Source organism: Rousettus aegyptiacus, unplaced genomic scaffold (genome assembly GCF_014176215.1).
Source record: "Rousettus aegyptiacus isolate mRouAeg1 unplaced genomic scaffold, mRouAeg1.p scaffold_m13_p_4, whole genome shotgun sequence".
NCBI lineage: Eukaryota > Metazoa > Chordata > Mammalia > Chiroptera > Pteropodidae > Rousettus > Rousettus aegyptiacus.
The window spans coordinates 53,737,438-54,025,795 of NW_023416307.1; the positions used below are offsets into that span (position 1 = coordinate 53,737,438).

Here is a 288,358-nt window from a genome sequence, read left to right on the forward strand (position 1 = left end):
TAACAATTTGATTTTTTTTTTTCTTGAAGAATAGGCAGGAGTTAGCAAAAAAAGGGAAAGAAACAATGTAAAAGTTCAAAGATGAGTTTGGCCCATCCTTGGCAAGACAGAAGATAGCCGTAGAAGAAACACTAATAATAATCAATTTGTAAATTTTAACATTTGAATGCCTTCCATATTCTAGACACTGCTAATATATCACTGAGCAAACATAAAAATACCTGCTCTTAAAGAGCTTACAGGTAGTGAAGGGAGATAGATAATAGTAAATAAATAAATTCTGTGGTGGACTAGAAGGTGATGTTCCATGCCAAAAAAAAAAAAAAAAAAATGGAGGAATTAACAATGGAGAGTGGAGAATGGGTTGCAAATGACTGTTTTCAGCTGATTAGAGAATATTATAATGCCCTTTCCTTTGAAAAGCTGGTATAAGTACAGACTGAAATATACTAAAATGTTCAGTAATAAAAAGGAAGTTTTCTAATAAGCAATTTTCTTTTTTTAAGTTGTGATCCAAAGATACCACTTTGAGAAATAAAGCAATAATGTAACCAGTGCTACAGCAATAGTCTCTATTTCTGTGCCACTACCTACTTAAGACTGTCTAGGAATACTGTAAACTGAAAGATTAGTCAAATGTGTGGTCTTTCAAATGAAGAAAAATGAGTATTCTGCCTAGAGTAAGGTTATCTAATCAAATATGTTAGAGATTATGTAGTTACTAATGCTTTCTGTGTGTACTTTGCCTTATAGCTAACCTTGATTGACTCTTTTAAAAAAAAAAGTTAACCATGAGCTCTGAAGAATAAAGAGAATAGTCAAAAAGTGATTACACCTGATAGGGGCAGCATTTCTAGAAGAAACCTAATTTACCCAATAGCATTATGTTGGACAAGAAACTCAAAACATTAGTAAGAGTTTTAAGCACTTCTTTCAACAAGCCTTTCCTGACCTCTTAAATTAGGGGGAATAAACCCTACACAAATTAGATGTCCCTTTCATATAAATGTATGAAAAACACCTCTTATTATTTTTATTACACTGTTTGTTTGCTAGTTTGCCTCTCCCTGGCCAGATTTTGAGGACTGGCGCTGTGATTCTCAATGCATGGTCTAGATAAGCTTGAGACACTGATAGTTCTTTTTCCTATATCCATTTTCCCCTTCCTGACCAACAGAATCCTGATTTTGTCGAGCTCCCCTTGCAGCCCCAGTTAGCAGTGAGACAGTTTTGGCCAGTACAACAGAAGCAGAAGACTGCTGGGGGCATATCTGAGAAACTTTCCTCATAAAGTCATTGTTCCTTCTTTCTACCAGGAGTATGTTTAGGGTAGCTAGAAGTGACAAGGTTGAAGACTATTTGCCTGCGTGGTGACAAGATAAAAGCCACATATTAAGGATGGCCGGATCCTAGATGGAAGAAAGTGGACTCTAGGCGGCATTGTGGGTTCCTGTTGAGTCCCAGGCTGTATCTCCAAACTTAGTATGTTTAGGGTAGCTAGAAGTGACAAGGTTGAAGACTATTTGCCTGCGTGGTGACAAGATAAAAGCCACATATTAAGGATGGCCGGATCCTAGATGGAAGAAAGTGGACTCTAGGCGGCATTGTGGGTTCCTGTTGAATCCCAGGCTGTATCTCCAAACTTAGTATTAAGTGAGGGCAGAGATTTTTATCTGTTCACTCAGGGATGTAACAGGAATGGTTAATCTATTTGGTTAAGTCTCTATATTTAAGATTCTGTTCCATGCAGCTAAAGGCCTCTCATAGGTTATACAATGTTCAAATATTTGTTCAATGAATGAAGAATATGCTACTAATAACTCATTTTCTCACCGCTTACTACAAATTAGGCACCATTGTAAGTGTTTGATGTGATTTGGGAGACGCACCTTGGAAGATTCTAACAAGGAAAGGCTAAGGGCTATCCGAAGGAACAGCCAGAAGTCTGTGAAAATTGGGGAAACTTCATCTCACTTCCCTAAGAAGGAAGACTTGGCATTGACATGTCTCTCATCCAGGACCTATATCCACTACTTGGTTCCTAAGGACTGGGGTCAGATCTCATTCAAATATTTTAACATGAAAATGCAGTTCTCTCTTTGCTCAGTTGTTCAACCCACATTAAATCTTTGTCTCCCCCTAATCGATCATGCCTTACTTCTCCAAGGACAAAGTATTCCTTTCTGTCTGTCCATCCATTTGTCAATCCATCTAAATACTTATCATGAGGATTAGATACCTGCCACACCAGATCCCTTTCTAGGGAAGATTTTTTTGGTCCACAACTCCTGCTGAAAGAGCAACCCTTGGTAGCCCACTTCACACTATCCTCTTTAGACCAGGGCTGGGCAACTGCCCCCCAAACTGCCAAAGCTTAAGTTGGCCAATGTTCTGTGTCATGTCCTGGAGCAAAAAGGTGATCTGGACAATCAAATTCTTCAAGGCTTTGAACTGAGAAGTATTGAGAGAATGATGTATGTAGTTAGCAGCGCGAGGCGAGGCTTGAAGGAGAGTGATGATGGGATACAATAGGCATTATGATAGTCCAACATTCTGAGAAAGCAGGAGCTGTGAGGATGTACAGCATGAGGCAGAGAGAAGTTAAAAAGACTAGAAGAGAGAATGCCAGCTCGAGCTGACGGAAGAGTGGACACAGAAACGCAGACAGCTGCTTGGAGAATAGCTGAGACCGTTAATGACGGAGCCCTAGAGTAAAAACCTACCACTACAGCCCCTCAGTACTTAGAGCTGCCTTGGATTCTGGTTCTGGCTGTGAGACCTGGTTTTGTATGAGTCCCTCTTCCCCATGAGGCCTGGTTGCTTGGCATTTCCTAGATTCCCATCCAAGCAGATACATCTTTATGATAAATTCCTGCATTACACAAAAGAAATTAAATTATGTTGAACCAAAGGAGCCTACCAAGAACATTTCCAGTGAGTCAGATGGCTGAGCATTATCTCCATGTTTAAACAATCCATTGACATTAAGGCATTTTTTTTTTCTCATCCAATTCTTTTTCACATTGTTTAGCGCACCAGGGATGTGTTTGGACACCTTCCTGGGACACATTCACTATGTCTGAAGTATAAGTCCCAGCAAGGGAAGCCTCAGATGCCTCCAGGGTCCAGGAAGAGTCTTTGGCCTTCTCCTAAATAAGAAACCAGGCAGAGAATGATCGATCCACTCAGGTAAGTGGCGAAACCTATTTCCCAAGATAATCAAGTAGGCATTGCCTACAACCCTGTGCAGAATTTGTCCTCTGAGTGTTCACTTGGCCCGATTCTAGTCATTTAAACACATACGGAGTATTCTGCGACTGCCTGATAGACAGCAGGGTTGGGTGCCTAGCAAGGCAACAGTGCATTCTCTGTCTCTCTCTTTAGGGTTAGACAAAATAATTTTTGTAACGAAGTACAAATTCTTGCTCTTAGATTCAATTTCAGATTTGGTGGGGGAAATGCTTTAGAAATGTATATTTTTTTCCCTTTGGTTGCAATAGTGCTAAGGGAAGTCAGAGCTGTAGTGGAGAAACATGCTCCTTCATTTGGATTAGCCCTAAATGGCCAACCATTTTTGAAAACTCTTTTCATCAATGGTTTATCTAGTTGTAAATCTGTTTCCTATGTTTTACTCTTGGGATTCCAGCAATTCTTGGGGAATAAGTCTAATTGTTCAAATATCTTTTTTTTTTTTTAAAGCCAGTCCCTTTTAAAAAGGCATCTTCTAGGTTAAAATTGTTTTTAAACTATTCTAGATTTTTACTTTTTAGCCACTTTGTAATTTATTGTGGTATATATGAAATGTGGATTCAAATGATTATCTCCTCCCAAAATGTAAATTTTCAACAGCATTTAATAAAAAATTACTTTCACACTGTTTTTATTTTACCTGCCTTAAACAGATTTGGTTTACATTTCTGACATATATATTTTTTTCTGTTCCCATCATCTATTCTGTTTTATACTCTCAGTGAAATATTTTGAAAGAATTTTTTTAACTTTGAAATATATTTTCAATTCCATGTGGGCAAGTATTTCCATTAAGTCTGTTTCCTTTTTCCTTTAAATCACAATGGTACAGCTGGCATTAGAATCACCTGGCCTCTTTCCCAGAGATTCTTGTTTAATTGATCTCAAGTGCAACTCCAACCTGGATTTTTAAAAATCTACATTAAGCTATTCTAATACGTAGGCAAGATTTAAAATCGCTGCACACATTGCTTGATTTTCTTTCCTATTTATTCCTACTTGTTATTGTGTGCTCTTTAACTTGAAGTCTGCCTAACCAGCTACAGGATGTATTTATCCATTTATTCAAGTCTTCTATTTCTGACAGTGAAGTGCTATACTTGTCTTTGTATAGGTTCTGTATGTCCCTTATTAATTAATTCTTAAACAGGTGAAGTATTCAGACTCTCTATACCCAAATCAGGATAAAGTAAAAATAAATCTGATCAAGCAAATTATGGAGCTTGTATTTCTTTGACTGGCTGCTATGTGTATACACCTATAGGTATTTGTGTCCGTGTCTGTGTTTCTCTGAAAAGCATTCTTGTTATCATTGCACCAGTGGGGTCATCTCTGGAAGTCTCTATCACTAGGAGCCATATGTCGTTAATGCCAGCAGGCCAGTGGAGGGTTTTTAGTTTACTTATTGAACGAAATGTCTATGTGCTAGGTGCTGAAGGCAGATGAATAGGACAATTTCATTTAGAGTTGGCAGTGGTTATTATAAAACATCACTATTTCAAGCTCCCACTAGCTTATCTCCTTCAGGGGTCAGAAGAGTTGAGCAAATAAATTCTGAGCTTGTGTTAGTAGAGTAGAGGGATTAAAAGCATTAATCCTCGAGGCAGACAACCTGGAATCATATCCTCACTTTATTAACTAGCCATGAAGCCTTGGGCAAGTATCTTTACCTCTCTACACTCCTATTTCTGTAAAAAGAGGGTAATAACAATATTTACACCTCATAAGGTTGTTACGGGAATTAAATCAGTGATATGCATAGAGTCTTTAGAACCCTATCTGGCATATAATTAGCACTTAATATACACTATTATTATCATTATTTGGGGACAGAGGGATTAGCAAGTGACACTAGTAGGGTGGTGAGCAGAGTGCAGAACACAGAGGGAGACGTTATTTAGGGCATCTTTAAAACAGGTTTCCTCTTCTCTTTCCCCCTTCCCCTTTCCTTTCTCCATCCTTTTTGTTCTCTTCCCCTCTCTTCCATTCTTCTTCCCATCTCCTTCCTAAACAATTCAGTACAAAATCCATTAGGTAGGGACAAGGAAGGGATACTATGAACAATTGTATGCCAATAAATTAGATAATATAGATGAAATGGACAAATTATTAGAAAGACATTACCAAAACCAACTCAAGAAGAAATAGTCAATTTAAGTAGACCTATAACAAGTGAAGAGATCAAATTAGTAATCAAAAACTTCCCATGAAGAAAAGCCCAGGCCCATATGGCTTCACTACTGAATTCTACTAAACATTTAAAGAAGAATTAATATCAATTCTACACAAAGTCTTCCAAAAAATAGAAAAGGGAGGAACACTTTCTATGAGACCTAGATACCGAAACCAAACAAAAACATCACAAGAAAACAGACCGATATCTCTTATGAACATGGATACAAAAATCCCTAACAAAACACTAGCAAATCAAATTTAGTACAAAAAAGAGATTCATTCTAGGAATGCAAGGTCGGTTTATAATCTCCAAATCAATTAATGTTTAATGTAATATACTGTATCAATAGACTAAAAAACAAAAATACATGATTATCTCAATAGGTACAGAAAATTTCTTTTGACAAAATCCAATGTCCTTTCCTGATAAAAAATACTCAAGCAACTAGAAGAGAATTTCCTCGACTTGATAAAGAGCATCTACAAAAATTCCATTGCTAGCATAATACTCAATAGCAAAAAACTGGATGCTTTCCCCCTAAGATCAGGAACAAGACAAGGATATCCACTCTTACCACTTCTATTTAACTTTGTACTGGAAAGGAAGAAATAAAACTCTCTCTCTTTGCAGATGACATGATCTTGTAATATTTGAAAATCCTAAGGAATCTACCAGCATGCAACTTCAGCAAGATCGAAGAATACAAGACCAATATACAGAAATCAATCGTATTTCTAGACATATGTAGTTAGCCAGCCAAAATGAAATTAGAAAACAATTCCATTTATAATAGCATCCATAAGAATAAATTACTAGGAATACATTTAACAAAAGAAGTACAAAACTTAAACTCTGAAGACTATTAAAAATTGTTCAGAGAACCTGTAGAAGATATAAATAACTGGGAAAACATTCCATGTTCATGGATTGGAAAGTTTAATATTGTCAAGAAGACTCTACTCCACAAACTGATCTACAGATTCGAAACAATCGCTATCAGAATCCTGACTGACTTCTTTGTCGAAATTTATAAGCTAATTCTAAAATTTATATGGAATTGCAAAGGATCCAGAAGAGAACAAAGACATTCGTGAAATAGAAGGAAAAAGTTGGAGGACTCACACTTGTTGATTTTAAAACTTTCTACAAAGCAACAATAGTCGAGAAAGTGTGAAACTGGCATAAGGATAGACACGTAAATTAATGGACTAGAATTGAGAGTCTAGAAATGAAGTGATGTGCCTATGATCAACTGGTTTTGACAAGGGAGCCAAGACAATACAATGTAGGGAAGAATAGTCTTTTTAATAAATGGTGCTGGAAAAACTAAGAAAGCCATGTAGAAAAGAATGAAATTGGATCCTTACCTCATGTATTTATAAAAATTAATTCAAAAGGGACCAAAGACCTAAACATAAAAGCTAAAATTACACGACTTTTAGAAGAAAACATAGGAGTAAATTATCCTGGGCTTGGTTTTGGCAAAGGATCCTTAGATCTGACACCACAAGGAACAAAAGAGAAAAGAGATTATCATCAAAATTAAAAACTTTTGTTTTTCAATGGACACCATCAAGAAGTGAAAAGACAACCAGGAAATAGGAAAAAATATTTGCAAATCAAGTATCTGATCAGGAACTTGTATGCAGAATACACAAAGAACTCTTACACCTCAATAAAAAAAGACAAATAGCCCAATTAAAAAATGGGCAAAGGATCTGAATAGACATTTCTCCAAGGAAAATATGCAAATAGATAATAAGCTCATGCAAAGATGCTTGACATCATTAATCATCAGGGAAATGCCAATCAAAACCACAATAAGATAATGCTCCACACCCATTAGGATGACTAGTTTCAAAAAGTCAGGTAATAACAAAAGTTCATGAGGATGTGTGGAAATCCAAACTCTCATATGCTGCAGTGGAAATGTAAAATGGTGCAGCTGCTTTGGAAAACAGCCTGTAATTTCCCTGAACAATTAAACAATGAGTTACCATGTGAACCAGCATCTACACTCTTAGATATATTACCCAAGAGAAATGGAAACATATGTATACACAAAAACTTGTACACAAATGTTTATAGCACCATTGTTCATAATAGTCAAAAGGTGTAATCAACTCAAACAAAAATGTAGCATATCCATAAAATGGACTGCTAGTTGGCCATAAAGCAGAATATTGGTACATGCTACAATATGGATGAAATTTGAAAACATTTTACTAAGTGAAAGAAGCCAGTTACAAAAGACCATATGATTCCATATATACGAAATGTCTAGAATAGGTAAATCTATAGAGACAGAAAGTAAGTAAATTAGTGGTTGCTCAGGTGTGGTAGTGTGGAGGATGACAGTGGGTAATAGCTAAAGGGTATGGAGTTTGTTTTGAAGGTGATGAAAATGTCTAAAACTGGCTATAGTGATTGTTGCACACATTTTTGAATATACCAAAAATCATTGCATTGTGTATGTAATTGGGCGAATTGTATAGCATGTAAATTATATCTCGATAAAGGTATTAACAAAGGAAAGCGGCAATTAAATGAAACATGGTTTTGGACTAGATCTTTTTGCAATAAAGGACACTTTGGGGATGACTAGGGAAATTTGAATGTTGTCTGCAGATCAGATACTAGCAAATGTATCAATATTAATTTCTTGATTTTAATGATTGTATTTCATTTATTCTGGAGAATATATATATATATTTTTTGTCTGTAGGAAAATGCAAACCGAAGTATTTATTGGTGATGGGGAATAACTGTTGGTAATTTACTCTCAAATGTTCAGGAAAAAAATATTTTTTGTAACTTATGTGTAAATTTGAGATTGTTTCAAAATATAATTATATTTTGTGAAATGCAAGATTTAAATTTGAAATGCGAGCGTGGAAATGGAACGTTGGATTCTCAGCAACCACAGGGCACTTATGGCCCACCACGTAGCCTGCCCATGGTGGACGTGGGGCAGTGGTGGTATTATCCTTTAGCCAGTTTCATTAGGCCTAACTAATTTTCACAAGATTTCCAATTGACATCAGTTTGTATGGAATTTCTATTCTAAAGTAGTAACATTGATTTCGAGAAAAAATGTAATTAATACAAGAGACAAATAGTTGAAGTAATTAATTTATTTAAAAAGTTTATTTAAAAGTTTCTTTCTTGATAGTTGCATTTATTAGCAGGAATCATTAATCGATAGCCAAGGAAAGGACTCAGACCACTTTTAGGACATGCCACTAAAAGCCCGTCAGCTCATCCTCCCTGCTTTTGTCAGTCTGGTAACCAGTAAGTGTCAAAGGCTGATTTTCTTGAGGAAGCGCTTTGAATATTTTCAGGTGAACATAATTATTATGACCTACTCGTACCTGAGAGATAAAAAAAGAAAGAGAAAAAAGAAAAAGATTCATTCGCATGGATCTATGACAAGTGAAACATCTACAAACTTCTGAAGATTTCACTGAAAAAAGCTTTTCTGGAACAGCATTCCTATACCACCATTCTTAGACCCTTGTTTTTCATAAATCTATCCTCTTATTTTATGAGAGAAAGGGCAGGCTAAAGCCATGGTAAGAGGCATAGGGCCTAGGTTTATTTTATTTTATATTTTCCTATAATTCGGACACAAATGGAAGTCCAGATTTGCACTTCACTTTCAAAGATGCATAGAGCAAGAAGGAAACAAGTGACAGCCCTTTTGGTTATTCTGACTCCCAAATTGGGACACTTGATTTGCCTCATGGTTTAAGAAGGGAGAGGAAACTCAGAATTGTCCTAGAAAATTTGAGATTGTGGTTCGCATATCTAGATTAGAATCTACTTTATAAGTGTTCGCTGGTAGGACAAAGCAGGGCCCAGAGAACGGGCAATCTGGTCTCTCTTCTAAAGCAAAGAGACATTGCTGGGTATGAAGATTGAAATGGTAGTTTGGGCATGAATCGTAGACCTAGAAAATCATGGTAAGAATTTGCACTGTTGTTCTTGGTTGAGACAATGACAATTTTGTCTTCGAATAATATTTATTGTGCTCTGATGTCCCTTCCTAACCTAATTTCAATGAATTCCATTTATCAAATATTTACTATGAATCTGACACTCTGATGAACATTTTACATATCTTTTATAGGTAGAAGCAGATTAAGAGAGATTAAATAATTTTCTGTAGATCTCTCAGCTAATAAGTGACAGAGCCAAAATTTAAATCCAGGCTCTAATATCTATGCTTTTTTTCACTGTATGGCATAACCTTTTAAAAGCATTTATTCTGTGTTTGGAAGAGAGCACCAGCCTCTGCATACATTATTAGAGGCGGCACAGCCAACAGTGAATTGTCAGACTACCTGGGTTTAAATCCTGACTCTGCTTTTATAGTTGTGTGACCTTTGTTAGTTACCTCAGCTCCCTGGGACTCAATCAACTCATCTGTAACAAGGGAAATGGGCGTACTTGTGTTGCAGATTTGTTAAGAGGATTAAATGCGACAATACATGCCTGGCTCTTAGAACAGTGCCTGGCACATTTTTAGGTGCTCGGTAAATTTCCAGTTCACGCAATACCCTGTAGAGTAGGTTATTATCTGCATTGTGGAAATAAGGGAATGAAGGCTCAGAAAAGATGAGGAGCTACCATCACACAGGTTTTGACAAGTGGAACAAGGCAAGCAAGTGTTCCGACCCAAGACTGTCCAACACCAAAGTCTGCAATCCTTCCTTTTTACCACCTGCCTCTGGATAGGTACTTGAGAAAGAGCAGAGATGGTCCCATCACTGGCAAGACCTTAAATCTAAAGTGGCTCAGAGCAAAGCGAATGACAGGTAGACCAACAGGAAGTACTGAGGGAGCTGGGGTCATTGGCTATGATCCAGTAGCAGAAGGAAGGAGACAGAGGGAGGAAGGGTTGGAGGGGGAGAAAAACGAAGAGGAAGGAAGAAAAAGGAAGAGAAGGAAAGGGAAGAGACAGTGGTTAAGACTGGGCAGGTGATCTGGAAGAAATTTTCAAGATAGTTTTCTGATGAGCTTTTTAAGAAATGCATTAGCTAATTAATATGTGAAAGTTATACACTTGAGCTAATCATAAATTATTAAAATAATGATCCCAATTTTAATGGAACATTTCTTTTCTTTGAACAAAATCACCTTTTAGTTGGAAAACATTCTTTCCTAGCTATGAAGGTAGCACTGAGAAAGGAGGAAACAATGCCATTGCTTTCTGAGCCCAAGGCAAGCTCTCCTCCCTGCCCCACCCCCCAGCACCTGGCATATTTTAGGAGCTCAAATCTGGTAGAACTGGGCTGATCCATTTACATAACCTAGTATCGTAATTTTCTCATGCTGAGCTGGTTAGCACCACTTATTTTTTTATTATTATTATTATTATTATTATTATTATTATTTTTGCTAAAAAAATTTATATCTTAAATAGTTAGTTGTTTGTTAAAGAAAAGTTAGCCAGACTGTGCCCTGGTCAAACAATTTAGTAAAGATTAAGTACAACAGATGTTTGAATGTCCGTTGTTATTATTTATTAAATCAGAATTATCATCTTCTCAATACAAAAGGACAAAAGTGGCTTCCAAATATCTATGGTTGACTTGTTGACTAGGTTCCCCCTCGACAACTATACAAGTTTTTTCTTAAATTAGAACTGGATCAATGTATCATTTAAATTTTTGATGTAAGTATAAAATTAATTTAAAATATTTTTAGTGCTCCACCGCATTGAACTACACCTACAGTGCCACAGGTTGAATGCATTTATTTGATTTGTAAAAATTATTTAAATTTTCTTAATCAAAATGCTATGTAAAGGGAAAAAGTGGTTTAAATTATTTTCCTAGCTAATGTTTCAAATTATTCCTTAAATCTACTTAATTTAGATGTGTAGAATCATAAAATTTTGAGGTAGAACAGCCTTCAAGACAGCATCTGGTCCAGCCCAGGCCTTCAAGCTCCCCCTTCACATAAGAAACTGCCACAATCACAACCTAAACATAATCTGAGCTTTTATGAAATCTTTTTCTATACGATTTCTGGAAATTAAGAATTATTAGAAGGCGGCGTTCTAAATTAACAAGAAAAAGATGTAAATATAATATCATCTGCTAAATTTGAGAGTCTACCACTTGGGAAGTATGCTAGATAGACATCTTAATTTAGGACAAGGACAAGGAACAAATCATATGGTAAAGGTGACAGTTCAGAACATCACATAATGTGACAAATATAATGTCTTAGTGCCAAAGCAGATGTTGAACTCTAACCTTAATGTAGTAATTTGTTCCAGCAACCACTTGAGTTTTGTATTCTACAACTTTGAATTCTTCATAAGTCTCATTTGTTTTTTCTTCAAGCTGCGGTTTAACCTTAAGAAAAGAAAGGAAGAAACGAATTATCAAAGCTATAATAGACTCCATTTATGTGATTTACAAATCTTGGGACTTTATTTTCTTAAAAGTGCCCAAAGATGATAATGAGATCTATGAACTATTTTCAGTTTTTCAAAGAAAACACTTACCTTTAATAAGTTTTCATGAACTAACTAAAATATTAAATTTTGTTGCTTCGGGCTGATTTATAATCAACTCAGTGTGATAAATGGTAGTATGGCTATATGGTAATGTTTTGACTGGTAGAGAGCAATAATTACTACTTCATTAAAAATTTTCTATTTTGAAATAATTTCGGATCCAAAATTGCAGAAATAATATCATATATCTCAAGATCCTTAATCACCTTTGCAAGTCCCTTTGCATGTAGGGTAACATATTTATAGGCTTCGGGGATTAGGATGTGGATGTCTCTGGAGGGCCATATTCTGTCCACCACAGAGGGATATAAGCATAGGTAGCAGCATTCTTGAACTATGGATAATAAGGGAGTAGGGAATCTCAAATTCAATATGTAAACTTACGAATCCACTGGTTTTCAGTGTAGGTCCTTCGTTCCTACTCTCAACTGGGCCTAATGTGCCAGTGTGCATTATGGTCTCTGACTTAATTTCTGCTAAGAGTAAAGCTCCAGTCTCTGCCCTGGTGGAGGACAGGTAATATAGCTTGTCTTTCCAGGTGGAGGATAGTGAGAGAGAAGAATCTGGGGGCAGTCTTGACTGTCCTAATACAACTCTCCCATCAATTCTCCTGGTTTTAGCCCCATATCTCTCATCTTCCTAAGTTTCTGACGTTGCTAGCGCTTGAGGCATTTTGGAGTTCTGCAGCCTAAATCTTCTGGCTTCTGCCTCAGACATTCCCCTCTGTGGCTGAGGCTCTGTCCAGATGGCTCAGTCATTTCCCAAAGTTCATCTGTTTCCCAGCTTCCAAGTTTTGTAGACATCTCTGACATGGTGTTCGCCTATCCCCTGTTGTCTTTTATCTGTGGGTTTGCACCCTTCCCGCCCCCCAAATCCTTTTCTATCATTTAGAGGGAAAAGGACATAAATGTGAGTGTTTGATACACCTTGTTTATTGGGAAGTTGTGGGCCTGCTCTGACCTTTGGTGAAGCCTTTTACGTGCATATACAGCTTCAGTGAGGCCATTCAGTCCATCCCATCAGTGGGCAAATATTTTGAATCCTTTTTTATTGGTGCCTCAGGTTGGGTACCGGAACTGTTCTCAGAGACACAGACATTTACAAAGTAGGCATTCCCAGACCACTTTGAGGGGCCAGAACTTTATGGACCACTACCCATTTCTCCTGCAGTCTTCAGAATAGATGGGAAGAATTGGATTGCTTTCTTGAGATGAGAAATGAAGCTCCAAGTGGAGAAAGTAAGAGGACAAATGGTGGGGCGGGGTGGGGGCGGAACAGATAGAAGAGGTAAAGTACAGGAGAGAGAGACAAGAAAAGTGAAGAGTGGAGAAGGAAGTCGAGTGAGGACAGGAGTTACTGTCCTCTTGCTGTCAGTGTCCTGACCCTTTTCGGACAACACTGGGTACCAGTCAAGTTAGGCGCTGAGTTGGAAAGGGTTAATCTCTACATTAAATCCAAAATTATCTATTTAATCTTCATTTTACAAGTGAGGAACCTGAGACTATGAGGAGAACATGACTGTTTAAGGTTGAAAAGTTAGTAATTATAGTTATTTAAAGTTTTTAATTCCCTTGCCTGATAAGTATCTGATTTATCTGTTGCAATTATCTGTATTCCTTCCAGTTTCCAGTCTTTTAGTCATGTTTTTACTCCCATATCAGAAGTTTCATATCTACCTATCCTAGAAATAGATCTAAATCTATAACCTTTCATTGTATCTATGCAGTCCACAAATCCAGAATTTTCCAGGAGAGAGTTAATTTCAAATATCCTGGTTTCTGTAAGTGTACTGGCACCTGTCAGTGTGTGCCCTGATTTCAGGCTCACTGTACAATCGTCCCTTGGAATCCTCAGGGGACTGGTTCCAGGACCCCCTGCAGGCATCCAAATTTGCAGATACTCAATTCCCTTATATAAACTGGCATGGTACAAAATTTGTATGTAACCTGTTTTTGTGTGTAGGCTACAGGAGGGTTTGCGTACACATACTTCATTCATGTGGGTTTGGCATAGGGTTTAACATGTGGCATATTTAAGTCCTGCTTTTTGAAACGTTCTGGGATTTTTTTTTTTTCCTGAATATTTTTGATCTACAGTTGGTTGAATCCACAGATGCGAAATCTGTGGATATGGAGAGATTACTGTACTTGTAACCTGTAGCCTTGCTCCCCCTTTCCAGTAAAACAGATTTGTATTATTCTAATGTTGGGTTCTATGAACATGGGATGATGAGATTTAAGCCGAGGAGCAGGAAAAGGGACAGCATAGGAAGAAGCTGGACAGTGAAACCTTAAGTTTCAGAAGGCAGACTGATGCTGAAAGCCCTCCCCCAGGATAAATGCTAGGAGGGTGAAGGCCAGCTGGCAGTGGTGGTCGAGAGCCTGGTGGTAAATAGACAGACCCGGAGCTGAACACAGTTGGTGCTCACCTTCCTCAGCTTGCCATGCATGGAGGTGGCTGAAGCGCTGGAAGAAACCATGTAGGTTTATTTCTTGAGCTCCAGCCAGGGAGAGGATGCTACCAGGGAGGAGCACTTGGTAGAATACATTTACCCCAGAGCTGCTCAAGCATTTCTTACGTCTGCAGAGCATGACTCTTGGAGAGCTGTTAGTTCTCTGGAATCTGAGGATTCCATCCACGCTGCACCACACACCCAAGTATTTCCCCTCTCTGTAATCATTCTGCAGATTCATTTGGACTATGTGTAATTTAGGAAACACTGGATAGAAGGATAATGGTGGCAACCTGGATAGGCCATATTTTGAGAAGTTTTACAGAGCTAGAAAGGAGAGTTTGAGTAGCAGTATGAAGTACATACAGTAGGGCTAATGAGAGGTGACCTGTGGACATTTGTCAACTATGGCTTGAGGCAGAGGGAAGTATGGGGCACACGGCGTGCAAGAATGATGGCACTTAGCAGGGGATAAGTAAATCAGGGTGGTCTTACACAGGATGACTGCAGTCTTCTAAGAGAGGAACTGAGACACTGGCTGGAGGGGCCGTGGAGATGAAAGAGACTGAAAAACCGAGGAGCGAGAGGAGTTTCTAGAAAAGGAGCTCTGGGTTTTCTAGAAAAGGATCAACAGGATAAGACTGAGAGGATATTCTGGCAGCCTCAGGTCCTACTGCGATTGTTTGCTGGCATGAATTCATAGATTTATAATGGGTGAGTTTTGCATCTTCCTTGAGCAAAGTTTTCTGAACCTGGAGCAGAAACTGAGGAGGAAGTGGTGGCAGTGGGAGTGATCTCTATTTGAGGATTGTTATGCTAGAACTCATGGGGTCATGGAAGTCTGGGGTGGAGGAGTGTAGGGATCCATGCGTCACAGGTCCAGTTTGGATAAGTGATCCAGTGGGCCTATGCGTGTTCTCTGAAAATGGGAGGGTGAGTGCCTGAAGGATTCTGGTGTGGTTGAATGGCAGGTTCTCTGGGTGTGGAGCAGTGGAAGAGGTGACTGATGAGGAGGTTGCAGGCAGAGAGTAGAACACAAATTTGTGCGTGAATGAGAGATATGACATGCTGGGGTGTGTCTCTAATGGTACGTGGATGGTGTGTTTGCGTGGTGTCCTGGCAGACAAAAATCATGATCTGTGCATATGCCAGGAATGGTATTCAGCAATCAGGTTTGACTTCAGGGGTGTGTGTGTGTGTGTGTGTGTGTGTGTACACACACCTGTGCATGTGTAGTGATAGCTCTTATTTATAAAAATAATTATTGACATAACAGCTTTTTTGTACATAAGCATAATCAGAATTCTCATCCAATGTGTGTGTGTGTGTGTGTGTGTGTGTTTAAAAATAAATTATTTAAGATAATAGATCAACAATAATGGCCCAGAAGCTTTTGCTGGTAGGGCTATTCATTTGGTCCTTAATTACATACATAATAGGTTTTCATGAATGGGGCACTATATAGCTCTTTATTTCCTTTTATGTATCTCTTATATCCAGTCTACTTTGTAAACTTTCATGAGGGCAGAGACTATCTAAATACCTTCTCTCCTATAACAATTCACATAGTACTGTATACATAATCAGTGTTTTCTGAATGAAGAGATTAGGGTTGTCTTCTCATGACAACTTGTCTCCCCAGATAGGAAAGAAGATAGAAGAGGGATATGGCAAAGATGCTCAACTAATACAGAAAATCTTGGAAGAGGAAGTTTTTTCTAGGTGTACTTTGGACCCACGTACCATTAGCATTCTTTAGTACATGATCCCACAATTATCATCCAGTCTCTGTTTTATTCAGAATGAGGAAACTTTTCTTCTGCCTGCAAAGGATTCAAGTCTTCTCATCCCCAAGCCCTTTGTTTAATCTTCTTCTCTTTCTGACCTCATTCAATATCCCTCTTTCATTCTGATATCAAATTCCTTTAATATGAAGTTATGGTTTTTCTTTAATGCTTTTCCCTCTCTGTGTGGTGTCCTCCCCACTCCAATCCTTCTCTCCCTAACAACATTCTTCCTTCAGTTGGCATTACACTAAGAAGCTCTCTGTAAGGACAGGTAAAACTGATAAACATAAGCTCCTCCAAGAATTCTTGCATTTTAACAGGTGACTTTTCAAAATAAAAATCCATCAAAAAAAAAAAAAAAAGAAAAAGAATAAAACCATAAGGTAAATGACAGAGGTGGTATTTCCTGAGACTACCTCAGATCATACCAGGTATGTGATTACCAACACCTACCCAATTCCTGGCCCTGCCTGGGGACCTAACTAATTCTATAATCTTGGAGAAGGTGTTGATTAAATGTCTTTACCTAAAATTGCTTATAGTAATACCTGCCTCCCGGAGTAGTTTGTGGGGACATAAATGATATAGTTGATATGACCTGACCGTGGTTTCTAAACTGTAAAGTGCTTTCTAAATTGACCATTCCTCTATCTTCTAACACTTAATTGGGGATTGTTCCCTAGGGGTCCCTCTTGTGAGAGAGGGAAGATAAATGATAATTGGGAGTTTAACACCAGAACAACTGAACTACCACACAGTAATTATTCACTTGAAAGGAAGGAGGTTTGGCAAACTCTAATGTCCTAAACCCATGATTATGAAAAACTACTTAATTGGAGATTGTTTTATGTGTTCCAGATAGTTTGACTTCCCTATTGGACTATAAACTCCTTGACGGCAGGTGCCATGTCTTTGTCTTTATGTATCTTCTACATTTAATATACTGATGGGCACCTAAGGAATATTGAAGAAAGGATTCATTGATATTCATTTCTCATATTGATTTAAATCTGAGGCTGGCTGCTAGCACAGAGAAGGCGAGTTTGCCACATGGTAATCTCTCTCACCCCACATGCTTCCCCATATTCCTGCCACTCTATAGTGGAAAAGGCAGGTGGTCAAAATCTGGAGATAGGCTAGTTTCTTAATCAAGGTGGTTATAAACCTCTTCGAATCTCAGTTTTATCATCTGAAAAATGGGCATGATGCCTTTCCTCCCTGCTCCTGGAGTTATAAAGATCAAATGAGAGGTTGAATGGAGGACAAGGTTTTTAAAACTGCAAAGCAACTTTCTGGGGTGAGGTAGCTGCTGTAAATACCTAGCTCTCATTCTACCTCTCAGAAAGGATGGAGCCTGAGATGAGCAGCAAGAAACATAATTTCAGTGTTCTGATTTTCATGTTCACACACACACACACACACACACACACACACACACACACACACACACGGCCAACCTAGGAACTAAGATTTTGGATAAACCCTTTTCGTGGGGCGCATTGACTCACCTCATTAGCAATCTCCTGGATTTCTGGAGTGGCAGGTTTGGCTTCAGTTAAACCTCCAGGCATCATTTTGGCTAATTGCTCCTTTGCTGGGCAGGATACTGGAACTGAAGTGATCAGGTTAGCGTGGAGACTCCAGTTTTTAAAGAGGATGTTACAAGCTCCGCCCATAAAATATTTTATTTTTCATGAGGAGCAAAAAGGGACAGGGAAAAAGACATGAGTCAAGTTTTCCTGCTTCCTCACTGGAATAGCTGACAGGAATTTGGAGGAGTGAGGAACTGGGGATGAGCAAAGGGGTCTTCAGCATGAGGAGTCATGCCATAGCAGGAGTCAAACTTCCCCGAGTTCTTTTTGGCAATGGTTTCATCCTGTTGCATCTGAAGTGTGAAATCTGAAGCCACGGCGAGAGTTTCCCAATGTTTTGAAACCTCTCACACAAAATTTTATTTTTAAGGAGTATTTATTAATAATGTCAAGGCCGATTGTTTAGAACTTACTTGACTTTATAAGGTAAAAGGGTCTATCTGGAGAACTGTGTGGATATTTGTATTTTACTTTCATTTACATTTCTAGAACTGTTTAAAGTACAGGAAAACGGCAAAGAATAAAAAACAAACACCTGTATTCCTATCACCCAAAATTAAAACTTTCAACCTTTTGTTGTATTGGCTTTCTATCTTTTCTTTTGTAGTTGTTATTAAGAAATAAAATATTACAGACCCCATGCCTACTCCCGCCCCCACCTTGCTGTCCATAGAGGAAACTACATTGGGAATTTGGTCTCCTTCTAGTCTGTTTTATACTTAGTGTGTTTTTAAAAATCTACCTAAATTGTATGCTAAATATTTTTTCTATATTATGCTTTTTTCTATTTAACATGTTTTTGAGTCGTTCCATGTTGATACACAGATCAAGCTAATTTATTTTCTTTAACTGCTATTCTAGGATAGATCTACTTATCATCTTTCTGTCTCTATCTCTCATCTATTCTCTCTAACTTCTATATGCTATCCCATATTTCACATACTTATTCCCCTATTGATAAAGATTTTTGTTGTTTCTAGTTTTTCACCCTCATAAACAATACTGCATCTTCCCCTTTTGGTACATGTGTGAGGGCTTCTTCAGGCAACTTCTCTAGAAGCAAAATTTCTGTTTCGTGTGAATATTTATTTGTATTATTTCATTCAATTTTTGGAATATGTAACACATACACGTAATAAAAGTGTTTGAAAGTAACAAAAGAGTTTACGATCTAAGGAATTCTTTACCTACTTTATTCCTCAGCTACCCTTCTACTTTCCAGAGACAACTACTGTCACCAGCTTCCTGTATCCTTCAGAGATATTCTTTTCACAAACAAATATATAAATAATTACACACATATACATATATATGCATATATTATTTTCTTTTATAAATGGTACAAATGGTGCCCTCTTACACAAATTTTATACACTTTGCTTTACTCTTAACAATATATTTTGGAGGTTGCTCTATATTATTAAATAGAAAGGTGCTTGCTTCATTTTTTTTTTTTTTTTTTACTGTTTGGCAGGTGCTTGACAAATTCTTGGATATAGGCCAATGTCTTGCTGGATAATCTAAAGGGTGCTATGCAGATGACTGTCCATGGAATGCCTTCACCCATGGATTGAGAAGAATGGCAAATGTGGATGACATGGTGCTCACTTAAGAGGTCACAATTTGTCTTAAGACTTTAGCTTAGCAATGGCCACAGATAATCCTTGACATCTTTCTGTGACTTTCCCAAGTCAGGTCTTCTCCTATCCAACCCATTTCTCTGTCCACCAACTAGTCCAAAGATCCTTTTCTCATCTCCCCAGTGGTCAGATGAAGAGTAAACAGCATACTTTCTGTTCTCTTTCTAGAGTCAATGCCCTGTTACTCTCAGGCATTTCCTCCTGAGGCTCAGTAATTTCTTTTAGAAGCAGAATCTGCCACAAAGCGAATATATGGCTTTTGTCTTTGCATTCTTATTGTAATATTCTAGTTCTCAAAATAGTATAGATCCCTCTGACTGACAGAGAAAGTCACATACAAGGAAGTACAGAAAAGAAAACCAAAACTGATATCTCTGTGTTAATTATTTATTTAATTAATTAAACACAATTAATTATATGCACATTTATTTTAAGAACCTTTTAGATTGCTCCATTAAATACTGTTGATTTTTTTTTTATTTTTATTATCAGTTATTCAGGCTATTTTTATGGAACTCAAGATGCTCATGTGTGTTATATATTTGTCTGTGAGCTCATCTTTCATGGGAATTACCTTTTATGTGTGATTTCCTTGGTGAAGGACTGGGTTGTAGGCTTTCTTATGGGGTGATTGTCTCTAATGGACCCTACAGAATGCATGGGTCCAAAACTAGGTCTTATTTTATGTTGGCTAAGGCTCTTGAATCATGAAGATACTAGAATTTGGGCCTATCTCTAGCTTCTGGTACAGACCTGGGGCTTTGTTAGCTAACTGTGCTTCCACTTATGATTGAGGAGACTGTATGAATACACTCACAATACATCCCATCATTTCCACTCCTAGGTATTTACCCAGTAGTAGTGTACACACAAACACTAATGTACAAATGTTCATAGCTGTATCATTCATAATAGCCTAAAATTAAAAATGATCCAAATGTACATCAACTGATGAATAGATTTAAAAAATTATGTATAATACCACAGAGTACTACTCAGTAATGAAAAAAAAAAACAAAGTCATCACACATGCAGTAGCATAATAACTTTGACTCAAAAACAAGTTGAAGTAAAAAGACATCAAGTAAAAGAAGTCAACACAAAAGATTATGTACTACATTATTTTGTTTACATGAAACCCCAGAAGAGGCAAAATTATAGTGATAAAAAACAGGTCAGCAACTACCTGAGGCTGGGGATGGGTGAAAGGATCAACTGCAAAAGAACACAAGAAAACATGTAGGGCAATGCAACAGCTCTATATCTGGATAATGGTAGTGGTTACACAACAGTATGTTATTACCAAAATACATCAAATCGTACACATCAAATGAGTGGACTTTATTGTATGTAAGTTACATCCCCAAAAAAGCTAGAATGAAAAACAGCACCTTTTAAGCACCTTTTTTATGTCCCTTTATCTTGCTTTTATGTTGCTTTCTATAATTTTTTTTCATTTGAGTGTTAACTAATACTACATCAAATACTCCCTTAAAGAAGGTTGTAAAGGCCCCATTTGCAGTCTGTGCTCAAAGAAATGACGAAGTTACTTCTCCTGGTTATCATCATGGTAAGGGGGAAAGTAGGAGATAAGGTTGATAGAGAATAAATGGGTCATGGAAAGCAGGCAAAAGATTTTATACTTTGCTTGTTGGATAATAGAGGTCACTCAAATTTTTGAACTGTCCTCAAACCATGTGTGCTTTAGGAAGATAAAACTAGAAGCAATGCGTAGGTTGGATTGGAGGAAAAGATGCTAGAGACAGAAAGATTGATTAGGAAGTTATCACAACGGAGCAACGAAAAGTTAATCCTGATTCCATGTTGTGTCAAATGGCTTGGAGAGGAATGAGACAGGTATCACAAGTTATAAAAATAGTATTCCGAAAAGGACAGGGAAAAAGGAGGTGAATGATGGAGGTTTTATTTAGATGAGCAGGAATATAATTGTGTGATTAATAGAATTTGAAAATATAGGAGGAAGAGCATATTTAAGCAAGTTGGTCAATACTGAAAATATAAAGATATAACTGGGAAAAGAATACCACCTCTCCCTTTTTCCAGGCAAGTCCTGGGGCACATGGAGACCTTAGCGAAACAATTTAATCAAGACCTTACTAATATAATATGGTAATTAGAAAAGTGAGCCTTAATATTTCAGTGGCCTTAGTTATAGAATTTAGTTTTCAATCGCATTTCATAAAAAGTCTTGCGAAAAAAAAATGCTAGGCTGAACATTATCATCTCCATAAAGATGAAGAAGGAGAGAAAGCTGAAGAACATTAACATACCAGTGATCTTTGGGGCACAAAACAAAAAGGAATGCTGAGTAGATTGAAGGTCTTGCTTGATTTGAATTGATTCCATCTTAGTATGTCATCAATAATAAAAATTTTGTCAGTTACTAAGAGACACAAAAATCTCTCTCATGATAGTCAGATGTTACCTACCATAAAATACATTTTTTTTTCAAATATGGTCTAAGACAGAACCTTTTTAGATGACATAATTCATGATCTCTGTCTAAGAAGAAATTAGCTTTCCTGACAAAGTAAGCAATTTTCTGATGAACTTAAAGGGGTTAAGACTTGTCCTGGGAACCTGGTTAATTTCTCACAAAATAACTAGCTGCTTTATTTAAAAAATTCTGATTAACTAGAACTTCCTAAATTTCTTACAGTGGCTATGGATGTGGTAAATTATTGCCACTACGATAAAACGTTTAAAATTATAAAAATGTAATATAGGTTCAACTCAATTGAATTATAATAACTTCTCTTAAAATGATTTTGTTGTTATAAACTGCCTTATAAATTCTAAGGATTTAGTTATTCCTTTTACTCTATGTGAGTAAAAGTTTTAAATGTCTTTGACAAACTTTCAATATCAACTTTTGTTTCTCCGTAGTTTGTCATACAAGGAAGAGACTCAATAAGTAGCATAAGGTCCAAGGCAGAATTTTTCCTGAGATTGGCAGGAGGAAGAGAAGTGAATGAGAATAAAAAATAAAAGTCAATTGCACAACGATGTGAATGTACTTAATCCTACTGAACTCTATGCCTAAAAATGGTTAAAATGATACATTTTATGCATGTGTGTATGTTTTTACTGTATCATGATAAAAATAAATAAAAATAAAAATAAAAATCATGGAGAACCATGGTGGGGAGAAGCAAGAGACTAGGCTAGCAAGCTTTGTAGTTGAAAGGCTGCTGGAATGATTTAGGTCTGAGGTTACCAACATCTGGGACAGAAGAAGTAGCTTTGGATATGAACAATTTTCTGCGTTTGGTCACAGCTGTAGCACAGACGTCACCCTGAATTGTAGTCGAGTCCTCTTCCCTGAGTCTCCTGCCTTCAGGTTAAAGTCTTTGCCACCCACCCAGCTGCTCAGTGCAGAAGCCAAAAGGTCATGGTATCTCCTCATCTCTATATCCAATCCATCAGAAATTCTACACACACACACACACAAAATGATTGCCCCCAAAATACTATGTGCTGTTTGTTCTCCACATGACAGAGTGATCTTTTGTAAACACAAAGTGGATGGTATCACTCCTCTGGATAAATTATTTAATATCTTCCCACTGAATTAAGAGAAAAAAATTCAAATCCTCACCATGGACTACTAAGCCTTGCATAATTCAGTCTTTGCCTAACTCTCTAACATCATCTCATGACTCTTTTCACCTTCATGCTTTCTGGATGACCTGGCCCCATTTGGGTCTCAGGACATGCCAAGCTTTTCTCCACCTCAGCCTCTGGGCATTTGCTGTTCTTGAGCTAAGAATGCTCCTCCCAGGGTCTTCACTGAGTCCTTTCCATCACATCTCAGCAGAAATGTCATGTTCTAACAGACAACTTCTCCTGTCCCTCCCCCACTAGTCTCTCTTATGTCATCTTCTTTGTTAATAGCACTACTCACAATTGGTGCTTGTTTTGGTTATTTTAGACTCTTTGGTTGCCTAGAATAACTACTGCATTTCCAAAGCTCAGAGCCTAGAACAATGCTTGGTAGACAGTAGACACCCAATAAATGCCTATTAAATAAATAAATAATTGCCTATTTGCTTGTCTTTCTTTTCTGTTAGACTATAAGTATGGCGTAGAGGCAGGAGCCCTGGCTTTTTCCTTGTTGTCATCCTGGTGTCTAGCAGAATGCCGAGAACACAGTACATGCTCAATAAATGTTTGTTAAATAAATGCGTGTATTTAAACTCTCTCTCTGGATTGGATTGTGGGTCTATCTGATGATCTTTATCTAATATAGAAAGTGGAAACTAGGTTTTTCAGGGCCCCTGTGGGAGAGGATTTCCATGGGGCAGAGAAATGACCTTCTGTCTCCCCATCTCTGCTTTAACTGGAGCAACTCTCATGTGTCTTATAAATGATGGTTCCATATAAAAATTAATTATATCTGAAGCCCCTTAATATTTTTTTATTTTTTATAAGCCCTTCTTTTTTTTATGCATGAGGACACTGAAGCCAAGAGAACAAAATGTCTTGCTCAAGGTCATATACCAGTCAGTGGCAGAGCAGTGCCGGGGAACAGGTCAACTGATTCCTGTTTTGTTCCTTTTATACTGGATCACCTCATTCCATGGTACTCTCTGGCCTGTTTTGAAGATGATTGGCAGGGACCTGTAACCTTGGAATTAGTGAGCTGAGAGAAAGGTCCGGTTTTGTGTGTGCGCTGTGAAGGCAGAAGGGTGATTGTTCTCATGGAGTGATTTTTGGGGGGCATAGATAGACCCTCATTAAACTCGAACAACCCTTTTGTCAGTCAACAAGGATTAGAGGGTGGGTACTTCCTGAGACAGAGCTGTGAGCTGCTGCTGTCCCCAGTCAGTTCTCATGAGCTTAGCGAAAAGATCCAAGGTACACACATGAGCCAATGTGAGCACATCAAGTTGTGACGGGTCAATAAAGATGGTGATTATCGCCTCCCGTAGATAGGCCCCTACTGGAAACCTCTGCTGAGAAATTCTGAAGTAGGATGATCAGAGGAAGAGCAGGGAGGAAGATGAAGAGGCCTCTGGGTTAGAGAAGGGGAGTTCACAGGCCAGCAGCTCCTTTCCAGTGGAGGTTTGTATGTTAGCAAAGCATGGGCTGTTGAGGCAGTTGGTAGGTGGCTGCCTGTGACTATAGACAACCCCAAAGCATCAAGGGTGATCAACACTCATGTAGCTAGGATTTTTGCTCTAGCCACCCTCCAACTCTTTTATATACATGGTTGATGGCTTCTTTTACAAATTCCATTTTTTTTTTTTTCACAGTTCTTTCTTCCCCAAATGCAGAGTGCAGAGGTTTTCAAATCGTTCTCAGGGGACTCTAAAGGTTTCCCAGAGCTTTACCAGGGCCCAGTGGTGCGGGGTAAGAGGAAATGGGGAGGGGGAAGTGGTAGTCAGCAGCCCCTAGAGGCTTTGCCTCTGCTTTTTGCTTCAGAGTGGCTTGGCTACACACAAAGGAGAGGAGATTGTGGGTGGGGGAAAAAATTCTGTATTTCCCAGAATTCCTTTTAGAAGAAGTGCTTTGTTCCTACAAAAAAATTTTCTTGTCAAGCTCCCTTAGGAAGAAAGCTGAGACCCTGTGGCCTGGGTGCTTGCTGGCTTCATGGCTTGAGAAAAGCAGTTTTTGCTCTGCCGTCAGAAGGAGGAGAAACAGTTTAGCTGGTAAAGTGGCAGGAGAGACAGCCCATGTTCCGTGGTGAGCTCCCATCTTGTGATTTCAGACCTGTTTGGCATGAGTGGATTTTTTTTTTTTTTTTTTTTTTTTTAGGGGAAGCACGTTGTCTGAGGTTAATGCTTGGGTTGCTGTGGAGGAAAGCAGAGCGAACAGAAAAGAATCAAGAGGCTGAGCCCCAAGGGCTCAGCCAGACTCTAGGGAAGGCATATGTGTTCTGTCCCCAACCTGGAGGTTGAAGTAAGTAATCCTTAGCTGGAGAGTTCACAGTTTCCATTTGGATTAAATATATTTTGGGGTTCCAGGTGGAATTTTATTCCTTTTTAAAAAGTGAAGCGTCATATGGGTGGCAAAATGCACACATTTTAAGTGCACAGTTTAAAAATATGTGCCTAGATTATTAGAGTTGTATACACCCATGTAATAAATTATAGATCATTTCTACCATCTCAGAAAGTTCCTCCCTTCCCTTTCCCAATCACTATGCTCAACCACTAGTTTAGCCGGTTTTTAACCTTCATATTAGTGTAATCATATTATAGATGTTCTTTTGTGTTTGGCTTCTTTTGCTGAGCATGATGTTTTTGAGATTCATCTACATTATTACTTTTATCAATAGTTTTTTTTAATTGCTGTATAGTGTTCCATTGTATGAATATTGCCACATTTATTTATTCAATTGTTTGCTGATAAGTATTTGGTTTGTTTCTAGTTTTTAGCTATTTGGAATAAATCTGCTATGAACAAGTCATTTCTCTTGAATATATACCTAGGAGTGGAAATCCTGGGATAAAAGGAAGCTATATGTTTACTAGAAACTGCTAAATAATTTTCAATGTGGTTGTACCACTTTAAATTCCAACAACAATTCACAAGAGGCCTAGTTTCTTCATCTACTGCAACATTTGGTTTTGTCAGTCTTAAATTTTTGCCATTCTTGTGGGTGTACAGTGTATCTCACTGTGGTTTTAATTTGCATTTTCCTGATGAGTAATAATTTTTGGCACCTTTTTGTGTATTTATTGATCATTTGGGTATTTTCCTTCATTAAGTGTCTGTTTAAGTCTTGCCTGTCCCTCCCTCCACTCTCGCTTTTTTCTCTGTATTGGAAAGTTTATATATCCTGGATGTGAGTTCTTTGTCAGATGTCTCTATCTATCTATTATCTATCTATCTATCTATCTATCTATCTATCTATCTATCTATCTATCATCTATCTATCATCTATCTATCTATCTATCTATCTATCTATCTATCTATCTATCTATCTATCATCTATGTATCTATCGATTATCTATCTATCATCTGTCTATCTGTCTGTCTCTCTGTCTGTCCATCCATCCATCCATCGATCCATCCATCCATCCATCCATCTATCATTTTCTCCCAGTCTGTAGCTTGTCTTTTTACTTTTACAATGGTGTTTTTTGATGAACAGTAGTTTTTAATTTTAATAAAGTCCCTTTATCTTTCATGGTTTTGCTTATGACATGTTTTAAAACCTTAAGGTTCAGGAATATATCTTCTTATATTTTCTTTGAGATGCTTTATCATTTAAATGTATATTTCATCTCAAATTTATTTCTGTATGGTGTGTATGGTATGAGGGAGGGAGAATAAGTTTTTTGTTTGTTTGTTTTTCTTTACAGACAGCTAGTTGCTTTAAAACTACTTACTAGGGGGCAAAAAACCTTTTTTTTTTTTTACCATTGAATTTAATTGATGCCATTGTTGAAAATAAATGATTATAGAAGTGTGGGTCTATAATTTATTATTATTCAATGTCTTTTTCTGTTTAGGTCCTGATAAGCCAAGAGAAAGGGGAAAAGGCAGCAAATTCCAGGTATCTTGCTAAGCAAGTTTAGATCCAAAGAGTAATGCATGTGGAAGGAAATGGTATGTGGCTGTTAAATTTGTTCTTCCCTGTCCTAGGAACAATATTTCTATTGTGTATATAGTACTTTTGTTGGTAAAGGCATTAAATGCCAGGCTTGTAATCAGGTTCTGTGAATTTAGAGAGTGCTGTAGCCAAAATTGTGAGGCTCGCAAATTTTTATCTTTTCCTACCTCCTTAGGTGTTACTGTACTCGTCTACTTTCCTTATCTCATCTATTAAAATTTACTCTCAGGAAAGAATCTGCAAATCTGTCACAAAAATGTATAAATGACTAACAAAAACCTTCCATGGATATTAACACATCAATTAGGCCATCGCCTCCTCTTTTTATAGATAAAGCCGGTGTTTCTTGATCCAAAAGCTTGTTCTGACTTTATTAAACCACAAGTGTCTTTTCCACCTCTACCTCTCTCCAGGGAGGCACCTCTATATATTCCAATGGTTTAAAATTGATAGAAGTTGCTCATGAGGGAGGAGGTAGGTTTATTAACATGGGAAAATCAAATTGGATTTAAAAAATGTATCTAATTGTTCCCAGGTGTCTACATTTTCTTAAATTTTCTCTGGATTCTAAACTCTATTTAAATGCGATTTAGTGATTGGTAAGTAAATGCATTAAATCTCTTTTAACGATTTTTTCGGCTTTATCGAAGTGTAATTGGAGAGTAAAATTGTAAGATGTTTAAAGTGTACATAGTGACAATTTGTGTACACTGAGAAAGGATTCCACCATTAAGTTAATTAACACATTCAGCACCTCACATAGTTGGCTGTGAGGTTGGGGGGTGGTGGTGAAAACACTTTAGTTCTACTGTCTTAGAAAATTTCAATTACACAATACAGAATTATCAACTATAGTGACCATATGTTTCATTAGAACCTCAGACCTATTCATCGCATAACTGAAAGTTGATACCCTTTTACTAGCCTCTCCCTATTACCCCACCCCCAGCCTCTGGTGACCATCATTTGACTCTCTGTTTCTATGAGTTTGACTTTTATTTTTTTAAGACTCCACCTATAAGTGATTTCATACAGTATTTGTTTTTCTTTGTCTGGCTTATTTTATTTAGCATAAATAGGTTCATCCATGTTATCACAAATGGCAGAATTTCCTTTTTTTTTTTTTAAAGCTGAATAGTCTTTCATTGTATGTGTATATATCTATATTTATATCTATATCCATCACCTTTTATTGATCCATTTATCTGTTGATGGATACTTAGGTTGTTACCATACCTTGGGTGTTGTGAACAATGCTGCAATGAACATGGGAGTACCAATGTCTCTCCAAGACAGTGATTTTGTTTCCTTTGGAGCTCTATTTTTAATTATTCGAGGAATCTCCATAGTGCTTTTCATAGTGGCTGCACCAATTGACATTCCCACCAACAGTGCACAAGGGTGCCCTTTTCTCTACATCCTTGCCAACACTTGTTATTTCTTCTCTTTTTGATAATAGCCATTCTAACAGGTGTGAGGTGATAGCTCATTATGATTTTGATTTGTGTTTTCCTGGCAATTAGTGATGTTGAGCACCTTATTATTTATTATGGTTTCGGGTCTTATGTTCAGATCTTTAATTCATGGTGAATTGATTTTTATATGAGGTGTAAGATCGGAGTTTGGGTTCATTCTTTTGAATGAGGCTTTCCAGTTTTCCCAACACCATTTATTGAAGAGAGTTTCCTTTCCCCACTGTATATTCTTGGCTCCTTTGTCAAAAATTAATTGACTATGTATGCCCGAGTTTATCTCTGGGCTCTCTATTCCATTGATCTGTGTGTGTGTTTTATTTCAATACCATACTGTTTTGATAACTATTGCTTTGTAATATAGTTTGAAATCAGGAAGTGTGATGCCTCCAACTTTATTTCTCAAGATTTTTTTGGTCTATTCAGGATCCTTTGTGGTTACATATAAATTTTAGGATTTTTTGGTTCTATTTCCATGAAAGATGCCATTTGAATTTGGATAAGGATTGCAGTGAATCTATAGATTCCTTTGGTTAGTATGGACATTTTAATGAAATTTATTCTCCTAATTCAGGAACATGGAATATCTTTCCATTTATATGTGTCTTCTTCAATTACTTTCATCGATGTTTTATTATTTTCCATATACATAGTTTTTACTTCCTTGATTAAATTTAATTCTAAAGTATTTTATTCATTTTGATGTGGTTGCTAATGGGATTGTTTTCTTAATTTCTTTTTCTGATAATTTATTGTTAGCGTATAGAAATGTGAATAATTTTTGTGTACTGATTTTATATTCTGCAACTTTATTGAATTTGTTTATTAGTTCTAACAGGGTTTTTTTTTTTTTTGGTGGTTTTTAGGGTGTTCTGTATGTAATATCATCTGCAAACATAGACAATTTTACTTCTTCCTTTTGGATTTGGATGCCTTTTATTTATTGCCTTATTTTCCTAGCTTGCACTTCTAGTACTATTTTGAATAAAAGTGACAAGAGTAGGCATCCTTGTCTTGTTCCTGATCTTAGAGGAAAAGATTTCAGCTTTCTACCATTGGATATTATATTTAATGATTATCCTTAATTGAACTGATAATTGTTTTGTTTTTTAAGTAGAACATACATAAGAATTTACTTCTCTTCTTGGATTTACGGCATTCTAGCCACTTGGAGTTTCCTGGACATCCCTGACGTCTCTGGTCATGCAAAATTCCTGAAAATGCAAGAAAAACTTTTTTATTGAAAAAGATAACAAAAATTCTAGCCAAGACAAGGCAAAGAATAAAATAACTGGACATAGAAGGCTCTGGCTTTCCATTGAAGGTGGTTTCCAGTAATGGCAGAAAGTGAAACCCCAAAGAGACCTCTGAAAGGTGAATTCTGAGCCTCTAGGAGTTAGAGATTAGTACCTGACAGTGAGTTAGGGATGGAAGTGCAATATGGGCAGGGAAGGCTGAGATAAGATGTAAAGTGCCTTTTTAACCCATATCTACTTCTATGATCCTTGACTTGGCTAGCTTCAAGGAGGCTTATGCAGATGTGCTGAAACTGAAGGGGGGCCTAAAGTAGCAAAAGCCAATAAGTCTGGGTGCCTCAGGATACGCTTCTGGGTGCCACTAAGGTGACACTAAGGGCGAAGGTAGGAGCATAGTTGGGAGAGTTACAGAAACAACAACGCTGTCAAACATTCTTCAAGAATAAATCTTTCAGCAACATGTAACTTTTCTCACTTCAAAAGTAAGCATAGCGGTGATCATCTTCTCCTTATCCACAGTAGATTTTGGATACTCTCAGAACAATGTAAACAACACTTTATGACCTCAGGAATTATTCAAACTTTTGTTTAGTAGCCTGGTCTGTGAGTTGAGTTGTGCTTTTGCCCTTTGAGGGGACAGGGAAGGAAATCTTAGGGGTTTACTCCCTCTGAATACTCATCGAGTGATCTGGTGATACTGGAGTTGGCTTCATCAACCTTTATGACTAATAATGACAAAATAGAGTGATGTTATGTAATCAGTGTTAGTGCTCCTCTCCCTAGGGAGCAAATTCTGTTCCTGCTAGAAACACACGGTGGGATCATAGGCGTCTCCCAGAAGGTCTTTGTCATGCTTACCCCTGGGAAAAATGAACTCATGCATAAACATAAGGCTATGCTTTCAAAAGTTTCTTGATAAATGTTAATTTATGAGTTTGGCTTTGACTTGGGTTAATTAAGTTGCTGAGTTTAACTTAGCAGAGCTTTCCAGTATAGTATATGGGGACCACCAACACTAGAATCCTTTGGGATACTGTTCAATGCAGATTCCTGAGCCTCACCCCACATTTATTAAATTACAATCTCTAGGGTGAGCCCTAGAATCTACATTTTAAAAAAAACTCCTTAAGTGATTCTTCTGTGCATTAAATTTAAAGGCCTAGCAACTTACGATGTTCCTATCTTAAGCTTACAGATGCAGTAGGGAGGTGAAAAGGTGAATCCGGAAGAGCAGTCCATAGCTACATGAAAGCCATTTTTACAAAGAGAAAACGAATGAAAACAGCCAAAGAAAGGAATTAAAGCAGATGTTGGTAATATGTGCTATTCATACCAAATTAGATGCAAATTCATTCTGGGTTTATGCTATAAAACATTAAGCTGGGGGCATGTAATGTTCCCATTCTGAAAAGTATTTGTCTTAAGCCAATGGCCATGCCCCCAATCCTAGCTGAGGATTTTGTGCCTGAGCAGGTGAAGCTCTTTAATTAGTAGGGGATAGATGATGGTCACAGAACTACCCCATGGTTAATCAAAAGCCAAACTGATCAGCATTTGTCTGTAACCTGTGGAGTCTGCCTTCTATAACATTTCAATTTTAAACTTGCTAATGTTCTTTTCCCCTGAACTGATCCAGCCACCCTGGGAAAGAAGGAAAAGCAGAGTTAGTCATTCAATATTCTCTGACCGTATATCCATTATTATGTAGAAATATTGTATTGTTATACAGGTCCTTCTAAAGACTAAAATAGAGCATTAGCAACCCAAACCTTACATTTAAATGAATAAATGAGGTCTTGACATAATACTGAGATGCTGGAAACCTCCAACTTAAAGGCTCATTGCACAGAAACCCCAGGGCGACATTGCTAGGAATTACTCAAATACATTGGCAGTTATGATTTCATAAGGTCTCTCAAGTTCACTTTTCTTTACTGTTTTTACCGGTACCACTCCATCAAAACTTTCATCATCCCCTTGCTGGATTGCTGACACTTTCCGGCTGGGGCTCACTCTTCTAGTTCTTCCTGAACACCAAACTCTTTCTGATACATCTTAAAAAATTGTTGCTCCATAACTTGGGAACTTCCTGTCATTTATCAAATCCATTCTGAATTCTTAAGAATCTCACTCAGGTTCCTCTTGAGCCAGTGTTGTCTCTCAGGATTCCCCTCCAGACAGGTCTCAGTAGCTCTCACAACTCATCCTCATTCTCTTTTTCACTTCACGCTATTGTTCACGCGATGCCTCTTGAGAGGGATGTCGTGCCTCCTCTTCTCCATCAGCATGCATTCGGTACTGCTTTCGAAAACCACACCACCCAGAGCCTTTCGTGGTTCCCCTTAGCTCTTGGTTTGCACTATATATTAATTCCTGTTATATCAATATTACACTTAAACTCTGTTTGTTTTCTCCATGATCTCATTGTAACTTCTTCCATGGGAGAGACAGTTGACTTGGCTGCTTCCCATCACATCTCCTAGATTACCAAACACAGCATCTAACCAGCAAATTCGTATCTCACCACTTTCTTATTGGGAGATGAGGCAAATATCCAACCTAGATTTCTGGAATCTTTGAAGATCATTGACTAAACACGTCTTAGTCAAGTTCTTTATTTTGCTGTTGAGGAAACTGAGGATCAGTTTGGGTCCTCAGTACTGGATAATCATAGCACTGGGACTAGACTTAACTACCAGTTTAAATGGTCTTAAGTATCTAAAATAAAGAAAAATCCAGTCAATCACTTTGCCAGCAGGATGTAACACTTTCTGGTTTCTGCCTGCCTATTTGAGTCTCTCTAATGATAAAATATAGTTTCACATATGCAAGAATGGTTAAGAGTAACTTCATCTTCTTTCTTTTTCCTTCTTTTTTTTCTTTTTTTCTTCATACAGATAAGCTGAGCTCTAGAGAGACAAACAGCTTACTGGCAAAAAAAAAAAAAAAAAAAAAAAAGCAGGGCACCTCTGCCAACTGTGGGTAGCTGGAGCCTTGACAATCGCCGGCACAGACAGCAATTGAGGATGTTCCAGGAAACAAGCCAGAGCAGAGAAACCTGTAGAACAACTGAAGCAGGTTTTAAAATTGCAAATACAACCTTTATTTGGCTCTGGCTATCGTTCTTTACATATCCAGGTTTAAATATGATTCATACCTAATTCGAATTTTAATTTTCTATCTGGAATTGATTATTTTTATCCTTCAGTATTCTTAAAAAGGATTTGAATCAGCATGCCTAGGTGCTTAAAACACAGCAGCAAGATAAACTTGTATCATACGTAATTGAGGAAATTGAGAATAGAGGAGAAAAGAAAAATAAAGGGAAGAAGAAAAAAAATTGAGGTTACTACATTAAATGCCGGCTTTTCTAATGTAGGGATAGTTGCCAGAGGCAAGCTACAGATTTGACTTTTACAGTCCTTGGAGCCAAAGCAAAGATAGAAACAAGATAAGTTACACAATTCATGGAGACAAGAAAATAAGAACAAACTAGCTTCTTATGGTATTTCCTGGTAGTGAGCCCTGATGTACGTGTCTCCCATGATCTCAGAAAGAGATGTGTAAAGTAGTGAGAGCTGGCTTCCACATATCCCTACAGTAAATGTAAGTTCCACAAAACTTCGAAATTTTGTTTTTTATATATAGGCTGAAGCGCAGTTCAGAAAAAGCAATTTTGAGTAGCAAAATGATCAATGTAAAAATCCTTTGAGCTGGCTTAATTTAAAGATAAAGTCTAAACTATCTGAAAAAATCGATTTAGTCGATCTCCTTTAGGCAGACTTCCATAAATATTATTTCTCACATGTGGGCAGGCAGGAGTTCAAGTTTATACCTGGGCTTATTCTTTGCACTGCTGGTCAAGGCTTTGTCTAGTTTGGCCAGTTTGACAGTTTTTCAGTCACTCATCCAATCTGTTCTTATAAACGAGATGTTTGGTGGCATATATACATCTGGTCTGAACTTAAGCTTCAGTCCTGGAAGTTTGATCCAAGTCGACACAAGAATGAGGCTGCTAGGTTGCACAATACCAGGGGTATTATTCACACTGTATTCTAAAATGGAGCTCAAGATTGTGGGATGTCTTTACTAAAAAGTACTTTCTTATTTCTAAGTAAAAATGTATGTAAAGAGCAAGAAGCCTTTTATGGGATGGATTTAAGTTCATCTGGGTTCTCAAAGGAAGGTTCACTGGAGGTAGAATAGAATAGTGGTTAATGTAATGGATTTTAGAGTCAGGGATGGCTGGGACCAAGAATCTGTGTAGTTCCGTAACCCTGGGCAATGATTTTGCCTTTCTGGGTATCAGTTCCTTGTCCGTAAGATGTAAATAATAATGAGTACCTCACAAGGCTGTGAGGATTAAATAGAAAATGTATGCAGAGTATTTCGCCCAATGTCTGACACATATGTATTTAGTGGTCCATAAATGGAAGCTAGTCGTATTTTCATTTCTAGATATCTTAGCAACCATCCTTACATTTGGTGTCCTCAGTTATATCTTGGAGGATCTAGAAATGTAAAGAGAGATGAAGAAAGTAAAACAGGATAGAAGAATGCATTTGGATTTTTGGATTAATTTTTAATGTTGAAATAAATGAACAAATATAAATAAAAAGTCTCATCATTATAACCACCCTAAGCTGGGTGCTTAATTCTTTTTCCTTCTTTCTTTTTTTTATATGAAGCGTGGCCTTAGTGGAGTGTTGGGTAGGCAATGTTAGATGGTTTCTCGGTTTGCAGGGTCTGCTTCTGACTGAACCCTTCGTTTTTGGTTCTCCTCCTTCGGTGATCCATGGCTTGGTCCTCCCATTTCCTAAGTCAGAAAGATGGGTATCATCCTCAACTGTACTCTCTCACAGCCCCCTCACCCAGCAGTCACCAGCTCTTGCTGGTTACACTGGATTCTATCCACTCCTCTTGATCCAGCCTGAACCACCCTCGTTCAGGCTGCGACTACCTCTACCCTGAATCACAGAAATTGGCCCACGAACCCCCTGGGGCCCCGTTCAATCACACTCCTCTCCAATCCATTCTTCACACGATAGCCAAACATTTCTTTTAAGAAGTAAATCTGGTCATTTTGTATTCTTAATTAAAACCCTTCAATAACATCCAATTGTCCATAGGATACAGTTCTCACTTTTTAATATGGCTCACAAGCCCTTTCTGATCTGGTTTCTGCTAACTTCTCCCAGGGTGCCTTTCTCTCTGCCTCTCTGCTCATGCTGGAAGCCCTTCCCTGTGCTTCCATTTAGCTGGCTGGTTCCTTTTTTTTTTTCCTTCAGGCTTGTTATGGGCTGAAGTGTGTCCCCTCCCAAAATTCACGTGGTGAAGTCCTAACACCGAGTACCTCAGAATGTGACTGTGTTTGAACACAGGGTCTTTAAAGAGGTAATTAAGTTAAAATGTCACTAGGGTAGGCCTTAATCCAATATGATTGGTATCCTAATAAGAAAAGGAAATTAGAGCACAAACATACAGCGGGAAAATCACATGAAGACAGATGGTGAGAAGGGCGTCTACAAGCCAAGGAGAGAGGCCTCAGAAGAAATCAACCCTGTCGCTACATTAAGCTCAGACTTCTCGCCTCTGAAATTGTGAGGAAACAAATTTTTGTTGTTTAAGTCACTCAGTCTGTTAGTACTTTGTCGTGGCAACTCTAACAAATTAATATATGACTTAAGACTTTGGGACACACACAGCCCTTTCCCCTATCCCTCAACCGCCATCTGTATGCCTTTGCTACATACTCTTACAGCACTTTATAATTGTAATTTCTCTATCAGAGCTCTTACCACAGTGTATTGTAATCTCCTGTTTTGCCTTCATTTGACTGCATATTTTGCTTTTATGTTTTGGTCTGTATGCCTCTCTAAATCATAAGCTTCATAGGCAGAGGCTATGTCTGTTCACCATTCCATCCCTAGTGCCTAGCACAGTGCCTTACACATCCCAGGCATTCGATAAATAGATAAATGAATGAATGAACACACTGAAGATGGTTTAAGTTCTGGAAGTTAAACTAATGTTAATCAGAAGTTACCTAGACCTAGAGACCCAGGATGTAATCTTGAGGCTTTCACTGAAGATTTGGTGTCATAGATCGGTTAGAAGAACATAACCAAGTTATGGTTCTCAGCACAAATCATAGAAATCACTCCCTTCTACTATTTTGGGTACACAGCAATCCTAAAGCCAAACAGACAGCCTATGACAGCATCGCTGATTGATATAAACCACTTCATAACTCCAAATGGAACTAAAGACAACTGATTCAGATATAAGAAAAAAATAAATGGCTATAGGTGAAGTCAGACCCAGATTCAGCAATTACAAGAGCATTCTTATCATTCATAATTCTTCACTAGACATGCCTCAGTCCAGCACCATGCAGCCTTCTGAGTACCATTGCCCTGCCTCATCTGGGCTGCAGGCCTGTTCGAGAAGGTGGGGCTATCAGACAGCCAGAGTGGAGCCTGGAGGTAGAGGGTGGAGTCAGGACTTATGAAATCCAGGACAAGTAGTCAGACTAGATTTAGGTCCAACAGGCTCTTGACACATCAAACCTCTGAACCTGGACATGCATAACTTGTATGACTTATTCAGGCTACTTCCTGGTTCTGCAGTCAACTATGGCGAGGCTATACAATTGTAGCATAGTCTCCTTTTTGACTCAACAATTAGTGTATGCCTGATTTGCAAAACACTTTTATTAAGCACATTAATATCTTAGAATAAAAAGAAAAAAATAAGAAGCACATTTTTCATGGGACAGCCAAGAAATTTAATTAGTACAAAACAGTCTTTGTTGAACAAGAAAGCCCGATCAGGGCTGAGATGATCTCAGGAGATGTTTTGTTTCTTTCTTATTCTCCTTGTTGAAAATCCTACTCTTGCTTATTTTTAAAAATATTTTTCTTGAGGTATAGCATATATGTAATGCGCAAATCATAAGCTCAATAAATGCTTTTACTTTTTCAAATGATATTACTTTATTTCTCTGACTATGAAAACATCTGAGCATTGTAGAAACATTTGAAAATATGAAAAGAAAATAATTATCATTAATAGTCCCAATCATAATTCCACTACACATTCTGGTGAGGAATTTTCCAGCTTTTTCCTATAGACTGTATTCAAGTATGTATTTTATAAAATTATGATTGTAAGTTCATACTTTTTTGTGAATATTTCTCTATATTATCACTTATTCTTTTACAATCTGACATTTAACAGTGCAGAGAATTTCATCATGTGGTCTTATTCTATATAAACAACTATTATTAAACATTTAATTTTTTCCTATTTTTTGCCAAATAAATAATGCTGCATAAACATTATTCTATATAAACTCCTGCTCACATATGCTTATTGATTAGAGGATGTTACTATTCCAATTTCCTTAATAAAGATGATCAGGTGCCCTGATTTTGTGGGTTAGGTTTAATTTATACTTTCAAGTCCCAGGATCCTTGGTATGATGGAAACATAGGATCACAGTAGAAAGAAATATTCAGTTGAGGAAAATGGGGTTAGAAGTAGAAATAAATTTGCCAACATATTTCAGTAATTGGATGACAATGATAGATAACAAATTTGAACAAGCAAGGCATCTAAGAACTCATGTAGATGCTGAAAATGTGATCAAATAGTATTTCAGATATTTAACTATATTTTTTCTCTTGTTATATGCTTCCCCTTCTTATTTGAGGTGGTCACTCTGTCCTTGTTGTCTTAAGGGAGGGATGTTACATGTTAGAAAGTGGAAGTCTGCAAGACTTTCTGGCTTCTGTTTCTAAAGCGGTTAAATTCTAGAATAGGGAGAGGGTAGACAAGGTGTCTGTCTAAAACCAAAGTGAGACTTGAAAATATTACCGTGGCTAAGGGGAAGGAATTGATGAACACAGAGAGATCTCTGGGGCCTGGAGCAAAGGAAGGCAGTAGCAAAACCTTAAAGGGGAAATAGCTTCAAGATGCATCCAGGCATATGGAATGCTAGGCAGCCCGGCAAAGATACCTGTACCTGAGTGCGGGTTGAAAGCAGAGGGGCATGCTGGCTGGGATGGTGGGCATCTCTTCAAACTGGCTATACTTGAGACTTGGAACCAGATTGTGACCATTATTCCCCTATATTCGGTGCCGTGTAGGATTGTGGAAGACTGCACAACCCAAAGACAGTGAGGGGAACCTCTGGAGGGTTAGGGCTGTTTCCCTGTGACATGAGGGCTCAAAATAGAAACAGAAATGTAGAAAATCAAGTTATATTTCTTTAATATTGGGACTTATGGTTTGAGATTATTATCTACTCTAGTTCCTTTTCTATTTTCTGTAGAAATTAACACAATTTAAACAATCCTAACAAGAATACTAATGGGAAACAGTGTCATTTTCAGTTAGACTATTTCAACTCCAGACAGATATCTTTTATGGGGCATAAAGCTTTATGGGGCAGAATTGTAGGAATAATCCACGCAAGTTCTGATAATATTATGGCATTTAAAAAATATATGACATCCCTTCATACTATTTCAAAGGAATAAAGCAGTGATTTGGGCATTTTAAGAATTAACTTATAATATTTAGGAACTTTAAAATTTGCTTTAGAACTTTAAAAGCATACTTTAGTTTTTTAAGTTAACTCAGTGCAGATTAAGGATGTCACATGTTTTACAATCCGGTGAAGTCAAATAGAGGCTTATTAGGACCTCTAATGCTCTCTGGCTTCATATAAGAGTCAAACTTGGAATATTTAGAGCACGAGCTCTACTCTCTCTCTCTGGCTATCCAGCAAAAATAATATTTCTCATAACTAGATTTGTGATAAGAATTTAGACAGAGAACATTGCAGATTATATTATCTCATAAATTCCCAGTAGACAACTTCTCTTTGAAGTCTTAACCTGGTTTGATTGGCCAACTAACTCCCGGGGAGAATTTAATTATTCAAACATAAGTGACCTAATGCTTTCCAGGGAGGAGATATGGAGATGAGCTAGATAGATAGAATGATAGATGGAATAAGAAACAGAGAGAGACAAACAAAATGAACAGGTAACTGCTTTTCTAGGGAGGTCTGAAATAGGGTCCTAGTTCTTCCTGGTACTAATGTGACCTCGAGTAAGTAGGTTAAAGCTGGAGTCTCCCAATTCTTCATGAGCCCCATAGGTGCTAATAGTCTCCACTGACTTCACACAGAGGTCAGGCCACGTGAGAGATGATGTGACCGAAAGCTGCAAGAACACTGGCTCATCAAGGGCACTCGGTGTTCATGGTCCCAGGGTCCTCTTTTCTGATGAGACTTTTTTAAAAAAAATTTTAATTAAGTTTATTGGGGTAACATTAGTTAATACAATTATATAATTTTTAGGTGTACATTATCATTTGACATCTGTATATTCTATTGTGTGTTTACCATCCAAAGTTCAGTTTCCTTCAGCTACCATATATTTGATCCCCTTTATCCACTTCACCCTCCCCCTAAACCCTATATTTGACCCCCTTTACCCTGTCTACCTCCTCCACCTCCTCCAACCCACTAGTAACCACTAGTCTATAGTCCTCTAGTAACCACTAGTCCATTGTCCATGTCCATGAGTCTCTGTTTGTCCTGTTCATTTTTCGCTTTTAAGTTTATATCCCACATATAAGTGATACCATGTGATTTTCAACTTTTTTTGCCTGGCTTATTTTTCTTAGCATGATTATTTTGAGGTCTATCCATGTTGTCACAAATGGCAGTATTTCATCTCTTCTTATGGCTGAGTAATAGTCCATTGTATATTATGTACCACAGGTTCTTTAGCCAATCATCTATTGTAGGACACTGGCTGCTTCCATGTCCTGGCCACTGAGAATAATGCTGCCATTAACATTGGTGTGTAAATATCTTTTCTGGACATAGGTTTTTAAGTCTTTGGGGTAAATACTCAGTAGAGGGATTGCTGGATCATATGGTAGATCAATTCTTAGTTTTTTGAGGAATCTCCATACTGTTTTCCATAGTGGCTGTACCAATTTGCAATCCCACCAGCAGCGTAAAGGGTTCCTTTTTCTCTGTATCCTCTCCAACATTTGTTATTGTCCTGTTGATTATACCTATTCTAATAGGCTTGAGATGGTATCTCATTGTGGTTTTGATTTGCATTTCCCTAATAGATAGCAATGTTGAGAATCTTTTTATATATTCGTTAGCCAAGGAGAAGTGTCTGTTCAGGTCCTCTGCCCATGTTTTGACTGGATCATTTGTTTGTTTGTTGTTGTTGTTGTTGTTATTAAGTTGTATGAGTTGTTCATATATTTTAGATATTAGACCCTTATCTGATGAGACTTCGTAGCAGAGAAAGATTACTCACAGAGTCAGGCCCTTTTACAATCCCTGTGTCCTTCTGGGAGAAGTTTTAAGGCTGCTCGTTGCTAGGAATGGGTCTAAAAACAGATAACTTCTTTTTCTCCTTCTCTGCAATTTGAAGACATTTTACACAGACTTCCCATAACTGTAGATGCCCTCTTATGGCCAGTTAAAAGGCCTTCAAGCTGATCAGGTCTTGTCTGGTGCTCTTAGGAGAACAGAGAGGACAAATACAGGGGTCCTTGTACCATCTTGCGCTTTGAATTCTGACCATGTGGAAGAAAAGGCTGAGAGGAAGTCAAAGTGAGGTTGTACCTGGAACTCTGTTCCACGAAGTAAGTTTAAGTTAGCCATCCTCACTTCCAGCAGAATTCCTGGAAAACTGATGTGCTTTTCCAGCAGAAGGAGAAGTGAGATTTGGGAGGCTTTCTATTTGAGAATTTTCAAATAAAAGCAACTATAATGCAGTGATTCTTGAATACATGAGGACAAGTCTGAGAGTCTCTTTATGGTGAAGAGAGAGGAAGAACATGTAAAGTTTCAAAAACTAGTATTTGTAAATCTGTTTGGAAGAACAAAGGTAACTACTTTAAAAATAATATGAGCTACATTATGATGTGACATCTTTCTAATTCTTAGCTAATGGGAATGGGAATGAATAAAGCTTGAGAAACTGCTGTAGGCTATAAAAAAAGGTACCAGAAGGTGTAAAAGAAGTATAACCTCGGTGTTAGCTAAATAAGGAATCAATAGCAGTTTAATCAGCAGAGACACAGAGCTGGCAGGAAGCTTAGAGACCAGCCCAGGGATTGGTCAATATCAAACTTTAATTACAGAAGTTTTATATTTTAATATCTAGTAAACCATTTCTATAGTTCTTTTTTCAAGTTTTTTTTCACTCTTTTTTTCCCATATAAATTTTAGTATCAGCTCTCTAGTTCCAGAAAAAACTTCTTAGTATATTTATGGAAAATCTTATTTAATTTATAAATTAGCTTGAGAAGAACAGATATCTTTTTAAGGTAAGTAATTGTATTTAAGAATATGAAATGTATTTCCATTTGTTCAAGTTTGTTTCTGAGTGTTTCAGAACTATTTAAAAATTTCTCTCATATAAATCTTGCTCATTTCTTGTTAAGTTTAATCATTATAATTTATCTTATTTTGTTGTGATTGTAAATAGGGCTTTTTCTTTTATCGTAACTCCTCACTCATTATTGTTAGTTTACCTAAAGCCTTTGATTTCTGTATTTTTAGCTTGCTATCTTACTAACCTTAGAGTTCTTTTATTGCTTGGCTAGTTTTACCAGGAATTTTCTAAGATTTTGTTGATATACTATTATGTCATTTGAAAGATGCTGGCTTTAGGACTGAGGTGTATTTTATTAGTGTATTTTATTACATTAAGGAAATGCCCATTATTTTCTATATTCTTGGGTGCTTTTTTACATCAGAAACAGATGTTAAGTTCTGTTAAATATTTTTTAGCCTCTATGGAGATCATCATCGTATTTTTCCAGTTAGACCTATTAATATGATGAATTATAGTAATTTATTTTCTAATAGTGAACCACCCTTATATTCCTGAATTAAATCCATGGGATGTGGTGTGTTATTTTCTTAACATGGCATTGGATCCTGTTCATTAATATTTTATTTTAGGATTTTTGCATTACTGTACATAAGTAATATTGTTCTGTCATTTTCTTTGTGCCATTTTGTCAGGTTTGGCAATCAACGTTATATTTTAAGTTAATAAGAAGAATTTGGACATTTTCTTTTCTGTAGAATAATTTATGTTACATTAGGATTATCCGGTCTTTGAAGATGTGATAAAATTTCCTTTTGAGACTGAGCCTGGTAACTTTTTGTGGGTAGTTCTTTGATAACTTTCTAAATTTTTCATATGGACATTTGTCTGTTTAAGTTTTTTATCTCTATTGGAGTCCATTTTTATTGACTATATTTGAGTAGGAAATTATCCATTTTAACTCTTTAAATGTATTCGTATAATAATGTACAAAATAGTTGCTTATGATTTTAGAAAATCCTTCTGCCTTTCAATTGTTATTAATCTTTTCACATTTATTATTTTGTTTAATTTAGTTAGATTTTTGTTAGTTTTTCAGAGAACCAGAATTTTGATTTTTTAAATTAGGTCTCTCTTACTTGCTCACCTCATGCGTTTTTCCTGTAATTCAGTGATGGTCCACTAGGTGGTAGCAGATATCTTGGCTATGCCATCTCCGAGCTTAAATTAGTTTTCTGCTTAAATTCCGTTGTAGATTTTGACTGCGTGTTTTCAGTAAAATTAACAACGCTGAGTATTTTAATAAAAACTTTAAATTATTAAGTATTGATTTAATACAAATAGAAATCAGTATTGACCAAACATATATATATTTTAAAAAGTCTAAAAGGCAAATTATATAAAAATGTTTTCATTCTACCACTAGCTAATCCTGTTTTTATCTCTAGACCGACTAGAATGTTATTTATTAATTTCCTCCGATGTTCTCTTGTTGTAATATGTCAATAGGAAACTGGGTAAAACAATTTTCTTGCAATTTCCTTCTACCACTGGTTCTAGGATGTTGGGGTTTAGAGAATAATTTTGTGTCTTTTTTTTTTTTTTACTTGACCATAAATTTCCATTTTTTTTATTTTGAAAGTTTCATTTTTATCCTTTCTTTTGGCAGATTCAAGAAATGAAAATCTCTGACCTGCTGAGACCCAAAATCCCCATTCCACCAGGTTACTCTTTTCAATTAGAGGGCTGTAACTTTCCACTGATTCATATAATGACATCACTCTTTTCCCATCAGCTTTCTAACTGGAAACGCATTTAAACTATTTTACATGTGATGATACTTATCTTGTCACATCCTAGCCACAAGTCTGAGTTGCTACAAATAATTTTAGACAATTCTATGCACAGAGAGCATTTAAAGCCAAAACTTAAATAAAGTTTGTGAGCAATAGCTCAACATCTATAAATAGTTTTAAAAGATAAATTCTTGGCTTTTATTACATTTCTAAACATTTAGAAAAGTAGTACAATAAACACCCCTATACCACCATATATTTATATCTGTATATATATTTTGGTGAAACATTTAAAAGTAAGTTGCAGATATTGTGACCATTTATCCCTAAACCGTTCAGCCAGCATCCCCTAACAATAAGGACATCCTCGTATGTAACTTCATTATCACCTCTAAGAAAATTAACAGTACTTAAGTTTATCTGATAACTAGTCCATATTCGGATTTTCCAAATGTCCCTCAAATTCATTTCATGCATTACTTTTGGTTGCTATTTAGAATTTTATAATCTAAAAAAGCCTTTTTAAAAATGATATTGACTTTTTGAAGACACCAGGACATTTGTCTGACTAGTCCTTGTAGTGTCACTTAATTCTAAGAATGTATTGTCAAATTAACTTCAGGATAACCAATTCCTATTATCATGTGAAAGTTTTCAGGAGTTGCAGTGGTTTGAAACCACAGATCTTTTGGTCTGACTGATTCTTTCGTGGTTGAGGAAGACTTGCAGCCATGGAATGTTAGAGCAGGAAAGCTCATCCCCACAATGACACACTAGAAAAGGGTAAGTGTAATAGTTTCCTATTGCTACTGTAGCAAATTACTCCAAATATAGTGGCTTAAAAAAATGTAAAGATCAGAAGTCCAAAACGGGTCTCACTGAGCCAACATCAAGGAGTTGCATTCCTTTCTGGAGATTCAGAGAAACTCTGTTCCTTGCTTTTCCCATCTTCTAGAGGCTGTCTACATTCCTCCATCTGAGTGGTGGTATAGGGGTGTTTATTGCAAAAGTCTCTGACTATGATCCTGACTTTCCTGCATTGACCTTGGGCCCACCTGAATAATTCAGATATTTTTCCTATCAAAATCTGCTGATTAGCAATCTTATTTGTATATACAACAGATTTTTCCCTAGCTGTGTAACATGACATAGTCACAGGTCTCAGGCATTAGGATGTAGACATTTTTCTGCCTATGAAGAAAATGACCTGACAAAAATTTGTTCAATTACTCACGAGAGTCCTTTTAATATACTGTAACCTTACTGTTTGTTCCCTTTGCACTGGAATTTAGTAAAAGGTGATCCTATGTTGAACCCTATTCAAGAATTTAATAAAAGAAGCATTAGAAAGATTTTATTATAGAATTACGTTCTCATTAACAGGTACATCCTCACTTTGGTGTTGGAGGATAGTGCTGATTTTTGTATCTGATATATCTAACATCAAATTGTTTCACTTGCTAGTTTTGTTCAATTTTGATAAGGAAGTTAAGTGTTTTCTCTGACTATAATTAAAGAGTCCAAATGGCTTAAATATTCTAACTCACTTCAACTCAACATTCTAGTTGTCTTCTTCCATCACGTCAAGGTACAGTAAGAGTCCAAAAATGTAGGTGGGCTCATCCACCTCCTCCTGGGTTATCTGTTCAAATCAGATCTGAGGTGGATCATGTAGTGTCAAGAGAACACTTTACTGAAAGATGAGGTTCTGGAGTGGTCTCAGGCCCACTTGTCATCCACAGGGCCCTCTGAGTGCTGACTCCTTGTTATGATAACTTTATAACCACTAATGCAACAGTATTTTTCTTCTGGCTAAATATTTTCTTCAGATTTAAGAAAAACCAGACTCACCGATCTCCCATTAAATGCAATAAAATCTGTCTCACGAATGTTGGTTGGGTTTTTCTGAAGTGGCAAATAAAAATCATTAAGTGTTATTCATCATGTAGAAAAAGCTAGTTTGTTGGGAAAGGAAAATTTGAGGGTTTAGTTAGTAGAAATGAAATGTTTTAAGTTAGTGAATTTAGTGGCCTCGTTGAGGGAGTCAGACAAAATAAGAATGAAACTACGGAATCCTGAGTACACAGCAGGAATGGAACTAAGAAAATAGCTAGAGTTGAACAAGATATATCAGAGGGTTCAGTTGAGGCCTGAAATCTCTACTCTTGGGTGCCCTGATTTTGAGACTTATTCTTTAAATTAATAACATTATAATGGGGAAAGCCACAACCTCCATCTTGGGGATAGGTCAGGAAAGAGTTTGGGAGAGGCTTGTTCAGTAGACCAAGGATGTGATCCTGAGGGCATGGTCTTGGGTTGCAAATCACGGGGACTATACAAGCCTGTCAGGTCAAGGTCATCTTGGCAACTTTATGTTGAATGTCCCACCAGAGTGGTTGTGTCAGGGGAAGTAACCAGAGTTTTAATGTGTGTGTGTGTTACATCATTTATTTTACCCAGTAGGAAAGAACTTCAGGGCCATGGGAATTTAGAGCTTATTCTTACGTGTGTTCTTAGATCCTGACCAAGAAGGCCACCTGTAGGGGCAAACATAGAAACTAGAGATACTGTAGGATGCTTGGAAGTAAGTGAGGAGAGTGCATCACCCCTGTTGAGGAACCTGCAAGGGAGGGGCCTCCAAAATGGAGTGAGATCTCCAAAGAACATGTGAGGGTACCATGAACAAAAGAGCCAGCTGTAAACACCTGCGGGGTACCAGTCAGTGTGGGGGTTTTCTGCCCTGCTTACCTTTCTTTCTCCTTGTGCCCTGACCTTGGAGGGGTTAATCATATGTGTAGGGAGAAAAGGTCATAGCACACACAGGGTAAATGTTGAGAGAGCTGATTACACCTCCTTCTCTGACTACTGGCTTCTCTTTCTGGAGGAGGCCTGAACTGAGGGGAAGGGAGGAGGCCTTGATAAAACCACACTGTTCAGAGTTTGACATGAAAATGGACATTTTAATCACCGATTGGGACTTGTGTCTCCTCAGTATTACCATAAACTTTATAACCAAGTCTTTTCCTTTAGAGGCAGGAGAACTAACCTCATGGAGCAGATTTATATGGATGATGGGAAACAGAAATAAAGTAACTTTAGGATTCTATCCCATGAGTTCTGCTTGTTCAGTATGATTGTTGCAGTTGTGAAAGTCTTGGGCAGAGATGTCTGGTGCCTTAATTAGCATGCTAGGGAGGGGATGAGGGTCAAGACACTGGAAAAGAAGTGAGACTGAGGAATGCTAATAATACTTTGTTTTAAATTTGGTTTAAAGTTTATTTACCACAACTGTATCACAAAGAAAATGATTTTTAAAATTACTCTTTGATCATTTTACCTTCCACCTTATCTAAATTCACTTAGTACTGGCCAGGGTGTGAGGAAATGGATTCACACAGTCCATAGCCTATCAAATCAGGAATTCTGGTGGATTTAGCTCCCGAGCCCACAAGTGATTTCTTCTAATCTGCTGTCCACTATAACCTTGGCTTTACTGGTCTTTAAATAGTAGCTAAAATACCATAGGTGAGGCTGTGTTTTCTCCTCTTTCCTTCCCTACTTCCTTTCCTCATTTCAATGAAGTAATATAACTTTACAAAAAAAAAAAAGAGAGAAGCAAACAAACAATCAAAATTTATTTTCCTCTCCTGTATTCCTTCTTCCTTTTCAGTGAAACTTTATTCATGTTATTCCGTGTGGACATACCATTCTGTGTCCTGCTCTCTGCCTTAACATTACTTCTAAACTTGATTACGTATTTTGACATAGTGCACACACTCGTCATATCTGATGTTTGTGGCTTCTCCCACAATCAGATTATAATGCAATTTCCTTAGCTGTCCCCTGGGTGTCGGGCATCTGGATTCTTTCCTTTCTGCATCACAGGACCTCTGTAGTGTGTCAGTGCTCCTCTGGGCACATGGCCCAGAATACATTTAGCCGGAACATGTCGGTGCTAATTAATTTGGTTGCCTTTTAGATTATTTCCTTGGGAGTGTAGACATAAAAGAGAAATTATTGGCACAAATGCTAAGCAGGATCTGTTAAAGACTTTAAAACCTTCTGGCAGATCACAATCCAGAAAACTTGAACCTCAAGCCCACACTTGGTTCATCTCAGGATAAGATCGTAGTGGATCACATCAGAGAATCCAGAGAGACTTGTGTCTCGTCAAGCTCCAAGAAGGCCTTTCTGATATGCTTCGAAGAATTACTTTTTGAACCTGTCAGAAAGGTCTCAATCTTATTTAAAAATGTTTTGCTTTTCAACTAAAATTTTAGCTGCTTGGCAGATGTTTAGGTTCTTTTGTTAGTGTCAGTGTTTGACTGACTTCCTGTGATGAATGGGGCCAGTCAAGTCACTGAAATTCTTTTGTGAGATTTTTTTTTTTGAATGATAAATTCTTTTTTATCTATTGGCTAATTTTTAACATTATTCATTATTATAAAAAAATTGTAAAAACTTATAAAAATAGAACAGAAAAACGAAGCCCCATGCACCCATCATTCAGCTTTAACACGATTAACTTTCCGTCATTCTTTTTTAGCTTATCCTCCTGTATATATACACGCTTATTTCCTCCCTACTTTGTGGTATTGTAAAGCAAATCCCAAACATCATATGATTTCATCCATAAATACTTCAGTGTATTTCATCTTTTGTTGAATGACCACAGTGCATATGGCAAAGCAAATGAGGTAAAATGTTACCAATAAGTGAATCTGGGTAGAAGGGGTACGAATGTTTTCTGCACTACTTATTTTTTGCAAATTTTCTCTAAGTTTGAAATTATTTCTAAATAAAAAGTAAAAACAATTAAAAATATAACCATAATATCATCACACTTGATAATCCAAGGAACAGATTTTTCTTGATTTGCTATAAGTCATGCTCATGGAAAGAAATTAAAGGGAAAAAAACTCCCAATAAATATTTTTTTTAAAAAAATCACTCATTATTATAACATTCAGACATAATAGCTATTAAATAATTGTGTATTTTTCTCCAAGCTACTCAATAGACAAAGATACAGACAGACAGACAGACACGCAAACAAACATATGTGTATCATTTAAAAAGTCAAATAGTACTGATGAACTTATAATCAAACATACTATTTCCCATTTTCCTATCCCTTGCAGTCTCATCCCTGAAGTGCCTGCTTGTTCTCTTTTATCTGCCAGAAGGCTCTTTCTCTCATGGAAAAATGCCAGATACGGCTCTGTTTTAAATGCAGTATCTTTCTGATCTACCACAACTGTCAAAATGAAAGGGAATTATATTGCACTTGGTTTTTTTTCTCAGAAGTGGTTTTCATTTTGTGCTGGATCTCAAAAATACTTCATCTGTAGGCAGTGGACACTGAAGATTACCTCATTCATTACCCACTATGACCTACTTCTAACATATCTTCCTATACAGTAGAGGCTAGACAGCAAAGCTATATTTCCAGACTCCCTTACAGCTAGGGTTCTGCAAATGGTCAATGGGAGACTTGGAAAGTTGAAGTAAATTGGACCAAGCTCACTGGCCAAGGGTCTTGGTTCCTCTGGCTGCAGTGAAAGTTCTAGTGTTTGATTCCCTGTGTCATGTCCCTGTGTCATGCATGCTGACTGGAAGACAGAGGAAGTAGTGAGGTTTCTACCATGGAGATATTAAATATTACTCTTGGCTGCATTTGTTCCTGATTATTATTAGCATCCAAGCTTGCATCGTCAGAAGTTTAGAAGCATTCTAATACCCTGTAATAAATTCCTTTCTGCTTAAACTAACTAGAGTGGATTCTATTGTCTCCAACTAAAAACTCAATATTGTTTCCAACTAAGAAACTCAATAGAAGAAATTATTGAACTCTATGCTTCTTCTTGAGTATCTAAAAACAAACTTTCTAAACTTCAGTCACCTGTTGTTTTAATAATTTTCTATAGCTTTCCTATGAAAACTATAGAAAGATGACACTTTTACATCAGTTACTTTATTTGGCAAATAATAGTAGGTTATTATAGCAGGTAATGTTATATCCTCTTTATATAAGAATCTGAGACAATGAAAGATTAAGTATGTTATCCAAGGACATATAGCTTATGTGTCTTACCGCTTAGTATTCAACTTCTGGTTTTCAACTATTTCATATACCCAGACTGTTCATGAGTAAATAAAGCAAATAAAAAATAGTTCCATAAAAGTCCTAGGACCACTTATAGGTCTATCAAAATTTTATAGGAGTAGAAACTGACTTAACAGAGGATTCTTATTTAGATGGTATGCTTATCTGTTTAAAACTTTATTATGTGGTTATTATTTTAAATTCTTCAAATTCTTCAAATTCTTCAAATTCTTCCTGATATAATTTAGTGCTTAGTATACAAAAATTAGAGGAATAGACAAATCCAAAAAAGCAGAAATGATTAGTCTACTACCATGTGGATATCTTTGTTTATAATTTTAATGCTTTCAGAAGTAAATAGAAACAAAACACTTAAAGAAAATTGAGACATTTCAAGCAATAACCACATCTTTGGGCTAATGTCAAGGAAACAACTGCATTCTCCTTGATGCTTTTTGCCAGGGTTCAAATCCTGTACTGACTCTGAGGTTTTTCTCAGGCTTCGCTCTTATCTATTTTCACTATATTCGCAAGCATTTGCCCCATGTGCTGGAAACTCAATTCTAGAGTTAATTGCTTTAATTGTTTCTAGCCTCCTATGCTAGCTGGTTATCCATAGCTAGTGTTCAGATTTCAGAGGGAGGCAGCTTGGGATGTATCTCCATTGCTCTCTGCTTCCTCCAATCCAGCCTTTAATATAAACTGGTACCCCTACCTCCACTCCAAACTCCCTCCATTTTTGTGTAGGATTTAGGAAAGGCTAAGGATGTGGTGGTCATTCCTACAGAAAAGAGAGTCTCTCTACCCTTACTAGATGCCTTGGTCACAGTTATCCCTGCAGACCCCAGATGTACCTTTAAGCCGGTTCTGCCTGGTCTCTTGCCCCTCTTTGGCCTTCAAGTTCACTTCTCATACCACTGGCTGAGCTGTGCCCCTCAAGGCTAAAACTCTTCTTTCTATCCTTGAAATGCAACTTGGTTCCCACGACTGCTCTTACCCTGTGCCTGCGGTATCCCTGACCCCTATCTCGCTCCTTGCATAATAGCAAAGTCCTCATCCAGCCCCTAGTAATATTCTTTCATGACCCAGGACAGGAAATCCGGGGTCTCCTGGAGATCAGTTATCTCACTACAACAAATTCCTTCCACCTGTCCCAATTCTGCCCACCTTTGGGCGATGCCTTTGTCTCCAATAGACTCCTAAAATGGCCAGCCAGGCTCAGACCAATGCGGACCACCTTCTCCAGTGACAAACCAGCACCCCTTATTGACATTCTGCTATTCTTCTAGCACTGATGCGTTCAAATACAGATAAGCAGAGAGAAACTCTGGCTCTCTACTCAGAACTAGCCCACAGCTTATATAACTTTAGCCAGGCCAAAAGGAGAAATAACATTGCCTGGAAGCACAACCTTTGGAGACAGAGGTAGGGCAGCCCCAATTTTCCCCAAATTGAAACTAATGCAATTAGACAACTATCAATGATCATTGGGACTTTCAGAGTGACAATGTTCTATGTTGATCATTACCTCTAAACTTCAATGTGAATTTTTAAAATCTTCTAGGAAATTTTTCATTTGAGTGAAAATCCTTCATTTTTATTTTCAAAAGAAAGAAAAATAGTTTCCCATTGCCTGAGGATCCTAAAGAATCTTGCCAGAGAATATAAAGAAAGAATTTCTAACTTAATTTATATAAGAGAAAAACAAACCCTAGTTTGTTGAAGCTACTGTTTTTCAGGTTTCTGTGACTAACAGATAATAGATTGAGAGAAAACGTCTTTTTTAATTATCTGAAACCAAAACCCAGAAAGACTCAGAAACAAGGTTTGTACTTCCCTAAACATCTGGAAGAATAGAATATTGGTCAGAACTTTCTTCTGGGAGTTGAGAGAGGGAGCTTACTGGTGAATGCTCAAGTGAGAGCTGGTATGAATCTTGGAGAAAGGCCCTGGCCTGTTCCTTGGGCTCATAATGCTCAGGGAAGGAGATGACTCTAAAAATGTTATATTAGTTTCCTGTTGCTGCTGTAACAGATTACTACTAACTTAGTGGCTTAAGACAATATAAATGTATTGTCTTATAGTTCTGGAGGTCAGAAGTCTGAAAAGGGCTTCATGGGACTAAAATCAAGGTTTCAACAGGGCTGGTTTCTTCTAGAAGCTCTGGGGAGAATTGTTTTTTCTTTTGTGCTTTTTCCAGCTTCTAGAAGTTGCCTGCATTCTTTGGCTCATGGTCCTATTCTGTGTTCAAAGACAGCAATGGGTGGTGCAGTCATTCTCACATCGCATCACTCTGACTGGTTCTTTCTGCTTCCCTCTTTCACTTTTAAGGAGCCTGATGATTACATACGTTGGGCATCTGGATAATTCAGAATAATCTCCCTATCTCAAGGGATTAGCAACCTTAATTCCATCTGAAGCCTTAATTCACTGTTGCCATGTAATGTAACATCATCATAGGTTCTGGAGATTAGGACATGAGAATCTTTAGGGGGGGGCATTATTTGGCTTTCCACAGGTGCCTACATAGGTTCAGAGATATATGTGCCCTGCTTGTTAGCCTTCATGAATTCTCCATACCAGCATGGAGGCAGCCATCAAGTAGACATGGTAGTATAGGGTGTCAGGAGGGAGGGGCCTGAAAGCTGCTGGTAGTTCCCAGGCCCCAGTGCCCTCTCGTGAGAGAGCTGGCAGAGAGATCTGGGAGAGGCCTAATGGTTGGGAGAAAGTGGTGCAGCTGAAGACATCACTGTGGATCCACAACTGGAGACCATATGGGGATGTAATGCCTCAGAGGATGCTAGTGTGGAAGCATCTTAATTAGTGGGGGCCAGATAAAAATGTTCTCAGAGCTGTCAACAGCACCTGCCAGTATTTGGGAAACCTCACCCCCTTCACTCTACATAAATCCCTCCTGGAAGAGGGAAGGAAGAAACCTCTGAACTCACCCCCAAATATTTAACTGACTTAAAAAACTCTGAAGTTACTGAGAAAACCCCGGTTGACTAAGATGAAGTTTCTGTCACTGGGCTAAATGAGAATTCGAGATAGAAAATAAGTTGTTATAGAAAAATAACGAAAGTTCATATTTCACACCCCTGATTTCGTGCTGAGAGTTGTCCTGCTACATATAAATGAAGACAATGATGTCAAGTCTCCCTTTCTGCTTCATTTGCAAGCGCTTGGTAAAGTGAATCTCCATGTAAGTGATGTGTGTTTTCCATGATGAGCCCACACCTCCAGATCCGTGACGTGGGTGCGCTGCACAGTGAAGTCAACCTTGAGAAGAATGAAAATGTGACATTTTGCATAGCGAAGAGATGTTTCCACATCGCTATTCTGATACATAAAAACCATGCTTTCAAACTTTCACCTTTTTTTTTTAAGACCAAGTAAAATCTTAAATATAAATCTTCACTCAGCTCCGTGTTTTGCTCATAGGTGTGACTAGGGTGAAAGCACCAGGCCAGGCCTGGTGGGGAGTAGCAGATGCCTCGCCGGGGTCTTCTGTGTGAGAACTCTGTGTCTCACAGTCATGCTCCCACCTTCTGTTGTCTTTTCACCTAAATCAATAGCTATCATATCAACGGGTTACTTTAAAAATCTGAAAAGACAGCTGTTTGGGAGAGAGTGGTCAGAAGAAGCCTGAGGCTTCACAAAAATGTAATTGCTATATTTGGCCTTGGCTTAAAAGCAGCATTTAGAGTGATCTCAGAAAATAATGCCAAGCAGGTGCTGGCACCATAAAGGCAGAGTGTTGGGTCCTCTGGGGGACTCACAGACCTTCTGGCTTCTTCATCATAAGCAACGTAACTAGGGCTGACCCCCTTCAACTGGGCCCCAGAGTTCTTAGGCTTATTATGGAGAAAGTTATTGTGATCAGTGGACTTGTCACTAAAATCTGAATGGTAAATAAATAAGCTTTGTTTTGTATTTTAAATAAGTGAAAATAAATAATTACAGTATCATTAGCAATATTAACTAATATTTATTTAGTGCTTACTATGTGCTAGGCACCATGCTAAAGTACTTTACATACATTATCTCATTTAATCCACATAAGAGCTCTGAGAGAAAAGAATGATTATTACCCCCAGTTTAGAGACAAAGAAGCTGGGGCTTAGCAAGACTAAGGTTCCCTGTCTATAGTCACCCAACTTATAAATAACCAACCCAAGGCTTGAACCCAGGTCTCTCTGGCCCCAGAGTCCGAATGCTCAGCAGTATGCCATTTGACCCCTTTCACTACCTATGGGAAGACTTCCACCACTGGAGGGAATGTGGTATGGCATTTGGGGGGTGGAATGCCAGGCTAATGTCTTAGAACCACTTTCTTACCCCAGCAACTGGCAGGGCACCAATGACTGAGAGCTTATTCTCCACCGGCTTCAGGAAGCCTTCAGGTAGGGAAAGGGGGGCAGAGCTTCTGGATCCCAGAGGCCCTGAAAGGGCTCACATAAGGCTTTGCACGTGGGGTGGGGATGGTGGGGTGGGTGAGGAAGATGGAGCTCAATAATACTGCCTTACATAAACCAGACTGTGACATTGTTTTCAGTTTATATTGTCCATGGACTATTACAACAGAAGCATTTTTCTTAAGCTACATATAGCAACATTAATTACAGATATAGCTCATTGGAACCATGCAGTCCCTTCTCAACAATTTGAAGTGATTTCTGTCATCCTTGAATCTAAACATGGCATCACTATCACATTCTGGACAAAATCAGGTATATTGGTACAGGAGGGACACTAACCTTCTAGATGTGACATGATAGCAGCAGCAAGTAGGAGAGACCAAATATCTTATGGTTTTTATAAATAGGAGGAGACACATTCACCTTACGGTTCTGAACATTGAAAGTTCTTCCCCTTGTCAAAGTGTTGGGCAGCACTGGTGACATTCTGTCTTTCAGACTCTTAACTCTAGTGGTGGCCAAACTGATGTCTTGTCACTCTGCACACTTTGTCTCTGGGCCAGGCTGCCTGCAATGTTCAGGGCAGGCATTTCAATATGAAGAAGAAGGAAAAAAGGATGGGATTGGTATGTTACTTAAAGCCTGGTTCCATCTCTGGGCTGTTGGTTGGGATAGAACAGAAGAAGAGACATGAACAGCAAATCTGACTATGGCAATCTCAATGCTCCGACAAATCCAACCACGGAAGCACATGGGTCTTTTTTTTTTTTTTTTTAATTTTAAAGGGAACATTAGTCAATTCACTGTCGTTTAAAACAGTGCAACTAAGTTCCAGGCATTTGGTGTGTCTATTATTCCTCTTTCCTCAGAGGAAAGGAGTCGGAAGCAGCCCCACACCCCTGTGGAAAAACGTGATCCCAAGAAACCTCTCTGGATCCTTCCTGGGCTGGCCTTCTCTTTCCATTTTATGAGTGCAATATGTTTTCTGTGACAGTGCTGCCTCCACCGCTGATGACAAAGCTCCGTGAATTAGACACTACAAGTGCTGGGGACATCTCTTCAGGGTCTTCCGTCTCTGGCTGGCAGTCCCCACCCACAGGCCCTTGCAGGCCTGTCTCCTGGGTGGTCAGTTCCGAGTCTGTCTCCCCGTACTGCAGCGGGAGCAACGCTTGGTGCTTGGTCAGGGTATCGTTGCTTTTCTGGGCCTCCAGAGAGTTCTGATGCATGGAATTCCTGTGAGCTGTGGAACTTTTCTGAGGCTCGTCAAAGCTCAGCGAGAAAGTGACTGTGCCACTGCCAAATATGACCTTCTGCTTGCATCTGGGCTGTTGCTGTGATTGCTGCTGCTGCTGCTGTAGGGTCAAGGGCGGCTGTGGCTGCCGCCGCTGCTCTTGCTGGGTCAGGGCCAGCAGCTGCTGCTGCTTCTGCCCCTCGGGCTGTGGGAAGGGGTCTTCGCTGTTGCTCTTGCTGCTGATGGAGGAGGAGGGGGTGGATCCCGTGGAGCCCCCGAGGCTGTTGGACCGCTTGCGGGAGACGTTGCTGCGGCGCAGCGTGGCCCGGGCTGCCACCTTGAAGGCGTGAGCAGCGGTGCTGCAGCGCACCTCCTCAATGGTATTACGGGATGGCTTGAAGAGGATGATGTAGACCTTGTTGAAGAAGATGCAGGCCAGCAAACCAAAGCTGGCTGCCAGGATGGCGATCACCTCCACGGCAGAGACGAACTTGCCGTAAGTGCTGGCGTAGGCCGGAATGAAGGAGATCCAGACGATGAAGAAGATGAGCATGCTGAAGGTGATGAACTTGGCTTCGTTGAAGTTCTCCGGCAGCTTCCGGGACTTGAAAGCGAAGAAGAAGCAGATGGCCGCCAGTAGGCAGGTGTAGCCGATCAGGAAGCCCAGTGCCATGAGCGAGCCCTCGTGGCACGTGATGAAGATGATCTCATCCTCTAGCTCGTGGTTGCGGTAGCTCGAGGGGGGTGCGGTGTAGAGCCAGATCACACAGATGACGATCTGCATGAAGGTGCAGAGGAAGACCAGCAGGAACTGCAGGTTGAGCCCCCACCACTTGCGGTGGAAGCTGGTGGGGATCTTGGCCTCAAACACCAGGAGGACACGATTGGTTTTCACCAGGATGCAGGAGATGCAGAGCACAAAGCTGATGCCGAAGGCCGGCTGGCGCAGGCGGCACGTCCAGTCCTGGGGCTCACCGATGAAGAACAGGGAGCTGGAGAAACAGCAGAGCAGGGAGAAGAGGAGCAGGTAGGAGAGCTCGCGGTTGGTGGCCTTGACGATGGGCGTGTTGCGGAACTTGATGAAGACACCCAGCACAAAGGCGGTCAGGAAAATGCCCAGCACAGCAAAGAGCGTGAGTGCGATCCCAAAGGGCTCCGTCCACGACAGAAACTCAATCTCCTTGGCAATACAGGATGTGTGGTTCTCATTGGACCAGAAGTCATCAGGGCACTTGTCACAGGCACTCGCATCTGTAAAATGTCCCAGTGAAGAGTTAGTGAGGGTGTGGTATAGACTAAAATGTGTGCGTGTGAGTGTCTTGGTGAGGGTACATGGGTTATTGGATGTGGCCACTTTACATTCTCTTTATTGTTGAAGAAATTGTGGTTTTTATATTATCAGATAATATATTAAACCCTGACTTATCTATTATTTTTTCCCTTTCTACATGGTGGGGGAAGTATACATGTTTCCTTTAATACTACCCACTGATGGTTTGTAGCAAAGAATGATCAATTCTGCTAGACAGGTGGCTTCCCAGAGGTCTGACAGAGACCATCAACTTTTCAGAGTGATTCAAGCTCAGCCTGACTCATTTTGGATATGGATGGGCTTTGCAGGTCTGTCAGGGCAGACTTCCTCTTAGATCCAGGCAGAGTATCCCACGCATATGACCTGCACCTTCCTCGTTCCACGCCCCCGGCTTTTTGGTGAGAAAGGCTGCCTACTCATTCAGTAAACGAATGCTTATCAAGTCCCTGTTATGTTCCTGGCAGTGTGCAGTTTGGGGAAAGGAAAGCAACGTGGGCTTTGCAGTCAGAGATCTAGATGAGAATCCTGACCGTGCCGTTTGCTAGCTGTACGACGTTAGTCAGATTCCTCAACCTCTTTGAGCCTCAGTTTCCTCATATATGAACTGGAAACAATAATAACCCCATTATTGGGAGGAGGATGATATAGAATAATAACAATTATAGTTAATATGTATAGAGTACTTCCAATAGAGGTTTTTATCAAACAAACATTTATCTAGAACTTACCATGTGCCTTACCAATATTAACTCATTTAATTCCCACTTTAGGATGGAGAAACTGAGGTACAGGGAAAACATGACTAAGACAGCAAGTACAGTGCCGGGCAACCAGCAGGCAGTTTACCATGGCCTGTTGACGCTGGAGCTTGGAACAGACAGAACTTTGTCTATTCCGAGCCACTGAACTATAAGAAAAGGAAAACAATTTTGGAAAACTGTAGAAAAGTAAAAGAAATATGCGTCACAGGTGTGTTTGTAAGCTCTTACGGTGTTACAAGACATCTAACATTACTTTTCTATCCCGTTCAGTGCCTGGCCCAGCATCAGTGCTGAGGCATACCTTGTTAAATGAGAAACTGTGCTAAGCACCATCTCAGCCCAGCCCTTCCAAGGACTTCGCTGACTCCAGAGCCCCCACGGTGGACCAAGCCCTGCTGGTGTCCACGAAGCATTGTTTCGTTACCTGTCTCATCACTGTACTCTCCATCAGGACACTCCACACACTCAAAGCAGCAGGTGGGCTCCCCCTCAATGATTCCTTTCCTGGTCCCTGCCAAGCAGTCTCGGCTGCAGTTGGAGAAAGGCACCTGGAGGACAGAGAGCACAAAACAGACGGGCTGCAGCTGTGTGATCAGTCTTACAGCTCCTTTGCCGTGTGCAAGGCAGAGGAGTTGGGCACAAGGACTATTGCAGTAGACTCCAGGCCCGTTCCAGACAGAGGAAGGTCCAGAAGCAATTCCTCTAGGAAAGGGAGAGATGCCTATGAACAAGTGAAAATACACACACACACACACACACACACACACACACACACAATCTATGATTCTACAAAGATTAATTGTGGGGAGTCCACGATGACTAAAATCCTCTTTAAATAATGCTTCTTCTATTCTCTCCAGGTCTCAGAATGAGGCACTGTTTGCTCTGTATGGAAGTAAAAGTTTGAGATAAATTAAAAGATGCGAAGACATGAATCTACACACAGAGCGACAGTCACAAGGGAAGATGGGATGAGGGGAAGTTTGTTTGAAAACGAGACTCTGAACTTTGCAGTTAATTGTAATTCTTACAATTTTATTTTAGGCTTTACAGGGTGATTTTAGGCTTTACAGCAAGGCAGGCAGGACAGGCATAGAGGGGTTGAAAGTAAATGGATCAGAAAAATTTATCAGGCAAAAGAAAGCTGCAGTAACTACATTAATTTCAGGTAACAGATTTTAGTTCATTTATTTCCTTAACGAACTGCGCGTGTGCAAAATTTGATTACTCATAATCCTTGCTGTGTTTGAATCTCAGTCATTTTTAATGACTGCCACCCAAAACAGAAGTTAAGACTGGGACAATAATCTCCGTCTAACTCTGTGCTTCCCTCCGCCCCTTACTTCCACTCCCACCACATATTCATATCTGAGATGACTATCATCCTGGATTCATCACAGGCAAGTAATATTAAACTTTCGGGGAACCTATCAATCTAATTTTACACAAATAAAAAGAGGAAAATAAAAAAAAGGAACACCCTCCAACTCATTCTCATAAGGTCAATATAACCCTAATTCCAAAACCAGACAAGAACAGCATGAAAAAGAAAAAAAAAATTACAGGCCCATCTCATTTATTAAGTTGTCTTCAGAAGCAGACCCAAGTCAGGGATTTGTGTCCAAGTGACTTATAAAGAAAGTCCTCCCTATAAAAACGGGAAGAGAATGGAGGAAGTAGGACATAGAAATGAGGGGGAGAAGCAAGGGTATGATCTTGAGCAAAGTCTCTCTGAGGGTAGCTTCTGCCAGATCCCCTAGGGGAACTCTAGACTGTAAGCTATGCCTCAGAACTGTCCTGACCTGAGGAAAAGGGACCAGAGCTTTCATACCTCCACACCATTTATTGGGTAAGGGTCATCTCAAGGAAAAGTAGATTCCTAGGCTCTTCTGCCTCTCTCAGCTTATGGGCAAAGTAGGTTCCATTAGCGTGCAGGCAGTCTTCTGAGAAAGAGCCTAGAGTTCTGGTTATTGGAAGCAAAAAAATACAGAAGTCCTGGAAGTGCATAAAAAGTGTAAGGAATATGGAAGGGTCTGGAAAGACTACGGCTATTTTCCACTGCTAGAAAATAGATGACAAATACTAAAACAATAAACAAACAAACTCAAAAGGACATAAAAAAAGAAAATACAACATGATCATGTTAGATTTGTGCTGGGAATGCAAATAGGTTTAATATCAGAAAATCTGTGCCATTTACTGCAGTAATAAATTAACGCAGAAAAATATGATCGTTAATAGTTGAAGAAAAAGTATTTGATGGAATACAACAAAAGCTAGTGATAAAAATTCAATGAAAAAGAGTAGGAAGAAATATCTTTGAGTTGAAAAAGGGTTATATAAAAAAATTTCTTAGAGTAAATATCATTCTATATGAGACAATACTAACAGCATTTCCATTAAAACAAGGGTGCCCACCATCACCACTATTATTAAATATTGCACTGGTGGCGTTCCTAGCCAGTGAGTAGAAAATAATGGCATAAATACTAGAGAGGACTAAATAAAACTGTTATTACCTGCAGAAGATATAATTTTCCATGTAGAAAACACCAAAGAATCAGCAACCAAATTATCAGAAATAATTGGAGAGTAGCCTTATGCTAAAATGCCACAAATTGCCACTGTTCTTATCTGAGTTTCATTAGTGTTTTTAACAAAAAAACACTTGACCTTTTGTTGTATGTTTTGGGATGATTTCCAGGTCCTTAAATGATTGTTTTTTATAGTTTTGTCCAATTTATTATTGCCTCGCCGTTTTAGAGACCCCACTTCTTTTTCTCTGACCATGTCAGGCAACTGAGTACTTACTCTAGAAATTTATTAGGTATTTATTATCTTACAATCTATGTGCATCAGAGAGAATAAATATACCATAAGAATGAAGTATATCTTGCAAAAGTATATGTTTCTTGAAGTAGGGAGCAAGTCTGACTCAACCTTGGTACCTCAGTTACAAAGACTTGACTAATGCTTGGTACATAGCAGGGCTCACACTACTTGCAAAATGTCTCTTTTTTTTATAAGACTCTGCTCCTCTCCCCACCTATCTGCTTGCATTAGAGACATCTTACAAAGTTAAACACATGGAAAACAATAACATAATAATCATTGTTTCTAGCAAAAAAGAAATGACCAGCGTGACAAGGAGTTTTTAAAAATCTTGAACAGAAGTGGTATTATCTTCTAATGTAAGAGGAGTAGAAATGGCAATATTGGACCTAATAAGTGCTAAGATTCTCAGAACCCTAGGAAGGACAGAAAAGGAAAGAGTTAAAGTCAGAATACATTAGCATGTTTAACTGTGGTAACAAGGCATCCTCAGAAACTTTCTCTTAATCTTTCTTGAATTACCAACACCTAATGAAAGACATGGACCCTATTTCCCAAACCCACAATAAGAGTGCTTCTAAAATTTTTCTATTGAAGAATGATGGTTGCTGTATTCTTTATCAAGATAAGGTAAGGTAAAGTTCCCTTTTATTCCTAGGTTTATAGAACTTTTGTTTTTAATCTTCAAGGGCGTTGGATATTACTGAATGTTTTCTCTGCATCTGCTGACATTGTTGTAGAATTTTTCTTTTTTATTCTGTTAATGTGCATAAACTACATTTATGAACTTTGTAACATTGGGCTATTATCACTTTCCTTTAAATTCACGGCAAACTCTACTGGGTTATGATATATTATATATTTTTTCATTGCTGATCTAGGTTGGTAATAATTTATTTAGGATTTTAGCTTCTATATTTATAAAATAGATTGGCTTATAAGTGTCTTTCCCTTTTCCTGACCTTGTCTGTTTTGGTGTGAGATGATATCAGTCTCATAAAATGAGTTTAGTAGGTTTCTCTTTTGGCTTCTGTTAGATTGTGAGTGGTAACATAAAAAAACTAATCCAAACCTCATAATAACAATGGCTTAAATAATACTGAAATCAGTTTCTCTCTCATATTCACATCTGAGGTGGTGGTCCAAATTGATATGGCACTCCATAGCATTGGGAACTAGACTCTTTCTACCTTGCTGGTCTACCATGTTTGGTTTTGGCATCATAGTCCTTGAGGGTAGCATCTGGTTTCCAGAAAGCAAGATGGAAGAAGGGATAAAAAAGAGGGCAAAGGATACTTTCAAACGCTTTCTTAAAAGAAGGTTCCCAGACTTCATCACACAATACTGCCTCTTGTATCCCATTCTTCAGGATTTAGTCATGTGGCCACACTTAGCTGAAAGGAAAGCTGGGCAATATATTTATTTCTGAGTGGTCATGTGTTCAGATAAAATTGAGTTTAAATATTGGGAGCCTGTAGCAGTCTCTTTTTCTTAGTGATTAAGGAACAGTTTCGAGATTATAGCTATTGGAGCTGGGATCTACACCCAGGTCAATCTTCCAAAGTCTGAACTTTTTATTGTACCAAATCCTGCTTTAAAGAATTAGAAGAATGCCAACCACTGAGTCCTCTTACTGCATCCTTCTGTCATCCTTCAGCTAAAGAGAAATCTCATAACCAAAGGAGTAGGCTGAGGCAGCCACCAGATGGATCTGTTTTGCTAAAAGCCAGCAAATGTCTACAAGTCTCTCTACCAAAGATGTCTATACACTTCTGGTCCAGGAAGTTCATCTGAATTCCAAACCCCCAATGAAGATGTTCCTTTTCCTTATTATTTGTTGCAATAAAACATGGAGATAATTATGGAGAGTATAATTAGAGGATGGAGCACTGAGATCAGAGTCAGAGCACTTCGATCTTAATCTTGGCTCTTACACAGACCATCTGTCTGTGTAAGTCACCTTTGTCTTTCTAAACCTCAGCATCATCGACTTCAAATAAGGATACAAAGATGTTTAAAAACCCATTTAGCTCTAAAGTGCTTCATTAGAAAGTAAATTTAGATGTTAAGATATTATAATGCTATATTAATAACAGTTTGCATTTACGTAGTTTATAGTATGCTTTCAGATCCTTGATCTTATTTGATTTCAGTAACAGCTTTGTGAGCTATGTGGGGAAGTTATTAATACACAATTTATTGTTAAATATAGTTGGCATATTTGTGGTTATTTCTACAAAAAGCATAGAAAAAAGAGTGGACTAGACTCTAATAATTTGTTGAATGCCTACGTGTCTTAGGTTTGAGGTAATGTGTCTATGAAAAAATTAAATTTAATGTATAACTCTGTCAACTATCCTAGGGACATAAATGACCGAATTCATGAGGATTCTCTGTGTTATTGATTTATCAATATTTAAGCCCATGGCATGTGTAAAGAACATTGTACAGGAAATAGTTTTCATGCTTGGAGGGAAGATGAGACATACACCAATTAGAGACAATCAATTACATGCATTAATGGGCATAAAATATAACCTGGATGTTTCGGCAGCAGGTAATCAATCAGAGATAGTGCAGCTGATCAATTTAGATTCCAATTAGTTTAAACTTGTGATAATTTAGACAAGGTTATAATTAATGCACAGAGGAGTATAATGTCTGGAATCCTCAAATCTTTCTCTGGAAAAGATTATAACAAGATGCTCAAAGTTGTTTATAATTGAGAATCTGCCCTCTGAGGTAGAATCTAATAGTGACTCATACACTGTGGATAAGATTCACTATCTATTGGAGACCTGTGCAGGGATAGCTATCCCAGATAGTGGGAAACAATGAAATTGTAGGATCTGATCAGAAACCCACCGACCTAAGGAGCATTTCGTAAGAAAGATGACGTTGAATCTTTGGTCATGTTATACAAATTGGAGCCAAGATGCTCAAAGGCAATACTAGAAAGACAAATGCAAAGAATAATACAGTGGGTCTTATCCAAAATTCTTGAGATAGTTAAGAGAGGGGTTGTTCCTACAGAGACTTGGGTCCTCAGCAGCTACTACATTCTGGGATACAACTGCCATAGAATGGGCATCGTTTTAGCATATCGTGTGCTTTTCCCTTAAGACCATATTCACTGGGCGATGGGCTTCAGGGTATTAATCAAGCTTCTGGATGCAGTGATACTCTGGAGACGGGGTCCTGATCATGACCACAAGCATCCTCCTACTTATTACAGGTCTCCCATAGGAAAAGAATAAATTGTCATTTTGACTTGTAGGTCATCCCTGAGCTGTTTGGATGACAGGGAACTACCTCTGTGTATAATCCTGGTCCTACTTTGAATGATGTTTATCTTTGTTTAAATATTTTGCTCTGGTTGGGGAGAGTTTCCTTTAGTCAAGGAAACTATTACTGGCTGGGGAGTCAGATTTGTAAAGAAAAAAATTGTTTTAGCATGGGGCTCAGGCATGAAGCTCAGGTTCTGAGGATTTTCCTCTGTATACTAAACACTCATGGATTTCACAGGAGGCTTCGGCGATGCAGAGGAGTGAGTTGAGGAAAGTGGATCCATCATTCTGGAAGTCTGTGGCCCCCTCCCCCAAAGCCCAGCACAGACTCCTGCTTGTGGTGGAGCCATTCAGTAATCTGATGGACAGCACATACCTCCCTGGAGAACCCACTCCACAGGATTTTCTCCTCATTGATGAAGAGCCTTTCTCCTTTCTTGGCATACACGTTGTAATATCCAACTTCCTTGAACACAATGGAGCCATCCTCTGGGGAGAGGTGCCAGTTGATGATGGAATAGTTCCCCACCAAGTCACCACATTCATCAAAAGTCACCTGTTCTCCCATATTGTTGGTAAAGTTTAGGTGACGTAAGTGCTTCAGGACCTAAAGAGGAACAAAGATGAATATCCTGAGTGCAAGCCACAGGACTGCCACATATGGTTATGTATATTGGGTACTGTGATAGGACATTAAACTATATTGTTCTAACAAAGTGGAAGGAACATGATTTGGGGAAATGGCGCCTTTTTCTAATTTATACTAGGGTACTTGCATATGTTAGTAGCAGCTCTGGTAAGCCAGGGGATTTACACGGTATTCAAATTATATCTGGGGTAGGAAACACTTTCTTGAAGCCAGGAAAGGACAAAGGATATATCTCACCACAAGCCAAGTCTAGGCTTCTGCAAGTGCACCATCACTTGGTAGGACCCCAGGAAGGGTGGAGTTTGTCAGCCAGAGCACATTCTTGATGTTTTCTGTGATGTGCTTTGGGGAAGGAGTGGAGACCCTAGCTTCTCTTATGATCTGCACCATTCTCCCCTGTGTTACTGCTTCTGTGGTAATGTCTTGCTGTCAAAAGTCACAGAGAGTGAAGTGGAAGGAAGAAAGAAATGCGGCTGTGGGTGGAGTTCTGGCCATCACCGTTGTAATAGTTATGGCCAGTCCCTTATTTTCACAGGGTTTTATGAGTCACAGAGCCCTTATACAAAAAAGTAATGACGATAATTACTAAACTTTACTAGTCATTTTACCACTTCTGAGGAAAAATGTTAAATACTTTATATTCATTATCTAATTTAATCCTCACAAGAGATAGTACTATTATCCCATTTTATTGCCGGGGAAACGGAGGCACAGAAAACAGAGCATCTTTTCCAGGGTCACACAGCAGCAAGTGGCGCAAAGCCTGTCCTCTCAACAGCTATGCTCTACCATAGCATCATTACGATCTTGGCTTCACTTTCTGCATGGCGTTGACGTGGGTCAGGTGGAGGCAGTAGGCACTTGGCAGCTTATCTTTCATGCAGGATCTGCCAGGTGCCAGGGGTTAATGAGAGTGCAAGACACAGTCCAGCCTGTGAATGTAGGGGCACTCACTTCCACTATACCTCAAATGGAATCCAGCTATCTACAAAAAAGAAAATACACTGTGACTAAGTAGAGCTTACCCCAGGAATGCAGGGTTAGTTTAACATTTGACTATATTAACATGCTACAAAAGAGAAACTGTATGATCATTTCAATAGATACAGAAAAAATATTTGATAACATTTAACCTCCCTTCTAGATAAAAACTCTCAACAATCTAGGAATAAAAGGGAACTTCCTCAACCCTACAAAGGGCATCTATGAAAAACTACAGTAACTTCATACATAGTGGTGAAAGACTGACTGCTTTCCTCCTAAGATCAAGGACAAGACCAGATGTCTGTTCTCACTATAGCACTGTATGGAGGTTCTAACTGGTGCAACTGGGCTGAAATAGGCTGATTCAGATTGAAAATTAAAAAATCTAAATTCTACACTCAGACAAAAACAAATAAGTAAACAAACAAAAGAACTTTCAGATAAAGTGAAAAGACATAAGATTCACTTTTTGAAAAACTTACTGTAAGAATTAAAGCTTTATATATATATATAATTGGTTGGAACTTATTGAAAAGCAAAATGCTTAAAAACTATACAGTGTGATAAAGAGTCAACATAGTTTCTCCCTTTGAAGTATAACTATAATCTATGTTATTGTGTTCTGCTTTAAAAAGAAAAATAAACCTTCCAGATTAAAATAAACTAAAAAGCAAATAGGCAAACAAGCAAACAGGAAAATATTAGCAGAATCTGTTTTAAAATGTGCTAAAAGATTTTACTTAAGGGTAGTAGGGTAGACACATCAGAAGAATTATAGTTTTCATATGATGAAATGTTAACTTTCTCTTTATAAAAGAACAAGAGGAGTCTCGGATTTTTCTGGGGAAATATTTCTTTGTGGCCTTTTAAGAAAGCTGCAGCTAAATATTATATTCACATATCATGTTTTCAATTACAGACATACTCTTAATTCTCAGTGAACATTCAAATCATGGAAAAAATTGATTATAAAACTTCTATCACTTTGTTGAAGAAAAGGGAAATTGGATCTTCAGTGCAATAATGTAGTAACAGCTGAGAGTTGTCTGAAGAGAAAGGTAAGTCTGGAAAACAACTATTTTATACAAGAATGATAACAGGAGTATGCCAGAAGGTGAAGGAAGCAACCAACGTCTGAAATGAAGGACTGGAAGTCTCTTGATACAGAGAGAACCCAGAATTATTCAATTAGCTATAATAAATTAATTCAGACTAATTGCATGAAGAACCAGCTTTAATTTTTTTTATTTAAACAAATAAAAGCCAGAATAGAGTAAAAATAATTTCTTTTCTTTTTTTAGGCATATTCATTGGTATGAATTAGGCTAACACATTGTTGCTGATAAAGATTCTTAGGAAGCCTGTGTCATTAAAAAAAAAAAAAGGAATCTAAAATTTACTGGTTTCTGGAAATTTATTTCTCGTTATTCCTGTTTATACTCTTAAAATCCTTACCAAAGTGGTGTTTCTCCCAGTCATATATCTCACTGATCATGAAGAGGCATATTTCAGCCCAAACTTATGAAGTCAGAGTTACAGCAATATGAAAAATTTCTGCCGACTTCTATGAGCCAACTCGCTTTCTCTCTTATCTATGCCTGTATCCATGTACTATTGTATGTCATCCACTTAACCCCTGCCTTCTCTCAGTATTTACTTTTGTCCCATTCTCTTCCTTTAGCTATATGTTCACCCAACAAATATTTATTGAGTAAACAATATGGGCCAAGCAGGAACTTTTCTAGGGATAAGAGAAACAGTAATGTTCAGGATGGACAAATAGATATTCAAATACTGTAATGTGGTCAATTGTGTCCACTCTCACTTATTTGTACGCTGTGCTTCCTTTTTGTGTCTGTGTATGAACCCGAGTTTTAGGATAATTTGTTTCCTCCTAAGGTTTAAGGCTATGGACCAGTGTCTTCACTATGAAACCATCTACTGAGCTGGCGGCCTCTCAGGAAATAAAAAGCATGTTCCCAGAGAGACAACTGGGCACATGGTTCTTTTAACAGTGACCTTGGCCTCATCAAGGAACAGACCGGCTGGGGCGGATATTGTCTTTCTGACTAGCTAGAAATATGCCTTTGGGAAATCATTTTGGCTTCTTTGGGTCTTACTTTCTTCACTTACAAAAGAATAGTACTCGAGATTAATATTTACTGAACACTTAATATGTATAGGCAGTATCCGAAGCATTGTATACTTATTAAACTAATGTCCTCATGATAAATTTATGTTTCATTATTTCCATTTTTTGAGTTAAAAAAGTGAGTCACAGGGACATTAAGTGACTGTCCCAGGTCATAAGCTATTAGGTAGCAATTGGGATTCAAATCCATTTAGTCTGGTTCTAGTGTCCAAACTCTCCACTACTAACACTATTCACTACCTACTTAGGCACTGGAGTCAGACTGAACAGTTAATCTATTAAGTTGTCATCTCTAGTTTCTATAGGTTAATTAGTATAAAATTGAGGTTGAGAAGATGGATATAGGTTAAAAATGGGGTGGTGGAGTTATGTACAAAACTTGCAACAACACAAGAAGACACAATCGGAAAAGTGGTCGAAACTGAATGACATCCAGATCTCCATGAAAGGTCTGTACTTTCCCACCCCAGGGACTTCCCACTGTTTTCTATTTTTAATCAGCTTAATTGAGGTATCATGTACATGGGATAAAGTACACCCATTTTAAGAGTGTGGTTCTGAGTTTTGGCAAATGTATATGTCAAAAGGTTCCCTAATGTCCCTTTCAAACCAATCCCATCCCCACTTGCAGCCCTAGGCCATTGCTGATCTGTTTTCTTTCTGTCATTGGAGACAGAAGAACATATAGATGGAATAATACAGTTTGTGTCCTTTTTTTGAGTCTGGATTTTTTGCTCGGCATGATGTTTTTCGTAATTCACCTATGTTGTTAGCTATGTTTGCCTTTACATTTGACATTTTCTCCAAGGAACAGATCCTTTCCACAAATCTTATCCAACCTTCAAGGACCATATTGAATGACATCTATTATTTTCTTCCTTATTTCAAATCCTAACCTGCATAGTACTGTTGTATTTTATCCTCATAGCACACGTATAAATAAAATCATGAGTGTTGAATTTTTTGAGTCAAAAGTTTCACCTTTCCCATTAATAATCAATTATTTATTTATTAAGTCATACCTCTCAGTCATCTGATTAGACATCTTTAACATGTTTTGTCATGTTTACTTGCAATTTTTACATTTGAGCACCTAGTTTTCTGCATAAAACCTTGCATAAAAGGGAAGGTGAAGATGGAACCCATTTCACCCTTAAAAGAAATGATAGGGAATCTTTAAATTGGGAATTATTGATAAACAGAAAGCAACACAAGTTACAAAATAACTGAAAAATTTCCTCCAGAAAGAATACTCTTCTTTTAGATTTTTTTAAAAAAGGAATTAATAGTTTCATTTAAAAAAAGAAAATACAAAATTTTACTTGAGATTCTAATTTAGTATAATAAGCTTCTAAATTTGGAAAGGAATGTGAGGAAAAAGAAAAAATAAATAGAGGGGAAGAGAAAGAAAAAAAAAACTAATAGAAGAAAATATACTCCAAGAACAAAACAAAGAGGCAACCACTTGAATGAGAGAGGATATATGCAAACGCTTTTGCTAAGAGGCTAATCTCCAAAATATATGAAGAACTCATCACAACTTAACAACAACAACAACAACAAAAAAACCCAAGCAATCCAATTAAAAAATGGGCAGAAGATCTGAATGACACTTCTCCCAAGGAGACATACAAATGGCCAACGAACGTATGAAAAGATGTTCAACTTCACTAGTATTAGGGAAATGCAAATCAAAACCACAACGAGATACTATGTCACACTTGTTAGAATGGCTATCACCAATAGGACAAATAATAAGTATTGGAGAGATTGTGGGGAAAAAGAAACCCTCCTACACTGCTGGTGGGAATATAAATTGACATAGCCACTGTGGAAAACGGTATGGACGTTCCTCAAAAAATTAAGACTAGAATTACCATATGACCCAGTAATCCCTCTTCTGGGTATCTACCCCCCTTAATCTGAAAGCAATTATTCCTAAATATATATGTACCCTGATATTAATGCAGCATTATTCATGGTGGCTAAGACATGGAAACAACCGAAATGACTTTCGACAGATGATTAGATAAAGATGTGGTATACATATACAATGAAATATTACCTGCACCATAAGAAAAGTTGGAAGTACTGCCGTACTGAGATTATCATGCTAAGAAAAATAAGTCAGACAGAAAAAGTCGAGAATTACATGATTTCACTCATATGTGGGATATAAAACTGAAGGCAATAAATGAACACGACAAGCAAACCTCATAGACACAGACCACAGTTTAGTGGTTACCAGATGGAAAAGGGGGAGGCAGGGAGATAGCTAAGGGTAAAGAGGGTCAAACATATGGCAATGGAAGGAGATTTAACTTTGGTGGTGAATACGCAATGCAATATACAGATGATGTATTATTGAATGGTACTCTTGAAACTTACATAATTTCATTGCCAATGTCACCCCAATAAATTTAATTAAAAAAAGAAAAAGAAAAAAGGAAGATAATATTCGAGCACCACGAGACTAATAAGCTCACAAGAAAAACTAAACACTGAGAAAGAAACGAAGTAAAAGAGGGACAAATACATATAACATGCACTCACTTAGATGGTTACATGTTATCTTTCATGTGGTAATATTTCCATCTTGTGGCCTTTTAGGAGGTTTCCTTTAAAGAATTTTACAGTCAATCCATTGCTCAGTATAAGCACAAATACTTGGCACATACTCTAAGGGTCAATTGAATTAAGCCAAAGACTAGAGACTAGAAAACCCCCACTCTGGTCTAGGATTTCCAGCTCTTATGCTTCCAGCATCACTTCTTAGCATGGGGGGAAAGTGGCATGGGATGGACAAAGCACCCCATTGACACAGATAATGAAAGACAGTTCACAGAGATAAGGAAGCTATTGCTTCTTGCCCACTTCCTGTGCTAAGAGTGGAGGGAAAATCTTGAACCAATTCCCTTCTCTAACCTCGGCCTTTTTTTCTCGTCTCCTTTTCATCTCCTCTGGCTCTTACCCCAATTCATCTCCCCTCTTACAACCCCCAATAATACCAGCAATTCCTGGAAAGTCAATTTTGTTTGACTTCTGTTATTACCATGGTCCTGTCATCATGCACACCTATTTTTTTTGTCTTCTGAGTGGTTGATGTAAGGTGGAGGAATGTAGGGCACATGTCCTGTGTACAATCGTCCTAAGAGAAGGAAGAAGGGAGTTCCATACTTACTTACATGGTGGTCTACTCAAACTTCATTCCAATCAGAGCCTAGAAAACCCTGGTACCAGTGATTGATTTGAGGACGAACTGTTAGGTTAAACAGTTCTCATCAAAGGGCTCTAGGTAGTGCTGTCAGGTCAAATCAACTAGACTGCCACTGATTCATTCATTTACTCTACACATATTCAAGTGTCAGGTGTTCTAGATACAGGGCCGAACAATACAGACATGGTTTCAGCCCTCACAAAGCTTAGAATTGTACAGCAGAGAAGTCAGAGTGAAGAGAATGCTGAAGAGCACTATGAAGAGGGTTTGGGGCCTTAGTGGAGGTCAGGAAAAAATTGTGTGTTCCATGCTCATAAATCACCCGTCAGTGTCACTTTGAAGACATACGAGTTGATTGACGAACTTTAGGCAGAAAAGAAAAAGAAAACTGTAATTGACCTTATTTAACCAGAAGTTTAATTAAATTTACAAGGATCTATTTCAGTCAACTGAAGAGCTGTGGAAGCTTCAGCTGGGTATATGAATGGTAAAAAAGAGGAAGAAAGAATGGTCAGAAAGTGTCGGTATGGGAGCGATTTGAAAAGATGTTCAGGAGAAAGTGAATTTTGAAAGAGTTAAAAGTCTGTGGCAGACACAGTGATAGAGGAGACAGAAACTGATGGCTCTTCAGTTGTAGGATAGTATTGAAGCAAAAATGCTATGCTTAAAAACTAATTAGTGCTTTGTGGGGAGGTGCCAGGCAGGTTGACTTATAAGAGAATTAAGAGAAGATGGAGTGGAATTCTGGGCCGAGATACTTGGATTAGACTGTATAGATTGTATGAGTGATAGAGATATAACCAATATCTTAAATTCCAGAATGCCTACTTAACTGCCTGGATTCCTGAGGCTCAAAGAAGACTTATAGCAAGCATATGGGACATTTTGGCCTGTGTTCATATGTTGTCCTTCTTTAGAGTTCTGACCTTATTTTCCAAGTAGTGTCCTTTCCTAAATGAATCTTGCTAGACTATGCATGAGGCAGGAGGTCACATTTTTACCTGTACTAGGGTCAACTGAGATGTCTGGGCAGTGGACACTTTATTTTGGCTGCTTTACTTCTCTTCCTTTCTCCTTTCGGTAATAGCATCCTTATTTAACTTTGGGGAGCCTTCCCCGCCCAACTCTCAGTCTGTGTAGTTTGGGAAGACTCCATTCCTAGCTTCAGGGATGGGTATGTGGTCTTGAATTGGTCAATCAATGTGGATCGGGGAACTTTTATAGGAGATCCTGGGAAATAAGGAGACCTTCACAGTAAAGATTTTATGAACCTGAAAACTGTTAATCCTCAAGAATAGGGAACAAAGACATGGAGATGAAAGTTTTTAGTTGTACTTGGAATACTTCTTCTATTTAAATCAGTTGATATGGGTTTTCTACTGTAAGCAACTGAAAGTCCCAATTTTGACTATAGTCTGATTCTTGGCTATTTTCCTCAAATGCTCAAGCTTTAGTCTTGACAATCTGGATCTTACTTCCTTGTCTGGGAGAGGAGTCGCCAGAGAGCGGAACTGTCAAATTATCTACTGGAAGCCTCTTTTTCCAATTCCTCCCTTGTTCTGCGGGCTTTTCAAAACTGGAGTCCTCCTTTAAGGGGCATGGAAGGGAAGAAAGGAAAGACAATACTAATATTTACTCAAAGATTGTCTCATTTTTCCTCTTTCTTAAAACTCCACACCTAAGCATTGTGGCTCCCGAAGCCTTTTGGCCTTTGACCTTCATTGGACCTCCTCTTTCTTTGCCAGCGTGTGTGTGTGTGTGTGTGTGTGTGTGTGTGTGTGTGTGTGTGTGTGTTGGGGTGGTGGGGGTGATGGTGAAGTACAAGGAAGGAAACTTTAAGTACCATATAATGATTAGAAACTTTAGCAAACGAGGATTTTTGAGTGAGAATTATCTCAGAAGAAGGGCTAAGAACTTGCAGGTCCTGGCTTATTCCACTAGCCTAGGCAATTACTCCTTATCCCATGAGAATCTCAAAATTAACTGACAAGGGCGGTACATTCTTTGTTTCTTGGTATCTTTTTCCAAGAGTCTATGGTGATTGGGTTGTTTTAGTTGTTTTTTGCCTAACCGATTAAGTAGAAGTATATACTACTATCATAATCATATCTCTTTACAGCTTGAAATTTTACGAATTTTTTTCACATATAGCATCTCATTTCATCTTCAAAAGAATCTTGGGTGGAAAGCAGGTGAGATATTTTACAGATGAATAGACTGACTTAGAGCAGTGGCTCGCCTAACATGATGCAGATAGTGAATGGGAGAGCTGGAGCTGGAGTCTGGGTCATTCAAATTCAGGGGTTACAACCTCCCCTTCCCTACTATCGTGTACTCTCTCTGTAGGTCTGTCTAGAACTGAGAAAGCTACAAACAGAGAGTAAAACACAACCTGATTAAAAATAAAGATACATTCGTCTATCGATGGACACCTAGGTTACTTCCATATCTGGACTATTGTAAAAAAAAAATGCTACATTTAATAGAGAGGTGAATATATCTTTCTGGATTAGTTTTTTTTTTTGATAAGGAAGATATAGTATATATGTACAACAAAATATTACTCAGCAATAAAAAAGAATGAAATTTTGTCATTTGCAATAACATGAGGCAAAGCTTTAAACTGATAATCAAATTAAATTACTATCGATTGTTCAGAAATAGATTGCTCGGATGTTTGAATAGGCTATTTGAATCCAAAGTTATATTTAGTTACCTTATTTAGATATTGTCTTTCTGAGGTAACTATTTTATCTGTCTTGCCTGGATCAGCCCAACTCTACTTTATTACACAGAGAATTGCTATCTAAGTGAAGAATGTACCTGCCACGCCTCAACCTTCTTAATGTCTGCACAGGAACCGTTGGTGAAGAGCCCTCTCCCAGGTAAGCAGGTATATATATCTTGCAGGGCATGAGCAATGGAGTAGACTGCTAAGTAGACATTGTAGGATATCCGTAAGTGTGTATAATCCATATAAGGAGTCTCAACACTGCTGATATTCTCATCCCCTGTACAGAGCGGTCGGAAGGCAGTGGAGCCATTGCTTATCCTGCTACCACCTTCTTCTTGACCTCTCAGGAAGGTGTCCATGGGCAAAGGTCCTTTAGCACCTTCGTGGAGGTGGCAGTTAAATGTTTCTTCCCAAAACTCTTTGGCAAAACCGTTGTGGACAGACTTTCTGGGATGGACTTTCTGCAAGAATTCCCGGAAACCTGGTATCTGCCCAGCCTTCAGAGCAAATCCAATGGTGCCTCCGACCACATGGAAGTACTCCGGCATAGCGATCAAGGAAGAGCTGGCCCAGGCCTCACTGGCCATCCAGATCCTGCCTGTGATGTTGCGCCGAACAATCTCTTTGATGAGGGGTTCAAGGTCTGGGCCACTGGAGAAAACGACAATGACTTTGGCTGTGGAATTCTGGATTACCTCTACCACATGCTGGATCTCTTCCTCATCAGAATACTGGGAGATGAGTTCACTGAAATCGATGCAGATGTCCCTTTCCTCAGCTTCCTCTCGGAACTTCTCAATCCCTGGCCGGCCATAGTCATCATCAGCTGCAATTGTGCCCACCCAGTTCCAGCGGAAATACTCGATAATGTCTGCCATTGCAGTGGCCTGGTGTTCATCATTGGGGATGGTACGGAGGAAAGACTTGAACTGATTCTTGTTGCTGAGGAGTCTGCTGGAAGAGGCATAGCTGACCTGGAAAGAGCATCAAATACAGAACACAGAATGAATAGGTGAGTGAGGAGCTGAGTGAGCCTCAAGGCTCTGTGGAGGTGGACTGCTGAGGGTCCATTAATCTAATCTGTCAAACCTATTATTTCCTGCAGACAGGATGGAAGGGTGAGGACAACCAGAATCTATTGCTCTCCAGTGTGTGCACTCAAGCACCTATCAAGTCTATCAGGGAGCATTCTAATTCTCAGTGGGTGAGTCTCCACAATGCTACCTTCAAAAATGGGTCTAGCCATAAGGTCAACCCAACAGCAGGATCTTCCAAGGAGCGTCTTTATGCGCCATTTCATATTTTTTTCCTAATCGCCCCTGTATTGACTCATTGGTTACAATATACCCGTGTACATATCTTCTGCCTGATAGGTCCAGGTTCTGATGTGAACTTCCCCTTGTTTTAACTTCCCCTTTACTGTGATGAGCACTCTGTCCATGACTCACTTCTGAAAGGAATCAGGTTCCCTGTGGGTTACGAACCTAAGGCTCTTCAGAGGAGCCCCTAGGAGTTCCCCTTTCCTAATATGCCTAGTTTCTCTATTCTCATTTGTCTCTAGTCTCCAGCTATTCACTCTATTCCCTCCCCTACCTACCCCCTCCCTCACCCCCACAGTACTTTAGATAAAAGTACCCTCAATTGCAGTCATTTATAAGAACTGTTTATCTTTTAAGCTCAATTAGCCATTAGGTTCATTAGGTAGGCTCAATTCCCAATAATAATGATGCACATCATTAAATATAGTCAGAAAAACATCTTTTCCTTTCCCAGCATCTCATTGGGTTCAATCATCATCCAGAGCCTTTTCCTCTGCTCCATTTCACATAATGGCTGAGGCTTTGACAGGCTTTTGATGTGGCTGAAAAGGAACCCTGGAAAGCTGTCTACATATGTTTCCACTTGCTAAGACATAGATAGTTCTACATTTGAGCATGGATGTGAGTCACCAAGGGAATAAAACCTTATCTTGATGGTAAAAGATCATTGCTTAAAGAAGAGTATCTGAATATCACGTAAAGCATTTGTTAGTGCAGAGCTTCCAAATTTTTCACATTTGGCAAACATAAAAGATGAGGTGAATGGAAGAGGCTGACCAACCCAGATGGAGGGTGCTCTCACCACCCTCGGCCCCACCTCTCCATCCCAAACCTTGAGGGGATCAATATCTTGGCAGGTTTTGACCCCTCTGTAGTACTCCTGTGTGTCCTGGCTCACCAGTTAGAAAGTTTAAAGTTATTGGACCATTTCTTCTGAAGAACAAAACATTTTTATACTTAACGGAATTTCTTCTAGGCAATGAAGGAATGTTTATTCTCTCTTGTTTTCCAGTTTCATAGAGAGATTTTAAGCTTCTTAAGAAAACCAAGTTGAAGAAATTTGGGAGAACGCTTTTTTAATATTTCTCACCAATTGAAATAATTTACTATGTTCAGTGTTTCAATAAATTTTTCCAATATTTTCCTTCTTATCAATGAATAGTTTCTGCATCGAAAACATAAAAGGCATAGGTCTATGAAAGAATGGCCAACCTTGCTAAAGGGCAGGCATAAATTTCCTAATAAGAACTTTGATTTTTGAAGCTATACTATGAAATGAACAACTTTTTTTCTTTGATCAGAACAAGCCCCTTCTTGCTCTGCTATGGATAGCAGATAGGTGGTTAAATTGAATAATTGGTTGAAATGTTACTGTTTTTAAGAGACCTCTAGTTGCAGACCCTGAATCAGTTTTTTTTTTTTTTGCAAATGAAAAACCTACTTGGGATAGATTTTGTAAATCAATCCATTATTGGTTACTTATTGATCTTTTGAAAACTGAGGTAAAAAGGGTTTCGAAGAGATAAAAATCAAAAACAAAAATATTCTCCGTGGATGTTTTTCTTAAAGAATGCTTTTATAATATTTGATCATTTTAGGGGTAAACACCACTTTATATACCCCCTACCCCCCAAAAAACCCTTAAAAACACACAGAATTTTTTTATTGCAGGAGGGGATAATTTCATGAATGATTCAGAGAACTGTTCTAACCACAACCTGTTCTAGCTGGTCTGCTTGTTCCATCCACTTGGTGGCGTGAGTGGCATAAAAAATACCACTGGGCCTCTGATCCCAGCCTGCATAGTAGTGGTTCCCAACTCTGCTACACATTGGAACTTCCTGGGAGCTTTCAAATCTCCCAGTGCCTAAGCAGTATTTCAATGAAACCAGGATCTATGGGGGCTAAGACCCAGGCATCAGTATTTTTCAAACTCCGCAAGTGATTCAAACATGCAAACATGGCAGAGAATCTCTGCTACAGACATGCTTACACTGGTTTAACTGATAATCATTGTAGTCTTCTCAGCACTTTTATAATTTAAATTCATCTTAAGTATATGTTCCATCCAAACCACAGAACATTAAAACCTCCTTTTACATGTTCTTTCTTTACTTGACAGTTATATTTTATGCATGTTGTCTATGGGAGTAACAACAACCTACACTAACTGTGTATATTTAAAATAATACTGCACAATATGCCAAATTTAAAAGATGCATATTTGAATCTTGCCCAACATATTCACCGATGTGGACTTTGCTAGATCATTTTAGCACAAAAGCTGCAGAGCCAGGGTTTCCCCGTGGGAAACACCTTTAATTCCCTGAAGTAGGGATTCGGGAAATGATGACAAGACTTTCTCAGTTGTCACGTGTATATGAAAGGATAATGGCTATCACCAGGGAAATAGACTTGCAACATCGAAATGTGAATTTGCAAGGACACTTTATATATAAATTTTAAATATTAAGACATCAAAATAAATTTAAAGTGTGATTTATAATTTAATTTAAATATTGACATAAGGGATGTATCAAAATTGAGCTGATTTTCCCATCCACGTACATTTAGGTTGTTTCCAATTTTTCACTATTATAAAATGATGTCATAGATCTATAAATATTAACATAAAAAAGGGTTTGCTCTATAGTGTTAAGGAGGGAAATCAGGTCATAATATGGCATTTAGAGGATGCTGTCTTTTTTTTTTTTGGTGCAAAGAATATGCAACTTAGAATAAATGTTTATTAAAGCATATGTTTCAGAAAATTGTTAGTATTCGAAAATGCAAACATCTCCCCACCTAGGCTGAGTTCCTGCTGGGTGGACTGCTTCTTCATATATACTCTATAAATAGTTGTTGAATGAAATAGAATATTTTCCATTTCTAGAATGTGTAGCACAGTGACGAAGTTCCTGTTTTGTGAGAAAATACACTCTGCTTCCCTCTGAACTAAATTTGCAACCAAATGGCAGAGAGGCGTAGACTTTTAATTAAATAGAATTAGAGGCATATTGCGTTTGAAAGCCTGGATTTACATCATATGAGCTCATTCCTTTTAGTAAAGGTAGAAAAATGGTCATTTACTAAAGGAATGGAGTGGAAAATAAAGAACCGAACACTTTGGGAGAAAAAGGCAAAGTTTTATACAAGGTATAAATATAAATAAACAAAAGGTATATACAAGTTTTATATAAAGTATGTTGAATGAGCTGTGAAGGTCTAGTTGATATTGACATTGAGGGTTCTCAGAAATCCCAAATGGTCATAATCCAGTGCCCCAATTAATTAAAAGGTCTTTTGTGCCCAGGTAAAGCCAGAGATAGAAAAAGAGCAAACCGTTAGGACATTGGGCATGGCAGTCCTCCGAGTCTGCTTCTCCTAACCCCTTGCCCCCTCTAAGAAGGCCCAGGTACCTGGGGAATGTAGAAGAGCCCCAGCAGGTTTGCCACCGCCGTGGAGATGCCTGAGCCAGTTGCTCCCACTACAGCGATAGTAGAGGGGATGTGCTGCGAGCAGTTGCAGAATTCATCAAGGTTCAAAGAATCAATTTTGTTCTGGGCCACAAAACTCAGGGTGGCCTCCAAGGCTTTAGAAACTGTGTTGCAAGTGTCGAATATCCTGTACCCCAGCGTCATGTTGGGAAGAAGGGCTGGGCTACTGTTTATTTCCTCTATGGCAAATATCATCGCTTGTAACCATCGAAACCCCCGGAAATTATACCTGGAAGAAAGAAGAAATGAAAGAAAATGGGAGGCTTTCTGGCCACCTGCTTTAGAGTGAGGGTTGGGCAAAGCTGGGTCAGAATCGTGGGTTTCATGCCGTATTCTTTGAGACTCCAAGTCCTCTCTGTAAATGGCGATAACACCTACTCATATGGTGGCTGTGAACATGAGATAATTATACAAAATTCTCTGTATGGTGCCTCACACAGAGTTAGGGAGCAATAATAATGAAGACTGTTATTAGTAACCAAACAAATGATTTGTATCTGTCTTATCCAGAAAAGAATTTCAAGTAGCTGATGTGAGGTACTTTAGTAAAAGTAATACAGAGATTTAAAAAGAAAAAGGACCAGGAAAAATATAAATAGATTAGGATTTTAACACGTGGGAGCCTAAAAATAACCTCAGATTTGCAAAGTCACAAATTTAGACCGTGACATTCCTAGAGGTCAAAGGGGAAAGGAAAACGAGTGATCTCATCTTTGTGAACAAACAGACAAATAAATGCTATGCACAGGAAGGCTGTTCATAAACAGTGGTTATTTCTAGGTGGTGAAATGTGAGTTTTAAAATTGTGTGGTTTGGGTTTATTTATGCTTTGAATTTTTTAAAAAAGTGAGCATGGATTACTTTTCAAAGAACTTTAAATCAAACAAATTCACAAGGAGAAATAGGGTCAGTGACGGTTTTCATTCTCCTAAGACTTGGCTCAAAGTGAGGACTTATTAAATGTGCTAAATCAAGGTATCAGTGCCCAAAACTACTTCACAGGTTCTCTCTTTTTATCTTGGGTTTCACTACTTGAACTCAATAACAGGAGGTGAGAAATATAATCTGTTCTACTCCACTGCATCGTTTAAGTTCTTAAAGGTCTTGATCTAACTTTTAATGGAAGGTTTTCTCTTAGTTATTTTCTTTATGTTTCTGTTATTTAATTATTTGTTTTAAACCTACAGAGTTATTAAGAGATATTGCAGAATTTTTGATCATGTGAAACATCTGCACTGCTAAACTGATTTTGCTATCTTTGTTTCATATAATTAAAAATGTATATCATTTAAGGGCAAGCTTCTTGCTTGATCTTAGGTATATATCTGGCACATACACAACTCTCTCCAGCAGGGTCACAACAAAGAGGATATTTGTCCACATGGGTTTCATGAAGGATATAATCAGCATCAGTGAAATTCTGCACTTAGTTTTTCTGCATTCGTAAGAAAAATATTATCTAATTTTCAGGCTTTCATTAGAACACAAACAGAAATTCAGTTTTGTTGGAATGATCCTACTTTTCATTTTCATTTTCCAGCTCTCAGAAAGACCAAGGAAAAGTGCTGGATTACTTTTAGGAGTTGTAAATTTCAAAGAGAAAGTGTTAGTCTCTCTTAGAATAAAAGTCAAGACTTGGGGTGCAGTAATGGTCTCTGATGCCCAGATTAAGGGAGGTGATACACACTGTACTCTGTAGAAATTAGATCCTATTTGAAGAAATTGTGCTTAGTTTTAGATGCCATATTCTAAAATAGTCATAATAAATTAGGGAGCATCATCATATGGAGGGCAACCGGAATGGTGCGGGGTCTGGAAACCATATCATGAAGTAATTGTTTAGAAAACTGGGACTATTTGGCCTGGAAAAGAAACAATTCAAGAGAATATGTTAGCTATCTTCCAAAGGCCAAGACAGGCCAGTCGACTTCGATAGATTCTGGGCTTCTCCACCTGTGTTAGATGTATTCTATGTTAACTGGGGGGTTTCAGCTTTCCATAAGAAAGACTCTCTAGTAGGAGTGGCTCCAAAATGAGATGAGCTGCATTTTAAAGATGACTGTATCATGCCAATCACTGAGGTTTCTTTCAAATTTAAAATCTTAAAAAAAAAAAAAAAAAAGGAGCGAGACAGCCAATACTCAGGTATTACTAACCAGCAGGGCACTTAAGGTCAATGAAAGATATTACTACTCAAGTTTGAAAGACATACAATAAATTTCTTTCTAGGTACTTAGTCTTCCATTAAACAACACTGTTTCCTGGTGAACAATGATGATTCAGTTTCCAAGTTACCTGGCACATACTCCAACAGGCTATGGATTTGTCTACTTCGTATCACTGACATTTTACTTAAAAAAAAATTTCTTTAAAAAGTGATGGTGATGGTGGAGGGGGGATACTAAGCTTCAGCATGATTACCAATCACCATTTTGAAAGAACCGAGTTTGAAAAAATTATTTTGGGTTTGGTACAGTTTGTCACCAATCATCCAGAAGAGAAAAGACTCTTTGCCTTGGCTCCTTCCCTTACCTGATACATTCCACAGACTCTGGTCTTGACTTTAGATCTTGATCTTTGGCTGCTACTCCAAAATGAATAGGAAAGAGCCCTCCAAGGATAATGTCCCCTTTCTTCTGGGCTCGCTGGTCAGGCCCATAGGCAGAAGTGAACCAGGTAAATGCCAAGAGGATCAAACAGCAGCTATAAAGCGCCATTGTTCTGCTCTCTCTCCAGGGGGATTGATAAGAGTGCTGGTGGTTTGGGGGTCTCAAGCAAGAACTTTCCCCCTTGGTGCAGTTCACTCCCTGTGGTGGGGGCACATGTCTACAGAGCAATTAATAACAGAACGGAAGCCGTGGTATTCGAATGTCCATTTCTGCCTTCTCTATTGCAGACTAGTAAGGTGGATGGTCCTTGAATCTTTAGAAGCCACATCACGTACGGACGATCTGTAATGCTTTCTAAAAGAAAAGAGAGACAAAATGAATTCAACTACACCTTAATTCCATCTCGTTATGATGACTGCAACAGAAGTAGCTCAGAACTTCTATCTAGAGAGGCTGAAGCGGTAGTAGGTGGGGAAAGCGTGGCTTAGAGTCTCATTTTTTTTAGCACCTCATGTAAGATACAGAAAACTTGACTTGCTCATACGGGAGGAGGACCATACTCAGCCGGTAGGCCCACATTTTAAAGAGGCTATTGACAAACTGAGGCTTCCACTGCTATTGCTGCTGGATTTTAATCCATTCATTCCTCTGTGTAAAAAAATGCATAGAATTGACCTAGTAGTAGCAATTTCTTGTATAATAATAATATTAATGGTACTTTATTCAGCACATCCGTTCTTATAGAAAATACGGAATGAATATATCTAAGTTTAAATCTGACTTTAAATAAAACCAAAATGTCATAAAAGGCCACTGTTCTTTATTTATTATGGTAGTCCCCTTTTTTTGTACCTCCTCATCACAGATGTCTGGCTACAGTTTGTAAAATGACACTCCATAAATCTTTGAAGAATAGTTCTCTAAAAAGACACAGATAAATCAAAGATCAGGTTATATTCTACGAATCTCAACAGCTGGATTTAAGGAAAAGTCCTTTTGCTGTAGCATGATTATCCTAGCAGGATTTTGCTGCTCTTCTCACTCTACACTGTCCCACATCCACTCTGTGTGTCGATTACCAACGATAATTGGTAACTCTGTAACTTCTCCTAAGTTTTAGGCCCAAGCATGGAAACATCAACTGGACATCTCCACTTGGATGTCCCACAGGTGCTTCTAATTTGACAGTTTCTAAACTCACCTTCCTCCTAAACCTGTTCCTCCTTCATTCATCATTTTCTATCTTAGCAAATGATGTGTCATCCACAAAGACACAAAATAAGAAGTCATTCTTGCCTCTTCCCTCTTCTCATCATTGCCCTTTATATTCAAACGACCGCCAGGTTCTGTAGTTCTACTTCCAAAATCTCTCTGAAATCTATCCACTCATTCCCATTGCCAAGGTCATCTTAAGTTCACCAACGTTTCTCCCCTGAATTTCTGCAACTATTTCCTAACGGCCTTGCTTTCTCCAGTTTTGTCCTTTGGCAACACAGCTTTGCAAATCTTTGGACGCCATTGAACAAGTGGTTTGGAACACAGGCTCTGAAGTTAAACCTGGCTTTGAATCATAGTTCCAATATTTCCTAACATCTGACTCTGGGCAAGTCTCTTAAACTCTGTGATCTCAATAAAATAACGCATGGAGCTCCATTAGCACAGTGTAATTAGTAAACGCGCAGAAAATGCCAGCTGTAATGAGTACCTTTTCAGCCTTGCTCTTGCTAGTCTTCCCTTTGAACTCGACGCTCCAGCTATAGTGAACTTTCTTCAGTTTCTCGAATACACCATACTTCTTTTAAAGCCCGAGACCTCATACGTGCTGCTCTCGCTATTGGTCCCGCTGGCCTAAACTTTGTCTGGAAAACATCTGCTTATCTTTCAGCTTTCAGGTGTCCATAACTTTGGAGGCATGGCTTGGGGGATTGTGGGGCCTTTGCGTTTACAGAGAAAACAGAACTCCTCTGGGGCAGACACAGCCTTAGGCTAAGCGTATTTACTGCCTGCGGAGTGGAGCACAGGCTGAATTTTCACCCATGCTAACCCCTCAGTTGTGCAGTGAGCACCTTATAAGACTCTTCGGGGAGGCTTTTCCTGAACACTCAGACCTGTATGTAGGTCCACAGGTTATAGTCTTTTACATCTGGCATCTTGGAGGCTTCTTCTTGGAAGATTCATTGCACTTTATTGTAGTTACACATATAAATGTCTGGTTCCAGAGCCCAAGCTCTTAACCATTGTCATTTGCTTCCCCTTATCCTGTGAGACCCCCATCTCCTCTAATAGCCATTCTAGAAGAAGGTATTGGACCCCTATGGGAGGAGCACCTCAGCAGATACTCAACATTCATGGAATTGCCCTCAGTAATGTCTGAACATCCACAGCCATCCTAGTTTTGTGATTTCAGTCCTGCTTTTGGATGTTTTTGGCTTCATGCCTTGGACCTTGGTCACATACTCAGTCACTCATTTAGAAAGTACATGTGTTAAGGCCTGAAAGTATAAGGAACAGACACATGCACATTCCCTGCCCCCAGGCGGCAGGCACACTGCCGTAGATGGTTACAATTTAGCTCAACACTGAAAAGTGAAAAAAAATATATTGTAATCTTGTTTTCAATGACTTAAATTCAACTTTGCTTCACAGCACTTAGCACAATATCTGAAATAGTAACTGCTGAATAAACCTTTGCTGAATGAATGCATAAAAAAGAAAGTACTTTAGAAGGAGACAAAAAGTAGCATTTATTGAACTACTCATGATGTCAGGCCTTTTAAACATCCAATATATTTTAAACTTCATAACTGTAAAGAGGGCAATATCAATCCAGTTGGGGGAATTTCTCCAAATAGCTTACTCAAGTGAGAAATTCTGGCACTTGAATTAAGAATGCCTCAAGAACTCAGAATTTTAAGGAGTCCTGTGTAGTGTACTAAATTAGGAGAAGGAACATTATAGCTGCCTAGGGAAGTCACTTAGATCTGTTAAATTTTTCCTGTGAAAGATTAACTACTTGGAGAAGTTTATTAACTTAATTAGACTATTCAAGAGAAAATTCATGGCAAGAAGTAATAGATGAAGTAGAGATTTCGGGTCAATTTGCAGTAGTTACCGCCAACTACCTAGTTTCCAAACCACTCTTTTTAGTCCAATTACTGGAGTCTAATTTGCTTTCAAAGCTGAGAATCATTCTAGATTCTCCCTCTCCCTTTCCTCCAATATTTAGTCACTTTGTCCTGTTCATTCTACCCTCTCTCTCCATTCCGCTTTCCCCTTTCCATTCCTGTTGCCACTGCATCATACCCCACCCCACCCCCACCCCCAGTTTCTTGTTGTAAAAGCTTTCTTTTCTTTCTACCTCACTCCTTCCATCTCCTAGATATGGACAAACAGCAGTTCCAAATGCGATCTAGCACAGTGGATTAGTAATTGGAATTCAAAGTTGTTACTTCAGCCTGCAATAGTCAGAATATAAAAGTTCTTGAATAATCACTTACACTTCAGTTTTAGTATCTGTGGTAGACTCGTTTCCCTCATACCTGTACTCCTTTTATGCCACAGTAAAATAGTTTTTGGCTAGACAAGTGGCTGTTGAAAATAAAAAGACTATTTTCCTCAATTTCCTCTATAATTGTGTAATGTGACTAAGTTTTGGCCAATAGGATATAAGTTGAAGTGCCCTGTGGCAGCTTCCAGGAAACTTTGCTTAAGAGAGAATTGATATTTGTCTTTTGTCTGTTCATCTCCGCTTCCTCTATTCTGCTGCATGGAGGTGAACGTGACAGCTGGAGCCCATCCTGAACCATGAGCCATATCCTAGGGAATAATGGTTCTGTGAGCTAAGGATTTCATGGAGCAGAACCTCAATATCATACTGTTTCTGAACCTTCACGTTATGTGAAAAAAAAAAAAAGCTTTTGGCTTGTCTATGCCACCGTTATTATATTTTTTCTTACTGCAGCTATATTATGTATACGTATCTATCAAAGAGTCACAAATAAACTCATTTGTTCTCCTACTATCGTTTATTTTATTTAAATTGTATATAATCATGTTTGCTCTCCTGCAAAAATAATATTGCAAACACAAATTAAGGCTTTGTTTGTTCTTTATCTCAATGGCAGTTACATTTGGAAGAAGAAATGACCCATGGACCAGCTGGTTTTATGTTTAGAAGGTCCTTGAAATCATGAGTGTTTCAGTACTCATGATTGATCATTAAGTTTCTCATCCAAGAAACGTGGGATAGAAGGTCAGGATAGACTGGTCTGTGGTTCCATAGGCTCATGACTTTGTAAATTCATACAGTTATTCATTCAAAAAATCATTTATTGAGCTCCTCTATGCGCTAAACACCAGGGAGTGCGAAGTAGTTGGGAAAGAAAGTCGCGTTTGTTGCTTTCAAGTGACTTCTAGTTTAAAAGGAGACAGATATTATTATTACATCTTATAAGCATAGTGGTGCAAATGCTAGAAAGGGGCATGAACTATGTGTGGAGGAAGCACAGAGGAAAGAGTGATGTTCTTTCTCGTGGCTGGCAAGAGAGAGAATTAATTCTATTGGGAACTGGAAGCTTCTTGTGGCTGGCAAGAGAGAGAATTAATTCTAGTGGGAACTGGAAGCTTCTTGTGGGTAGAGCCTGGCTCTTCATCGTCGTAGCCTGGCACAAAGCACAGTGCCCAGAACTTAGTAGATACAAATATTTGCTGAATGACTAGATGAGTTAATGAATGAATGAAGTATGACCAGGAAAAACCAAAGGCTGGTTGGTGAATTCTAGGACAGAACAGGGAAGGGGTCACCCCTCAAAACCAAAGACTCCTGAGGGGAGGTGCTTCATCATGATCCCAGTTGCGTCCCCAGCATTGAATAAGGAACCTGGTACCAAATGGATGCTCAAAGAATATCTGTTGGATTTGCATTTGTCTAAGAGGTTGGTTGGCTCATGTAAGTTCCAGAGTCAAGACAAATCAACAGAGGATAGCAAGGCAAGGTTAGCGGTCAAAACTGCAACATTTCAATTTTTATCAAAAACCACCCTGGGCTTTAACATTTCTGGGAATTGTGTAATTCTAGAGCAGAATGATTTTACTCACATTTCAACTAGAGAACACCAAGGCATAGACCTTTGGAACATAAGATCACTCAGTAAATGGCAAGATCAAAAGCTACAATTTCTCAATTGTAGACTGCAGAAATAAAAATTCTAGGTTGCCTAAAAAAAAAAAAGTGGTTACGAAATGAAAATTGATTTCCAATAGAGATCATTTATCTTCATAGGGTGAGTATACTGATTTGTCTCTGGTTGATTGTACTATAATCTTTGCCTTTCTTTGTCACATTGATCATATAGAATACAAACAGTAAGGTGTGAGCTGCTTTTGCAGAAAGGCGAAATGTGGGTATTTTAACGAGGGTGGACGGGGAAAACCCTGAGAAAGTTCAACTGACCATCACAGAACCCATGTACCTGGCTCTGGTTACAGCTTTCTTTACCTCTTGCAGAGCACACATCCACAGTGTGGGTTTTTATTAGCACCTGGCGCACATCTGCCAAAGAATTAGGGGCATTTTATTTGTCAATGTGACCATCCCCAGTTCGGCGTCAGTCTTCATTGCTTCTGTATGAAAGCAAGGGACATCTTGTTTTAAAATGAGGGCTCTCTTTCAGCACCGGGGGAACACAAACTACCGGTCACACTCGGCTGCCTCCCTCCAGCCCTGCTTGCCGACCGCCTGCCAGCTGCTCAGGTTCTTACCCTCCAGCTCCCTGACAACAGGTGTGACTTTTGGAGAGTCCATGCCTCATTTAGCCCTGGTAATGGCTTAATCGAGTTGGAAAAATGCAAGGACAGGAGTGTGATAAAAACCAGCTGAGCTGGGTTCCTGTTAGTCATTGGAAAAAGCGATCAGGGAAGGGAGAACAGATGAAAGAAGGTGGGGAGGAGCAGCCTGGGGCATTGAGCAGTGTGGAGAAAGAGCCAAGATAAAGCAAATAAAGAGGATAAACAGGAGAGGAACCGAACATTCCTGAATGTTGTACTATGAGATGACAGGGCCTGGTCTATCCCATTTGTAGCTTGGGACGTGGAGGGGGTCCCTAAATGTTAAACGAAGGAAGGCATGTGTGAAGTGCGACAACACAATAAACTCTTAGGAGTTTATAAAGCTGTCTCAAGAAGAAAGAAAAAGACGAAAAAGGAAAAAAAAATAGAATGGGAGTCAAAGTGGGTGAAAATTCAAGGTTAAAATAACCAGAAATGCACATTCTCTGCTCCAGATTCTTGTGAGTTGGCTTTGGGCTTCGACGTGGCCAATGCCCATGTTCCGTGATGAAACGCAGTGAGTTCCTGGGGACACAAGCCACAAGTTAAGACATCTCTTGTCCTTAAACATTTCCCTTGAATAAGCTCTGCTGATGGATGTGTAGACACTTATAGGCTTAATAAATCGGTTCATGTGAAGAGCAGGCATGCAAGTCATGTTGTCATGAAGAAAATTGCCAGAACTTCGAGTTCTACAGGAAAGAAAATATTTCTGTGGAATAAGGTCCTGGTATTGCCTTTTAAAATCACCAAGGAGCCCTGACTACTGGGGTGGTGTATTTTCAGTCTGATGTTCCAAGATGTGCCACTACAAACCGTTCTGAAGGTAAAATAAGTTGGGGAATTGACGTGCACTCTGTGTCGCAAGCGCACAATTGCCTCCCAAAGGCTCTGAGAAGTCCTGCAGTAAAGAGAACTATTTAATTGTAACCTACTCATTTCCAAATTTGTTTTGGCATGGAACACTTCCACACACACACCCCCACCCCCACCAAGGACACTTGTTACAATGCTATGAAATGCAGGCTTGAAAAGTGGTGACCTAGTGGAAAGCATAAAATCCTTCTCCTGAGCCTCTCTTGCATTTTTGAATGGGGAGATATGTCTGCCCCTCACTGGGCATAGCACTTTTTATAGGCCCAGGTATGACATTCCGAAGGGTACTACCGGAAAGAAGGAAGAACTGAGGCGGAGTAGGTGGATGCTGATGCATACACCAGCCGTTCTTTGGTCTTGGACAGATAGTCCCACTGTCTTCTCTGGATGTTTCTCCTGCACGCAACAAGCTTACACACCAAGCCTTTCTCCCTCCCATTTGTAGGAGCAACTCTAGCCTTGCATAGTGTCTCCCCTACAAGGACCATCGGAACATGCAGAGGTGTGCTGATAAACCACCTCTCTGAAGCCAAAACAAATAAATAAAACCAAAGTGAAAAATCGTAGTGTTTGCCAAGTTCTCTCATGATGACAGACTTCAAGCTGCCAACGGTTTAACAACCAACTTGCCAAAATCCTAGATATTTAACCATTGGCTCTTGTGCACCTGTAGTAGCCTGCTCCAGCATGCCACTGGGATGTATCTCTAAGCAAACGGTAATACTGGTCTTCCTTGGAAAAACTGGCCCAAATTATCTCATAGGCATAGGAATCTTCTATCTTTTGTTTTCCTCTCTGCTCTGACTGCTAGGAAACTGCAGCCAGATTTGTGGCCCAGCTCTAGCTAACGTAAAAACCAAAAGGGTGCGTTTTTATGTTTTAATATTACTCATAGTATTAATTTTTCTTCCTGCTCTTATTTCACCTCCATTTCCTCACCATATTATGTCTTTCATTTTTATAAATAATGATAGGCTATAAACACAAAAACAAACAAATAGATAAATCTGGAGTTTTGCTGAGGACAATAAGAAGGATCCCCAGGTTAAACTTCCTGTGTAATTAGGAGAAAGGGGTCTGAGAAAGTCATTCCTGCCTAATTAACTGAGTGGGTAGATTTACACAGACTGTTTTGGGACACCAGGTCATCAATCTAAAACTACAGAATTTTAGGGGTAGATGGGACCTGGGAAGTTTATCTGGTTCACACTGCAACCTTCTGACACATCGATATTTGCATCATGATGGCCAAGTTTATCATATATAGGAGCTGGAATTCAGCACTCACTGAAAAAACTGAATGAGGTTTAGCGATGCAAAGGAAGTAATTTTCTTTCTTTCTTTCTTTTTCTGATTTGTCAGTGTACCCTAGTATGTCATTTTAGGTCTCCAGAAGACCAGCTGCTTTCAATCACAGCATAAAATCTATTACGGAAATTCTTGTAGTTTTAGTTGGATGTCACATGCACAAAAGTGGATAAATCATAATCCTTAGTTGCTGACATCCTCATCATTGGCCCATGCCTGCTCCACTTTTCTTTCTATTTGTATATCTTTCCTATTTTTCTATCAGAGTTTGGTCCTTTTCTTCTCAAATTTTAAGAGTTCTTTATATATTACAGATATTAGTATTTTATCTGTGATGTATGCTGCAAGTGTTTTCATCTAATTTGGCAGTTCTTTGACTATTTTACTATGCAATTTCATTTATTTATTTATCTATCTATTTATTTGAATTTTGGGTAAATCAGAGCCTTTATTTCATGCACCAATTCAGTATCAGGTTTCTTTTTAAAATTTTTATTCTTCAATTAGAGTTGATATTCAATATTATTTTATATTAGGTTCAGGTGTACAGCATAGTGGTTAGACATTTATATAATTTACAAAGCAATCCCCCCAATTAGTCTCGTACCCACCTGGCTCTATACATAGTTAATATAATATTATTGATTATTTTTCCTATGCTGTACTTGACATCCCTATGACTATCTTGTAACTACCAGTATGTACTTCTTAATCCCTTCACCCTTTTCACCCAACCCCCTGACTCCCCTCCCATCTGGCAGTCACCAGTTTGTTCTCCGTAATCTATAAATTTGTTTCCATTTTGTTTGTTTGTTTGTTTATTTTGGTCTTTAGATTCCACATATGAGTGAAATCATTGAAGTTATTTTTAATAATGAATAAGCACCTGGGCATCTACCATGCAAAACAAAAAGCACCAGTGGTACCCCTCTTGCATCCTGTTCTCCTCCTCCCCTACCCAAAACCATTATCCTAAACCACATGTTCATCATTTATTTGCTGTTCTCCCCATCCCACCACCCTAACTTGAACAAAATTTTTAATCATAATAAAGACTAAGAGGATAAACATTAAAATGTTAAGAGTGATTATATTTCAGTGATGGAATAATAGGTTTCATCTTGTTTTTTCTGTTTGTTTTGAAATTTAAGTCAGAAAAGGTGTTATTATAAAATATTATTAAAAGAATGGTTGTAGCAATAGATATAAACATTAAACATGAGGGAAAAACCTGCAGAAAAAGATTTTACTGTCTAGTCATACTATATATATTTTGAAATATAGTTTGAAAAATATATTTTCTTTGGATACTTCTTACTTCTTTTATCTTCCATCCTTCCCTGCCCCCCCTTATTTTCACCTCATTTTTTTTTTAGTCTCTCTTCTACCTCCCTCTTAAAATAAACTTTGACTTTAAGTATGACATCAAACGCACACCAATCATAAGTGAATTTTTACAATGTAAACAGGTCCATATAGCCAATATCTGGATTAAAAAAAAAAAACCAGAACCGGAATGTCAGAGACCCCACTCAAGCCTCCTCTCAGTCATTTTCCTTTCCCAAGGTAGCCAGCAGCCTCACCTCTGCCATCACAAAACATCAATTCGCCATGTTTTTGAACTTTATATAAATGGAATTATGTAATATATACTCTTTTGTGTCTGGCTTTTTTTTTTTTTGTGCCATGTTCTGTTTGCAAGATTCATCTACATTGCTATGTAAACTTTTTTTTTCTCACTGTTGTATAGTATTTTTATATGAGTGTATCATACATTATCTATCTATTCCACTGTTAATAAATAAATAGTTTGGGGTTTCAATGACTAGTGCTGTTGTGAACATTTTCGAACATGTCTTTTGGTGAATATATGTTGAGTTTATACCTAGAAGTGGAATTTCTGGGTCATAGAATTTGTGTATGTTTAGCTTCAGCAGATACTGTCAACAAGTTTTTCAAATGGTTGATTGTAAACAATTTGTCTTCCGGCGAGCAGTATACGGGAATTTCCACTGATTCGTATTCTCACCCACCCTTGGTATTGTCAATCTTTTTCATTGTAGTGAACTCTTGCTTTCCTTTTATGTGGTTATATTCTATCTATGTGTATTCCTAAAAAGTATTAAACATTTTTTTGTCATTGTAACTTTATTAAAGGGTATTGTACTGTATGTTATTTTCTGAGACTAACTTTTTGCACTTAATATTATAATTAATAGGATTCATCTACATTGTTGTATGTTACTATAATAGTTCATCGTTTTGACTGCTGCATAATAATCCACTGTGTGAATATACTGCAACTTATTCATTCACATTCCCATTGATGAACAGCTGAGCTGTTTCAATAATATGGAAATGATTTCCTTCAAATTTGCTCCAAGACTGCAGGAAGCATGAAAGTGCTCTATGAAATTTTAAAGGCACTTAAAATGGGTAACTGCTGTTAGCTTCTTGCAAATTTCCAAGGCCCAAAATGACACACCCTCAGTGTTTCACCATCCTGTTTTACAGAAGATTTTTCCTCATAGTTAACTGAAATTACATATATTTTTAAAAAACGCGAGGCCATTTCCTGTTGCTTGGTTTACCACTGCAATGAAAGACCAGAGGCAGAAAACATGCAATCAAGGTAGAATACAGTCACCTTTATTTTTCCCAGGCTTAACAACTCAAATTTCTTTCAAAACTTTCTGCTTAGGGTTGTTTCATATTTTTTTCTAGAGATATATGTTAATTTCCCATGAAATTTTTCTAGTTTCTTCATATTATTTTTTAGAGCATACTAACAAAAATCAGTACCCTGTTGGAGACTGACCTGAGGTTGAGAGACATTGTGTTCCACCCCTCACCTGTCAGATACATCACACTGTGGTTGTTCAAGCTGAATTTTATTTCATTTCTAAAGAACTATGGCCCCCTGTTAAATTCATTTTAAATTTTGTTTCCATTTTTTAAGGATCACGTCTCCCTGTCAGGAGATATTTATTGATTTATGAATGAACTGGCCTCTGCAACATTGTACATGTTGGAGAATTGTGAACCATTGTTTAAAAACTAAATATGCAGTTGCTCCTGTGGGAAGGCTCTCCCTCGCTGGAGGAAGACTGTCTCAAAAAAATAAAGGTTCCTCAGATAAAGTTCATGTATGTTTCTGTAAGTCTGACTTTGAAGCTGGATTATCCAACACCCCTCACACATGGTGAAAACCCAACCAATTGATTTCCCGTGATGCGGTAACCCTCAGGAAGAAATGTAATGCCATTGTATGAAGAGTTTTGTATCTGTCAGGCACTGGGCTGAGCGTAGGGCAGTTGGACTCAAAGTGAGGTTTCTGGTCCAGCAGCAACAGCAGCATCTCCTGAGAACTTGTCAGAATGCAAATTCTTGGGTCCTATCCTGACTTACTGAATTAGATATTCTTGGGGTAGGTTACAGTAACCTGGATAGTAATGTACCTTTAAGTTTGAGAACCTCTGCTGGACTACCTGAACTACTCTTTTATCTGCACTGGCTCAGGTGCTCTGAAAAACCTGTTTCCTAAGAATGATTTCAAAATGAACCCTTTTCTCCTAACACTATAACTTTGATTTTTAACCTAGCATAACCTAGCAAAGCAAAAAATGCATTGGCACAGATACACCACAGTTCCTGTCAATGTCAATTCATTCTTCAGTTTCCCTGAAATCTTTTTCTTGCAATAAGTGCTAACATGTTATGATACCAGTATTTCAGGAACTACAGTTCAGAAAGCATTGCTCTACAGCCAGGGTAACTTTCTGAATCTGTAATTGGCATGCATGGTCTGTGAACTAGAGAAAATGGTCAAGAACCGTAGATCGGCCACTTCTCAGCATCTCTCCCAGCCAAATGGAGGGGGTTTACCTATCTAGCTATCATTCTCCTCTACCTTTCCTTGGAAGAATCTTGAGACCTCTACTTTTAAACTTAAATCTTTCATTATTAAATTCATTTTCCAAGCTTGCAAAATGGATACATATTCCTCACAACCAGTGCATTTGCCTAGACAGGAAGGTCCAGCACCGTGTTTACATGTGGCCATTAGAAGTCATCTTCACAAACCTCTTCTGTTCAGCATCCCCTGGCCTCTTCTGCTCTCTCTGGAAGTACTTCTAGGGATTCAGAAAGGCCTCTTCTTCAGGAGCTGCAATCGTCCTGAATATTCTACCACACGTGGCTATCCAGTGCGTTTTCAGTGTCTCCGCCGGTCAGGGGAAGAAGAGGCCACCAGAGGCTTTATGAAGAGCTCTTTCCACCTGGATTCTCCTATTCCTCTTTTGAAATAAAATCCTATTCTTCTTTTTTTTTTTTTTTTTTTTGCTTTCCTTTCTTTTCTCTCCCTCTTTTTCTTTCTTCTACCTTCTTCCGGAAATTTCCAAACTGATTTTTAAGTCATCTCCCAATCTCTGATGAAAAATAAGCTCTTCTCATTATGGGAAAGGTTATCATTCCTGTTCTCTTTCAGCTGTGCCCATGCATTGATTACATTAGACCAAGGGTTACTTGGCAAACTACAGCCCACCTGTAGGCCAAATCTGGTCCACCTGTTTTTTTTGTAAATCAAGTTTATTGACATACAGGCATGCCTATTCACTTGCATATTACCTGTGGTTGCTTTGAGGCTCTAGAAAGTTTGTTAACCCCTGCATTAGACTGAACACACAGAAAACTCTTCTTTTGCCATGACTGTACAGACAGCTTTGGAAACAGTTATGTGCCCAATGTGGGCAACGGCTTCTGTGAGTTAAAAGGAGCTGACTCTACTAGTTTTCTCCAAGAGGGGAATGAGTCCGACGGTCTATTTTAGAGGAACAGGTCATTTTTTCCCCTTAGTCTCCATCTGACTCAGGAGTCATCAGGGGTCATATTTGTTGATGGTTTGCCCACATGAACAGAACAGAGTGGGTTGTATGGTGGGAGCACTCCCTCCCCCAGTGAAAAAACTTTAGCTAAAGATGGGAAGTCCAAGCTGAGAAGCTGAATCACCAGTGGCAATAATTTTTGCCCTCTTTGATATTGCCAAATGAGTCAGTTCTGTGGGAGCTGGTTATCTTCTTGTGAAGATAGCTTTTAAGGGAAGGTATGATTGGTGTGGTTTGGTTGGGAAACAGAAATACCACCACCTCCAAAGTAGCTCATGTATGGTCTGGGCAGGGTGTGGGCCTGAGAGGAGAAAGCCCGGTGCTTTACGTGAGGGAAGAAACATTTGCTCTGGAGACAGTTTTAAATCTGCTCCCTCATCATTGGATGGGAGCAAATTCCATTGTGAAGTCATCCTTCTACACTTCCCTTCTGCATCCTCGTCTCCTCCATTTCATGGCTCCAATGCCAACACCTGAAGCTTGGAGCTTGAGATTAGAGGAGAGTATCAGAAGAGGAAGGGGTTGATGTCAGTGACCTCCAGCCAAGGACCACAAGGACAGGCCGGGAGCTAGGGTGAGGAAAGAGGCACCTAAGATATAAAATATATGGCACTGCTTCTTACGGCTGGTCCTGCACTTTCATGGCCATAGCCCAGCCTGCTTGAGAAACACTACTGTGGTTGAACAAGTTAGGTTTGTTTCTCATTACAGATTAGATCCGTGAGGTGTTTTAAAGAAAATGTAAGAAAGAACTTACAGAGCTGGGGCTCGTGTGAGATGATCGGGGGAGGGTCTAAGGGAAGAGGGCTTTGCATGCTATCAGGAAGCAGGGATAGATCTAGGATTGGGTATTTTAGTAAATCTTTCCTGGAAGGAAGAGTGAAGCTGTAATTGATAAAGAACTAGTAGTCATCCACCTGAGCCAGGATAGGGGAATATTCTGTCATTTTTGTGGTTTAGAGAATGTTAACATTTTTTTTGTCTGTTCAGACGTGATTGTGGAGTGATCTTGTTTTTGTCTTTCTCCATTGCAGTCACAAAGTGGTCTTGTTTGATGGTGATGTTCTATGTAACTGCTTGTGTTCAACAGGAGAACACCAGGCCCCTGATTTTGTATCACCCAGCTCCCAAATACCAGGGCCCAATTTTCTCTTTCTCACTGCTGATTTCACTTTCCTCGAAGTCACAAAATCACAGGATAGTGGAGCCAGGAAGGAGTTTAGAAACCATCTAGTTCAAACCTCTCATGTTTAAATTAAAGAAATGGAAGATCAGAGATCTTACCTGCCTTGCCAACATCATACAGCCAATTAAGGTCATTGCTGGTACTGGGACACATGTTTGTTAACACTGAGAGCCCTTCATACACTGGCCATACCTCCACAGGAGCCTCATGGGTAGTATAGGAAAGCTTGCACTACTCTCCCTCTTTCTGCTTTACAGCCTGCCCATCTCCTCAGTTCCTCCAGCCGGCCGGGTTCTTTATTGTCTCAGGCCCTTCCCATGTCTATTTGGAATACTCCTTCATCCCTCCGAACTGTACCTCTTGCTTAATTCATTCCTACTCCTACTTCAGGGATTGGCTCAAATCCCACCACTCCTCAAAGAAGCCCCTCCTGACCCTCCAGGTGCTCTATGTGTCTTCCTAGCATTTCCCTGCCAGTGTCCCTCTGAGTCTCCCTGCAGTCAGAGATCTGGTCTACCCGGTTCACCGCTGCATGCTCAGGACACAACAGACGCTCAATAATGAATGGATGCTTTACCCCAAGCCCAGTGGAGGCTTCACCACTAGAATTCTTTTTATAGTACAATCAAAAAGAATTTTGAAATCTTTATTAGGTGCCTCTATATAAACATAGACTCTGGTTGCAAGTTAAGAATACAATAGGCTAAAGGAAAAATGCTGAGGTGTTACAAGTAGGTGAAGGATGAATTTGATGATCCCATTCCAATGCTGTCCTTCCTGTGATCACTATCTGGACATGCGGGTGTGCCTGAAAGGCCAGTGTGCAGCCAGGAACCCTTCACACCCCTGAACCAGAGAGAGGTCCTGGAGTCTGAAGCTGCTATTGCATCATTGTTTAAAATGTTAGAAGAGAATGTAGACTGCTTGGCACGAAAAATGCTGTAAAGATGAGATAGTCCAAACAGTGTATATATATTTTTGAGGGGGAGGCATATGGATCTCTCTGAGATGCTGACGAAAACTGTGCCTGCTCTTCCCCCCAAAATGCACACCTGCACATAATTCTATTTGTTCCAAGTGATTCGTGTACCCGAAAAACAAGGGAGTGCAGAGGTAGAGCGAGAATGGAAGCCACGTTTCCTCATTTCTCAACTAGTATTCTTTTCCTTACACCAAAATGTTTATTCCATCACGAGGCAACAGGACATAACAGTTGAAGGCACAGGCTCTGGATGAACCTGGAGTTCAAATCTCTGCTTTGACAGCTTCTAGTTGGTGACTTGGGGCAGGTTGTTCAATTTCGGTGCCTCCGTTTCCTCATCTGTATCACAGGAATAACAAAGTAGGGGTGCTGTAAGGATTATATTAAAATAATCCTTGTAAGACCTTAGCACAGAGCTTGGCACATAGTAAATGCTCAATAAACGTTAGTTCATAATATGATGAGGATAGTGATCCCCACCCCTCGAATTAAGCAGAACAATCACTTTGCTATCCCCCTCTGGTCCGGGAATGAGCCTGGTTTAGCTCACCCACTGCATGACTACCTTCAAACAGCAATTGTTTGATGGTGAGCCTGAGCAGAAAGCCAAGCAAGCCACCCTACAGCTAGAGACAAGGTACCCTTAGGAAACGCAGTCAGCATGCTACCACAGGGTGGATGAGATTAGTTGTGAGACAAACTTCTACGATGGGATCTGGGATCGTGATCAGGACACTTTCTGACGTCTCTAAGGTCACCGCTGACCAGATGATGACACCCAGATAGCTGCTAAAGACCTGAATTGATGGCAAGCAGAATGAGAAAGGAAGGTCTGCTATAGCTTCAGTAGGGGCAGATGGGTTTCAAATTTCAAACGTGTAAACCGCTGATCTTTTTTACGCATCGATCTGATAGGTCAATGCAACAACCTGGAAGCGCGTTTGTGAAACAGCCAAGAGAAAGCTCTTTAGCTGAAGAAAGCTGGTGGAGGAGACAGAGGACTGGAAAGGGTCAGGAGACCATGGGCCTAGCTTCGGCCCTGCCACTCCCCTTGGGACAGGCTGCTGCCCTTCTCTGGGCCATCCATATAATAGCCAAGTTGGGCAGTACAGGCTGGTGGGTCCCGCGAAGTCCCTTCTACGCAGGCGGAGCCTCATAGAGGGCTGGGCTTAGAAGTGGCCACTCTTTCTATCTGTTTCCTCCCCTCCTCTTGTTTAGGTGAGAGGGTCTCTCTCCTCCCTTTCACTCCACCGCCCACCCCCTGGGGGCTCAGCGACTGTCCCAGGGGACAGCGCAGGGAGAGGATGGGGGGAGCAGTCTCCTTTCTCCGCCGTCAGCAGACCCCGCCTGCCGCTCCTCGCAGCCCTCCGCCCTTCAGCCCGCGCGTCCCCGCGCCCGCATCTGCGCAGGGTCGGCGGTGCTGGAGCAGAAAGATCGCAGGTCGATTTTCAGCCCCAGCTCGGCGGTGGCGTCAGCACGGAAGAGAGGTTGCTTTCGCTTGTAATGCGTGAAGCTAAAAGAGAGGCCGTCTCTGGCCTTGGCGCGGCGACGCGGCCTTTGAACTTCCCTTGCCCACGAGGGCAACTCCTCGGAACGGCCGCTCCTGTGCGCCTCGCTGGGCTTGGAGGATCCCATCCCAATGTCTTGGGCTCCCCCAGGGGTTATTAATAATTTGAGACCAGAGACACACTCTGAACAAAATGATACACGATTATAATTCACTAATGCCCGGGCCAGAAGGCATCTCGGAAAACGTTTAGTTTAAATTTCCCATTTACGAACCAGTAAACTGAGGCTCAAAAGGTCACAAGGCCAGACTAGCAGTGCCAGGAGTAGGATGTTACTGTTCATTCTCTCCCTTTACAGAGCTTACTTAGGTAAGGAATGGAAGACTTCTGATTTTTAATTTTTAGTGTGCAAACTTTTGCAAAAAAAAAAAAAAAAGGGTAAACCACAAAGGAAAGATCCATCTCTCTGGAACATTAAAATATTATGTCCAAACGACACTGAATTTAAATTTGGAAAGGATATTAGAGGTCTGCTAGCTCACTCCTTCATTTCAGTTTCAGACTGCTTAGTGGCAGGCAGAGAAGAGTATAGACTCCCAGGGGCCCTGCTCACTGCCACAGCTGTTATTAAGTAAACAAAGAACCTCGCCTTAATAGAAATGCAAATAAACTCTATTCGTTTATTCCAGTAGGAAAGAGGGAAATTTTGCTTCTAGTATGTGTTCTGATTTTGAGGGTGGGGTGGAGGTGGAAGGGAAGAGTATAGAGGCTGGTGAAAGTGTTGAGCAGATTTAAAAATGTGTATTTTAAATGTAAGACTTTACAATAAAATACACACTTAGAGTATCTTCATGGTATTGTGAGATTATTAAATTTTAACAATAATTTCAGAAAAACAAGGAGTTTTTCCTATCTTGTAGGCCGCACACGGGCAAGGCTGTATAAATCAGCTGTGGTAACCCTGAGTCTGAGAATTAGATCATTTACAATAAAATGCTAAATACGTGACTAAGAGTTCCAGAAAGGATAAATCAGCGGGTATCTGAGGGATGTATCTGAGAGGAGCGGGGGCGTTGGGGGAATGAAAGGTGTGGGCAGGTGAGGGGGAGGGAGGGGAGCATACCTGGTGGGGAGCAATCGAGTAGGTGAAGCACAGGAGGGGGTGGCACAGTGCTGGTGCTTAGTTTTCCCTCTCAACTTGGTAGCTGTGAGCACAAATGCAGTTCAGTTCTTGCTAGGAAGTAACCTTACCTCACAGGGTTGTTGTTCTAACATGTAAAACTGGCACATTGGTCCCCAATAGCAGCCGGCTCCTGTCCTGCTCTATTGGGCCCCTTCCTCTCTTCTAAGTGACCATTCCTTCAGCCCCTCGTGTTTTCAGGGTCTTGAGTCCAGCTACAGACAGATGGGTCTATGTAAATAGAATACAAGAAGTGTGATCTAGATTTGAGGAGCCAGATTCCTTCCGTTTCTCCTGGCAATGCTATTTCTAACAGCAAATGATGGGACTCCACATCCAACAAGTGAGGATTGGCATGTAAAGATGCTACAGTCTCATAATAGATAGTGCAGTCCTTAAAAACATGTAATAAAACTACATTAAGATGGAACAATACTCATGTTGTTAAATAAATTTAAAAACATTTATGGAACAGCATGTACAGTGAAACCAATTTGTTTTAAAAATATGAATAGACATAGGAAGAAAAGATGCAGCATTATTAACATCCCTGTGATCTAGACAGGGAAGAGATCACTAGTTAGTCCCATGATGCTGAAAACAAACCATAGCAGCAACAACAAAACTACCTGGGATTCAGGGGATTAAGTGACTTGCCCAATATTACACAACTGGTAACTGGCAAAGCCTCAGCGGGAACCAGATTTCACGTTCCTGAATCAGTGTTCTTCCACTGACCGTTCTGAGCCTCTCCTTCCCCAGACTGCTGGTGTCCCTCATAAGTATATACATTTCAGAAAGGACTTGTTACTTTGAAGTAGCCATACTGACATGGCCACAGTCCCTTAGATGTCCTTAGAAAAACAGTTTCTTCTTCTTTCTTTAAGAAATGATGGAGGAATGTGCTCAACGTTCTCCCTGCTTCCTGAATCTCTCACGAGCAAGTGGTGCGGGCACTTTATGCATACACCCTGGATACTGAGGCTATCAGAGCTGGTGGGGACTTTGGGGATTTCTTAACAAATGAGAAAACCAAGCGTCAAGACAAAGTGAATTGTCCCAGCTGGGAATGAACCCTCCCAAGGGCCTCCTCTGGTGCCCATTATCTCTGGGTAACATTTAGCATTGGCTGGGGATTGAGATTGGAACAAGAGCAGGAAGGAGTGGTTAAATGCAAACAAGTTCCAAAGGAGGCATCTTACTGCTCTTTGTGACTGAACCGTCCTTTGTCTTGTCTGTCTTGGGATCAAGTGTCTCTTCTCTTTCTCTGTCTCTTTTATAAAAACATTTTTATTGGGGTATAATTTACATATAATAAAGTTCACAAATTATAAAATCACAATTCGATGGATTTTTATAAATGTATAACATCCACTTAATCACCACCTAGATCAAGATAGAACATTCTTAGTACCCCAGAAGGTTCCTTCACGCCCCCGCCCAGTCAATTATGCCCCAACTCCTAGTCTGATGTCTATCACTTTAGATTAGATTTCTTTAACTCTTTATGTAACTCACAGCATGAATATGTGTGTTGTCCGTACAGGTTAATGTGCCTTGATGTAGCCGTTACTCACACCCCAGCTGCCACACATCACGGTTGGCAAAACATGTGTATACACATAAGTGCATGCAGATAGACCAGCATGGCAGCAGTGAGTTAAAGCTTGTCACAGAATTTTGAATATTTATCTTATGTGCAAAATGCTGTTGGGATGGCAGAGAAATAGAGAGTGGGATCAGGAAGGCAAATATGTCTCTGCCAAGGCTACCAAAAGGTCTCATGCTCTGGGTCAAACCATGACTGCAAGGCAGGTGCTCCTCTTATCTAAGTCACAAAGAGCTATAGAGCATTGGGATCACACTGTTTGCTCTTCTACAAATAAATCTCCAGTATCTGAATCATCCACCAAATGTTTCATCAAACCAGTGTCATAGGTAGAACTTCTCCATCTACTAACTTTAAACTGGTAGTTCTGCTACTTGACCTCCGTTTTGAACTAGTTCTTATTTCTGGCTCCAGGAAGGCAACACTTATGGAGACCTAGCTCAACAGATTCCTCGTTCACTCTGGGCTGCTGTGACTTTGGTCACTTTAATCTTAGTAAACCGTGATCGCAGTTACGTTGGTGCCAGGTTTGGGCCTCTGATCCTTCATCTGGGCTGGATCTCCTTAATGCCAACAACTTGATCTTGTGGAGCTTGAACAATTGGAGCCCCTTCCTTGGGGACTCAGGAGATGAAACATAGATTCTATGTTTCTATAGGTAGATTATACCAGGCTGTCAAACTCTGCAAATGAATAATGGCATCACTGCTTTAAGAGTCATTTGAATGTCAAATGAGGCCCATTGGATTTATCCACAAAATGTATCTGTCCACCTCATATCTGCCTACTCCTCCTTGATTCAATGACATACCTCTAGTCCAAGCCATCATCTTCTATTGCCTAAATGACAGGCTCCTAGCTGGTCTTCCCACTTTCACTCTTGCTCTGAAATGATCCATCCCCCACTACCACCAAATTTGTCACATAGCAGTTAGAGCAATCTTTTAAACACCAATGACATTATTCTAGCTGTTATGCAAAGGATAGAAAAAACATCCCAAATCTTTAGTATGACCTATAAATGATCTGCCTCTTCAGCCCCATTTGGTACAACCCCCCTCCCCCCCCCCCGCTCATTATTTTTAGCCACCCTTGTCCCCTACCTGTTTCTGGAACACACCAAGCTCTTTAACCTGGTTGTTACCTCCACCTGGAATGCTCTTCCACTGGCTCTTGTCCAGGCTGCCTCCTTCTTATCCTCAGGTCTGATCTTAAATGTCATCTCCATAAGTAGGTCTTTCCTGACTACCTTAACAAAAGTTTGCCCTTGCCCCAGTTATTTGACATCCTTTTTACTTTTTCTTCCAGCAGTAATCCATAATCACATACTCTATGACATGTAATTTTAATTTGCAAATGCAAACGTGACTGCTCTTCTGTTTACTTATTTATTATTAGCATTCTAGCTTCAAATCTAGATTTTGATCCCTTGAAGGCAGGGACTTGTCTGTCTTATTCACAGTGGGATCCTCAGTTCTTAGCGAAGTGTCTGGACTTTAATAGAGGCTCAATAAATATTTGCTGAATGAATGAATAGATTATTCACACCTCCCTTCTCCTACATCCTACGTCCAGTTTTCATGTTGAAATCCTATAGATTTTGCTTCGTAAATAACTCTTGATTCTTTCCACTTCTTTCCAGCTCCACCACCACCCTAGGTCAAGCTACTATCACCTTCATGTGGTCTATTGTGACGCCCTCTTAGTCTCCTTACATTCACTCCCCACCAATTCACTTTTCTCCTTGAACTGGGAGTGGTTTTTGAATAAAGCTGGTCATTTCATGTCCTTGTTTAAATCACTTCAATGGCTTCCCTCTGATGTGAGGGTCAGGACCACGATTCTTATTACGATTTGCAAGGCACAGCCTTGCTTAGTGCCCTTCAGCCCCCAATCTCATTTTCTCCTCCACAATCCATCGCTCTTACTCCATTTAAGCCCTACCCTTCCGGCCTCAAGGCCTTTGCTTCTGTCGTTCCTTCCAGCAGGAATCTGCTGCTCCTCACACTTTGCTATGTTAGTCCTGTTTTTCTCTCAGCTCACATGTCACTTACTTAAGGCAACTTTCCCTGAATCCTTGCTTCTACTCCTCATCCATCCACACCAGGTTGGGTCCACTCAACTACTTGACCTCATAGAATTACTGCACTTAAAACAAGTTATAATCAAATATTCATTCAGTAATTATTCACTGATGGTCTTCTTCATTAGGCAGTAAGCTTCATGGGGATAATGGCTATGTCTATCTGTTTCACTGTTGTATCTCATGGATGCAACAATGTCTTATACATAGAAAACAGTCACTGAACATATGTCGAATGAATGATTGTAAATAAAAATGCAGATATTCCAAAGAGTGAAATTATATCTATAAATTATGTATAAGTAGCAGTAGCTCATTACTGATGATGTGCTCTTTCATGTGTCAAAAGTCACCGATGGCATATGCACTGACATTTTTCTAACTTAGAGTCTATAAATTCCAATCTTGTATTAATAATGATGCCGAAAATAATAGCTAAGATATTGAGCACTTTTTATGTGCCAGTTTGTACTAGAGCCTGAAATTTAGTCCTCCCAACTGTACTCGGATGGTTCAGTTATTACTCCCATTCTTAAAGATAACTATAGTTCTAAATCTTCCTTCCCTTTTTTATGTATTATGGGAACTCCTAAGAAATCTTCTAGATTTTAGACTCCCTTGTTCTGTGAAAGATGAGTTGATGAGTTTCGAATGTCAAAAGAACTTCCAGGTAAATAGTACGTCGATCGAATCTTTTTAAAATTCCAAAAGAGGCGCTTCAGACTGAAATCATTTACCCTGCCCCACTGTCCACCCCAACCCCAGGCTGTTGAAAGCTAGAAATGCCAGTGGCGGTGATTCAAACTGTGTCCCACCAGACTTCTCTAATTTCCCTTGTCCACACTTGGGTATTGAAAAAATCAGGTAAAATGACTACAAAGTCACAGGCAAGGTAGCAGTGAAGGGATAAATCTGTAGCCTGAGGAGAGTAGAAGGGAAGAGAATAGTCCTATCTGCTTTTTCTTTGATGATGTGGCCATCTATGGAGCGACTGTGTCTGCAGGAGGCGTGGCCATCGAGAAACAAGATTAATTTAAAAAACATACTTAAAAAATAAATAGTGCCTTACATTTGTATAAGGCTTGACATTTTGCAAAATTGCTTTCATGTCCATAACCTAATTTGATTCTCATATAACAGTTCATGAAAAGTGGACATTTTTAACATCTCAATAAAGATGAGCAAACAAAGGCTCCACAGGGATAAGGCCCTGACCAAGGCCCGGAGGCCTCAAGGGGCACATCTCTAGGACAGCTCCGGAAGTCATGGTTTCCAAGGCTCTCCATCTCCCTGTACACATCCTTCAGAAAGCCCCTTGGAGGGCAGTCCTTTTTGGTGCTCAGATCACTTCTGACGTGGTACATCTCTTGGAGCCAATTTCTGAGCTGTCCAAGAAAACCAATTACATCTGACTTGGTGCCAAAATCTTGTTACTCAGCTTAATCATTACCTTATTCACTAGACTTAGCTGGCTCCTGGCAACTTTTACCTATTTCTAAAAATCAAATCCTTCCTTAAAGGTGGAAACTTTTGCCAAAAACTGATGATATCCAAAAGAATGGGATATATAGAGAAATACCTGGAATGATGTTCACCAAAAATTAATGATGGACTTTAAGGTGTCTAAAAAAAGCTTTTCATTTTTGTTCTTTTCTACATCATTTGAAACCTCTATTAAAAAGCCATGTTTCTTTTTAATGAGAAAAAATAGAGATTTCTTAAATTAAAAAAAAAGATTAGAAGCAAATATGCCTATTAATAGTAGTTAATTCTGAGTTGTAAGATATAGATGGTTGTCATTTGTGTGTGTGCATGTGTTTTCCTTCACTCCAATAATTTTCCAATGATTATTTGAGCAACAGAAACATCATTGCATAAATGCAAAGCTTTTCAAGGGGCTTAACTCAGAAAAAGACCACTCATTTGGCTGTGCACACGCCAGTGTGTTGGTTTAAAATACGTCAACTAAATAAATCCAGTAAGTTATTTTATGCCTCATTTATAGTACAACGGTCCAGCTGTATCCTTGATTCACTTCTGGAGGCAGAGGACTATAATCATAGCCTGACCTAGCTTTTTCATATGTGTGAGCAAAGACTCTTTATTCATTTCTCATTCAAGGTTGTGGTGCAACCATGTTTAGAATGATAACAAAGACAAGGATAAACTCCCTTTCTCTTTTCTTCTACCCTTTCCCTTAGTGGTCCAGAAAACTCTGCTTTATGTCCTTTCAGTGGCACAGATTAGTTTCTTGGTGATGCATTCCACACTCCTGAAGTTAATAAATGACTTTGATGAAAAGCAAGTCATTTATTGTGGACTTTTGTATGACCTTTAGTCCAGTCAGTAAAAAAAGATTGTGCTGCGGGCACTTTCAAACAAAGTGCCCTGTTGCCACATGTCCAGTTAGAGCACATGGTCTTTTCTTGGTCACTTTCATTCCAAAGACTCTTTTGCAGCCAAGAGTAATTTTATTTGACCAAATTCTAGCAACTAGAGTCTGGACTGTAAAGCACCGGTATTGTCCAAACACAAAATGAATGACCACTGAGTTTACCTGAATGGCAGTATACCTTTCCCTACACACTTTTCTGTTTTGGGCTAGAGGGGGTCAGATGTGTTCAGCCTGTGGCCTGAGATGATATTAATGTTCCCAGCCCACAGCCCCCTTCCCACTCAGCCCCACTATCCTCACAGGGTTTATGAACATTCTTAATTAAGAGAATAGTAATGCTGTGTCTCTACCTTCTTGTCTGAGCCATACAAATGAGAGATTGGAGAACTAGGCTCTCTTCCAGCTCTAAAACTGCTTGCCAAACCTCCCTTTAAGATACTATAAAGCTACTGCGGCATAGTTTTAAAGAAGTTCTGAAGAAAGCATTTATTTTTAGAAGACGGCACGAATCAAAGACTTTAATGAATAAAATGGATTTTCTCCATTAAAGAATCTTCAAATGGATATTATAGGTAGAAAAAAAAGAGAGCAGAGTTATAACGTAGAATCAACACATATAAAAAGAGCACATGACAGAATCTGGCACAGAGATCAGAGGGACAAAGGGATAAGGAAATTGTATACAACAATAACAAAAACGCAGACACTTCCAAAAGTCACCTTGGAGTTTTCAGGAAGGGATGACATTGCATCAAGTGTTGTGGAGGTAAATATGGGCAGACGTTGCACTGATATAGGTCCAGGATAACTGGAAGATCCTGGTTAGGAGGAATGACCATATGGAGCAATAAGAAATATATCTTCAAGTGGAAGGCTTGCCCCTCCCATTGAAATAGTCAGGAGCCAGCTTGCACAAGTCATCCTAGATTATCTTGACCTCTCTTTGCTGTGGTTGTCAAAATGGCAGATGAAAAGAACAGTGTTAATTTAAGTAATTCAGATAGGTGTTTTGACACCGACTTAGAAATCGTACCCAAATAACATGAAAAAAAAAAAAAAGATAGAAAGGTCTCTAGTACCTATAGGTTATATATGAGCCATAAGGTCAGGTGACTGCTAAAGCAGTGAGTTGTTAACAAGGACCAGGGGGACTAAGAGCCCTATCGTACACAGCTGTAGCCTAGTCTTCAGATGTGTTATGATGCCCAAGCACATGTATATCTCAGTCTTGGAGAAGGAGACCCAGACAAGGTAGCATATGTCCAGAAAAGACAAACAGTGCAATGAAAGCTTGAAAATGAAGCCATGAGGAGGAAAGAATTGTGGGAATTAACCCTGAGAATTTGCCTGGAGAAAAGAACACCTAGTTGAGGCATGGTTGAGGTGTTCGGGATGCTGAATGAGGTCTTAAATTTTTTTTTCTAGGTGGGGATAGAGAATAGGACTGGGCAGATAGGCAGAAATTCCAGGAAGACAGATCTTGGTATGATATAAGAAAAAATTTTCTAACCATCAGAACTGTACAAAAATGCCCTAGGTTTCCAACACAGCATGAGAAAAATTTCCTATTGCACCAATTAGGATTATGTAACAATGGAAATACATGTCTCCCAAAGTGAGAGTGTAAAAGTGTTCAGAAAGAGGATGGATGATCAGGTGTGAGGGGAAGCGAAAGAGCATTTGACCCTGAGTGAGTATGGACATGAGATCTGCATGTCTCTCTAGAAGAATTTACAATCCTAAGAACTACCTTAAATTTATATTGTACTTTTCTTTCTTGAAACTTAAAGTGCTTTTACCTCTAGTCTCATAAGAGTCAGTGTATCACAGAACAAATAAGCAATTTGCTTAAAAATTGTAGCTATTTTGGGATTAAAATCCTTCTTAGGAATGTAATTCTCATTGGTTTCTATACACTTATACATAGGAAGGTACTTGAGTTTACCTAGAGGTAAGATAATATAAAAATCTGAGGCAAAATTTTCAGATTTTATAGAATAAATATGGGGATACCGATTTATATGTTTTAATATGTCAATTAATTGAATAGAGCAGTTCTAATGACAAATACATAAAATAAAGTAAATGAATGCAGTTACCCTGGTTGACCTTTGGCAAGCCATTCCTGCTGTCTGGGTCCAGCTGGACCACTGATGATCTCTACCATTCCTTTCAGTCTGATAGGTTGTAAATGAACTATCAAAGCCAGTGGCAGCTATAGGACATGATGTCCCAGACACCCAGCTAGCCCTTGACAGGGAGGTGGCTGGCAGCAGGTATGAAAGGGGAATGCATAACTTATGCCCTTCTTATTTTTTATTAGCTGCTTATTCACACTCCCCTTTTCTTTTCTACTTTAAGAATAAATCCAGTTTATCTGCTTAGTAGGAAACTTGCATTAATTCTCTTATTTCCTGGGGTTTGGGTTTCTGGTTTATCCAGTACTTACTGTCTTTCTTGGCAGAGGCCCATCTCTATGTGGAACAGATCTTCACAAGGAACTATTGCTTAAATGGTCCTGTCATTTCCCCTCCCCAAAGCTACATAGGTCTCACTGTCATTCTTTCCCTCTATGTTCCTTGTGGGACGTGAACTGAATAATCAGCCCCACCTGATGTATTTGCTTATTTGTTGTCTCCCTTCATACTTTCTCATGAATTCCTTCCATTGTTCTGTCCTGAATATCCTGTTTTCTTCTGTGTTTTCCTCTCCTACCATTCTCCCATATTTAGAGGTGGCCATCTGTCACTCTCCAGGGGTGGTACTCAGGGAAGCTGCTGTCATTTTTTGCTATCTACCTTCTTCCTTCTCACTTAATGACCAAACGCCAAAAGCCTTCCCTTCAACATCAGAAACAAGACAAGGATGCCCCATCATCACTTCTGTAACAGTTTCCCAAAGGTTTTGGCCAGTTTCGTAACATAACAAAAAGATACCAAGAGTGTAGGGTTTAAAAAATAAAAATAAACTTATCATTAATTAATTATAGAAAACATGATAATCTTAGACTCTATGTACAAATAATTAGAATTAATAAAAGAATTTAGCAAAGTCACCAGATGTATAGTATATAAAAGTCAACTGCATTTCTATTCATCATCAATAAGATAATATATATGCTTGGTAAATAGGTACAATTTGTAGTAGAACAAATTTTCTCAAGAATAGAATGAACTAAAGATGTGCAAGAATTTTAAAGAGGAAATTTCAAACATTGTCAAAAAACATTAAATAATCTCAAATAAATGGAAAGCTCTACTGTGTTCATGAACAAGAAGACTCAATATTGTTAGGAGGTCAGTCCTTCTCAAATTGATCTATACATTCATTACGATTCCAGTAAAAATCTCAACTGATGTGTGTGTGTGTGTGTCTTGCATGCACACAACTTGACAAATTGATTGTAAAATTTATATGGATGAGCAAAGGAGTGAAACTAGTCAATATTCCTGAAGAAGAAGAACATGGAAAGGAAGCTTACCCTTCCAAGTGACAAAACAAGATTATGCTGGACTAAGTGAGACAGTGATAATGGCAGGGAAGACAAACAGTACAGAATATAGAGCCCAGAAACAGACTCGTGTAAAAAGTCTGTACACGGAAACTTGATAATTGACCGACTATATTGTGTATTTGTGAGAGAAAGGGTAGACTATTCAGTAACACTATTTGGAAAACCGGTGAACCATATGGGAAAAGAATTTGGACCTGTAATCAGATCATACACAATAATCATTTGCAAGTGGCTTGAAAATTTAAATGTGATAGGTAAAATTTTAAAAAATTCAGAAGAAAATATAGAATCTTTATAACCTTAAGTATGGAAAGATTTCTTAAACAAGTACATTAAACCAGAAAAAATAAAAGATGATAAATTCAACTATATTAAACTAAGAACTATTGTTCACAAAAAAGATCCTATGGAGTGAAAAGACAAGCTCCAAACTGGAAGGGGATAAGTTCAGCAATGTAACTGAAAAGGGATTAGTATCCAGAAAATATGACACTCCTCCTGAAAGAAAAACAGAAACTTCCATCTAAAAACAATGGGCAAAAGACATCAACAGGAATTTCATAGAGAAAAAGAATATGAATAGACAAGGAAAGAAAAACATATACATTGGTAATCAAATTAAACTACAACAATCTGGCAGTAACTCAACTGTTGGCAAAAATGTGGATAGATGAGAACTTTCATACACTGAGGGTGGAAGTTTAAATTGGTAAAATCCCTTTGGAAATCCATTTCACATGGTCTAGTAAACATGAAATTGCACACACTAAGCCCAGCAGTTTTACCCCTGGGTAGAATGCCTTAGGACTCTTGCACATGTGTCAAGGAGTCATGCACAAAAATGTTTGAAATAAAATTTTTTTATAACAACAGGAAGATGCAAATGCCAATTCCTGATCTACAGGAAAACATATAAACAAATTTTGGTACACTCATACAATGAAATTCCATACAGCAGTGGAAATGAATGAACCACAGCTATAGTCATTAACTTGGATTACTCTCACAAACCCAATATTTTTAAAAATACACATTGCAGAAGAATGCAAAGAGTATGGCTGCAATTGTACAAAATTAAAAACAATATAAATTAAACATTTATATGTGGGGGGAAATCTCATATAAACAATGTGACTTTTGTATATATTGACACAATTCACTTATTTACTGATTGTATTTGGACTAATGTGCATTATGGTAACCCAAGCTGTGGCATGATAAACTGAACACATATATGTCATAAAATTATAGAGTAAAGGCATGTGAAATACAAATTTGGGAGTGGTTACCTTTTCAAGGAAAGAGCAGGAAAGGACTTGATTAGAGGCACAGAGGGGTTCCAAAGACTTAATTTTCTAAGCTGGATTATAGGTACACGGTTATACATTCTATTATTATTCTTTAAACCATACAAATACATTACGTAATACCTCTAGTATGAATGACATTTTCCAATAAAAAGCAAAGAATATTTGATATTTTCATAGAAAAATATTAGGAAAATATAAAATGAACAATCAAAAATTAAAGTTAGTTGGGTAACTTACTAAAAAGAATAAAATTTTTTTGGTTTAAAAGCTATCTTTGCTAACTATAAAATATACAATCAATGTAGAAAAGTAAAAGAAGAAATGAAAAAGACAGAAAATTAACAATCATCCAAACAATCTACCACCAAGAGACCTCCTTTTGGTGACTACACACACACACACACACACACACACACACACACACAGTTTTACAGAATTAAGATCATATTATACATTCTGATCGGCAACCTGTTTTTTTTAATTCAACAATATGTGTTTATTGTCATAAATACATGATAATCAAATTTAATAATTTCATAGTGGTTCATGGTATATATGAGTTAAAATTTACACAGCCAATCATCTACTGCTGGGCATTTAATATATATACAATTTAATATTACAAACAATATTTTCATTAACTTATTTTCAAATACTTCTTCAACACTTGCCCAATTATCTCTTATGCTTCACTCCCACAGCTGGAAATGCTGCGTCATGCTTTTTTCTTCTTCTTTTTCTTTATTTTTTTTTTTTTGCTGGTAAGAGGTAACTGGCTCCTTTCGAAGATTATATATATATATAGATATAGATATAGATATAGATATAGATTATATCTATATTATATATAGATATATATTATATATAATATATAATATATAATTTTAAAAATTATATATTATATCTATAATTTAAAAAAAATGTGAAATGTCCTTCACAGTGTCAGTGAGGGTACAATTTTATATATATAATATATATATATAATATATATCTATCTATATATATATAGAGAGAGAGAGAGAAAGAGAGAGAGAGAGGACACAAATTTATGTTTTAGTACTTTATTTTCTGAGGTTAAATTGTTCCTTCTATGATCGATTGTGCCTTGAAAAAAAGGGGCATGCATAAGAGAGCTCTGCACCGGTCTCAGGAGTGCCAAGTGGCGGAACTTGTTTTTAAAATAAAAAACTTCAGAGAAGGCCCAAATCAAAGGCTGAAATGATAAAACTAAGGATTAGAGGCTAAATGGAGAATATAAACAGATTAAAGGCAGATAGGTGCACTGTCTAAAAACCATAGAAATGAGGACTGCAAATGGGTCCATGTAGGAAGCTGCAGAGAGATGATCAGAGTGATGACAGCAGAAAGAAAGCTGAAGCAAGAATGAAAGCATTTTCCACAGACATCTTGAGAAGCAAAAGAAAGGGAGGCAATGTAACGGGTATAGGAGAACACGTATGAATCGATGACACAAGGTAACCTGATCAGGAAACCAAAGCGCACTGGTCAAAACAAAGAGAAAAAAACTAATAAAAACCTGCATTAAGTAAAAAAATTACTAAATGAGAACATAGAACTTTAGTGTCTGTAGAAATACTTGTTAGTGGGGGGGGGGGAATTATACATATAAAATGGGAGCCCTGGTAAATATGAACAACTGTCAAAGATCTATAATTTGAAAAAAAAAAATGTGAAATGTCCTTCACAGTGTCAGCGAGGGTACAATAGTATGGCTGCTACTCCAGAGGGTCTAATAAGGGCTGCCTGAGTCACAAAACCAAGGAGCGCAGGGAAGAAGAGAGGACATTTAGTTAGTTTAGATCAGGATGTTTAGTTGAGTTTAGATTTAGATCAGACAAGCTATGAATTTCCCACCGAACCACACAAGGATATGAAATGCCAGACAAGAGCTCAGTCTCATGTGAATATTTTCAGCTCCCTAGCTCGGCATAAAAACACCAATAGGGGGAAAGATCGAGATGGAGTTCCAAAGACTCTACCTCTTCAAATAACACACAGACATTTTTCCAATTAAAAAAAAAAAAAAAAACTAAACTAAAAACAAAAGGTCAAAAAAAAAAAAACCCCTCAATTTAAAAAGTAATTATTACGTAGTAAAAGAGAGAAAAGAATAAAATAAAAACGTGTTTTAATTCTAGCTCCTGAATCTCACAACTCATTACATTTTTTAACATATATATTACATATCTATGTCTTCTTTGAATTTATTGTGTAGTATCTGTTTTTACACAAATGGATTTAATCAGAAATCCTACAATGTGTTACTTTTTGTATTTTATTATATCAATGAACATATTTCTATACCATAAGTTATGTGGAATATTCTTTTTCCATATAACTTAAAATGACTACTTGGTGCTTCATTATCTCTCTGCATCACACTTTATTTAGCCAATTTCCTTTTGTTGGACATGGAATATGTTTCAAATATTTCATATTATGAATACTGAACTTCCTTAGGTTAAATCTTTGCGATTATTAATGATCATTTCCTTAGCAAAAAGTCAGGCCTGGGAATTGTTAGATTAAAGGGTAAGAACAATTCAAAAGCTTTTAATATGAATTGCCAAATTGCCCTCCTGAAGGGGTATATCTACTTATGCTGTCATAGCAGCATATGAGAGACCTTTCTGCTAAATCATTATATATTTTTTGAAGGATAAAAGTAAAGTTCCAGAAACCAAATTTCGATATGGGCTTTGGAATTATGTGACCTAGGTTTGAATCTAGGCTGTCCCTCTTACTGGCCGTGAGACCCTGGGCAAGTCACTTAACCTCACTAAACCTCAGTTTCTCTACTGTATTGAGATATACCTAACAAAAAGTTTTGATAGGATTAAACAAAACAAGGCATAAAAATGCTGAGCACATTGCCAGATACATTGTTAACATTAAAGAAACAGTAAATGATATTTCTCAGAATGTTTGTTTACCCTGATATTTCACTATGAAAGCTACCAAGAACAGTACATGGAAGGAGAGCCAAAGAGAAGGCATTCAGGTCATAGGAGATACTGAAGGAAAGTATCAAGACCACCACAAGGCTGGTTCATAAATGTGGGTCAGAAAAAAGCCTCTGAACAAGAAAACCGGTTGAATCTGGAATTATGGACTAGGGGTGGTGTTGGTTTAACAGAGTCGTTACATGAGTCCGTAACCCAAACACAACCAGCACTTTTGCATTAATGGACAGAGAGGAAATGAAAACTCAGCCTTTGGCTAGGAGGCCCAGCGGCTCTGCAGACCCCTTACAAGGAGATAATGGCAAACTTTGGGAAAATTACAAAAGGAAGATTACAAGCCCTGAGTGTGTAAGCTGTTGTAGTAGGTCTATAACACCACCCAAGCAATAACAGAAATAAGGACCTCAAGAGGGAGGAGGAAGGGAGAAAAGGAGGGAGAGAGGAGGAGTGGGAGGGAGGAGGAGTATGGGAGAGGGGAGGAGAGGAGGGAGAAAATAACCAAAGTGTACAGACCAAATGTGTCACACAATATTGGTCCCAATAGATCTCATTAGGGGGAAAGTGGCTCCACAGGGGTATAAACTGGGAACAGACAGGTGAGATCTCTTGGCATATACTTGAATGAAGACAAGGATGTTGAGTGAAAACATGAAGTAAAATAATGGAGATGGAATTTGAGTAAATATGGAAGGGAGGAAGGGGTGTCTGGAAATCCTTAAGAAAAACCAGTTGCCAAGAACAGGGCCTCATGGAAAGTTCTTTCTCATGGTACCGTGGAGCAGCAGGGCAAACACTCAAACACCACCCATGGCCATAATGCAGGGACAGAGATTAAGAAGGGTCAAATCTAGCTGTTTTTTGCCTTCTTGTTTGGCTTGTCAAACAAGTCAAAAAAGCTTGTTTGACTTGATTTCACCAAGATAGGAAGGGACAAGTGGACAGGAAGGGAGAAAAGTGGGAAGGAAGATAAGGGAGGCAACCAGTTCCCACCATGGCTATTCTAAGGGGGCGCCCAGAGATGCCAGAGATGAGGCTTCAAGGAGCTCCATATCCAATTAGGAAGACAAATCCCTTGGCATACAAAAGCAAACACATATAATAAATGGCCAGGTAAGAAAAAAGATGCAGTGCAGTGTCGGCTGTGGGCTGTGGGCAGGCACAGATGGGAAAGCTTCCTGACCTAGAAGGCCTAGATGGGATAGGGGATGAGTGGAGACAGGGGTTCCCGACTGGAAACTTTGCCAGAGCTATGCTGCTGAGGCAGGATTGAGAGAGCACGTAGACTGGAAGACCTGGTGACATGTACCACATGTGAAAGGGACAGGACAGTGAAATGGAAATAGCTTGGGTTTGGGGGTCAAGAGGACTAGTTTCCCCCACTTACTTGGAGTCCTAGGGCCTCAGTTTTCTCACCCCTAAAATGAGGATAACATCCTCCTTTCAGCGTTGTTGAAAAGATGAAGAAATAAATGAATAAAGCACTAACACAGTTACTGGCAGATGGTAAGTGCCTAGAAAGTGATAGATAATTTTACTCTGTTACTCCTAGAAACATAAGCACAGCATAGAAATTAGAGGATAGGACAACAATATAAAAAACAAGATAAAGATTTCAAAACGTGAAAATGTTTACATAAAAAATATAAGGAGTGTTCAAAATCAAAGGGATGGGTTGGCATGGGGAACCTAATGCGCAGTCCATGAGTCAGCATCACCTGGCAGCTTGTGAGAACCACAGATGTTTGACCCTATCCCGGACCTACTTACTGAGAATTTCTGGGGGTGGAGCTCAGCAATCTGCATGTTGATAATATCCCCCAAAGTTTGAAAGTCCTAGGCTGGAGGATTTGGAAACGTTTCTTGGACGAGATTAGCTCCAAATAGATACAGCTGACTCCAGTTAGCATTACCCTCAATTAATATTCTCATCTGTGCATGAGGGTGATTAATTCATAAAGAGAACTTTAGAGATTCTGCCAGGAAAGTACAGAATATTGTCACAAAAAGTGGGATAAAGTTATGTCCCTTCAGTCCTATTTTGCTGCTAATAAAGGTACAAAAACCTTTAGATTTGTAGAGCTTTGAGGATTTTGGAATTGTACACTTATATTGATTCATTTGCCCACAAAAACCGTGTGGTAGATACTCTTGTCATCCCCACCATGCAGATGAGGAAAGTAAGGCACGGAGAGGTTTCCAAGGTTACAGGGCTAATGTTCAGCAAAGCCAGGATTTGAACCCAGGTGGAGAGACTCTAGAATCCAAGCTTTTAGCTGCTAGTCTGTGCTGCTTCACCCCGACCATAATTTATTTAAACACTCCCATACTATCAGACACTCGGGTTGTTTCTAGTGTTTCACTTTCATAAATAAACACTGTGGAAAACATCTTTTGTTATGTCTTTATTTAAAAATTTGTTTAGGTTTGTGTTACGCTTCTTCAGCACTTTAGTTATCATGGCCATATGACAGCACCAAGCATTTTTTCTTAAGTATCGTCTTTCCTTTTGGGGAGGTAGGGCATAAGTCTTAAACCACATTTCTAATAATTTCTATAGGATAGAGTCCCAGAAATTGAATTTCTTGGTCAAAGGCTATAAACGATTTTAAGGCAATTTTTTTTTCCAGATAATTTGTTATGAGGGTAACCATTTTATCTCCATCAGCATGACTTTTAAAGTTTTAATATTCTGGATAAGCAGACTGATATATCATTGTTAAAATACTTCTTTCTTTTATTCGAGTGAAGTTAAAATATATGTTCATCAACCTCATTTGAAAACTGTTACATCCTTTGCCCATTTTTTTGAAACCAAGACCTTATATTTTTTCTATTAAATTTTATGAGCTCTTTAGACATTGAAAATTTTATCCTTTTGGCATATTTGCCGCGATTTTTTAAAGCTTGTATTCCTTTTAATTTGAGTATGACTTTTTATACATACGTATTTTAAATATTTATGTAACTGAATCTGTCAATATTTTCCTTTATGATTCTCTGCTACTTTCATGCTTAGAAAGAACTTCCTTATTCCCATAAAATAGCCTCTGCTTTTTTCCTCATTCCCCAAAATAGAAACTTTCCAAACTTCAACTTTTAATCTGAAGTTACAATTTGACTATATGTATTTACAGTAAGAAGTTCATTTCTTCGGAAAGCTAAATAAGCTATACATGTTCATTTGTGCTGGTGGGGATCCTTTGAGTTCCATGAAACCTGCATAAGATCAAGAGGCAGACATAGTGGTAAGATCACAGGGCTAGGAATAAATGGAGCGAAGAGCACGAAGCAGGTCTGTCATCTTTGTCAAGTCACTCCACCTTTCAGTGCCCTGGTTCCTCATTTGTAAAATGAAGATGGTGGTACCTGTCCTGCCCATGCCCATCTCCCTTTTATATTTCCTGAGATGTTCTGAGGATTGAATGAATTAATGATAGAAAAGTGCTTTGTCAATAAATGACTGCTATATTAGCCTACATATCAAGATTTGTTTTTTCATTCAGCTTCTCTGGTGCACCAAGCACCATGCCAAATTCTGGGGTTTCAACATCGAATAAGACGTATCATCTGTGCTTGATGAGCTTGAACTATGTACATTAGCTCATTTAAGTCTCTTAATAACCAGTGAGGTGGGTAGTATTAGTAACCTCAGTTTATAGATAAAGAAGCTGGGGTACACAGAGGTTAAACAACTTGCCCAAGGTCACGCAACTAGTAAACTGTAGAGCTCGGACATAGGGCCGAGGCATCTAACTTTAAGAGTCCAGACTTCTAACCACTCTACTGTGCTGCCTCTCAAAAGACACGGGTGAAAACTGGCTAATTGTATAGAGCAAACTTATTTGGAATATTTCATTTTTAAGAGGGCAGAAATAGAGGACCACTTGGCCTCCTCACTACCTTTTTCTCCTGATCTCTCAATAGACAAACGCTTTGCACTAAAGGGCTCCCATGGAAAAGGCTTAGGACATAGAGATGAGCAGACCTGGATTCTTACTCGAAAGAGGTCATGATCTGATAGTCTGGTCCGAAGCTGTGGTAGAGAACCTTGGCCTGAGGGTTCCCCTCTCACTGGCTTTCTCAAATCAGCTGCACCCCACCCTTGTCCCTCCCTACCCACTCTTTTCTGCAAGGGCTACCAGACTAGAATAGCACAGCTGGCATCTCTCGGTTCACAGTGCCGACTCAATGCCTAGCATGCAGTTGGAGCTCCACTGATATTTCCTGAATTTCTCTAAAGGCTTTTGTCAAATTATAGAACATTTAGAAAAAATATATGGAGGATATGATAATTCTCAACTTCTTTCAAGAGGAGAAAAACAAAACTTTTTCCTAAGGACAAACAATTAATGGAGGGAACAATTACAATTTCATTGAGCCTGCTTCTTTCTTTCTAAATGAAAACAACAAATAATCAAGAAACATGCTTGTTAGGAACTCCACCAACAAAAAACACTCCATTTTTCTATTTGTTAGCAATTTTCCTTGTGTGTATGTGAAAGACTTGTTGAAAGAAGAGTAGCTAAAATTAGCTTCTTCTCTGCAGGTATCATGTTACCTTTGCCCTCATCATCACTGATAAGCATTCCTTGAGGGTGGAGGAAAACTGGTTTCCACCCTGGCTCTCCGGGAAGGGGGGATAAATTATAAATGAGAAACCCGCAAAAGCCAATTAATTCAGATTACTTACCCTAAAAAATCTTCATTCTTCTTGCTTTTCCAATGTAAGAAAAGACCCCGGGAGACAGCTGAGCTAAAGTATGGTCAGTTAAGCACCCATCCTATGTGAGGCATTGTGATACGTGCTTTCCATATACAGTTCATGAAACCCTCACAAACACCTTTTGAAAAAAAAATTACCTCAATTTTTAGATATCAAAAAAATATCTATCAGTAAAAACTGAGGCTCAGAGGTTAGATATGCTGCCCGAAATGGAAAGTGCTCTTTTATCCAAACTCCAGACTGTTCACGGCGCAGGCAGACTATTTTTCCTCATTTCACATTTTGCCACCTCACTCATTGGCTATGCCTAGTTATAATGTCTGTGCATTTCTGAGACTTTGAGTAATGATAGAGCTGTTCAAGCAACTGAATCCAGCAGGACTACATTCAATCAGCATTTCCCAGTATCCACATTTGGGAGAAATGGGCATAAAGCTCCTGGCAACTTTTCAGCAAACACTATCGTATACATCTGGATTGTTTCCCATCATATGAATACATGCTGTGGTTACCAAGACCACACTGTATTATAAAATAGAGACAACCTAAATCCTCTAATTCTCACTGGCTTTAGTAAAGGCACCTCAGCCAGTGCTTATTGGATTGTGGGAGGGCACTTGAGATAAAAGGAGAAAAATTCAATCAGGGTGGCGTCAGGCAAGAGTCGAACCAAATTTACTAGGCATGAGTGAGGGTTATATGTGCCACTTTATGACAATGGCTAATGGATGAAGTCCAAAGTTCATTTACCTTGAATGAAAAACCTCCTAGAGGTGAGAGAGTTAAAGATAGAACGGTAATTTAATTTGTTATGGATCAGCTAAGCCTTCCCTATCCAGCTTTATGTTATGACAGAAGTTGTCAAGGAGTCTTCTAAGTTAGAAAGACAGAATGCACTTCCCATATCTAACAAGTAACTGAGTTCTATGGAGTCCACCTTACTTACGTCTCAAACCTTTGTTCCTATTTCTCTATGACCACTACCGCACCACCATCATTCATGCCATCTTCACCATCATCCGAATGTTTACAATATCTTTAAGTGGTTTCTCTGCTCCAAACTTATCTCCCTTTGACCCAGCATCCACATGCAGCCAGAATGATTGTGCTCTAATAAAATGCTTAGTCACTCCTCTACTTAAAAACTTCCAGTGGCTCCCTTTGCCAGAAGACAAATAATGAAAATAAAAACCAACCGTAATTGCATGCATAATTTGTGCCGGGCGCTACATGGCTTATCTTAATTCTTGCAGCAATACAATGAGGGAGGTACAACCTTCAGTACCATTACTTATTGAGGGCAAGTTATTTGACTCAGGCTCCACAGCTAGCAAGTGGCAGAGCCATGACTCAAACCTGGGTCTATATGACCTTAGAGTGCATATTTTAACTACCGTGACATCCATGTGATGGCATGCGGGGTCTTTATGGCCTGGCCTGCCCATCACTCCAGCTTTATCTCCTAATGAGCCCCTTTTCATTCCTTATGCTTCAGCTCTTTGAGCCACTAGCGGGTCCTGGACTTTGACATGTTTCATGCTGCTGTTTTTGTTTGTTTGTTTGTTTGTTTGCACATTAATCCCTTCTCTATAATGCCCTTTCCCCTTTGTCTATCTTGTGGAATGTCTTGTCTGTCAAGATTCAGCTCAAGTGTTAACTCCTCCATGAACCTTCTCCCAACTCCTCCTCTCCTTGGTAGAACTGACCACTCCCTTCCCTGTGCATCACTGTACCCTAATTATGCTTCCATTATAGCAACCACAATACTTTTCTACCCTTCTGTGGATGAATACGACTATCCCGCTCTGAGATGTCTATGAATTCCTGTGTTGGGACATTTTATCCGTAGTACTAGCACAGTTCTCAGCATATAGAAGGTTCACTGTAAATATCGTTGAATGAATAAAAAGATTTATTTGCCTATGAAATATGTTGCTTAGTCAGAGCACCCCATGCCACTTCATTGTGAGGTTTATATTATTTTTACTTACAGCATCAGTACAATGAGTAATTTTTTTTTCTTTCTTTACTTAAGGACTATACTTGAAACTCTGAAGAGGTATGCGTAGTTTTAGGTCTACTGCCCTACCTGTTTTCACCTGGGTAAATATTCAGTGAAAACAATGAGTTGTCACCATACAAACCAAATTTGGTATGGCAGTTACAGATATACCTACCTTAGTAATGAGAATATGGATGATTCACATTTGAACCACAATGAACATCCTTTATTGAGCACAATAAAACAAACTGATAAGAATAAAATTAACGTAAACATTTAATTTAAAAGCAAGAACGACAACAATAGAAAACCGTGACCAACTCAAGACAGCACAAGTGATGCTGTGATAACAAAGCCTCTTTTCCCCAAATTCTGGAAATGCTAAGTCTGCATGTGTATATGGGCTATGCGGCAAACACCACAGGCAGCCAAAGTTCTTGATTACTAGCAGCCACAAGGAATTCCTAACCTATATATTCTGGTTCCACCTCAAAATCATACATACCTTCAAAATTCCCACCTATCCTTGACTACCAACTCAAGGAAAACCTCTGAGAAAGCCTTCCTTGGTCTTGTAGTGCAGCGTGTACACGGCCTTAAAGAAAGTCATTTCTCTCCTTTCGAGAGCTATCTGATTTGTAATTACATATTCCATACTTAGTTATTCTATGAACGGTTGTCTCCCCAAAGCATCTGCAAGCTCTAGGAGATCAGGGACCTGGCCTGGTTCTAGTCACCATTTTTTTTTTCCTCAGCAACCATCATATAGCACATAGGCACTCTATAAACATTTCAAATGAATGAATGAGGAATGATTTCTTCACCTCTAACTCATTTCCCTATTCTCTTAAGAATTATGCCTGATTCCTTACCAGAATCAAGCTGATACTCAATCCATTCCTAATTATTTCCCTACTCTACCACAAAGATCAGTCCTTATTTTCGAATCATCTCGCTTCCCACTTCTGCACCCCCCCATTCGGAAAGGCTTCTTAGAAGTGGCAGCTTCTAGCCAACCTGAATATTCTGACATTTGTGAGATGTAGGTCAAGGTCATGCAACATGAAAAAAATAACAAAATAACAAAATAAAGAAAAATACAGTGACTTGGAATAGGTTATTTTAAATACTCTACATAGCTCCTAAGAAATGTATTAATTCAGTAAAAATAATTTAAGCCACTTCTATTTTATCATATAAATAAAAATGAGTTTATTTGCTGATTTTTTCCACTTCTCAATATGTGTGGCCTTGCACAGAAAAAGCCTTGGAAAGAGTTGATTGTGCTGCTTGTTGGCAAGAAGTAAGCCACATACGTGGTCTCTTGCAAAATTATTCGGAGGTTGTTCCTGAATGACAAGGCCCTATGCCCCAGATTCTTCCCTTCTCTGTGGTCTTGGCCTGCTCACCTTTCCTACTTCCTTGTTCCCCTCTAACTCCTTCCTCTACATCTTTCCCTCCCCTGCTCACCAACCACAAAGCTATGTCTCTGAGCCCCTTCACAAGTGTAAAGCCTCCAACCGCTGAGTTCTTACAGAGAAAAAATCCTATGCCTACCTCTCTGGGGCCCTGGGGAGGGGAGGAGGGCAATAGAAAGGTGGAACTGGTGAAGTTCTGTTCTCAGGAATCCAGGAATCCGAACTAGTGAGGTGTTAATTTCTGGATATCTAGAGCATTTTAGGAAATATCTTTCATTAATTCCCCCTCAGTACCAGATTTTACTTAAATTGCATTTGTAAAGTCCGGTTTAAGGGAAAGAACAGCTAGTTCAGAGCCTTTCAAAAACTCTTCCCCAACGCGACTTTCTTAGAATTGCTGGGAAAGTGAAGGAAAGTAAATGAAATGTCCTCTCCACAGCGGCTCCCTACCCCAAGGGCCACCGCCGTGAAAGGCTTTGAAGACAGCAACGGTGGTGCCAGCGGATAACACTGGAGATTAAGGGGTGCAGGCAGTGGCAGTGACGTCATTTTTCTGTCGGTACTTTCATTAGGCAGAAGGTGGGATACAGAATGAAAAGTAGGGGACAGAAGGAGAAGAGTGGGAATCGATATTGGTAGAAAAACAAAGGAGGTATGAATAGACACAAATGCTAGTGTAGGTATCTCTAGAAGATGAACTTTTGTATTATTTGATTTCTTAAAACCATGAGCATGTATTATCTATTGAAATTAATTTTAAAGTAACAATAATAAAAGATTCCATCTGATATTTATTTTTTTCTTGCCAAGAAATATAGCAGCTCTGGAACTGACACCTTATTTTCGTGCTACCGAGACAAAGTCCCCAAAGCAGCTGGAGGCTTAGGTCAAGGGTCCTCCAAGAGGATGGGTGCTGACGTTGTGGCCCTTCCTACCGTGTGCGCACACGCTAGAAAACTGCCTGCTCCCTCGTTATCATACATGGAATGGGTGGTCTTTATGACGGTGCTGCAGACAGAAACAAGGCGCTGGCTCAAGACACTATCCACAGCCCACGTCTTGGTGCGCACTCGGGTTCTTCCGCGAGGGCGACCCACTCACTGTCCCTTCTGGGGGTAACTGAGCCATCTGGTCCTGTGCCCGGGAAGCCTTTGGTCGTATAACTTGCCCTACGCCTCGAACTCAGTGTTCCCAGGGCTGAGCTGCTCAGGCTCGCGCCCCTCGTTTGGCCACCGAGCCCGCAGCCCCCAGACCCGCCGCTGCCCCTCCCGCATTGTGGCACTTTCTGCCCTCCCTCCTTGCGGTCCTTAGTCCTACCTGTCGCCGCTGCTTGGGCTCCCTCATTAGGGGCCACGCCGGCCGGTCGGCTGTGGGGCTCCACGAGAATGGGCTCGCAGCTGAGCTAGGACGGCGCGCGGGCCCGGCTCGGGATGCCAGGGTCACCGTCTCCGAGAGGCGCCCGCTCTCAGGTTCGGCCACAGCAGCCCCCGCAGACCCTTGGGCGGCTGCCGCTGCCCCGACCTCGGAGCTCCGCCCCCCTCCGCTCCCCGCCCGCCTGCCCCTTCGGGGTCCGCGACTGCTAAGTGCAGCTCCCCTCGGAGCCTACTCGCGGGAGGCTATCTAACCCTGCACCCCGGGCAGCTCAGGGCGCATCTTCCCTCCCCTGAGGGCCACGCGTCGGGTCTGGTCCCTGGTCCTCTCTCGTTCTCTCCGCTGCTACGCCAGGAGTTCGCGGAACCGGGATCCTGCACCTGCGGTCGAAAACAACTCTTTCTCCTCTTCCTTGGAGATGTAAAAGCTTACGACGTTGGGGGCTTACGACTCCGCCAACGTTTTCTGTGCTAAGAGTGGGATTTTTTTTTTTTTTCTGATAGAAGGCCAGAGAGTCACAGTAAAATAAATATAAAGCCCATGCCAAAACTCTTACTCATTTCCTAAGACTCAGGTCAAGCGCTGCATACGACGCTGCGAGACCTCGGCGTTGGCAAACAGCATCTTCCTCCACTCTCTTCTTCGGTCAAAAGCAGGCACCTGGGGTGCGTCGTTGCTTCTACCAGACCTGACCATGAGTTCCTGAAGACCGAGACCCGGCCTGCCTGCTTGCTCATCCCTGTCCCTAGCCCCTGGCATGGTGCCCGCCACCTATCAGACGCTCGAATATTTTATGAATAAGTGGAAAATCAATTTCTTCTGCAGAATACCAGATTTTCTTTCTTTCTCTTTCTTTCTTTCTTTCTTTTCTTTCTTTCTTTCTCTTTCTTTCTTTCTTTTCTTTCTTTCTTTCTTTCTTTCTTTCTTTCTTTCTTCTTTCTTTCTTTCTTTCTTTCTTTCTTTCTTTCTTTCTTTCTTTCTTTTTTTTTGCTCTCAAATGCCACATACTCCTTTCGGTAAGCAATTTGTTAATTTCTATAAAGAGCCACAAATCCCCTTTGATATAGTAATTCCATTCTTGGGAAAATTTCTAGAATAAAATAATACTCATGCAGATGTTTGTAACAGGAGCATTTATTACAGAAAGTAATTTTTAAAAACCACAAAAAGCAAACAAACAAAGCATACTGTAGACAATAGGAAATGGGTTAAATGAATTATGGTACGGTAACTTAAAGAGATAATTTACAACCGTTAAAACGATAAAATTGAGACAAGAGTGTCTCATAATGTTTTTGGAACAAGGAGGGAGTATTTATTTATAAAACAAAAACAACAATAAAAAAGAAAATATGAAGCAACATAATAAAATAGATGTAGTGTTCACAGAATAGCCAAAAAAGTTAAAAAAAATATATATATATATATTGCATAGTTACTATTCTTAACAACTTCGAATAAAAATGTAGATTTCTTCTCTGTAAATGGGGGGTTACACCTACCTTGAGGGGTTCTTGGATTATTAAATGAGATATTAGAGAAAAATGCCTGGTATATAGTGGATACTCAGCAAAAAGTTGCCATTGTCTTGCTTCAAAGGAATGCAGACTCACATTTAGAGTCTCAAATACATCTTCATCATAGCCCAGTTCTGCCGGTTTGACTTACGTCCCCTCAAATGGAGGGTAGATGGAATTGAACACATGTTCAAGCACCAGGTTAAAGTGAAGGGAAGAATCTAATTAATAAGAATAAATGTCAAGCCCTCCCTCAGGCCCAAATGTTCAGCTACACAAGTTCACATTGGGAGACTTGATGCAGTAGCAGTATATCAAAATAACTTAGAGATTTCTGTTGGCTACAAGCATAGCCTGGTCGGTACCCAAAGGCTGAATTCATTCAACCTTAAAGCTGAATGATGCTGGAGTCTTAGGCTGAATTTATACTTTTCAATGTTCAGCTTACAACGTGAGAATAATGTTCAATGTCTTTAAGAAAACATCATTCTGTGTGGAGAAAAGGGAATCCTCATAAATGGTTGGTGAGATGGCAAATTGGTATAGCCATTATGGAAAACAGTCTGGAGGTTACTCAAAAGTTAAAAATGAATCAGCAATTGCACTTCTGGGTATTTATCCAAAAACAAACAAACAAACAAATAAAACAATACAACAACTACGACAAAAAAAAACAAACAAAAACTAATTTGTGAAGATCTATGCATCCCTATGTTCATGACAGCGCTATTCATAATAGTCAGGATGTAGAAGCAACCTAAATGCCCATCAACAGACAATTCGATAAAAAAGTTATGATTTTTATATACGATGGAATATGCTGTGAAAAAATGAAATCCTACCATTTGCAACAACACGGATGGACCTAGAGGTTATTATGCTGAGCAAAATAAGTCAGAGAAAGGTAAATACCATATGATTTCACTTATATGCAGGATCTCAGGAACAAAAAGAACAAACTAATTGAAAACAGACTCACAAATATAGAGGACGATCTGGTGATGGCCAGAGGGGAAGAGAGTTGGGGGGCTGAGAGAATGGCACAAAGGGTTAAAGAAGTACAAATTAGTAGTTGATAAATGGTTACATGGATAGGGAGCATGGCATAAGGAATACAGTCAACAGTAAGACAATGGCTATGTGTAGAGCCAGAGGGGTGATAGAATAATTGAGGGATCGTTTCATAAATTGTATAAATGTCTAACCAATGTACTGTATACTTGAAACTAATAATGAAATAAAATAAAATGCTAAAAAAGAAAAGAAAAGAAGAAAACGTCACTCCGAAGATCTATCGTTACTCCCATTTTAAAGATGAAGAAACTGAAGCTTACAGAGGTTAAGGTGTATAGGATCAGGCAGCTAAGAGGTGGCAGAAGCATGACCTGAATCAGATCAACTTGACTACAGTCAAGGTGCTTGAATACTTCACCAGTGTGTCCCAGTGTGTGCATCTCCCACTAGAGGCAAAGTACACAGACAGGTTAAGTAACAGTGGACCACTGTTGAAAAACTATGCTCTTTTCAGTTCTCTTGAGCCTATGGATTATGTCAAGGAAGAAGTCTCATTTTTGTGGTACTTTGTGTCTACACCTCTCAACACCTGCTAATCTCTTGTTTGCACAAAGAGAGCCAGCCTCAGGCTCAGCACCTTTGCTAGGCAATACTTCCTAAGTAGAATTTAATATCATTACTTTCTCTTCTTTCTGATATTATTCCTTATCAGTTAATTTCTAACCGATATAGATTTTCCAGTTACAAAGTGATGTGGTTTCCATTTAAGGTAAACTTACTTTCGTATGAAAACCGGGTAATGTGAAAGAAAGCTATTAAAGAACTAATAGGACCAGGGATATTTGGGTATGATAAAAATGGCAAAATAGTGAAGGTGGTACACAGATGCCTGGCATTTGGGAAATATGGCCCCACACTCCATCATGTCCAGTGGATGCAAGGTACGGTGAGGCAATTTCCATTCACACTGAAAGTGAACTTTCTGGCAATAATCGGTGCTGTTTAGGAAGATGCAAAGGGGCTGCCTTAGGGGTGTTAACTACATTACCTTCACTCCAGGTGTTGACTCCAGAGATTAAGTGACTGTGAATGATGAATGATGTCGTGCTAGGTCAAACACCGCTAGGGCAAAAGTTTTAAAGTTCCTACCAATCAGGAGAGTCTTAGATTCTTGACAGCTGAGCTTCTCAGGGACCTGACCATGGGAGAGACTATATTTTGGGCTAAGTTAACTCCCTTCAAGGACAAACAACAAAAAGTTCCAAGTGAGCTTTGAGCAATAGCAGCATTTCTGTGACAACTGCATAATTTATGGAGCACTAGCAGATTACTCCAAGGTAATTGCTTTGAAAAAAGAAAACATTGGGGGATTTCAAAATGTTAGGGTGTTTGTTTAAAATTCAAGTATATACTTCGCAACTATTCTTTCTTTGGTGTAGTTTCTACTTATAACCATCCCAAAGGGCCAAGAGGATAGGGCAGCTTCTTCTTCCTTCCACACATCAGCGTTTCTCACCCCCAGGCTTCACAATGTATGGTGTGGCTGCTTATCTCAAGGCAGCTGCCCCTGCTGTTCGTTTTAACCCATTTTGACCAGTATAAAAACTCATGTATAGTAAAAAAAAAAAAAAAAAAAAAAAGGTATGCAGAAGTTAAAAAGTTACTTTGGTGTAGGTAATTTACTTTGCAACCATTTAGCCTAAAAATTTATGATGTACAGAACCATGTTCTGACTGCCTTAAAGTTCCAGAATATTTGGCACACGAGTTATCTTAGAGGTCACCTGGGCCCACCATCTCCAAGGGCAGAAATCCTCTTAGAGGGTTATTTGGTGGGTAAGCAAGAGAGAGAAGAGCCCTCTGAAGGAATAATTGCCTTACTGGAATAACTGCATTAACGGAAAGCTCATTAAATTGTCAGATGGCAATTTGGGTTAGAAAGTCCTTTCCTGAGGCATCCCTGATGCCTCTTTCCCTCACACTTCATATCCAACCCACTTGCAAATCTGGCTGGTTCTAATTTCCAAGTACACCCAGAATCAATCTCTTTCCCTCAACACCCACCACTAGTAATTTCATCTAAGCCAGCATCATCTTTCTCTTAGAACATCTCCTATTCCTGTGTCCACCTTTGCCTCTCTGCAGTCTATCCTTCCCACAGCAACTGGAACGATACATTTAAAACAACTTGAATTAGGAAATTTCTCTGCTCAAAACCCTTCCTGTAATGGCTTTCTATCTCACTCAGAATAAAATCCAGTAAAATCATGGCCCATAAAGGCCAGCATTATCTGGTCCCTGGCTATTTCTCTAATATTGTCTCCTACAATCTGTCTTGGCTCCACACACACCGGTTTCCTTGCTGGTCTTTGAATGTGCCCAACAGATCCTGCCTTAGAGTTTTTGCATTTACTTTTCTCAGTCCGGAACACTCTTTCCTTTCACTTATTTTGTTCTCTGTTCAAGTGTTATCTTTTCGAAGAAACATTCCTCTAGGATGTCTATCCACTAATAGCATAGCTCCTCTTTATCCTGCTTTACTATTTTTAGGGTGTTATAGACTTTACCGATAGCTTGAGAGCAATAAATTAGGGGAGTTGCTAATGGAGTCAAAGAGAGGTTAGAGCAAATCATGGCAGAGAAAACAACTTAAAAATGCATTTTAAATATTCTACTTTTAAAAACACTTAGGGAATCTAGCTACTATGAATTTTTCATTGACTATCTTTCTTCCTGGGCTCCCAGTCTCCTATTTCATTACTGTAGGATTTTCTCGTACTCTCAGCTGTAGCTCATGTCATTTTTTTACTCTAACCCCTCTCAGGATACTTTAAAAAAACTCAAAATTTTTTTCTTGTTTTCGTTTTAATTAACTAAATTTATTGAAGTATAACATATATTTAGAAATATGTACAATCTGACCAGTACCATACCCTTCTCTATTCCATAAAACCCCCAGAGAGTAATCACTATCCTGACTTACAATACCATAAATTATTTATATTTATACGATTGAATCATTCAGTAAATATTCCTTCATGTCTAGCTTTTTTCATTCAACAAGTTGTGAGATTCAACCATATCATGCAGTAGTTTTTTCCATTTTATTGCTGCATATTAGTCTGTCATATGACTATATTACAATTTATCTATCCATTTTACTATTGACTGGGCATTTGAGTTGCTTCCAGTTTTGAGCTATTATAAATAATGTTGCCATGAACATTCTTGTATGTGTTTCTTGGTGTAAATGTGCTTGCATTTCTGTTGGGTAATATGTAGAAGTAAAATTACTGGGTTAAAAGGTATACATATGTTTAGCACTAGAAGATACTGTCAAAGAATTTTCAAAGTGGTCGTACCAATTTATATTTCCACAAGTAGTCAATGAGAGTTCTTATTTATTCATCTCCTTACAAACATCGGCATTGGTATTATTATATTACAAAATATAAACTTTATGAAAATAGAGATTTTGTTCATTTTGATTACTGCTATATCTTCAGTCCCCAAAATAGTTCTGGCACTTAATAGGCATCATAAATATTGTTGAACTGAATCAACTTATATTGAGCCAAAGTCTTGCAACTCATAATTCCTTCCTCTAGAACAATACATAAGTCTCTTTGTATATGATGGCTTTTTACTTATCCCCCAGCAATGTTCTTTTCTCAAAGCCAAGTGCTTCAGTTCGTTTAGCAGCTTCACATAAGGCAGGTTTTAGAGACTCTCTCATCATATTGTCTGCTTCTCTTAGTGTGTGCTTTGGTTCATTAATGTTCCCTTTCAATCTGTGCTCCCAGAACTGATTTGACAAATGCATATGGTAAATTTAGGTTATTTCTTGCCTGAGTTGCTCATTTTTATTTGCTGTGTCACAATATTGATATACAGTGAAATTGTTGTCAAATGAATTCTCCCCAGCCTGTATTTTAGAAATGAAGTTTAATTATTTTACCATAGATGCAGAACTTTTGCCAAAGATGGTGCACCCTGAAGTTAACAAAACTTAAGCTTCAAGGTCCTTCATTTACATGGCCCCCGTGAATGCAGAGAGATTTTAGGAGTTGAATAAAGGGAACTAACTCCATGGCTGTGGTGATTTATTATGCTAATAAATATTCACTTTTGTACTTTATTTTTTATATTCATAATTTTGCATTTTACAAATTATTATTAAAAAGGGCCTTCCAAATTCTGTAGGCTTCAAACCTCACAAAACCTGAATCTGTTCCTGCTAAATTTTAACACAAAGTTCTAGTTAATTGAGATCATGTTGAGCGTTGATCCAGTCTTCAATAATATTATTACACACTTGCACACCTAGAAAATTTAATAAGCAGGTCCTCTTTTATGTTATCTAAGTAACTTAAAACCTACAAACCTAGGCAGGGCTAAAGCCTAGGCCCTGTAGCTCTTCATTCATTTATATGTTGGGATAAATACCAATCCCTTTATCAACCCTCTTTAGATATATTTGGTCAAAACTGTTGACCATATTATCATCTAGTTCTCATTAAACCATCTAACCACAATTATTAGCATGAAAGATGGGCTGAACTCAAGGAATCTAATACCCTCTTCATTATGTGATCAATAATTTTGCAAAAAAAGAAATGCCATTAGTTAAACTTATATTAGTGAATTCAATATGGCTCTTGATTCTAAATGCTACAAAAATTTATTTAATTTTTTTTGGGGGGGGAATTTTGCCTGGAATCAACACGCACCCTATTTGTCACTTGTGTCAAGAATCCATTTGTTGTCTCTTATTTGAAAATAAGGCAGAAATTGGCAGAATGAATCGAAAACATGATTCAACTATATACTATGACAAGAGACATACTTGAGATTCAAAGACACACAAAAGTTTAAAATAAAAGTATGGAAAAGATATATCATTCAAACAGTATCCAAAAGGTAACTGGAAGAGTTGTACTAATATTAAACAAAATATATTTTAAGACAAAAATTATTACCAGAGACAAGGAAGGTCATTTTTTAGTGATAAAAGAGTCAATTCATCAGAAATATATAGCAATCATAAACTTATATGTATATAACAACAGAGAAGCAAGATACATGAACTAAAAACTGAAAGAATTGAACGGCAGAACCGACATTTTAACAATAACAGTAGAGACTTCAATACCCCACTTTCATCAATGGATAGTACAACTAGGTAGAAAATCAGTAAGGAAATAGAAGACTTGAATAACAGTATAAACTCTTTAGACTCGAATAGACATATATAAAACACTCCACTCACGAAGAGCAGAATACACATTCTTCTCAAGTACACATGAAACATTCTTCGGGATAAACTATGCTATAGACTGAATGTTTGTGTCTCCCTGAAAAGTGTATGTTGAAACCTAATTCCCACTGTGATAGGATTTTCAAGCGGGGCTTTTGGGAGGTGATTATGTCATGAGGGTGGACCCGTCGTGAATGGAATTAATGATTTTATAAAAGAGGCCAAGAGAGCTCCGTTACCTCCTTCCCCTATGTGAGGACATAGCAAAAGGATAATTGTCTCTGAACCAGGAAGTGAGCCCTACTAGACACTGAATCTGCCAGTGTCTTGATCTTAGACTTCCTAACCTGAGGAACTATGAAAAATAAATTTATAAGCCATTCAATTTATGGCATTTTGTTATAGTAGCCTGAAAAGACTAAGACAGACCACTTTTAGGCCATAAAACAAGCTTTGATTAATTTAAAAAGAATAAAATCATACAAAGTGTATTTTCTGACCACAATGGAATAGAATTAGAAATCAATCACATAAAGAAATTTTGGAAATCACAAATATGTGGAAATTAAACAATATGCTCCTATGTAATCAATATGTCAAAGAAGAAATTATAAGGTAGATTAAAAAATTCTTTGAGGTGAATAAAAAAGAACATACCAAAACCAATAGTATGCAGATAAAGCAGTGCTTAGAGGCAAGTCTATAGAGACAGAACGTAGGTTAGTTGTGGTCAGGGGTAAGGGAGAGGAAAGGAATGGGGAGTGACTGTTAATGGGTATGGAGTTTCTATCTGGAGTGATAAAAATCTTCTGAAATTAGGTTGCGGTGATCGATGCACAACTCTATTAAGATACTAAATACCACTAAATTATACTCTTTAAAAGGATGAACTTTCTCAGACGTAAGAAGAGATGAAATGCTGCCATTTGCAACAACATGGATGGACCTCGAGATAATCATGCTAAGTGAAATAAGCCAGACAGAAAAAGTTGAAAATCACATGATATCACTCATGAGTGGATATAAACCTAAAAGCAAAAAATGAACAGAACAGAGATTCATGGACATGGACTGTAGACTAGTGGTTACCAGAAGGTGCAGGGGTGGGGGGCGGTGATGGGGGAAGTAGATGGGGTAAAAGGGGTCAAATATGTGGTGACGGAAAGAAATCTAACTATGGGAGGAGAACACAAAATGTAAATATAAATATGCCTTACTCTTAAAATGTACAGCTGAAACTTACCAGATTTTATTAACCGATGTCACCATAAAAAAATAACCTAATTAATTAAAAAGAAAAAAATTAAAAAATAAAAGGATAAACTTTATGGTATGTAAATTATATTTCAATAAAGCTGTTATTAAATAACTCAATCAAGACAAAATAAAATATTTTAAGATCTTAATAAAAATAGAAAAAATAGAATGTAGTTCGAATAAATAAATGGAGAGTAATGATATTTTATACACAGAAAGATTTAATATTATTACCAAGGAATTATTTAGCTTCAAATTAATGTATAAATTCAATGTATTCTCAATGAAAAATTATTTGCTTTAAAAAATAATTCTCTTCAAGATGATTCTAAAGTTCACGTACAATAGTAAACATACACACAGAGTAAATATACAAGAATAACCAATAAATTTTTAAAATAGGAAAAATATCAAGGAGTGACTTGCTCTAGCAGAACAAAAGCTATTATAAAGTTAATAATTAGAGACAGCAAAACCAGATCCAAGAAGATTTAGTTTGTGATAAATAAACAATTACTAATAGTTTTTGGAAAAATAAAGTAAAATCACACTTCATAACATATACAAAACTAAATTCTGTATAGAATAAATAGATTTAAAAATACAAAATAATTAGAATAAAACTTTCGAGAATATATTTATAATCTCGGAATGGGTAAGATCTTTTTAAGTTATATAAAAAACTATTATCAAAAGGGAAAGGTGGATCTGACGATACACAAATTAAAATATTCTGTACAATAAAAAGCATTTAAAAGAAAGAAGACAGGGAAAATGTTTTCAGTAGATATAATAGGCGATATAATTTGATAATACTTAGAGGGCTTCTACAAATAATCAAGTAAAATATGAACAATCTAATAGAATAATGGGCTAGGTATGTGAATAGGTAATTCAGAAATGAAAAAAATACAAGTAACTAATAATATGAAAAGATGGTTAGCCTTTGTAGCAGTTGTGGAAATGTAAACTAAAATAATAAGATATTCTGACCATCACATTGACCAAAAACTAGTTATTTTAAGTTTTATATAATCCAGAGTTGCAGACAATGTGGAGGCATGAGTATTTTCATACACAATTGATGTGAGTTTAAATGGCATAGCATAATTGGGAGGCAATTTGGCATTATTCACTAGTATCTAAGAATATAGCCTCTAAAAATACCTGTTGGTCTTAATATCTCCCTCCAGAAAATAAGTAAGACTTAATAGACAGCTTCCCTTGTGCAGAGAAACTGGGATTCCTATCAGTGCTGATAGAAGTAAAACCTTCTTTACCAATATTTATCAAAGGTTTAAAAATTTCATACCCTCCGACTCAGTAAATTCCAATACTGGTAATTTATCATGAGGAAATTATCCTATGATAAAAGCTTTCTACATAAAGATATTCATAGCATTGGCAGCCTTAATAGATAAAATTTTGGATTTATTTAAAAGTTCAAAATAAAGATATATTAAATAACACATGGCAAATCTGCTCAATAGATTATTATGATGCCATTTGAAAATAATATGTACAAAAATGTATTATTAACATAGAAAGTGCTTCTGAGGTTATATTTTGCAAGAAAGTCAGGGTAGTAGATGAATAAGAATTATCACAGATGTGTTAAACAAATAAATGTCCACCCCTTGCAAAGCCTCTTTCCACATAACAGCCCAACATCCCCTACCTGCACCTGCCTGTTTTCTTATTCCCATCCCCATGCTCTGCAGGATGGGTTTCTGTTGTGTCTGCCTCTCTCTGAGTTTGTCCACACTGCGGCCTGCCTCTCTACTGTTTCCTGGCTTTTACCATATCTTTCAGCATCTGCAGCTGTGGTCCTCTCTTCCCCTTCTTACTTCATTCTCCAAAGCTTCAGGAATACAAGGCGATTGTCTATAATAGACACTGAGGGGTTAGACATAACAGAGAGGGATTTGAAAAAAGCCCTGAAAAGAACAATTAAAATGAATGTACATTACTGTTACTGGAACTAATTCTCTTCCCTCAGTGGTATTCTAGTGCCAACTGTTAAAATAGTAATGTGTTTTTTCTCGCCTTCTGAAGAAAAAATATTCATCTTTGAACTGAGGAAATATATGGTAGCTTTAATCACACATGAATACTGTGGTTGGTGCAGTGAGTCAAGAGCTCTGTATTCTGAGGTTGGGCCTGAGTAGTGCTGCTGTGCGCAGCGGCCCAGGTAAGGCCACAAGTCAGCCATCTTAGGTGAACATTAACAGTCCGTGATTAAATAGGGTTATATCTGAGCCCTCTTCCACAGGCAAGAGAGGAAATTAAATTCTCCAGCCTCAGAATAGGGACAGCCTGTGCTGTTCCTGAACCATATTAGACAAAATAAAACAAAATTGTGCTTTCCTGCAGATGGTGTTGCTCTCATCTCCATGTACTGGAAGAAAGATGACTCACGTGGCTCCGTGCCCTGGTCAGCCATGTCCACGGGCTGCCTCGGGTAGTCAAGGAAGAGCAGAAAATGACCCTGAGCTGCTCACTGCAGCTTACTGCTGGACAGGAAAGCAGCCAGGATCTTCAGGATGTTTAAAGGGGGCTGCAATCTTATTAGCTCCTGTTAATAAGCATAACTTCCTTATTTATCAGGATAATGCGGTCTGGGATTAGAGAGGGAAACTAGTCTTTAGCTTTCAGGAAATAAGCTTTTTTTTTTTTTTTTTTCCTGTCTTACCCCACACCTGTGAATCCAAGATTAACCATTTTACTGTCACAGTATTGATTTCAGTTGTGATGTACTAAGTTCATATCTCATTAATTCTGTCTCAATTCTTGATTTTAAAATTGCTGCCAGCTGATTACTAAGAAAACCATAACTATAAATATCAAACTCTCTTTCTAAATAATGGCTCAGGCTCTTTTGAGAAGAAAAATTTTGGCCTTACTTTTCTTTGTGGTAGAAGCAAATCTCAAATTTTAGATGATTTAATTGATTGGGTCCATCAAATTTTCCATCAAAATTTCTAGGATGAACCTTAATTTTTCAATTAGGGATCTGAAGAATGTCTCTCTTCTTCCCTGAGAATCTCTTCTTATTCTGGGTCATTAATTGGTTTGGGACCCAGTGCAGGTCAAAGGGAGACCCTTTTTACCCCAGGTACCAGGCCCCCATGAGCAGAGGCCATGCAGAGCTGAAGGGAAGTAGCCAGAGGTGGAACTTTGCAGGTAGGTTGCCACCGCATCCTCTCCCAGTTCACGATTTGGCATTTTACATCTGGGGTTGGTGAAGCAGATGACAGAATAAAGAAGATATTTTCTCTTTGGGAAAGCTAAAACATGAGCTTACCAAAGACCACCAGGACATGGGATAGAGCTCTGGTCAGGAAAGAGAACACTGAATTCTAGTGAAGGGCCTGGGACTGGGCCAGTGTCCTGCTGGGTAAAGCTAATGCTGTGCAGCCTTATGTGTTGAGCAGATGGCTGACTGGAAAAGCCTCCCTGGCCAGCTCGAGTTACCCTTTTAGCCAGTCTTGACTAAGAATGTTCATAAGCACTACCCAGTGCCTTTTATGAATTTATTTAAATAAAGAATATCCAAATTGTTTTCTGCTTCTGCACCATGTCTGCCTAGGTAGGTGGAAGATACATAGATCCAGCAAGGCACTTGGGCCAGGTAAATGGAGGGAATCTTTTCCTTTCCATGCATGGGAGCTTAGCTGGGCTCAGTGGTCTTGGAATACTTCTGAGTCACTCTTCACGGACCTATCATCAGGCCTCTGAAAAACTCTGTGGGGCCGCAGAGACCAACTACCCATTTATCTCAGGGATGCAACCTCACTATTTGAGAGAGCCCTCAAGAATAAAAGCACAACTAATCAAATAATTCAGTATTTATTGAGTACTTCATATGTGCCCAGCATTGAGTTGGGTGCTGGAAAAAATTATCATAATGCCTATCATATATTAAGCATTAAAAAACACCATGATAATTACACATTTTACACATAAGGAAACTGAGGTAGAATAAGGTTAACCAACCTACCCAAGATCATGCAGTGGGTGAGGCAAAGATTTGATTGTAAATGTCAGGACCTGAGCTGGAGGAAGACTCTGGAATCTCCTTTCCTGTCACTTTAGGACTTCTTCTAAGATCCGGAAATGCCAAGGATATAATGGCTTATTTTCTGGACTATGTTGAGATAGGAGAATACACGGATTTATTGGCTGCATATTCTTATTCTATCACCTGATTTTTTTCACAGTCCATATATTTATATTTAGTTTCATGACACAATTTTTATTATTATTGTGAGGGCCTTTCTCAAGGTATAAGAGGCATTTACGTGCCACTGTTTCAAACAGTACTCAAAAAGCACTTTTATTTACTTCACTATCTGTTTGCTCATCTAAGCACAGAGTATTTTATCTGGATCAGGTTCATCTGACAACTCCAGAGTGATTTTTCCACCCCTACATGCTCCAAATCCCTTACGCTAGGAGTTTTATTTTTCTGCTACCTGTTCGTTGGCTTGTTTTTCTCAGAACTTTGTTTCTCAGAGCAAGAGTGACTCATGCCATGCTAAGTCAGCAGGGTGGCCAGAAAAGAGGGAAGTGGAGTCATCCTGGAGTCTATCCCTGTTAAGGATAATGGCTCAGAGAGAAATGGTGTCCTACAAAAGATGTATTGGTAGCCAAGGAATAAAAGGCACAGGAATCAGACAATTAGAATAAGTCATTTGAGAGCTGTCATGGAAGTAAGCCAGGAACAGTGAAGCTCCAACACCCATTCTCTCTCACAGCATCCATTCTTCTTTTTCATTGTATTTACTACAATATGCAATGAGTGTACATGTTTACTAACTTGTTTCGTGCATGTTCTTCCCAGTAGACTGTGAGTTCCATGACGGCAGGGGTCTCGTCTACTTTACCACTGTATATCCGAGGCCTAGCACTGTGCCTGGCACATGGTAAGTATTTGGTAAGTATTAATTGAATAAATAAATGAATAAATGGCAACTATTTCATTTTTCATTCTGAGGAAGACCAAAGTTTGACTCTCATGGGAAGTGTGCTGAATATTGAAGGGTGGATAGTGATGATCGGGTAATGATCAAAAGGGGAGAGAAAATCAGTAAAGACTTTACAGGAGAATGAAGTTGCAGGTGTTTTCTGATTTTATGTAATAAGTTTACATATGCTGAATAAAGCCTTTTTCAATACAATTAAAATGAAATAAAGGAAAAAATGGGTAAATTTGACTATATAAAAATGAAGAACCTTCATATATTACATGGTACCATAAATAAAGTTGAAGACTAACAATAACTTGGGAAAAAATGATTATAATATGTATAACAGGCAAAAGATGTATATCATATATATGTATAAAATGATTCTTACAAAAATATTTCTTACAAGTTAGTAAGTAAATGACAACTTACTAGAAAACATGAGTGGGAGAGGTAACCGCAGTGGTCTCTGAAAATGAAAAAAAGTTCCGCCTCACTAATAATCAGGGAAATGCAAATTCCAACCACAATGAGATACAATTTTCATAGATTAAAATGGATACCATCTTCATTTTGGGGGGATTAAAAAATATTAAAAGAATGTTATTGTCCAACATTGCTGAGGGCCTGAGGAAACAGATACTGTCATATACTGCTTAGGAAGCGTAAATTAGGGTCATCACTTTATAGGGCAATTTGGCAGTACCCATTAAAAAATTTAAAGTTCCATCCATGAATTTCAGTTCTCAGTATCTAATAGCAGAGAAACACTTGCCCGTGCGCCTAAGAAGGCAGGATCAAGATGGTCAGCAAAAGCGTTCAGATGAGTAAATAACCTACATGTTCACTGGTGGGAAAATGAAGTAGAATGAAGTGGATGAATAGGTACTGATATGGTTAGGAATTCAAAATACATTGTTGAGTGGGAAGGAAAAGCAGCAAATAGAAACAATGTGTTTTTTACACACTTTTATGTAAAAAACAACCTGTACAAAATAATACTATATACTGTATATTCTGAGTACATACATATATACATACAAATGCAAAAAAGTAACAAAAGAATATACTAAATTGCTAACTGTGATAATGTCTGGAGAGGAAGACAGAGGACCAGGATTGAGGGTGGTTGTCAAAAGGGACTTTTTATTTCTCTATAATGTTTAAAACATAATGCTTTATTAAAAATAAAACTTTTAGGCTTTATGATATTAAATAATTTTAAAAATCCATACTTCCCTGCCACAAGATTCCATTGGCCCATGCCCATATAGAGGTGGAACATCCTTATAGTAAAGCAGGATTTCTGATCAGAGTCCTCAATTTTTTTTGAGAATTGCCACCATACCTCCTTTGTTTGTTGAACATCAAAATACATGCTAAGTTCTTGTGAGGGAGTACAACCTTGAGTCCTCCATTAGCCAATTCTTATTGAAAGCCTAAGTCTGAGAAACAATATTGACAGAACACTGCATAGAAAGCATGCAAGCCACCTATTCTTCAAATGGTTTATATTTTATCCTTAGTTCTAGTTTGACCTTAGAACACTTAATTCTTGGATCACATTGTTATCGCCTATTGTGAAATTGCTTTAGTTTGTGCCATTAGTCTTTACTGAGGTCATGGAATTCATGATTGTATTTACTACTGCAGTGTTACTGAGGACATTACCCAATATACCTTGTGATATTTTCTTCTTAAAATCTGGGGGGAATTTTCTCATGTCTCAACATCAAAAATGGATTATGCTTCCCTAGAATAGTTGAACAGTTGCTTTATTTGTTCTTATGCACACTGAAAATCTTTTACCTCCTTGTAGTCTTGACTTTGCTTTACCAGCTAGGAGGCTCGGATTCATATTTGGAGCCTTCCTTTAGTACCCAAACCTAGCCTCATGTGCAAGTATTTTGTGAATTCTTCTTACCTTTGATTTCATTTTATTTTGTTTGCATTGATTTTTCTTTTCTTTTAGTTTTCTCACTGATGGCAAAAGATTTTGTAAAATACTTAAAAATTTTATTTTTGTAATCCTCTTTAAATGTTTGTGTTTAAAAAAATAAACAGAAGTATAAAATACATAAATAAAATCTGTTTCTTCAATCAGAAACATAAAAATAACCTAGGATGTTGACACATTGCTGTCACACAAAATACAGATCTCAGTTTTGTTTTTCACCTACATATACTGGGTATGGGTACTGGTTTCTATTGGAAATAGTCCAAATTTAAACAATTTCCCTTCCTTAAAAACAAGCTTCAAGAAAAAAAGGATGCCAGTCATCAGAGAAGAAAGATGGTAAGTGTAATGGGTTGAGTGGTGGCCTTCAAAGATATGTCCAAGCCCTACTGGGATTGTATTTGGAAAAAGGGTCTTTGTGGATGTAATTAAATTGAAAGATGAGGTCATTAGGATATTAGAATCTGTATTATCCAGATAGGCCTTTAATCTAACAACAAATATTTTTATTAGAAGCAGAAGAGAAGACACAGACACAAGATAGAGGCAGAGATTGCAGTTATGCAGCCACAAACCAAAGAAAACCTGGAGTCACCAGAGACTGGAAGGAGCAAGAAAAGTTTCTCCTCTACAACCTTCAGAGAGAGTATGGCCTACTGACAATTGATTTCTAACTTCTGGTCTCTAGAACTGTGAGAGGATACATTTCTGTTGTTTTAAACTACCTAGTTTGTGGCAATTTTTTACAGCAACTCTAGGAAACTAATACAGTGAGTAATCTGGCAAATGCATCATTTCTGTATACTGCAGGGAAGGAAAGCTATGAGACAGTGGAATAATATCTTCAATGCACTGAGAAAATAATTACCATACCAACATAGAAATCGCATCTGTCAAGAAAAGAGTAAATAAAAACTGAGAGAATGGTCCAAGAGGAAACCCTCATGAAAAAATTCTAAAGCACGTACTTCAGATAGACAAAAAGATGATCCTAGAGGGAAGGTCTGCAATGTGAGAAGAAATAAAGAATGATAAAAATAATATGTGAGTAAACTGACTATGTAAAACAAAAATGATGTCTTGTGGTATTAAAAAAGGATAATTAAAACACATGACAAAAATAATATGTAAATCAGAAGAGGTTTAAATGATATTAAAAATATTCTGTAAGCCTCGTATTGTCCAAGAAAAGATAGTGATTAACTGTATACTTTGATAAGTTAAGTTTGTATGTTGTAATTTCTACTGTAGTCTTTAAAATAATGGAAACTATTTAATTTTATAACTAGGAGAGGAAAAAATTAGAATGTTGGAAAATAATTAAAAAGAAGGCAAGAGAGAAGAGAAAAATACAGAACAGGTGGGATGAATAAAAAGCACAAAGTAAAATAATACATTTAAACTGAAATTTATCAGTAATTACAATAAATATAATAATTGACAAACTGGGCTTATAAAAACTAAAAATAAATGTTTCTACATATCTAAAACAAAGACTCAAAGATTAAAAGTAAAAAGATGAAAAAAACACACATTATGCAAACACTAACCAATAAAAGCTGGTGCAGTTAATTAGCATGACATGAAATAGATGTAAAGGCAAAAAAAAAAAAAACTACCATATGTAATGAAAATGACTCTAAAACAATAAAAGCCTCAGTTCACCAAGAAGACATTACAATTTAAAATTTATAATGCTCCTAATAACATGGTCTCAAAATATACAAAGCAAAACTTGACAAAATTACAAGAAGAAATAGAAAGATGCACAACGATAGTGAGAAATTTAAAATTTTTCTCAGTAATTAATAGAATAACAATTCAAAAAATAATGATTTAACGTGATTAACAGATTTGACATAATGAACATACACAGAACATTGTACCCAACAACTACAGAAAGTACTTCCTTTTCAAGCCTATAAGGAACATATTAAAAATTTTACTATATACTGAGCTATAAAGAGGCCACAAAAAAACCCAAGGCTAGAAATCATGAAAACCATGTTCTCTGACCACAATATAATTAAACTAAAAACTGGTAAAACAAACAAACAACCCCCCCAACAAGAACATTTACAATGTTTAGATAACAAGAAACACATTTGTAAATAACCCATGAATAATTTAATGAAATTTAGACAATGTTTTAAACTAAAAAATAATGAAAATGTTGTATAACATACTTTGAGGACAGAGGGAAATTTATAGCCTTAAGTAATTAGATCAGAAAAAAACAACACCTGAAGATCAATGGATAAATCATCAATTTCAAAAAAGTTAGAAAAATAACAAAATAGATCAAAAGAAAGTAGAAGGAAAGAAGTAAACATAAGAATTAATATAAGGGCAGAAGTTAATGAACTAGAAGACAAGCATATAATAGAGAGGATTTACAAAGGCAAAAGATAGTTCTTTGAAAAGACTAATAAAGGTGACAAACTTCTGTTAAGACTGAGTGCATGCATGAGAGAGAGGTGAAAATGGGAAAAGGTACAAATAATCTATGTCAGGAATAAAAAGGGATCATTACCACAGACCTTGCACACATTAATATGATGCCAAGAATATGTTATAAACAACTTTATGTCACTACATTTGAAAACTTAGATAAAATGGACAATTCTCTAGCAAAATATAACCAAAACTGATTCAAGGAGAAAAAGTAAACATGAATAATAATATACTACTAAAGAAATGGAATCAGTAGTCAGAATCTTGCAAGAAAATCCCAGGCACAGGTAGCTTTACTAGTAAGGTCTATCAAATATTCAATATAGAAATAATTTCTGTATGACACAAATTCTTTCAGAAAATAGAAAAAAAGTGGCATTTTCTCAACTTATTATCAGAAGCTAATATACATTTTGACACACAACTGGACTAGGACAGTACAGATAGGAAAATTACCAGAGAATCTCACTCATGAACATGGATGCAAAAATCTGAAACCAAATCCAGTCATATATAAATAAAAAGGATCAAGGTCAAGAAATATAAAGTTGGATAACTTTAGAAATATAATTAATATAACTTACCACATAAATGAATAACACAGAAAAATCACATTATTGTCCCAAAAGACACAGGCAATCATTTGATAACATTCACTGTCCACTTATAAAAATAGTATATAAAAATCTCTTAAACTAGGAATAAAAAGAAATTTAAATCTGATAATGATTATTTACAGAAACATACTACAAACATTATTTGTGATGGTGAAACATCAGAAAATGTCTTTTTTTGAGATCAAGAATAAACAATGCCTGCTATCACTTTTAATCAATGTTGTACTGTAGGTCCTAGCAAACACATTAAGGTGAGGAAAAGAAATAACTACTATAAGAATTAGAAAGGAAGAAATAAAGCTATCACTAGTTTCAGATGACATGATTGTATAGGTATGAAAATCTGACAGACTCTTGAAAAATTAGTAGAGTTCAGGAATTTTACTAGATATAAAATCAATATACAAAGTAAATTGCAGTTCTAGATAACAGCAACAGCTCATTAGACATATATTAATCTAAAAGTCTCAAATCAAGTGCTAAGGATTGTGTCTATCACAAGATGAAAAGGTGAGCATGGCCACTATGGAGAAAATTTAGCATTTTATTTAAGGACATTGAAGAAGACAAACGATTGGAGAGTCCTACCATGTTCACAGAAGACATGATTTTGTAATGATGTTCATTCTTTACAAATTGATTCACAGATTTAATGTAATGGCAGTCAAAACTCAATAAATCTATTTGTGGAATTTGACAAGCAAATTCCCACACAAAGTGGGAAAACTTGTTTAATCAGATTTTAAGATTTCTTAGTAAGCCCTAAACAGACTGTATAGTACTGATGTAAGGATCATAAGTAGACAAATGGACAAAACAGAGAGCTCCCAAAGCAGATCCATGCATATATGGGCAGGTTACTTATGATAGAGGTAATATATCAAAGCAGTGGGGAAAGGATGAATTTTGGTAAACAGCGCTAAGAAAATTGAGTGTTCATACTGAAAAAAAAAAACTATATGAGACATCTACAACATAAAAATAAAAAGAAAGTACTTAAATGTAAAAGAAAAAAAATTTTTAGAGCATAATATATAAGGAGAATATCTTTATGACTTTGGCTGGAGGGATTGATTTCTTACCCCAGATATAAAAAGCACTAATCATAAAGGAAAAGACTGATGCTTTTAATTAAAATGAAGAACTTCTGGTAATCAGAAGATAGAATAAAAACAATGAGAAGATAAGCTGTAGAGGAGAAAATATTTGTAACATATGCAATCAACTAAAAACCCACTAGTTATCAGAATACATAAAGAACTCCTATAAATCAAAAAGAAAAAGACAATCTAATTTAAAAACTGTGAAAAGACTTAACAGGCACTTTATAATAGAAGCAATTTAATTAGCCAATAAGCCTATAAAAACATGTAATTGGGGAAATGTAAATTAATACCATAAATGAAATACCATTACACATCCACCAGATTGGCAAAATTAAAAAATCTGACAATACTGAAAGTTGATAAAGATATAAAACAATGAAAATTGTCATACATGTTAGAGGGAGTTTAGATTGAAACAACCACTTTGGAAAATAATTTGGCTTTCTCTAATAAAACTAAAGCTAAGCATATCCCATGACCCTCTATATAATCCCTACAGACACTTGTACCCAGGTGTGCCAGAACATCTGTATAAGAATGTGTTAAGAAAACAAAAGTCAACTGAGGAAATTTGAAGATCTAATTACCTTTATTAAGAGCCTATAAATCAGGAAGCATCCCATTTAGCAAATAGAAAGGTGTTCTAAGGAGTTGTACAGAATGGAAGTTTTTATAGGCAAAAAGAGGGTGGGACAAGGGGCCTATTTTCAAAACAAAATAAAACAAAAGATCTTTTCAGGCCAGGTTACCTTTTTTGGGTGTGTGTGTTGTGGGGGGGGGGGAATGTCAGGGGTCTCATTATGTAAATTATTTTACTAATGATAATAAAGACATTTCGGATTAACTGTTTCAGTTCACATTCCTAAGAGAGGTTAAGTACTGCAATTAGGTCTTGGTTTGCTGTCCTGGGGGCACATGATTCCATTTTGGGCCCGTTATAACTTTTTTTTAACAATACCTTTTGATCAAACTCTCAGCTTGAGAGATGTGACAAAATATTAAGAAATTAGTACCACTCTCAGCTACCACTAGGTAGTTCTTGCAGTTTTTGTTGACCCTCTGTGTGGTATATGTAGGTCAAGACATTTTGCTAAATCTTGAAACACTCACAGGCCACTACCCCAGGTTTGCAACTTCTAAAACTGTCACTCTCTCATTCCCTCCCAGGCATTTTAGACCTATGGAGATCATTTGCTTAGTAGTTTGGAGCTGTAAACAGGTATTCCAATTTTCCTGGAAGCGTTAATTCAGCTACAGCAGGTGGTGTTGGCCACAGCAGACAACTCATTGTTCACCTAAGAGATAATCAAGGGTTATTCTATTATTAAGAACAACTTTGGCCAGAGAATCAAAGGATTGGGCATGGGGGGAGTGGGGGAGTTATAGCTTTAATAATAGGTTCTGCAATATTTTTGAGAGCTAAGGAGAGATTCCTTATTATAGCCTCGGTTGTATTTATTTCTGACTAGGGAAGTAGGAACCTGACAAAGGAAGTGAATTCTTAATCATGAAAGCCTCCTGGTAAGTCCTTTCTAACTAGACACTGTAAATTCAGGAGAGTTGACCAATGAGGAGTCCCTGTTCATTTGTGAGCAGTTAGGGGCACAGTTAGATAACCTATGAGACATTGCCTGGCTGGGCACTAGCTATTTAGGCATTCATAGGCCCAAGGAGAATGATAACCACCAGCAAGATAAATCCTGTTAGGCACAAACCATTCCACTAAGGTGGCACTGTGAATGGACTCATTCACAGAAATTGCTGCATTTACCTCTTCAAGTCAGGAGTCAATCAAGTTTTTAACGCATACAAGAAAAGGATCTCCTAGCCCGAAATAAAGAGTCATCCTAAATGCCAGTAAAGATGGGTACTGCCATTGAGATTTCTTAGTGAGTGGGAGCAAATCTGAATTAGATAATTATGGATAAATCAAAATCTTTGATAACAATTCTAGCAATCTAAAATGTTATCCCCTTTAGTAATGGCCTAGGAGATATAGATGATGTGTCATTTTCCCAGGCCAATGCTGGAGGAAAGGAAAGGAAAGAAAAAGGACAAAGTGTTTCATGTTCAGTTAAAAGTGAAGTCTTGATCCTTCATCTTGGGTAGAAGCAGTCTTTGTCGATGTCAGGTACTTCTCTTTCTCATCAATTTGGTTTGGAGGTCTCCAGCATTTGTATAGGACCAGATGTCAGAGAGCCTGAGATGTACATCCATGGCTCAAAATCTTCTAGTCTCGTAAAAATGTAGTCTCGTAGCAATATCAATGGTTAGGAGAGCTTGGCAAGGTCTTTTCTAATGGGCTCATGCCTTGTCTTCCTCTGATGATGCTTCCAGAATACCATCACCAGGCTCTAGACTGTAAAGAACAGCATCCTTTAAATTGAGATCTGGTAAGTCTTCTTTAACCTGTTGATGAAAGACTTACGCCTAAGACATTAAAGACACATAGTAGCTGCTCATACTAACATGAGTCAACAAGGAATCAGCAAAATGTTGTATGCCATTGTCTTAACAGTTTAATTTACAGCAATTTTTTACCCATCTCAATGCTCTACTTCTGGAGCAGACTGTTGCCATGTTATAAGGACATGAGGATGACAAAAGTCTGGCAATAAGGGGTCATTTTTTGCAGGTGAACTTTGAATGACTAGAACCACTTGACCCTGCAGAGATTATAAAACAAAGATAGATGTTTTCCAGTTGTCCCAGAGAACTGGATTGCAGCCTGAATAATGTCAGGGGATTGACACACCCATCTACCTATTGTTGTAATGTTTCTTTCCCTCTGGATATATATTTTTAGCTTGGGGAAGAAGGCATAAAAAAAAAAAATTCCTTTTGGGCTCTGAATATTAGCTTTTGATTTGACCAAATTTCTGATCAAAAGTTTATTAAAACCTTTCAAATATCTTGTCAGGTTTTAGCCAGGACAAACAAAATATTTCTGGCAATACTGCACAACGCCATTAATTTTAATTTTAGTTTCCCCTTGGCTGTTTAAGGGAATAATGTAGCAGTTTTCCAGAAAATCTCTCAAGTCCCATCAACTTTGGGAGGGGCTCCTTAGGAGGGTGTAGTGAAAGAGGCCTAGGTGTCTTTCATTGTTTTTATTGTTAGCCTTTTGCTAACAATAAAGGTTATTTGGAATCTTAAAGACTTTTGGAAGCTTCTGCATACCAATTAAAGTAGGCATCCCATTTCTTCTTATTCAGCTGGGATCCTTTTCTCTTAAGAGCATTTCTTAAATAAACAATTTTGTTTAATTAGAATGTTCCTCATAATTATCATTGTTAATACTTTGTCCATTTTTGCTAAATATCTACAGCATCTGGGACTATAGTTGTTAAACAGGTGTCCCAGAAGGTGGCAGGCTCAAATTTTTTAATATAAAGGATCGAAAAGCCTTTATCCATTTGAAACAAGACAAAAAAGACATATCAGCGGTAACCAAGAGATGTTACTGTATCCTGACCAAAAGAAGGCCCTGAACACACCACCAACAATTCCCACTGAACCAGGGACTGGAAAAAGAACTGAACCATCAAACCCCAGGAATAGGAACTGTGGACTGATTACCAAACAAATGGAGAACTGCAGCTGCCACCTCACCAACAGTTCCCAGTGTGGATTCTGGGAATAGACTCAAAGGCCGGGTTTTTCTCTGTATTGTCAGTAACCAAGACATGTTACTGTGTCCTGGGGATTGCCTTCTGAAAGGCTAGGGGCTTGGCTCTGGGCAGCACGATCTGCCAGCTTAAGCTGACCTTTCCTTTAAAAAAGAGCCAACTAGATAGAGACCTTAAATGCAAAGATAGTGGAGCTCAAAGCTGAGAGGAATTTACAAATGTCCCTAGAAATGATGAGAAAGAGTGTAGTCAGAAGGGTTCATCGGTTGTGCTTGTGTTTCTCCTCCTCCCTGAAGCTGCTGGAAGTCTCTTTAGATCTCATCACTGCAACCGAATCTGTTAAAAAACAAAATTCAACCAAGTAAATCTAAAGATCTAATTGGCTTTATTAGGTGATTTATGAATCAGGTGACATCTCATCTAGCAACTAGAAGGGCGCTCCGCAGAGGTGTACAAAACAGACTGTTTTTATAGGCAGAAAGAAAATGGGACAAGGAAGTTATTTGCAAAACAAAAGAAAAGATTGTTTCAGAGCAGATCATCTTTTTTCAAGGGTGGAGGATAAAGGGAATGTGTGTGTGGGGTATTATTATGCAAATTACCTTACTAGTGCTAATCAAGAAATTTCAGATTAACTGTTTAAAGTTCACATTTCTGGGAGAGGTTGAATATTGCAATTAAGTCCTGAATTGCTATCAAAAAGACAAATTACTCCATTTTTAAAAAATTAAATTTATTGGGGTGACAATGGTTAATAAAATTATATAGGCTTCGAGTGTTTAATTCTATAATACATCATCTGTATATTGCATCGTGTGCTTACCACCCAAAGTCAAATCTCCTGTCAACATATATTTGACCCCTTTACTCTTTTCTATCTCTCTGCTTCCCCCTTTCCCTCTGGTACCACTAAACTATTGTCTATGTCTGTGAGTTGTTTATTTGTTTTGTTTGCTGCTTTCAGTTTTATATCCCACATATGAGTGAAATCATATGGTCCTCCACTTTTTCTGTCTGACTTATTTCGCTTAGCATGGTATTCTCAAGATCCACCCATGCTGTTGCAAATGGCAGTAGTTCTTCTTTTCTTATGGGTAGCATTCCATCATATACATGGATGAAGAGGGGCCACATACCAAATCTGATAGGCTCAGGGAAGGCCAGCATGGTGGGCCCTACAAACTCAGAGTCTGAAAGCAACCATTTAGGATGGTCTGAACATAAAAATTCTTAACCAAAAGCATGTCATGGCAGGCAGGCAGATCTTAGGTCTGCAGCCTTCTTGACAAAGAGAAATTAAGAAAACAATTCTAGTTATAATTGCATGAAAACAAACAAAATACATAAGACTAAACTTAACCCAGGAGATAAAAGACATTTACACTGAAAATTACAAGACATTAATGAAAGAAATTGAAGAAAACATACATTTTCTATGCTCATGGGTTAAAGGTTTGATACTGTTAAAATGTGTATACTGCCCAAAGCAATCCAAAAATTGAATGCAACCCCTATCAAAATTCCAATGGCATTTATCACAGAAATAGAATAAATAATCCTAAAATGTGTATGGAACCACAAAAAATCTGGAATAGCCAAAGCAACCTTGGGAAAGAAGTACAGAGCTGGAGGTGTCATATTCCCTGATTTCAAGAACCTTACAAAGCTATAGTAATTAAAACAGTATGATATTGGCATAAAAACAGACATATAGATCAGTGGAACAAAAGAGAGATCCCAGTAATAAACTCACACATATAAGGTTAATTAATTTACAACAAAGGAGTCAAAAATATACAATGGGGAAAGGACAGTCTCTTCGACAAATTATGTTGGGAAAACTGGACAGCCACGTGCAGAAGAATGAATCTGGATCATTATCTTACATGAAAATTAACTCAAAATGGATTAAAGACTTTACTGTAAGACTTCAAACCATAAAACCCTCGAAGAAAATGTAGCCAGTAAACACCTTGACATAGCTGTGATGCTTTTTTGATTTGACACCAAAAGCAAAGGCAACAAAAGCAAAAAGAAACACGTGGGGCTACGTCAAACTAAAAAGCTTTAAAAATGCACAGAAAAGGAAACCATCAACCCATTGAAAAGGCAATCTACTGAATGGGAGAAAATATTTGTAAATCATATATCTGATAAGTGGCTAATATCCAAAATATATAAAGAACTCACAACTCAATAGAAAGCAAGCAAACAAACAAACAAACAAAAACAAAACCCCAAACATTTTGATTAAAAAATGGGCAGAGGATCTGAATAGACATTTTTCCAAAGAAGACATTCAGATGGTCAACAGGTACATGAAAAGATGCTCAACATCACTAATCATAAGGGAAAGACAAATCAAGACCAAAATGAGATATCACTGCACACCTGTTAGAATGACTATTATCAAAAGATAAGAGATAACAAGTGTTATATCTGAGGGGGAATGGTGGGCTTGTGACCTCGGTTTTCTTTTCATGTGTTTTTGATCCCTTGCGATTATGTATATTAAGCAGTACTCCTAATGGCAGTCATCTCCTTGCCCCTAAGAATACCATGTTCTATGAGCCACTTGTAGAAATCATAGTAGGTTAGCTGCTCTCTGGCTGTTGTTCCAAACTTGCTGCCCATTGCATTAATTATGCCCATTACCTCTGAAGTTTAAGTGCTGTCCCTGGCCTCTGGTTATTCCAGAATCTTGTCATCCACACTGATACTGTGAAGCCCACTTCTGTAACAGCATCTTTTACTGTCAGTCCTGGCCTACAGAGAATAGATTTTACTGACCTTTTAACAATGCGTGAAAGTCTCTCTCTTACCAGCATATTTCTTACCACCTTGGTTAATGGAGTATCTTCCAGGCCCTCCTGAGAGACATAGACAGTGATAAATTTTCCAGGTTTATAGAGGTCCATACCAACATTCCAACTTCTCTAAGCCTTTTGAGCCTTTACTCCACAGTTTGCCATAGCAGATCTGGCATCTTTACTGCCATTTGCTATGGGATCATTTGTTTTTTTCCAATCTTCAAGCACCATCTCAGTGGTATATTAGAAGTGTCATCCAGGACCCTTTTATAAGCAGGTGTTAATCCCTTATTTAGATTTATTTCTGCCTCCCTTGATCCAGTAGCCCCAGGAGATACTCCCAGGCCTATTTCCTAGTTCCTGCCAATAGAGGCTTGCCAAGTTCTGGAGCTCTCTTAGCATATTTTCTCTCTCTTCTCTTAGTAAGCCTGGTACTTCTTCAGTCAGGTTTGGCTGAGACTTGATCTTCACTGAGTGTTCAGTGGCCAGAAGGAGGTGGAGGCAGATTCTGAAAAGGTCAAGGATTGCCTTGAAAATAGAATTGCCAGATTTAGCAAATAAAAATGTAGGATAAGGAGATTAGGATACTAACTATTATTTATTGTTTATCTGAAATTCAAACTTAACTGGGCATCTTGCACTTTATCTAGCAACACTACCTGTAAAGCACAGCCTTACTCGAGACCTTTTTATAGCCTTTAAGCAGCAGAAGGGCTCTATCTTCCAACAAAGGAAAGTTGGTTATTTCTGTAGGTCCGAGGGTTCAGGTGATTCAAAGTTCTCATTAATCCTCAGCCTGATCTTCAGCTGTGCCTCCTCTCTGGTTGCAGGAAATGAGTGTCTCTTTAAATGCCCTGAAGAGACTCTGGCTCATTCACTGCTTAAAGTTGCTGATTAGTAGAGCTGAGCCTGTGATTTTCTCTCTGCAAAGAATCAGTAGTGATTACTGAGAGCTATCAGATTCCACAGTCCTTCCATACAGTTACAACTAATTGCTCCTGTACCTTTCAATTGCCTTAGAGAGCAGTTCCTAAATTTTGTCAGGACAACGGAATCACCTAGGGGCTTCTAAAAACACCAGCACCTGTGTACTACCCCTAGCAATTGTGATGTAATTACTCTTAGGTGTGAATTCCTCTGAGTTTAGAAATTTTTAAGAAATTTCCAGGTAACTTTCACGCTAGTGTTAGGTAGCTAGTCAGACATAAGCGACAGGGGGAACAAAGGAATAGGGCCCCAGCCCAGAGACTGCCCAAAGAACACTCTACTGATAGGTAGAGAATCCCTCCTATGTCTCTGAGACAAAGGAAAGGAGGGTCATAATCTTAGCTGGCCTAATCTGGCTACAGATACCTGTGCAGAAGGTACTACCCTAGTTTGCCCACAATTAAGCTTCACTATAATACTATGTTTATGCCTGGAAGGTCATAATCTAATTATAACAGACTGAATTCTGGGTACTCACATGTGCCCCAGGCAAAGAGCTATATAGCAATCATGTGTCAATCAAAACAACCTCACTTGCCAATCACCTAAGAATGCCTTTGGACCACCCATCGCAGCGCTAAATATAACTCAGGCCTCTGCCTCCCCTCGGGTTACAGCTTATGTATTTTTATTTCCCCGTGGTTAGCCAGTTTTAGGCTTGACCCATCTTCTATCTCACAATGTGTTTTTAATAAATGAATATTTCTCATATTCACTGAATTGAAATCCATTTCCTCATCAGTGATATGGACCTAGAAGTGTGTGTTACCAGAATTCCGATCGCCGCAACAGTAATGCTAGGATATTGTACCAGTTAGTACATCCCCTTGTATCTCTATTCCACTATAGCTCACTACAGGTAGATCTTAAGTAATCCACTACCCCAACATCCAGGCAGTATTAAAAACCTAGTCCTCATTGTTATCCAACTAGTGTGTAGTCCAACTATAAAATCTCACCCTTAGTTTTTACTTCCTAGGACCCTTCCTGGTGTCGACTGTCTTGGGTAGTGTTCCCTAGAAGCAGAGCTGAAGACAGACTCTTATCGAGGTGACCTGCCAGGAATACCGTCAAGAAAAGAGAGTGAGGAAGTTAGGAATAGGGCAGGAATAAAGACTGGCAAGGATGTGGTCTAGCTGGAGACTAAATGAAGACTCCAATTCCATGTGGAATTCTAGAACACAAATTATACTGCAGCATTAGCCCATTTCGAGGCAACAAGATCAACCTTTCGTACCCCTACATCAGTTAATTATTGGATGAGGCCTACTCTCAGAGGGGGTGCCAGAGGCCTGGATTGTAGCTTCTTAGCAAGGGCCAGGATTAGGGTGAAGTGAACAGGGTAGAATTTGAGAGCTGCCAAAAAACTCAGTAACCAATTTTAATGCAGTATTTTAAATAAGTCAAAATTAATCTAAAAATCATGATAAAATCAAAATTTAAATAAAGATTTAATTAGGAGATGAAGTTCCTGTTTGACTAAGGGCAAGTCTCAGAGAGGGGGCAGGCATGGATTATCATCAGTCAACATTCACAGCATCTGGGGAATGGGCACATTGGCCAGGTAAAGGGAAACTGGGTGTGGCACCAACGGCAACCATTATACCACCACCTTTCCCCGATTCCACGTACTTAGATTTAGACTGACTCTACTCCTTTAGGATTTTGGGGAGCAAACAGGGGAGAACAATACTTGGTCCTGTTAAAAGCCCAATGTGCATTTTCTCAAAAATATTTTTGCTGGAGCTAACAGAGAAAACGTTCTGGACGACATAAGCTGGAGCTGCTTATGGCCATCTTTGCCAGCTGTGTTGAAGAAATCTGACTGTAATAAGAAAGGAGATAAACATGCCAAGAAAATCTAAGCCAATAAAAAAGCTAGAGAAAGAGAATGGCCTGAAAATATTGATTTTGACTTTGGACTCAGCTAGGCCAAGACTTTTCTGTTTTATGATATATCAATTAGGAATATTTTTGTTGTATAGAATGAAAAGTCTGAACTGAGGAATAAAACCAACTTGAGGAATGAAAAAGGAGTAGGAAGAGTAAAGGACAGGGAGACAGAGAAATAAGTAATTTATTGGCTCACATAACTGAAGAACCCAGGAGTACATTTGTTTCAGGGGTGGCTGATGGGACCTGCCTGATATCACCAGGATTGATCTTTTGGATCTGCTTTCTTAGGACTGGCTCTATCTTTGGGTTAAGCATGAATCAGACAATAAGCTGAGTGACAGATATAATAGTTTCCTCAAAATCAACTTACTCTTTTTTGATAATAGTTCTATGATTCTTGAATCAAATATTCATGCCTGGATTCTCTCTTTCTTTAGGATAAATTATTTCCAAGTGCCACCAGTTCTTCTCCCATTAGTTCTCTCCTCGTGATCACTTATACCAGGGTATTAGTGTAGGTCAATTTAGGTTCACATTGTACCTCCCCATCCTGTCCCAATACAACAAAATACTGGATCACGCTTCTGCTGTCTTCATAATTTTTAAAATTTTCTCCAAATTCTCCTATCCTTACTTTATTACAGTTCTCCTTTCTCTTCTTAAATGAGTTCTTAACAAGTTCTTCTACAAGAGGATACGAACTTTTTTTCTTTTTCCCAAGATAGTATATATAAGCTCTTTAACATATTGCTGACACATGGTGTGCTCAATAAACAGCAATAATGATGATGATGATGATGATGATGCAGCATCACTCCCTTACATAGTTTTGGGAAATTTTGCCAATTATTTCTAATGCTTAACACCCTGATACAAGATTTTCTTCATGATTTACCCATATTTTTTGTTGCAAATAAACCATTTTTAGTAAGTTCTGAATATAAGCAATTACTCAGGGAGAATGAAAATTCTTAAAATTCTCATTAATCTGCCATCTTGTTTTTTTTTTTTTTTGTCTTGCTACAGTATTTTTTTTTTTTTTCCATCCAAGACTATTTAAACCCTGAGGACATTCACACATGTTAATATGCATGGCTGCTTTGGACACAGGAACAAATTTATTTTTAACATTGTAAAAAAGCATTCCTTTTCTTTCTTTTTAAATTGATAGTGAGAGTCTCAAACTGAGACTCTAAGAAAGTTCAACAAATAAATTGAAAACCAGAGGAAAAATTAGTAAATCGGTAAAAAAGAAAAGCATAAAAGGATGGATTTGATTATTCGAGTTGGCTTTTCATTTCTTTTCTTTTCTTTTTTTTTTCTTTTTAACGAAAGGGACTTGATGTTTTCCCATCAAGTGTACATAGCTCAACTGTTTTTACAAAGGTGGTGAGGTCTGATGCCTGAAGGCAAATACTTGATATGTGCAGTTAAAAAGTGGCAGGTAGACTGGTGGAAACAGCATATAACTAGTTTGTGCTACCAGTCAGCACAGTAAGCATAACCTGGCATGTGTTAAGCTTTCGTTATATGCTCTGGGTTGCGAATATGAATTTAAGAAATAGTTTTAATATTTGGTAGTCAGTGATGTAGAAGTAGAGAGTCCTTGCTTCCTGCTCTGTGTCTTTGGTCTCTCTTATCTGAAATTAACCTTTTCCCTAACCCCATGCTGGGTCTATGATATAGAAAAAGATCTTTTTGCCTTGGTGACTAAATCAAAGACAGTGATGTATACCATTTTCAGCCTGCTAGCTATGCCTTGACCATGTAGACTTTCCATCTTCATATTTTAGGATTTCTTTTCTTTCGCTCTAATTGAGCACAGAGAACTCCTGTAGTCATCTTTCCTAAAGAAACTCTCTTAAGTTTCCCTTTCCTGTCATTTGGGTCTGCTTCTGTGGTGAACTCCATTAGCCCCTGCCTCTGGTCTGATGAACTTCAGTACCAGGACCCAGTCTGGAAATGTCAGGAGGCTTCTTCTATTTCAACTTCTTAGAAATGCCATACTTGAAGAGGCCAATTTTGCCAGTTTCCTAACTGGTTTTCCTGCCTCCAATTTACACCCCCCAGTCTCCACAAACTATCCTCTGCATGACTACCATCTAAGAGGTCTCTCAAACCTTTGACTGGTAGCACTTGGCTCTTGAGAGATCCACTTTTTATCTCAGCCTGACTACTTAGAATTTCATGTTATATTTAGTAAGGACAGAGCTCTCTGCTACCTTGACAGGGAAGTAGATATTGAATGTCTGGAAATAATCTTGACAAAGGGAAAATAAGGAAGGTCTTTGAAAGATGGTTTGGCCTCAGACAGTAAGATGGAAAAGTCTCATGTGCATAAGGTGCTTGCATAAATCATCTCAGTCCCTTGGTTGAAATGCTGAGAGAGAAAGACTTCTTCAAGTGATGCCGATGTAGGAAGAGTTGTAGAAGTATCTTCAGCTTTCATTAGAGTGTGGAGGGACTTCTGGGATGAATGCTACATGACAGAATCCACACCCACCCCTAATACTCCATGATGGCTTCCTGTTCCCATTCTCTCACTACTAATGCTTCCTCACCACCCTAACACCACCCTGCTATAACAAACTACACAATTGCATGTTTGCTGGGGCTCTTTTTGTCTCCCTTCCTCTTCTCTCCTCTCCTCAACTGTATAATCCTTATGTCTTTTGGATTTCCCTTGGTCTCATGAGGTATGTAGGCATTATTAACCCTATTTTAAACATCAGGAAACCGAGACTCCGAGAGATTAAGTAATTTGCCCAAGGTCACGTGCCAACTATAGCAGTGTCAGGTCTGTATGACACAAAGTCCATGCTCTTGCTGAATTATACTCTGTTGACACCCACTTCCCAACTCTTTCAGCTAACAAGATGAGTAGAGGGCTGAAGATTGGGGAACCTGAGTTCTAATCATGGCTATCTTCTCTCTGCTCTCATTTGACATCTAAAATGGATGCTCTCTACATTTCTTTCATTTCTAATAGACTGTTAGCACAGTTTAGTAACTTTTTACTCTGTACTCTATATATTTAGAGAACCCATGAGTTCACATATTTTAATCTCAGAATCAATGATATACAATCAGATTATGGGAAGAGAAGCCATTTTCCCATATGCTGTGAGTAGTATGAAGAGCCCAGATGAAGAGTTACTCTCTGAAATAAGTTCACGTATACTTTAAAAAGGTATCTTTTCATAATAAAAACACTTAAAAAGTACTGAGCACTCTAATCTTTGTCAAGTTATACTCGTTTATATAAAAATACTTTATTGTCCTTGTGTATATATGAATGGGGAACAATATGATCGATGCCAGGATGAGGAAGGCTAGGGTACTTAGTTTTCTCTGAAAACATTTTTTGTAGACAGCCTTGACCCAAGACACAGCATCTATAGTTCCCCTAATTCCGTGATTCTTATTTAGACTCTACAGGTATAGGGCCCTACAAATATCAAGATGTATTTCCTTTTCTTTGGCCACTAAAAAAATTTATTAATTACTGTAATTGAAAGTGCAGATTAATAGGAAATAATTTGAGAAGTGGGAAATCTTATGTACTTCCTCACAAAATGTGAAAACTACTGATTGTGATCTCTTCTCTGTCTCTTTCATTGTCATGCCTTTTATCCTTAATACTGCTCGCAGGAAAATACTTTCTTAAGAAATGTATAAGGAACAGAGATAACTGCCTACATAATTGAAACGTTTAGTTACATGCTGTCAAACTTAAGGTGCATCAAGTTTCAGAAATGTTGCCATGAATGGACATTTTTCCTGCTCTATTCTACTTTAACCTTGCCACCACCCCACTATCTCTGTGAGTCTTTGCTTTCTGTTTCCCATCTCTCCAGACCCTGCTTCCCTATTCCTGTGGGACCCAGCCTCCATAAGTTCCCCATGAGGGACAAGGATTGTTTGGCTCTTTTAGAGCTCCTTTAAGCTCTAAAAGTATACTATTTCATAAAATGAGAGGTTTTACTTTAGTCAATAAGGATGTCTACTAAAATTGAAGGATAGATACAGGGTATACCTCTACCTCCTGTGAAGGATCATGTATTCTGTTAATCCTGCTTCCTATTGGATGGGAAGAGATAGTCTGGTATGAAATCTGTGAAATAATGGGTTCCAAAGGCTGAGATGGGTGGGTGGGTGATTATCCCGGATGGCCAGAGGCAACATTTTTTAGGGAGGGCATCCAAGTCATACTTAGAGTGGGAATGTAAAGTTATAAACTGAAAAGAGGAGCTGATTGTCAGGTTTAAGGGGTGTAGCAAGGACAGGATACAATTGGGTGGTTGAAAGCCAGGACTGTTGGGGAGAAGCTCGCATGTAAAGCATGAAATTGCCCAGACCAAGGAATTTAGGTCTAAGGATATGCCCAACAGAATAACACTTGCTTATTCAATAGCTTGAAGTTCCCCTGGAGAAACTTGGAGCTGCTCTATAAACTGGCCAATAAACAATCATGGTGCTTGGTGGGGAAAGAAAGTGTTGGAACAAGAATGAATTATTGCTGGAATGGGTGTTCTTGGATTATAAAGATATGGTGTCATCTGTGTGTAGTCTGGGCAGTGGTGAGGTATGTGGACCAACAGAGGTAACGGGATTTGAACTGGGCTTTAATGATGAACAAGACTCCAATAAGAAGAAGGAGATATGGAGAAGCCCCAGGTACTGACAGGATTAGTAACCAAGTGAGGGTAAAGATTTAGGAGAAAGATGAAGACCAAAATAAAGAATACTGGGTAGAAGCAGTTAGAGCTGAGCTGTCCTTTCAACTCCATACCATTGGGCAATTTCCCTCTCTCACCCTGGTAGAAGTCTGGAGTCTTGTTCTCTGAAGAGGGTAAAACAGAAAGTGTTTGAATTGAGAGACATCTCACACATCTGAGGATGGAATTTCCATACTGAAAACACATGGATCAAGTAAATTTATATATACTTGATAAAGACTGCAGCAACCCCACCACTACCACACACACACACACACACACACACACACACTTCTTCTCTCACCTGGCTCCCAAAATGCTGATAGTCAGACTTCTCCCTTCCAGGTAAAATGTTGCAAAACTACCATTCCTCCACCCCAAAAGACCTAAAGATAGTTTCCCAAGAAAGGCCTGCCCATATCCCTTTATAGTAAAGCTAAATTTAGCAAGTTCATTCATAGACTCAAATCCTCCAAACAAATTTTTAGTTCCTTATTCTTAATTATGAATAGACAATCAAGGATTGTTAGACATCTGAGGAAGTCTCACACATAGATGGTATAGACCAAAGCAAATAAACAAAAAGAAAAAGCTTGGAGGATACAGAGACAATGCAAGGAAAATAAAACTTAAATAACTTATTATTAATATCTTTAGAGAGTTAAGAGATGATATTGCTACCATTAAGATAGTTAGTAAAAAAAAATTGGAGAACAAAAAAGAACTCTTGGAAATTAAAATATGATAGCAGAAATTCAAAAACACAACAGAAAGTTTGGAAAATTAAGTTGAGGAAGTCTTTAAGAAATAGAAAAAAATGACATAAAGATGGAAAAGAGGACAGAAAGATAAGAAATCAGGAAGATAAGCTTAGGAGATCCAACATTGAAATCCAATGTCCTAGAATGAGAGATTAGAGAAATAGAGTGAAAAAAAATAATCAATGAAATAATTCAAGAAAATTTCTTTTGAGTGAAAAATGTAAGTTTCCAGATAGAAAAGGCAATTTCAATGCTAATCACAGTGGATGAATAGGCACTTTATTATAAAACTAATGAACAATGAAGATAAAGAAAAGATTATAAAAGCTTCCAAATAAAAAAAATAAGGAGTCAGAATATTTATAGATATCTCGAGAGCAACACTGGAAGCTGGAGAAAATGGAAATAATTTCTAACCCAAAATTCCATATCGAGCAAAATAATCAATTAAATAAGAGAGATAAAGACATTTTCAGATACACAAAATCTCATTAAATTTACTTCTCACATATTTTTTTTTCCTCAGAAAGCTACTGATGGATATGTACAACTAAAGTGAGAGAATATGTTAAGAAAGACAAATATATGAAATGCAAGAAACAGGAGATCCACTTAAGGGTGACTATTATCCCCCAGACCTAGGACATAACTTGTTCAGATTGGAGCATGTTTAAAAGTTTGTGTGTAAGGGCAGCAATGTATTTTTCCTCCTTGAGTGAACAGGTAACCATGGTGAAAACCAATGGAACCTCACTTTTCTTATAAGATCCACATTGGTATATGGATGAGAATGAAAACTGATATAATAAAGAAATATGTTTGTAACATGATGAATTACAATAAAAACTGGTGTTTCTTTTAATGATTTTAGCAAGAGTTTAGGTTTAGGTTGTTTAGGTTGCTTAAGTGTAGAATAAAACCAAATCTGCTTGAATAAGGAGATTATATATATTATATATTGATATTATATAATGTATAAAATAAGTATATTATATAGTATATAATATAAATAAAGTAAATATATATTTATATGTACATGTATGTATAAGTATATATACACTATACACACACACATATAGGCATAGTGTGTCTATGGAAAGATACATAAACAGCTGGAGACTGGAATTGCCTCTTTGTGCTTAAGAAAAAGAAATGTGAGGGAGACTTTCTTTTCACTACTTGCCTCCTTGTTCCTTTTGATGTTTTGGACAGAATTCAGGGTAAGAGATAGTAGACTGGGGTCAGTTGGGTGGTGATTGCCATGTTCATGGAATGAGAAAACAAGGGCCTGACTGAGAAATGAAGAGGTGGATGCTAAAGCTGGAGGGATTCGTGCCTGGCCAGGTGATGACCAAGTGTGGCAGTACGGTGGAGGTGGGTAGTGGGTGTTGAGGGAAAGATCAGAAGGCAGTAGTCAGAGATGACTGTGCTTTCTAGCGTGGGTTAACAAATGTGAGGGCACTGGGTAAAGGAAACTGGCTTCAGAATGGCAGAAAAGAAGGTGGATTACAAAAGAATAATAAGTGGTAGGGGCAGAAGGGGAAGACTTGGAGGTAGCAATTATAATTCACTTTCCTTCTTCCCAAAAACTCATTTTCACTGGTCAGATTAAGTACCTTATCATCCACAGCTTCTGGCCTTATAAGACAATGGAATGGCTTGTGGAAAACTCAGTAATGGGTCCTCTGGAGGCACCACCTTGGCGGGCTAAAGCAGTGTAGTGTAAGATGTGATATAGGCACTCAATCTGCCACCAACCCAAATGCTGTCTCTCCTATGGCCAGAAAGCATGAGGCTGGGAAATAAGGGAGTTGAAGGGGTGATGCTTCGCAAAATTTTCCCCAGCACTCCACTTACTAAGTTAGCAACCTTGGGAAAATTGCTTTGATCTCTCTGCGCCTATTTCCTCATCAGCAAAATGATCATTATATTCTAATATCGACATCACAGGGTCTTTATGAGGATTAAATGGGTTACTGAATTTAAAGATATAGGAGTCCCTGGTACAAGATAAACGCCAGTAATGTTAGTACTATCATTGAATCTAATGACCTCCTTCAACCTTCCTTGGCTTTTTTTTTTTTTTTTTTTCTCCAGACATGGAACACATAAGGTCTGGAGAATTTCATATACAAAGGAGGGATGTTTTAACCAGAGGACATATTAATGCCTCATTCAATCTTTAAACAAATAGTTTTTAGGTAGTCTTTTAGGTGCCTGAAATCCATTGGTGAAGAAGTTAGACATATCCTAGACAATTTTCTGTTTTTCCAGAATTTTTCTGCATTTATTTATCTATTTTTAATTGAGATATGATTTACATATAACATTAATTTTAGGTTTATGAGATAATTACTTGATATAAACATATACTGTGAAATGATTCCACAATAAGTTTAGGTAATGTCCATCACTACATATAGTTACAAATTATTTTTTCTTGTGATGAGAACTTTTGAGATCTACTCTCTTAGCAATTTACAAATATATAATATAGTTCTGTGAATTTATTTTGTAATCAAGATATTTTAAGGAGTACTTTTATATTAGCCTTTGTTCAGTGTATATATAAGCACATGATTTAAAAATTACACAATATAAAAGGTTACGAACTGAAAAAAAGGTATTCTTTCCTTAACTCTAAAGTTTCCATTCGTTCTCAGAAATAACCCCTCTTATATGATCTTTTATGTCTCATTACTAAGATAAACATATAGAATTATATTAGCCTCCCCCCCCCCCACACACACACCTTTTTCATACAGTGGTTAGGGGAAAGGGAAGAGGAGAGGGTTTGGGATGAGTCAAAGGCTTCCAGCAAGGGTGACAAGAGAATGGGGCTACCACAGAGACGTAAAGAAGGAAGTACAGTAGGAAGACAGAGAGTAACATTGGACTATAAGGGTTGAGTAGGATTGCTGAAGTAGAAGCAGAAAATGTAGACTTTTAAATCAATTTAATAAAAATTTACTGAGAACTATTCCATATAAAACGTTAGGAAGTAACAAGAGGCTTAGAGTCTAAAGAAGGCAGGGGCAGGGCGGAGCACGTAAATGGTAATAATACAAGGACAAGTTTGGCTAGCACAGCTGTCTGCAACCTTCTAGGGTTTACAGAACTATTTCTGTAGCTTGGGCCTCCCAAAGTTTTCTCTAGGGTGGGACTGAGGCTGTTGCATCCTTTAGTGATGCTGCTTTAGAGCCAGGATCTCTTAATTCATTTCTACTGGGCTAGTACATTTCTCTCCTGAGCCCAGTTTTCCTGTTTTTTGAGAATGACATGTATAGACAGTCCCCAGACACAAGTTCACTAGCACTGTTCCAGGCCAGCAGATATTTCCTTAGGGCATTTGTGGGCTAAATCAGCCTCTGCATGATTTGCATCCTGTTCTTTCAAATTTCACTCCAGCTCTTGGTCTCTCAGCCATTAGTTGAAAGAGTCCTAAGCCTCCTTCCATTCATCCCTTTATCAAGATGATAGCTCTTTCTCTCAAGTTTTGCTTCCAGCCAGGTGAAACATCACAACAACTTAGGTATCATCAAACCCCTCACAAAGCGTTCAGGAAACTACTGTTTGTCTTAAGTCCATTTGAACAAATCGTCCATCTGTTGTTTGCCCCAAGGATTGTTGAAGAACTAGACAGACTGAACATTTATGGGCATCTCTATTGGTCAAGATCGTTTTTACTCTCTTTTGAGTATTGTTATCTCTCTATTGGTTCTTGCATAGTCGCCCCAGGCCATCATCTTAGTTCATCTTTTTCAAGAAAAGAAGTAGAGTTCACGATGCATAGTACTCTCCTGCTTTATCCAGTGTTCTCTGCTAAGGCTTATTGATAGCTTGCTGGGAATGTGGATCCTTCTCAATATTAGCCATAGCCCATATAGAAATGGCTACAGGATTCAGAGCTGGTTCCATCTCCGTTTTTCCTAGTTTCTCAAATTTTCAGTTTGTCTTCTCATTGTTGTAAGCACTCTAGGCCACTGCTTTCCTCACTGACCCTCACAGAAGGACGAGAACTCTTAGAAGAGAGTGGACTTTTCTTAGAGCATAGTAATTACATTATCACAGTACACATTTCTTTATATTTGAAACTGTTAATATTAACACTATAAAGCAATAAAGTATGTAGCTTCCACTCAGACTGAAGAGGTAGGTGTTCAGTCACAGGTATACCTCAGAATTCAGGGTAGATAACAGCCACTATTCCAGGAAATAGGAGTTTTACAGAAAACATAATTTGTAAAATTAAGAAAAGAGGCCAAATCTGAAACAGGAAGTGTTAGTGCTAAACAATATTTCTGAGCCAGGAGCCAATTAGGTGGCTTGGCCAACAAGCTCTGAAATGAAAGGAAGCAGTTAAAATCTGCTTCTGGCCTAGGTTGCCGAGCTTGAATTATATGGAGACAATTTCACTTAGAGGAAGTTCTGGAGGCCCCAGATTTATTAATGATAATTTCTTGTCTCCTAGAAAGGATTAAGAGATGATAAGAAGGCCAGCCAAAAACTTGAAAAGGGAGGTGTATAAAAAATAGATAGTCAGCTGGACTTTACTCTTTAGTTAAAAATGTGTAGCACTCTTTTTCACCTGAGGCTGTCGTCGAAGTGTTAACATCACACTGGACTTTGTCAAATCTTTCAGATGCACGATTTTCTACTCTGGAAAAATAAAAAAAAAGAATTAGGTGAGATTTCACGATAGAGCCATTTTTCTTTCTAGATTTCAACAAGGACAGAATATAGGGGGTCATTGCAGTAGTAATAAGTGGGAACGAACTATTAAAGAGAGAGGCGAAGTGTCATTCAGGCTTCCTTCAATAACTACTCTTTTTGTTTTTTGTTTTTTGGTCTAGGTCTGCCCCTGCCCTATGCTAAGTCCCTGCTTCCTTTTTCTGCAGGCATTTCTGGATCATTCTGAACCACTTCTGAACTGAGTCTGATGGGGCAGGCAAGATCTCAGCTCCCAGGCTCATTATCTAGGAATCCTAGACTTACAGTGGCTGGTGTATCCAGAAAAGTGCTGGACACCCCGGGGGCTATGCGCTCTGGGGTCATGACCGTGTCTTTGTGACCAGGCTCTTCACTGAGGGTTGCTTTGACCCCATGACCATGTAGCCAAAGCTTTGATATTCTTGATAAGCCCAGTTTCTCAGGGGGGATAGAGTTACAGATAATCTGATTGCATCGTTTCGAAAGGTCTAATCACCAGGAATCTTCATGCATACACTCATTCTTTCAACAAATATTTATTGAGCACCTACTGTATTCCAGGCACTGTGCTGGCAGCACAATAATGAAATTAATTGATATGTTCCCTGCCCCTATAGAGTTTAGTTTAGTCTATAAAGTTTAATAAGATAATTACACAAATATGTAAGTATACTTGGTGTGATAAAGGAAAAGGACAGGGATTTACATGGCAGTATAATAAGCAGATATAATCTAGTTTCGGAAAGATTTTTAAGAGACTGCTGCTTGAGCTAGCGTCTGAAGAATGAGGTGAACAAGTGGCAGAAGAATATTCCAAGCAGAGGGCACAGCAGATGCAAAGGCACAGAGGTTAGAGGGAATATGTTATCACTCATGTATTCATTTATTCATTCCATACGTGGACACCCACTACTCCAGGCACTGTACTAAGTACTGAGTTACTATGGTGAACGAGATGTAGCCCATTTGCACCAGTGGTATTAATTTTTTACTTGACAGTGACTGAGCTTGCCATGCCCATTGAACACTGTATATTGGACATGCTGCCATCCACGTACCACTAGGACACATTTTCCTCTACGTCCTAATTAGCACTACTTTCCTTTCCCTCTCCATTAGTTCATTTTGCTGAGGTCTCAGCATGCCTCTGACATAAGCCTATTCAAGTTACAGAACCTTTGGGAATTGGACCTTTCAACAATGTTGTAGGGTCAGGACTTACCTTTCTTTGCCCTGTTCACTCTCTCTCTCCTCCATGTTGTTGGCTTCTGAAAAAAACCAAAACCACCTCAGAAAATGTATTGCCCATTGATACTAAAAGAGGGAAAGTTTGAAGAGCCTCCAAAGAACTAGGACTCAGAGAGAAATCGTTGTGGCCTTATATGTGGAATAGATGGCAACTTGCAATTTCAGGGGGACTGAGAAGGAACACCTTGCATCCAAAAAGTAAATGCTGTTCTTTGTTCTCTGTGCCCTAAGTTTTAATGTTGGGTATAGGTTTTTCATTTAGAGCTCTAGTCTTTGCTGAAATAAAAATAATACTAAGAGGGATAATACATTTTGATTTTAGCAATTATTTAGTGCTCAGTAAAGAATTTCCAATCTTTTCCTGAAAGTAAGGCTTAGTACGAAAAGGAAATCTGAAAGACGTTGACACCGAAATGAGTTAGCCAGTTGGCACTACCAAATACTACACCAATCTTGCATGGACGGACTCAAGTGGGAAATCTCTAGCTGGCTAGATCTCCGAAAAGCCTGAGTTGCTACTGGTATGAACTTGCTACTGATGCAACTTGGGGTGTAAATTTTTGTAGGTTGACTACTGTGACAGTGCTAGTGCCCCATTCAGAGCCTTACAGCAGGTTTTGTTAACCTGGGTGTCCATAGAGGAATTTAGGGACAACAGAAATCCCCTCAACAACATCCCTAATGGTTTTGAACACTTCTTATCATTGGCTGTGTGTGTGTGTGTGTGTGTGTGTGTGTGTATGTGTATGTAAAGATAGTCAGCTTTATTGCGCACGCGATATGTCTGTGCTATTAAAATTCATCCATGTCGTGGTTTGTTACTAGTACTCCATTCCTTTCTATGGCTCAGCAGTATTTCATTGTATGAATATACTACCACTTTTTAATTCATTCCCCAACTGATAAAAATTCAGGATGTCAGGTTTGCAGTATTATATGAAGAAGGTTTCTATGGACATTTGTGTGTATGCCTTTGAGTAGATATATGGTTTTTATTTCTCATGGGTAAATATCTCGGATTGCTAGGCTGTATAGCAACGCATGAGAATTTCATTTGCTTCACATCCTCTCCAGAACTTGGTTCTTATTAGTCCTTTTAATTTTAGCCATGTTAGTGACTGTGTAGTGATATCTCATTATAGTTTTAATTTGTACATCCCTAATGACTACTGATGTTGTGACTGTGTACCTATGCTTACTGGCCATGTATATATATATCTTCTTCTAAGTATCTGTTCAAATCTTTTTCTCCCTGCCTTTTGTTAAATAGATTGTCTTCTTATTACTGAGTAGTAATATATATTCCAAAGATAGACATTTCTGTAACATTTTCTCCTAGCCTGCAGCTTGACTTTTCATTTTCTTAACAAAGTGAAAGGCAAACATTTTTAATTTTGATGAATTTCAGTTTATTGATTTTATATTTTTACGACATGTGGTTTGTGCTTACTGTGTCTTATCTAAGATTTGGCTAAGGTATAGTTACAGGGATTTTCTGTTTTTGTTTTTGTCTCTTTTTCAAAAGTCTTTTAATTTTAGCTCTTATATTTAGATATATAATCCACTTCTAGCTATTTTTTGGATGTGTAGGTTCATATTTTTCCAGGTGACTATCTAATCGTCCCAACACCATCTACTGAAAAGATTATTCTTTATGCCTGGAATTACCTTGGCAAAATCAGTTGACCATGTGAGTTTATTTTTTGACTCTCTATTTTGTTGCATTGATTGATATGTCTGTGCTTTCAGCAATATCATGCTGCTTTGTTACAATAGCTATATAGTAAATCTTGAAATAAAGTAGTATAAATCCTCCATCTTCTTTTTCAGAATTGTTTTGTAAATTGTAGGTCTTTTGCATTTCCACATAACTTTTAGAATTAGCTTTTTAATTTCCACTAAACAGCCTGCCAGGGTTTTGATTGGTATTGCATTAAATCCATAAAGCAATTTGGGGAGAACTGATATCTTAATATTTAGTTCATGAACATGGCATATTTCTCTATTTATTTAAGTCACTTTAATTTTTGTTGAATAGTAACGTGTTTTAATTTCAGTATACAAGCCTTATACTTGTTTTTAAAAAATTTATTCTCAAGTCTTTAATATTATTTGATACTACTTTAAATATGATACAAATCATATTTAAATTTTTCAGTATCCAATTGTCATCAGTATATAGACATACAATTCCTTTTGATTTTGTATATTGACCTTGTATCTTGTTACTTTGCTATACTCAATTAGTTCTAATAGCTTTTAATGGATTCCTTAAGCTTTTCTACAAACATGATCATGTTAACTGCCACAAAAAAATAAAATAAAATTAAATTAAATAAAATAAAATAAAATAAAATAAAAGAGAAAGAGAGGGTTTTGCTTTTTCCTTTTCAATATGTATGCCCTTTATTTATTTTTTTTCTAGACTTGTTGCTGGCTAGGATCTCCAGTATGATGTTGAGCAAAAATAGTGAGTGACATTCTAGCTTTATTCCTGATCCTAGGTGGAAAGCAATCAGTCTTTTATCATTAAATATGATGCTAATTGAAGAATTTTGGTAGATGTTCTTTGTCACGTTGAGAAGGTGCCTTTGTATTTCTACTTTTATAAGAATTTTTCTTTCTTTTTTAAAATTATGAATGGGTATCAATTTTGCCAAATGCTTTTCCTGTATGCATTGATATGATTACATGAGTTTTTCTTTTAGTCTGTCAACATGGTGAATTTTAATGTTTGGTTTATATATGTTGAACCTATTTTGTAGTTCTAGAATAAACCCCACTTTATCATGATGATCATACTTTTAATATATTGCTAGATTTTAGTTGCTAATTTTGCTAAGGATTGTTCATAAGAGATGTGTGTAGCTTTCCTTTTTTGTAATGCTTTTCTAGTTTTGGTATCAGGGCTCCCCCTACCTTCAGAGCAGCCTGGGCACTGACTCCAGGCATAAGTTTGAAGCAATCATAGGGCTCACCTCACCTTTTCTCTTTGGGACTACAGTTTTCTGCAGCCTGTTGTTCAATGTCTGGAAATAGTTATGGTTCGTCTGATCTTAGTTGTTTATGGGCGAAGGATATTCCTGTAGCAGTTAATTCTTCATGTGAGGGAGGAGATATAACAGTGCTATATCTTCCACATAATTTTAAAAGAGCTTTAATTGTTAGAAAAGTCTCTTATTTCCTTATACCTTCTTATAACCTTCACCCATTGAGATGCCCTTTGGAGCCACAGTTAAATATGATTTTTGTACCTTATAGCAGCTCTTCAGGTATTTGAAGGCAGTGTCCTCCTCAAGGTTTTTTTTTTCTGGCTAAGCTTCCTTGGTTACTTGAGCTATTTCCTATTTGACTGAGCTTCCAGACACAAAAAAATCTGGTTAGGTTCTATTTTTATGAAAGTTCTTAAAAATAATGGTGCTTACAGCTGAATAGAGTATTTCAGATGTCTATAGACCAATGCAGAATAATTAAATTATTCTTTTATACCCATGACAAAACCATCACCAATTCAAAAAAAAAAAAAAAAAAAAAAACCTTGGATTTTAAAATGAAAACACAGATTCTAAATTTTTGGACCTGATTACAAGAATTTTGAAGGGCAGATGTGATGATATCACCAACTTTTAGTTTTTAAGCCCTGCGAAGGTTTCTTTTTAAATGGTGATAAAAACGGTTTATTTTGCAAAAGACATTTGCCCTTTAAAAAATCATTCCTGAAAGAGCTGAGACTCTTTCAGATTTGGTGGAGGGAGGCAAGTTATAAAAACTATTGGTTGCTAGGACACTATTACATATGGGTTTCAGTCACACAGACCCAAATGAGGAAGTAAAACTTCAGGAGGAGCTATTTTAGCCTTTCTCCCCAATGAGTAAACTAATAAAGTAGCTTCTGAATGGGAAAAGACAGTAATTCAAGGTTACAATTTCTTATGCCTTATCTGCCTTATTTTGAAAAAAAAATTAAATAAAAGAGAAGAGAGATTAGAAACTAACTAGAATAATCATGGCATTTCCCTTTTATTAACAGCTTAAAATGTGTGGTTGAAGCAAAAAAAAAAAAAAAAAACCCACTGTAATTACTGAACAAACACTGGAAAGAACTTTTGACTCTAAGTTAGTTTGAGGACCCTGAAGAAAGGATTAATATTGGATTAGGAGGAAGCTCCATTTTTGAAGAAGTTTCTACTTGTTATCAGTAAGTTTGTGTTTCTGTGGATGGATTATGACTGCTTTCATGTCTGTCTGTTGGCAGAATTTAGTTCCTGTGGTTGTAAGGACTGAGATCCCCATTTTCTTGCTCTCAGCTGAGGACTATTCTTAGCTTCTAGAGGCTGCCCATATTTTTTGGCTTGTGGCCCCTTCCTCCATCCTCAAAGCCTACAATGGTAGTTTGAGCCTATCTCAAGCTTTGGATCTCTTCTCCTTCTTTCTCATCCTCTAAACAAGCTGGAAAAGGTTCTCTGACTCATGCGATTAGATTTGGCCCACCTGGATAATCATATATGTAAAGCCCCTTTGTCATGTAAGATAACATATTATAGTTTCTAGGGTATAGGAACCGGACATATTATTGGGAGCATTATTCTGTTTATCATATAGCCAATGCCAGAGGTATCCACAAAGCAAATGCAGACATTGCTAAAGTTATAGAACCCAAATTTACAAACATCTCATATCTACATTTCATAATTTCTTGGCACATCTCTCTTCCTCAAAACTCTTTTCTTTGACCAAACTCCCTGGCACAGGTGATGGTCTGACCAAACAACTTTTTCCTACCAGTATTCTTTATCACATTGTTGAAGGGGGGTCATATATGTGTTGTGCTCTCTGTTGTCTTCTGCCTTTTACCACTCACAGCTCAATCTGACAATCTCACATGCACACATATAGCTTCTTAAACTCCCTTGCAACTTCTCTCACGTGTAAACACACATCCTCCTCTTTAGCGCCCTTATCTAGTCTCCTGGATTTTTCTAATTGGCTCTTGGGGGAAGAAACACATTCCTCTCCTTTCTCCATCCCTTTTTCTTTCTTTTTTTCTTTCTTTCTTTTTTTCTTTTTTTTTTGTAATCTAATCATTTCAATGTGAAAACAAATTTAAGAGACTGCTTATTCCTAAGCCGAAGGTTGCTTCTGCACATTTAGCCAGTTTTAACAATGATAAGATTGAAAGAAAGACAAGCTCAAAATGTTCACCTTGAAAAGACAAACCTGGACAAGTATGGTATATCCCAATATCTGATCCTATGTTCCAAAGTTTACACTTTTGTATCAAACAAATCTCTCAGTACACCCCCTATTTAGCAGTTTGAATTGCTTTGCCATATGCTTTGTGTTAATTTATTGAACTTGGATAATCACTCCCCAATATCCTGTTTTTAAATACAGCAAAATGAAATAAATGAGTGATAATGTTATCCGTTTTCTAGATCGATCTTAAAATTAGTACACTGAAATTTTAAATAAGATGCCGACCAGAAGCATTACTCATCTAGTACTTTTTACCATAAGTGAGTAAGGAGATAATCTTAATTATTAACACCACCTAAACTTCTACTGGAGGCAATTACTGAGATAAAGTTCAATCTTATCTTACAGCATCACCTAAAACAGCCCAAACCACATATAAGCATGGGATTATTATAAAGTCAGGAATCGCCTTACCCCCCTTTAAACACATGCCACTTTTATAACAGAAGTGGGGAGGCTGATGAATGCAGTTCTGTTCACAATAGTAAAACTGTGGGAACAACCCAAGTGTCCAACAATATGGAGTTGGTTAAATAAATTGAGGTGTATCTACATAATGTAATATCTTGCGGCCATTTAAAATGATGCTGTAGAAGAATATTTAACGATATTGACTATTTTCATTCTATATTTTGTACAAAAGTTAAAAAATACATGCTATTATCCAAATGGTAAAAAATAGTCCTTATGATATTATTTTATTTATATAGTAAATAACAGATTTATACATAAAAAATTTGGAAGATACATACTAAAGTGTTGTCATCATAATAATTTTTTCTTACTAGTGGAAGTATAAGTGATTTTTTACTTTCAGTATATTTGTTAATGGGTAATACCTCCTAATCAACAAAAGTTAATATTATTTTTAAAAGTCTGTGGGAGAACAATTCATCTAACTTCTCAGGAAACAGACTTTTAAAAGGCGAAAGATATATACGATCTAAAGAAAAGCAGGAGCATGAAACCTAGACTTTTAGAGATGAGAAGGCAAATGTTATGGTTATCTAATGCTACCCTTCTCACCTCCCTACTTGAAATCTACTGGGTCCATAATTACTAACATTTATCCATGTCTTCGCCCTTTACTTCATTGAATTCTTACAGTAACCTAATGAAGTGAGGTAGGTAAAGCAAGGAATAATGCGCTTTGTCTGGAAGCCGGCAGTGTATTTGTAAACCTCAGGTTAGAAATGTTGCCTTTTCCTAGAAATCCAGAGCCACGTTATCAGTTGCTGAGTCCCATCTATGGGGGTCCAGAAGGGAAACCTGTTCCTCCAACCACCTGTTTTTGTTGTTGTTGTTGTTGTTTTTTGCCAGTCTGAGCTGGGCAAACAAGCTCCAGAATGCCGCTGATAAAGAAGTAGCTACAAAGTGGCGCTCTGCAGAGGGGACAAGCACTGACTCACCACATTCACGAGAGGGGCCAGGCTGCTTCCTCTTCCTTTTCATTAGTATTAGAAAGACCACCCCACACACAAAGATAAACAGTAGAAGTAAGGCCACAGTCAGGACACGGTCTGGGGCAGGCGGTGGTAGCATAGGTGGCTTTGCATCTAGAAATGACCACAGGTTTTCAATCAGCCAGGAAGGTTGATTATAAAAGGTTAATAATTACCACTGTTCTATTATTTACATGCCAGCATCTCCCCAGGGCTCTACTGCTGGAGGAAGCTGAAATCCACAAAATGAGGCCACAGAAGGTCTCTGTTTTAGGATCTTCAGCAACTAACCAAGAACCAAGCCAGTGCCTCTGGCCAAATCCCTGGACCAAGCTCCCTTCCCTTCCCGGAGGCTGGGATGATAATTACTATGATCCAGAAGAGGGTCCACCTGGCCCTAGGTTCTGGAATCTGGAGAAAGTACCTGTGTTGAGGCTCTGAATGTATAGTCATCTTTGTGATACCCTGCTTTCTCGGCCCTATATGTAATCAGGCCCCAGGTCCTAAAGTTTCCTTTGTAATAATTCCTCCATCCACTATCATCTTTAGATCAGGCTCCAGATACCTTGTACCTGGACAAATATAGCAGCTTCCTCATAGGTGTCCTACCTCCAGGTTGTTTTTTGTTTGTTAGTTTTTTCTATTGAGGACACAACAGAGTTCCTCAAGCATGGGTTTCAGCTTGTCTCACCTACTAGAAAAACCTTACTATCTCTTAATGCCCTCAGGAATCAGAGTCAGAATCAGCTCCTGGAAGGTCAGGAGCTGCACGGAGACTCCTGAGTTTCTAGAAAGCTGAAAAATGGGCTTTGGGGGAGGAAATCTTAGAACTGAGTGGTCTACTTTATAGACATTTCTAGGAACAGTTCTGGTAATTAATCAGGAAAATAGGACCAGTTGACCTCCCATTAGCTTAGCTGTAGTTTGTGGATCCAATCCCCATTCTTGGGGCATTAAAATGAGGAATTCTTGGCACTGTAGGCCTTATTCATCACTTTCTGAGTCTGTCCTAGTTTATTCCACTTGAGTCCATTTAGCATTCCCAATAAAGGTGGTGGAGGGGGTTATATTTGTTAAAATGAAAACTACTATCTTTTGACACCCAAAAAAGTTCCTGGACTCAGGGTCTAACCCAACTTTGATCAAGCCATAGAATAAGGGCACAGAGAGGCAAGTCCCATCTTCTTGAGGCAGCTATAGCTGAAACTTTTCTGAAGATGGTGGTAGCTAGGAAGGTTTGGGCAGTTGTTGAGAAACAGCAGAAAGGTGAAGTTATAGTGGTAGCAAGTACCTATTCAATTGTAGACTGTGGGAGCAATAGCAGAAGGCCCAGAGCATATTATATGTGGTGATGTTGGTGGCTCTAAAAAGGTGCTGAACTTCAGAGAGAAGCCTCTTATCATACCAAGAAGCTACAGTAGAAGCAACCCGGGAAGGCTGGGAGGCCTCACCATTTACTGGACTCTCAGAGGTGGAGGTGTCTGAGTGGAGGAAATTAGTACCAGGAGAGGGGATTGGCCCACTGGTAAAGTTTGCTGGTAGGTATTGGCCCCAGGGGCTGTACATAAGGATGGGTCCATAGACCAAGTCATGATTAACAATGAGACATCAAGAGACAGGATGCAGCAACACCAGAGGATAGAGCAAAGAGTTGGAAGGATGACTTAGGAGGGGACGAAGCAAGAGGCCAGCAAGGCAAGCATGAGGCAAGTACGTGGGGAGAGGGGTAAGGATCAGAACAAGCAATGATGGGGGCAGTGTGGGGGCAGAGAGCCTTTATTCCAGGTACGAATCTTGCAGTTACTGCACCTCAAAAGTGGGGTTTCAAATACAGATGCATTCCCTCAAGGACAAAGCTGCAACTTTAAAATGGCAGGCTCCTATTAGATGACACTGCTTAGTTTCAGCCCTTTTCTATAGCTGGACTGGTCTCCATACTACTTTGACAACATATCACGAGATTTCTGCTTCTGAGTCTTTCCTTGACACAAAGGTGCTAAAGCCCACCACTACCACCTGTGCCCATGTTGGATACTGCTAATCAATAGTGGTCCTCTCACTTTCTAAACCTGGAGGCTATCTCAGAGTTTTTCTTCCCATTGAGGGAGCCACCATATGTCTAAGTACTTGTCATCTCTTCACCACACTTATTAAGCCAATTATTTCTTTTGCGTTATGAGATTCTATCTCTTTTAGGAAAACTTTCCTGACTCTCAAAGAACTTGCTTATGTCTGATTGCCTACAAAACTGATTTTCTGTCACTCTTGTTTTTAAATTTAGTCACATATTTCCATGGGATATAATTTAGATTCCGATCCAGTCTTTTTAAAATCCAATTTTCAAGTATGTACCTCATGGAGTTCTAATTCTATTGGAAGGTCCTCAAGGACAGAGAGAAGGTCTTATACCTTTTAGTTTTCACCTCTGTACCAACAATGTCTAGAATGGCTCTGTAATCATAATAAGAGCTGTATGTATGTATACATGGTGTGTGTGTGTGTGTGTGTGTGTGTGTGTGTGTGTGTGTGTGTTAAAAAATGGAAGAATTTTAGTTTGGATAAATCCTGCATTTTCTGACCTAAACTTCAGAATCTTCTATCCAAAGGTAGCCCAAAAGACCATTTCAGTTACAGGGCTTAAGAACATGTTTCCTCAAATGCGGCATAGGTTCATAGCCTCCTGGACCCTGTGGCACTCAGATGAAGCAGGAGCCCTCTGACTGAGTCCTTACTAAGAGTAAAAAAAAAAAAAAAAGAAAAAAAAAAAGAGCTCAGTTGGAAGTTTCTTGGCAATCAGGGAACATTGGATAATCTGCCATAACCATTTGTGTATAATACCTGATAAAATAAATAGTCTTGGGAAGCAGCTTTACCTATATTGTAAGGTTGAGAGACAAGCTGTATCTTTGTTGACTCAGGCTGCAGGACACAGAAGATGCTCACATTTCTTTTAGGAGACACTGAAATAGACAAGCTGATAGAAACGTTGTACAGGTCTGTGAAATTATTTTGAAATATATTCATGACAACATCGTACTCGGTAGTTGAATTCTCAGTTTTTAGCACAAAAGACATCTTCTTAGGTTTCGGGTAACCTTGTATAGATGAGCAGGTCAAATTTATGGTGTCAGAATTTTCTGTTCTATTAGAAATTATCATTATTTCAGGTCGACTGAAGTTAGCTGAAAACAGAATAGAGATACAAAAAAAGTCAGTGTTCATTTAGATGTATCCGGAAGAGAAAAGCAAATAGCTAGGTACCTGATCTGGGTACTTTCTAGGGGCACACCTGGGATCCCATGGTGAAAGCCACATAAGGAACTTGCATTTATTTTTTAGTAATGGAGTTTGGGGCCATGCGTACTTCCTGTACACAAACCAAAGGGATGCTCTCTGAGCGATAGAAGGGCTGAAACTGAGTCACCAAAGATTTAAAATGAGGCCACTGTTTTAGGGAATGAAGTCTTTGGAAGGAGAAGTGGTCTAACTTTAGGATCCATGTGTCCCATGTGGTACCTTCCAGCTCACCAGACCAAGAGAACAGAAAGGGATTGAGACCAAAGTTCCACCAGGAACTAACAGAGTTCATGGTACTGGCATGCTTGGGGTCATATCTTCCAGAAACCCATGTAGGATGATAGTAAATGGGTGGGTGGGCATTTTGGATTTAGAAATTCAGAATACTGGTGTTGGGCCCAACTGTCAAGGTGTTTTCACGATATATACTATTGGGCAAACCCAGCCATTTTTAGGATGCCTTGTTTGTCATCCAGATTTTTGTGGCTATTGAAGATCACTGACACCTAGTCCCTTCTGCCAGCCATATCATTGCTCTCCTTCTATAGTTACAAGGTTGTTTACAGGTTCTACACACTAATATATAATTTAGTATATGGTGTCTGAAACTTCAGTGATTTTCATGCCATCTTTACAAGTTTTGCTATATCAACACACTACCAAAGCATTCTGCTTATACTCTGTGTAGTCTGTAGAAGGTGGAATGCCATGGTGCTGCCTATTGTAGCAGTAGCAACATCTGTGAAAGGACAGATTACATGAGTCAGTCAAAATGTTTCTAATACACATTGAACTAAATATAAAACTGTTAAAATAAAACAAAACTGACTGTGTTCCACGTAAAACACACCGTATTCCTCTATAGTACCTGGCCATACTTTGAAAACATTGATTTAGCACTCGGTTAAATGCTCCAAATGCAGCCTAGTTTGAGTCACAGGGAGCTTAAAGAGAGCAACTCCTCACTCTATTCCTATTTTTGCCTCTGCTTTACTCTGTGGTTTCAGAAACTCTGTGATGTTAACCTGCCTTTTTCGTTTTCATCAACAATTAATCTGGATCTAGTAATCCTACACCAGGGTATCGACCCTAGAGAAATGAAAATTTATGTTCATACAAAGACTGGTACCTGAATGTTTAGAAAAGCTTGATTTATAATAGCTTCAAACTGAAAACAACCCAATGTCTTTTCATGGGCTGAGTGGATAAACAATAGAATGCTACTGGGCAATCAGAAGAAACAGACTTTTGATTCACGCAACAACTTGAATGTATCTCAAAGGCATTATGTTGAATAAAATAAGCCTGTCATAAAGGTTACATGCTTACTGGCTCCATTTACACATTCTCAAAAAAGCAAGCTTATGGAATGCAAAACAGAGGTTATGGGTGTGGCGAGGGTATGATTATAAAGAGATAGCATGAGGAAATGTTTTTAGGCTGTTGGAAATGTTTTATATCTTGTTTAGAGTGGTAGTTACAAAATCCATACATAAGTTAAAGTATAGAACTTTACATCAAAATAAAAATAATTAATTTTATTGTATAATTTAAAAAAAAACCTGTGGTGACATTTAGGCTTTTAAAAACCTAGAGAAACAGAGGAGCTGGTATGCCAGTTTTTGTACCATGTGCATTGGGTTATTTCCCTCTTGTCAACTGGGGTCATGCTTGGGCAGCAAACAACTCATGGGCAATCTCTGGGAGGTTGAAGGGAAAACCCAAATTAGTTAGCTGTTACCATTCCTGGGAGCTCCAGGCAAAGATTCAGTGGGTAAGAAATCTTGGACCAAGGAGAAATGAATGTAAAAGAGATTCGAGGCCTATCTGGTTATATAAACAGTAATGGCCAAATTATTCATGGTTTTTACATAGCCACATTACCTTTATTCAGTTAACTCTATTTTATCCCCAAAGCAGATTCTTACTGAACTTTCAGAAGCAAGCTATAGAAAGTACAAAGGAATTTCAGTTCCTTACTCCTGCATTACGTTCACATGGACTTCCCAGAAATGGCTGTCCTCTGCCTTTTTCTACAAGTTTCCCCCTCCCCCACCAACATTTCACTGCTCCTTGCAGTCTCATCTAGAAGGCCAGGGATGTGAACACAACATACCAAGCACTGACAGGTCAGAACTCATTTGGTGGATGGAAACAAGTCCTTGGGGCCTTTTGCGGTGGATGAAACACTGATACGTGCCCGTGTCCTTGATCTGAACATTGTGGAGTCGCAGGGCCCAGTTGTCCTGGTCGAAGCTTGTGCGGCCCTTATACTTGGGGTGAACATTTTGAGGGTTCTCTTTGCCTTTGAATAGCTCGTACAGAACCAGCTTATCCTGGTTCTGCCAAAATACTACCAGCTCATCAAGGCTTATGTTTTGAGAGTTTGTAAAGTGGCATGGAAGGTCTCCAGTCTCATTGAAATATGCCTGACTTTTCATGGAAGCAGCACCTAAAAAAAAAAAAAAAAAAAAAGGTGGAGATTGGAGATGAAGAAACAGGAGGGAATAAAAACAACTCTATTTCTCTTTATATAATACCCAGATGCTACCTTGTCAGTAATAAGATTAAAGAAACACATATTGAGCTCTGGGACTGCGTGTACATCTTGGCATCTGTAAAATGGAACTTTGTTCTCACTCTACTGCTAATTAAATGTCTGTGGCTTTGTGAGCATGTAACTGCTATGAGGCTCAGTTTCCTCATCTCTTTAATGGAGGGGTGAACTAAATGTTCTATCGATTTTTCAGGTACTATGTTTCTGTGAATTTAAACCTACAACCAGCAGTTGGACAACTCGTCTGTTATGTTCCTTTAAACTAAATTTTGATTCTTTTCGCTGTAGCTATTACAGGCCTCATTACTTCTATACCATCACCAAAAGCTTTCCCTTACTCTCCCTAATCCCTATTCCTTGGCCTGCTATGGTGAAAAGATTTCTGATAATGGTTACAGTCTGATATCCCCCTTTTCATTATGCCTCAATAGTTGGGGATGGCATTAAATAATATCTTCGCTATTCAAATAGTTCCCTTTTATAGAGCTTCCCTCATGAGTGCTGTTCTCAAGGCCAGCTCTCTTAAGGACACAAAACAGTTTGGAAATGACACAAATAGTCAACCAAAGCCTCTAGTCTCAGTGACCTCTCTAAGCTCTTTCAGGGATTAGAAAGAGAACTGGGCAAATATGATGGTTGTTTTGGGACTGTAGTGGTCAAAGATCATTTAAGGTACATGAATGAAATGCTGGACATGAATGAACTGCTGGAAATGAATCATATATGGGAAGGTGAGGATGTGCTTTTGGAGTACCGGGGAAACCCCGACTACCACTAACTTGCTCTTCCCAATATGCTTTGCCCTGGAAATTTTTACAACCCCCAGAGGAGAAGCTGGGAGAATTCAGAGAAAGTCTTTATTCCCTGAGGGCATATTAGAGTTTATAGAAGGGTTACGGTTCCAACTAATTTCTTAGATGACATTGATTGTTAGGGTTTTTGTAGTACCTATTCTGGGTCACACAATTAATTACTTGACACTTGGCCAAGAAATTAGTGGTGGGTGAGAAGTGCAGGGTTAGGGGGGATATGCTGTTTCTTAGTTAATATAATGTTAGATGCCACCTTGGGAAGGAAGTTAGGGTGGGTTCTGAATAAAGCTTCATCATTCAAGACTTCAGTAAAGGGATGTTGTCATTAAGGATGAAAGAGGAGGAAGGTTGGTGAGAGAGATGAGAGGAGTTTCATTTGAGGTGTTCTTTGAGGGGTACTAGGAGAAGTTAAATCGATCTGACAAATAAGCTTCTCTTCTAAGAGGAAGTAGGAAAAATACCAGTGATACACACGTGGAAAAATCAAACTTTGTGCAGAGTGGCCCAGTGAGAACAAATTATCAGGGGGTTGAGGGTGGTCTTGAACTCAAAGGGAAGAGGACTCCAGGCATCCATGAGAGCTGGCACAAGTTTGAATCACTGCCTATTGCACTCTGCCCTCTAGATTCCTGTGAAGCACTTGAAAGGATAAAAATGCAGCGTCTGTACAAGATACATCCCCATGTGGGAGGGAAGTGAGAAAATCTACCTGGGTACCTGAAATAGTGAAAGGAGGACCTAAGGAAAATATGTCATGTTCAGTAATTACCTTACAAGGTAATCCTGAGCCTCCTGATACATCTTTGCTAAACTCTGAATTATAGGATAGGAGTGCCACTTACTATAAAAGCTTCTGACATCTATCTCTGGGGAAACCAATTCTGGTTGTTTCAGTAACTTGCCATATGATATAGGGCAAATGACCTAATGGAGAAACCAACACACAGTTTGAAATTCTGCCAGTTAATGGTCAATGTTGTTATTCAAGGGTCAACTGTGCCTTCTGGGCCTGGAAATGACATCACCTTTGACTTCTGTCTTCCTTTATAGTTGTTTCTCTGCTGTGCCTCACAGTACCTTCTCTCCTTCCTACCTACCCTCTTCACTCGTAGATCCGTCCAACTTCTCTGACCTAGGACCCCTCTCCCAAAGATTATAAGGGCTTTTTCTTCCACCCATATAACTGCTCCCCTCCTCACCAACCAACCAAAAATGTGGTCTGTGTTCTAAAGGAATCAGCATTACGGGATAAGGTGGCGTAGGGGTATGGGGGTAGTGGGGCTGGTCAGAAATGCAGAATCTCTGGTCCCACCCAGACCTACAGAATCAGAATCTGCATTTTAACAAGAGCTCCAGTTTGAGAAGCTGTGATGGAGAATGTCTGCCTCTGTCTCCAGAGTGGAACAGAGGAGACAATGACAGGAACAGTTGGTTTCCAGCAAAACCCTCTCTTCTCACCTTTGGGTAGAAATCACTCTGAAGCTCATTCTGTGTGGAACTGAAAGTATTTCACAATTTATACTCCATAGCTCCTCACCAACCACTGGCTTCCATGACATCACTCAAAACTACTTATACTGACCCCTTCTTTGATGATTTGGGAAAGATTTAGTTCAATGTCTATTTTCCCTAAGTGGCTTTAGTCCTCCACTGTTATATTCCCAGACCTTAGGCCATCTAGAACTTCAGTGATTATAAGCATTGAGATTCTCTCCCTCCCCCAGCACTTGAGTAATAAATATGGTCTGGCTCTAGTTGTAATTTGTGGCCATGATGATGTCAGGAGTTAGGCAGTCGAGAATATGTCTAGATACGTCCCTAATCAGCTGGAAGAGCTTGTTTCAAATGATACTTGAGGACTTCCTCAGCAAAATACTGTTTGAACATTACACAAAAACTAGAGTCTTCTAACCTTGGGAGGTCTCTGACCCCACCTGGAACTTTAGTCTTCTGACCACTACCTGGCCACTATCTCAAATGTGTGTCTTATATATCCAAGGATCATTTATTCCTCATGTTACTATGCTTATCCATACTCAAGAAATTTTCTCCTTTTATTGAACTTCCTTTAAAGCTTTACTAGGCCCTCTGGAAGCCTCATCCCATTATGATAATCTCTTCTGCATTCTCAAACTCTTCATTGAATGTTTCCCCTGGGGTTGTGCTTTCATTAAAATCTGGCCCAACTCAAAGGACACCACTTGCCCCAGCCACTGCTCGTTTTATCACACTTCATGGGGACCTAGAGCAACACCCTTCCCTTTGGAGGTATCCCCATTTCTCATGGCTGTTAGCTATTAATCATTCATCACTACTTCCTTGCTTAGCGAGCATTTTGGCATTAGATGCGAGGTCTTTCTTTCCAACCAATGATTACTACCAACTGGGTGATCTCAGCATGGATGAGTTCACCAACAACCTTGCCTCAAAGTTTTTGGAACTTCTCCACTTTGGAGATCTTCATCCACAGGCTGTTCGAGCAGCCCCTTCCTCATGACATAACCCTGAACCTTATCACCAAGAATAACTCTACCCTGAGAATCTTAAACCTCAGTGTACCTATCTCTGTCCACAAGATATCTTCCTCTAAGATTTGCTCTTGATTGCTTCACCTATATCTGTTCTTCACCTTCATCAAGACCTTGACTCTATCCAGTCTAGACCCTATAGTGCAGTGCTTTGCAAAAGAACCCTGCAATGATACAAATGTTCTATATCTGTGCTGACCAATATGGTAGTCATCAACCGCTGTACCCATTGAGCATTCGATATGTGGCAAATGTGACTGAGATCTAAAATTTTAATCTTATTTAATTTTAACTAATTTAAATAGCCATATGTGGCTAGTGGCTATCGTGTTGGACAGCACAGTAATAGTATGTCTTTTCAATCATTCTCTCTCATTCTTCAATAAACTTACCCTTTTGTGCAGAATTCATCCCAACAGTCTACTTTTGATCTACATATCTATTCTTACACCTGAATGCTTGAAAATTCCTGAAGTTATTTAATTATTCAGACCAAAAATCTTCAGTCTCCCATCCCTCTTAACTTAGCCTCTGGGCTGCTCACCCTGCCTACCACCTTCTTCCTTCCTCATAGCAGTTACTTCAGCAGTTTCCTCTGCTGCTGCTTGTAGTTTATCTTTCTCTTATAGTCAAACTTCTTGGAAGAGTAAGCAGCAATTGCTGCCTTCATTCCCAGCCTCGGCCCCCCATCTCTCTGCCGAAACTTCCCTGGCAAATGTTGTCAGCGACTTCTCACCATTGCCAAATCCAGAACACTTTTCAGACCTAATCTTACTTGACCACACTGTGGAATGTCACATTGTTGGTCAACTCTTCTTGAAGCTCTATTCTTTCCTGGTAAGTTTTCTCTGATCACTCCTTAAATATCTTGAGTGCCTGCTCTTGACCTTCTCCTTACTCTCCACACTCTCTTTGGTGTTTCTCCTCTATCCCCATGGATTTAACTGCCAAATATACATTAATAATTCACAGATGCTTATCTCCAGCCAATAACTTTCGCTAGAGTTCCAGCTAGCCAACTGCCTGCTGGATATTTCTACTTTGATAGTAATAGATAATCTCTTCCTTTCTTTCAAACTTTCCTGTCCTCTAGCTTAGTGAATGGTTTCTCCACTTGCTTGTGTCAGTAACTATCAGAATCATATGTAGAAAACACCCAAACAGGATCTGCCCAGGTGTGGCTGAGAAGATCTAGCACTGCTACAGTCAGAGTTGAACTATTCGCCAGGCCAGTTAGTCAAGGGCAGCCTCTATGCTGCTGCAACCAAACTGCAGGCTCGGCTCACCCTCCCTGTCTGCCCGACACCAGGATGTGTGTATGGGATGGCTTCCCTCTCAGTGCTGAGAATGGGGAAGGGGTAGGACAGGAGAAACTAAAGGCACCCAGTCACACAATGCGTGGCAGGAACCTCCACCAACCCAGTAACATATAAAGAAACTGAAACTTAGAGAAGAAAAGCAAACAGGGAAGATTTGAGTTCTGTGAGGCCTGAAGCGTTTAACATTTCTTTCCTTTCTTTGGGGGATGGGGCTGTTTAAGGAAAGAAATTCAGAACTCAATTGCAAAATGCCACCCAATAGGAAGAGAATGCGATGGAGAGAAAATTAGCAGTAAAAAGAGGCAGTGGTCTTAACTTATAGTGGTTAAAATACCTTACTTTTGAAAATATTACCAAAGCATAAGACACATGACCACAGAGGTAGGGGCCTTCATGGAGTCTTAGAGAGGCTTTGGATAGGGCTTGTACAAGTGGGAAACCTTGTAGCCCAGCTTTATGAGCTTCATGGTAAATCTGCTCCTGTCACTAGCTGAAGGTCACTGATGTCGGTAGCAACAGGGCTGGGATTCTTGATCCTCCCAGTAAGCAGGGGCAAATATGATCTATTGGTGTGGGCTGGTGGGGAAAACAGAGGAGAGGAAAGGGAAGGTAGAGAACATGGAAACCAATGCTTCTTAATGAAAGGAGGCTTTTAGAAGCCTATTAGCTATTTGTTAAAAGCCTGAAAATGCCAGAAATAAAAATAGAGAAGACCAGAAGAGAAAAGGACATTAAGCTTCAGGGGTGTCAGAGTAGAGACATTCCTCTGCCTGTCCAGGCAAGCCTACTTTGTATATCTGGTACCATGAATGTAGATGGCAGAGGAGGAAGATGCACAGAAGGTATCAGGATCCATCCCAGGCCTGCCATCAGTCTAGAAAAGTATTTTTTTTTTTTTTTTTTGCATGTAGTATTGTGCAACGCTGAATAGAAAGTGAATAAAACCTTCATTAAGGCTTGGGCTTGCAGTGGTCACACACTCATCAGGAGACAGTAAAGGATTCTAGGACTTTACAAAGCCAAAGGTTCTTACCAGAGAGCAGGAGAGCTATCACAAAGAGAGTCTTGCTCAGTTCCATAGTGCTAAAATTGAAAAGAAAAAATAAAACATGATTAAAAAATGAAACCAAAAACCAAAACATGACAAGCAAAGTTTTGGATTCACTTAGGACCATGTGTGCGACAGAGACCATGCTATGTGTTCACCAAAGCCATTTCCTGTTCCCCCAGCTCCACAGATATGCCCTACCTCCCAACCTCCCCTACAGTTAGGAGGGCCATGTGATTGGGTTCCCGCCAATGGAATTGTGGGCAGAAGATATGGGTGTTGCTTTCAGATCTGTCACTAAAATGCCTCTCTTTCCTCCCTCTCCTACCATCTCGAATCCAGAGGATCTGGAGGAGAAATCCAAGGGCCTAGAGGATGGCAAAGCCTCTTGTGAAAGGAAGCTGGTTTGCTGAACAAATGAACAAAATTGCTCTCTCTAACCCATATTCATACTAGACTGTGATAAAAGCAAAAAAATAAACTTTTACTTTCTTAAGCTAATAAAATTTTTTTTGCATTGCTTGTTGAAGTAGCTAGTATAACTTATCTTGGCCAATATACTGGGTATGATGGGGGGTGACAGGAAAATATTTCTGTTTAGAAATTAACACTCCTTTGGTTTCTTTGTGGTTCTCAAATTTTAATGTGCTTAAAAAAACATATGAAAGAGTATGTTAAAGCAGTTTTCTGGGACTCATTAACAGAGATTCTGATTTAGTAATTTAGGTAAAACTCATGTCTAACAAACTCACAGATGCTGATGCTGATGCTGATAAAAAAAGACCCCACTTTGAGAACCAAGCACAACAGTACTCACTTAATCTAAATGACAGAGCCAAGGAAAATGATAGGTATCACTTTATAAGCTCTATCTTCTCTCTTTTCCCCTCCCTCTCTCCCTCTTTCTGCACTTATCTCAACTTAGACCAAAAAGGCTATAGAGTGACTTCTAGGGAAGCGTAGAATAAAGAAAGATGACCAACATTAAAAAGAGGTGGAAGGCAAACCGATTGCAGAAATATAAAATGGAGTCAAGTGCAAGGCCAATGTAAATGCTTAGCACAGGAATCTGCCTGCCCTGCATGGTGCAGATCATGAGTTTGGCTTGTAATTTTAATAGCCAAAGTGAAAGAAAAAACTAATTTATAGATCTGTCTATAACATAAAAACAAACCAAGGCTTAGGAAAAGATGCACAACTAACTGTTCCTGATCCAACAGCAGAAATTTCTTCCTTGGGGGTGGACTGTCTAGAAGCCATCACTGATCCCTAGACACCCTTCCTCTGTTCCCATAGCATTTAGCGCAAAGCTTTGGGCTAAAAGCATCTGTTATGTTTTTTCCCTTCTAGACTGTAACCCCTTTTTTGTAATTAAAAAATTTCAACCACATCATATTTGCATATGGTACTAAATTTAAAAAGTAAAAGTGATAAGTAGTGGAAAGCAAGTCTCTCTCTCAACCCTGTCCCCTAGCTGTCTGGTTTTCCCTAGTAAACATAACCGGAGTGACCACTGTTAACTATTGATAGTTTCTTACCTCTACTTGTATTATTTTAGGTAAAACAAAATGAAAACATAGACTCATTTTTTTTTTCATTTTATTTTTAAACACCCGGTAGCACAGTATACACACTTTTGCACACTTACCACTACCTTAGAGATTGTTCTGCATCAGCACACACTGAATATCTTAATTCTAACAGTTGCATATTATTCTGTTGTATTCTACTGGATAGCAATGATTTATTTTGCCAGCACCTATCAGTGGACATTTAGATATTTTCCAATCTTTTGCTGCAATGAAAAACTTAATCATATGTCAAATCATATACGTGGAAGTAAACTATCTTCCTAGAAGTACAATGGCCCAACTAAAGAGTCGAAAGGGTATCACAATTTTAATCTTCACAGATATTGAAAATTTGTTCTCTCTCAAGACTATGTTTACGCTCCCACCAATTAAACATGAGTGTGCTTATTTTCATGCCACTTTTGCCAACATAGTATGATTTTTTGATTTGTGATCTTTACCAATAGAGAAGGTTAAAATGACACCTCATTGTAATTGTTAAAAATTATTTTTCATTGTGGTATGATACACGTAACACAGAATTTACCATTTTACTAATTTGTTCAGTGTCCGGTGGCACGAAGTACATCACATTGTTGTGCAATCGTCGCCACCATCCCTCTCCAGGACTCTTTTCATCTTGCAAAACTGAAACTCTACACCCACTAAACAAAAACTCCCCATTCTCCTCTCCTCCACAGCCCCTCTCTCCAGAAATTTGACTACTCTAGGTACCTCATGTAAAGTGGAATCATACAGTATTTGTCTTTCCGTGATTGGCTTATTTCGTTTAGCATAATGTATTCAAAGTTCATCTATGTCATAGCATTTGTCAGAATTTCCTTTCTTCTAAAGGCTGAATAATATTCTATATTAGATAGATAGATGATAGATAGATAGATAGATAGATAGATAGATAGATAGATAAGCTATATGCCACACTTTATTTATCCATTCATCTGTGGATGGACATTTGAGTTGCTTCTGCCTTTTGGCTATTGTGAATAATGCTGTATAAGCATGGACATACAAATATATCTTCAAGACCCTGTTCTCATTTCTTTTGAGCATATACTCAGAAGTGGAATTACTGTATCATATAGTAATTCTATTTTAATTTTATTTTTTAATTTTAATTTTTATTATGTTGACATTGGTTAATGAAATCCAGTAAGTTTCAAGCATACAATTCAATAGTAAGGCATATATAAACATCGAGTAATTCTATTTTTTTTTTTAAGAACTGCCATGCTGTTTTTCATAGCAGCTGCACCATTTTATACTCCCATTAAAAGTGCACAAGAGGTACAATTTCACCATGTCTTTGCCAACACTTGTTATTTTGTTTTGTTTTGTTTTGTTTTGTTTTTGTTTTTGTATCATCCCAATGGGTGCGAAGTAGTTCTCACTGTAGTTTTAAAATGAATTTCTTTTATTATGAGTATTGGCACCTTTTTAAATGTATAAAAAAATTAGATTTCCTGTTCCATGACTGTCTATACATTTCTGTTACCTACTTTTAATTTAGTCTTTGGCATTTTTCTTATTTCCTTTATTGATTTGTAGAACCTCTTTTGGTTTTAAAAAGTAGTGCTAATCAGTACCTAATTTGAAAATTTGTGTGTTGTGATAATGAGTTGTAAATATATTCAGTCACTAAAGCACAAAATAAGTGTTCAACATATGAACCTCATATTGCTCCTGATTGCTCTCCCCCTCCTTTCCAGTGATTTCAATAGATTTCAGATCTTGGGCATTATCTGTTGGGCCAAAGCTGACACCTGGTAAGCTGACACAGCCTGGAAAGAGAGTTCATTATCAGATTCCTGTGCACTCCCTCATATTAAATCGCTGCCAGCATTCTATTTATCACAGAATCTCAGGACTGGGAACTCTTTGAGTCTAATCTCCCACCTAATACAGGAATGTTTCATTGTTTGTGAAGCAAAAAGCAGTATCGACTTAATTAAAGATTTTTTTTTTCCTGGTGTGATGTATTGAACAGGGGCATAAATTTAAGAAATCACCTTAAATTCAAATAATTACATGAAATTATTGGCCCTAGGAAATCTTTGATAAATGGTCTGTCCTTGTAATTCACGCAGTGGGGACGAGCGCTGGGTGTAAGAAGGAAGTCAACGACACTTCGACTTCTCTATTTGCAAACTCTCTTTCCCTGAGTGAGAAGCTGCCTTCTCTTCTTCTCGTTGATACTGGTGTTGTTCTCTGGAACTACCCAGAATAAGCCTACCACACTTTGCTAAAGCCCTTCAAGGATTTGGGGACAGCAGTGACAGTCCTCCTAGTAAATGGGAGAGGAAAGAACCTAAGACTTTAGGGGGGAGAGTCTCTGAGAGATTTCTGTCAGCTGTGAATGGAATAAGGTCTATAGGTGAGTGAACTGGTTATAACCTGAAATGAGCAGTTCCCATACAAGCTGGAGGTTCACTTTAGAAACCAAAGAAGAGCACCCACTGCACACCACTTTCCCTTACTTTATATGCCTAGAGAGTCAGCTGAATGACTAATTACACTATCAGTTTTCACAATAAGGTGGGATAATTTACCCCCATATTACAGATGAGGAAATGGAGTCTCAGAGAGGTTAAGGAATTTGCCCTAGCTAGCTGGTTAATTAATGACGAAGTTGAGATTTAAGCCCATGCAGCCTCACTGTGTCCTTTTTAAAAACTGATGAAGTTCCTTGAAAAGTTCCAGCCGGTTTCAGCTGGGCTGGGTGGGTGAGTGGAGAGGATTCTGATTTTGCCCAGTCTCAGAGTAACAGGAGAGCAGCACATTCCCAGGGCCAGCTGTAATGATGGCTTGTGAAATTAGAGTGTGACATTCAGGGAAACAGGCTGGGATGGGAGTTGGGATGTGGCCAAAAGTGTCCCTTTGTATCAGGGGAGTTTCTGTCTTGAGCTTCCATTTATTCCCCAAATATTGCTTGAGCACCCATTATTTTTCAGGCAAAGACTGTTCATCTCCCCTCCAGCCTGGGACAGATAATCAGTCTCCTGGCATGGGCTTAGCTCCAGGCACGTGTTACTATGTTTCAGCTAAGCCTTTTGCCTACAAAAGCTCTGGAGAAACAGTATTTGGGCAGAAAAAGGAGAGAATAAAGAAGGGATCTTTTGCATCTCAGGTCTGAAGGACATGTGGGATCTAGCGCAGGCGAAAGGCAGTATAAAGGGTGTGGACTAGTGGTAGACAGAAGTGGGATGAAACAGGGAAGTGCAGATCTGATGACAGGAGAAGTGAGAGAATTTCAAGGCAGAAGTTGGGGGGCAACAAAGAAAATGCGCCCTATTTCGCAACTCTGTTTAGAACATTAGCGGTGATTGAGGTACCGGGAAAAAAATGTTATGTTTGCTGATGTCCTAGTAAGGTTGTTCACCGAGACCATTTTTCATGAAAACATTTACTAAATTTACTCCGAGTCAGGCTTATTTTCGAGGCTGTGGGGGAATGTAAGATGTGTAGGCGTTGGTCTTTTCGCCAGTACTAAAAAGAAAGCTAGGGTTCACAAATTACAACCCAAGGTACAGCACCAGCGTGGAAGGTGACAACGCTCATCCTCCCCTGCCCCCCCGTGCCTACAGTGGTCCTTGCTCCAAACAAAGCAAGAGACACCACAACCTTTGTGGGGGGAGAAAAGCACCCAGAGCCTGGCCCTTTGCCTTCACCAGTTCATACTGTGACTAGACAAGGCAGGCTTGCTGGCCTGGCACTGTCAGCTAGGTGAGAGGAGAGTGATACGAAGTAGGAGCACAAACTTCCTGGGGTCTTGCCTTGCCCCTGGTGTGACATGCTACATGGATTACTTCTCAGATCTCCAGAACCCAAAGCTATACCTTTAGGACAGCCATGATTATCTTTGAGGTACCGGGAAGAATAGGGTAGGCTTATTTCTTTTTTTCAAAAAGTTTCAGAACTGGAAAATAAGAAATTTGCTGAGAATTGAATGTATCTGCATTTCTACAAGGATTCTGACAGGGTGTTTCATGATATGCTTGAGAGTAGTATGGAAAAATGTGGGATCAGTATTAGTACAGTTGCTTGGCTGAAAAGCCATGCCCTGATATTGTTCATTCGTTCAACAAATATTTATTAAGTCAGGCTTTATGCTAGGTGCTGGGAATATAACAAAACCATATGGGGTTGCTTACAGTTTAGTAGAGGAGCAAGATAATGATTGAATACTCACATGAATAAATGTAAAATTATAATGATGACAAGTGCTCAAAGGAGAGGTTCATGATACTTTGAGAACCTATACTATGACTAGTCTAAACTGAGATTTGAAGAATGATGTGGTAGATTAAAGGTAGATACATATTTTTTGCTGCTCGCCCATGAAGAGGTGGAATCTAATCTCTTCTTGAATTTGGGCTAGCCTCAGAGACTTGTTTGACCAATAGAGTGAGTAGATGGGAGGTTTGGGACAGACGAGTCTAGATCATAAGAAGCTTTACAGCTTCTGTCTTTCTTGGAAGATGCTCTCTGGGGTTCGGAGGCATCATGTTAGATGTTCCACTAACCTGAGGCCAGTATGCCGGAGAAGCCATGTGTAGGTGTTTGAGGCAATAGTTTCAGTTGAGCTTAGCTTTCCAGACATCTCTACCAAGCCACCAGGCATGCGAATAAAATCTTGACTTTTCTAGCTTATAGGTCAGCAAACTATAGCCTGCAGACCAAATCTAGCCACCACTTACATTTACGAATAACATTTTGTTGGAATGCAGCCATACCTATTTATTTAATTATTGTTTCTGACTGCTTTTGCACTAAAATAGAGCTAAATAGCTGAGATAGATATCACATGTCCTACAAAGCTGAATATATTTTCTACCTGGACTTTCGAAAAAAAAAAATACCCTTGCTTTAGATCAGCACAGTCTAATAGAAATACATAAGCCACATATGTAATGTGAAATTTTCTAGTAGCCACATTAAAAAAAAATAAATAGAAATAGGCGAAATTAACTTTAATAGTATATTTCATTCAATCCAACATATCTAAAATATTATAATCTCAACACGTAATCAATATAAAAATTATTAATGGACATTTTACATTCTTTTTTCTTGTACTAAATCCTCAAAATCTTGTGGGTTTTACACTTATAGCACATCTCAATTAAGACAAGCCATAGTACTTCAAGTGGTCAGTAGCCGTGTGTGACTAGAGGCTATTGAATTGGACAGTGCAGCTCTAGACTAGTTCATTCATTAGCTTAATACCACCAGGCGACCTTCGTTGGTGCCATGAGAAACAGAAAAATCACTTCGAAGCCTGCCCAAATTTCTGGCTCACACATTATATGTGAGAGAGTAAGATACTCACTGTGTCTAACTGTTAAAATTTATAATGCACCAATAATAGGTCAACAAACAGGTTGAACAGGTGCTAAGCAGGTAAAGGGTTGGTGGTGGTTTAGAAGGATTCTAGGCAAAGGAAACAGCATGTCCAAAGGCACCGAGGCAGAAGGTCGATATGCTAAAATGACTAGAGAGGTGGGAGACAAGGCTGGCGAGTTCAGACCATGCTCACCTTATGGGTCAGTTAAGAACTTTGGTCCTTATTCTGAGAACGATGTGAAACACTGAAGAAATTAAAGCAGAGAAGTGACATAATCGGGTTTGCATTTTGAAAAGATGACTTTGGCTACTGTGTAGCAAATGGATAGTAGGGAAGCCAGAACAGATGCCAGAAGACCGATCAGGTGGCTACTTAGTCATTTAAGTGAAAGAAGGTGGCCGTTTGGTCTAGGGTGTTAGGGGCAGAAGTAGAAAGAAGAAGATAGATTTAAGCAATATTTAGGATTATTATCAGGGATACAGTGGAAGGATACGGTGATGGATTAAATATGGGGGATGAGGACATGGTATTGATTGATTCATTAATTTTTCAAAAACCGAATGCCAGGAATCATTCTTGTTTAATAGACTGATACAAGAGAGGAGCTAAAGGCTTGGCTTTTTACTTTTTCACTTTCACGTGTTTAGTAAAACTATGAATGAAAACACAGAAGTCATACATGTGCTTTCAAATGTGCAGATGACACAAAAGTGAGCCAGTTGGTCACTAAATTAATATGCATAAAGCCTAAAAAGAGAGTCTGATACTAGTATATTGAATCTCATGAGGGTAAGTGTGAAGCTCTGCACTTAAGTTTTCAAATAATGAATGTGAAGTGGAATAAATGTTCAAAAGAGAAATAGCTGACCCATAGTAAATGTAAAATTCATATAAATGTTAGTGTGGCATGGCTAATTAAAATTAATTCAATCTTAATTCGATTTGCTAACCGTAGTCTGTGCTTATCAGACCACATCGCTTGTGGTATGTTCAGTGAAGTTGGTTATACTTGAATGACAATGACAAATTAGAGTTTATCAAGAGATGGTGTAGCACAATTCACTAGAGAATAATGAAAGTATGTCAAATGAGGAACAGTTGAAAGGACTGGGGGTATTGAAATTGAAGATGAGAAACCTGCAAGTATGTGATAGTCATCTGCAAAGATTAAAGGGCCCTCCTATCGGATGACACATGTGCTGTTGCTGGAGGGCAAGTAGTTCCAATAACTGGAAGTTATAGGGAGCCAGACCCCAGATAACGAAAACTTTGAATAGAGTGCTACAACCAAAGACTAGATGTTCTTGTGCAGTAATGAGCTCCTGATCACCAGAACTGCTCAAGCAAAAGTGGGGGAATAATGCAGAGGAGACATTTTAAATTTGCCTTTAAGGTTTTCATTACATTCCAAGAAAGGAGGAAAAATAAAGGTGAAAACCTGGTCATACCACCTTTCCCTGTCCCCCATTCTGAGTCTATTCCTCTCATTTTTAGCACAGTATATGGTTTTTCCCTCACCCATTTGGGAGCACAGCATTTCCACATAGATTCGAGAGGGACAGCATCAAAGGTACTTAGGTACAAGTAAGAAATGCCTATGCAAATTCTTAAGGAGCAGAGGATACTTTTATTCACTGCCCAATATTGTAGGTAACTGAAGTATTAAAATTAAGAGTCCATTCTCCTCACTCACCCAGAAGAAGGAGCATTGCATGGTGTTAACACTTAGCTTTTCCTGTCTTCCAACAGCAAGTCGATATACAGACAAATGCCCAGCTCTCCAGTTATATATAGAATCAGACCTTTCTGAGTTAAGAAGTATGCCTTTTTTAAATTATCAATAATTTTAAAAGCCATGTTTATACGCCTTACTGTTAAAGTGTACAGCTGGGACTTACTAGATTTCATTAACCAATGTCACCATCAAATAAATAAATAAATAATTAAAAAAAAAAAAAAAAACCTATATTTTCCATTTTGCCAAAAAGTGCATATGGGTAAGCATCATGCAATGTTTTATAGGAAGTCTGAGTGTGTACGCATCCAGTCAAGAGCTCTGCTTGCCATGAATAAAACCCACAGAACTCACTGAAAGGTATGCCAATGCTGGCCCCCTAAGGGAGCCCTTCCTCTTTAATCAAAACCAGAATCATGGTCAAAGAGAGAAAGCCAATGTTTCAAGGACACAATTTGAGGGGCGTCCCCCTCTCTCCATTCCAAGTACCAGCTCTACCCTGGTGCTTGGAATTCCCAAATTACTCACTCCTTGGGTTAACACATGTTTGAAAGCCCCTGTTAAAACACAAATGCTAGCTGGAAGGGAGAAATGTTTTTTGTCGTTTTCAGCCATTAAAACTTAAGTCCAAATTAATTTATCTAAATTGGAGATGACACTCAGAAAGGAATTATGCTCACAAGAGGAGGGAGCAGAATAGGGAATGGGACCTTTCCAGTCTTGACGGGGAGATGGAAAGCACTAAAGACATAATTTTCTTTTTCAACTCGTGTTCAAAATGGTGCCTATTTCCAAACCTCAGCCTGAGTATATACGCTGATGTACAGTCCAGAGACAAGCCTCTCAATTAGATTAGAGATGAGGATAAGGGTCCAATAAGGGTTGGACCTATGGCCCTATCCTTCCATCCTGCCTCCCAAATACTCTTTGCCTGACCATAAAAGGTGAATTGTCCACAGTTTCCTGGATTCTAGATGACCCCCTAAGAACTTCCCCTCCACCCTCCTTGCTTGTTTAGACATATTTTACTCTAGTTTTATCTCTTCACAGCTGCAGCCTTCTGGCCCAGAGACCCCTAAATTCAACTCCCACCTCTATCTGATATTTGGAACATGGTACTCGAACCCTGATTTTCTCCTAAGAGTCTGACTTGGCTCACCTTTTCACCTTTCATGTTCTCCTCTCTCCTTTACCCCCACCCCACCTCAACTCCATAAAAATCCAATCCTCACCTCCACCAGGAAGGGGCATCTGACATGTAGGGATATCAGAGTAACCAAAAAAGCTAAAAGACATAGCTATCAAAAAATGAGCACAATCACAAAGAACCATTTCCTTTCCTTCAAAGCACTGATGCTATAAAGTTATTTTTAGTGCCATTTTCTCAGTAGGCTAGACACTTCAAGAGTATAGGGACCATGTCTTTTATGCTCCCTGTTAAAAACTCAGTATCTGGGACATAGTAAGCACTCAATAAATATATAGAGAGCACATGAATAAACAGATTTATAAAAGCTTTCATTATATACAGGATAGCTGATGTAAATAGCACTAATGGTATCTGCAGCAACAAACAGAAGATGTAATATAGAACTGTGAGCTTGTGCACGTAATTAAGTAGACTCATTTTAGTCCAGAGCCTTAGTCCCAAGATTGAAGTTGCATGTCAGAAAGATAGGTCATCTCCTTATAGTTAGAACAATTTGAGAGGAGTGGGAAGTTCCCTTGGCCAAAAATTATTTTCACCTGTCTCTCCAGAACCTTAAATAACGATTAGTGGAGACACTATTTTAAGCCTATTTGCAAATGCAAATATGTTCATGGTATACAGAACACAGTAAACCACCACCTGGTCTCTTTTTTGATCTAAGATTATTTCTTTTCAAATGAGCTACTGGGGTCTCTGGTGCCAAGAGGGGCCAATATTGGCATGGGGTGCTTAGATAGGAAGAAAAAATGGGGAAAGGTTTCTGGACCAGAGAAGGAAAAGGCCAAAGAAGAAAGCAGAGGTCACTGCAGGGGCTGTGAGTTTTGCCTCCATCCTGTTGACCTCTCACTGGCACAAGGGATTCAGGCAGGGCCAGTATCCCTGACTACTCCTGGAGCAGAGCTACTTGGCGTCCCCAGCACTCTAAGGCCAAGAGAAGCTGTAAGTTATTTGGTCAGGGGCACCTTCTATTTCCTGCCTGTCCTGTCTCTTAGCTCCCAAAGCAGAAGAAGGGATCTGGCTGGAAGAAACACATTTTTGTAATGCCCTACCTCAAACATAGTCGGACTGAAAATTAAGCCTGATGTTCAAAGACTTTAAGTGTGCACTCCATACCCCTTTTTAACCATTCTCTTGCCGGCCCCACCTCTGAACATTGGCCCAGATGTAGTTTTATCCCACAACATACTCCCCAGGCACGCGAATTTCTTAAGAACATACCTTTCACAAATGCCCATCCACCGCAGCTCCTAGAGACCAGATGTATAAGCCCAGTGGCATTCCCAAGAAACACAGAAGCAAGGTACTAAGAATAAAAGAAGAAAAGCCTTTTTGAGCTAGCCGTTTCTCCTAACACTCATTGTAGAGAAGAAGAGGCCAGAGCTCAAATGAAGAAAGGGGAACTGATTAGAGAGAACACCACAGAAAGGGCCGGGCTCTTCTTCCAGAGAAGATTGGCAGGTGGGCATTTCCACTGATCATAATGACTACAAATGCACTCTCAGAGAGTGAGTGAGTGTAAAGCCCTGAGGAAACCCCCCAAAGACAGCCCCAGCCACAAACTTGACAAAGTCACCTTCCCTAACAAAGAGACTGATCCAGGAGTGCAGCCTTTAAGGCTCATAGGTAAAGACTAAGCTCAGTTCAACAAATGTCTTTCTGGGCAGCCATGAGCCGGGCCCTGTGTCTGGCTCAGCAGGACTGCAGGACGCAGTCCTCAGCCAGAGAGAACAGAAACACCAAGTGTTTCCCCTGCCACCTTCCCCCCAAATCACTCACTGAGTACCTCTCCATGTATTCTTCTAGAAGCCAATTGATATACACAGCTCTTATTTTCATATTACCCTAATTGAATCCTAAATGTCCTATATGTTCCTATTACCTTGGTTCGCTATTCCTGGAAGTGGGTGGTACTCTTGAGTTCTGGATACAAGTCAAAGAGGAAGCATGAAAGGTATGTGAATGCTGAGTGGATTTTTCCCAAGCCTGGTGCTTCAGCAGGGATAGGGTTTACATATATAACCCTGCTCCCAAGTGCCTGGTTTCTTTTTCTGGTCTGATCAGGCCCTGAAAAGCCTTCTGCTCAATGTGGGGGACATTTATGTGCTCTGAATCTGCAGCATTTGAGGTCAGGAGAGAGGTAGCCCACTCCACGCATGCCTCCCCCTCTCTCTTGGAGGCTATCTGTGCCCTGCAGGACTGGAGAAATTAAAAGTGACTGAGTGAAAGCTGTTATCTGGGTTGAGGAGGTTCACTCAAGCGAGGACATGTGGTGCAGGGGAAGTAGTGCAGGTTTGAAACCAGTGGTCCAAGGTCAAATCCTGACTTGAGCACTGGACCCTGAGCAAGTTACTGAGCATCTTCCAGTCTCGCTCCTCTCATCTATGAAATGTAATAGCTTCCTTGCTGCATTGTTGTGAAAACCAAATGAGGTCTTGCATGTAAATCACCCGGCATGAAGCATGCTATGTAGCTATTTAGTTGTCATTATTTTTACCTGTCTTCTTTTCAGACTTTCCAATTCTCACTTTGACCTTTCTGCAAAGATCTTCCCCATATCACTGAAAAGGTGATGATCATTCTTCCCAAAATAGGTCTGTAAACCCCTTCACCTTCCATCGATGGCCTCTCAAACCCATAGAGCTCCTACATGGGCCCGGGGCCTTGACTCACAGGGTCACCACTTCCCCTCAGCCGTTCTATGTGCATACCTTGGAAACTTCATCCTTTATTCGAGTAGGCCCCACTTGGGGTTTTCCTCTGGATTTTACAATCATATCGTTTTTTGTTTTTTGGTTTTTTTATTTGAAAGGGTCCATTTGGTTTCCTTATTGTAACATGTGAAATTACCACCCATCAGAACACAGAAGAACTAATTCATATTCAACCTCGTTTTCAAGGTTCCTTTTTTCTTGTACTCAGCAGTCAAAATGTAAGATAGGCTAAATTGAAAAGTCCTATTATCAAAATATTTGGAATAATATTTCCCAAACTTCGTTCATTCTAGCTACTAGTACTACTTCATATCCATGTAAAATATGTACTATTCTTTGTATGATGTTTTTTCTCTTAACTTGATTAAGTAAATTTATTTTAAAAGGAATATTTATGTTAATACTAATTTTTTTTTAAGCAATATCATTTGCTATAAATAAAGGATGAGTGAAAGTAACACATCACACTGGGCTTTAGAATCACAAAGACCTGCATCCAAGCCCTAGCTCCACTAGTTAATGCCTGCGTGTTCTTGGGGAAGTTACTTAACTTCTCTGAGCCTTAGCTTCCTTACAGAAGTAATATTAAATATTTCATAAGCTTGTTGTGAGGATTAAATAGATGACATACATATGATGCCTATCACAGATTCTGGCATATAGTAGATTCTTTTTTAAAAAGTTGTTTTATCGTTTTCTCTTTTGTATATCCCTTCTCCCATCAACTTATTTCAGTTTCTTTTTAGAGCAGCCTCCCACAATGCTGTGAGCCAGGCAGCAGAAACAAAGGATAATAGGGTGTCATGGAATTTTCCTGTTCTATAACTTAGATTTGCAAGGTTATTCAAGGGATCTCAGAAGTCATTCCAGTCTCTCACTCAAGTGATGACCCTCTCAATGTCATCTCTGATAGATGAAGGTCCAATCCTTGCTTCCTCACTTATGTTGGGAAACTCACTATCTGATAAGACAGTTTTAAGAGAAAGATCTTTATAATAATCCCAAATCTCCAACCCCTTGCTCCCCATCTAGTTGTTCCTTTCCTGTTTTCTAGAACTCCTAGCATATGTATTATTCTACCCCTTCACATAAAACCTTCCAAATAGTTAGAAGCATATCTCACAAATTTCCTTAATAGTCTCTTCTCTGAGCTAAATATAATCAGTATCTTCAAATGTTTCTATATAATGTGGTCTCTAGATCTAATCAACTTGGTGGCTGTCTCACTGGCACCCATCTCCCTGAGTTTTATTAACATGCCTCTTTTCAGGGAGGGCTCACACAATGGAATGAGGCCAATCAAAATTACTCTGAATCTCATATATGTCATCCATTGTATTAGCCATACTTCCAAGCCTTGTACCAATTGAAAATCTGATGAGACCTTACCCAATGGTCATCAGAGCCAAGGACAAAGAGGGTTCAACAGTAATGGTGGTCAAATGATTGTCAACGGTATCAAATGCTGAGAGGAGGCCAAATAGCATGAAGATCGGTTCCTTGTGTTTAGTGAGGAGGAAGTTACTGGTGACCAGAAAGCTGCTTTCTGTGTGGGACTGCTTCCTCCAGTGCCTCTCTCCCGGATGTTCTCAGGTCTGAGGAAGCCAAGGCTTCAAGAAAAAGCAGCAGGAGGGAGTGGCTATAGATGTTAGCTGGGTTGGGGAAATAGATACCTCCCTGATGTTCTTTCTCAATGTTGCTCAAGAGAGATTCCCCTGGGACCATATGGTTGATCGACTCTGGTAGACAAAGCTAGAAACCTGTAGGCATTTGGAAACATCTAAACACTTAGCTGAAGATTTCAACTTCAGTCATATATTCGTGCTACCTACAAATGGCTTCCTGTGGCCAGTGGTCAAGAGGTCATCTAAAGATATTCTAGGAGGTGGTGGTTCCAACCCAGAATGAAATAGTTTCCACCAATAATTGCAGCAGCATTATTTATTGAAATGTCCATTATTGTTTGTTTTCCAAGCTTTCTTGAAACGGGGATTTTTGCAATGGAGAAAGCAGAAGAAACCTAAAGTCAAAGGCACTTTTGGATGCTTGTGAAAGCGCATGGAAGAGACAATACAGGTGCCTTGAAAAGTGAAAGGAAAGAGACAGAGTACTTCCAAGATGCAGGAGGAAGAGAGGGAAGGAGAGAGGTGTGTGGGTCCTGTGGGCAGGGCGACCTGAGCACCCCTTCTCAGTGCTCCCAAAGGGATAACAACCTCAGGGTGACAGCTCATGCCTACAGAGGAGATGCCGTTGGCTCAGGGAGCCCAGCCTCAGTGGATAATCTCATTCCTCATTGTAGCACGGGGGCAGAGAGCTGCCAGAATTCACAGGCCGCAATGATGTTGCCAATGGCAACTGGGACAAACTAGGGACTTGAGGCCCTTCCACTACTTTCTAGGAACCAGGTAAGCTTCCTGAATTCTGACTGGGCTACAGGAGGGGAAGGGCACCACTGTAGGATCAAGAGAGAACCTCCTGTTCAACTGGGAGAATGGGAGCTCAGAGGTGATATTAGATTGAATTAAAGGAAATTAAAAAGTGATAATCAAAAAAAGTGATAATCTCTCACATACTTGGATCCATGGACAGAAATTCATACCCTATACATAATATAATCCATGCAAGGAGGCCCAGGATTGTACGATTAACACAGTTCCCAAATTGCTCTTAATTTAAAAGTGATACAGCTCCAAGTTGGGTTCTGTTCATATTCCCAGCACAACCTCTAATGATGCAGAATAGTCAGTCATAGCCTCCAGGGCTTGACTCTCCCCTTTTAATGAAACTCTGCTGGGTCCACAGACAAGGTTTTCTGATACAACCTGAGAGAGGGCATTAAACATTTTCCATGAAATTGCTGCTGTAAAATTGTATTTTCAGAACCCTTTCTGCTTAAAGCATAGATATACTAACTGCTAAAAAAAATGAAAAGACAAGCCACAGACTGGGAGAAAATATTTGAAAAACATATATCTGATAAAGGACTGGTATCTAAAGTGAACAAAGAATCTTAACACTCAAAGAAAAGAAAACTCTACACTACAGATAGCACATTAATATATTAAAAGATGCTCAATATCACATGTCATTAAGGAATTACTAATTAAAACAATGAGCTACTATTATACACCTATTACAATGGCTAAAATCCAAAAAAAAAATTGACAATACCAAATGCTGATAAGGATGTAGAGCAACAGGAATTCACATGCATTGCTGATGCCTGCCTATATCAATGAAAAGTAATATAGGCACTTTGGAACACATTCTGGCAGTTTCTTAGCAAACTTAAAACATAAGCCTACCATACGATCCAGCAATCATGTTCCTAGGTATTTATCCAAATGAATTGAAAATTTATGTCCACATGGAAGCCTGCACATGAATATTTATAGCAACTTTATTTATAATCACCAAAAATTGGAAGCAACTAAGATGCCTTTCAATAGGTGAATGTATAAACAAATTGTGATACATCCATACAATGGAATATAATTCAATAATAAAAAGAAACATGGTTTCAAGCCATGAAAAGAAATGGAAGAACCTTAAATGCATTTTGCTTAATTAAAAAAGCCCGTCTGAAAATTTATGTACTGCATGATTCCAACTAAATGACATTCTAGAACAGGCAAAACTATAGAGACAGTAAAAAGATCAGTGGTTGTCAGGGGATATGAGGAGGGATGAATAGGTGGAGTACTGGGGATTTTTAGGGCAGTCAAACTATTCTGTATGATACTGTAATGGTGGATATATGTTATTATAAATTTGTCAGAATCATAGATCTATAGAACAGAAAGAGGGAAACTTAATGTAAAGTATGGACATTAGTGAATAATAATGTATCGATATTGTTCATTAATTGTAACAAGTATACCACATTAATTCCAGATGGTAATAAAAGGAGAAACTGTGCAGGAAAGAGGAGATATGGGAATTCTCTGTACTATTTGCTTAATTTTTCTGTAAATCTAAAACTGTTCTAAAAATAAAGTCTATTAATATTTAAAAAACACACACACTAACCACATGCGCCAATTCCTGGTAAAGTAACTAAATTAATGCTGTGACATTTTAGAGGAATTCTAGACTAGTGGGTAAGAGAATTAGCATCAATTTCACAGTCCAACGGTTCACTTCTCCATGTTGCAAACTTGTATTAAAATGCCATACATAAAATATTGCTGTAAAAAAATCTCTAGTTTTGTATTTCTGTTTTGACACTTTCTGCAGCCTTCTGGTGCAAAATCGTAGATTTTTTATGTCAATTCCTTAGGTAAATTAAAGAAAAAGCCCCATTGTTTTCTAAGGGCCAGATCAATTAAAAAAATAGCTTTCAGTTCCATGTTTCTAGAGGAACATTCTTAGAAATATTGTAAGTTTCTTTTTTTCTTTGAGGGGGAGATACAGTCTTGACCTATACTTATACTTAGGAGCAAATTTTGAGCAATTAAGCATTAGAAATTGAATCTTTTTCTTTGTCCAAACCCGAATTCTGCAGCCTCGGTATTTATATCTTACGAGTGGGTTGCCAAGGTAGGGAGAGACCTTCACTCTCACTCCCCTCTCAACCTAGGCGGGCTTGTTCACTCTCCCTAACTGCCCTGGGGTACCTCCTTTTATTCACTTTCTCATGATGCAAATTCATACCCATCATTCATGCATGCCGAAAAAGAGGCAACAGTGTATTGTTTCTTAAATTGTATTCAGTCAACTCCTGAACACAGAAACTAGGACCCAGTGACACACTTTTGCCTAGATGTCCTCTAAGGAGAAGTCAGAAAGGTAAGGGATGCCAACAGTTATCTGTAAGATTCTATCAAGTGAACACAAAAGATTCTTGTTTTCGTTTTCTCTCAAAATCAAACAGTGGGTTAATAAAACATACCTGAACTCAGCAGTAAAATACATGTGTTTAGATTGAAGATTACCTTAGCATGTATTAAAAAGAGGTTAAGGAAATATTGTCAAAGGGTAAGCATCAGGAGACATGCATTTTAGAAAAAGGAGTATTATTGTATTGGGGGTGGGCGTGGTGTTTAGGTGAGCTGTGATGTTAGCAGTACGGGCTAGCAGACAAGAGGAGTAAGATGGGGCTGGATAGAGCTCACGCTAGGGTAAACAACTCCAGCAAGTGAGGAGTCGGTCTTTCCACAGGGTCTGAATGGGATCATGGTCTGGTGGAGATTTGTCAGAGTGGCGTGGGGGTGTGCTACCGCACCGCTCCCCCCGCCCCCCGCCCCAACATCAGGAGTTTCTGGAAAGTGTGATATCTACAGTGTGGTGGGTGGAGACACTTCATCAGTTTCATCCTGTGGAATAGGCCTGTCTCTAGGGATGAGGCTCCAAGGGCCAGTGGGGAACTGGACCACAAGTCAGGAAACAGGGCTAAGCCAGAGAATGACTATATCTTGCAAAATGGAGGGACTCACAACTCAGACCATGGACACTGGAGACCGGGATTGTAGTAGCCAGACTACATCCAGAGCAGCACTCCTGTCTTGCCTGCGGCCTGTGTACAAACACTTTATAAAAGGGGCTGGGCAGAACTTCAGAGATGGTGCCAAGGCATCCACAGGAACTGGTACTAACTACAGGCTCTAGTGATACACACGTGCAAACATTTTTATGCTTTATCTGTTCCTACCCATCTATGCATCTTGGTAATTATTTCTAATAATACTTTAACTTCCACAGATGTTAGTCCTGTGACTCCAGACGAGCAAAAAAAGAGGGTCCTTACCTTCCCAGAGCATGTACGTGTGTGTGTAAGAGACCTACACCAATCTAATAATGTCAATCAAGGTACTTGCCACCAAGTGATTTTCAACATAAACAACTTCAATTGAGTATGACTCCCAAATGACTAAATACCATCTTAAGAGCATGAAGTAGATTCTAATTAGGTCATGTTGGTCATAATTAAGATAAGATTCCCCAAGCCCTGTGTCTCAGGAATAAGCTTCTTTAAGAGACACCAGTTCTCCTTCACTTTGTACTTTAAACGGTCGCGGTGTCTGCATGACGTTCAGTGACAGTTGGCACAGTAGAGAGATGTCAGCGAGGGAAGGGTAGACTAAGTGATTCTTAACTTCTTATTCAATAATTCTATAGTCTAGCTATTCAGTAAGGCTTATAGCACAATCTTATAGTCTCAGGACTTCCTCTGATAGTTTACACAAAAGATGTCCTATTAGCTAACAAATAACAAAATTATGTAAAATATTTCCAAGTAAAATGAAATACATACAGAAACAAGTTTAAAAATTGATAACAATAAACTACCAACATCGGTGATGGTACTTTTCAGAATTATCAATGTAAGTATCTGGTTCAAAAAGTATTATCCTTTCAATCTTTAGTGCTCCTGGGAACATTAGACCCAAATTCATAAGATTGTGGTCTCTGAATTTAAAGTGGTCCATTTGCTTAAGGTATGCACTTACACATTCTGAGAAACTGTAATGTCTTTCATAAACCATCTGACATTTGCCATTTCCTTTATAATCTCAGAAGAAATAAAGGACAATATTCTAAAAGTAAAAGTTGTTTGGAGAATTAAGTCCCTATGTCTTTTTTTCTTATATGCGCAGAGGAAGGAATATAATACATAACAAAACTAACACATTTTAAGAAATGGCAGCATATTTCAAATTTAGGGAAGCATGAAGATCTGTGAAAGCACCTTTTTATGCAAAATATTTGTGTGAGTGTAAATAAAATATGCACTACAAAGTAAAATAAAATAGAGTGGGACATACAGAACACAGCCAATATGACTAAGCTTGTTGAAAAAAAAAAACCACTGGATTTTTTAAAGCTTCCATTTCACAACAGGGTTGAGGGAGGGGGCATTGCACACCCAAAGGCTCACTTCCCTATGGCATCTTTGTAAGCTAAAGAAATGAACACAAGACTTCTGAGAACGCTTAAAATATGTATTTACCAACCAGGATTTGCAATTTTCAAATTGGTGGTATATAACCATAAAGGTGTAATTTTTGCGGCTCTCTCTGCACGCTTTTATCTGGAAGATTCCAAAGGTCAGCCATACGGGTATTGCTATGGAAAGAAATTTTCCAGTAAAACAAGATGTTACTTTTCCTATTCTTTAGAGATGTGAATAAAGGATGGCTTCTTTTGAAAAGGACCTTAGCTTTCCTCAAATCTGGTTTAAGATAGAAAACAATCACACACAAGCTTTGCGCTGCTTGGCTACAGTTTTAACGTGAGGAGTTGAAATATTTAAGGACAGAATTGGTAAACCGATTATATTTTGCATTTCATGGATTGGAGACAAAATATTGCATTCGTCATTTCACTTGAGTTGCATTTTCACTGTGCATGGCCTATTTGCATACAAACAAAAGAGATTATTTTTAAAAGAGGCTTTCTTTGTTTTTGTTTTGGTCCTTTGGGATGATTGTGGTAAGTAAGAAGGGACCAAGCCATTTTCATACTTTGGATTTCACATATTGTGTTTAAGTCACCCTTCATTTTCTCTTCCTCACCACCCACTTGCAATTTATTGGCCACTAGTTTTGGGGTCTTCGTCACCTCTTATCTGGACTATTGCAATAGCCTCCTGGTTGGTTCTCTCTCACTATCCTTTACCCTATTACTCTTTTTCATCAAAAAGAATCTGATTACAAAACATTCTTGCTTTAAAGACTTGCCCTCTGTTCCTCATGGGCCAGTGGTCACACTTCTTAGCAAGGCATACAAGGCCGTTCATAGACTGAATCTAATTTTTCTCTTCTGCTTTTATCAATCAACCCATATAATTTACCCTCTAATCATACTTGTACTGTTTACTATTCTCTGACCCTTTTAGTCCTTTTAGACCAGGGGCCCCCAAACCCTGAGCTGCAGGAGGTGGCCTGCTAGGAACTGGGCCGCACAACAGGAGGTGAGTGGCAGGTGAGCAAGTAAAGCTTCCTCTGTATTTGTAGCCACTCCCCAGTGCTAGCATCATCGCCTCAGCTCCACCTCAGCTCACCAAGGATCAGATTCTCATAGGAGCACTGGTCCCTGGTGTCAAAAAGGTTGGGGACTGCTGTTTTAGACTTTTTGCCTTCTTTGCTTTCGTACAGCTGTTTCTTCCTGGAATGCCTTTCTTGCCTTCTCTGTCTGCAAAACTTGATTCTTCTTTTGAGATCCAGATCACGCCACAGTTCACAGATGATACCTTCTCTGCCATCATTCCCTCCTATGTTCACCGTATCTGTATCTTCCTCCCTCCCAAATCACATCGTTTATTCTTCCCTTACAATAGTTTCCTCATTTGTGTTAAACTTTCACTGCTCATGTGACTATCCTGTCCTGAGTTCCACAAGGGCAGGAAACTTGTCCCACTCCCCTTTGCCTTCCTGGTATAGTAACGGGTCCAGTAAATGTTAGTAAAGTTAATATTTGTTAGCAGATTGCTAATAAGCTAGGGATTCTGCTAAGTACTTCTAATGAATTACTTTATTTAACCTATACAATAAACATACAAAGTTTCACAGATGAGGAAACTGAGTTTCAGAGAGGTTAGGCCACTTGCTCAGGGTCACACAGCTGGTGTTCTGAAGGTTTCAGCAGGATATAGAATTGAATTGGTTTTAATTTCTAGCCAATAATGTTATATGACTATTATTAGAATGTCAGATACATGTCAGCATACTTTCATGGTGTGGTTTGGCACTTTTTGAGTAAGGCCCTCCACTTTGCCCCTTACTGATTGTATGACCTTGAGTAAGTTACCAAACCTCTCTAAACCTCAATTTCCTCATTTTTATTTTTCAGTGGGGGAAAACGATGCCCAGTTCATGTGGTCATTGTAAGGATTCAGGGGCAACACCTATGTAAGGTTCCTAGCCCTATGCCTGTTCATCACAGCGATCATTTATTCCTTACTACTCTGGGCCCTATTTTTCCATTCATTCACTTAGTCCTTTTACCCTCTGAAAATTTGAAGCTATTAAATCTCCCAACAGATAAAGACACCGAGGCTTAGAGGTGGGTTTGGTCCAGCTGGGAGGTCACCTTTCATCACCAAACGTTTTACAGCAGTGGCTATCTGCCGTCTCCATGTTCTCAGCTCTCTGAGATTTACTCCTTCTTTTTAGCTGGGAGTGCTCTGCAAAGGTCATCAAAGGCCTCTGGACTGACATTTTCAGTAATTCTCCTACTTCACCTTTCTGCAGAATTTTACGCTGTAACTACCCTCTGCTTTGCATGTTTCTACGCCCAAATTTCCTCTTCTTTATAAACTCACCTGAGTCATCTTGGATTAGGGCCCGCCCCAATGACCTCATTTGAATCTTATTATCTCTAAACACGATCACATCCTGAAGTACTGGTGGTTAAGATTTCAACATGTGAATTTTGGGGGACACAATTCAACCCTTAGCATTTAGTCCCTAGGGTCATTTTTTCTATCATATCTCATGTGCTTAATGTAGAAGTTTGCTAAATACGTTTTGTCTTTCCATGGACACGTCCTCCTCTTTCTCGTATCTCTCTCCTCCCTTGGTTTCTATGACATCACTTTCTCCTGCTTTGCTCCAATATCTCTAGTCCCTCTTTGGTGTCTATTATGGACTTTTTATCCTCATTTACCCCCTTACATATCAAAATTTTATAGGTACCATCCTTGGTTGCTTCTTGCCCCACCATTGCCCTCGCCCTGGTGACCTCACTCACAACGAGAATTTCAACTTCAGCTGTATTTGTGCCTAAGACTCTTAATATCTATTCCAGCCCATACTTCTTTCCTGAGCTTTGCACCTGCATATCCACTTATTTATTTGCACATCACCATCCACCTGCTCCACAGAATCTCAAAGTCAGCATGTTAAAAAACAAACTCCATTTCCGTCCTCTCTTTCCCCCTGGCCCAAATCCAACCCTCTTCCTATATCCCTCACATTGAAAAGGACATTACTGTGCACTTAAGTCTCTCCTTTCTAGCACTACCTCTCTCAAAACCCAAATCCTATCAATTCTAGTACTTAAAAAGCTCCTGAATGTATCCTCTCCTCTCCAATTCCACCATAATTACCCTGGTTTTAATCCTCGACACCTCTCCTTGGATTATACGATAGTTTTCTAATGATCTCCTTGTCACCAAATCAGTTTTGCATTCTGCTGCGAGAGAAAATTTTTAAATCAAATTTTATCATTACCTTTGCTTGCTTATGATTTTTCAAACTGAGGCTATTACTTTAGGATAGTCGAACTGGATGTCTGGGCTCTGGGGCTTTATTGGTCTGGTCTCTCTCAGTTTCCTCCTTATCCTCTTTTATTACTGTCTGTCAGGCATCTTCTGTATAGTTGCTATTCCCTCACGTACCCTATTTGTCTATTTAATCACCCAGACCTTGGGTCTTTAAACCATGTTGACCCCACCTTATCTGCCCCTCACCCACCATAAAGCCCACAGCTGGTGGCCTATAAAAGGCCCAGCAGTGTCTCTGAGTCATCTCTTCTCTCCTGAACTAGGTCTTTGCTCCCAGCTTTATCCCTATACCTAACCAAGCTCTTGTCTTCCTGAGCTCACTCTCCTCTCCAGCATTTGGTTTCCCACTATGATGGAAGTCATTCCCTGTAAGTGACTGGCCTTGTCCTTGGGCTCTGCCTGTTTCAGGTCAGCTCTCTTCGGAGCCCAGCTTGGGGTTGTCCTGACAGGCTCAGAGTGTATTGAATGCTTCTGCTTGAATTTTAGTCCCGGCATCGCCATCGAGTAGTTGTGTAATCTTGGATAAATCACTTTCTCTCTAAAAAAGTCACAACCACCTTATGACAAGTCACAATTATCCCAATTATACAGATAAGAAACTGAGAATTACAATCATTAAGCAACTTGTCCAAGGTCACACAGCTAGAAAGTAGGAGAAGCTTGGATCAAACCTCAGCACTCAGGTTCCAAAGTGTGGCCACTTACCACTACACTGCTCTTTCACTCAACACGCAGCTTACTCTAGAGCCATGCCATTACATCGAAAAATAAGGAAATGAGAGCTCCAGTCTCTTGCACATGGAATGTGCTATGAAAACAGGCCGACTAGGATCCAGTGAATTATGGGTAGAGTGAGTATATTTTGAAGAGGCGTCAAGAGACAAAAAAAATAATTAAACACAAAAGGCCAAAGCCCTAACAATGGAATGCCACAAATTGTGGGTTATTGGTTTATTTTTCTGAAATATCTAATTTTATTCTGCCTACAGATGTAATCCAAGTTTAAAAGCACAAAGTGGAAAATAGAAATCATCTGTATTTCTAACATTGTATGTATACATGTGTCACGTATAAAAGTAGTAGTGCTATATTCTGCTTCTATTCCCTTAAGCTAAACACATTAAGAATTGTTCTGCAGAAGAATTTTTAATGATTGCATGGCATTCCATTGTGGATGTTCTCTAATTAACCAATGACTTATGTTCAGACATTTGTTTGTAAGATTTCTCCTATTAGAAACAATGGCAAGAAAAATATCCATTTCATTAAAACTTGACAGACATATATGATTATGTGTCCTTATAATAAATTCCTAAAAGTTGAACTGCTTGGTTAAAGGGTATATACATTTTGAGGGTTTTATGTATCACCCGATTATTGTCCAGAAAGATTATATTATCACCAGCTGGCAATGATGGTATAAACGTTCTTCCCTTCTTAGAAACATGTAGGATTTTTGCTTGTTCACTTTTTAAACAAAATATTTACCACTTTGATAAAAGAAAAACATTTCACTGTTTCAATTTGCATTTCTTTTATTTCAGATAAGACTAAATGTTATATACTGGCTATTTATATTTAAAATTTTTTTGCTTGTGATTAATCATTAGGCATTATTAAAAAAAGAGAATCTTAAGAAAAACATAGGCAGTGCCTGTGGTTCCATAGACATCTGCAGGCAGTATTAACATAATTAAGTGGTACCATCTCTATAGTTCCACAAAAAATTATAAATTCTGAAAAATACTTTTTCATATTTATGTAACAATTCGAAATTCCACTGGAGGGAAAGGAATCTTAACTTGGAATTTAAATTCTAATCTTCTGAAATAAAAGCAGCAAAGCTATTTCCCAAACCAGTAAGCACTAAGTAGATGAGGGTTACTTAGATTTTCAAAGAACAATATTAAATAGTAACTAGCCCCCCCTGCCCCAACCTAAGAGAAGGGTGGGTGTAACCCCTTCCAGTAAGTCACTGTTATGGGAGCCTGGTGGGCATGGAGAAACCTTGTGGTATAGAGTAAAGTGGCAAGAAATGTTTAAGCTCTCTCCTTATAAGTACTGTGAACTTCAGTTGGTTTTTTAGCTTTAAACCAGAGTTACCTCATTCATAAAACACAATGATGATATAATCTTCCTGAGAATCATTGTAAAGATTGAAATTTAGTGAAACAACACTAGTAAAATGCACGCACATCAAGCATCTTCAATACCCGGTAGCTAGTTAAATTTCTCTACTTCTTTCCACTACCTCATCCTGCTCAGAAACTCCCAAGGCCTATTTGTGACTCATCTGGGTTCTGCAATTTCTTCTTAGATTTCTACTATCTCTTATTTTTCCTTACCCTGTCTCCCTCTACCTTCTATATGCCATGATCCCATCCCTAGGCCAAATTGACCTTGAGTATACACAAAATTTGCTCCCTATCATTTGTCATATGTGTTCAAACACTTTGAAATTTCACGATTCTTAAAACTAACAACTGCAACATTGAAATATTTGAAAGACAAATTTACAAAATCAAAACTAATCACTTTTTTAAAACCAACAAACAATATAATTTTAGGCAGCTCAATAATTCTCATCTGTGAATGGCAGTCAAATGCCTTTGGCAGAAATTCTTCAAAACTCTTTTCTGCCTTGGAGTTATGAAATCAACCTAGAGTGGTTATTCCAAGAAGAAGAGAATGGCCTTGGAATTTTAGCTAATGTTCGATAGCATAGACCACTCTTTCTCCCTGGTGTTTCTACTTTTGGCTTCTGTATAAATATGTCCTTAATACATATTACCATTCTTGGGCAGGAAGGACAGAAAACGGAGCGCCATCCTCAACTTCACCCTGCCGCTGAGGTCACTTAACTCAACATTGCCTTTTGAAGAAGAACAATGATCACTCACCATCTGTGATCCATCTTGGCCATATCTACTGTTGGGCTAACAGCTGGGAATGACCTCGCTTGTCTGTCTGTCTGTGTTAGTCCGTGTTGTAGTGAAAAGAGAAGCAATCCCTTCCACGCCTGCCGAAGTCTTCCTCTTCAATGACTATAGTTCTGCAACTTTTATGTTCCTCTTTTGTCATATTTTGCTGACACTTGCGGAACAAATTTAACCCTTTCCTTCCATTCAAATTTTTTGATCTAGGTCTAAATATATTTTTAAAAATGAATTCAGTAGCTTCAGTTTCAGACACAGCACTAAGACGAAGTGTACTGAAAATGTCACCTTTTGAAATTCCTCCTAAAAAGCTAGAAAATAAGATAACTAAAAAGAGAAAACAAAAATCACTGCATCTCTAAGATAGAATAAAAGAAGCTTGTACAGAGTTTGGTAAGACAATAAAAAGTGTGATTTATTATGAACGTGGATTGGGAGTGCTGTTGGCGGACATCTCCCCACTCCCTGCTGATTCTAACCACCAAGATGATGGAGGATTTCAATGAACTTCAGGGAGGGGATGAAGGAGATGTCCTTCTGTGAAAGATGCACGACCAAGGAGGCCAAACAAAACTACCACTTTTATCATTTCATTCTTACTATAGCCAAAGATTAAATTGGTTAAAGAGAACATTCCTGAAATAGATGTCTGAAAAAAAGAAGCAATATTCTAAAATTGAGAGATTTACTTGAGAGAGAAACATAAAATTCATCAAACAGAAACTACTACCAGAGGAAAAGAAATTTCTGCACAAGAACTAAAAAAAGCACCCTTAAGGAACTCGAAGGGTCAAGATTGTCAAAAAAAAAATATATATATATATATATATGTAGATATATATATACACACATATATATACATATATATATTTAGATAAATATTGTGAATATTTAAAATTTTAAAGGCAAAGAAAGCTATAAACAAAATTAAAAAGTAAGAAGACTGTAGAGAAGGATACACCAGCTTGGCCTCTTACTCAACTCTAAATGTTAGGAAATCACAGAACCACATCTATAGAGTTTTTAGGTAGCATTTCCTATGCAGATAAGGTGCCAGATAAATGTAAAGCCAATAGAAACATATTACCAAGCAGACAAGAAAAAAAGAACAACAAAAATACCACCACCAAGACAACTTTTCAAAATAAAGATATGCTCTAAAATAATAAGAAATAAATTAAAATTGAAAGCCTAAGAATGGAGGAGCTATGATTTCAAAAAAATAGTGGTGAGCTTGAAAGTTAGTTAAACATATAACATTAGACTAGGTAATTGTTGTAAATTAGAAGAACAGAATGTTAAGAATTCTTATAAATAGGTTGCCTATATTATTTTTAATGAGGTTTGAAACTAACAGGCGATATAGAGGATTCTGAGAAGATGGCTGAGTAAGAAGCACCAAAAGTCTGTCTCCCCACCTATATAGTTGTCTTGGCAGAATCTGTCATGTACTTTCATGTTCATTGCAGTAAGACTCATAATAACCAAGATACGGGAAAAAAACCTAAGTGTCCATTGAAGGATGAATAAATTAAAGAAAATGTGGCGCACACACACGCTCACAGGTTATTCAGCCATAAATAAGCAAAAAATCCTGCTGTTTTCAACATGGATGAACCTGGTGAAAATTATGCTTAGTCAAATAAACCAAACACAGAAAGACAAATATTATATGATCTCAATATAGAACTTAAAAATTTTTAAATAATTTATTTTTTAATCACCGTTGACATATACTATTATATTAGTTTCAGGTGTACAACACAGTGGTTAGACATTTATCTAACTTACAAAGTGGTCATCCTGATAAATCTAGTACCCATCTGACACCATACATAATTATTGCAGTATTATTGACTATATTCCCAAGGCTATATTTTACATTCCCATGACTATTTTGTAACTACCAATATGTACTTCTTAATCTCTTTTCCCTTTTTTCACCTCCCCAGCCCCCTCCCATTTGGCAACCAAAACAATCTTGAAAAAGAAAAACAAAGCCCAAGACTCACACTCCTGATTTCAAAATTTACTATAAAGCTACAATAATAAAAACAGTGTGGTACTGGCATAAAGGTAGACATGTAGACCAATGGAATAGATTAGACAACCCAGAAATATATGAGTATATAAGGCTAAATAATTTTTTGACAGGGGTGCCATGACAATTTAATGGGGAAAGAACAGCCTTTTCAACAAATGATGTCAGGAATCCACATGCAAAAGATTGAAATAAGACCCTTACCTAACACATTATACAGAAATTAACTCAAAATGTATCAAAGACCTAAATGTAAAACCTAAAACTATAAAAGTCTTACAAGAAAACATATGGCAAAATCTTTATGACATTGAATTTGGCAATGATTTTTTGGATATGATACCAAATGTACAGGCAGCAAAAGAAAAATAGACAAATTTGACTTTATAAAAATTTTTAAATGTTATGCATAAAAAGATAATATCAAAAAATAAGCAACACACAGAATGGAAGAAAATATTCATGGATTATATATCTGATAAGGGATTAATATGTAGACTATTTAGAGAACTCCTCAAACAATACCAAGAAACAATAACCCAGTTCAAAAATGGGCAAAGGACTCGAATAGACATTTCTCCAAAAAAGATACATAAATGACCAAAAGCACATGAAAAGATGCTCAACATCACCCTTAAAAATAGTCAAAATGGTAACTTGAACTTTTTATTATGTATTTTGCTGCAATGACAAAATGCCACAGACTGGGTGGCTTAAAGAACGGAAATTTATTTTCTCACAGTTCTGGAGGCTGGAATTCCAAGATCAAGGTGTTGACAGGTTTGGTCTCTGCCAAGGCCTCTCTTGGGCTTTCAAATGACCACCATCTTGTTTGTGCTCACATGATGCTTCCTCTGTGCATACCTACCCTTGATGTCTCTTCCTCTTCTTTTAAGGACAGTAGTAGTCCTATTGGATTAGGGCCACACACTTATGACATCAATTAACCTTAATTACCTCTTTAAATGCTGCCTCTTCAGTGATTTCACTGGTGCTGAAGGGGGTGCCTTCCTCAGATGGCTATTCATTGGAGACCCGTGTTCCTTGCAGGCTGTTGGCAAGAGTCCTCAGTTCCTCATCCTGTGTTCATCTACTCACGATACAGTACCTAGTTTCCCCCAGAAGAAATTATCCAAGAAAGAAAGCTCAAACTACAATATCTTTTGTGATTTAAACTTAAAAGTCATATACTGGCCATTCTACTTTTCATTAGAAGCAAGTCATCAAGTCTAAACCATAATCCATGGAATGGGAATTAGATGCCATCTGTTTAAGGAAGAAGTTTAAAAAATGTGTAAAAATATTTTAAAACTGTTACAGAAGGAGATATATTTCCAGAACTAGAATTACAGGGTAATATAGTCATGAATATACTTAAGGTCCTTCACACGTTTTGCCAAACTAATATTCAAAAGGATTCTATCAAGTTATGCTTTCATGAGCAAAAGGAAAATTGATCAATTTCATCAGTCGGGGAAACTTTCTCTTTTATGAATTGTGTTTTTATGAACTTTTCATCTTCTGAAGTACTTCTCATTAATTTGTGTGTGCTTTTTACATATTAAAGACAATAATTTATATATGTTCTTTTTCCATATTTGTACTAAGGACATTTTTCGGAATACAGATATTTTATACATTTTATAATAAAAACTATGGACTTCTTTATATGACTTCTTCCACTACTCTCAAGTTTAGAAAAACTATTTTCTAACTAGAAATATTTTTTAAATTCTTTTTCTAGTTTTTGAGATTGTGTTTTTACATGTAGCTGCAATCGTGTTGAATCAATTTTTCAAAGTGGTATGCTTTGAGAGTTTAAATCTCTTTCAAATTTTCAATATCTTTCTTTAAAAATTCTGGTTCACTCTTCCACTGATTTGGGACATTTCCTTAATAATGAATTAAAATCTTATATGGGTATGGAATAAAATACAGTTTGGGGACTATTATGTTCAATATTCTTTTAATACTATATTCATGTGTTCGGGCTACCATAACAGAATACCATAGACTGTGTGCTTTAAACAACAGAAATGTATTGTTTTCATAATTCTGAAGGCTGGAAATTCAAGGTTAAGGTACTGTCAGGGTTGATTTTTGGTAAAACTTCTCTTCCTGCCTTGTAGATGGCCACCTTTTTACTGTATCCTCACATGGCCTTTGTGTGTGTGGAATGTGATCCCTGGTGTCTTTTTCTCTTCTTATAAGGATACCAATTCTATTATATTAGGGTTTCTTATGAATTCATTTAACCTTAATTAACCAACTTAAAGGTCCTATCTCCCAATACAGTCGCATTGGGGTTTAGGGCTTCAACATATGAATTTGGGGGCACACAATTCAGTCGATAACAAATATTTTTAGTATTTAATACAGCTATTTCTTTTCATTACTTTTTTTTCCCAAAGTCTATAGAAATTTTAGTTATTATTCTTTTTACTTACATTCTTAAGTAATTTTGTTATATTTAAAGAGTAAATTCTTTAAGCCTTTAAAAAACTTAATCAGCAAATTTTATAGTTATTACTTTTATCATTTACTTTCACAATGCTATAAACACAACACATTGTTATTTTGCTTTAAACAATCAGTTATCTTTTAGCACATTTAAATCTCAAGAAAAAAAATAGATTTTATTTTCTTTCATTTATTCTACTTCGTTATTTAAATTTCTGTGTATAACCAATTTTCTGACCTATTCACTTTTCTGCCTAAAGTTTTTTGTCTTTGTTTTTGTATTTTTTGCAGCATGTTTATATTGGCAATAAATTCCATAAGTATTTGTCTGAAAAAGCATTTCTCTATCATTCCTGAAGAATATTTTTTATGTGCAAAGAGTGTGGGTTGACAATTTTATTTCCTCCAGCACTTTAAATATGTCACTCCATTGTCTTCTTACATGCATGGATTCTGCTGTAATTTGTATCTTTGTCCTTCTGTGTGAAATATTTTTTTCTCTGTGTTTATTTTCAAGATTTTCTCTTTGTTTTAATATTTGTGTAGACTGAATTATGTTCCCTCAAAGTTCATATATTGAAGTCCTAATCCCAAGTACCTCAGAATGAAACTGTATTTGGAAATATGGCTTTTAACAGAGTGATTAAATTGAAATGAGGCTGTTAAGATGGTCCCTACTCCAATATGACTGGTATCTTTATAAGAAGAGAAAGTTTGAATATGAAAGATACCTTGGATGACATCCATGGACAGAGGGGTGATCATGTGAAGAGATAGTAAGAAGGCAGCCATTTATCTGCAAGCCAAGAGAAGATATATCAGAGGAAACTAACCCTGCTTACACCTTGATCTTTAAATTGCTACCTTCATTCAGAACTGTGAAAAATATATTTCTGTTGTTTAATCTACTCTGTTTGTAGTATTTTGTTATGGTAGCCCTAGCAAACTAATACAAGTATCATATACCTAAGACTGGGGTTTTTGTTTTGTTTTGTTTTGTTTTGTTTTGTTTTGTTTTGTGTATTTATTCTTCATGGTGTTCTCTGAGTTTCATAGATCTGCGATTTGAGAAAGGGCATTATTTTAAGAAATTCTTGGCCAATATCTCTTCAAATACTTTTGTCTCATATTTTCTCTTGTTCTTTCTGGGATTCCAATGACATGTATCTTATACCATTTGATATTTTCCTTCAGTTCTTGCTGGCTCTGTTCTGTTTTTCCCCTATTTTATTTTTTCTCTTCCTTATCAGTTTATGAAATTTCTATTGACCTATTTTCAAGTTCCATGATTCTTTCTATTGCTGTGTCAAATTTACTGATGGGCCTCTTTATTTTCATCTCTGTCACTGAATTTTTTTTTACTAGCATTTCTATTTGATTCTTTCTTATAGTTGACATTTCTTTGCTGAAATTATCTATCTAAGCTTGCATGTTGCCTATCTTTTCCATTAGATCTGTTAATGTCTTAATAATTGTTATTTTAAATTCCCTGTAAGATAGTTTCAGTATCTGTGTCCTATTTTCATCTAATTCAAATGATTGCTTTGTCTCTTCAGATCTTGATTTTTCTTGCCATATTTTATGTTGACATCTTAACCCCCAATGTGATCATATTTGGAGATGGGGCATTTGAGAAGTAATTGGGATTTGATAAGGTCACGAAAGTGGGGCCTTTCTGGTGAGATTAATGCTCATCTGAGGAGAGACACCAGACAGCTTTATTTCTCTCTCTCTTTCTCACCAAATGAAGACATAGCGAGAAGCGGCCATCTGAAAGCCAGGTAGAGCGCTCTCATCAGAATCCAACCATTCTGGCACCCTGATCTTGGATATTCCAGCCTTCGGAAATGTGAGAAATAAATTTCTGTTATTTAAGCACCCAGTCTATGACATTTTGTTATGACAGCCTGAGCAGACTAAGACAATCTCACAATTTTTTGTTCAAAGTCAGATATATAATATAAGATAATAGCTATTGAAGTAAATATATTTTATCCTTAAAGATAAGCATACCTTTCCTTCTGCGAGGCCCTTTGTAATATTGGATATTTGTCTTAATTTTATCTGGAGTTGAATTGGGTTTGAAGTTTATTGTTGCTATGGTTAACCTTAACGTACTACAGACTTCAAATTCTCTAGTGATACCTCGAGTGGACTATTTGCTAGAATGTTACTCTCAGTGTCTGCTCTATTCTTGGCTGCATGTCTCTCTGCTTCGTTTTGAGTCTTCCCTTTGAACTGCTCCTTAGCAAGAATCTATCTTTTGCAGCTTTCCTAGCTATATTCCATTCTTATTTTTACTTGATGCTTATTATAGTGGTTATGGGGGTGGGGGTGAAGAGGTCATAGTTCCCTGATGTCCTCACTGCTTCAGTGTTAGTCAGACATTGTCGGCCTGCTTCCTGTGAGCCTTTGCTCGTGTTCTTGCCCTTCCTCCAGATCTAGTGCTGAGCCAGAACCTATTCCTGACTTTTTCCCTGAGGAAAATATTTTTTTCCCCCATTTTCCTCTCCCAGTGGCAATAGGCTCACACCAGTGCCCCAAGGATACAGTTTTTTGTTTCCATTATCCCTGCAAATTAACCTTTTTGTTCCATAGAGGGGACAGAACAGATGGGTTTGGGCAGAGTTTTGGCAGCAATTTCTTTCCCCTCTCATTCAGCTATCCTTCCTTGTGAGGAAATTTCCACATTTCCACAGGATTTTCTCCAGTTTTCCTTGTGAGCTCCTGGTGAGATTCTCACAGAAAAAAAAAAAAAAATTGCAAAAATGTGCAGCCTTCCAAGGGCTTCACTATATACATTAGCCACTCTCAGCCTTTAGCAATTTATTACAATTTTCTAGCCTATTCTTGTTACTGACTTACGTGGCATCTGGAGGCATCTGCCTCAGGTCGTCAAATGTTCTGGTCCTGTTTTTCTAAATAGGGTCTTGTCTCTCCCTAAATTTTGAGTTACATTTTTGTCCTGTTAGGCAGTTCTCTTAAGGGTTCAAGACTCTTTATTAGTTTGCAGTTTGTTCAGCATTTTCTTAGTATTAAGGATGAGAATAACTCTCCTTATAGCTCTCTATATCTCTGGGGTGAAACTAAAGTTAATCTCTATAATTTTTCATTTCTATAAGCAATTTCTGGGACTTAGCAAAAATGACCAGACATACAAGTTTACTGAAAACAAAGTCAACATACAAAATCAACTGAATGTCTATATACTAGCCACAAGCAATAAAAATAATAATAATGATATAATTTATGACCAAACTATACCAGTACCAAATGAATACTTTCATGACCCTGGGGAAGGCAAGTGCATCTTAAATAAAACACTAAAACCTTAAGGATATTAGAGAAAAAGATTAATAAATTAACTTAATATAGAAGATAAAAATATCTGTTTATTAAATTATATCATTAAGAGAGAAAAAAGGCAAGTCACAAATTGGGAGAAGATATTTTTAAACTATATAACCACAAAAAGGACTATATCTAGGTACAAAGGAAACTCCTACAAATCAACAAGAAAAGCACAGAAAACTGAATAGAAAAATAAGCAACAGTTCATTAAAGCCATTCCAAAGTCCAATTAACATATGAAAAAGTGTTCAACTTCAATAATCATCAGAGAAATGCAAATTAAACCACAATTATACACCCATCAGTAGAGCTATAAGTGAAAAAGGTGTCAACTCCAAATATTGCCAAGGTTATAGAACCATTAAAACTTTCCTATACTGGTGGTGGTAGGTAAATTTGGAAAAATACGTGGCATTTTCTACTAAGGCTGAACGTACGCTTGCTAGACTGGTAACCTATTGCTGCATAACAGCAATATTGTTTTAGTGGCTTAAAATAGTATATTCGCTCATTCTTTCTATGGGTCAGGAATTAGATAGTAGCTTAGCTGTACAGTTTTTGGTTCAGGTTCTCTCATGAGTTTATAGTCACATCAACTCCTCTAAAGACTACAGTTAGAAAATTTCTCTTCAAGATGGCCCACTCACATGACTATTGGCAAGAGGACTTAGTTCCTTATCATGTGGACCTCTTCATAGGACTGACTGTCTTCATGATCGCAATTGACTTTTCCCAGAGCAAGCGAGGGAAAAACTATAACACCTCTCATGACCTAGTCTTAGAGGTAACACACTGTCACTTCCGCTAGTGAGTGAGCGACTAAGTGAGCCACCAAGTCCATGTATTTAGGCTCTCTCTTTTGAAGGGAGGAAAGTCAAAGAATTTATGGATGTATATTAAAATTACCACACGTACCCTATAACCAAATAATTTGATTCTGAGTTATAAAAGCAAAGACGGGTGCGTGTATGGACCCCTAAACATTTACAAGAATGTGTATAGCCTCATTATTCATAATAGCAAAAAAAGTAAAAACAAATCAAATGTCTATCAAATATAAAATAGATAAATTGTGATATATTCTAAGAATGGAATACTACTTAGAAATTAAAATTAATAAATTACAGGTACATGGAAAACCACAAATCTCACTAAAGAAACAAACTCCAAAAATGGATATTATATTATTTCCTTTATATAAATATTAAAAGAGGCAAAACAAATCTACAATGTAAGAAGTCAAAATGTAGTTACCTTTGGAGAGGAGAAAGGAAGGAATGATTAAGAGGAGTTATGAGGGGAAGTTCTGAAATAGTGATATTATTCTATAACTTGCCCAGAGTGGTGGTTGCAAAGGTGTGTTTACATCATTCATGATAGTTCATTGAGCCATACACCTTTGATTTGAAAAAATTTCAAAATAGTCTTATACTGAAAATTTGGAAAGTTTAAAAAGATACCAAGCAAAGAAAAAAAAATACTTTTCAAGCAAAATGAAGTGTGTCTGTGTGCTAAATTTGGTTTGCAAATAGCTAGTTTGTAATATAGACCACAGTTGGTTAACATGATGTTTGGCAAGCCTCGAGGCCTATGCGTTATGGTAGATTTAGTAGTAGAATGAATCTATTTCTGCAGAACTTAGAATTATCTAATGTTGGTTCTGGAAAAGATCTGGATCATTCAATCCAATGATTTTTCAAACCGGCCTCTCTGGCACAGCCAACCCCTTAGGTACTCCGTAGAATGCCAGGGCATCTCAGAACATGGTATGAAAACCACTGATCTTGTCTAACTTCTTTGTGTTACAAATAAAGAAACTTAGACTTAGTGAGACAGTGTTACTTGTTCAGAGTTACACAGCTACTTAGTGGTAATGTCCTGAGATTCACTTCCATCTGACAGTCCCACGAAGTATGTTACGCTGTCCTGGTGAAAAAGCCAGAAAAGGGAAGTTACACATCTCAGGACCATGGTCTTTGGGGTAGAAACTGTCCTATTCTGTCATTCAAGGTGTTAGCAAAGCCAAGTTACCAAAGAGAAGCTGAGATAGGAAATGTGGTGGAAAATGTTCCATTTAGGGACTATCCTGGGGATGCCCTATTTGGTAACAAAGATGTGGGGCACTCTCTCATCCAGCTCACGCTTTAACTGTCTTCTCAACTCTGGCTGCATATTAGAACCACCTGCTTCCTGGGCCTCCCCATAGACTAATTGAATCAAGCTCTTTGGAGTGGGCTGGAAAGAACTGGATATTCTGACCCTTATTGATAATTGAATTCATTATCTCTGAGGAGTTTGAACAGTAAACTGGGCTTTGCCACAAGAGCAATGAACACCAGAGAGAAAAATAAATGCCTCTGGTGGTAGCAGAACTTTGGGCTCTCTTCCTCTGTTCCTATGGCTTTTTCTCTATGGCTCCAGCCTCAGAAATGCAGCCCCCCATTTGTCCCTGGTGTCTCTCCTTATAATAAAATACTGAGAGAGCCAGATTCTTAGGCTTTGCATGACAAGTGCAATTAAAGTGTCTACACTTCATGCATGACTTTGGCAGAACATGGAATGTTCCTCTGCCTAGAATGAGTGGATCACAGCAAGACCCTTCTCTGAGGGAGGTCAGGTCACGCTTAGAGATGCATTAGTTCTGTATTTCTCTGTCCAGTTAAGAGACTCTGACACCTTCCTAATCTGGGTCCTTCTCACCTTTGAACTATAGAATGCCAGAGGTGGGAATCTCCAAAGAGGTTAGCTCATCCAGTTTCCTATTTGATAGATAAAAAAACATTCTTGGTCAAAAATGACTTAAATAATGTCACACTGGATGTCAGCAGAAATGTCCTGGCACAAACACACTTGGTCTGATTCTACACCAAGTCTTCACTCTTTTTTTTTTTTTGTCTTAAAAGTATTTTTATTTACAGAATATGCCAAAGATACAGAAAAGCACATAAAATAGTACAACCGACACCACTTATACCACCTAAATTTAACTGATTTTACATTTTTAGTTTATTTGTTTCATATATTTCTTTAAAAAAATAAAATGTTATAGATTTAACTAAAGTCTTTCCCAACTGATTTCTCTCCTCCTTTCCTCCATTACTCTCTTAGAGTAATGCTGCTCTAAGATTGGAATCTCATTCCCTTCAATGTTTTTATATTTGTTCTGTTCTACATATATATAAAACTTTCATAATACTATATGATATTGTTTTATATCTTAACATTTGATGAAATTCTGTAAATAGTATCTTATAACTTCTTTATTCACATAACATTATATTTTTAATATTCATCCATGGTATAGATCTAATTAATTCATTTTAACAATGGTAAATTATCTCATTCCAGTGATAAGCCCCATCTTATTTATTAATTCCTCACAACAAACATCCTTAAACATGTGTCTGCATGCACAAGAATAAGAATTTTTACAGTGTGGAGACCTAGAAGGGAAGTCACTAGGTCCTAGGATATGTGCACTGTCAATTTTATAAGGTTTTGTCAAATTGTTTTCCAAAGTAGTTGAACCAATTTATACTTCTCACCTCTGTATCGACACTTGGTTAACTCAGACTTTTACACCTTAATCAATTTGCCAGATGTGAAATAGAATTTACTGTTCTAAACTTATGATTTGCGATTACTAGCCAAGTCAAGCACCTTTTAATATGCTTAATAGTGAATCAGATTCTCTTTTATGTGTTATGTGAATTACCTGTTCATTTCCCCTACCATTGGGTTATCTCATATGTACTTTTTAGGAGATTTTTTTTTTTTTAATGTATGCTGGCTATATAATTATTTCCCTTTTAAATGCATGTCAACTATTTTTTTCCAATTTATGGCTTACTTTTTCACTTTATATATATTGTCTTTTGCTTATCAAACTTTTAATTTAATATAACCTTAACTATCAGTCTTCCTTAATGAATTATTCTTTTTGTTTTTTGTTTAAAAATTCATTCTTTCTTTCAAGGTTATATGGGTATCCTACCATATAGTCCTCTAAAAGCTTGAAATTTTTGCTTTTAACATTTAATCAGTTTGGAATTGTGCTTTTGGTATGAAGAAGATTCTGGGATACCTCCTTTTATTGTGCTTGACTTTATTGTGCTTACAGATATTGTGTTTTTTACAAATTGAAGGCAAGACTCACCACCAACACAAATATTATGACTCATTCTATTGCAATACTCGCTTTATTGTGGTGTCTAGAACCTAACCTGCAATATCGCTGAGGTATGCCTGTACACCTTATCTTTTAACATAACAAACACTAGTTGTCGCAGCATCCTTTATTGAATAGTTTATGGTTGTCTCATTGAATTATAATGCCATCTCTGTTATATATCAAGTTCCCATCTATATGTGTGTCTACTTCCATAATCTCTTTGATGCTCCACTTGTCTGTATATCTATGTGCAAATGCCACATTGTTTTAATTGCTCTTGCTTTATCACTTAAAGAGGCAAATTCCCCTCTTCCTCCTTATTATTCTTCAAAATTATCTTAGCTATTTGCCAATCTATAATTTCCATTTAGCTTTAGGAATAGCTTGTGAAGTTCTGAGATTTTTCAGACTTTTGTTAGAAATATATAGAATTTATTGATTAATTTGGGAAAAAATTATCATCCTCAGTGATACCGAGTGTTCTGATCCGTGAACATAGTACATCTTTACATTGATTCAAGCCTTTAAAACAATGTTAATAATTTTTTCTATAAAATTCTTCCACTTACACTATTAGGTTTATTTCTAGTTACTTTATAGATTTATTGCCATTGCAAATGTATATTTTAAAGTTGTGTCTTCCAAATGAATGTTGCTAGTGTATATATATATATATACACACACATATATATATATCAGTGACATTAATATATTGACCTTTTTTCCAGCAACCTCTCATTAGTCCTTATATATAATTACTAGATTCTCGTCAATATTCTGTGTAATCATAATACTGTGAATAATGACATCTTTATTCTTCATTTTCAGCCTTTTAATTTTTATTTTCTTGCACTAGTTAGAATATTACATTGAAAAGGAATGGTAATAATAAACATAGTTGTTTCCAAAGTCCTTTCACTAAGTTTCACCTCTGGCTTTTAGCCCTACTCTAAGATGAATTATCTTGTTATATCCCACTAACCAAGAAGTAAGTCTGCCCATCCCTATGAATTCAGCCTTCTTTAAATGGATATGTAGCTCCTACCAACGTCATTCAATCAATTGCACTTTAAAAAGTTGTCAAATTATCTATAGGTGTTTCATTTAGATGGTCCACTGTTCTCTCAGGTACAATGCGTCTGAAGTGATTAAAAATCTTTCTATGTGTCTATGTTCTTTAAAGGCATCAGCATCTATCCAGGCTCAATAGCCAATTGCCACATCTAATTTATCATCAATTTTGTCAGTTCTGAATTCTAAATATCTGCCAAAGTATACTCTCTTCTCTATTTCCAGCATCAATGATTGGCTTGAGCCCTCAGTATCTCCCACCTTGATTATAGTAGCAGGTTTCTATTTTCTCTGCCTTTCATCTCAATTCTTGCCTACCATTCTTCTGACTGCTCTGAAGTTTATCTTTCTAAAATGCAAGTCTGGTCATGTTTGCCCGGCTTAAAACCCTTCTCTGGCTCCTCATTGTCTATTGTATAAAGCCTTAGCTCTCCAGCTGGTCGTGCAAGCCCTTTATTCACCCTGGCAAGCTCTCTAACATATTTTCCTACCATTCTCAACTCTGCCCTATTCTTGGTGCCATGATCTTTTGCACATGCTAACTTCTCTGCTTAGATTACTCTGGCAAAGTCTTATTGATTTTCAAAGCCAGCTCACAGGTCACATCCTCCAGAAACTATGATAAAGGCTCAACAAATATTTATTGAACACTACCTATATGCCAGATACTATGCTAGATACCAGACATACAAAGATGAATAATATATACAGTCGTATCTCAGTATCCCTGGGAAATTGGTTTCAGAACCTCCAATGAATGCCAAAATCTTTGGATACTCTAGTTCCTTAGTTGGTCCTCCAGATTTATGGGATTTGGTTGGTTGAATCCACAGATAGGGAACCTGTGGATACAGAGAGCCAACTATATTCCAAATATTTCAGCATCAGCTACTTTCATTTTTTGCCTCCCTTTAGCTTTCACTGCCTGGGGCATAATTTTTCACTTACATGTTTCTTTTCTGCCATTTATTTTCTGCATTCTTTATAAATACACATATAGATGAACAAATATCACATTATTCTCAAATACAGACACACATAGAAATGCAGTATTCCCAAATATTCATGGGCACAGTTTCAACTAGGAAGTATGATTATAAGTGATGAGATCTTAAGCTTGGCACTTTGTGGTTATGCCCTGGAGCAGTCGACATAAAGAAGCACAGTATGGCTAGGGCAGTGATTAAGAGTGTGTGCTCTGAAAGTAGATGGCCTGAGCTTGCATCTCAGCTCTGCTCTTTAAAAGCCGGGGGAACCTGAATAACTGAAACTTCGTGCCTTAAGTTCTTGAGCTGTATAATGAGGACAATGATAGTCCCTGCCTCACAGTGTTGTCAAGAGAATTACAGAAGTTAATACAAAAAGTGCTTAGACTAGTGCCTAGCTGAATATGTGCATAATACATGGTAGATATTTTTACTTTGTATGTGAGTACACTTTTATGTCAGTCACTATCAGCAGGTCAAGTGATCTTTACTTCTATATCTAGCAATGAAAGAACTGTTTGTTGTTCTGAGCCAAATGTATACTGTTATCTAATTGTTAATGAACCAATGGCACACATTGGCATAATAATTGGCTTAGGAGAGCTCATGGCAGCGGAATAAAATTTCTTTTGTGTAAAGCTAAATGGAGAGAAACTGCTTTAGCACACACTGATAGAGTCAGGTAGCTATAAATACAGATAGAGACATAGCTAAGTAAAGTATATAGTGAATAGCTAAGAGCACAAGGTCTGGAATCAGACTGCCTTACTTAGATTCATAACTCCACCACTTACTAGCTTTGTTACCTTGGGCAAGTTCCTTCTTCGTACCTCAGGTTTCATATCTGTAAAATGGAATTGGTAATAATAGTCCTTATTTTATACAGTTATTGTGGGAATTTAAATAATGCATCTAAAACAGTTAGAACATTGCTTGCTACATAATGTATAATAAAGTAATGAAGAAAAAAGATGCATGGAGCAGACAGAGAAACACGCAAATAAAGTTAACCTTCAGTGTTCACTCCAAGAAAAGCAATGGAGGAAGATGTTCAACTGAATAAGTCCTTTCCAAGAGAGAATAAGAAAATTCTAATTCTCCAGTGCTTGGGATAACCCTTGTTAAAGTCATTTTTTGTTCCTATAGAAATCTCCAACGTATCCCTCCAATTATGTTTAGGTTAAACCCCCAAAATTTCCCACAATATATTCCATGGAACATCTACTGTGAAATATGTGTGAGAAAGAGTTTTGTGGTTGAATACTGCCGAGAAATGCTGTATGACTTATTTCCTTGGAAAGTCAAATATACACTAGCACCTTAAGGGTTCTATAAGTCCTGAAAACAATGTTTTAGTTTAATCCAGCATTTCTTAAATTTATTTAATCACAGAGCCTTTTCCCCCATATACTATTTATTAACATTCCATGGAACTACTGGGAGAAGGGACCGGGTTGAGACCTCCTATCAAATTCAGGACAGGGATGTTCCTCTGGGTGGAAGTGAGATGAGGGACACCAGTAGCATCAATGAAGAGGACCCTTCGCAGTAGAGCAGGACAAGGGTACTCTTAAGAGAAATAACATTTACTTCTAGGGTCAGTGACCATGATGAAAATTTCTCGAGGGGCAGAAACCATGTTTAATGTATCTTTATAATTCTTCTCTTGGGAAACAAGTTGGTGGCTGGGAGGGAGGAGAATTGTGTTTGTTACAGAAGAGTGTGCATGACCAAAATCTCATAACGGAGAGGCGCATAAAAAGGCTTGCTGTCTATTTACATTTGCCAGCATATAAGTGATTTTTCAAGTTAATGTTGTTGATTGGTTGGTTCCTGAAGGCAGATGTGCCTTTCTCCTCTGTTTTTCTTTACCCCTCCCTGTGGGTTCATGCCAAGAAGAGATAAAATTAGGTCCTAGGTGGCCCCGTGTAAAGAGACTTAGAATTTTTGATTTGGGGAGGGCTGAGGTCTATGAAGGACTGCTGAGTTACATGCAGGATGAAAAATAATAAAAATAATATTGACGATGCCTAACTGCGTGGTAGGAGCAGGATTTTTTCTTATTTCCATTAACTTACATTTTCCTAACTTTTCTACAATAAGCATATGCTGCTTTTATAATTGTGGGAAATTTTCTTTCTCTAATTCATACCTTTCATCTTTAGTTTCTGAAATATCTGAGCAGATATTAGGTGTAAACATATTATTGGGGGACGGGGTGTATGTGTGTGGCGGGGAGACACGAATGGTTTTCAAGCATGCATAAGTGAATGGAAATATAACACAGGAAACACTCCCTAGAAAGTTATATTTACATAATTCTGCAAAGAGGTGGGGAGAAATTACCTCGGGGTAAGATTTCCTGAGAACTTCTGGAGGAAAAAAAGGTAACATTCTCCATAGGCCGAAGCGGCAAGGAGACGGTGTTTCGGTGAGGGGAAATACCTGGCAGCCAGCAGTAGGGGCGGTGGCAGTAGGAAAGGTGGCCGCGGTAACCTCCGGGACCGGAGGCGGAGCAGGAAACGGCGGCGCTGGAGCCAGAGGCGGAGCCTGGGGCAGCGCCGCAGGTGGCATGAGCCCGGCGGTACCTGCTTACCTGCTCGCGGACCAGGGCCGGCCCTCTTGCCGCGCTTCGCGCAGTGAGGGGAAAGCGGAGGGATTCCTGGAGAAGGGCTGAGTTTTGGGGCGGCAGCTGATGAAGAAAGTCGCGGTGCCCCAGAGTCCCTGAGCTGAAAGGAGGTCACAGAGGGGCTGTCATGGGCCCTGAGCCACCTGCACCTTGGCTGCTACTCTTCATCTGGCTCCCAACAGGTGAGCCGTGGGGAAATGGGTCCCACCCTGGCGCCCAAGTAGACAGGAAGCCATTGTTGCCTGGCCTTGCAGAGTTGGCCACAGGCAGGGCAGCGAAGGCCTGGGCCGCGCTCCGGAGGTTCTTGGCACGGGCTCCAGGAGGTGCTTGGCACGGGCTCCAGGAGGTGCAGGGACTGGATCGAGTTTCTGCCTGTGGGAACCTGTTGTTTCCCTTTTATTAGCCCAGGCCCTTCAGAAAAAGGTACAACTCAGAGACCCATAGTCTCTAGGTTCCCTCTCCTGCAGTGATTAGGCACTCCTTGGTCTCAAAAGTTGAATTGACAGATGGGTAACACCACCTTTACAATTCCTGTTTTACATTTCCTTTCATCTGATACTTGCTTTTAGTATTGACCCATAAATACTTTTATTTTACTCCTGGGAGATTATAATGTGTCCTCAGGTATATAACAGATGTTCGTTATGATTCAGAATCTATTTTACAGGACCACCACATGTAGCTCTTTGCTGACTATCTTTAGCGTGACTTTTACTTCCTCGAAGTCCACCCGCCTCCCTAACTACCCCCCCTTGCTCAGCATCTCCCCATCAGGTATCAAAACACCTACCATCTCCTTCATTCTCAACTTCCATACCAATCCCCTGTCTGCTTTGGAAAGCGTGGTTGTGTGTGTCCTGGTTTTTATCTAGGGAATATGACAGGAGTGGTATCTGCATGAGTGAAACCAGATAGGACAGGATAGCTGTGTGACGGAATGTTCAGACTCTTTCAGCTATTTTCAATTAGGATGTAGGTGTGATCTCGCAAGCAAGAACTATCATTTCCCTTTGAATTTCTGCCCTGTTTTATTTGGTTTTACCTGTCCCACCCCACCTTCGCCTTCTCTTTTGAGAATAGCTGACCTTTTATCTCCTTGTTAGTGGGAGGTCAGCTCAGTTTGCCCACAGACTAATTTTGAGTCTTATATTTTTCTGAGGGAAAAGATGTAATATGAAAGTACAGGCAGAATTTCATTTTTACAAGCTTAGTAGGACATGAAAATCACTCAGATATAACAAAATCTCATTCAGACACAATTCTACAATAACAAGAGGAAGATGGCAAAAGGGTAGGAAAACTAGAAAACTGGTATCCCTAAGGTCCTCTAGCTTACCACGTTTTTTTCAGGATATAGGACCTACAACTCATCTGAAGTTGGCAAGACTAGATATTGGACACCCGTGATACACGAGGCAATCAACTAAACCTCACCTAAATTGAAGTGCCTGAAATTCTACCAGAGCAGTCATCCATTTAGACTATGAAAACAAATTCATAAAAACCTCAGTTTTCTATGCCTTGCATGTTCAGCTCAAACTGCACAGCAGCTAGGGATTTCTGAAGTTGCTTGAGCTGCTTTTTTTTTTTTTTTAAAAAAAAAAAAAAAAAACTAGTGGTCTACCCCCACCTCTTCTTCTGGGTACTGCATCCCCAGAGTGCTGAGCTGAAAGGAGCCAGAGAGGAATAGGCATGGACTTTATAGCCAGCAGTCATCCAGGTCAATAGGATGAGAAAAGAAGTCTTACAAAAAATCCAATTAGGGTATAAACCCCAATCCATAAATCAACAGCACAATATTTTAAAAGCTATACAGTTTATATGAAGAATATTAAACACTGAACATTTTTAAAATACATTGATGATAACCCAAAGGCATAGTCTTCTAGTAAGCAAATTGCTAAATGGACAGAAAGTGGAGCTCCTGGTGTTCTTGAACTGCCATGCAGTATGAGTAGCTAAGAGGCTGAAGTGATAAAATAATACAAACTGCTGTGTTTGCCTGGCACTCTTTAAATGGAAGCCTACCTGCATGACATATTTTAGAACCAGAAAATGCTGAATGCGGAAAAAGTCCTAAGTGAACAGCTGGTATCACTTTTATTTCATAGGTGAGAAATTGAGATTTTAACTGTTTTGACTAAGGTTTTGAGGGGGAAATAGCTCTTTTAGCAGATACTGTCTCTGAATATGTGTAGGAAATGTAATTAAAGCTACATTCAGCTATTTAATGTGCATTTGGATTTTGCATCCACAATATTCATCAACTTACTGAACTGCTGAAAGCCTCCAGTAAATTGGGATGATTATAGTACATATCTCAAGGTTTCTGTGAGGACTATATGAAATGAAGGTTTTAAAGCACTCAACACAGTGCTTGGAACAAAGTGAGGGCTTAATAAATGTCAGCCATGATGATAATGGTAATAACGATTTAGACCCAGGTCGGATTTTTTAAAGATAACTTTAAAGGAACAATTTAGGCTTCCCTACTCCTTTCCCTACACTTATAAAACTGCAATTAATAGTCAGATGACCATCAGCTTGGATTTCAGAATCTGCCTCTTACTAGTTGTAATTTTGGATGAATCATTTTATCTCCCCTCATCTAGAGAACAGGAGAAATTCTTGAGAAGCCCTCTTCCTTTCTTGCCCCCCTCCCTCCCACCAACAAGGCCAACTCTTGTTGGGTGAGTTAAGGTCAAGCACAGTGTCTACAAATGTGGTGATCACTCAGGAAACACTGGGTCCCTCCCACTGCCCTTACTTCTTTATTTTTAAACCAAACTTACTAAAATGTTTCTAAGATCAAACTGGTGAAGATCCGCTTCCACTCTCACTCCCAGTACCTACCAAAGCGGTGTTTTTCAAACTTTTTTCACAGCTCCTTGTAAGAATTACCATTTACACTGTGACACATACACAAATATATAAGATTTGTAAACTAGAAACAAAAAATTCTCTCTCTCTCTTTCTTTCTCTCTCTCTCTCTCTCTCTCTCTCTCTCTCTCACACACACACACACACACACACACACACACACACCCTGTTACTATATTGAATATAAGAATAAAAAATTGACATCACATTATTTTAACAGTATTTAAATACATAGAAAATATTTACCAAATTAACAATATTAAGTAGAAAAATCCAGTTAGTTGATTTTCTCAAGATCCACTGCAAACTGCAATATGAATTTTGGAAAACCCTATACTATAGTGTGTTCATTTTGGGCTGTCACCTTGTTTATTCTGTTTCTAAAGAGAAGTCTAGTCAGTCCTCTGATTAGCATTCAAGTTTCTACAATTGCAAAGTGTAGGCAATTAGTGAATTGTATCAGATTTGGTTACTTGCTGGTTGCTGAGGCTTGGGGCCCCTGATGAACCGTCTGAGGTTAGGGAGTCCTGGAAAGTTACTGTAGTCCCTGTGCTCTGAGCTGTGGAGAGCTCAGTTGTCAGAGGCTTTTTGTTTTGTTTTGTTTTATCTTTAAAAAGAAATAAAATTTTTTATCACATAAGTGATGCTTTTACCTTAAAACAAGACATTAAGAGAAGGCTGAAGTAAGTACCTAAAGCTCTTTGTTGGCTAACAGCTCTGGTTACCATTATCCAACCTCAAACTTTATTCCTGGATGAAAGTTCAGTCCCCCGCCCCCCTCCACACAACCCGTCCCCACCTCCCATTGCCAAATTTTAAAAGGGTATGTGTCATTTTCACTTTTGTGAAAATTTTTTAAGATCATAGAGTGGTGTTAACTTATAGACCCACACAGCTATCAACGTGTAATATTATTCTTTGGGAAATCAGACAGCTAACTCCTAATGGACAAGATTATTAGAGAGCATCTAGAACTAGTAATTTTCACTCAATGGTGGGGATGAAAGTTGAGATCTTACAGAAGACTTAATGACATCCTGATCCTTCACATAGTAGATAGTAAAGTGGAGCTTCTGAGGGTGAGGGGGTATGGGTGGTGTACAGGTGGTGTATGGGCCGCCCACTCACCTCCTCCCTTGTCCCCAAGGGGCCGCCTGAAGTACCTCCCTAGAATCCTAGTGCTCTGCTGAACACTAGTAGAAATCACTCCCAGTCTGCATCTTCCCCTCCCAGCCAGTTTTACAGGTAAGGAAATGTGTATCTAAGGGAGTCATGCATCTCAGCTTGACAGAGTGGAGTTAGTTTAAAAGCTGGGACCAGACCCTGGCATCCTGACTCTCAGTTCATTGTTCTTTCACCTGTTTCATGCCACAGTGCAGGTTTGTTTTGTCTAGTTGAATCCTAGTTTGCAGAAATAGAAATGGATTGCCTCCAGGATGTCTAACTAAATTCTGCTTATTAAACATCTTGCCCCAACAAAAATGCAGCAGAATGGCATGCTGGGTGATTAACGTATTATCTGCCTGGATTTCTTTCAACCTTATACTTTATTTCTTCATTTGAAGTCCTTGGGGGATAAATAAAATTGAGTGTTTTAAGAATTGGGAAGACACTGATCATGTCATCTTTCTCCATTCCTTATTTCTGTATCTTCTGGTGTATAAATCTTTGGGTAAGGTGAAATCAGAGGAAAGCAGTTTTAACATTTTCTTCATTTCCCAAACCCAGTTAATCACCAAGTTCTGTTGCTTAATCCCAGGATCTTCACCCTTCCCCTTGTATTCCAGGTGACAAACATCACAGTAGCCTACTTTGAGCATGTTAACAATCTTCTTGCCTCTTTAACTGCTACCTCTCTGTCTAGTTCCAACCATCCTGTACCCAGATGACAGATTAACTAACTTGGGTCAGTCTTTCCTATCTTCACTTTAATCCTCCAAGAGCCTCCACTAGATCCCCATAGTTTATAGGAGTGGGTTAAAGCTCTTTGTTTGGAATTCAAAGCTCACTCATTCCGGCCTCATTAACCTGGGCAGCCTTGTCCCCACTGATATGGCACACTCTTTGTACCTCCACTCCTAACACATAGCCTTTTTGTTTTTGTTTTTGTTTTTGTCTGGCTGTACTACAAATGGTTAACTTTAATCATTTATTTTTCTATACTCTTGGAGCACTCAAAATTTGTTCCAAGCAGTTTAGCCTGTCTCATTTGAGTTATTTCATTCTTTTATACAGCAAATGTTTAATGCAGTGGAACGAGATGCTGCATAATGAACCAGCAGGTATGCTGGCAGACAAAAGCAGACATGGTCCTAGCCCCATGGTGCTTAAAGTCTAAAGGAAATACAAGCAAATGTAGAAAAACAACTGTGACAGGAACCATGAAAAAGAGCTATAAGGTACCACAAAAGTGTATAATAGCTGGACTTTGCTCATTTGAGAGGCCCTCCCTGAAGAAGTGATGCTTGGTTTGGGAGTCGAGAGTCATTTCAAATGAAAGGAATAGAAGACTGCTGGATAGAAGCTCAGCGAGTACAAGGGGAGGGAAGAACGTCAGCATGACTGCGTGGTGGAAATGAGGCCAGAGGAGTGGGTAGGACCAGATATGCATGGCTTCACGGGTCGTGGTAGGAGGCTTTGTATTTATCCTAAGAACAGCTTTCGGAGATTTTTTAAAGAGAAGAAGTTGGGAGACTGACTACAGTGTGAAATCCACTTGGAGGAGAACTGGACTATGTGCAGGTACCAGTTAAGCTGAGACAATAGCCAGGCTGGAAGTACTGGTAGCTTATATCAGGGTGGGAGTGAAGATGGACAGAGAAAGAGAGATTCCAGAAATACTGAGGACATATATAAACCCAATTTGATATTAGATTGTATATGGAGAATGAGGGAGAGATGTCAAGGATGATTCCCAGTTCAATCTTGCCCATTTGCTGAGATGGGAGACATTGGAGAGGCCCAGGTTTGTATGGAAAGATGATGATTTAGATTTGGGGCTTGATTTAGAATTTGAAATAACTGAGAAGAGCTGTCAGGAACATTTGGATGAGTGTGTCTGTCTTGTCTCTTATTGTACAGTAGTAGGATTTGATAGTCAAAGCAGTTTCTGAGCAACCCTATAAAACTTATCCATAAAGTACCTTGTCTATGTGTGTACTTGTTTATTGTTGACTCTCTCACCAAGAGTATAAGTTTCAAGTATACAGGGATATTGCCTGTACACTTGAATAGTGCCTGGCTCATAATAGGTGCTCAATAAATGAGTGAATGAGTGACCTCTGAGGGCCCAGGGCACGAAGAAATTTGTCATTCTGGTTAGACCCAATTTGCATGCTCTGATATTAGCATGTGGGGACACGGATGAGTCACTTATCTGAGTGACTGACATTGGGAAACTCCGAGCATCTGCCTCTCAGCCAGATTTTGTCCTCTACCGCTAATAACCAAAGGAATATCAAGTTCAAACCACCTGAGTGGCTATTTTTTCACCTGGTAGTTTATCAAAAAATTTTTAAAGATTGATAATTTCCCCTGTTAGAAAGATTATGATGAAACATAGGACTGTCATACTGTTGATGGGAATGTAAATTTCTTCCCTGAAGTTTCTATTAAACTATAAAAGCCTTTTCCCTTTGACCCAACCATCTCACTTTGATAAATATATTACTGGAATGCACGAATATGAAGAGATATTTTATATAAAGATATTCATTTCAGCAATTTGTTTAGCACCGTTTATGAAAAATCAGAAACAATCTATATGCCTACCATTAAGAAAATGGATAAATAAATGATGGTTCATTCATGTAGTGAATTTTCATGCAGCCACTAAAATAATTAGATCTATAAGTACTGATATAGAATATAATATCTACATCATTAGTTCAGAGAAAAAACAAAGTTGAAAATCAATGTACATAATATGATCAATTTTTTTAAAGACCAGCATAGGAAGAGATGTGGAAGGATATACCCCAAATTGTCAACAGTGGTACCTCTGGAGAGTGGAATTCATGGTGAGCAAGGAGGAACTTTTTATTTATTGTTTGACGTTTATTATTTATTCTATATTTATAAACAAAAAAAGCAAAAATGGCTGAAATAAATTTGTGAATGTTCCTTAAAGGGTTAAACATTCACCATTAGAAAACTTATCAAGAAGAGAGTTGGTACAATGGAAACAGGGTAGGCTTTGGAATTTTAGAGGTGTAAATTTAAATCTAGGCTTGCCATATACTAGCTGTGTGACCTTAAACTAGTCACAATCTCCCTGAGGATTTTCCGCACCTGTGAAATTGAGATATCAAGCTTATCTCTTGGGTTTTGTGCAAATGTTAAATGAGAAACCATATAATAAAGCATCTAATACTGTGTCTAACAACATATAAGGACTCAATATATGTCAGTTTCCTCCCTAGGGTAGCCACATTCTTAGTGCCACCCCAAGCCTGGCACTGTTGAGTAGTACATGCCAGACCTTTAATACATAGACACAATTTCTCCCCTGCCACATCCCTCTTCTCTTTGTCCTATATTCTCTTCTCCTAACTCTGGATCTCTTATTTCTTGTCTGTATTCATTGTTGGTCCCTCTTCCCCATCATTGTTCTCATATTTGCACTGTTATCTAAGGAAATGTAACAAGTACCAATAGCAAATATACTTGGGGAGATAGCTTGCTCAGAGATAAACTCTGATAGGATTAGACCTGTGTACTTTTTGTTAACCTGCTTAGTGGAACAGACGTGCCTGGGTGCCTGAAAAACACTCAGGAATCCAGACTTTCCACCAGAGTCAATACTCAGCCATTGCCCTTGCCGGGAAAGACCACACTCCCCCTCCCTGCCTACCACCCCCTTCTAATTAGGACGCTTCATGTGGAAAGGAGGGGAAATGGATCCAGTCTTCTGAAAACAGTTTTTAGTTTAAAAAGAAACTGTGTCCCTATGCTGTGTGGATAATATGTTCTAACTGTGAAACATCTTGCCCAATTTGAGCCTAGATAGGGAAAACAGAATGAATAAATAAATATACAAAAATACGCATGTATTTGAGAAAACATAGCATTTAGTTGTAAAAATGCTCTTCTCTTTCGGTATGTTTTCCTTCCACTTTAATGTCAGATGGTAGTCCCCACTCTGCACAGCAGCATAGTCTTGGAAAGTACCTCATGGCGGGAAACAGAGAATCCCCTTCCCTTTCCTTCTTTCTCAGGAGTCTTGGTATCTCATCCGAAGTTACCTTCCCAGCTGTTAAAGATGGGTTTGCCCCCTTCCTCTTTCACAGAGGAGGCAAATTGTGAATGGATTTGCAAGGGTTCAGGGCCACACAGGTTTAAAAGCCTTTAATATACTAACTCATTTTGCAAAGAAAAAACAGTAGTGATGGTTTACATCTCTATCATTTTAATTCTTTCAAAATGCTTTTACATGCTGGTCGCACTTGATCTTAGTCTTTTAAGGTAAGCAAGATGCCTACAGATGAAACAAATGGTAGCTATTGTTTATTGAGTGTCTAGTATGTGCCAGGCTCTTTGCTAACTGCTGAACATTTGTTATCACTACAACTCTATCGGGCAAATATTAGCATCATCCCAGTTTTGCATATAAAGAAACAACTGGAGTTTGGAAATAACTTGCTAGATCTTTTAGCCGATGGGTGAGTGGAAGCAAAATCTGAACTCAGAAAGTCAGCTTCAAGAATTACAGTTTTCAAGAGAAAATTATAGATAGCTAGGAAATTAGGAAATTTAAGAATTGAAAGGAAATTTATGAATTTGAAAATTCAAGTTTAAAAGAGCAAAGATGCAGTCTATCAACAGGACATTTATCTTTTTGAATCTGTTTATATTTTCAGCCCAGATTTTGCTGCCTTTGGCCTCTTCTTGAAAACCTTATCTGCTTAGAAGTGTGCATACCCAATGTGGTTAGTTTTACAGAGAAGTAACAAGCTCGAGTAAAAGAAAGATGGGAGGTTTTTACCTTTGAAATGGACTTGCTACTTCCTTTCTCCTCCTGTCTATCTGAAAAATCCTCCCACTTTTCGAGAGTTCAGTGCCTGACTTACACTTAGAAAGTCAAACTTGCCCACTGGAAAAAGATTGGGTTTTGGTGTCAACAAGACCCAAGAAGACTTGGCTTGTTGTTTGAACTTTGGCCCACAGAGATGAACAGGGCTGATCCCACTCTAGGGGGTTTGTGAGGATTAGAGACAATATTATGTACCTTGCTCCATGCTCAGTAGATGCTGAGATCCTGTCAACAAGTGAGAAGAGAGAAAGGTTTGCTAGTTGCTCAGTACCTTTTGTTCTGGGACCCTTCCCCACTTTCTATGTGTGAAGGTAGTGTGGGCAGAGAGTGAAGGTCTGGCAACCGTGCAGGATGCCATGGGGCTGGCAGACCCCTGGAGGGAGTGCAGGTGAGATCAATGAAACTGAATGCAACAAACAAACAGGACAAACAAAAACTCATAGACACAGACAAGAGTTTAATGATTACCAGAGGGGGCGGGTGGATAAGGGTAAAGGGGATCAAATATATGGTAACGGAAGGAGATTTGACTTTGGGTGTTGAATACAGAATGCAATATACAGATGATGTGTTATTGAATTGTACACTTGAAACCTATGTAATTTTATTAACCAATGTCGCCCCAATAAATTTAATAATAATAAAAAAAATCTGGGAATCTGGCATAGTTTAAGGCTTGAAATTCACATAAAAGGTGAAATTGAAGAGGGGATAAAAGAGTATTGCCCATGCAGCAAAGCCAGTGCTGACGTTGGTAAAGGTGAGTTATGTGACCCTAGGTGTGGTTTGCCCATAATAAGAGCATTCATGGACGGATTGGTGAATGGGGATTTGGTAATGAAAGTGATCACCCTTGTCCCCATGTCCTCCCTGAGAATGTCAGGTTCAGCAATCTTCAAAGCTACCTCAGAGCAATTTCTGGCCCTAACCAAATTCCCTCCTGTGACTCCCAGCAAACCCACCCTACCCCCTTCCAAATGTCTCACCTTTATGCAAATAATGTTGTCTGGAGTCCTTTGGATAAACTGCTATTTATGTTGAATTCTCATTCAGCAAAATAAAAAAATATGTTGGTTATTAATTATGGTATCAGAATGACTGCTTCCAATTGTATATTAATTATTGTTCATGTAGCCTGGCCCCGTGTTCTAATTGCAAGCTAATGAATACCAAACATCTTCTTTTATTTCAAGACTAGCCAGGCATAGTGACAAGGGCACTGCTCAGGGGAATAGTCTTGACTCGTATTCTCTCACAAAATGAATGACCACAGATAAGCCACTTACCTTTTTAATCTCAGATTTGCTGTGTATGAAATAGGCTTAGCTTTTCATTTCCTAGGGATCATATTTAGCATGTAAAAGAAAACATTCGAAAGTGCTATGTGAACCTAGGATTTTGTCCAGAACACAAATCAGTGTTTTTCTATTTCAATCCTTATGTGTTATTATACAAAATAAGCTAGTGTTGACAAATTTATTGTCAAAATTTTACCTGTAGCTCCTTCTACTATTCAGTTAAAGCCGTGTTGGGGAACTCCAAAGTCTATATCAGGTGAGTTCTGGAAAAAAGACAAAGGGGTGGTGAAGGTGGAGGAACAAACATAAAAAAGCAGTTTACAATATAATCCATGTCAAATTTGGCTCTGGCTCTTCCATTTGGATTATACTGATTTCCAGGAATCCTACAGCTGGTAGAACAGCAGCTATTTTCCCCCAAACTACTTAAAGCTTGTTTTCAAAATGATTTTCTTTTTCCATTCATAGCTGAATAAGGAAGTTATCCATCTTCCTCAAAACATTTTTATCCTATTTATTCTTCTTCAGAAAAGTGTTCAGTGATTATCCATTAAGTAGAAATAGGCATTGGAGTGTGATATAGACTCTCCTCCATCACCCAACTCCCAGTCACCACCACCAGCCCTTCTTTATTTATCTCCTCTGTCTCCTATAAAGCCAGAGATGGCAGCCAGGTTCTCCAGGTAACTGCACCTTCCTGCTCAGGGCCTTTGTGCACTTCTTTTTCTGTCCCAAAACAATTAGTTTCTCTTCCTGATCTCTACTTCTCGTGTGTAATCTTAATTCTCCCTGAGTCTTAGGATCTAACTTAAATATCTTCCTTCATGAAGCCTTCCTCACTCACAGGTCTTTCTTGCACTCCTGCAGACCCTTTGTCCAGCATGGCTGTCACAGGCAAATCCTCATTACAGCCCAGCCCTAGAGATGGCTCAGGTCATTTCTGGGGACCAGAGCCTGTCCTGGGCAGCATTCTGTTCTTTCTCAAACCTAGGTTTCAAATTCTTTGGCATGGGCCAGTTTACTTTCATTATTTGAAATTCTGTAGGAGATACCGGTGGCCTAAAGCCAACTTGCACTCAATATACCCAGTGTCCAGGGCTGTGTCCAGAAGGTGAGGCAGAAGCCAGAAGCATATGGCCCCAGCCGTCGAAACAGGCCCACCCAACTACTCTGTAAGGGGGTGGCTGCATTTGTTTTGTTTGTGGGAATGACTCAGTCAAAATGAAAGCAATTTTGCCTGAGAACCCCAGCTTGAACCACTTTCTCCTTGGCCCTCATATAAGAGGAAGAGAGTTTACATAAACCCTTTTTGTTGTTTTAAATCTGGTCTAGATCAGTGTTTCTCAAAGTGTGGTATCCAGAGCAGTAGCATCAGCATCCCCTGGAAATTTGTTAGAAATGTAAGTTTTGGGGCCCCACCCAAGTACTACCTAATCTGAAACTTCTACTGACATCCATCTGGGCTGTCACAAGTCTTTCTGGTGTTGTAAGCTCGAGTATGAGTAGTCTGCTCTATGCTTACCCTTCTATGAGAAGATCCCCTACAACCCAGCTTAGAAACCACATTGACATCAGAACATTACAGGACACTCATTATGTGTGGCCCTGTGACAGTGCCAGAGTCCCACCTAACATTTGTTTACCTGGTTCCTCATCAAGGTAGATCTGGAGTATGTCTGTAGTTTTGGAGGGTAAGGGGAGGGAGTTTCTAAAATGAAAAAAAGAAAAATTTAATTCCTTCAAGTCTTTCCTGATAAAATGTGTCACAATCTGATCATTTTTGTTGTATTTACTTTATACTTATGCTGACATTTACTGCCAGGATCTACTAGTGAATGCATTCTTGGTCTTTCATTCCATCCTTTATTCAACAAGCATTCGTTGGGTGCCAGGGAGGTGACAGCACAGTAAGAGGGGCTCGTGTTTGAGCAGTGAGTTAGAGATAAACCCCGTCTGCCTTCGCAGAGCCTACAGTACATAGGCCTTCACCAAGAAGTGTGAAAAGTGCTTCCTGAGGGTAAGATGAGGCACTTTGAGAAAACAAAGGTAGGCCCGTCTCCCAGACTAGCAGTCAGGGAAGCGTTCTTGAGGAACTGAGGATGCAGCTGAAGACCTAAGGAATAACTAGGAATTAGCTTAGTGAAGGGAGTAGAATGGTGGCCAGTGATAAGGAAGAGTGCTCCAGCCGAGAGACCCACATTTAGGAATACATGGTGAAGACGGCAACCCTGGCATGGAAAGGACCAAAGAAAGCTCAGTGTGGCTAACACTCTGAGTGTAAGGTAGGGTGTGAAGAGAAATGAGGCAGTAGAGAAGGGCTGAAGTCAGATGTGACTGGTCTCATAGACCTGGAGGTTGATGTTTATCCTTAGGGAAATGGAAGAACATTTTAAAAAGAAGGTTATGTGGGGGGAAAAAAATCTGTATCAGCAAGGCTACTCCAGTACTAATATGGCCTTATTTTAATGTAATTTCTTGATTGTGGTTGCATGCATTGTCCACTGTCGATGGACCATGAGCAACTGGGGAGTTGTCCTCGATCTTTTTCTTTTCTTCACTAGCTTCCCATTGTCTGTGCAGTCTCCTCCTCGCACCCTACCCAGGCCAAGTAAGAATTGGCAGTCCGCCTGTGAGCTCCCAAGCAGTCAGGCAGTGTGTTTGCTCATTTGCATTGCTTTTATTACCCCACGAACAGAAATGGGTCACCTCGCAGAGACCTGGTTTGCCTTCAGCATTGTCTCCTGCTCTTGGCTGCAGGGTGCCTGTCCTTGCTGGTGACGGTCCAGCACACAGAGCGCTATGTCACCCTGTTTGCCTCTGTCGTCCTCAAATGTGACTACACCACCTCGGCCCAGCTTCAGGATGTGGTCGTGACATGGCGCTTCAAGTCCTTCTGCAAGGACCCCATCTTTGACTACTACTCTGCATGTGAGTGTCTTCCCCATTCTGGGTCTGCCTGAGTCCCTTTGCGAAATATTGCCATTAGGGTGTAGGATTTATTTAGGATCACAAATCCTTATAAATGAGAAGAAGCCACAAAGATTACTTAATCCCATCCCTTCATTTTATAGATAAACAAACTGAGCCCAAGCAGATGTACTTCAACAAGATGACCTTGTCGAAGGTCATGTACTATTTTATTTATTTTAACATTTATGTCCTACCTTGTTCTAAAAAGATTTAAGGCAGCTCAGACATTAAGTAAGAAGCAGAACAAGTCCTGCCTCCTAGTACAGTCCTGGTTGCATGCCAGCACACTGAGATGAGGATGTAGATCTGCCTCCCATCACCCCCACCCTTAGAATCCACACAAGAAGACTCCTACACCCAGCAAGATGCATGAGGAATGGTCATTTGTGAACCTCCCACCCATTACAAGTTCCTTTCTCTGGCCAGCCTTCCTGGTGGACAGTGATTCCTCTGCTGACTAATCACTTGGTGATGGAGAGCTCACAGCCCCCAGGGAGCACATTCATTGTTGGACACCTATTAGAACTGCAGAACCGCACCTTGGTTAAGCCAAGTCCCATCTCTCAGTAACAGCTGCCTCACTCATGTGAGTTCTGGTGTCAGGAACCAAAGCTTTTCCTAACTGCCCACCTCTGCCTCTCTCAAGGAACAAAGAAACCTTGATTCTTGCCATCAGCCTGGGACAATTAAACTTGTGGAAATTTTGGGAATAGAAGTAGACACTGTTTGTAGGCAGGAAGTGAGATTCCTAAGATGAGCAAAAAGAGAGGAAGGCATCAACTTTACCTCTTTCAGCCTTCACCAGTGTCTGACAGTCTGAACCCCAAAACATAACTGTCCACAGAGCCGCATGTTGTTTTCAAAAGACCCCTCTCTAAATCAAGACATCGTCTCCTGGGGGCTACTCTTAAAATGCCCGGGTTAAGTGGGAAGGTAGGAGACTAGGGTAGTAGGCATTTCCCCAGCAGATTTAACAGCTTTCAACTTTATAAGGACAGGTGGACGAACCCTATGGGGTGATTGAAAACAAGATAAAGGAAATTGGGATGGGAGATGGATGCAACCAGGATTTGGAAAAGATGGCCTTTTAGGAGGGGTCTGGAATCTCACTGCTCACAGTGTGGTTCATTAGTATCACCTGGGAGCACATCAGAAATGCGGAATCTCTGCTTCTCACTCCAGACCTATAGAATCAGATTCCCTGGAGATGCTTCGGCTCAGGAGAAATTGAAAAGCTTCTGCTCCAGGGAACAGAAAAGGCAACTTTCTTTTGGGGACTTCCCCATTGCTGTGTGACTTGGGTGTGTCCTCTTTCCTCAGCATACCAGGCAGCTTTATCTCTGGGCCAGGACCCGTCTAATGACTGCAATGACAGCCAGCGGGAGGTTCGAATCGTGGCCCAGAGGCGGGGGCAGAATGAGCCTGTGCTGGGGGTGGATTACCAGCAGCGCAAGATCACCATCCAGAACCGTGAGTGGGGAGGTGGCAGGGAACCGAGGGTGGCAAGAGATAGACGCCAGGCCTGGAAGGCTGAGTCATTGTGGGGATTTCCCCTTTATTATTTTTCTTTTTCTGTCTGATGGTCTACTTGGTCCCTGCTGTTTTTGAGGAAAGTGTCAGATACACAGAATGTGCTACAACATCTGAAGTCACTTGCCTAAAAGTTGGTCTCTGGATGAGAGAATGTCCTACAGCTTTGGCTAAAAGTCTGGGACTAGGTAGTTTCCTTCACTTCCCTAAGATTTGGGGCTAAAGTGTGGATCAGGCTCCTTTGATCTCTTCCATGAATTGCTCTCAGGGCCTGCTAGAACCCCAGGCCCCTGCCTGAGTGTCTCTCTGGCCAAGCCTGTTGTACATAACTAAGGAAATAGAGGCTTCCAAATAGATGGCCACTTTGAGACCATCACTCTTCACTGGTACACAAAAGAGTGTTGGGTTTCAAATCAAAAGACCTGCCTGAGTATCCCCTTACTTCTACTTGCTGACTCAGTGACCAGTGGCAGATATTTTTCTCTGGCTTCTGTTGCTTCATCAGAAAAATGAGCATAATGGTCTCTGCCCCCACACTGACATGAATATCAAATGTGACATCTGAAAACTATATCTTAACCATATCTATTCTTTGTGCCCAGTACAGGGAGTGATGGTTTGAGCCCTCACTTGGCAGTCAGACTCAGGTGTGAGTCCTCATTTTGCACTGATAGGGTGTGTGAATGTGGGCAAGTCCCCTCAGTTTTTTAGCCTCAATTTCTATAAAATGGAACTTGTCATAGTACTTATCTTCTAGAGAGTTGTCAAGAATAATTGAGATGGTATGTGTAAAGCACTTAGCAAACGGTAAGTGTGCAGGGAACTTTAGTTGTGATCACTCAACATACGCTTGGATGGATGGATTAGCACCTCGAATTTCAGTCTCATAATCCAGGATTAGTGTGATGGGTTATTGACACAGAATTCAGAGCCTGCTTCAGTGAGCTTTGTGTGCTGTATTAAATAAACATTTACTGGTTAAAAAGAAAAACAAGGGGGTGGGGGACTAACATCCAGCAGGCCACTCAGGGGACTCATAGCAGCAATGTGAAGACATCAGTGACTATTCTATGACCATTTCAAGGTAGGTCGTTTAAAGAGGGCCAGTTTAACAACTGCCTCCAACTTTGTATCTAATACTTTGACTGTAACACTTAAGTCTCATCCTTTTACATGAACCTCTAATTTCCTCAAGCAGTGCTTAAACTCCTGGCCTTAGGGAACATCTGTCCTTTTCCAGTCTCCGGGAGCATTCTTAAAGATTCAGGTGGCTCTATTTCCTCCAGAGCCCACAGAATTAGCTCTGATCTGACTCCAGAATTTTAATTCTCTTTAATTAGCAAGTCTCCTTTACAGTTTTTGAAGAATGAATAATCCCAAAGGTGATAGTCCCTGCTTTTCTGTCTTTTTTCCTAATTTTTAGCAGTGCCGTCTGCCATCTCTACTCCTAACCACATTGGGTCAGACTCTGCCTCTTTCTTACTCTCATGAGAAAGTGATATTTCCCCTTGGTTTTTATTTCTACCTCTACACTTGTAATTTCCTGGAGCCCTTGTTTTCTGACACTTTTATGCCCATGTTTGCATCCTCTGAGATGACCCTCTCAAATCAGTTCTTGGATCATTTAAAATGTTAACGCATTTGAATGCCTTCCTTACCCTGACATCCCTAAAATAACCTTTATGTCTCCAGTGAAGATTGAGGCAGATTTATAAGACACATTAACCTTTGCGAGGGAATTTCCCCCAAAGCATTTTCACCATTCTTCCAAGTATGTGGTAAGCTGTTTCTGGGAAAAGGTAGTGGGTTTGGAAAATCATGGGTAGGAAAAAAATCATAGGGATTGACGTAAAAGTGAAGGAAACATGTGACCTCACATTTTTGTTTCATTTCCTCATTAAGTATTTTCTTAACAAATAATAAAGAATTGGAGATATACAGATAACGATTACTAGACTTATCATGGCGATCACTCAGTAAGGTATATAAATGTTGAATCACTGTGTTGTGCACCTGAAACTCATACATATTATATGCCATCTATACTTTACTAAAATGAAAATTAAAGAAAAAAAAAGAGCTGCAAGTCTATAATGCTAAGGTCTTTAAGAATTGGAAGATGTCTTCTGGCACTTACTGTGGCTACAATAGCAGGGACGTGGAGGCTGCTCTGATTCTCTGACTGGACTTTAAGCCCTTTCGGGACAGAGATGGGTCTTATTTCTCTTCATATTTCCCACAGTGTCTGATATAGTGCTAGACGGACAAAAGGTCTTCAGTGAGACTTTCTTGCATTTCCTGAACTTGAACATATTATTCATCTATCTTAACAGGGTCACACACCACTGGTTTTCACTAGAACTGAATTTTTTTCTTGAGTAACATTTACTCTTCAAATATTGGCATGTCATGCCTATTTATTCAAGTTCATCTCATAACCTATCCCTTCAAGGTCCAGAGGTATCTGTTCAGAGATGGTGAAGGGCCCAGGCTGTGGCATTTTTCACCCAGTTTGGAGAGGATATTAGAGCTTAGTGGTTAACAGCACCAGCATTGAGACAGAGACATATGGGTTTGAACCGACCTCTGCTAAGCTTTCTTGCTCTGTAGTTAGGCCAGTTTCTGAGCATCCTGGGAAAGGCTAAGGCCTGCTTAGTCTCTTGGTTCCTTCATCTGAAATGTAGTTAATAATTGCACCCACCATGCCAGGATTGAGTTTGATTGCGAGTAAGCAAAGGCCTACAATATTAGCGACTTAAGCAATAAAGAATTCTATTTCTTCTCAGGTATAAATTTAAAGGTAGACAGTCCAAGACAAGTGTGGTGGTTCTATTCCATTAACTCCTCGGGAACCCAGGATCCTTCCTGCTCACTAAGAATGTCATCTTCTTCCTCATGGTCTGAGATGACATTTTCTGTCCAGATGAGAGCAGAAGAAGAGATGAAAAACAAAAGGGCAAAGGTGTTGCCAAAATGTTTTTAATAAAGTTCCTCAGCGTCATCATTGACATGTCTGCTTATGTTCTATCCACCAGAACTGAGTTACATGTTCATGTCCATCTGTGAGAGAGAATGGGAAGTATTGACTTTATTCTGGATGGCCACATATATGACCAAAAATTCTATGACTATGAGAGAAAGGGAGATTAGATCCTGGGAAACAACTGGTAATATCTGCCCACCCACTTAGAGAGTTGTGATGGGAATTAAGTGACATGATGTATTCAAAATCCTTTCAAGATAACGTAGTAGGGCTCAATGCATGATCAGTTCTACCACCATTATACTGTTTGAAGGAGGAAGGTCTCAAAAAGAAGCAATTGAGCCTCTCTTTGAACTACACAGGGACCTCTTAGGATGGGAAAGGACAATGCTAGCTGGGGTCCTGAAGCCACCATAGCTCAGAAAGCAGTGTCCTCTCCTTTAACTAGCGGCCCTTTTCCCCACCTTTCTTGCAGGAGCAGATCTCGTGATTAATGAAGTGATGTGGTGGGATCATGGAGTATATTACTGCACCATTGAAGCTCCAGGGGACACATCAGGAGACCCAGATAAGGAGGTGAAACTCATCGTCTTGCGTAAGTGCTGCCGGAGCTTTCTATTTGTTCACCCCACCATGACATTTTTTTCATACAGAAGAAAGAAAAAACAGAAACCAGCAAGCCCAAGCTATTTTTGGATTCCCAACCTCTGAAGTTCCCTTACCAAAGCTAATTTTTTTTTTTACACCAATATATTGCTCAAACGTAACCTGTAGGTCAAGACCTATATTTATTAGACTTCTAAAATGTTATAACTGGAAGCATGTCTGAGCATATTTAGTTCAACCTCTGCTTGGCTTCTCTCCTGCAGACTGGCTGACGGTGATCTTCATAATTCTGGGAGCCCTCCTCCTGCTCTTGCTGATTGGAGTATGCTGGTGCCAGTGCTGTCCTCAGTATTGCTGCTGCTATATCCGCTGCCCTTGCTGTCCCACCCGTTGCTGCTGCCCTGAGGAAGGTAAGAGGGGACGGACAAGCACTGGAGCCTGGTGCCCCAAACAGATCACTTCACGCGCCTGGGTCAAAACCTTGGGTTCCTCCAGGTTCTCCTCCATTATCTTCTCTCATCACGGGCTCGAGGGGCTTTGGCCTCCACCCGGAAAATGATGCTTGGGCAAGCTGCATAGTCAAGTGGGAGGACATTTGCCTGTCTTCATTCTAGCCTGCCTACGGTCTCCTTCAGCTGGCTCTGCCTACTGATGGCATTTCCTCAGTGGCCCTGATGTGCTTGTGCTCCTAGAACCAACCTTGCTTGAACAGGAAGTGGCTGTAGTGGTTTAAAAGTAGCAGTGGAGTTTTCTCCTTAGAGATGACTTGAAAAGAGCAGGTAAAAGGAGAGAGAAGTTGGAGCAGTGGTTTTTAACCTTAAGAATCACCATGATGGCTTGTTAAAGCTTAATTGCTGGCCACACCTCCAGAGTTTCTGATTTAATAGGTCTCGGGTAGGCCCGAGAAGTTTTTCAAAAGTTCCCAGGTGATGTGATGCTTCTGGTCTGGGGGCCACACTTTGAGAATCTCTGTTTTAGAGCAAGGGAAGATGGAGCAGAAGATCTTGATGTTAATGTGATCTTTCTTTGGGCTGAAATTTGACCTTTAAAAACAGAATCATGACGTACCCTAAATAATTTGGCTGCAGAATGCATGCTAGAGGGAAAAGAATAATAATTTATAGAGATCTTTTGTGAGTAAATAGATGAGTGGAATCAACTTCTTTAAATGGAAAGGGTTTTTGTGTTTTTAAAATCACATTTTTTTCCCCCGATGGTATTATTATACTGTATAAAATTTGAGAAAATGTAAAGATTAATCTTAGGACCCAGAGATAACCACTCCAATCATTTTAGCCCATTCAAAGGAAAAAAAATTAAAGGAAAAATAAGGAATTGCCTCTTAAGATAGAAACAAAACCTAATCTACGATGCCAAAAACGTCAGTGGTCTGAGTCTGATTTCAGGCCTGTGTTCCGAGACTGCCGTCTTACAGGAAAAGAGAACTAACTGTTATTGGCTGTCTGCTATGTATAGGCCCTTTGCATATATTTCCCTATTGAATCTTCGTAACCCTAGAAAGCAGGTATCATCACTATTTAATATGAGGAGACTAAAGGTCAGAGAGATCATACAGCTAGTAAGTAGTGGCAGTACAGTGTTGAATCCATGTTTGTCTGACTTATGAGAGCCTGGATTTCCCACAGTAGTGGCTGCCACAACCTCTATTTATAGATCTTGGGACTGGCTGAGATACCAATGAACTTATTAAAAAGAGGAAAAATAGTGGAGAACTCAACACTGGGCCATGATGTTCCCTACATTTAAGGGGCCTCTGGAGAAATGCCGTGAAGACGTGGAGTAGTAATATGTAGTAAGAGATGAGAAAAACCCTCCCAAGATGCCTTCTGAGAATCGCTAGGTCAGGGATACACTCAAAACAGGCAGGACCGGGGACAAATGCTACACAGATGATAAATGTATCCACTGTCAGTCAGCTGATAAACAAGCTCTGGGGGAGAGTAGTTCCTCCTAAGTGGTTAGAGTTCATTTGGAAGAACGGGTAAACTAAAGAAATGCAGGCCACAGTTAAAGGTCCCTAGACTTGAGCAGATGAGGTCACTTTCAAAATGAGTCACTAGGGCATACTGTCCTGAGAAGTTTGGTGACGAGAGGAGATTACATGGAAGGGGCAGAAGTTGTTAAGAAAAGGTCTTGGATGAGAAAGGGGGTATATGTGACTGTCTTGTGTGTATATATGTTTTCCAGAATAAGCATATTTGTAGACAGAGAACCAAGGCCAATGGAAAATGAGTAAAGTGAAGCATTATGGAGTGAAGCGATCACTGAGGAGTGGTGAAGCCAGTTCTAAAGAACTACCTTTAGAAAGGAAAAGAAAAACAGTCTGACCTCTAAAGAGAGAGAGGAAGTCATTAAAATGTGGGAGATGATTACAGTATAAGGGAGGAAGCTGAGGGAGCTCACATCAGCCTGTCTCGATTTTAGCAAATCAAAATTATAAACGCAGAAAGGAGCTTCAAGAATGAGGTCAGTGGCTCTTGAACTTCTCTGACCACAGCCTGCCTCCCTCACCTGCTCCCGTTTTCTAGTGAGAGTTAATAGAGAACCAGAGGGAAGAAAAAGGAAAATGATACTAAATTTTAGTGATTCTTGAAAATCACTTAGTACTAGTAAACAACCCACAGTAGAACTTAAAGATGAAAGCGATTGAAACTGAGCCTTCTTTTTTCTGGAAGAACCGTTCAGCTCTAGATCAGTTACTGGCCCTCCTCCCTACAGAACTCCTAGGCAAACCCCACAGCAGGCCACACAGGCTATACCGAGCGTCTGAGCGTCTGTGACCGGTGCCCAACCCCCACACTCCTCACAGTACACACAGCTTGTTAGTTAGTGGCAGGGTCTGCACTAGACTTAGGTCTCTTAATTCCATGCCTAGGGCTGGTTCCTCTTCCTTAGCAAAAGTGGTATCATCAACCGAAAGTTCATGAGGATGGGAAGACATGAGAAATGGGGGATGTTTAAACTGCTGCCCTGGAGGAGGGAAGTAGGGTCCACAGATCAGTTAGGGAAAGTCAGACCAGGAGGAGGGCTATTTGAGGTCAGTTGCCCAACAGTATAGTCAACTCTGGAGATAGGAAGCATCTGCTGGCGGTTCCCTAAAGCTGAGATGGGAAGAGTTCAAAGGGCGTGGGATTCTAGAAAGGTCCTGAAGACATTGCTGAAATGACTGGCCGGTCAAGGCAGAGGGGGCTGATAGTATGGGAAATAGCAAAAGCACTTCGTGACCGTGGGTAGAAGAGGGAAAAGAATGAGTTCTGCAGGTGTGGAAAGAGGGTGGCAAGGCATGGTAAGCAGTTATGAGCAGGTACAGTTAGAGATCTTCAGATGATGTCCACAGATGGTGCTGGCTGCAGGGGACAGGAGGCACAGGGCTCTGGAGGAAGGGGAGATATTGAGCATCATTTCTGTCATGAAGAAGACATCTTAAAGAATATACCCTGAGTTTCCTTAGAAATGAAGATAAATGTACCTTTGGTGGTTTAGTCTCCAAATATGTACTTTTGTCTCCTATGGGATCTAAGGCAAAAGAAGTGACTTATTATAACAATTTATTATAATAACAAGAGCCACTATCTGTTGACTGTCTCATATTAGGCATTTCATCTGTGTTACTTCATTTAACCTCAGCAACCTTGTGTAATAGGCATTATTATCCCCAGCTCACAAATAAGGAAACTCACTTGAAATCACACAGCTGGTATATGCTGATATTCAAGTTGAAGTCCATCTGACTCTCAAAGCACCCCCCCTCCCGTTTTTTTTTCTTTTTTTTTTAGAAGAAACTTATCCCTGAGGACCATATTTCTCAAAAGGTTGTTGAGGATCCTCACTAGTCAACTCCAGTGTGACTCCGTGCATTAGAATCAGGGAGCTCATCGAAAACACAAATTTTCTTGCCCTGCGTTAGACTGAAGGAGAGTCTCTGGGGAGAGGTATCTAGGAATCTGTATTTTTAACCAGCTTATTAAAAGTGACCAAGGCAGACTTTACTCCATTGAGATTCAGAGGTAACTTAGTAGGAGTCTTCTGAAGCTTTGTTACTTTCTCCATGTTTCTTGTTTTATTGCCTGATTCCGGGTTAAGTGATTAGCAGAAAACCCTGATAGTCTAGACATCCCCATGGGGCTATTTCTAGGGACAGGAGGGTAAGGGGGAAGCTCAGAGGCTGTCTTTTTCTACTCACATCTCATCAGTCACAGTGTATCAGGGAAGGGAGACCCTGGGGGAAAGGTTGTAGCAGCTAGGAAGGGAGCAGGTGGCTGAATCTCTTGAGTATGTGAAAATTCAAGAGGAAAGCTCGTGGAGGATCTGCAAGGGTCTCTTGGGAATTACTGGGCAGGAGGTACTATTAATTTAAAAAGTCATAAGTCATTTGGGGAACAAGTAGTAAGCTCAACTCTTCCTTTCCCTCCTCTTAAATTGGGGGAGTAGGAGGAAGAAAGTGGCCAAAAGGGGAGATGGTACCCTCTGGAGGAAGTCAGGATTCAGTTAGAGGGTGGGGATGGGTAGAGTTGTTCCTAATGGAATTAGATGTCCCTAGGCCTTGGAGGCAGAGACTAGTCTGAGGGAATTTTGAAAGGTGTGGAACTGAGTTGGAGATAAATAAAGTGAGGAGGTATTACTGGGGAAAGAGTTCTTTTTGCTTCAGAGAAATAAAGGAGTCTGTGGACTCAGTGGTTTGGAAGAAGGAGCACAGGCTTGGGCATTCGGGCAGACACAGGGGCACGCCCTGCCTCTCTGCCAGTCACCTGCTGTGGGACTGTGGACTGGGAAGGTAATCTCTCGGAGCCCAATTTCCTCATCTGATTCCCTCAATGAGAGATTTTACTGACTAGTTAGCTGCTGTAAAGTGACTGGCACATATTAAGCAGGGCGTCATGCCGATGGTGGCATGTATAGGGAGCTGTGGGAGGCATCTGTTAGCAAGAGGGAGTGGAAAGTGCGGAGCAGGTGGACTTGTCTTGGGAGGGTCAGGAGTGCTGTTGCTGGCATGAAGGTGGGGCACCTGTGAGAGCTGCTGTAAGTTTGCATCTGAATTACCCCAGGCTAGGTTGTGACTCTCCATCATGGCTGGAGCTACAACCACTGGGCGGGTCTGCTACAACCACTTCTTGTTGTGCTGGAGGTTTGTTTCTCACTGGAGACATTGAGTAGCCATCCAGATGGTCCCTTAACTGTTGGCCTCACCAAATGCCCCACCCTGTGCAGCTGGGTCCAGAATGCCTGCTTCGTACCACCCCCTACTGTGGCAAGAGGAAGCCTCAGGCAGAGCCTGCTGCAGTAGGCATGGCCACAGGGCTTGGGGAACCCAGGAGGAGGTAAGAGTGCCAGGCCTGGGGCCTGAGGCAGGCACTTCCTGCTCTTAAACACACAAGTACATTTCCTTCACACATTGGTAGTCAGGGACTTTGGGAGACATGTGGCACTCAGTCACAATTACCTCAAAATAGAAATTCATGAACAAAAACACAATGCTCCTGTTTTTAACTTGCACTCACTGTGGATTATGCGCTTCAGATCAGCTGCACCTAGGGGACTAGAGGGACATTTCCATGAATCCCTCGGGTTGCTTTTTGTATGTTATCTTCTTTGCCTTGAAAGGAAACAGTATTTCCCTTCTCCTTTCTCTGCCTCCACCCCACCCCTTAGAGATTCCCCCTACTTAGGGAAACCCCCAATACTTAGTAAGGTGAGGAGAAGAGTACAAAGTGTCCACTGGATCCACTTCAGCTTTTTGCCTTCCTCCCACTGTTTTCTCCCAGCATACCAGCTAGAAACATTCTTTACCAGTAATTCTGCCCTTTCATCTCAGCACATACATCCTTCTCTTTTTCTTTTTCCACTCTGAGCAGGCAGCCCTGAGCCTCCCTGGCAGCCCCTGACTCACAGCCTCCTTTGAGCTCTTTGCATCTCATACCTTCTATATTCGGCTTGTGGCTGAAGGCCTTGTTGGCTTATGGTCCAAGGTTTCATTGCCTGCTAATTATCCAGGTATCTACCTATACATTTTAGGTGACCTTGGAAATGGGCAGGATGATGAAATGTTTTCAAGATTAGGAAGTCAGGCTTTAAGAGTATATATTCCTGGGGTGTGGGAATTGCAGTCTTGCTGAGGGAATTTATTCCCAGTTCCTTCCCAGAGGAACAATTGATTCAATACTCCTTTAACTCTTACTTCCATGCCAGGTAGGTCGTAATTAACTTTGAGAAAAGAAACTGGCCTCTTGGCAAGGCCACTGGGTAGAGGCAAGTGAAGTGAGAGTTGTGAGCCTTGCCCCGGCTGAGGGTCTGCGTTTTTCCTTTTTCTCCTGCAGCCCTGGCCCGCCACCGCTACATGAAACAGGCTCAGGCCCTAGGCCCTCAGATGATGGAAAAACCCCTGTACTGGGGGGCGGACAGGAGCTCCCAGTTTTCATCTTATCCAATGAACCAACTGCTGCAGCGAGGTAAACCTTGCCAGAAGTTTAGGGTGGGAGAGGGCAAGGGTACAGCACGGGCTGCCTTGGGGCCTTTATGACCACGAAGTAGCTTTATGACTGAGAATGGGAGGGGATGGATGCAAGCTGAATAATGTGGCATTTTAGTGCCCCAATTCTGAGGAGCAAGTTTTGGCCCAGTAGTTGTGCATGTTCTTGTCCTTGTTTCCATTCAGATTTGTCCCTGCGATCCAGCCTCCCACAGATGCCAGTGACCCAGCCCACTGCTCACCCTCCCATCACCAACGGTGTCCTAGAGTATCTGGAGAAAGAGCTGCGGAACTTCAACCCAGCCCAGCCTCTACCCCCTGGCCTCAAAGCCATATCTGGCCAACCCCTCAGCATGCTGTCCTCCCTGGGCTCTGAGGTCGTAGAACGCAGAATCATCCACCTGCCCCCACTGATCAGAGACCTGCCGTCTTCGAGAAGGACCAGCAACTCCTCCCGACAGCAGTGGCTCACCCCAGTTTCCCCTGTATCCTGGGATCTGAGGGAAGAGAGAAGGCAGCACCACCATTTCGATTTCCGCGAGGAGCTCCAGGACCGGGAGCCTAAGCGCTGGGCGTTGGAGCGAAGGGAGCTGGACCAGCTGCGGGGTGGAAGGCACCGCAGCACCAAGCTGAACAGGTCACCTGTGCCCTGGTCAGACAGGGACAGCGTCAGCGATGGCCTTTCGTCCAGCGAGGACCGCTGGCGGCCAAACCACACGCCTCTCCGGAGCCGCCACCCCGACAGGCCCCGGAGGCCCAGCCCCGGAGAGAATGTCCAGCGGCACCAGCGGCGCCAGCGGCGCCGGCACCGCAGCTACTCCCCTCCCCTGCCGTCAGGCCTCAGTTCTTGGAGCTCTGAGGAGGAGAAGGAGAGGCAACCCCGGGGCTGGGGGGCTCCCCGCCGCCACCGCTCCCACTCCCCAAACTGGCCTGAGGAGAAGCCACCCAGCTACCGCTCACTGGATGTCATCCCAGGCAAGAATGGCAGGAAAAAAGGGAGTGTGGAGAGGCGTTCGGTGAGCCTGGGGCATCCTGCTGAGGGTAGGGCATGGGCAGGAAGGAGCCTTCCGCGAGGCCGCCTCACACCCCACCGCTGAGGGTATCTCTTCCCTGTTTTGCACGGTTTGTCCTGTGAGCTTGGAGAGACACCTCTTGCAGAGCTAGAAGTGACCTAGTGAGTGCAGGGGCAGAGCTGGTGCTGGATGCTTACAAAGTGCTTTTGCAACCTCAGGTCCCCCATTTCACAGATGAGGAAATGTGGCACAGAATAATTAAGCACAAAGCAAGCAGTGCAGCTAGGACTTGAATGCTGGTCTTGACCGCTAAGGTTTTACTTCCCGTCATAGCTGTCTTGCTTGACTTAGCAACCATATTTTCATACCCCAAATTAGAACACGTGGCCTGACAAAGATGTATATGCCATTTCTGGGTGCTGCAAGTCAGTGTGCAAAGGCTTTGTTGCATTCAAAGATTAAGTCCTCTGAGATCCCGCCTGGAAAGGATTATTGAACACACACACACACACACACACACACACACACACACACACACACCCCATCCCAAATATGGGTCCAAACTAGGATTCTGTGATTAGGCAAGGTACCAATGGATACATGCGAGTCAGCTTACCAGCCTAAAGGGATACAAAGAGGGATGTAGGCCTTTCGGGCCTCCAAATATAGGCCATTTTAAAATATAAAGATGTTACTTTAAAAAACCATTTTATAATTAACGTAACCAAATGATGACATTTTTTAAATGTCACTTTGCAAAGTTACTCTATCATTGCTGAAAAAATATTCATGAATTACCTTCAGAACCAACTTCTAAACTACCCACAAAAATCTCTATTTGACTAAAATCCTTTACTGTTTTGATTCAGGATATTTAGTCAGCTAAGAGAAGTTTCCAGAGTAGAGGGATATTGATAGGAACAAGAATTTTAGTCTCACACACTTTGAAGGATACAACTCTCATTTGGAAGTGCAGATTCTGCTGTAATTTGTTTGAAAACCAGTCACATGCATGGCGTAAGTATAGGAATAGGCACCTTATGAGAGCTACAGCGCTAGTCTTTCTGGGGAAGAATCTTGGTGAAAAAGGGATTTGTGAAGAAAGTAACAAAGACCCACAGGCATTTCTGAAATAATGTGTGTGTGTGTGTGTGTGTATGTATTTTATATATATATATAATATCATGCTCTCACAAGTGTCCCGAGAGAGGCAAAGACCAGTACTAATAATGAAAATTAGTAGTATCCTAACTATGTGGAACTGAGCTGTGGATGTTTATGCTGCACTTCATTTAATGCTTACAACACTATGAGATTTGTACTATTATTTTCATTTTACAGTGGGTACAACTCTTTCTTCCATGTTACCAGTAAGAAAATTACATCCTGAAAGGAAACACAGAATCAGTTAGAGCTGAGACAACTGCTATTAGTTTAATTATACAACGTAGTGCAGGAGCCCCAGGCCAGGAACTTGCACGTGAGTTTGAATATTCCAGAAAAACCACCACCAGCAGGACTAGAGGGTTACTCATGAGGCAGGGAAGTTTCAGCAGCAGGCCGTTTGCACTGCTGCTGACTGAGTACAAGCAGTTTTTTATGCCCACAAGCAGAAGGAGGGCTTATCTCACTGGGGGAGTAGCCTCAGGCAGATGGGAGCAAGATGTGCCACTTGGTTACAGGAGCAGATAATGTCCAAGGGAGCAGCAGAAAATGTCGAAGGGAGCAGGCACCGCTGAAAGCTCTTTGTGTACGGCCTTCCTTGGCTGCTGGCCGGGCAGCTCTCAGTCTTCTGAGCATGTGGAGTGGCTATGTTCTGAGTTAACCCTACATATAGTGACTAAACAGTCTTTTATTTTCACTTTAATGTAAAAATGTAATTTAAAAGCCACTTTTTGGCCAAAAATCTAAACCCTATTTTCTTCTAAATTAAGTTTCTTCTCTATTTGCTTCTTTTTGAAAAATTATGTGGTTTTTTGTAAGTGAGAGAGGGGCAAAAGGAACACCAGGTGTATTCCAGATACTGTGGTAAGCCCTTTCCAAGTTTATTTCATTTAATCCTTACAACAGCCCTGTGAGGGTTTGTAACATGCCGAAGTCACAGAGCCATTAGGGGGTGAAGCCAGTATTTGAACACAGTTCTCTGACTCTAAAACTTGTGCCCTTTCAATGAGTTATTGCCTCATTAGAGAGAAGAGAATTATGTGGGGCAATAATGTTTTCTAGTGACTTTATTTATTCATTCTCTGAAAGTATCACAACTTCTTTATCATCAAATGTACACACCAATAATTTTACTGCAAGCAAACCATATTTTCAATTGTAAAGTTACTGATGAGATGCAAAAATTTCACTCAAGATCATTTTAGAAGCCTTCATTGTTTTGGATCTCTCTGAGCTTATCTCCCAAAGAGCTATTGCTTTACTTTGTCACATTCAACTGTCCATTCATATTCAGAATGACCACAGGCCAAAGAGCAAAACTTGATTTGGAAAATTGTTTGATCTGGAGGTCAGTGTTTTGTTTGTAACTTGAATTTTGAATCCCTTTAGTAGGGCTAAAGTCTCCGGGACCAAAGTCTTATTCTCCACTCTTCCCCTTAGTGGGGCTGGACACTTCCCACACACTTATGTGGCCTCTGAAGTCCTTGGAACTTGCAGCTCACTTCAGAAGTTATAATACAGTTGGGCCACTAGATGGTGATCTTTAATTGTGTATAACAAAGTTTCTGTTTACTCCTTGAGTTGATAAAAGATGTTTTACTATTTTCTTAAATTGGGCTTTCAACAGTTATAACTTTGCCATAGCTTTTTACAAAATACTTATTAAAAATACTTTATTAAATATTCAGAGCAATATGAATTAATCAAAAAGTTTTTTTACTCACATGTAACCTTCCGTTTCAAGAATAGTATTTAACAAATAGATACTGACAGACAAGGGCTTCCATGTAAATAATCTCATGGGAATACAAAATAGAATTATTCCTTGCATGAGAAAATGGAAGTCATGTTGAGGCATCTCTCATCTAATTCCAGAACTAGGAATTAGTTCTGGAATCCAGCTGAGATCTTCTCATTTCAAGTCTGCTGGTCTTTTCACTCCACCAAAGGCTGCAACCCCAGCAACATAAGAAGCGGTAACATCAAGCTTTAAACCCCAGTTGTTTCAGGCTGAGTGGCCCCTGTGTTACTGGCCTCATTCACATCAATTATTTTTCTTTCTAATAAGGCTTCTCAAGGCATTTCTGGTTTATTCTGAACTTGGGTTACTGCATTCTTTCCTCTCCAAGCTAATCTCAAACTTTCAGTAGAGAATCCAAGATGTTTTTTTCCCCCCCTTTTTCTTGACTCTTTAACTTAAAATAATGTACTTTAGATCAGGATACTTCATATTCTACTTTCAATAAAAGGTCTATTCCTTGATAATGTCTAGATTTTTCTTCAGCAAGCCCTGGACAAGATTTTCTTTTTTTTGCCCCATTTTGTGGCTTTTCTTTGTGTCAGAGAACATTCATCCCATAGAATTTTGATTAGAAACCGTGCCCCCTATAAACTCACTTTCCTGATAAAAATGGAAACACACAAACATTTTTAAAGTAATAACATGAATATACATACATATATGATGCATTTTGCTCAGTATGTTTCGGTACTATACCTTATGTTGCCATTTCAGGTAAGATAAGAAAGGTCACATTCATGGACTGCAGCCGTAGATACTCAAATAAAACAATCTGTACAACACAAAGTTAGAGAAATATGAGACATATGAATCATAGTCTTTGCCTTCATAGAGCAAGTCAAAACAGCCTAACGGTCAAGTGGAATAACATCTGAAGCAAAGCCACTGAGTTTGATCAGGAAGAGGTAACTAGGGATCTTCAAAAAATAAGAGAAATGCTAAAGTCTGAACTAAACTTTTAGATGAGGGCTGAGAAAGAATATTTCAGGAGAAAAAAAATAGGAAAAAGAACTGGGCCATGTCTTCATGAGCGGATGGTAGAGTGATAGACTGATGAATGGAACAGAGTATCTTTTTTTTCAGTCTAAGGAGGTTTGAATATATTAAAAATCAAAAGGCAGAATAAATGGGACTGTAAGAAAATTTTGGAAATTCAAGATGTTTGAGAGAGGCTCCAGACAGATAGGAAAGAAGATAAACCTATCCCTGGGTGGGGATTGGGGAGGTGGAGAGACTGGCTTCATGAAGAGTTAAGAAATATTTTTTAGATTCAGATCTGCTGTCCAGCTACTGCCCACCTAAGATTTGCACTAAAATCAAGCACACCTTTGTGCATTGTATGCATAGACAGTAGTGTCCAGCTGACTGGATTTCTCTTTTGTGTTCTTCTATTCCTCAGGAGAGAGAGAGCTCCCATAGTGGAAAAAGTGTGGTCATTTAGTCACCGGGCACAACATTACTACTCTGCAGCTACTTCTCAGCTCCCGCATGTCATCAGCATCACCTGGATTTCCAAGTGACATGGGAAGGACACTGCAAGTCTGCATCTAACAGTTTTGGCTTAGATTCTGAGAATCAAATAGAAGAATTTTAAAAACAAGAGTGTGAATAATTAATGACTTAATTTTAGCCTTGGTTTACACTCTCTGCACATTGAGATAGTCTTTGACTTGTAATGGACCCAAATGAGATGTGATCCCTCAAGAACTTAGTAGCTTACGACTTCTACTATGTTACATTGCCCAGAACCATAAACATTCTTAAAGTGAGAACTCAGGAATCTTTAAGAAAAAAATCAAATGTGTTTCAGGAGAAGGAAATTTATGGAGTACTATAGGGAAATTTCCATGGGAATTTGTCTCCCTCTATGGCATATCTAGAGGGTTCCTCCATTTTAGGAGTCCACCTCATTCCCCCCATGCTATGTCCTGGTACTCCTGAGGGCCCAGTCAGAGATGGCACAGGAAATACTCCAACAATGTGCCCTCTCACGGGCTATTTATTGCAAATGTAGAAAATTACAGAGAAGCAGTTTGCAGTTTTGCACATTTACACAAGCCTTACTCCTATCTCTTGTTTTCTTCTTGCTCTTTTTTTTGGGGGGGGGGGGCTATATCTAATTTATATTTTATATTTTCTTATGTAGCATGTATTCATTAAAATAACTTTAAATGCTTCTTGAGAATAGCAGATCATATAAATAAGAAAACAATAAAATATACTGGCTTGAGGATTCTGCCCCAAATAAATATCTACTTTGGTGCACTTGATTAGATTAAGTCTTCTTCCTGACAAGAGCTCAGAGAAGAGCTAGGCCAACAGGGGTAGTTCTGGGGCTGCTTTTCTCTTGGCACGACAGAGCTTCCCCAAGCAGAAGCTTCCAGGCGGGTTTTGCCACTCAGAGCCCCAGGAAAGAGGGCTGTGCCCTCCCTATAGTAATCTCTGCCACTCCCTCCTTTTTTCTCCAGCTCCCTTGGTGGCTTGATGAATAAATTTGTGTTTGATATAGAGACCCTTCTTGAGAAGATTGGAAGAAGATGGCCTGGAAGGGAGGGGTGTGTGTGTGTGTGTGTATGTGTGTGTGTGTGTGTGTGTGTGCCTCAGCAGTATCTTTATAGGTATGGCCTCAAGCTCATTTTAGATCCTATTGTGTTGACATATCTATTCCCCCCTACCCACATCTCATTAATTACATGTCGGGGAAAAATAGATTAAATGCCTACATTGGAAAAAAGTTTATTTGGGATTTTTTATATCTGTAATGTAACTGAGTTGAAATTAACAAAACAGAAAAAAATTACAATTTTAATGAATAGTGACTACATAAAACTCAGTAGTAAGGGACTTCTGGTCTGGACAAGATGGCATAGACTTTTTTCTCTGTGCCTCCCTGCTAAGCACAGCTTTATAAACCCTGGAAATGACATAAAAATAAGCAAAGGAATACCAAAGGGTGCTGAGAAGAAGGCAAGCTGGTTTGGGAACCTAGAGCCAGAGGAACAACATAAAAGCAGGTCATTTTGCATCTTCAGTCAACAGAGGGGGACCAACTAGACCTGGCATTTTCCAGCTTCCCACCTAGCAACAGAAGGTAGCCCAGTAACTCATTCTTCCCCCTAGATCTAGTGGGAGTCCCTCTGAAAACCAAGGCAAGAGAGACCAACCAGGAGCCCTGCCAAAAATAGAGAAAGTATTCTCCTCCCTTGCTGGACCAGAGACTGAGGTGGGTAGGAAGAACCAGTAAGAGAGACCTAGGGAAAGCAGATGGCCCAGCTGGGGAAGTCTCTTTGTTTCCAAGGGCTGAGGACTTTGTTCCTCTGACCAGAGACACTAGAACTAGGAAAAGACCTGTCATAGCTAACAGCCTTAAAGTTAACAGTCTGGTCCCAGAAACCACTTTGTCTCCCTGGAACTTCAGTTCTCTTCCCTGGCTCAGAGAAACCTGGATAGTTTGAGGGTACCAATAAAAGAATTTCTCCACACCCCACCCTTACTAAGAAATATCTGGCAACCAGCCAGAGAAAAGTCCTCTCACCCACTCAGGTACCATCAACAGAGACAGTGCAAACCCCAGCAGCACTGAATACATCAAACAGACCAAAATAATACCACGAAGTCTCTGAAAATCAAACTGCCATTGGAATCACAGCCTACAAAAGTAGGCTAATAATTGTGTGTGAAACCTAAGTAAAGTAACTCCCTGTAAAATAAAATATTTAAATAGGACTGAGTGTCCTAACACGATAGACAAAATGCCCAGAATATAAACCAAGAAAATCACAGCTTAAAGGAAAAATGAAATCAACTGATGCCAAAAATGAAATAAATCAAATGGTGTTATCAGATAAGAATTTTAAGACAGACATTATAAAAATGCTATAACAATCCATTAAACATTCTCTTAAATGAAAAAGAAGAAAATCTCAGAAAGAAGTTATGAAAAAGGAAACAAATGGAAATTATAGAACTGAAAAATACAATAGAAATTAAAAACTCACTATATGGGTTCAGCAGTAGTATGAAGACAGAGGACAGAATTAGCGAACTTGAGGACAGAACCATAGACTTCACCCAGTCTGAATAGAGAGAAAATAGGCTGGGAAAAATAAACAGACTCAAGGATCTGTGTAAAAATAACTAAATATCAACATTCATATCACTGGGGTCCAAGAAAGTAGAGAAGAAAGAGAAAAGAAGAATGAGCATTTGAAGAAATAATGGCTGAAAAGTTCCCAAATTTGATGAATGACAATAACCTACAGAGCCAAGAAGTGGAATGAATCCTAAACAGAATAAACCCAAAGAATCCATGCCAAGACACATCGTACTTAAACTTTTGAAAACTGAAGACGAAGTCCTGAAAGCACCGGGGAGTGAGGCGAAGGGGGGGGGGGGTGGAATGCATTCCCTGGAGAGAAACATCAATTTGAATGTATTTCTCATGTGAAACCATGAAGAATAAAATGAAAAAAACTGTTGACCTATAATTCTGTATCTGACAAACTATCTTTCAGGAATGAAGGGAAAATAAAGACATTTACAGGTGAATAAAAACTAAAAGATTTTGTGACTAATAGAACTACCCTCAAAAGACTGGATAAAGGGAGTTCATCAAACAGTAAGGACATTATAAAAGAGGGAAACTTTGAGCATCGGGAAGCAAGAGACATCAGTCCATACATATTTGATTATTGAAATAAAAATTATGCCGTCTAATGTAATAGTCTAAACAATGATGTTTAAAGATAGGGACTGTAAAGGGATCCAAGTAGAAGTGATGTGTCTATACTTCATTTGAAGTAGTAAATGTGGATACAAGTACATAATTATAAATAGCACCCAGAGCAAACACTATGAAAATATACAAAGAGACAAACTCAAAAGTGCTATGAATAAATCAAGATGGAATCCTAAAACATGTTCAAATAACCTGCAAAAAGACAAGAAAGAGAAAACAGAGCAACAAGAATTAAAAGAAACAAATAGAAAATAAATAATAAAATAGCATACTGAAGTGCAAACATATTAATAATTAACTCAAATGCAAATGGTCTAAATACGCCAATCAAAAGATATTGGCAGAGTGGATTTAAAATAAAACAAAACAAAATCCAAACACGACTATATGCTACATATAAGAAACTCACTTTAATTTAAATACAGGTAGATTGAAAGTAAAAGGGTAGGGAAAGATATACCATGTACACATTAATAATTTAATAAAAAGAGCAGGAATGGCAACATTAATATTTCATAAAGTAGACTTCAAAGGAAATTACCAGAGATCAAAAGGGACATTATAGAATGAATCGAAAAGGATCAATCTTCCAGGAAGACACAATATGTTAATGTGTACAAATTAAATCACAGAGCCTCAAATACATGAAGCAAAAAGTGATAAAGCTAAAAAGCTAAAACGAGAAAGAGAGGAATCCATAATTATAGTTGGGAATTTCAACACTCTTCCCATTCAGCAACTGATAGAACAATTAGGCAAAAAATCACAAGAATATAGACGATCTAGACAACATAATTAACAGGATCTAATTAACATATGAAACAACAGATCATCCAACAGAAGAATACAACTTTCTCAATTGCTTGTGGAACATTTACCAAATAGAAAAAAACAAAACAAAACCATAAAACACACCATAAACAAACCTTGACAAATGTAAAAGAATTGAAATCATCCAGAGTGTTAGCTCTGACTATAATGGAATCAAACTGGAAATCTATAACGAAGACAACAGAAAACTCTCAAAACACTTGGAAATTAAGCAACACACTTATTAATAAATACAAGTCAAAGAAGAAGTCTCAAAGGGAATTAAAAGGCCCATAGAACTAAATCTAAATGAAATTTGTAGGATTTAGCTGAAGCAGTACTGAGAGGGAACTTTATAGCATTAAATGTTAATTACATAAAAAATGTGGAAAGGTGTCATATCAATAACAAATTCTTACCTCAAAAAACTAGTAAAAGGAGTAAAATAAATCTAAAGCAAGCAGAGGAATGAGATAAAAAAGGTAAGAACAGAAAATAAAATTGGAGATAGAAAAACTACAAAAAAAAAAGGAAACAAGAAGTTCACTCTTTAAAAATATCAATAAAATCAATGAACCTCTAGCAAGACTGAGAAAAATAGAGAAACCACAAATCACCAATACCAGGAATGAAATAGGAAATATTCCAGATACTGAAATCATTAAAAAAAATACAGAAGGGAGTACTACATGCAACTTTATGCTCATAAATATGACAACTTAGAAGAAATGGAACAATTCCTTAAGAATCACAAACTACCAAAATTCAACTAAGTTGAAATAGACAATCTGAATAGTCCTATAATCATTAAATTGAATTTTTAATTAAAAAGCTCTCCAAAATAAAATCTCAAGGCACAGATAGTCTCATTAGAGAACTCTAGAAATCTTTAAAGGGTAATTAACACTAACTTTTCACAAGCTCTTCCAGAAAATAGAAGAGAAAAAAAACACTTCACAACTCATTCATGAGGCCAAAGATATTACTAAAAAAGTAAACTACAAACAACCCTCCTGAACTTAGATGTAAAAATCTTTAACAGGATATTATCAATATTTTAATACATAAAAATATACACCATGAACAAGTGGGATTTATTCCAGGTATGCAAGGCTCTTTCTCAGAATAGTCAAAACAATCTTGAAAAATAAAATGGGAGGATTTATACTGTCCAATTTTTAAATATGTATAAAGCTACAGTAATTAAGATAGTATGGTACCGATATAAGGATAGATATACTGATCAAGAAAACAGAATTGAGAGTCCAGAAATCTTTATATTTATGGTAAACTGATGTTTTAAAGAACTGTTTCAGTAGTTCAATGGCAGAGATGTAATCCTTTCTACAAATGGTGCTGGGTCATTGGATAGCCACATGCAAAAAAACTGGACTTAGACCTTTATTTCATGCCATTCACAAATGATTAACTCAAAATGGATAATAAACCTAAATGTAGGAGTTAAAACTGTAAACCATTTAGAGAGAAGGAAAAAGAAAACCTTCGTGTCCTTGGATTAGGTAAAGAGTTCTTAGATATGACACCAGTGGCATAATCCTTAAAAGAAAAAAATTATAAATTGTACTTTATCAAAATTTAAGAGTTTTGCACTTCAAAAGACACCATTAAGGAAATGAAACAAGCCACACATTTAGAGAATATATTCACAAATTACGTTTCTGATAAAATACTTCAGAATATATAAAGAAATCTTACAACTCAATAAGAAAACAACTAAATTTTTTAAAACAGGCAAGATTTGAATAGATTTCACCAAAAAACCCATAAAGATGGCTAATAAGCAAATAAGAAGATGCCTTTTATCATATCATTAGTCATTATGAAAATACTAATTAAATAATAAGATATCTCTTTAAATCCACTAACAATTATAATAAAAGACAGAAAATAATCAGTGGTGTCAAAGATGTGAAGAAATGGGAATCCTCATAATTGTTGATGAAAAATGTAAAGTAATAAAAAAATGTAAAATGATGTAACCACTTTGAAAAGCCTTTTGTCAATTTAAAAAAAACATCAAACATAAATTTACCATATGACCCAGCAATTTCACTCCCTTGTATCTACCCAAGAGGAATAATAATACCCAGAAAAACATTTCTATGAATATTCATAGAAGCCTTAGTCATACTAACCAAAAAAAAGTAGAAAAAAATTCAAATTTCCATCAACTGGTGAATGGATGAACAAGTGTAGTATATCCATACACTGGAATTCTACTTAGTGATAAAAAAGAACAAATTATTGATATGTGCTACAATGTGGATGAACTTCAAAAACATCATGGTAAATTAAAGAAACCACCTACAAAAGACCACATATCATATGATTCTGTTTATATGAAAAGAACAGATAAAGCAAATCTATAGAGACAGAAAGTAGATTAGTGGTGCCTGGGACTGGAGTGGAAACAAAAATTCACTGCAAATGGGTAAGAGGTTTCTTTTTGAGACAATGGAAATGTTCTAAAATTGGATTATGGTGATAGTTGCACAACTTTGTAAATTTACTGAAAAGCATTAAATCAATCGTACACGTATAATGAGTGAATTCTATGATATATCTACTACACCACAATAAAAATATTAAGTATACTAGATGAACATCATTTCAAAATGTTTTCTCTGCACACACCTATAATGAATGATAGAAATTCTTTTAAAATGTGTTCACATGAATTCCAGTTTTTATTTAAAACTTTTTTCTTCTTGACAGTAACAGAAGAAAAAAAACTGAAGTGAAACTAAAGGTTTTATTAAACTTCAAATCTTTCATTTCAAGAGATTTTGTTTTTGAAAAGAGGCCTCGCAGATTATGAAAAAAGACAAAGAAAAACGTTGAGCAGTTGGGGTTATTGTGCTTAGAAATCCTAGGTTTCAAATGGACTTCCTGGTATAAAAATGAGAATGCTGAAAACTCATATTTCCTCTAATCTCTCACTCGTCACCTCCCAATTTAATCTTATTATCAAAGTAAACAAATTTCTGAGTATATTTGTTTTAGAAAAACTGAAAAAGACAATTTTTATTCAAGATTGTTTTCCAGTGTCTTCAGAAGAGATACAAAGAATTCCGATGGCCATGTTGAAAATTAAAAGCTGTTCTGGTCTCTTATAATTCTGTAGAGTAAAATGCTGCACAGTTCTTGGCATAGAGTTCATGGAGAATAGAGTTTCATGGAGAATAGAGTTCATTTTGAGTTCATATATATCAAGACAAACTAGCCAGGCCTTGGGCTTCTTTTCATTATCTCAAACATATTGCACAATTTTTGACAAGCATAAAGATTTACATTCCAGACAGTTTAACAGCACAAAAGTCTTAATTTGTTTACCTTGAATAGCAGGAATACAGCAGAGAAATTGTAGTTATGATACAGCATTGTCGAATTTTGTATTACTGGAGATCGCATCTGAACCTAAATTGGTTAGGAAACAAAGCCTTTTTAAAGATACTTTGGTCATGAGTATACTGTACCCTCTAGATTTTATTATCAGAAAAAAAATAATTTACAATATAATGTTTAAATTTTAAAAGAGTACTTTTAATACCTGTTATTAATTTTGTTCAGTTTCTTTTTAAGTTAAAATTGATGCCCTTCTTAAAAGGGAGGCTCAAATTTTGGTTTACATCTCTTATTCTTAATAGGTAAACTAGATTATTCTGTTTCCATATACATAAGTATTATTTTATCAAAGTTTATATTTATAATCTGCTTTACAATCATTGTTCTTTTAATTAGTCAGTATTGGTATTATATTTAACATAGCTTCTCCATTCCCAAGTTCTTTATTTTTATTCATTTTTTTTAATTTGGATTTTGTCATCACATAGCTTTTGTAAGAGGTTCTCATAAAGGCAATCTTCCTGGAGTTCGTTCATGTTTATGAAAGCTGCCAGGAGCCTTAAAGTTTCAATCACATTTTGGCATAATTTTTTCTTTAGAATATTGTAGTAATTGCTCTATTATCTTTCAGTATTAAATATTGCTGTGGAAAAAACTGAGGACAGTCTGTAGGGCTTTTTTATTTTCTCTCATCTCTGTAGATCAGTGGTCCCCCTCCCCCCAGCTTTATTGAAATATAATAGACGATTAGTTGCTCATATTTACGTTGTACAATTCAATGAGGTTTTTTTTTTTTTTTCACTTATAGTTGGCCTGCAATAATATATTAGTTTCAGTTGTACGGCATAGCGATTAGAGCTCAAGTGATTGCCCTACTAAATCTAGCACCCCTTTTCCTCCTTACATATTTATTACAACATTGTTGACTATTTTCCTTATGCTACACTATATCTCCATGACTATTTTGTAACCATTTGTATTTCTTAAGCCGTTAGCCCTTTTACACCATCTCCCCAGCAACAATCCCGTGTAGTAGCCCTCAAAATATTCTCTGCATCTATAGTTCATTTCTATTTTTGTTGTAATTTTTGTTTATTTCATGTTTTAGATTCTGCATGTACTTGAAATCACGTAGTGTTTGTCTTTCTCTATCTGACTGACTTCATTCAGCACAATACCCTCTACATCCATCAAGGCAATATCTTTTTCCATTTCCTTCCTTTTAGTCTGTGTGTGGCTTTTAATCCGAAGTGAGTCTCTTATAGGCAGCATATGTAGGGGTCTTGTTTTCTTATCCATTCAGCCACTCTATGCTTTGATTGGAGCACTTAATTTTTTTCCATTTGAGATGCTCATTGATAGATATGCAGTTATTACCACTTTTTATTCATGATTTTGATACACGTATTTTCTTTTTAAAGAAGTCCCTCCAATATTTCCTGTAATAGTGGCTTGGTAGTGATGAATTCCTTTATCTTATTTTTGTCTGGGAAGCTCTTTATCCATCCTTCAACTCTAAGTGATAGCTTTGCTGGATAAAGTATTCTTGGTTGTAGATCCTGGGTTTTCATCACTTTGACTATTTCGTGCCAAGCCCTCTGTCCTGCATAGTTTCTTTTAAGAAATCAATTGCCAGTTTTATGGGTGCTCCCTTGTAGGTAACTAACTGCTTTTCTCTTGCTGCTTTTAAGATTTTTTTTCTCTTGCCTACAGCCATGTTATCCTGAACAAACCTGATCCTGTTTAATCTAGGAAGCAGAAGCTAAGCAGGGTCAGGCCTGGTTAGCACTTGCATGGGAGACCACCCTGGAAGACCAAGTGCTGTGCTGTAGGTGTAAGAAGTAGAAGAAAAAAAAGAAAAATATTTTCTGTTCTATTTAATCTTTGGCATTTTAATTATGATGTATCTTTGGGTTCTTTTTTCTTGGGACTCTCTGAGCTTCCTGGGGTGGTATGTCTATTTTTTACACCAAGCTAGGGAAGTTTTCCATCATTATGTCTTCAAATAGCTTTTCGACTTCTCGTTCTCCCTCTCCTCCTTCAGGTACCCCTATTACACAGATGATTTTACACTTAATTTTGTCCCAAAGACTCCTTAAATTATTATTATTCTCTTGGCTTCTTTTTTCTTGCCATTGTGATTGAGTGTCCTTGGCATCTCCATTCTCTATATCAGTGGTTCGATCCTCTTCTTCATCCATTCTTTTGATTCCCTCTAATATACTCTTCATCTCAGATAACATATTCTTCATTTCTGACTGGTTCCCTTTTATAATTTCCATTTCCATTTCTTTGGGTTTTTTAAAATATATATCTTTCTTCAAGTTCTCACTGAGTTCATCAACCTTTCCCCTAAGTTCATTGGGCATTTTTATAACCAATGTTTTGAACCCTATCTGTTAGATTGCTTGACTCCATTATTCCTGGATCTCTGTTCTGTTCTCACATATGGTTTCTACTTCTTTGTCTTCCCATTTCGGCTGCCTTTCTGTGTCTGTTTCTATGTACTAAGCAAAGCTCCTAGGTCTCCTGGCCTTATTAGTGTGGCTTTGTGTAGTATGTGTCCAGTGGCACAGTCCTGAGAGGGGTTCAGTAGCAGGCCAAGTTTAGCCCCAACCTGTGTCTCTTCAAGGCCAATTGTTAACATTCAGCAAGCAGTCCACAGGTGCTGTGCTTATAGTTGCCTCAAGAAGTCATGCCAGAAACCAAGGTCAGGGCTACCAGTGTGGGTCTTAGAGCATAGCAAGTTGGACAAGACTCACTGAGGACACAACTGGATGTGGCTTGGGAAGGGCTGTGAGTTGGGGGAGGCAGAGTTTCAGGGAATCCTCTGGGTGGAGTGACCTCTGTTATCCAGTTTGATGACTTCTCAGCTATGGCAGCGCCCGCGTTTGCACACTGGGATGGGGTAGGGCTCAACAGAGGAACAATGGATACTGTCAGCCAGCACTTCAGCCCAAGAGAAAGCCTCACCTCTGGCTCTCACTCTGACAACTCAGTGTCCCCTGTAAGTCCCTGGTCCCCTCCCCCTCCAGCAGCCCACCTGGTGCTGGTGCTCAGAGCAAGCGAGTCTGCCACTGTAAAAGTCTAGTCGTGGACACAGCCCCTTTAAGAGGCATCTGCAGCTGCCGTAGCCTCTGTCCCACTCAGCCGCCAGGGACTGAGCAGCCTCGTGTCTTTGCCCACTTCTACCTCCTACTGTTGCAATGTGATTTCTTAGTTCTCGCTCTAGTTATAGGGTGTCTGTTCATCTAGACCCCAGGCCACCCTGCTTCCCATTGGCTGCATGTTTCTGTCACAACTTTGATGTGGTCGCAAGAGCAGATGAACATAATCTTTATCACTACGCCATTTTAGATCAGTGGTTCTTAAAGTATGGTTCCTGGATCAGCAGCATCAGTATCACCTGGGAATTCATTAAAATGCACGTTTGCAAACCCCCATTTCACAGCTACCGAATTAAGAACTTCAGGTATAGAATCTAGTAATCTGTTTTAACAAACCATCCAGATGCTTCTCATGCACACTAAAGTTTGAGAACTGATTAATTACTTACTTTTCTACCTGAATACTTCAAGATTTCTTACTTTGAAATTCAAAAACCTAATCCAGGATATCTTAGAATTGAAAGCTCTCTATCAAAATTTCCCAAATTCATTTTTCAGTGTGCTCTCTGGCGAGTAAAAGATGTATAGTGAACAAATTAATCACTTGGCTCTCATGACTGAATGAATGACCATATATCTCAGGATAGTTTTAATTTATGTCTGTTGTCCCAGAATATTTTCACTAGTGCCTCCTTTCACACTCAAGGCTTTCTCAGTTTGGATGATAGATTACATGGTCATCCTATTTATGCTCAATGAGTCTAATGGTTTGCAAAATATCTGTGACTGATCACGATGCTGTATAGACTCTGTAGAATCCTTGATGGGAGATTCAGAGTAGAAGCCCATAGGGTTTTGGAGAAAAATCATTCCTGCTTTGAAAAGTATCCTCATTTTGAGAGTTAACTCTCGGCTTGGTATTGGGCTGTGGTAGAGACTGAACAACTCACTTGACTGTGCAATACCAGCTGCCCCATGTGAATGAGGTGTCTGACTTACCAAGCCATAGAGTTGCACATGCCCCACAACACTCTTCATCACGTGGTACTGAGACAGGACTTGATTTGAGTAAGTGTAAATTGGATGAGCAGGTGGCTCACTCCCGGTGTCACTACTTCTATTGCACTGCCATCCCACCGTCATTCTGTGCTTAAGCCACATGGAGCATTCTCTGTGGCCAGTTGTCTGAAGAAGAAATCTGAGCCTAGTTTATACACTGTTTTTCATGACAGCTGAAGATGACTTCTGCAATGTAGCAGCCCCACAAAGGAGTGGCCCTGCAGTAAAAGAATAGGAAATTCCTTCCAGTGGGCAGAATTTTAAACAGTACTTTGTTGCCCATTTTGCCCATGGGAAATCTGGCCCGAGGAGCAGTTCTATAACAATGTATGGATACAGACTAATGATTTGGCAGGACAGTCTGGGACATGAAAGGAATAAGACATGAGGATTGGTAACAAGTTGGTCTGGAGAAAGTGGTTTGTGAAGGGATTTCTCAGAATAAGCTCAAGAGTGTCAGAATATTTGTGTTCTATGTGAATGCTCACTAAAGGGCCTTTACTTCACAGAAAGGTTTTTATTTTGTTTCGTTTTTTAACTCAGGTAAATAGGATAATACCTCTATTTGAGCACTAGGGACCCCATGATCAATTATTCAAGCAAATATTTCTATGTGTCGAATTATTATGATTACTCTACTAGCCCTCTACTTATTAACAGCCAGTTGTCTTTGGTAATTCAATAGTAGTCTCTGCCACCCTGAGATGTCATCATCCTTACTGAAACCATAGAACCTCATTCAATATCAATATCTCCACCTTTAACTATGACCTACAGAAGATAGCCACTGTCATGCTTTTTAAATGTGTTGATTCCATTTTCATTAATGCATTTCTCAATGCTCTTACACAGGCATGTCGTCAGGATTAGGATGGTTGACCAGGTAATACATAAATCACTCTAACATTCTCATCTCCCTAAATCTTTCTATTTCTTCCTCTGCAAAGGATTTCTAGTATGTCAACTCAGCACAGGCCAGAAGTGAATCCAATTTTCAGTCTACCAACAAAAATAAAAAATAATTATAACACTACCAACTGAGTGTGATAAAACGTTGAATCCGGAATCTCTGGTATGTGTGCCTCTATAATAATTTCAGCCTAACTGGAGTTTATTTTCTTCCATCCCTGGTCTAGTACCTTCAAAATTAATTTTCTTGTATATCTCCTGGGTTCTTGCTGATAAACGTTAGTACAATTTTGATACTCATGCCTTGCCAACCTCTTACTCCCCAATTAGAGTTGGTAATTGGCCCTACGGGCATTTTAGGATCTTGCTGTAGTTTTGGATGTGAAAGCCAAGAAGGAGAGTTGAGCAGAGCATGAGGATAATTTGCACTCACTTGCCATGTAATCATCTCAAGTGGGGTCATGACAGGGTCTTCAAGCAAGACAGGCTCATCATCAAGGAGAGGTAAAGAGGCTGCTTCTGCTGGCAACAGAAGCTCTGTGGTGTTTGCAGTTAACGAATACTTGAAGACATCTGAATCCATCTAGAGTGACTATTCCAATTCTTGAATCCAAGTCTTCCCCCATTTGATATCCTGTCCCCTTTCCTTCCTCATATTTCCCTGAACGTCTGTTCTCTTCTGTTTTCGTCTCCTTTTCTTACTTTTTTTTGTCTCTCGTTTAAGCTGTGTGTCTTCACACCTCACCTTTTTTCTTTATATTTTCTCATCTGTCCTTTGCTGATCACCTTTTGTCACAGGATTGTAATTTTACTCCTGTGTAAATTTTGCTTACACAAAGTTGCCACGGTGCCAACACCCCTTCCCCCAAACAACCTATGCACCCTTTAGTTTAAGTGTCCTACAGCATTGGACTGACTCTCCAAAACTTTGTTTCAATTCTAAATTCTTGAGAGACTCTGATGGGTCTACTTGGGCCAGTGTCCACCTTTACCTCAGTCTCCAAGGATGGCAGAGTCACTTAGTATCTAGGGCTTTCCATTTTCTGGGTTGTAGCTAAAGATGTTCTCTAAAAAGAGAGGTTTGGGTAAGGAAGGTCCTGTGGAGAATGTAAAAGAAATATTAGATATGGTCCTTGTCTTTAGGAAGTTTAATACCATGGGCTTAGAACCTGCTGTGCTTCATTATTAGAAAACTGGCTCCTTTTAAGTTACTATAATTGAATATTTCAGAGATTATAGATGGAGTTAGCTCAGAGTGGGTTTACAACAATAGTTTAACTTACTTAAGATCTGAACTTTCTTCCCTGCTTATTAAACTTAACATAGTAGATTGGAGTATTTGTGGAGTACCTACTATACCCCCAATTCTTTACACATATTATTTTATTTTATTCTCTTAGAAACCTCATTAATAGTTATCATCCTTTATCCAAGTCTTAGAGAAATTAATAAACCTTGCAAAAGGATGCACAGTAGTAAATAGAATAAAGATTTAAACTAGAGTTTGCTACTCCAGAGTATATACTCTTTCTAGGAATGGTACAAAGCTGTCTCTAACCAGAGTAATAAGGAACTTTCTAGAGGTCCTAGTGTCTCAGATGGCACTAGAGCAATTCAGAAAACAAGCATGTTAAAGCATTGGATTGGGCTGGCTTTGTATGTTATGGTCCAGCCTAAGAAATAGGCCACATGCTACTACTCAAGACACACGTTGCAGCACAGCCTATGTGCCACAATACAGTCCTCATAATTTCTCAGGGACCACACAAAACTTTATAAATACTCCCTGGCTGCCATACTAAGCATTGATCTCACCCTTACAAAAGTTTCTATAGTCTATGGAAGAAAGAAATGATCAACAAAACAAAAATTACATTGTTTGAATTTTGGGAAAATAAACCCACAGGAATCAACCTGTTTAAAAAAAAAAAAACTGTACAGCAGTAAGTCATGACCAAGAAAAAGTGAGATTTATAGAGTTATCTATAATGCATCTTTAAGACTAGCTTAGGATTTCTAGTTCCACTAAAATGAAGTAACCCCATTTCTTCCTAGTCCTCCTTCTTACTACTAAAAAATCTTGGACATAGATAGCACAACAAACATAGAATGACTCTGAAAGATAGAAAGGAAAAGGTGGACTGCCTAGGCTCTCAGGATATGAGAAATTACATGGTGGTGAATTCCTTGGATCTCTTTTTATTTCCAATATATCTTGGGGTGCTAGAGAAACCTACAACCTGGAACTACTAACAGATGCAACCAAAAAAGCCCCCCATAAAGGCTATTCCCCTTAACCAAAGAACTAGAAAAAGATCAGCTTTGCAGAACAGAAAACATTTTTGACAATACCCATCCCACTCTAGCCAAACACCAACAGAATAACTGTCTCCTCCACTATATTATCTGTGAGACTGGTCAGGGAGCTGAACTTTCATCACTCAACCAGCGATAGCATTCTGAATCCCCCACCAAGGTGGTATCTGTGGGGTCAAACAGTGATAGCAGGAGTTCTGTAATTTCACCATTGGGCATTGGGGTAGCATCAGCATGACCAAGCAAGAAGATCAGTTTCCAACACTTACCCAACAGATAGATGGCAAACGGTGGTGAATCATGGTGGTCTAGTCAACTGTCTTCTTCCTTTCCTCCCCTAGTCAGCAGGGCCCATGAGCTTCTGTCTCTACCAGGCAGCAAGGAGATGGAATGAGGTGGCACACACTGGCTCTCCATTTTCTCCACCCTACCACCTCCGCATCCCCAGTTTAAGTGGAGTTCAGCAGAGAGTTGAACTTCTACACCCACCAGCGGCAATGAGCTTATGCCAGTTGGTGCCACAAGACCCAGCGAGGAGCCAAAGATCCATCTCCACTTGACCTGAGCACTACATCTAAACGGGGTGACTTCTTGCCAAAAAAGGAAAAGATTAAATAGCATCTAGAGTCTTACAACATAATACCCAAAATGTATAAGATACAATTGAAATCAACTCATTATACTAAGAACCAAGACAATCACAACTTGAATGAGAAAAGACTATTAGTAGATGCTAACAATGAGATGACTGAGATATTGGAATTATCTGACAAAGATTGGAAAGCAGCTATCATAAAACTGTTTCAACTAGCAATTAGAAACATTCCATTTTTAAAATTGAATTTATTGGGGTGACATTGGTTAATAAAATTATATAGGTTTCAAGTGTACAATTAACTAATACATCATCTGTATGTTGCATTGCGTGTTCACCACCCAAAATTAAATTTCCTTCCGCCCCAATATTTGATGCCCTTTACCCTTAGCTACCTCTCCCCTCCCTCCTTTCCCTCTGGTAACCACTAAGCTGTTGTCTGTATCTGATTTTTGTTTGTTTATCTTGTTTGTTTGTTACTTTCAGTTTTATATCCCACATGAGTGAAATCATATGGTTCTTCACTTTTTTCCATCTGACTTATTTTGCTTAACATGATAATTTCAAGATCCATCCATGTTGTCACAAATGACAGTATTTCACCTTTTCTTATGGCTGAGTAATATTCCATTGTACATATGTATCACATCTTCTTTATCCAATCATCTATCAAAGGGTACTTTGGTTGTTTCCATGTCTTGGCCACTGTGACTAGTGCTGCAATGAACACCAGGGTGCATATATCTTTATGAATAAATGTTTTCAAATTTTGGGAGGAGATACTCAAAAGAGAGATTACTGAGTCACATGGTAATTCTAGTCTTAATTTTTTGAGGAACCTCCATACTGTTACCCACAGTGGTTGTAACAATTTACATTCCTATCAGCAGTGTATAAGGGTTCCTTTTCTCCTACAACCTCTCCAACACTTCTTACTACTTGTCTTGTTGATGATAGCCATTCTTATAGGTGTGAGATGGTATCTCGTTGTGGTTTTAATTTGTATTTTCTTAATGGCTAGTGAAGTTGAGTATTTTCTCATCTGTCTGTTGGCCATTCATATGTATTCTTGGGAGAAGTGTCTGTTCAAGTCCTCTGCCCATTTTTTAACTGATTTTTTGTTGTTGTTGTTGTTATTGAGTTTAATGAGTTCTTTGTATATTTTGGATATTAGCCCCTTATCAGAAGTGTTGTTTGCAAATATCTTCTCCCATTCAGTTGGCTGCCTCTTTGTTTTCTTGATGGTTTCTTTTTCCATGCAAAAGCTTTTCAGTTTAATATAGTTCCATTCATTTATTTTTGTTTTTACTCCCCTTGCCTTTGAGGTCAAATTCATAAAATCCTCTCTAAATCCAAGATCCATGAGTTTAGAAACATTCTTGAAGCAAATGAAAAAATAGAAAATCTCAACAAAGAAATAACGCCATTAAAAATAAAAGAGAAATTATAAAACTGAAAATTAGAATAAATGAAATAAAACTCACTAGATGTGCTCAGTAGTAGATTAGAAAGAATCAATAAACGCAAAAACAGATTAATAGAAACTATCCAATCTGAACAACAGCAACAATGATAACAAATTAACAGAGCCTTAAGGGCATGTAGGATAATAACAAAAGATCTAACGTTCATGTCATCCGAGTCCCGTAAGCAGAGGAGGAAGGAAGTAAAGCTAAAAAAATATTTAAAGGAATATTCAACGGCTGAAAAATTCCAAGTTGGTGAAAGGCATAAACCTACAGATTCAAGAAGATTAGCAAACCACAAAGAAGATAAACCAAAAGAAAAAAATTCAAGCCACTACACTTTATAATCAAAACAAACAGGAACGAAGAAAAAAGTCTTGCAAGTAGTTACAGAGAAATGATGCATTGTTTACAATAGAAAAATAGTTCTGATGACAGCAGTTTTTTGATGTGTTAAATAATTTATTGCAGGGTCTGGCCTGGTTAGTACTTGGATGGGAGACCACCCAGGAATACCAGGTGCTGTAGGCATTAATAATAATGATGAGAATAATAATAATAATAAATAATTTATTGGTTATATAAAATGATTCCACCCAGAATGCTCAGCTCAAACCCTGCAGCAGTGGCAGCTCCCACGTCCTGGATGGCAAATTCTTATCTGAAACCATAGAGGCCAGAGGAAGTGGCAGACATTTTCCAGGTGCTGAAAGAAAAGAACTGTTAAGCCTATTTCTATATCCAGGGAAAATACACTTCAGGAATGAAAGAAAACTAAAGTCATTCTCATATGCAGGGAAACTAAGAAAATTTGCCATCAGCAGATCTACCAATAAATAGCTAAAGGAAGTTCTCTAAACAGAGAAAAAATAATAACAGAGGAAGACATGGGATTTCAGGAAAGAAGAAAGAACAATGGAATGGGCTTTTCAAAAATCTCTGTGGCTCTCTTGTTCCCCAGCAGTCCCTTTAAATTATTTGGCTGGTCTCTTGCCACTTCGATCTCTAGTGCAGTCCCAAGCTGCCCTTGACCATATTGCTGCTGATTGCTATTCTTTTCAATGGCACACAGGCATAGAGCTTTTCTGAGATGCTCCAAGTCAAGTCAATTTCCTCCAGCAGTGGGAAGTCCTCACAACTACCTTACCACAGAGCTGGGACACATAGAAGAAAAAAGATGAAAAATATAGAAAATAATGTAAGAAATATAAAGAATAGCATGAAGTATTCTAATTTACATGTAATTGGAGTCCCAAAAGAAGAGAGACAGGAAGGGAAAGAAGAATGAAGAGAGGAAGGGAGAGAATAGAAAAGAGAAATAAATAATAGAACAGAAGCAATATTTGAAAAGATAATGGCTAAAATTTTCCAAAACTGATGAAAGACACCAAGACACTGATTCATGAAGCTCTGCAAATCCTAAGCAGGATGAATATAAAAAAAATCATATCTTGGCATATCATAGTTAACACTAATAAAAACTAAAGTCAAAGAAATAAAACTTGTAGTAACCCGAGGGGGGGCAGGAAATATTACTTTTAATTTTTAATTGATTATTTTTTAACAAAACCTTGGAAGCCAGAATATAAGGTGTGAAAGAAAATAACCATTAACCAAGAAATATAGAACTTCACAATACACACAGCAAAAATATCCTTCAAAAATAGAGGAAGAAATATTTTGTCAGACTAACAAAAACAGAGAACACATCCTCAGAAGAATTTTGCTACAAGAATAACTAAAGAAGGGTTCTTCAGGAAGAAGGAAAATGATTCCAAGTAAAAGCATAACAATTCAGGGAGAAATAAAAACAGGAAGAGCAAATGAATGAGTAAATTTAAGTATATGCAGCAATAATAACACTGTCTTGTGTGGTCCAAAGGATGTGTAGAATTAAAATGCATAAAAACAATAATGTAAGTGGAATTACAATGCTCCGTAATCCAAACATTGCTAGGAAAGTAGTTAAATTAGCTATGTATATTTACTATGAGAAGCCCAGAGAATATGTAATAATCCCAAGGATAATCACTAAATAAAAAAATAAAAAGATGTATAAGCAGAAAAGCCAATGGAACAAAAATTTTTTGATTACTCCAAAAGAAAGCAGAAAGATAAGCAAAAGTGATTAAGAAAAAGGCTAGTTAAATACAAAACAAATAAAATAGATAAAACTTAAATATGTAAATAATTATATTAAATATAATAGACTAAATATACCAATTGGAAGACCTAGACTAGATTTTTTTTTAAAGCCTATAAAAGACAGATCCTAAATATAAAATCAAAAAATAGATGGAAAGTAAAAGGATGGGGAAAAATATTCTATGCAAATGTTAACCAAAAGAAAACTGATTTAACTATATTAATATTAGATAAAGTGATTTTAAGGTAAGAAACTTTAGTAGAGACGAAGGGGAATACTACATAGTAATCAGAGCCAATTCTCAATAAATGGTATAACAATTTTAAATCTATATGTACCCACAACACAGCTCAAAATATATAAAGCAAATTAGACAAAAACAGACAAATCTGTAATCATAGCAGCAGACATTTGCTCTAACTGACACATATAAAACATGGCATCTGATAAGACAGAATGTATAAGCTTTCAAGTGTACATGCACTATTTACCAAAATTGACCTGGATCATAAACTGGCTTATAAAATAAGCCTCAACAAATTTCACAAGATTTCAACTTATTCGGAATGTATTTTCTGACTGTAGTGGAATCAAGATAGATATCGAAAACAAGAGGATAATTTAAACTGTCTCTAAATGTTTGAAAATCAATCAATATACTTATAAATAGCCCATAGGTCAAAGAAGAAATCACAATGGAAATTAGAAAGTATGCTAAACTGGATTATAAGGCAAATGCAATATACCAAAACTAATAGGATCCTGTAGTTGTGCAGAAGAAATGAAACAACACAGCATAACTATGCTATGAGATAGAAAATAATGAATGTTTTCCATCAAATAACAAATAGACTACTGCTGAGGCTGAGAGGGTGGAACAATCATGTGCATCCAGGTGGTGAATCAGAAGAGGTCTCATAAAAGTAGTAATATTTGAATGGGATCTTAAAGGACAAATAGGATGACAATGGAGAGCTTTAGAGAAGGGGGTGGAAATAAAACAACTAATAGGTTGCAGTTCAAGTTATAATTAGAGGAAATTAATTAAAAAAAAACAGTATCTTAAATACATGTATTATTAAAAGAAGAATAAAATATAAAGTATCCCTCTCAAGAAATTAGAAAGAGCAAAGCGAATTAAACCTAAAGAAAGTAGAAGGAAGGATATTTTTAAAAAGAGATTTGAGGTTTGGAAGGCTCAATATGGTAGATGGCAACTCTCCTTAAACCGATCTACAGATGCAATAAAATCCTGATTAAGATCTCTACAGAACTCTCTTGGCCATGGCCAGTGGCAAGGATGAGCTTAGATAGGTAGGTAGAGGCCAGGTTGGATAACCTTGTTGTGGAGTTGAAAGTTTATCTTTAGAGTAAGTAGGGAACAATAAGGGGTTTTTAAACTGTAGAGTAATGAGAGTTGCATTGTAAGAAAGATAATATTGCCAGTACTGTAGGGGGGAAAATGGAGGCACAAAGTAAAATTTAAAAGCTGTTGTAATAATCTAGAGACATAGCAGTGGCTTCAACTGGTATAGTGGCAGTGGGAAAGGAGAGAAGTTGACAGATTTTAAACTTATTAGGACCAACTTGCTCATCTCTCTGGCTGTCCAGGGTATCTATAAAGCTATCACAGTATTTCAATGAATCATTTTTTTTTCCTATCAACCTTCTTTACTGTCTAGCTTTCACATCTGTACATAGTAATTGGAAATATGAGGGTGTGAATCTTAGTCTTGGTCTCTAATGATATATCATTGCTCTTGATCTTTTCTAATTATTCCAATGCTCTCCTTCTGAGTCTCAGCCTTCTTAGCAATCTCCATTTGAATCGATGACTGAATCGAAATAAGCAAAATTTTTAATAATTTCAATGTCTTCATTGTCTTTGTTTGTTGTGTATTTCTTCTGTAGTTATAATTTTTGTCTTCTTGATGGTCAAATTCAGTCTTTCTATGGCACTCTTTACTGCACACAAATCAGGTTACTCATCATTTCTGCAATGTTTTGTTTCTCTTCACCTTTGCTTGTGATGGACTCTCTACAGGGAATGTTCTTTTGTCCCTTGCCTCTGTGTCCAAATTCTAGTCACCAAGGTCAAGACTAAAATGCTATCTACTCCATGTTTACTTTATGAATTCTTCACTAATTGCCATGACTGGAAGTATTCTCTCCTTTCTATGAACTTTAATAATATTTCGTAATTTCCTTGACAGTAAACTGGACTGAAATAATACATGTCAAAGTTAAGTGCTAAATAAGCAAAAGTTACTATACCATTTTTTATTTAAATGATAGTTATTAATGTATATGCCTTATCTTCCTTCTGAAGACTCCTTAAGAGCAGAGACTTTTTATTTATACTCATTTATTTCTCCCATAGCTCCTGTCAAAAAGTCTTGCAGGATTTTAAAAAAAATCCATTAAATTGAATTAAATTATGGAAGCAAGAGGATTCAGGCAAACTTACATAGAAATTACCACAACCCAGGTTTCCTAACAGGAACATGTGCTTCTGTTAGGTCAAAGATCACTTTTTTCATTTTAGTTTTATCTACATTAAATCACATTCTCCTGGTTTTCCTCTTACTTTATAGGTCACTCATTCTCATTATTTTTGATAGATTTTCTACCTCTTTGAGACCTCTATTCTTGGAAAACCACAGGACTAGTTCTTGAACCTCTTCTCTATATACATTCACATCCTAGGATATCTCAACCAGTGGAATGGCTTTACAAACCATCCATATGCTGATGACTCTCAAGTTTGTATCTCTAGCCCCAACCTCTTAACTGAATTTCAGACTCATTAACTTGTCAGCTCAACATCTCCAATTTGAAAACTAATTGGCATCTGAAGCTCAATGTGCACAAAACAAAACTGTTAGTTACTTTATACCCCAATCCTATTTTTACTCTAGTCTTCCCTGCTCCCAGAAACTTGCAACATCATTCATCCTCATTACTCAAGACCCAAATCTGAGAGTCAGCATTGATTTCATTCTTTCAAACTATATATATAAACCATACTTAAATCATGACAGTGCTACCTTAGATTTAAATTCCAAGTCAAATCATTTCTCCCCACCCCCACTGCTGCCTGCCACCTTGTCCAAGTGACAATCATCTTTTCCCTGAACTATTACAAAAATCTCCCAATTGGCTAATTGGGCAATCTTCCTTCTTGCCTTCAGACAATTCTCCACTTATCAGCCAGAGTGATTTTAAATAGAGAATCAAATTATGTCACTCCCATGTTCTAAACCTCCAACATCTTCACTCTCGCTTCACATCTAAATAACTGATGTTATTTAGAATAACATCAAAATATCTTACCTTGGTCATAAGGCCCCATACAATATGGTTCCTATTTTCCTCTGATTGTATCCTCTACCTCTTTATACTTTACTGCAGTCCTGTCATACAGTCCTTCTTGCTTTTTCTCAATGTACCATTACTTTCTCAAGGCCTTTGTACTCTCTAGGATCTTGACAGTCAGTTAAGTGAGGTTGCATACAAGTATAGTAGATTTTTCATCTTTGTTTTTCTAATGTCTGACTTAGTGAATGGCATATAGTGGAAATCAATGATGTATTTTGATAAACAATGGCTCCCTTAAAAAATGATGAGATAAAAAAAATTGGAGAATTTAGCCAACAGAGGGTTAGACTATAAGCCTACATTGTGATATAGTTGCCAAAAACGTCTAATGTTACCTAAGGCTGTATTAACAGATGTGTATTCTTTAGAGAAAGGCAGATCCTAGTTCTTCTAATTTGACCACTTCTGGAATGTTGGATCTGGCTCTAAGTATCACATATTAAGAGGAATTCTTATCCACTGCTGTATTTCAGACATAGGATATTTTTCAGAAAAGAAAAACAGAGTGGTAAAAGAACTAGATCTTGCCCTGTGAGGAACCATTAAAGGAACTGAGAATCTTTGACTTGATGAATATTTACTTGATGATTGGGAAGGAGAAGTGAAAGCTCTCCCCAAATAGCAAAGAGTCTGCCACATGGGAAGAGGGGATTATGTTTGTTTTTGTTAGCTAGAAAGAAAAGAACCAATGGTAGGAAGTTTCAGAGAAGAAGCTTTAGTTCAGCATAAGTAAGAATTGCCTATCAATTTTTCCCGAACCAGTGTTCTGCAGAATACTATACCATGTTAGGCTATACAAAGGATCTTATATCTTTACTGCAGGATTTCTCAGAATCTTTTATGTGTATGTGTTAAGAAGAAGATATAATATGCCTCATTCCCAAAATTTGTCTATAGATACTTTTATTCATAGAATGCTGTTAATATCTCTTAAAACGATATATCATAGAACAGACTGAGTTAATGTTACTCAAAAAAAAAATGAACAGAATATCTTCTGAAGGAGTAGGATAAGGTTCACATCAAGATATCTGGGAAAACTGGATAGTGCTACTGTCACTTCAGTACTCTGAAACCTTGGTCACTAAAACTAAAGCATATAATGTTTGGGAAATTGGAGTAACTTCTCTTACTTGTTATGTCTGCAGTGTGAGATGCAACACAGTTCTAAATGAAAGTAAATCCAATGAAAATGAAACTTTCTAGTATAGTGGTTCTGAACTTTTTTTCTTAGTAACACACCAGAGTAATGACATTCCCACGTCTGTCCACAGATTCATTTATTGTGTGAGCAAGGTGATGTTTCTCATCTTGTTCATGAATGCAGAAATAAACAAAAAATAAAACTCATATTCTCCTACTCTTCCCCTCTTCCACAGATTTTGATAGGATCTTTATATGGAACCATACCACTCCATTGAACATCACCATTTCGAAGTTCAAACCTAGAGTATTAATATAACATTTTTTTAATAAACAAGAAATTCCCAGGCCTCATTGAAGAAATGACATTTCAAATTGTGGAAATGTAAAGCAAGAAAAATTATCAAAATGGAGCCACTTCTTAGAGGCTGAAGGAAATAATAATAGTCATAAAAATTTTGCTGTTATTAAATACTTGTTGTAATAAGCAAGACATGACATAATAATAAGAAAAGGCTGTCTCAACAACAATGAAAAGACAGGGTTTCAAAATTATAATTAGTGTCATTATAACTGTCCATAGAAGGGCATAAGCCAGAGCTGAAATATTATAGTCCCTAAGAAGAATGTACATTATAGAAAAATGGTTCATCAAGATTTCTAAAATTTATACCTTTTCCTGTTTTCCAGGACCATGTTTACCAATGTTTATTACCTTCAATTTGATTTCCAATGATCTATCAGTACTGAGAAAGGGGTGTTTGGGTTAGTAGATAAAATACTGTAATTATCAGAAAGATATAGCTTCTCCTGTGTGTTAATAAAATGGCATTCTGTCTCCTACTATCTGTACTGAAAAATACACTAAGTTAACTTGGGTAGCTGATAAGCCAGCCCCTGGACCAGATCACACCAGATGTACCAATTCTTGAGGTCCTTGTGATTAATACAATCATATCGCTTATGAAGAAACTTGAAACACCATTTCTCAGTTATTTTGCAAGTTTGCCCCTAAATCAGCACCTCAGATGGTGAGGTTATCAGTTCTAAACAGCAGTTTAAGTAATTCCCACATAACTTTGCATATCTACAGAGACTAATCTCAATTATACATTTGTGTTTTTCGTGGCCATTTGGACTACATAAAGTTTACAGAGTTCACCAATACACAGGAAGAACAAAATCCAAGACCGGAGTCAGGAATTTGGGTCTGGGCAGAGTCCTAGGAGCCATTAGAACTTTGTGTTCTTGATCTCCAAGTTGATCATGTCCTCTTGGATATGGAGAATTTGCTTATCTGCTGGCTCCTGAATGTCTTCTGGGTTTATAGGAACATAGCAGTAACCCATGATGGAGAAGATCAGGCAGACCACCAATAGGAGGCAGGAAAACAAAACAAATTCAGCCCACTGCAGGAAGAAATAAATATAAGAAAAAAATATGGACATACCTGAAATTAAAGGGCCCTTCAAAGGATGAGTACTAGGGAGCAGATTGACCCAGGGTCACCATTTAGACAGAGGTTTGCCAAAAGACTAGATTCACTGACTTCTCTTCACATGGGCCTATGGTGGTCATTGCTGATATTTACATATTTTCCTGGCAAAATCCGTGTGTATCTAATACATCTCACATGGAGAATTTGGAAGGCTGAGGTATGAAGGAAAAGGGAGAAGAGGAAATTGGAGGGGAAACCTTGGATAGCCACAAGCTCTTGTTTCTTTCAGATCCATACCTGTACCAGGCCACTGAATTGTGCCACAGCAAACACGATGAAATTTCCCACTCCAATTGTCAACAACCAGGCTGCTAGGAGTACAGATTTCATGCTAGAGGGAGCCTAGAGAAGACACAAATCTGTGAGTAAACAAACTCCCTACACCACCCTTATGCCCCATGCATCTATCTAGTAAACTTCCACAAAAGTTTCCAGATTCAAACTTCCCTAAATTCAGCTATCACATTGATTCAGGATGTTATAATGTTAACAGTAATAATAGGATGGAGCTCTTAATGAAACATTTTAAATCATTATATCACATAATCTTTATTACAACTCTGATAAATTCTATTAGCATTCTTATTTTATACATTAGAGAAGTGATAATTTACTTGCTCAAGGTTACGTCATAGGTTGTGCAGCCAAAATTTGAGCACAGGCAGTTTGACTCCAGGGCCCTTACTCTTAATTTTTAAGTATCCTTTTCTAGATCTCGAAGAGCATAGGCTACTATGTTGCACTGTTATGATCCTGGGAATCAAGATGATTCTCTATTCAGGGTCATGTGTAAGGAATCTAAGCCCAAAAAATATGAAGGTCTTGGCCAGGGTCACAAGCCTATTTAAGGCAGTGCCAGGATTATAATTCACCATCCTCTAAGCAATACCTATACCTTCACATCCCATTTACAAAATCCTACCTGAGAATAAGAAAACTCAAGTCCTGTAACAGAGAACATGACCTCTCCAGCTGTAACCAGGACATATTGTGGTAGCTGCCATACAATGGATAATTTGTTGGTCAGAATGCTTTCCATCTTCCAAGCCTGAAGACCCAGACTGGTGCTCTTAGTGACAGAAAGAAGAAATGAGTTTATCAAGAGTCCGAAATAAATATTTTTAACCTACAATGTTCTATGGCCTTATATCCATCCCCTCTTTATATTTTCATCTTTTTTTCTACCTTCAAGAGATTGCACAATTTCTACACAATTTCAATATTTTGAAGTTCTTTTTGGTAACGCTATACTTACCTGCCTGGCTTCAAACACTATTATTGACAAAGTCCCTAAATGGCAGAATATTTTGATATTGTAGTTTGGATTCTCACCATTCTGATCTATTGTATATTTTTATCTTGACCAACATTTTAAATATAAAACAGCATCTGAATTATACAAACACAACGAATTTTTAGAAAACATGTTCTTGAGAAAAGTTTAACTACTTGTCCAATTTTCTATGTAAGTATAATTAAATTGTTTTAAACATTGTCCATTAAAATTTTTATTTTACTAAAATTACTTTTATCAGAATAAATTATTTTCTTGGTAATCCTTATGCTAAAAATTTTGTTGATAATTTTTTTAAATTCATATCAAATACCACCTGCTATATTTAATTTTGTTTACTAGCCATTATTTTTTAGCTTAAATTTTACATACTCAAATACTTTAAAAAGATGTAATTTTTCTGTAAATTTTGGTCATAAGGAAATTTTAGGATCAATTTTTTTAATATTACAAAATATACATGATTCTACAATCTTTTTTTAGTCTAAAACTACTTTTACCATATGTAGGTTTTTAGCTATGGTTGGTTTTATATAGATTGTGTCTAATAATATTTGTTTTAAGTGGAACAAAAATTTTAAAATTATATCTATTTCTTGGAATAAAATCATTCTTATGTAGTAGGTATAACATATGGATGGATAAGACAAAAATGGCAGCGTTAAAACATCAAAGTCAGATGTCTTTGAAATAAAAAGTCCTTGACATTTAAATGCAGTTGATTCTCTGGGTCAAAGAGCCACTGGGTTCAATAGTAACGTAAAATTTTGCTTTAGTTGATATTGTGAAAAACACCTGGGCACATATTTGGGTTTTCTCAGACTGAGAGAAATGACTTGAGCTTCTAAATCAAAATCATATATTCAAATATCCATAGGCAGGTAATTAAGTAAATAAATGGAATGGAAATGAGTGGACCTTGGTGAACTAGACACACAGGCTCCTTCTAGAGGGTACAACTATTATAGCATCAGTTACATGACATGGTACATGTCCTGATACAAATCTTCTGATATTCCTTTTAAGAAATGTTATGAATTCAGCTTTTGAGGTGAGATCTCTTAAATGTTAAATAGTCAATAATAAGTTATTATTATTGACAATATGGTACAGACCAAGAGAAATAGAATGATGGAAGGAACTGGGGTCCCAGGCCTCCAATTTATGATCTCTCATCTAGGTGTGTATTAGACCCTGGCATTCAGAAACAATATATATGGCCTCTATCTTAAGCAGCATGTAAGAGATAGAACAAACAATAAATGGAATCACACCAGAAATGCAAGTGTTATGGGTTGAATTTCGACCCTCAAAAGCTTGTATGTTGAATCCTAACCCCCAGTAACTGAAAACGTGAACTTATTTGGAAATAGAGTTGTTGCAGAATGATTTGTCAAGTTAAAATGAGGTCATTAGGGTGGGTCCTAATTCAATACAACTGTTGTCCTTATAAAAAAGGACAAATATGTACATGCAGGTCTTCTCATACAGTCAAGCATATAGAGAGAACTCCATATGAAGATGAAGGCAGAGATTGTGGTGATCTTCTAAACACTTAGGAACACAAATATTGCCAGAAAACCACCAGAAGCTACAGGAAAGGCATGGAAAATTCTTCCTCACAGCCCTTATAAGAAACCAACTCTACTAACACCTTGATCTTGGGCTTCTAGCCTTCATGACTATAAGATAATAACTTTCTCTTCTTTAAGCCACTCAGCTTCTGTCACTTTGTTACAATAGCCCTAGAAAACTAATATAGCTGATTGGTTTAACATCTGAAAATCAATTTATACCACATTAGTGGAATAAAGGACAAGACCACATAACTATCTCAATAGACACAGAAAAAACATTTGACAAAATACAACCCCTTCCTGGTAAAAATTAAAAATTAAAAAATTAAAAATACCAACAAACTAAGAATAGATGGGAATTTAACCTGATAAATCACATCTATGAAAAGCCCACAGCTAACATACTTAATAATAAAAGACTGAATGCTTTCCCCCTAAGAGGGTGTCTGCTCTTACTACTTCTATTCAACAAAGCCTTCCCATTTATGGTCAATTGTTTTTTGAAAAGAGTGCCAAGACCACTTAATAGGGAAAAAAATAGTTTTTTCAACAAATTGCGCTGGAACAACTGGATATTTACTTACAAAAGAATGAAGTTAACAACCTACCTCACACCATATACAAAAATTAACTCAACATGGATTAAAGACCAAAATATAAGAGCTAAAACTATAAAATTCTTAAAAGAAAACCTAGGCAAAAATCCTCATGACCTTGGATTGGACAATGGATATGATACCTAAATCATGAGCAACGAAAGAAAAAAGTAGATAAATTGAATATTAGAAAAATTACAAGTGTTTGTGCTTCATTGGACATGACCAAGGAAGTTAAAAAGACAAACTATTGAATGGAAGAAAATATTTGCAAATATATATCTGATAACAAACATATCTGAAATATATGAATAGACATTTTTTCAAAGCAGATAAACAAATAGCTAACAAGTATATGAAAAGATGTTCAATATCATTAGTCATCAGGAAAATAATAATTAAAACAACAATCAGATAACATTTCATATCTTCTAGGATGGCTATAATTAAAAAGACAGAAAAACAAGTGTTAACTGAGGATATGGAGAAATTGCAACCTTTCATACACTATTGCTGGGAATGTAAAATGATATATTTGTTTTGGAAAAGTCTAACAGTTCCTCAAATGGTTAAACATAGAATTACCATGTGACCGTACAAATAGTTCCACTCTTGGGTATATTGCCCCTCAAATGAAAACATATATCTAAACAAAAATTTGCACATGAATGTTCATAACAACATTATTTATAATAGTCAAAAGGTAGAAACAATCCAAACTGATTAACAGATAAATAAAATGTGTTATATTTATGCAATGGAATATTATTTGGCGATAAAAAGAAATTAAGTACTGATATGTACTGCAGCATGGATGAGACTTGAAAAGTATGCTAAATGAAATACATATTATATCATTCCATTTACATGAAATGTCCAGAATAGGCAAATTTAGGGAGACAGAAAGTAGAAAAGTAGTTGTCTAGGGCTAGAGGGTTTAGGAAGAAATGGGGAGTGATTGCTAATGTGTATGGGGATTCTTTTTGGAACAATGACAAATTGTACAATCTGTGAATTGTAATATATTCTGTGAATATATTAAAAACTATTGAATATATATTATTAAAAAATACTCTCTATAGTAAATGTAGATCTATCTATATATATTGAATATGTTAATATCTTTAAGGCCATTATACATTTTAAATGAGTGAATTGTATGGTATATTTCTATTAAACTGTAATAAAAATAGCATACCAAATATTTAGGTTATCAAATTAATTAATTAAAATAAATAAAACTCTACAGATTATTCTAATCACACTTTAGAAATGTTCCATCTTTTTATTATTCACTATTTTTATATTTAATACAATATTGAAAGTAATTAAATAAAATTAGAATCGAGATTGACATCAAGGGACAGTGATGTCGGAAGCACGTGGTATAAGGAGTCCCCTTGATCTCTCTCCTTGAAATTACAACACGTTGAACAGCTACAATCCAAAAAAGGATTTCTAGCCTAACAAACATGTCTGAGAGATGTGCACATTGAAACATCTGAAGGTAGGAGAATCTGGGCAAACAGGGGAGTAGGGAAGGAAAAAGAGCAGAGACAGATGCTGCAGTGCCAGCCTGGAGCTCAATGTAAGACTTGGGGAAAGGGGAGAAATCAGGTTCCTACATACCGCACACATTCCTGCCTGAGCAATCAGCATACACCACAGCTATCAATCTATTGGGGCACAGACCAGAATACAGAAGTGTGACAGCTGTGTTCTAGCAGCCATCACTGCCATACAGAAAACAAAGCCACTAAACCTGGCCACCTCTCTTCACTCTCCCAGAACTTGCTTCCCTGCATCCTTCCAGAGCTAGCAGCGGGCCCCAGGAAGAAAAAAAAAAAAAACAAAACTGTATCAGCGAGTGTTGGACTATGACGGCCCAGAGAAGTAAAGAGATAGTTTTTGAATGGCAGATGCACACTGTACCTAATCCCAGTGATATTTGTGGAGATACAGAGGCAAGGCAACTGAGGTCTGGTAGTTGCCATTACTAGGAGAAAAACAATGCTGCAAACATACCAGCAGCCTTCCCAACCCATCTGCAGCCACCCATTGAGGCTGATCCCAGCATAGGCACCTGGGGACACCTCAGGCAGCACGACACTGCATCTGGCTGCTGGGGCAGTGCTGGGACAAGGACTCAGAACCCCATTGCCCACCATATTGTCCCATGGAGGAGGTAGAGCCCTGAAACCAAGGTGACCTGGTCACAGAAGAGAAACCCACCTCCCCAGGGAATAAGGGAAAACTTTTGCTCAGCAGAGATCCAGGAGGCATGGACAGTGTAAGAGGCTTGTGCAACATCTACTGGAAAACAAAAGGAAAATCTCTTCTTATCAACCTGCTAAAGAGGCATCACACAATAATAATAACAACAATAATAATAATAATAAAGCAGAATTCATTCCTATAAATGTCTAGGAAGAGAAGTAATCTATCAAATACCATGAATAACCAAGGTAACAAGGCAGCTCAGAAAGAAAATAAAATATTTCCAGAAAATAAACTTAAAGACATGGAAATATATTATTTAAATGATAAAAAATTCAAGATTTCAGTTCTGAAAAAACTCACTGAGATGCAAGAAAACTCAGCTAGGAAGTTTAATGAACTTAGAAACAAAATCAACAAACAAAAGGAATACTTTACCAAAGAGACTGAGACTTTAAAAAAAACAAATAGAAATTCTCAGGCTGCAGAACTCAATAAAAGAGATGAAGATTGAAATACTGAACTGAGGAAATAGAGCAAACCAGAAGGAAGAAGGAATTAATGATATCAAAGACAGAAATCTGAAAATAACTTAGATGGAAAAAGAGAGAGATTTGAGAGTTAAAAAGTATGAAAGACCTCTACAAGAACTATCTGACTACATCAGGAAGAGCAACATAAGAATAATGAGTATATGAGAAGAAGACAGGGAGAAGGGAATAGAGAGCTTATTTAAACAAAAAGTCAACGAGAACTTCTCAAACCTATGGAAAGAACTGGATCTTTGAATCCAAGAAGTAAACAGAACAGTTAGTTATCTCTGTCCAAAAAGGCCTTCTCCAAAGCATAGTTTATTAAAACTATCAAAAACTAATGACAAAGAAAAAATTCTCAAGGCACCCAGGGTAAAGGAAATGGTAATCTATGAAGGAAATCCCATTAGATTCTTGTTGATTTTTTAGCAGAAATTCTACAAGCTAAGAGGGAGTGGAATCAAATATTCAAACTGTTGAAAGAGAGAAATTACCAGCCAAGAATAATATATCCAGCAAAGTTATCCTTTAGATATGAAGGAGAAATAGAGATTTTTCCAGACAGACAGAAGCTGAGGAAATTTTCCATCACAAGGACTGTTTTATAGGAAATAATAAAGGAGGTTATTCTACCTGAAACAGAGATAAAAAGATACAAAACTATGAGTAAAATGACTAGCAGATAGACAGAAGCAGGAAATTGCAACCCTTAATCAGTATAGGGTATTATACATGTAAATATTACATAATGGTTAAAGAAAAACATTTCAAGAAAAAGAAGACAAAAGCTACTGCAACTTGGAAATGAACTGACAGCATAAATAAGGTCAACCTGTGACAACAAAAACAGAAAAGAGGTGGGGGTAAAAGCATGCAAAAGGAGATGGAGATGACACATGCAGAAGAAAAAGGACTACTGTACATATGAAACTTTCTTTTACATAAACTTAATGGTAACTACACAGAAAAAAATCTAGAACTGAGCCATATAACATAAAAAAAGAGGGAACAGAGGGGGAAAATGTAGAATGCCACCAAACTAAAATAACAGACAGAAACACAACATATATATGATCACCCAGAATGTAAATAGACTGAATTTATCAATAAAAAGGCACAAAGTAGCAGAATGGATCGAAAACAAAACCCGACCATATGCTGCCTTCAAGAAACACATCTCAGCTGCAAAAACAAATATAGACTCAAAGTGAAAGGGGGAAAAAACGATACTCCAAGCAAACGGCATCCAGAGAAAAGTGTGTGTCGCTGTACTTATATCTACAAACTAGACTTTGAGATAAAAAAGTTAACAAGAGACAAGTATAGACACTTTATAATAATAAAGGGAACAATACACCCAAAAGACATAACACTTATCAATATATATGGTCCTAATCAGGAATGCCAAAATATATAAACCAAATACTAACAGAAATAAAGAAAGAAACTGACAAAAACACAATTAGAGTAGAGGACCTAAATATTCCTTTGACAGCTATAGATAGATTGTCCAAACAGAAAAAGAATAAGAAAACATCAGTCTTAAATGCCACATTAGACCAATTGGACATAATCGACATTTACAGAGCTTTTCATCCCAAAACACCAGATTATATATTTTTCTTTAGTGCACACAAAACATTCTCAAATATAGAGCATATGATAGGACATGAAACCAACCTCAACAAATTAAAGAAGATTGACATCATACCAAGCATATTCTCCAACCGTAATGCTTTGAAATTGGAGATCAACTACAAAAAGAAAGTGGGAAAAACCACAAATATGTGGAGATTAAACAACATGCTACTAAACAACGAACGAGTCAAAGAAGAAATAAAAGGAGCAATCAAGAGATACAAAAAAAAATGAGAACAAAAATACAACGTATCAAAACTTCTAGGATACAACATAAGTGGTTATAAAAGTTTATATCATTACAAACCTATCTCAGGAAACAAGAAAAATCCCAAATAAATGACCAAACACTACATCTTAAAAACTAGAAAAAGAATAACAAATAAAGTCCAAAGTCAGCAGAAGGGAGGAAATAAAAATTTGAGCAGAATTAAATGAAATTGAGAACAAAAAGGCAATAGAAAAATTAATGCAACAAAGAGCTGGTTCTTTACAACAAATAAATAAAATTGGCAACCCCCTGGCCAGATTACCAAAAAAAAAAAAAAAAAAAAGACACAAAATCAGAATGAAAGAAAAGTTTTAACAGATGCCACACAAATACAAAGGATCATACAAGAATACTATGAAAGATTATATGCTACCAAATTCAATAATTTAGAAGAAATGAACAAGTTCTTAGAAATATATGACCTTCCTAGACTAAATCACAAAGTACTGGAAAATATCAATAGACTGATAACAGAAAGGAAATTGAAACAATCATCAAAAACCTCCCCAAAAGTAAAGGTCCAGGACCAGATGGCTTCACTTATGAATTCTACCAAACCTTAAAAGATGTTTTAATACCTGTCCTTCTCAGACACTTCTGAAAAACTGAAGGGCAATACTTCTTGGTAAGATTAACACACAAAAAAAGGAAACTACATATCAATATCTCTAATGAATACAGATGTAAAAATTCTAAACAAAATTCTAGCAAATAGAATATAATACATCAAAAAGATTATACATTGCAATCAAGTGGGGTTCATTCTAGGGGCAAAATATAGTTCAACATATGCAAATTGATTAATATGATACACCACATAAACAAAATAAAGTAAAAAAATCATACAATCATATCAATAGATGCAAAAAAAAACATTTGACAAGATACAGCATCCATTTATAATTAAAACACTTATTAAAATGGGTATAAAAGGAAAATATCTCAACATAATAAAGGCAATGTACAACGAACCCTCAGCTAATATACTTAGTGGTGAAAAATTGAAACCTTTTCCTTTAAGATCAGAAACAAGACAAGGTTGCCCACTCTTGCCATTTTATTTCAATATAGTATTGGAAGTCCTAGCTAGAGTGGTCAGGCAAGGGAAAAAAATCAAAGGCATCCAAACTGGGAATGAAGAAGTCAAATTGTCACTTTCTGAAGAAGACATGATTCTCTATACAGAAAACCCTAAATGGGAGGTGGAATAGGTGAAAGGGGGAAGAGATTAAGAGGTACAAATTGGTCATTACAGAATAGTCATGGGGATGTAGAATATAGCATAGGGAATATAGTCACTAGTACTATAACTATGTATAGTGTCCGATGAGTGCTGGATTTATTGGGATGATCACTCATAAGTTATATAAATGTCTGATCACTGTTGTACACCTGAAACTAATATATTGTATGTCAACTATAATTGAAAAAAATTAAAATATAAAAATTAAAAAAAGAGGAAACTCGAAAGAGTCCACCCAAAAACTGTTTTAAACAATAAACAAATACAGTAAAGTGGTAGGATACAAAATCAACATACAAAAATCTATTGTATTCCTATATACTAACAATAAAATTTCAGAAAAAGAAATAAACAGTTTCTTTTGCAATTGCAACAAAAAGAATAAAATGCCTAGGAATAAACTAAACAAAAAATGCAGAGGACATATACACTGAAAACTACCAGACATTATTAAAAGAAAATAAGAAGACACAAAGAAATGAAAAGATATTTTGTGTTCATGGATTGGAAGAATCAACATAATTCAAATGGTCGTATTACCCAAAGCAATATATAGATTTAATGCAATCCCTATCAAAATCCCAATAGCAATTTTTTAAAAGAAATAGAACAAAAAATATCATCAGATTTGTATGGAATCATAAAAGACCCTGAATAACCAAAGCAATCTTTGGAAAAAAGAAAAAGAACAAAGCCAGAGGTATCACATTGCCTGACTTCAAATTATACTACAAAGCAGCATGTTATTGGCAGAAAAAAAGACACACAGACCAATGGAACAAAATTGAGAGTCCAGAAATAAACTTACATAAACATGGGCAAATAATTTTTGACAGAAGGGCTAAAAATAGATAATGGAGAAAAGAAAACCCCTTCAATAAATAGTGCTAGGAAA

General features: G+C 38.4%; 5 protein-coding genes across 18 annotated transcripts in view; 1 reads left to right on the forward strand and 4 right to left on the reverse strand.

The window, feature by feature from the left end:
• Nucleotides 1–8,591: 8,591 nt before the first annotated feature.
• Nucleotides 8,592–17,861, reverse strand: CSTA (cystatin A). The gene is made up of 3 exons (XM_016148087.2): nucleotides 17,702–17,861; nucleotides 11,689–11,790; nucleotides 8,592–8,796 (listed from the first exon to the last, which is right to left on the reverse strand). Exons 1-3 carry the CDS (start codon nucleotides 17,765–17,767, stop codon nucleotides 8,668–8,670), a joined length of 297 nt encoding a protein of 98 aa, XP_016003573.2. The 5' UTR covers nucleotides 17,768–17,861; the 3' UTR covers nucleotides 8,592–8,667.
• A 36,350-nt stretch (nucleotides 17,862–54,211) lies between these two features.
• CASR (calcium sensing receptor) lies at nucleotides 54,212–121,297 on the reverse strand. Of its 2 annotated transcripts, XM_016120059.2 has the most exons (8): nucleotides 121,125–121,297; nucleotides 85,118–85,236; nucleotides 79,944–80,374; nucleotides 77,334–77,640; nucleotides 72,685–73,569; nucleotides 63,236–63,466; nucleotides 57,165–57,288; nucleotides 54,212–55,918 (listed from the first exon to the last, which is right to left on the reverse strand). In XM_016120059.2, exons 3-8 carry the CDS (start codon nucleotides 80,126–80,128, stop codon nucleotides 54,402–54,404), a joined length of 3,249 nt encoding a protein of 1,082 aa, XP_015975545.1. In that variant the 5' UTR covers nucleotides 80,129–80,374; nucleotides 85,118–85,236; nucleotides 121,125–121,297; the 3' UTR covers nucleotides 54,212–54,401. The 2 variants fall into 2 exon arrangements, with proteins under 2 accessions (XP_015975545.1, XP_015975536.1); XM_016120050.2 differs by lacking the exon at nucleotides 85,118–85,236.
• A 17,603-nt stretch (nucleotides 121,298–138,900) lies between these two features.
• On the reverse strand, nucleotides 138,901–206,183 carry CD86 (CD86 molecule). Of its 6 annotated transcripts, none has more exons than XM_016120007.2 (9): nucleotides 206,056–206,183; nucleotides 180,327–180,376; nucleotides 174,194–174,529; nucleotides 171,654–171,962; nucleotides 168,748–168,894; nucleotides 162,057–162,102; nucleotides 160,713–160,783; nucleotides 145,169–145,288; nucleotides 138,902–143,732 (listed from the first exon to the last, which is right to left on the reverse strand). In XM_016120007.2, the coding sequence occupies exons 1-8, from the start codon at nucleotides 206,076–206,078 to the stop codon at nucleotides 145,212–145,214; spliced, it is 1,059 nt and encodes a 352-aa protein (XP_015975493.2). In that variant the 5' UTR covers nucleotides 206,079–206,183; the 3' UTR covers nucleotides 138,902–143,732; nucleotides 145,169–145,211. The 6 variants fall into 6 exon arrangements, with proteins under 6 accessions (XP_036075145.1, XP_015975493.2, XP_015975521.2 ...); XM_016119998.2 differs by having other exon boundaries at nucleotides 138,903–143,682; XM_016120015.2 differs by lacking the exon at nucleotides 206,056–206,183 and adding an exon at nucleotides 191,438–195,988 and having other exon boundaries at nucleotides 138,903–143,682.
• A 16,558-nt stretch (nucleotides 206,184–222,741) lies between these two features.
• On the forward strand, nucleotides 222,742–255,859 carry ILDR1 (immunoglobulin like domain containing receptor 1). Of its 5 annotated transcripts, none has more exons than XM_036219550.1 (8): nucleotides 222,742–222,982; nucleotides 235,767–235,937; nucleotides 237,300–237,449; nucleotides 240,968–241,087; nucleotides 241,362–241,508; nucleotides 247,434–247,565; nucleotides 247,772–248,560; nucleotides 252,963–255,847. In XM_036219550.1, the coding sequence occupies exons 1-8, from the start codon at nucleotides 222,928–222,930 to the stop codon at nucleotides 252,980–252,982; spliced, it is 1,584 nt and encodes a 527-aa protein (XP_036075443.1). In that variant the 5' UTR covers nucleotides 222,742–222,927; the 3' UTR covers nucleotides 252,983–255,847. The 5 variants fall into 5 exon arrangements, with proteins under 5 accessions (XP_036075443.1, XP_036075442.1, XP_036075441.1 ...); XM_036219549.1 differs by having other exon boundaries at nucleotides 247,772–248,601; nucleotides 252,963–255,846; XM_036219548.1 differs by having other exon boundaries at nucleotides 247,772–255,857.
• Nucleotides 255,860–276,716: 20,857 nt separating this feature from the next.
• SLC15A2 (solute carrier family 15 member 2) overlaps nucleotides 276,717–288,358 on the reverse strand; it is a 39,427-nt gene continuing 27,785 nt past the window's right edge. For all 4 annotated transcript variants that reach the window (XM_016119946.2, XM_016119952.2, XM_016119962.2 and 1 more), the window contains 3 exons: nucleotides 279,017–279,163; nucleotides 278,332–278,436; nucleotides 276,717–278,005 (listed from right to left, as the gene is read on the reverse strand). In XM_016119946.2, coding sequence (XP_015975432.2) covers nucleotides 277,829–278,005; nucleotides 278,332–278,436; nucleotides 279,017–279,163 — 429 coding nt within the window. In that variant the 3' untranslated portion in view covers nucleotides 276,717–277,828. The remainder of the gene's footprint in view (nucleotides 278,006–278,331; nucleotides 278,437–279,016; nucleotides 279,164–288,358) is intronic.

What these genes read in the sequence shown, in the direction of transcription:
- CSTA (XM_016148087.2), bottom strand. Translation starts at nt 17,767, where the DNA reads ATGATGCCTGGAGGTTTAACTGAAGCCAAACCTGCCACTCCAGAAATC. An exon ending in TCCAGGAGATTGCTAATGAG is followed by an intron (nt 11,791 to 17,701) that starts GTGAGTCAATGC and finishes TCTTTTCTTAAG; the next exon opens with GTTAAACCGCAGCTTGAAGA. An exon ending in GAACAAATTACTACATTAAG is followed by an intron (nt 8,797 to 11,688) that starts GTTAGAGTTCAA and finishes TTTATCTCTCAG; the next exon opens with GTACGAGTAGGTCATAATAA.
- CASR (XM_016120050.2), bottom strand. Translation starts at nt 80,128, where the DNA reads ATGGCGCTTTATAGCTGCTGTTTGATCCTCTTGGCATTTACCTGGTTC. An exon ending in GAGTCTGTGGAATGTATCAG is followed by an intron (nt 77,641 to 79,943) that starts GTAAGGGAAGGA and finishes TCTTTCTTCCAG; the next exon opens with GTATAATTTCCGGGGGTTTC. An exon ending in GGCTCTTCTACATTCCCCAG is followed by an intron (nt 73,570 to 77,333) that starts GTACCTGGGCCT and finishes TGCTCTTTCCAG; the next exon opens with GTCAGCTATGCCTCTTCCAG.
- CD86 (XM_016120007.2), bottom strand. Translation starts at nt 206,078, where the DNA reads ATGGCCAAGATGGATCACAGATG. An exon ending in TGGCCCCTCTCGTGAATGTG is followed by an intron (nt 162,103 to 168,747) that starts GTGAGTCAGTGC and finishes GGTTTTTTTCAG; the next exon opens with AAGCCAACAACATGGAGGAG. An exon ending in AGTGAACAGGGCAAAGAAAG is followed by an intron (nt 160,784 to 162,056) that starts GTAAGTCCTGAC and finishes TTATTTTTCCAG; the next exon opens with AGTAGAAAATCGTGCATCTG.
- ILDR1 (XM_036219548.1), top strand. Translation starts at nt 222,928, where the DNA reads ATGGGCCCTGAGCCACCTGCACCTTGGCTGCTACTCTTCATCTGGCTC. An exon ending in GGTGAAACTCATCGTCTTGC is followed by an intron (nt 241,088 to 241,361) that starts GTAAGTGCTGCC and finishes TCTCTCCTGCAG; the next exon opens with ACTGGCTGACGGTGATCTTC. An exon ending in GAACCAACTGCTGCAGCGAG is followed by an intron (nt 247,566 to 247,771) that starts GTAAACCTTGCC and finishes GTTTCCATTCAG; the next exon opens with ATTTGTCCCTGCGATCCAGC.